This window comes from Amphiura filiformis, chromosome 2 (genome assembly GCF_039555335.1).
Source record: "Amphiura filiformis chromosome 2, Afil_fr2py, whole genome shotgun sequence".
NCBI lineage: Eukaryota > Metazoa > Echinodermata > Ophiuroidea > Amphilepidida > Amphiuridae > Amphiura > Amphiura filiformis.
The window spans coordinates 26,199,738-26,443,530 of record NC_092629.1 but is presented as its reverse complement, the minus strand read 5'-3'; the positions used below and the strand labels follow the sequence as shown (position 1 = coordinate 26,443,530).

General features: G+C 37.9%; 4 protein-coding genes and 1 long non-coding RNA gene across 5 annotated transcripts; all 5 read right to left on the bottom strand.

The window, feature by feature from the left end:
• Window positions 1-4,690: 4,690 nt before the first annotated feature.
• On the bottom strand, window positions 4,691-176,370 carry LOC140146038 (uncharacterized). Its single transcript, XM_072167780.1, has 22 exons — window positions 176,206-176,370; window positions 172,734-172,816; window positions 161,028-161,334; window positions 160,287-160,311; window positions 158,341-158,466; window positions 157,647-157,956; window positions 157,154-157,296; window positions 156,204-156,256; window positions 154,614-154,760; window positions 154,029-154,120; window positions 152,514-152,553; window positions 151,994-152,154; window positions 149,990-150,119; window positions 149,077-149,243; window positions 148,788-148,914; window positions 147,376-147,536; window positions 146,316-146,442; window positions 144,625-144,791; window positions 144,310-144,436; window positions 141,423-141,476; window positions 137,016-137,045; window positions 4,691-7,849 (listed from the first exon to the last, which is right to left on the bottom strand). The coding sequence occupies exons 3-22, from the start codon at window positions 161,323-161,325 to the stop codon at window positions 7,032-7,034; spliced, it is 3,303 nt and encodes a 1,100-aa protein (XP_072023881.1). The 5' UTR covers window positions 161,326-161,334; window positions 172,734-172,816; window positions 176,206-176,370; the 3' UTR covers window positions 4,691-7,031.
• On the bottom strand, window positions 38,116-47,690 carry LOC140171405 (immunoglobulin superfamily member 22-like). The gene is made up of 9 exons (XM_072194662.1): window positions 47,678-47,690; window positions 47,319-47,432; window positions 46,846-46,893; window positions 43,538-43,588; window positions 42,262-42,630; window positions 41,343-41,515; window positions 39,571-39,721; window positions 38,951-39,117; window positions 38,116-38,205 (listed from the first exon to the last, which is right to left on the bottom strand). Exons 1-9 carry the CDS (start codon window positions 47,688-47,690, stop codon window positions 38,116-38,118), a joined length of 1,176 nt encoding a protein of 391 aa, XP_072050763.1.
• LOC140135756 (uncharacterized) lies at window positions 48,292-64,946 on the bottom strand. The gene is made up of 10 exons (XM_072157372.1): window positions 64,728-64,946; window positions 60,905-61,203; window positions 59,282-59,300; window positions 58,327-58,386; window positions 57,586-57,743; window positions 55,601-55,840; window positions 54,481-54,578; window positions 53,037-53,129; window positions 50,647-50,980; window positions 48,292-48,700 (listed from the first exon to the last, which is right to left on the bottom strand). The coding sequence occupies exons 2-10, from the start codon at window positions 61,197-61,199 to the stop codon at window positions 48,393-48,395; spliced, it is 1,605 nt and encodes a 534-aa protein (XP_072013473.1). The 5' UTR covers window positions 61,200-61,203; window positions 64,728-64,946; the 3' UTR covers window positions 48,292-48,392.
• LOC140171398 (zinc-regulated GTPase metalloprotein activator 1-like) lies at window positions 67,327-103,292 on the bottom strand. Its single transcript, XM_072194649.1, has 11 exons — window positions 103,159-103,292; window positions 102,644-102,765; window positions 99,885-99,981; window positions 99,338-99,429; window positions 95,466-95,525; window positions 93,588-93,672; window positions 92,397-92,483; window positions 90,463-90,507; window positions 81,372-81,428; window positions 79,999-80,140; window positions 67,327-67,407 (listed from the first exon to the last, which is right to left on the bottom strand). Exons 1-11 carry the CDS (start codon window positions 103,290-103,292, stop codon window positions 67,327-67,329), a joined length of 1,002 nt encoding a protein of 333 aa, XP_072050750.1.
• A 46,138-nt stretch (window positions 176,371-222,508) lies between the features above and the next one.
• Window positions 222,509-224,785, bottom strand: LOC140146036 (uncharacterized). The gene is made up of 2 exons (XR_011858177.1): window positions 224,717-224,785; window positions 222,509-222,587 (listed from the first exon to the last, which is right to left on the bottom strand). It is a non-coding gene; the product is annotated as an uncharacterized lncRNA (long non-coding RNA).
• Between the last annotated feature and the right edge of the window lie 19,008 nt (window positions 224,786-243,793).

Sequence of the window (243,793 nt, the reverse complement as noted above, 5' to 3'; positions counted from 1 at the left end):
ACCACCGTGAGGTAGCTATCTTCAGTAGACAGCACACACATGTGTACCACTATGAGCTAACTATCTTCAGTAGACAGCACACGCATGTGTACCACCGTGAGGTAGCTATCTTCAGTAGACAGCACACACATGTGTACCACTATGAGCAAGCTATCTTCAGTAGACAGCACACGCATGTGTACCACCGTGAACTATCTATCTTCAGTAGACAGCACACACACACTTGTACCACCAAGCGCTAGCAAAATTGTGAAATGACGGCCTAATTGAAGACAAGTGTTCACTTTGTGTATATAATTGCTTTAAACATAAAGTGTCAGGTGTCCAAAGCAGAAGCGGAAAGGGCAACTTCTTAAATGCATACCCAATGGTGTTTTGGCGGTGATGGGGGGGGGGGGTGTTCACCCTGAAAAATCTTGCAAATTAAAGGTCCAATTGAAGACATTATTGTGTGAAATTTTAGTTAGAAAATTAAAAAGTTAAAAATCATGTAAAAATGAAGGCCCAAATAAAGCCACTCGTGGACCATTACTGGTATTCACTAATACTGTAGGCCTAAAGTGTACAGGTGTCCCAATAAGAAGTGAAAACGGTCACTTGTTTATTAATTTCTTGTCTTAGGTGAGATGTGAGACACTATTATCATAGAAATAAACAAAAAAGGACCCGAACTCAATTTGGAAAAGTTTTAATTTTACACTCGTCCCACGGACACTTTATAGACTCGCAATTACTAACGCATGCATGGATTGATGTTATAGTCAGCACTGAGTCCATCTTAATACAGACTTTGGTAAAAGTGATGGGCCATGACAGCCCACACATGTGTACCAGACTCAGCTAGCTATCTTCAGTAGACAGCACCCAGATGTGTACCACTATGAGCTAGCTATCTCCAGTAGACAACACACATGTGTACCAGCGTGAGCTATCCATCTTCAGTAGACAGCCCCCACATGTGTACCACTATGAGCTAGCTATCTTCAGTAGACAGCATACTCATGTGTACCAGCGTGAGCTATCTTCAGTAGACAGCACCCACATGTGTACCAGACTCAGCTAGCTATCTTCAGTAGACAGCACCCACATGTGACCCAGCGTGAGCTAGCTACCTTCAGTAGACAGCACCCAGATGTGTACCACTATGAGCTAGCTGTCTTCAGTAGATAGCCCACACACGTGTACCAGAGTGAGCTAGCCATCTTCAGTAGACAGCACACACATGTGTACCACTATGAGCTAGCTGTCTTCAGTAAATAGCCCACATATGTGTACCACTGTGAGCTAGCTGTCTGCAGTAGACAGCCCACACATGTGTACCAGATTCAGTTAGCTATCTTCAGTAGACAGCACCCAGATGTGTACCACTATAAAAAAAAAAAAGCTATGAGCTAGCTATCTTCGGTAGACAACACACAAGTGTGTACCAGCATAAGCTATCTTCAGTAGAAAGCTAGCTATCTTCAGTAGACAGCACCCACATGTGTACCACTATGAGCTAGCTATCTTCAGTAGATAGCACACACATGTGTACCACTATGAGCTAGCTATCTTCGGTAGACAACACCCGCATGTGTACCACTATCAGCTAGCTATCTTCAGTAGATAATGCATGTATGTGTACCACCGTGAATTAGCTATCTTCAGTAGCCAGCACACAGTCACCGTGAGCTAGCTATCTTCAGTAGACAGCACACTCATGTACCACCGTGAGCTATCTTCATTAGACAGCACACATGTGTACCACCGTGAGCTAGCTATCTTCAGTAGACAGCATCCACATGTGTACCACTATGAGCTAGCTATCTTCAGTAGACAGCACACATTCCGAAACCAAACATTTTTTGCTGATAAACATGTTTTTTTGATCAAAAAAGCGGGTCTCACAATTAATTTTCTGTGTGGTCTAAGACCCTGTTCAAAGCAGCAATATCTGGCTTTGGAGGTCAAGCTGCCACCTAAGTGTAATATCTGCACCACCTCACCCCCATCCCCGTGGGATGCTGGCCGCTGTTATGTTTTAGATTTTAAACCAGTTCGACCAATTTGTCAAAGTTTGCCACCCCGCCCCCACCCTTTAAGTCAACCAAAACTAATAATTTTATTTTCTGAATCAGCCTTCATTTTGAATCCATTAATAGTAATTATAATCACACAATAAGAAAATCTTCAACACAAAATATTGCAACAAAGTAGACATTGTTGAGTTGGATACAGAATATTTATGGATTTATTTTCACCAATTATTTCTTTACTAAGATTGATTATAATATAATATATATCTATACAAAATGTACACAATGAGCACAGAAATGTGACTGTTGAAAGAGAATTGAATTGGACACACACCACTCACCCCCCCCCACCCCCACCCCCACACACAGATACAAAGTAATAATAAAAGAGAGAGAGAGAGAGAAAAAAAACCTACCTAAATATTATATGTCAGAGAACACAAGTTTAGATAGTCAAGTATATTTCTCTTACTAGTTTTTAAAAACCCTTTATGGCCAAGATTCAGATGAGCTTTGTTTCTATCTACGCTTTTGTTTCATAAAATAATTAGGGCATAATAAATATCCGATTAAATTGGAAGGTGGAAAAGCATCCTTTTCTTTTGACTGACTTGAATCTGTCACATATTTCATATGCATATTTTTGGGGGCGCGAGCCCCCAGGGTAAAAAGCAGGGGTGGCCAAAACGAAGGGGCGGTGGAAGAAGAAAGGGACGGCGGAAGAAGGAGCGGCAAAAATAATTAGTAAAGAAAAAAGGGCGGAAAAAATTAGAAAAGTATGAAAATTGTGAAAAAATTGGACTATACATCAAAATGTGTTGCTTTTAGTGCGTTAGCGCCTATAATCCTTTTTTTTTTTTTTGCTCTTCACTTTTTCAAACCACCGAAAAAAAATTGGGTCAACCTTTTCGGGCTGTTGAGGAAGGGCGGCAAAATTTAATTTTCTTCAGACCTCCGGGTAGGAGCGGCCACGATGCGCTACTGTATTTGATCTAATTTACCCTAGAATCTTCAGACATCATCATAATAAATTGTTCACTAGTTAAAATCAGTCTCATTTAGGAGAGACTATGATATCTCAATTAAGATAAAATCAGTCTCATTTAGAAAAGACCATGATAAAAACCAAATATTGTCATTCTTGAAGGCAATTTCAAAATCCCTCAATTTCATCATCATGACTTTGTGACCCAAATTTGACACTGTGGTACACGCACATTACAAATTTGCCATCAACACTGACTTACTAACTTTGCATGTTCAATGCACAAATGTTTCCATTTCACTTTCAACTATAACCTAGTTTTTTTAGCCTCATTCAAACTTTTAGTTTCTAGTTTCTACAACATTAAAAAACTTCCTTTTATGTATTGTAACTGTTGCAATAAACATATTGGTAACTATTTGATTTGGTTATAACATGTGATAATCAAGCAAAACAATGTCTTATTTAATTGGTATTTGACTTTAACCCCAGAATGTGACAATTAGACAGATAGTAAAGTCAAACTTCAAATAATACATCAAATGCAATTCATTGTAATTGATGTCAAATCAGCTCATAACTCAAAAACTATTTTTTGACATTGTTCATATTTTGCTTGATATAATCACATGTTAACAACAAAAGCTATAGTCTGTCCAAGATAAGAAAAGCTCCTTCATAATAAATGCGTCTTTAGTTTAACAGATACAACATAGACAAATTCACATTACAATATTATTACTTGTATAAGTTTTGACCTTTCAACACCACTATACAATGCATTTTTATGACAATGATTGGATGCAGCAAAGGGGACAGATTGGCTAAGATTAACCCTAACCCAACTAGGACTCACTAAAGCTCACTATTAAAACCACCCTGCTTGCATGCATTCCACGTGACTTGATGACGCAATCAGACCAAGTCATATATGTGTAGCTACATGCTGGGGATCTTCTGTGTGGCATGCGAGCGGGCTCCGAGGTTCGAATCCCGGGGGTGCCAAGTGACTTTCTTCTTCATCTTCTCTCCTTTTTCATTCCTTCTTTCCCTTCCGATAGCCAAAAAACCACAGGTAGGGTTAGGGTTAGGGGGGTAAATTGAATGCCTTCTATTCCTCACCCATCAAAGCCAATATCCTTAAATGTAGGCCTACTACCTCATAAAATTCATTCATTGCACCCCAAGCATACACCCAGCACTATCTTGCAAAGTATCATATTATGTATTCAGTGTTGAAAGGTTAAAGGTTAAAAATGGAGACTTGGAGTTCCAAATACGGTGAAGGTCTGTCTCTGTTGATGGTGTCCTCTCACCATGGCGATGGATGATGGCTGGTGACGATGCCAAATGAGGCCCCTAAATTTGGCAATACATAGCAATCCAACAATGGAGTATAACAGTGCAGATTTGTTTACAACAATGGAAGTACAGGCTACTACAGAATGTGTCAAAAAGAATGTTACCCAACATGATTGGCAAATTTATCATCAAGATTCAATCAAGATTACAATACATCAACACAATAATACAAATATCAATAATATGAAACAAAATATGCAATAATATCAAAGTACGAGAAAAAACATTAACATTGGGTAACATTATTTTTGAATCACCCTGTAGCATGATACCACACAATGAGTTACAGACAAGACAGTATGTCAAGCATTTCAGACAAATTGTGAGTAATAAAAGTGAGGATAAGTAAACTCAAAATTAATCCCAATCATCAAGCAAATGAATGTTGTTCTTGATTTATTTTTTGAATTATGAGCTGATTTAACTTTATCGTTGGTTTTTTTTTGGATGGAATTGTTTTGTCACATTCTGGTAAAAGAAGGAGTAAATGAAAAATACCCATGGTATCTCACATCTCAGGCATGGGGTATAAATGTAAATGAGCTATCCACCTGTGATAATAATCTTGTCACATTCTGAGAGTGAAGTAAGCTCGCCTAAGGAGTATAGGCCTATCCTATAACTCTCCAAAAATGTTGATTTTTGTAACATTTTGTTTACTGGCTTGACTTTGGGTCAACTGTTTCTGAATAGGTTATATAATGCTATACTCTGGTAAGTACTGATGGTAGTAAATGTAGTAATGATATCAAATGCAAAGCTAAGTGGAATTTGGTACAGCAGAGGTAATAAGTGGTGTGAATTTTATATCGAAAAAAGGAGTCAAATTAAGAATCCAACTCCCAAAGGAGTAAAATTGGAAGTAATGTAGAAAGAGTGGAATACATGAATACATCTGAAATTAGACTCTTTTCAAGAGTTGAATTTTTTACTCAATATGAGTTACATGGTGATTGTTTAAAAACCTACCAAAAAATTGCTAAAACATTCCAAAAATAAAGAAAAAGAACATAAGTATATTGCTAACAATGTCCCCACACTAATAAATATATAAGTAAACACACAGGTAAATATGATATGAAAAAAAATCCCCCAAATAATGAAGAGTTAAAATGATACACAGTCATTTGTGGATCATACCAAAACAAATACTTTTTGTGGCATTAATAAAAATACACATCCCAAAACACAGTATTTAAAAGAAAACAATTTAAAGTCAGAAAAAAAATGCAAAAAATTGATCAAATTGAAAGGTGGTAAAACTTTAAATTTACTTTTCTATATCAAATTATGACACAAAGATGATATAAAACACTATAGAAAAATTGTGTATTTTGAAGGTGAAATCAATAAGAGCAGAATTGGATAACAAACCTGTCACAAAATAAAGCAGCATCTCCAATCAAGACATGAAACATGTGTGGGTGTGTTTTCAAACAGTCAATCAAATCATAGGCCTTCAAGGCCTATGATCAAATAAAGCAATGAATGGAGCAAATTCACATGATCATGAAATAATCTACTGAAACAATTTATCAACATGCTAACAAGAAGATTGAATCATACGATCAATGTTAATAATATAAAGTACCATAAAATTGGTCAAAAGAGCAAGATCCATATTGATCAACTGGTAAAATATTGACAAATTAACAAAATAACAAATAAACCATGGAAAATCAATAATTGATTCACTCACTCAATTAATTGATCAAATCAATCAATTAATGAATTGATCAATCAATTAGTCAGTTAATCAACCAACTAATATTTTTCTGAACACAAGTTTTAATATCCTGTCATAATGATGTATTGTTTACATGGATTTGAATAATGCCAATTAAATATAATATAAAGTTGACACAAGAGCTTCACTGGGGAGTCGAGGTGTATAGGCCTAATAATATTATTTTACGACGCAGAATTTTTACGAGGCAAAAATTCACTTTGAGTTAATGTAAAATATGGCCAATTTGAGCTGGAATTTTAGTGCTTACATTAATCGCCCCTCAAAATTGTCAACAATTTTGGAATTTTAAATTTTTGTTTCCAGATTTTTATTCAACATAAAAAATGCAATAAAATAAACCTAAACATGAAATGATTTCAAACTGTGGTAAAATCCTATAGCAGTATGCACTGTACCTATATGCCCTATTGAATTACACATGAATTTATGAAATAATAAACTATAAGAACCGCTAAACCTAGAATAGGCATATTTGTACTCATTTTGCTCGATTCTTTATCCTGATTCCAAATCCATCAACGAAATTTTCAAAATCTAAAATTTTTATGACGCATTATTCAATTTTTTTGCATCTGAGTTACCACCAGAATCACTGAACGCGCCAAAAAAACACCAAAAATTTTGGAATTTTAAACTTTCGTCCCCGTATGTGGATTAAGCATAAAAAATGCAGTTGAATAAGCACAAACATGACTCGGTTTGGTTCAGCGGTTCTTCAGATCAACTATGCAATTTTTTTGGAAATGATTTTGCCCTATGGTAAAACCCTATAGAAGAATGCATGAAAATGAATTAAATGTGAAAATAAAAAAATAGCCATGAAAATTAATAAAATGTGAAAATAAAATTAATTTGAATAATTTAATATAATTAGCATAATCCCATTGATATGTTAATTTAATGATGTTGATAAATGGGTCTATTTTTTACGTGTATACACTTCAACTCTGGCAGTACCCATACTACCATCCCCTCTACTTACAATCAGTTTGCTGTTACTCTTTGCCATGCCCTTGCATCCACCATACATATCACGTTGTTGTCTAGCATCTATTGTGATGGTAGTAAGATGTGTAGCATCTTGTGTAAAACAGAAGATATTGGCACTATCCAAATCACATATAAACAACACACCACTATGAAAACAAATACCATATGGATAACTCATGCCAGGACATTGAACCCTATGTACTAAGCCATCTTGATTGACAATTTGTACTACATTGTAACCAGAGATGATGACATTATTATGTGATGTGACAGCCATGAAATCAGGATCTATGTCAACATTAAAACTATTGATGTGTTTCCCATCACCTGTGTGTTTACTTATGTAACGTTGACCCAGATTGGGGACATCACCTACCAACAGATTACAATCTGTGTCCACACATATTCCATATAGCACTGCTTTATCATTACCTACATTGTGACCTGGTTCAACAGAGAGCCAACTACCACAATACTTACCATCATCAGCATTATAATACCTGACATATGCTGACTGGTCTGTAACATAATATTTACCTGAGGTGTAAACAACACCACAGGGTTTATCTAGTTGTTGTGTTGTATCAAGATTAAACCTGTACTTCCCTTGTGTATTGTAAACAAACACACATTTTGCCGTAAAGTCTGCAATTGCTATATCTCCATTGCTCTCATGGATAGCTATGCCTATTGGGTCACTCAATTTGCCTTTACCAATCACCATTTGTTTCTCCCATTCACCAATATCTGAAATGTAACAAGTAAAATATACAATGAGATAAAATAATTGCAGGAAATATAATTTATTAAATACTAATGATAACATAATGAATAACAATAATAACAATGTTAATTAATAAATAATTAATTAAAAAACAATAAATCTGGCAGTATGGCTACCCCCACTAGCATCCCCTCTAATTATAATCAGTTTGCTGTTACTCTTTGCCATAGTCCAGCATCCACCTAGTAAGATGGTAGCATCTTGAGTAAAACAGAAGATATTGGCTCTATCCAAAAAATTGCAGGGAATATAATTTATTAAATACTAATGATAACATGATGAATAACAATAATAACAATAAATAAATAATTAATTTAAAAACAATAAATTCTATCACGACAATCCCTGAACGGAAAATAGTCAAGTTTGGATTCATTTCGATGCGATTTTTATGCTCATTCCAGACATGTCATCGGAATTTTAAAAATCCAAAATCCTATTGATGGGCCTATAGACCTTTTTCTGATGACGTCACCTAATCGATATTGGGGTCTGAGATGTAAACAAACAACACGTGCGTTTCTCACGTGTCCACGATGTAAAAACACCAAATATTGTATATTTTCTCCTCTGTTTTGTCATATTTCACGTTAGATTCCATAAAATAATTGTTTACGGGAACTGTATACTAGTTACCTTTGTTCCAGTTGTTTTGATGCCATAAAATACAAAAGATACGGAAAAACCGCGATGCTATTTAAAATTCAATCTTTGTTTTGTTTCACAGTTTTGTTTACTTTTTACACCGTGAAGAACTAAACGCGTACTGCGAGCTGGCAATTCCGCGCAGGGACGCCTAGAGTGGCGCAAAGTTGATCGCGCGTGCCGGCACGGTATTTGCGTTTGGGTGATGATGACTCGAATGCTGGACCCAATATCGATTAATTGGTGACGTCTGAGAAATAGGTCTATACTGTAAATCTATGGTGTATACTTGTATGTGATATTTTATTTGGAGAATGGCTTAACCAAAACTGGGCTTGGTTGTACTTATTTTGATGCATTTTTCATGCTGATATCAAATATGTCATCAAAATTTTTATGACGCGAAAATTAACTTTGTGAATAGACCCTATGTATTGAGATAGTGCAATGCAATGTAAACTACGCAAAAAAAGTTTCTTTATGGTTAGGAAATTTACCCACTATTAAAATCTAGCGACCAATTATGTACGTTTGCTAAATAATTGCATGCGGGGAGATTGTCCCATGATTTTGACACCTCAGTCACTACTCTCTGACACTCCTGAGAAAAGATATGAATGTTTAAGTAATGTTTTAGCGAACGTACTAAATTAGTCGCTAGATTTTAATAGTGGGTAAATTTCCTAACCATAAAGAAACTTTTTTTGCGTAGTGTACATGCTTGTGTATAGCCAGAGTAATGGGAGGGAACATGGACCTTTTAAGCATCATTATTTCTTAATTTTATGTCCAAAGTATATAAAACTATAAATTTTTGGAATGGAAATGAGTGGAGGAAATCCCATGGTGACATCAGCTTTTTAAAAAAATCTTTAGTTTTTGAAAAAAATCACAAAAATACACTTTTTTAACCCAATTTTTTGGTGACAACATAAAAAACAAAATAAGTTCGGAGTAAAAATTTTTCAGTTAGCTTTTCATGAAGAAGAAAGAGACATAAAATTAGGGAAAGTTTTTATTTTTTTGAAATTAGCATCTTCTTGGAAAAAACATGTGGAAAAAAGCAATTTTGTTACTTTATTATGCTAAAAATGGCAAATAATGGTGTATATTTTTGTTTAAAACAAATATTTTGAAAAAATGAGAAAACATTTTCTAGACTTTGATGAGCTCTAAACTATAGTGTAAAAAGTTTAACTTTTGCTTGCATATTTTTTTAGTTATCTTGTCACAAAAATCGTGCAATGTTGTCAAACGTGAACTTAACTCTGAGAATTTGACGTTTTATTTAGTAAAAAAATGTCAAAATTATGCACAAAACGTCCTTATATTTGAAAACGGAAGACTTTCACGCTTGTAAATAAAAAGCTGTATCTGGAGCATGATATAAATGTGCATCTTTTTGCATCAATGAATCCATTATGTCTTCTTTTAGTGCGCCAAAATTCAAAATAATTGAAAAATATGAGTGGCATTTTGAGCTATTTTGACTTTGTTTTGTTTACACAAGTTTTGCTGGCGTTAACAACATACTGAACGTGAATCGTGTGCGTAAAATCACAGTATTTCGCATTCTTGAACTTTCTGACTCATTATTTCTCGCCAATTTACTAAGCTGTCTTGAGCCATGTGACTTTTTATTAGAGTTGAAAAGAGTGCAATAATGATTTTTAAATCAAGCAAAAATGGGGGGAAATATCAACAGTTGTATTTTATCAATTTTAAATTAAAGAATACAATAAGTGTTAAGTAAGTATCACGAAATCTCAAATTCGGGTGTGGACGAATGTGCCCCCTTAGTCTGCCCTTAACATAGCATTAACACAACTCCTTTGATGTGTGTAGCAGACACAATGAACCAACACGGGGGAGGGAGGCACTCAACTAAAAATTTGGGCCAAATAGGGGCTTGATGAACTGACATTTTGGCCAAATGATAAGATCACTTCGGTTAGGAGTCTACAAACATAGTTTTGCCGCAGTTGCATAGCGTCATAGGGGCACGGGGGGGGGGCATCTGCCCCCAAATCGATTTGAAAATTTAGAATATCTCATAGGAAAATTGGCAATAAATGGCTCATGTCCCCAACCATGCCTGGTGCTCACCCAATAATGGTCGGTGCCCCCAATAGGATGACTTTTTTTAAATTAAAAAAAAAAAAAAAATGCAAGGTGAACAATTATAGCCCAATAGGAATGACCAAGTCAAGCACTTATATAGGCAACAGGGCACTATATTAGTAATCCTTATGGACTAATCAATGGTTCACAGCAGCTTAGGGGAGTGACAAGAACAATCTGCTAAATCATGATCCCAAAAGATGTTGATGTACACAGCTCTTGAAGGATTGAGCTCCATAATCAGTGATTTCTCCAACTACAATGTCTGGGAGTCCATTCCAAACATGGACTGCAACATGGACGAAAGTTCTGCCGGCTGACAAGGTTCTTGAGACTGGCTTAGTCAGTGCATGACTTGGCATTGAGAGACTGGAGCGAGTGGCTCGTCTGATCACGTAAGGCTTGGGCAGTAATGCTTTCAAATCTGGCAGGCACAAGCTGGTGTGCATCTTGTAGAGCACAGATGCAGCAGCCACCTTTCGTCTGTGATGTAAAGAGGGGATGTTAAGATCCATTCTTGCCTGCTGCTTGTCAACACCAATAATCCTCAATGCTTTGCTCTGTATGGAGTCAAGGAGCTTCAGGGTGGTGGTTGAGTCACTCATCCAGCACAGTGAGGCATACTCCATAACACTGCAATTCTGGGCCTCGTAAACTGTGGCTCTCCCTTTTACATCAAGCTTGTTTGCTACCCTCCTTAGTGCTCCAAGCTTCAGTCCAGCTCTAGCAGCAGTGTTGGAAATGTGCTTATCCTAGGTGAGTTTCTTATCAATAGTAACACCCAGGATTTCCAGCTCATCCATCTGTGCCAGTTTGGTGTTTCCAAAATAAAGGTCTTGTCTAGTTGGATTCTTCTTTCTTGAGATAGTCAGGGCTTTACACTTGGAGGGCTCGAAGGTGACTTTCCACTTGTCTGCCCAGATCCTCAGGTCCCGGTTGAGACTCGCTGTTGCAGCCATGCTGTCATCACTTGATCTGATCTCTCAGAATAGGGTGAAGTCATATAAACTGGTCCCAAAAAGTAACTTACCAGGTAAGAAATTCGTCTGTCAAGTTCAAACGACAAATCGTATTATACTGAATAGCATATGAGTGGAAGCGGTGTACATTTACGCGGAGTTTGACACCTCATTTGTCACAAACAGATCAAAACTTTTGAAGTTATGCTCATTTGAACAAGCCTACTATCAAATTTGAAAGTTGCAGGTCCGCCCCAATGAATTCACACAATAAACAGACACATGAAAGGATGTTCAGAACTTTTATTCTTCATCCTCACAAGAAGCAATAGGAAAGTTAGTCATGCAAAGAAGAAGAGGAGAGCACTGATTACACCTGTATACTGCCAACCATCTCAAGTGGTATGAGTGCAACTTTCATTCCAGTGGATAGGTTCGGTTAAATAAGCATAACTTCAAAAATACTCATCCGTTTGCAACAAATGAGGTGTAAAAATTCGCGTCAATTAACACTGCTTCCACTCATATCCCATTTAGTGTAACACAATTTGTCGTTTGAATTTGACAGACAAATTTCTTACCTGGTAAGTTTCTTTTTTGGAGCAGTTTATATCATCTGCATACAGATACAGGGTGTTCTCGCATTCATCTCCCAGATCATTAATAAAGACAGTGAATAGCAGCGGGCCCAGGATTAAGCCTTGTGGTACAGAGGCATTGATGGACGTACTGTTTGAGGATTGGCCAGATAGAACCACTTTGATGGACCGGTTGGATAGGTAGCTCTCAATCCAGGTCAGAAGCTTGCCAGAAACTCCTTTGCCTTTCAGCTTGGAGCAAAGTCCTTTATGCCATACCTTGTCAAATGCTCCTTTGATGTCCAAGGCAATTAGACGCACTTCATGACTTCTGTCTAGAGCATTAGACCATTGCTGAGAGAGGATGGTTAAGATGACAGCTGTGTTGTGACGGGGTCTAAAGCCAAACTGTCTGTCTGAAATGAGATGGTGCTGCAACAGGTACTTCTGAAGCTGCTTCTGTACCACTGCCTCCATAACCTTGCTGATGTTGCTAAGAAGAGAGATGGGGCGGTACATGGATGGATTGGACTTTGAGTCCCTCTTATGGACCGGGATGACTGAAGCACACTTCCACTGGATGGGAAACACTCCCTTTGCAAAGCACAGGTCAAATAGGCGGCTGAGAGGTCTTGCTAATTCAGCACTGCACTCTTTCAAGATTCTATTGGGAATCTCATCAGGTCCATTAGCTTTATCATGTTCCTCCTGATGTCCTTGGCTTTGAAAACTATGGAGTCCTTAGAATTTGGTGGTGTCCCTTTTACTTCTGGAGCAGGTTCTTCTGCATTCTCAAGTTGGCATTTCCTAGCAAAAGTCTGTCCTAGTATTTCAGCCTTCTCCTTTGCCGTAGTGTAGACCTGGTTTTGATCTTTTATTACAGGTATATCTGTCCTAGCTTTTCTTCCAGACAGAGTATTAACCGTGTTCCACCACTTTTTGCTACTCAGGCTTCCACCTGAAAGCTCTTCACTCAGCTTGTTGTTGTTGTACTTCCTTCTCAACCTGATTGTATTCCCTTCTGGCTTCTGCAAACTTATCCTTGTTTTATTTAACCTCTTGAACAGGCAACGCTTCCTATTTGCAGCTCTCTTGCAGCTGTCATCAAACCAAACTTTGTTGCCAGTTTTTTTGGTAACAAACTTACTCGGAATGTATCGCTACACCATTTTTGGACTAGACTCCATTCACGGTGGGAGTGATTTTTTTTTTGAGGCGGTCATGTTCATAATTTTGGGTGTTTACTGGGGGAAGAGTTCTGAGGGGGGGGCTTTGGCCTATACCCACACACCCTGGCACCCCCACTTGATGTTGATTAAGATAATTCTTGCATCAACATCTGAAAATCGATATGGCAAGTAACTGACCGGATGTTGGTACAAGTTAGGGACGGCTTCAAAACTCGACTGTCAGTTGCCCACCGGTCCCATCTGGTGGGAGCTGGTTTCTATTGCTCTAAACAATTTAAAGCGGTTCAACCGCCATCAACCATCCTTAAGTATCCTGATCAGGGATCGGAATAATAAGCATATGTGTGACAGGATGTCATTCTATTTCTCTACCCAAGAAAAAGACAGACACTCCCTCGACAACCGGAAGCCCCAAGGGCTGCGAATAACCAACATAATGAATCCATTTGTTAATCTTTTGGAACAGATATCGCTGCACTGGTATTGCTCTAATGGACCCAACTTTTCAAGGTGACTGGAAAACTGCCCTCTAATGACTCCGGTCCTGCACTACTACCTAGTGTACTGCCTCAGCTGGACTGCAGTATATAGAGTCACATGTACTCCAGAACAGCAGTATGTCCCCTAGAGGGGTGATCTTCCTACTAGTGGGTGGTTGTGAGCATTCCCTTGAGGAGACGTAGTAGTATCGTCTCCATAACAGGCTATAACCTCGATATATGGAAAGAGGATCACAAACTCGCAGGTCCTGATTGTTGCTGGTCAAATCCTAATCCAAGTTTCTCAGACAAGAACTCTGTAACTTGCTTCACCAGGGCTGTAAAGGGAAGACACAACTGCCTATCACCCTAACCATGGCATGGAATAAGTGTTCACTGTATGCTAGGAAGGAAGACTCTTGTCTCCCATTGGTGATGAGCCCAGTATATCTTTCTGAAAACTCTTTCCCGACTGCGTTCTCTAATAAGGGCTATGCTGTCAAGTGCCGGTGCACAGTTGATAGATTGTTGCTCTGATCCCTGTGCCTACGGGTATCTGAGGAAGAAGTTGTTTTGAAACCCACGAGAAGATCGACTATTGGCCTGAAAAAGAGGAACCTTGGCCAGCATGATGTGATCAATATGACAATGCAATGCTCCCCTCACGATCCTGGTAGTATTGAGATTGGCGGGTCGGTAAAGCCTTCACTGCTTCTTAGTCTATCTCTACAGCATCTATTGCAAAGCCAGAGGACCCACCAGGCAGGATGCATACAGGTCTATCACTTAATGGAACATCACTGTGTATATTATCTGGACAACTCCCAGAGCAAGGAGCCATATACCATCAGCCAACAAGACCTTGCACGAGGAGAATAAAGTCACTCCTGCAATTTGCATCGTCCTGACAGTGATATCTCCATAAACATGAAAAACTTGGTCTTCATCAAGTACTCTTCTGGCCTGCCCCAACTAGCTATGATGCTGCTAATGGTCATTAAGTTGGGGTAATAGTACCACCACTCGAGCTCCCTGTCAGCTTCTGATATCGAAAGTGCTTGTGAAAACGGGTGATGACAGGTGCTGTGAAAATGGATGGAAATATTTTGAGTACACCTCGCGGTGTGTGCTGTCTGACCCTGTCAGGAGCCGAGCACACCTAGTTACCATCATCTGTTCTGGTAAGGGTCCAGTAGCCCCTTCCTTGATGTGAGCTGCTCCACTAGAAGCAGTGTGGTGAGATCTGGAGTAATGCATCAAGCTGATGGTAGGCACTACGGGTGACCCCTAAGTGGCGGACCCTGCATGGATCAATCACCTGGGTACCCCATGGTAACCCTGCAGCACCGGCCCCCCTCCCTGTGGACCCAGCTGCATGTGAAAACTCAGGCTGAGGGTAACGAGGCCCCAGCGCAGTACTGGCAGGGGCCCAGTGCCGCTGACCTAATGAGGCACTATATAGGCCTTCCTAAAGAAAGGAAGGCAGATATGGCCTCATTGGTGACTTTCTTGGCATACTCTGACTGAAAGCCTTGCCAAATAAGAACCTCTGCGTCCCTTAGAAGGGACAAGCAGGTGATCTCCGGACGACAGATGGACATCCTGTGGGCTAGGCCCATGGCGTTTCTGTTGAAGTTGGCTGTCAACACCTTTAACAGATTAAGTTTGCGGAAAGGTCAGATTTTGCTCTGTGAACCGTGGCCACCAGCCGACCGAGGTAACGGTAGTGGCGAAACTCAACACACATATCTAATCGCGCTTGTCAATGTGCTTGCGTTCATCCTCCTTTGAAGGGATTAGGACACAGATGCCTTAGCTGAAAGAGGCAGACGTTCGACTCTGTCGGGGTCCATCAGTGGAACCCTCAGGTGGGTATTGTAATCCTCGTTCATAACACTTAAAGGAACTGTGCTAGAACAAGGCTGCCAGAGAAATGGAATAATTGTCCGCTGTACGGAATCTAGTCCAAAACAATATGTCTTGTAGACTCCTAACCCAGCAAACACAAAAATGTTTTAAAAACGTTTTAATTAAGTTATATTTTGGCTTTTGGTTTAGGTAAAAACGTTTTAATAACATTAAAATGTCGGGTTATATAAAGGTCATGATAACGTTTTAAAACGTTTTGTATGAAAACACACTACAACAATATTTTTAAATGTTTTCAAAAAATGTTATTGTAAACTATTTTTACAAACTTTTTTGCCAAATATTGTGTCAATACTTAAATAACATTATGTTAAAATATTTGAACCCAGCAAACACAGAAATGTTATTAAAATGTTTTTTTCAAAACCTTTTAATAACATTTCAATGTCGGGTTATATAAAGGTTATGAAAACGTTTTTAAAACGTTATTGAAAATATTTAGGGCAAACATTTTTCGCAAAATATTTTTTCAACCCCAAAATAACATTCTGTTTAGAATGTTTTGTATCAAGTTTTCAAGAATGTCATTGGAATGTTATTTAAACGTTTTTATACCCTTTATATAACCCGACATTTTAACGTTTTCTGTAAAACATTCTTGTTTGCTGAGCAGTAGATTATCAACAAAATGTTTTTTAAGGTTATGAAAACGTTTTATACTCTTAATATACCCTTTATATAACCAGACATTTAAACGTTTTCTGACAACCTTTTATAACCTTTTGCGAATGATGTCAAAAACGTTTTGTGTTTGCTGGGAAGGGCTTCAAAACTCAACCGCCGGTTGACCGGTGTGTACGTGTTCCATTGTTTAGAACAACAGAAAGCGGCTCCAACTGGATGGAATTGACGGGTAACCGGCGGTTGAGTGTGAAGCCACCTCTATCTCGAGAGCCTGACTGCAGTACAGTACCTCAACTCAATTTCAGTTGGGAATGAGAACAGGCAATCCCCCCAGGAACTGGCAGCGGGGCAGCCTACTGAAAGGATGTTCTGGTCCTCCTCCCTGGAATCTTCCTTGGTATAAGCCAGACCCAAACCCTGGAGGTACGTACGGCTCAATACTTTGGCGGTGTCCGGGGGAAGACTGATGCTGGTAGTTTCCTCACAGAGTACCGGGAGTAGGAGAATTGGAACTCATTCTCAGACTCATCAGACTGAGAATCTTCACTGTCCTCAACTTCCAACTCCTTTCCCTCGCCCTCTGTGTTTGAATCATTTTCTGAAGACGAAGAAGACAGAGAACAGACATCGCTTGCTTGAGCGCTCTGTACCCATTGGGTAGCAGAATGTGAAGCAAGAGAAGAGGGAGTACTCCCGCGAGACCCCGAATTACCTATAACGGTATTCCTAGACCCCCAACACTCGTAGCTGTCACCCTTATGCTAGCAACATGAGTTTTATCCAGCCCTCGTGGGCTAGGAGCACAACCTTGCCAGCTGGCAGGAGCAACTGCTGAAGGTGCTGCAAAATAACTAGGTGGAATAATCTGCCATGGCCTTAGGCCATGAATGAAAACACTCTGCAGTGGGTACCATGGTAAATAACTTGCAGACAACTGACCCTGCATTGGTCTACTGTACCACCATGGTAACCCCATGGTAAGGCAACACAGGTACCACCCACCCCTGCCACAATGGCTGTATCAGCCAGAGCGGGTACCGAGGTACCGATGAAGTCTCAGCTTTGGTACCCATGCGGGAACTTAGCAGTGCACTGCTGTACCAGGGAGGTACTGCATAGTTCCTTGTAAGGGGCTCTGTATACCCGGATACCCTGCTGTAAGCCTAGCTGTTTCCTGTCTTAGGAGCTTAGGGAAGCTAGTTGTGTACCACGGCTGTCAACTGATTGTGTAAATACTAGCTGGCAATTCACCCCAAGCTGCCCACCCATAACAGCTGATTGGGCTGCATTGATCAGCAAGGTACCCCACTGATCAATAGGTGATTGACCATGATTGGGAAACGAATTTATCGGCCAAGCCGGTTGTGCCATCACAACCGATTAACTCCCCATATACGTCTAGCCCTCTTCTTTTGTTCCATTATCTATTGTATTTCTTTTGTTCAAAGTCTGGTCAACTGTCGATTATATCAAGTAATGTGGACAGGTCAAGATAATCTGGACAGGTCAAGATAATCTTGGTCAGGTCAAGATAATCTTGGTCAGGTCAAGATAATCTTGGTCAGGTCAAGATAATCTTGGTCAGGTCAATAAAATTTGAACAAGAGAAGTACATGTTCATATTTAGAAACACTGGCCACATTATTTGACTTTTTGGACATTTCAACAAACTTAAAATGCATCAAAGTTTAATATATTTTACACGATCAGCATAAATTATTATGCAAGTTTATGCATATTAGATTTAAATGAAGATGGTAAACAATACTTGCGTGTATTGAATGACACCAAGAACACCTTTATTGAATAATGCAAATTAGTTTGTATTATGTCTTAAAGCCTGTATAATTAAGACGAGGATGTCAATCTACCTTTGTCCCACCCCTCTCCCAACTAACGCAGATTCCGACAAAGTAGGTAACAAAACAAGAGCCATGAGGTCTTACAAATTAAGTTCAACCAAGGATATTTTGCACCTAAAATGCAGTACATTACAGGCCACAAGACTAGATGTAGAAAAACTACAACAATCTGCGTCCTAACCCCAACCAAAAAGGTCGAGGAAGGTACCCAGGAATATGCGTTGATTTGGTTCAGGACATTTGTTCTATAAGTATATTAAAGATAAATATAAATTCTATGGTGTTAAATGAGTTACCGCCATGTCTAGGTAAAACACACCCACTTTGACCTTTGAACTATTTACATATTCATTATTAATATTACGAATATGTATAATCGAGTGGGACATGACCACAAGTGAATTGAATAGAATCTCCGGTTAAAATCAATGTTGTATTGATTTGATTAAATCACTTTCAATTGACACTAGATAAGAAGCTATAAGACTCGTAGACTCAAACGCAGGACACACGGAAAGAATATTACACTGTCTCGGTGTGTTTTTATTTTTGGAAAACCCTAAACTTACACAAGATAATCATATCAGCTTTTCCAGTTTGTCTTTTGGAAAATGAATAAACCATAACAACAAATTCGTTTATTTTGGCTCACCGTATATGTAAGATAAGCGGTTCAAAACAGACCATTACCATAGATAATCGGTTGTCTTGTTGAGGTATGGTTAGCATATTAGTCGCTCGGAAGGCTCTACCCCTTGGGTCTCGCCTTCGGCGACTAACATGCTCACCATACCTCAACAAGACACCGATTATCTATGGTAATAGTCTGTTTCTCACCCTTTATCTACTACATATAGCCGGGATTACCCGCCCAGTTGACTGAAAGAATAGGGGTGCGCACGATAGAAACCACCAATGCAAGCCCATGCCTGCTTCAGTAGTGCACTGCAAGAGACTGCAATCCCCTCATATCTGGAGCTTCACAAGCATGCAGCTCCCGACATGGGACGGCTGCCTGTGAACACCCCGGTATGTCTCCCACTGGCTACTATCGTGGGTGCAACACCTGTCCTTTGCCTGTGGTAAACGCCTCTGGCTACCAACCCAAGCCCTTGGGCGCCAGTAGAACATGCGCATATTTTGTGGGTGGCTTGGGGTGTGACGGCAAAAAAGAAGCGGGGGTGGAAGATGAAGGGGCGACAAGAAGAAATATTAAAGAAAAAAGGGCGGGACAGAAGGAGCGGGAAGAAGAATTAGTAATGGAAAAAGGCGGAAAATTATGGAAAACAAATGTAACTATACCTTTTTGGTCGCCAATAGGGCGACTGCTCGAGGCGGTTGGGGTAATTGGGGGAGTTGTAACACCTCTAATTTGTTATTAAAAATAAATTGGTGCAATCTTTTTCTTGCTTTTACCCCCCCACACACACACTTTTTAGATTTTCGAGAGCCATCCTGGTTGGAAAAAAATTTCCAGGCTGTTGATGCAGGGGCGGCAAAATTTAAATTTTCTTTAGCCCCCGGGGTAGGAGCGGCCACAATACACCACTGTAGAATACTGCACTCCGATGGCTACTATCTCTGGTGCAAGCCCCGGCTGCGAATGCACTCTTGCTACTAACCTGGGCGCCATGCCCACTGGGTTTTCGCTGGTGGATTGCCTAGACTCTCTACCTGCTACTAGCTCCGGCCCATTGCCAGAGCTTTTGTTAGCGGAAAGCCCCGCCTCCATCTGTGCACCCGGGCGCACTAGAGAAGCAGCTATGGAGGTGTAAGTAGTTCCCAAAGGACCACAGACACCCCCTGGGCTGGAGCACCCATAGCAGAAACACCAGGACCACAGGCAACCCGGTCCCAGATGAAACTGCCTTGATGGTCTTACCTCCTGACATGGTTGTTTTCTTCTTCTTCAATGGCGTAGTACTAGCCTAGCGCTACTCTCCAAATCGTTGCGCAGAAAGAAGAGCAACAAGTGGACAACGAGCAGCCCAGTGCTCATAACAAAGGGTGTGTGAGTCCCATTTTGGAATCAATGATGGGTAAGACCTGCATTGGTGAGACATGACTGGGTCGAAGAGTATGAACAGCACTACCCCGGGCACATAGAGATTCAAGCCTAGCGAAGCTAATTTTAGCACAACGGCTGGTTGCGAGTGTTGATGATATATAGTATAGGACTCTGAACTACATGTATGAAAACCCAATAATACAATACTATAAAATCAGATAATACAGCTATGTCTTGTACCGGAAGTACTCAGTACAAATGACCATACGAGGACGTGCCGCAAATATGGGTAGCATTTTCAGCCTTTTGGTATATCAATGACCCCTTTTTTAAAGCCTATTTTGGTATATGAATGGGTCCTTTTTTTCAAAATTTTCTTAATATTTTCGGACAATAGCCCAATTTTTCCCTAATCTAGCCAAAATTTTCATAATTTTCCCAAAATGTTGGGAAAATTTGTAAAAACTAAGACAATTTGGGTTAAATTCGGCCGAAAATTTTGACGTTTGGTATATCGATGGGTCCAAATTTCTTGAAAAATTGGCCGGTATATTTATGGGTCCACTTTCAAATTCTAAGCGGCACGTCCCTACCAAAACCAAACTTGAGTACCCCCCCGGTCTTGTACTTGACCCACCAATGTGTAAACTATCTATCTATCTATCTATCTATCTATCTATCTATCTATCTATCTATCTATGACAGGCACTGAAAGACACAACCATAGATTCCATAACAAAACAAGCAACAAAACCACCATACATCAATACAACATGACTAACAAGTTTTGCATAACTTACAGTCTGCCAATAGTGTTATGCACGTGATAATTGAATATGCCCTTAGCTTTGTGGGTGGCCATTTTGTATTGCATGTGTGCCTCGTTAGACTAACGATGGCACAATTTGTAGCTAATACTTTGGATTGTGTTTTTTTGTAACTTTTTCGGTCTGAACATGTCTACAAAACTATCCCTAGCCATTAATACTGGTTTGGTTTTACCTATAGACTGAAACAACAACCACAACTCTGAATGGTACCAGTGTGAAAAAACTCACGATAAACACGTCCTCATCACACAAGATCAAAGAGGATATTGGGTGATGATCAGCACACACCGACATCGCCTGGCTATTAATTATTTGATGCAGCAGAGATATTCAAATAAATACACGGGATCGATACACGTGAATTGCTATGCACGATTTTGATATCAGGCGAAAATCTTCGGATACCGGGTTGGAAAATGATGAATATCTCCGTATATGATTTTTTCTCAAGAAACCAGATTTGGTCTCATACACTTGAAAATATGTGTTGAACAGATATGATAGTCGTTAGTTTGCGCTTTGAACTTTGAGCTTGCGTTTTGAGCTGAAAAAGTGACCAAAATTCAAGATTTTAAATAGCGCAGCGTAGAACCTCGTGGAGGTAGTCTCAGGCCAGACTATATGTGGCTATCACGAACATACAGGATCGAGGAGTGTCAGACCGACTGACACAAACTGGCTGTGTAGGAGACTATCGAAGAGACAGTCTATAAGCATATGACAATGGTGAATGTATGCTCGCTGACCGTACAGAGGTCAGTCACAGAGCTTCACAGGCTAATGTCATTAGCCTTAGTCGGATGTCCTTCAGCCTACTCTGCATTTAAAAACTATTAAACAGGTGGGAATACAATGGCCATCCGTGGCTGTGGATTCAACCTACCATGGCATTTTCTGCCATGAAGATATCGGGTCGATGACACTGTGCAGCAGTGAGGGGACCAATTAGGCCATTGCACCAAAGGATCAGTGGTTTCTGTTATTATTCATTTATGTGGAGATTAATGATTATAATTTTTTTTCAGCATCCTGGGGATCGATGCAAGAAGTATGTTAATCAATATCGTACAGTGTACGATGTCTAAATTTGCACATATACGGTAAATACCTTGTTTTAGGTATAAAATAGTGTAAAATTGTGTATCATCTGTTATGTCACTTCATATGATATGAAACTGATCATTTATCTCCGTAAAATTGGGCTGATGTTCACTGGGCATTTTTTATGCCTCCCCTGATAAAAAGTCCAGGCACGCCACTGTTTTAAATGCTTAATCATTGTTAACTGAGCTACCCTTATTCTTCCTATATACATGTTGTACCATAGTTTTGAATATATTGATGACTTTGAAAAACTTTAATGATAATCAGTTTCAACATAATCCAACAAAATTTACTTCTTTGAATTCAGATAACCACTATTCAAATTTAAATGTAAATTTTAAAGTCTTAATGTACGATTTCCATCAAATTTTGATTTTGTTATTCTGCATTCAAAATGTTGAAATAATATTAGTAATAACTGCCGAGAAGGGTTCATGTCCATTTTAAGCTTAAATAACAAGGTAAAGTGAAAGAAATCCCACTGCTTATTTTGGCCATTTAACATGCAGTTCTATGGGAGGACATAAAGTCAAAATTATGACTTTATGTCGAACTTTGCTCTGTTGACCTACAAAGACAACAAATTTGGACGATTCCATTTAGGTGCAAGTTGGGACATGTGTAAACATTACAAAGATGCAAAAAAAAAAAAAATCAGGTTTGAAATAAATTAACCAATTTCATATTATAAGATCGTACATTATGGCTTTAAAAGAAGTGACAGATCCTAGATGCATGGTAACCTAAGTCATGATTGTCCTATGGACGCAATAAGTAGATCAAACACAACTATTGCCGGAGCTGGATCTTTACCATCCGAATCTTTTATTTCCTTTCATTTACACAGTTGATCAAGTGTCAACTGTGTTCTTCATACTTAATTTAATATCACATACATTTTGATCACCTCAGACAGCTATATCATTTGAGGTTCTTACATGTATATTACTTCAGATGTATCAGACAGCTACAACATCTGATACCTTGTCCCATTCTCCAAACAGCATAATTTGGCTAGGACTTAAACAATTACTCATTTAATATCACCTCAGACGGCTGTATTATCTGAGAGTATACACAGTTGACAGGAAATCAACTGTCTATATTATCTTTATACTTTTAATATCACTTCAGACAGCTATATCATCTGAGCTTTATGTATTCAGACAGCAATCATATATGTATCCAGACAGCAATATCATCTGATACCTTTTTACGCAATCAGACAGCTATATCATCTGATGCCATTTACGGTCCTGAAGTGAGACGACCCACTTCAAATCCCAAACAGCATAATTTGGCTTGGACCTAATCATTACTTCCGAATTAGGACAACCCCATTCAATTTCCAAACAGCCTAATTTGGAATTGACATTAAATATTAAGTATGTGAAAACATTCCCAATGACTTGCTCAAATGCAGCAATGTATCTCCATTTCGATTCATATATTGGACAAAATGGTAAAAAGCAAAAGAAACAATGCCATTTAATATCATATTTTTCATAAAGGTAGTGGTGGGTGGGTTTTAAAATTTTCCTGACCTCTTCGGATGGTATCGAAACAGCTTATGAATTTTCCCGGCAATATTTTCTGAGAAAACAGCCACGCCCCCAGAACCGCTGCCTATGATTGGCTACTGGCACGCGACTCGACACAGGGCATGGATGCACAACAGGTGTCGGCCTGACGTCACAACACGCATGGCTCCACCTTTTATTGATCTACAGGACAATGAAACCCTTTTCAACAAAACCCAGGGCTTATTACGCCAATGACAATTTTGGTTTTGATTGAAGTTTGCTCAATCAAAACCCGATTATGTAATTTTACACCAACTTGTGACACAATCAAGCAAAATGAGCAAAGTCTATAGGCGTGTTTCTATTGGGACCGTTTACCGGTAAAAAGACGGTAAAGGGATTATTTCTGCTCAATAGAAACTGACCTTCCCCGCTATTTGCCGGTAAACAGGGGCGAGTTTTTACGGTAACGTTTTCCTTCTTGAGGAAGGAAAATAGCGGGGCGCTTACCGATAACGTCAATAGAAACTCACTCCGTTCCGATTGAATGCGCATACAGGGAAGAAAAGCGGAAGTTGAGTCGCGAAATTGACCTCTGCATCATGAGCTAGCTTATACCATTCCGTTCGCAAAAATTCTTACATAGGCCTACTGCAGTTACTGTCCGTTTTCCTATACACAATACACAGTGCTCTTTCCCATTGACGCGTGACCTTTACAAATAGCCCTACGTTAACAGTATAGGGATATGACTAGTTAACGTCGCTGTGTGAAAAATAACCGCCAATATTAAAAGTACTCTTCTAAAGTTCTAGAAAATATAGTTTTTAACATGTCCTAAATTGTTAGCTAATTTAGATGTTTGGAAATATTAGTACTTTGGTGTTTTAGTTAATGTTATAGGTAATAGTACATTGCCTAGTTAACGTCGCTGTGTGAAAAATAACCGCCAATATTAAAAGTACTCTTCTAAAATTCTAGACAATATAGTTTTGTAACATGTCCTAAATTTTTAGCTAATTTAGGTGTTTGGAGAGGGTCGTACTTTTGTGTTTTAGGAAGGACATGTAAACGACAGATAACACCAAAAATATGAAGAAATTATTTCCAAACCGTGTTAAGTCAAAAATCATTATGTTGCTCATTTTCAAGAATGCTGGTTTACAAAAAGCACGCCTTTGTCTGATTTAAGTGAACAAAGCCACACATAACATTGTTTCCTTTCGTTTCCTTTATAATCGGTTACCCAACTGAAGCTATGAATACCAGCTTTATTGCGATATCGCACATGAAAACAGTCACTTGTGCACAACCAGAGAAGATCCGATTTAATCAGTTGAGCTGTTTCAATGAGTGTTATCTTGGTTTAATAGCTTTTAATGGGGTTAAGTCCTGCAAAGGTCGAGATGAATTCTACTGTAGACATGACTGCATCATGAGGCCTAATCACATACAAATATTTGACTCACTTGCTATAAATAAAGTAAATGGAAGAAATATTCATAATGCATTATCCCTGCATTATACATATTATGCTAAATATTTAGTTATGATTTATGACCCCTAGTAAAAGCCATGAAATAAAACAACAACAACAACAACATCAGCGGATGAATCCAGCTGTGCATGCGAAAAAAAATAGAAATCAACTCGGATCCGCAGCGGTGTGTGCTTCAGAAAATTAGAAAGATTTCATGAATTTAATATTATGTTGTCGATGTTAAATTACTATTCGCTAAAAAGAATTAACTGAAATTAAACTGTGAAAGATGAAATTCCAAGACCTATTTTTTTTTCGCGCAACAATAGGCTACTGAGTACACACGTCGATATCACTGAGGGGGATTTCCCAATGGCGTAATTTGATGTACGAGAACGAATGAAAACGCTAATAAAAAACATTATTCTTCAGTCTTCTTTTCTCATGTATCATGATGTTTGCTACCTCATTTTTAGCCAAACAATTAAGAAAATACTACAATATTAAAATCCACAATGCTTTGCGATTGACCGAGGATTGACCCCAGTGCACGACCTTTAAGCGGCAAACTTTAAAGGTGTGTCAATTGACGCTGTTCATCGAGTGTTTACCGGTAAACAATGTGCAATGGAAACTGACCGTTATCCGCCTTTCACCGCTATTTGACGGCGAACAGTTTTACCGGTAAAATGCAGGGGACTCAATAGAAACACGCTATATTTTAAAAAACCCACCAAACTTATTATTTGTACAGTGGCAATAAGATATGAAAACTTGAACTTCCTGCTATAAAAACAACAAAATACATGTACAAAAGAAATTGAACAGTTTCAAGTTTCAACAGTCTCTCAAAATCAGTAGACAAATTGCATACTTTACTTAATTGTGTCATAATCGTGTAAAATGAAACAATGAGTATGAAATGTATTTATGAATATTATGAGTATGAAAATTATCAAAGTCCCAAACAAAATTATTATGTTTACATAGAGAAACCCTAGTTGAAATAAAAATGTAATATACAACTTACCAGAAGGGGTGACAGCTTTTGAATCTACAGAAACAATGAAAAGAAATAAAAATTAATATTGGTTAATTGACAGACTCAGTTCACATACAATAATCATTATATTAATAGAATATCAGACTGAGAATGCTAGTTGGATTTGCAATGATATTCCTATACCAGTACATTTGGATATAAAATCTATTCATTTATGCTGGTATCAAATAGTTTGTCTATTCTCCCGATCTTCATACTGAACTCTATACGCTCTCTATATGCTTTCTGATACGGATTTTAATACATTTCCACACAAAGTTTTTATTTATGTGGTATGCAATATGTACAGGGTGTCCCAAAAGTTCCTCTACCATATTAAAATGCTACAACTCTTGTAAATATTGCAGAGAAGAATCTTGTGCAATGTTATGTATCTAACTTGACTAGTTTTTGGTCAACGTTAGATGCAAAATACAGAAACATTTAATCGCAGAAGAAAAGCATACATAAAGATTAACATAAACATTTGCATCAAAGCCCAGCTGAAGACTGAAGGTTTCAGTCACAACATCGGTTCGTCCGTCAAAACATAGGTATGTCTGGTTGACCAGATTTAAAATAAATCTTAATTTTAAATCTTAAATCTTAATCTTAACCCAGATGAATGAGAGTCTACACAGGTTCATAGATAAAGATATTACAGCATTACACATGAAACTTTTCACTGGTTCTGTCAAAATCATCACTGATACGTTACGTTAGCCTGCTATCTTTTACAATAATACCTATTGTTGATCACAAAATGATGAATACAATTTTTAAGATGCTACAACAACAACAAAATATACGAAATTGGCACCAGGTTAAACATTTTCTTAAATTTGTGTTATGGATTCTATTCTAAATATTGCAAGAATGCATACATTGGCACATCAGCTTTTCAATGCATCATTAAAGGGGAAACATCATATTCTGAGTAAAATGAAATCATTTACTTTGATAGATTCTTAAAATAAACATGCTAATTGCAGTACCTATAAAACTCTGACTGGGGGTCCAACAATGAGCTTCAATTTATGATAAAAAGCATGGTCATTTAGCTGGATATTTTCTAGAGGTGACAGAATTGATACCCCGGAAGTCCACAAATCAAATATTTACAGTTGGTAAACATCACCACCAAATATTCCAGACTTGGATTTAGTTTAATAAAAATCCCTTTAAAAGGAATTTGCAGTGCCAAAGTTGACCATGTTTTTGTTAGGGGTTTACATATGGGGTATTCCATGAATTAATACTAGCAAGGTAAAGATAGACTGTTGATTTGTGGACGGGGAGGGGAACACCCTCACAAGTTGTAAATCTTGTGTATACTCCAGGTTTTGAAAAGGGTAAAGATTGCTATTTGATAGTTATATCATGATGACAATGTTAGATGTTGAAGAGAGGCATTTTTAGCATTATTTTCCTATACTATGTCGAGCCAAACATGGAGCTGTCGTTACCACCAGCAGAGAGGATGATGGGAAACCAAACACACGGACGAAGTATGTGCCATAAAATTGGGTCTTGGAAAATGAAAATTCCAAAATATGTTTTTTTTTGTTGTAATTTGAGTCCCTGTGATTAGCAAAGTATTGTGTGAGTCTACTTGCATTGCAGGGCTATTATTGCATTGAATTACATACCAATACTTTCTTGTGTATCAGCAAACAGGGCATAAACTAAAATGTAATTTGACACTGAATCATTTGCAAATTGAAACTCGAAACTAAAGAAGTTTGAATATTCGATTTGATTGATTTGATTTGATTTATTGATAATCCAGGCAAACATACATACAATAGCAGAAAAAAAGCCTTAAAACAATAAACACAAATACAATAGTCAACGGGGTCCTGGCGGATTCCTGATAGCGAACTAAATCACTTTGAAGTGGGTCTCCGATAACCCCGTTGACGAAAGATATTATATATCAAAAAGCGATTAAAAAACAACAACAAAAAAAAGCACACACAACACATTACTGATAAAGGTACATACAACTACACGTTTTGCGCGAAAAAGAAAACAAACCAAGAGCACCAAGGGTGCTGTAGCTCAATTGTTATTTGAAATTTGACGTAAATATAATGTTCAGATATATGTATAACCGTTAAATATATCAAATTGGGTTTTTTTAATATACTGGTATTTAATTGTGTTTATAACATTTCTTTATTTATTTATGTTAAGAATATGTGACTCCTCGCCACAACTGAGCCCGGATGTCGCCAGTGCCACTATTGAGATATGCACCATCGAACTTAACAATAAACAATAGGAAAGAAAGGATTTATTGACTGTTTTATTGATTTTTCACTACTTAAATGTCAAGTACTATAGACATGATATACATCATTTTAAAGCTAATTTCAAGCAGAATATTTTGGTTGAATATCTCAAAAATGATGATTGGCGACATCCGGGCTCAGTTGTGGCGAGGAGTCACATATTGCTAGTTGGTTTTATAAAAACGAGTTAACTCTCAACATTAACAATAAAACTAAATAATATAGTATTTGGTGCATCTCACATTCTTACCAAGTTCAACAATATGACATGCTTGATCATACAAATGAATTCAAGTATCTTGGTGTTACATTAGATCCACTTCTCATGGTGGGGATGTGAAACAAAATTTTAATTTTACGTGGCATAATGTACATGTATATAAAGGTCATTTATGTGCAACAGGGCCCTCCACCTTTGTTCCATAACCATTAAAGACTTAATGTACGATTTCCGTCAAATTTTAATTTTGTTATTCTTTATTCAAAATGTTGAAATAATATTAGTAATAACTGCCGGGAAGGGTTGCTGTCCGTTTTAAGTTGAAATAATGAGGTAAAGTGAAAGAAACCCCACTAGTTATTTTGACCATTTAACATGCAGTTCTATGGGAGGACATATTATCATAATTTTTAAAATAATGATAATATGTTGAACTTTGATCTGTTGACCTACAAAGACAACAAATTTGGCTGATTCCATTTAGGTGCAAGTTGGGACATGTGTAAACATTACAAATAAGCAAAAAAAATCAGGTTTGAAACAAATTAACCAATTTCATATAATAAGATCGTATATTAAAGGGGCATTTCGTGATCCACAGCCTCATCCCCCCAATTTTCTCAAAAAAGTTGAGATTTTTATATCAATGGAAACCTCTGGCTTCATAATGTTTATGTACAAAATATTTCTTGCAGATTAATTCGTTTAGTAAAGATATCGTGAAATTTGAATTTCGTTCTGGTCGTTCTGGTGCACCAGAACGAAATTACAACGTATTGTCTATGGAGCAGTGTAATACACATAATCATGCATAACTCGCAAACGCAAAATCGGAATCAACTGAAATTTTGGGAATATGCTTTTTTCGTGGATATGTACTGAAAGATGTCATAAAAAGAGGATGCTAGGATCACGAAATACTCCTTTAAGGCTTTAAGGTATATGGATTTTTTTTTAGCTATAGCCCCCGAATGAAATGTATTTAATTATGTTTGTACTCACTAAGGTAGCATTGTGTGTGAATTTTACAGCCAACTAAGTGCTATTCTTTTTATGGTCATTTTAGTGACTAAAATAGCCCAAAATGAGGGTTTTTCAATATTGCTGTCCATTTCTAATCATCACCCCCATAGACTTTACATGTAAAATAAAAACGCCCATAAAAATTGAATAGCACTTAGTTCAGATGTAAAATTCTCACAAAATGCTTTTGAGTGATTACAAAAATAATTAAATACATTTAATTCAGGGGCTATGTGGAAATTTTTTATTTTATTTCTTGTGCAATGACATAGGTCCACAATAAAATGTCCATCTGAAACAAAGGTGGCCTTAGGAACAACAGCATAGCCAGCATTTTAGTGTGCGGGAGTAAAGCCAAACTCTGTCCCCATTTGTCAATTTTTGACCTTTTTCAGTCATTTTAATGACATACTCCGATCCCCATCCCCATTTTCATCACTGGAAATTTCTGTGTTGGGGATGCAACTTTCCCCCTAGCTCCCAATGCCACTGCTCAGGAGGGAGGCAAGGTGCTGAGGTTATTCTGCATATAAATTGTTAATGAATAATAAATAAATGAATGGGCACCAAATATCTTCAGGTATAAACAGTAGTAATAAATATTTGTCTTTAGGCATGTCCACACAGAGGAATTTTTGCTTGAGCAAAGCGGCTCTCGGACAAAAACTTGGGGGGAAATCTACCATGTGAACGCTCTCAAGGATTCCAATTACTAAGTTTACCCCAAATTTATCTGTGTCTGTTAATTAGTTAAATAAATGTAGGCTTCAAGACATCCAAATTGCACCTGCATTGCTGAAAAGCCACCCAATTTTTTTCTTAACCATCTGTTTCTGTGGGACAGGTAATTGTTGGAAGTCTCAGGGAAAATCTTTATAAAAGTTACCCATTTGGACTACCAAACCATGAGCTTGGCAACCCTGATTACTTTGTCCTTGTCAAGCACTTGAACAAACACTCTACTGTTGACATTAGGTTTTAGTGGTTTATGCATATTTAGGGAGCTTTAGAATTTTACAATCTCACATAAAAATAATTACTATGTAAAACTATCCTCACAAATATCTGAGAGGTCTCTGCAAAAATACACATGCTCCAAATCTAAACCTCCATAAAACACAGTAACATCATTGGCAAAGCTAAAATGTAAACATGTAACAGATGACTTATATTGCTTAAAATACCAAGGTTAAACCTGGTGTAGCATGTAAGAAATCTAGGAATGAGATTATTCTTGTGAAACTGCACAATTTTTTGTGACAAATTGCTCGAAAAAGCACACTTCCTGTCCATTTTTTCCCAGCAAAATAAGTAACTTTCATGAACAAACTTGCAAAGATCGCCACCTCAAATTACCAGCTCCATTACTCAAACGATGTAGCAAGAGAAAGAAAAAAACATAGAGAAATTCGGATCATGCCTATAGTCTCAATTTTGCTTTGCAAATTGAGCTAATAAAAACAATTTCACTGGAGACATCATTTGGTAAGGTGGACCATAACCTGGGAAATGCGACAAAGAGGGAATTATGGAAAGCGTCAGTTCGCCTGCGATGGAAATGCCGAAATCTATGTTGACTGCTTGTCTGGAGGAAAGAGTATTCAGCTTGATATAGTCAGCCCAGCTAATATTGTATTTATTCCACAGACATCCAACAGCAAACATAATGTGAAGATAATCAAAGCGAGAAAGAATGGTGGGAATCTCAAGGGTCTGGAGCCAATTATAAGCATAAGTCTAAGCATAAATCAAGGTTGACATGTTATGCATGGCAATATTACAATTTACATCATCAACAATCTAACAAAATTGATGATTATATTGGTCTTTTTTGTTTTGTTTATGTTTTTTAAGAATCTGAATATAGCTTTAATTTCCACAGGACAAGGAACACAATTCTCCACAATTGACAAGTTTTTACCCATTTTGAGGTATTTTCAATTGGAGCAAGATCTATATTTACATTTTTACATTATGTTTATGTCTCAGATTGTTTTAGGGCGGTTGCCTCTGGCTTTTCAGTTGAGCCGGATGATACATCTGATTATTAAAAGAAAATAAGTTTTTTATTTGTATTTCAAACTGTACCTGTGTAAAGAGACTTTCAAATGTACTCTAAACGAGTACTCTTATACCTTTCGTAACATTGCACAATAAATAGTACCATGTGCTGGTTTATAGTATTTGTCATTTTTCACAACTTAAAATCTACATTTTTTGTTGATTTGATATCATGTGATTGGCAAAATATTGCATGTATCTACTTGGGTCATATATTTCCAGGGCTGCATTGCATTGTGAATAACCATGCTTTTTGTTTGGTAAATTCTTCTAGATCTTAAACTTGTCTGCCTGTTTTGTAACAGACAAATACAAGTAGTTTGCTTGAGTCAAGAATGCACCTGCAGCATGACCAAGGGATCTGCTTGTTGATAAGAGCCAGATCAATAGCATAATGAAGCTGTGGTCTTACAAGCCTTTCCCCAATTTGAACTAAACACAGCCAAATTAAAAAGTCGCCACTGGTTCCATCCCCATTTAATCAGAGTCTGATGAGTTTATGTCAAAATAATTTATATAATAATTTTCTATACACTTTCCTTCGAAGGTTGATACCAAATTTGATATCAAAAGTTTAATCATAGTGAGCATATGAACTGTTGTTTGGATGTTCGTGCAATTTTAAAAATGACAAATTATGAATTGATCACGCAAAAGCCAATGCATGATATCAGTTTATTATGTGGCCAAAACCCGTACAGGAATCATTGTACACTTGCCTGCGCACAATTAAAAGAGCGGGTTCTTGATTTGCATTTTGACATGCATGGGTAACACACACCCAGACATCTTATACCTCATTGAAAATTCCCGCAGTCACAAACAGTCACGCTTTATAATCGATTAACCTGCCGGCCTATTCAGGCGACGTAATTCTTGGCACTCAAGCTAGCTCCGCTGCGTGATACAACTCCCTATGTCATTTTAAAAATTGCATGAATTTCCAAAGAACGGTTCCTATGCTCATGATGATTAAACTTTTGATATCAAATTTGGTTCTGTCAAAATCATCACTGTACATATTTTATAATTCTCATATTCAATTACATACAACAGACAAGAGCCAGATCAATAGCATAATGAAGCTGTGGTCATACAAGCTTTTCCCCAATTTGAACTAGATCTATACCCCCTTGGTATTTACATCAATTATATTTATAAGGGGTAATAATAATCTCACCTTCCTTCGCGGCTGTTTGTTCTGGCTTATCAGTTGAAGATGATACACCTGTATTGAAATTATAAAAAAATGAACAGAATAATAGACCAAAAAAGTAGCTCTGTCTCAGAAGACGATGCAAATAGTGCTTTTAAAATTTGAATTGTTGCATATAAGTTCCTTTCGTAGTTGCCAGAGAAAAAATTCTGAAATTTTGAAGTAGTCAGAAAAAAAAGAGGGCAAAACACAATACATTATACAAAAAGATACTGTGCTCCGCACATATCACATAGCCTCCTTTAGTCCATTTTAAGAACCTCTTTTTTGCCTTAAGGCCAGAGTAATGGAAGACACATTCGTCCACGACCGAATTTGAGATTTTTGATATTTATCAACACTAAGATGTATTCTTTCACTTGAAACTGATAAAATACAACTTACTAATATTTATTCGTATTTTTGCTTGATTTATTTCACTCTTTTCAACTCTAAAATGTCACATGGCTCAAGACAGCATAGTAAATTGGCGGAAATAATGAGTCAGAAATGCTTGCGAATCTGCGAAATATTGTGATTACGCTGGCAATGAATCGTGTCGCGTGACGCGGCACAACTCTGCGCGTATGTCCAACGCAGTTAAGGCGCATTCGGTATATTGTTAACGCCAGCAAATGTGTTGTAAACAAAACAAAAATTTGCCGTCAAAATGCCACTTAGATTTTTTAAATATTTTGAATTTTGGCGCACTGAAAGCAGACATTATAGATTCATTGGTGCAAAAAGATGCATATTTAGACCATGCACCAGATACAGCTTTTACAAGTGTGAAAGTCTTACCGTTTTAAAATTTAAACACGTTTTGTGCATAATTTTGACATTTTTTTACTAAAACGTCGATTTCTCAGAGTTCACTTTTGACAATATTGCGCGATTTTTGTGACAAGATAACCCGAAAAATATGCAAGCAAAGGGTAAACTTTTTGCACTATCCTTTAGAGTACATCAAAGTCTAGGGATGGTTTAATTTTTTCAAAATATTTGTTTTAAACAAAAATATACACCATTATGTGCAATTTTTAGCTTAATAGATTGACAAAATGGCTTTTTTCACATGTTTTTTTCAATATTTTTAAAAAAGAAACGAATTTCAAAAAAATAAAAAAACATTCCCTAAGTTCATGTCTCTTCTTCATGAAAAGCTAACTGAATTTTTTTATCTCGAACGGATTTTTTTTCTAAGTTGTCACAAAAAAATTGGGTAAAAAAGTGAATTTTTGTGATTTTTTCAAAAACTTGAGATTTTTGAACAAATCTGACGTCACCATGAGATTCCTTGGCTCATTTCCTTTCCAAAAATGTATAGTTTTATATACTTTGGACAGACAATTCAGAAATAATGAAGCTCGAAAAGGTCCATGTTCTCTCCCATTACACTGCCCTTAAAGGGCATGATTTTCCCGATCACAAACCTTACCTTATTGCTCTCCACAGGGAAAACCATTTTTAACCATTTATTTGGAATTCTTATGCTATCCAAGTTTCTGTACAATGTTACTGGACAAAAAGATACCTTACCTTCTAGAGCAATGACTTCTGATGGTTGACTTGGGTCACTGCGTCCTCCCATGTTCTCAGCGTATACTCGGAATTGGTACTGTGTGCCTGCCTTGAGGTCTTCTATGGTATAACTGGGCTCAGTAACCTAATGAACACACATCAACACACAAATATTAATCAGGAGCAAATGCAAGATTCAACAAGAAAAATACATACTGATAGGGTGAAATAAGTATCAGTCACAGAATAAAATAGTTTAGTCCCCCAACTAAATGTTAGCATAGGCCGACACAATGCCATAATAGACATTGCATTTTCCATTTTTAGAGAAAAACTGTCACTAAAAATGGACCAAATTGCCAATGTCAAATAGTTAAACCAAATTTATATAGCTATGCAGATTTATGTTTCTACTGTGAACAAATATAACAAAATACTAGGTGATCTTAAAATTAAGCTGAGCAAAATGTAGCTGATGAGATTAATAAAAAGATCAACTAAGTCTTGATCACCATTAATCGAAACGCGTCCTACGATAGCTTTCTACAGTTTCTCAGAAATAGAGAAACTCAAGTGTCTTTTTTCCTATACGGAATAAATCGCCTTTTGGTTGGAATTTCTTCACAACCACCCATATTACAACCTCTATACACATTTTTTGCAAAGCAAAAACATAGCTTCTTTTTATCCAAAACTTAGCAATTAATTTGCATGAAGGTAAAATAATATAGCTATACTAATCTATTCTCTAAAAATATAGGCCTACCGATATCTGAATATTAGATTGCGTAACTCTATATCACCACCCTCACCAAATAGTTTAGTCCCCCAAATAAAATGCCTTTTCTCCAAAGACTTATGCTGATATGACGTCTCTGATTTACACCAACACTTACCTTCTCTTTACTGACTCTAGTCCATTGCTCACTTTGACCAAGACTTTGCTCTATGACATATCCTCTTATAGGAGAACCACCATCCTTTTTTGGAGCTGACCAAGTGATCCTGATGCTTGTCCTACTAATGATCTCTCCTTCTGGCTTACCAGGTTGGCTGGGTGAATCTATATTTGAATAAAACATTTTGATTTAAGTCTATTAATAAGAAGACATTAAAAGTGATCACAGAAGAGGCCCATACAATTTTTGGTAAACACTGCAATTAATCTCTCTTGCACTGTTCAAATCGATGAAGTCGCGTCCATTGATGACAGATTTGACAGGTTCTCCATGTATGTAAAGATCAGGATCTTGGTGTGGAGTACCAAGAGCAGGTTGGTAATAAATGTAAGGCCAAATGCTACTGACAGAGGCACAAAATGATCCAACATAACCTGCAGATCTTCAAATGAATTGAGCCACCAGTGCCGAGTCATCAGCATACTATAGAAGCTCTTGTTCACATTATACTTCTTGACATAGGGAAATGGCATAAATACAAGCCGGGTTGAACAATTTGCAATCTGTCCTTGAGCGGAGGTAAACGCCATGCTAAACACCCGTTAGGTTGTCCGATGCAGTTTCCAAAACAGCTGCCAAGTAAAGACCAAATAGGATTGGTGCCAACATACACCCCTGCTTAACACCATATCAAACCGGAAATGACTCTATTGTATCACCATTATCTAACACAGTCCACTGCATCCCAGCATGAAATTCACAAATGATCCTGACGATGTAGTTTCCAAAGTAGTTCTCTATCGATGGTGTTGAAATGAAGACCATGTAAAGTGGATTCTGCTGCCCAATTAATTTCTCCTGGAGCTGACACAGCGTAAAGGGGCAAAAAAGGGGGAGTTCTGACAGGGGGGGCATTTTCCCCACTGGTGATACATGCTCTTCTCTAAGTTACCACTGAATGAACTTATGCAGGTTATGAAGTATAAATCCAACAGACATTAACATACATCAACCTGTATATCTGTGTAAAGAGACTTTCAAATGTACTCTAAACGAGTACTCTTATACAATTCGTACCATCACACAATAAATAGTACCATGTGATGGTTTTCTTGCATTTGTAATTTTTCACAACTTAAAATCTATATTTTTTGTTGATTTGATATCATTGAACCCCAGTTAATCATGATGGACTTGCCTTTTCATACACGTCTGCAATATGTGTGCATCCGTATCAGGGCGGTGCACTTGTGGGCTGCTGCATGTGTCTCATTTCACATTATGGCAGTGGGTGCCAGACTCGTCTCCGGGTTGGGGGTCGCTTTGGGCTGTCCCGGAGTCACATAGTTGGGGAATGTCCTTTGTATTCCTAAATCGTGTGACTGGGGGATGGTTTGGTGTGGTCTCCGCTTTGGGGGTGGGTCTGGTGTTCATTCCTGGCTGTTTTGTGAAGTGGAACACGTGTGGCGGCCGGTGGGTGCATCGTTTTGATATGGATGTACACATATTTGGCTTTATGATTTAAAATTTGTGCAATAATAATTTTTGATTTTTGATATTATCATATTTAATTTTTTTGATATTAATTTTTTGATGTTAATGAGTGCAATGTTTAAAAGCTTTAAAGGACCCCTTTGGAAATAAGCCCTTTTTAGGGCTTAAAGGGTTATCCTAAGCATATCTGCAATTGTATTGTATATTGTAATTTTAAATGTATTTTATTGTCTTTTTTATATTCTATGTTTTTATAATGTGACTCTGTAAATTGAATGATATGCATAAATAAACTCAAATCATGTGATTGGCAAAATAATGCATGTATCTACTTGGGTCATATATTTTCAGGGCCGTATCGCATTGTGAATAACCATGCTTTTTGTTTGGTAAATTCTTCTAGATCTTAAGCTTGTCTGCCTGTTTTCTAGCAGCCAATTACAAGCAGTTTGCTTGAGTCAAGAATCGCCCAGGCAGACCAAGGTCTGCCTGTTGAAACATTTTTCATAATTCTCAGGTTAAATTACAACAGACAAGAGCCCGATGGAGTCAGATCAATGGCATAATGAAGCTGTGATCATACAAGCTTTTCCCCAATTTGAACTAGATCTATACCCCCTTGGTATTTACATTGATTATATTTATAAGGGGGTAATAATAATCTCACCTTGCTTCGCGGCTGTTTGTTCTGGCTTATCAGCTGAAGATGATACACCAGTATTGAAATTATAAAAAAATGTACAGAATAATAGATCAAAAAAGTAGCTCTGTCTCAGGAGACGATGCATATAGTGCATTAAAATTGTAGCATATAATTTCCTTTCTTTCTTAGTTGCCAGAGAAAAAATCTGAAATTTTGAAGTAGTCAGAAAAAAGAGGGCAAAAACACAAAAAAATACATACTTCGCACATATCACATAGCCTCCTTTAGTTTTCCATTTTAAGAACCTCTTTTTTGCCTTAAAGGGCATGATTTTCCCTATCACAAACCTTACCTTATTGCTCTCAAATTAAACAGGGAAACCAAAGAAGTTAGTTTTATTTGGAATTCTCTCTATGCTATCCAAGTTTCTGTACAATGTTACTGGAGCAATTAAAAAGATACCTTACCTTCTAGAGCAATGACTTCTGATGGTTGACTTGGGTCACTACGCCTCCCATGTTCTCAGCAGCATATACTCGAATTGGTATTGTGTGCCTGCCTTGAGGTCTTCTATGGTATAACTGGGCTCAGTAACCTAATGATAACACAACAACACACAAATATTAATCAGGAGCAAATGCAAGATTCAACAGGAAAAATACAACCTACTGATAGGGTGAAACAAATATCAGTCACAGAACAAAATAGTTTAGTCCCCCAACTAAATGTTAGCATAGGCCGACACAATGCCATAATAGACATTGCATTTTCCATTTTTAGAGAAAAACTGTCACTAAAAATGGACCAAATTGCCAATGTCAAAAAGTTAGGCATTTTAGACCAAAGTTATATAGCTATGCAGATTTATGTTTCTACTGTGAACAACTATACCAACATACTAGGTGATCTTAAAATTAAGCTGAGCAAAATGTAGCTGATGAGATGAATAAAAAGATCAACTAAGTCTTGATCACCATTAATCGAAACGCGTCCTACGATAGCTTTCTACAGTTTCTCAAAAATTGAGAAACTCAAGTGTCTTTTTGGCCTTTTGGTTGGAATTTCTTCACAACCACCCATATTACAACATCTATACGCATTTATTTGCAATCAAAAACATAGCTTCTTTTAACCTAAAACTTAGCAATTAATTTGCATGAAGGTAAAATATATAGCTATACCAATCTATTCTCTAAAAATATAGGCCTACTGATATCTGAACATTAGATTGCGTAACTCTATATCACCACCCTCACCAAATAGTTAAGTCCCCCAAATAAAATGCCTTTTCCCTAGAGACTTACGCTGATAAGACGTCTCTGATTTACAACAACACTTACCTTCTCTTTACTGACTCTAGTCCACTGCTCACTTTGACCAAGACTTTGCTCTATGACATATCCTGTTATAGGAGAACCGCCATCCTTTTTCGGAGCTAACCAAGTGATCCTGATGCTTGTCCTATTAATGATCTCTCCTTCTGGTTTACCAGGTTGGCTGGGTGAATCTATATTTAAATAAAACAACTGGATATGAACCCACATTGGCTTTCAGGCAGTATCTTACTGGCAGCTTGCAACAACTTTCCCAGCGGTAGAGTAAGGATATATCCCATGATAGTTTCCACACTGAGTGTGATCATCCATCTTAAAAATTGTGACAATCATTGCATCCTTGTCGTAGTGATGTAACAGGATTTTTGAATGTATTGCCCCGCACCCTCTGCATTTTACCAGATTATAATTATCAAAGAACAAGGATAAGACATATATCGTAATACTATAGAGATTTCACTTTATGCTGAGTGTTTCAGTTTATACCTGTAAGGTTAGTGTCTTTGAAAAGAGCAGTATAGTATTCCATCTATGATTCCTTGGTTTGGTGACAATGAATCACATGTTGCACATTTAACTGACAATGTGCTGTGAATTTTGACTAAGAAATTTAAAACAACTCTTACCAAATAATGAATAATGAGGTGGTTCTTTAGCTGTAATTATATCTACTGCTGCACTTGCTTTTCCAACACCTGCTGCATTCACAGCACGGACACGAAATTGGTACTGATTGCCTGGAGTCAGATTCTTAATGGCATAACTGCTCTCACACACCTAAACATTTTATTCAATTAGGAAAAATAGAGAGTGTTAATTTTATCAAAATCTCATACATTCACAAGTTATTGGGTCAAAGGCCAACAATTATGTAGTAAAGCTTGTGGCAGCATGAATGATAGGGATTTCACATATTTTAGCCAAATTTGTTAAATAAAATTAATGAATGAAATAAATCCTTCATTCTAATTCCACTAATCACCCAAAGTGATTGAGAAGCCAACAACATATATTTGCCAACAGTTTGACACAGAGAGGGGAAACTGTTGGCACAATCTGGCTCCGGACTACCTCACAAATAGCATCACCATTTTCACACACCATTAAGACATCGGTCTCCGCTCAGGATGTAAACTGTCTTGCGACTCTGAAATACAACAGGAGGTTCAGTGTCTGTGTCCCAAATTGTGGAATGACCTTCTTATAACCATCCGTTCATCTCCCACTGTTAGTGCCTTTAATTTAAAGCCAGTTTAAAAACCCACTTGTACTAGTTTTTCATTGCATGTTTCCCTTTTTCTGCATTGCTGTGGTCATTAAGTTTCTCATTTATTTATTTTTGTTGCATTTAAAGCGTATTGCTCATGTCTGGAAATGCGCTATATTAAGCGTCGTTTGTATGTATCTCCTTTTCATAGACATGCTACACATTGAAGTTGGGATACCGAAATATATTAGAGAGATTGCGATTTCCAAACGTAGGTATCGAACGTACGTTGATCTATTCAAAATCACTCTCCTGTATCGAGCGAGGTCACATATTTAGCTAGTTTCAGAGATACATCGTTGAAAATGCACAACATTTGTCCAGTTCACAATATGTTAAAACAGTCAATGATAATGAACATACTGAAGGAAAGTCTAATTACTATTATGATCCTTTTGTTTGTAACAAATCATTATAATAAAGGTACAGCGATGTGTTGAAAATCGACTAAATTTACATGCGATGTCCATACGCAGAGATACGCAGAAATGTGTGTGATACTTTGCGTACAAAAAATGACATTGCGATTTCCCATTTTGGATTCCAACGTAGTATAAAACGCAGATGCTACGTTGAAATATGCTGATTTTACCTCATGTGGAAGTTCATGCAACGCGCCCAATTTTCAGGACGAAAAAGTCTCATTTTGAAAGTAAAGTCATGATATATGGATGTAGTGATCTTTAATCTACCAAAATATATATTTTTGGGCAACTATAATATTTGGGGAGCACTAAAATACAATTAAGTTTAAGCAGCATGTTAAGTTAAAATTTTAGTCAAAATCAAAAGCGGGCTGTTTGAATTAGGCAGAGACTCAGTAGCCTGCGCTTACTGTTAATTTTTCAATCACTATGCCCTCTATCGACCTAGATTAGATGAGATCAAATATTATAGTCTTTATTCCAGCCGACTTGTTCTCCTTCGTGACGAATGAGCACAATCCAGTTTGGAACCGAGACTAGCAATATTTAACACCAGATTATCAGACATAAAAAACGTGACGTGAAAACATACGGTCCACGTGCTGCGCTTTGGAACATCGCAATCTCTATTAGAACACGACTTACGCATTTACTCTCACTCAATGGCTGGCTGACTACTTGTTCAAGGCAAATGTAAAAAACTAACCTTCTTGTTGACTTGAGACCAATATCCTTTACTGATGTCACATTTCTCAACGATATATGCTGTCACTCTAAACTTGTCACTCTCTTGGTTTCCTTCAGGAGGTGACCAGGTAAGCTTTACACTTGTCTTGTCGATGTTCACAGCATTAGGGGTACTTGGTATACCAGGAAGATCTAATACATTATCAAATCAAATTAACTCAATTTGGCATTGAATCAAATTATTGTAAATTTGTGTAATTTTTTGCAAATGTATTTTTTTAAATACCTTGAAGTTACACATCTGTGCACATAAATGGATTATACACACAAATTAACTCAATTTGGCATTGAATCAAATTATTGTAAATTTGTGTAATTTTTTGCAAATGTATTTTTTTAAATACCTTGAAGTTACACATCTGTGCACATAAATGGATTATACACACAACAATATCACTATTTGTCTTTGACATTTCTCAAACACAACCTTCAAACACAACCTTAAAACAATTGTTGAGAGAAAGGCATTAAAATACGGGAGGGGGAAGTGTTGAGATGTTGGTTGATCATCTTAGCTAAATTAGCATTCAGACATAAAAAGGAATATGTAAAATGTCTTGAACTTGTTTTAAAAGGATTTATTTGATTGATTAACTTTTGTCATGCTCTCTCCTCGTGCCATTATCTTGAATGGCGTGATCACACTGATCCTGCGTTTATTGGGGTACCAGACCCTTATCCAATCAAATTCATTGTGCCCATACACCATAAATCAGATAAAAGGAAATTAACTGACAACACTAGGACATAACAGGAAGAATGAAAAGGTTAATATGGACTGAGAAAAAATGAGAAAACACAGAAAGAGAGAGATAAAGAGGGAAGCGAATACATATCCTATAAGGATATTTTTAGCATTAGCTTTAAATATTTCTTACCCAATTTCACAAGTTTTCCTTCAGCCTGTTTGAACTCTGCCTCATCTATAGTGGTCTTAATTTTTATACCCTCTTCTTCACCAATTACGTCCTTTGTAAGCAATGCCCTATCCAGTTGTTTGTCCAAAGAGCTGTCTTCAGTACTTTGGAAAGTATCTTTCAGAACTATTACATCTGCACATTGGACACTATACTGGATAGAACCAGCAGGAATTGTAATGAACTTCACCAATGTACAGCCAAGAGGATTGAACGTATTGTTGACTAGGTTGGACAAGATTTGAGGCTTTAACATCTGTGAGAAGATTGTATCAATCATTTTCAGGTGGTCTACAGGGCCTCCTTGAAGATCCATTTTTATTTTGATGTCTGAGAATCATAAAAAAATAGTAACATGTCGTAAATCATTTAAATAACCACTACATTATGAATTAGCCATTACTGACCAAGTCATAAATAACATCATTTTAATCGAAGAGTGACAACAAATGGTTTTACAAAAGGCAGCAGTTACATACAACAAAAAACAGCACAAAGAGAAAGTATACACAAATTCTTTAAAACACTATGATTAACATGGAAAACGGTGTCTTTTTTCGACGGAAATAAGTAAACTATGATTAAATTTTATCAGTTTTGCCGTGGAGCCATGATTAAAGGAGAAAAAAGGAAAAGTGATTCTGCACGGGAATTGAACCTAGGACCTCCTGTTTACGAGACCAGTACCTTAACCACTTGGCCACGGGAGCTTCATGATTAGGCAGACTGGGAATTCAACCTATAAGTGGTCACTCAAGCCTACCTCCTTCGTGCAAGTCAGACTTTGAGGACCAGAAGGATCAGGCAAGGGCTGATTTCAACCACCATAGCTGTCGCTAAGAACTGAGTCACTCCCGTGAAGAAAAAATGTTTTCTTGTTCAGGTGACACAATAGAAATAACATTAATTTGTTTTTCTTAAAATCTAAATAATGAAGACGGCCTATATGCTTCACCCAGAGACAATGCGAGACACAATTAATATATGCAAGGATCGGAAATTATTAGTCCTTTTGCGTTCACAAAATAACAAGAGGTTATCAATTGGCAATTTTTGATTGATAAAACCAACAAGTTACTACTTACTAATATCTCATCCATCTTATCGGAGGACTTCATCCGATCTGAGCATCTGATCCACTTTCCCGGGAAACTGTTGTGTGTAGTCTCTTTCAGTCTTACAGCTTGATTTACAGACATATTTTTAATTTTGAAAGTAACATGGAACATGATCTTACCATATTGCGTTCGTTTAGGGACGTCCGCTTCTGAAGCTGTACCTTTGTTTCCTATAGGATAGATGAGAGACATGATGTTCTATTACTTTTAGCATACTGGTTCAGTGAATGCTATATTATAACAAACATACCGGTTATTTGAATAATTATAATAAACCTACTTTGATACATAGCGATATATTGGATGCTGTTGATATGCAAAATGCTGTTTTCTTTGACCTATCCACAGCATTTGATACCCAAACACAACACAAAAAGAAAATACTCACTTATGTATAACCCGTCATAAGTCTAAACCTGATGACAATTTGATTGACGCAGTCATGTGCAGCATCTTGTTAGCTCTTTAACCATCTTTGCCACAAAACCTCTAAATTGATAAAGATTGATACCAGTATATGAAATTTAGTACATTTGCAAAATTGTAAATTAAAAGAGGAGCACGCAGAACTGTAGAGGTAAATTGCAGAGCAGAACCATTGGCATAGCCTGAAACCACCGCCTGGTAATATCGATCACATCATGACCTAGAAGAAAGCATTGTAACAATCCATGCATTTTAAATTAACAATAGAATAAACCAGGTACTTGGGAGAGTCGACAGGGGCTGTACGCAGACATTAAACGAGCTTGGCCATACACAGAATTCCAACTGAGTAATCATTTTGATTCGCCACTTTTGAAAATGCACCAAATTTTATATACTGGTATAAATCGTTGTAAATTTAGAGCTTTTAGTAGCAAATGCGGCATCAAATTGTGTGACCTTGGTTTAACCCCATAATTTGCCTCATTTATCGTTGCTCTGCCCTCCTTCCATTACATTACACTTTGACACCATTTAGTGTTTGGCAACTGTTTAATAAAAATAATAAATAATAAATAAGCATTTATAATGCGCCATTTATCTAGAAAATTAAATCTAATCCAAGGCGCAAAAAACAAGATACACATACAAGTATACATGAAAACAAAGTTAACAAAAAGTATAGCTGATTAAAACAAATCAACTATCCAAATTGTTAGCTCAATACAATTTCATACAAAATACAATCAATGTGAACCAAAGAATCCTTAATACATGTAAAACAAAAAGTACAGAGCAGTATATAAGCATGATATTAATCAAACATTAGTTGACATTATACCCAGCATTGAATTCGCTGTCGTAATGCACGTTACAATATGACCGTTGCCAGGTCAACTGGATCACGCTTTCTTTGTTATAAACCACTAATCGAAATGATCACAACACAAAGCCTATGGCATATCAAAATTCAGAACTGGTGTATGACCCCAGGCTTGGAGCAGTAACCAATGGTTACTAACGTGCACTACGACAGCGAATAAGAAAGTCTGGAGTACAGATTTGAACTGATCAATAGAAATTGATTGTCTTAGATTATATGGAAGCGAGTTCCAAAGTTTTGGTGCAACAGTAGAAAAAGCACGGTCTCTCAGAGAATAATTAGATCGTTGAATTTTTAATAGAAATCTGACTGACGATCTTAGAGTGCATGCAGGTGTGTATGGAACGAGAAGGTCAGTGACAGTGGCGTAGCCAGCTTTTTTGGTCGGGGCACAGACGAAAAAAATTACAGTTGCATCATACAATAAATAGAGAATGTATGTCTTCGAGCTTCCCAAAAAGGCTTTTTTGGGACGATGTGCGTGTGTAGCGCTCAAAAAATTGGTATTTTACACTATTTTTGCCCATTATCAGGATTGAAAGGGCTTTATCTTTACAATTTTGTATTTTTGGCCCATGATCGGGCTAAATTTTGGTAGAAAAAGGGCTGTTTGCCCTTTTTCTTTTCCTTTGCCCTCCTCATTTTCTCTTTTATTTTTTTTATCAGAGGGGCACTTTTTTCTTTCATTTTTTTTTTTTTTTCAGGGGGGCACTCTGCCCTCCCCCCTGCCCCCCCGCTGGCTATGCTACTGGTCAGTGATGTAAGAAGGTGCAATGTTGTTTAATCCTTTCCATGTGAGAAGAGTTTTAAATACAATTCTTTCACGTACGGGAAGCCAGTGAAGATTCATAAGAATAGGTGTGATATGATCATATTTGCGAGTGTTTGTCTAAACGCGTGCGGCAGAGTTCTGTACAAGTTGAAGTTTTCTAAGCTGTTGTTCAGTAATTCCATTTAGTAGAACATTTCCATTGTCTAAGCGCCGAGGTAATGAAGGCGTGAAGTAGTATTTCGGCAGTATCCTTTGATAGAAGTTTCCGAATACTACGTAGGTTCCGGATTTGAAAATAAGCAGATTGACACACTTTTTTAATATGATTATCCATTGAAAGTGTAGAATCAAAACACACGCCTAAATTTCGCACACTGTTTGAAGAAGATATAGTGGAAGATACAATTTGAATACTGTTACGCTGAATCTTACTTTGAGAGTTTTTGGAAGATACTATGAGCAATTCAGTTTTGTCATCATTAAGTTGATCGTATATCAGAAATGATCGTATATCAGAAATACAGTTTTCAATACGCTGACGAGCTAAGTCTTCATTTTTGGGTTTGTTTACATCAAAAGAAAGGTAAAGCTGCGTATCATCTGCATAAGTATGAACATTCAAGTTATGATGACGAGCAATTACAATAACAGGTGATGCGTATATAGTGAAAAATATGGGGCCTAACACAGTGGTACATTGGTACTCCAAATGTTTAACCCTGATGCAAAATTAAATCTAGATGCAAAAGTAAAAAAATTAGTCCATATATAGCCAGGGTGGTCTAAAAGTAAGGACCACCCACGATGGGTTCACTTGTTGGGTTCATATTGATGGCATATACTGAACAGAGCCGTATAGTTTGGACTTGCGCTACAAAGATCTGTCGGAAAAATATTATTTTGCAATAAATACACTCCTAGCATTAAGTTTATAGCCAATTGGAAAATAGATTTGAGATGTTGAGAGTGTATTGATAATTTTTTAATGCACTCCAAATACTAAGTTCAGTGGTGTTTTAAAATGTGTTTTACCAGGTCCGATTTATTCATTACCTCAGGGGTATCTATTCATATGTTCATGTTAGTCTGACATACAAAATAGCATTTCTGCCATAGGCGAAATTAAAGATGACATACTTGTTACTTGTTGAGACGTAGCTAAATAAACATACTTACCATGAATGTTGATACGACACATGTGTTCACGTGAGACAATAAAAATAACATAAATTCATTCATCTTGAAATCTATATACCCCAGAATATTAGTCCTCTCGATTTTGTTTTCACAAACTATGAAGAGGTTTGGTTTTACCGTAGACACATTTGAAAGTAACATTGTCTTACCATAACGTGTTCGTTTAGGGGCCGCTCCTGGCACTGTATTTTCATTACCTATAGGATAGATGAGAGACATAATGTTGGATACTGGTTTGAACAATTCCCTTGGGGAATAATTATAATAAACCATAGCGATATATTGGATGATATGAATATATAGGCAAAATGTTATTTTCCTTGTTTTGCTTGACCTATCTGCAGCATTCGACACTATCATTTTATTCATTCATTCATTATTATTCTGGTAAGCTCTCAAGAGGTCCAGATCAGGCAATATAAATCAGACAATAAGTACAAATTAAAAATAATACTTATATAGCAATGAAATAGCCAATAGAAATGCAATTATCCTAGCAAAGAACAAGAGCATTTCCCCAATTTTAAATTTAGCATATCTACACTGTAATACAAGTGGGCCACCAACCTCAAGAGTTCAATTGTAAGTACATGATGAAAAAAAAAAAGTCTCACCGTCTTACCTTTAGGCCTAGGCCTCTTACGTGGTTCATGTACTACATTAGCTTTTCTTGGTCCATCTCCTTTGGTCACTTCTAAAGCTTTTGGTTGGCTAAATTTAGAGTGTAGCTTTGGTGCTGCAATTATCACAATAAGAATACAATTTCATTCCCATATTTTGGGGTAGAATTATTTATTTATTTATTTATTCATTTAAAGCAATATTATAACATTTTCAAACAAAATAGATTAGCATTTCTTTGCCATAAAATGTTAGCTTTTACTGTCAGATATATCCCTTTTATTTTTGAGCCGAACAACTACGGCAAAGCAAAGAAAATTGGAATTTACTACCAGCGCACATGTCGCCAATACGCATTACTCTCTTCGGTCATGTTGTGGTACGACCCTTTGTTGTGTATATCACCGTCCCGCACGCCGTGGACGTACTGTATGTTATGAACATCGTGTATGCGTTCGACTAATAATTCCATCGTAATGATAAAGCGCTGAATCAGCCTTTAATTCAAAATCACGGATTTTGACAAAACTACAGCACTTAGAGTCTTGATTTTTGCAGGGTATATTGGTTTAATAAAGTACAATTTAATCGTGTAAAAAAGGAATTTTAAAAATTCAGTGAGGGCGTCTTCCTCAGCAAATGTTATAATATGGCTTTAATCTATCTTTATCAAGGGTAAAACTGCATTCAGTGACTAACACTGCTTTCCAAGCAGGTCCCTATACAAACTGTTTTACCAAAAATATACAAATATAACTCTTCATACACTCCTATAATTATATAAGTATAGAAGTATAGAATAGAAGTATCCTCATACACTACTACAAGATTCATATTGCGGTCGCCTGTACAGGTACACCGTCTTCAAGATAGCAGACTTGTGCAAACAAAGTACCTCACATAGTACCAATGGTGCTACTGCTCAGGACCCATCAGCGGTGGTATTGCACTGGTACTGCCCTGGTACTACCCTGGTACTACCCTGGTACTACACAGTACCAGCCAAGTACCTTGGCGACAGTGTACCTGTGAAGGCGGCCCCAATAGGAATCTTGTAGTGTATGACTTAACAAATTTATAAAACAAGGAACTTCTTACCTTTGGTAAATTCACATTCTATATTAACAACTTCCCTGAATAAATCATCACGTTCTTTACACAGTGCTGACATAAAAACAAAATATGCTTTTGCCTCTTTTCGCCTCAATGTTTGCAGCAAAAAATCAACCTTTTCGGAAAAAGCTTGTATGCTTTTTATCTTCTGCTTGTCAGCAAAGGAGAGCATGCGCCGTGCATACATGTTTTCAATGACATAATAGGGATCCAAATAGCCGCAGAGTTTTTCTGTAGCTTCCATAAGTATATATCTAATGTTGCTCAAGTCTGTAATAAAAACATACCGAAATAATAAGTAATAATAACTATATGCAAACTACAGTTTATACTATGAAATTTTGACAATGACAGAAACATTGAAAAGTGAAGAGGGCACAGGAGGTATGTGCCCTGAGCGCCACCTGTGGGGGGCACCGAATTGACCAATTCAGCATCGATTCTGCGCCCCCTTATAGCTATGAAAGTCAAACTTTTTGCACGCTTCACACGCATTTCAGCACAAAATCATTTGAAAGATCAATTTAAGACCGATATTCAACTTAATTATAACCAAAATTAATTAGGCCCTATTTGTGCAAATGTTCGCGCGTGTGGAAAGGGGGCGCCATTATGTATCCTTAGCCCTGGGCGCCAAAACCCCTAGCTACGCCACTGCAATAAACATCTGCCAAGTTTGACTGGTATCTGTCTACTTATTATCGCATATTTACAATTTTTACAATCACATGATTGTTGTGATTATACTGTTTTAAGTCAATTCTGCTTTCTGTCAATCTTATAACGAGCCATCATAGCCATATGCTTCAGGCCAGTTTGGCCATATTTGGTCACAAGAACCATTGGGTTGGGGCACAAATGTCACAAGACCAATTCTGGGTCAAAGGTCATTATGGCCAAAAATATGATTTTCACTAAAAATATGATTCTCAACAGATCCTGAAGTAGACAAAGTTCTTAGGATCAGCCAGAATGGTTTCAGGGTTGGGCGAACAACAGTAAGCCACATACTGGCCCTAAGGAGAATCATTGAAGGAGTGAAAGCTAAAAACCTGCCTGCAATAATAACTTTCATAGACTTCAGGAAAGCCTTTGATACCATTCATAGAGGAAAGATGCTGCAAATTCTCAAAGCCTATGGAATCCCTTATCAATTTGTGGAAGGTATAGCAACTTGTACAAAGATTAAGGCAAAAGTAGTTTCGCCATATATGGAGAAACTGAACTGTTTGATATTCTTGCTGGTGTAGTACTGCAAGGAGACACCCTTACCCCATACCTCTTGGTGGTGGTATTGGACTATGCATTGAGGGAGGCAGTCGAAGGCAAAGAAGAGCAGCTTGGATTCCAGCTGGAGAAGAGAAGAAGCAGACGAATCGGACCTGAAGTGCTAACAGATTTAGACTTTGCAGACGACATAGCCCTACTGTCAGAGAAAATCCACCAAGCGCAAGAGTTACTGCAAAGGGTTGAATCATCTGTTGGAATGGTTGGCCTCAAAATGAATGCTTCAACAACAAAGTTCATGTCTTTCAACCATGGTCAAAAGATATCTATCCAGACAAACAATGGCACCAAACTAGAAGAGGCGAGGGACTTCAAGTATCTGGGTGCATGGATGGCTAGCACGGAAAAAGACGTAAGGTGTTGGAGTAAAAATCTTGTCACTAAGATGGATCTACGATTAGCTTAAGTCGTTTGGGGTAAAGATGCACATTTTTTTAAATGACGGATGAAAAACTTTAGTTCTACGGTTAACCCACATTTGATGCACTGGGGAACATATTGAGAAAAATGTTTATTTCCTCTGATACCGAAATCACAATCTTGGCATCATTTCACTGTCATCTCTGTAGTTCCAATTGGTACCTGCAATATAAATTATGTAATCATAACCATTACACTGACTAAATTCAGACAGACTGCAAATAATGTTCTATATTGTTAAAATGGGGATAAGTTTGATGATTGGAACATCTTACTTTAAAGCTACAGATTGGAATTCTCTGATTCTCAGGAAAATGGTAAAACAGTAACATGAGTAGGTGTAAATTTCACCTTGAGCACATGGATAGTCTTATAATACACCCTAATGTAGGACTACACATTACTGCTCAGTTAGACCCTCACTTCCACATATGTTTGTTGTTCAAGTGATGGCTTTAAACAAATTAACTTTATATATAATATAACTGCTTCAAATGCATGTAACTTACCAAGGTTTGGTGTTGTTATGGCCAAATCAGAAAGAGGACTTATGGGCCCATACTTGGAACCATCATGCAGACCTCGTACACAAAAGCCATACTCTTGGTAGTGCTCTAAATTCTTTACTGTACAGGTAAATATACTGTGAGGAATTTGATCGGGATGCTTTTTCCAGTGACCAGCTGGTCTACCTGCACGTCTACCTGCACCCTCTACATACTCCACCTGGTATTCCTGTACAGGCTGCATTACTGGTCTTGGTTTATGGCACCAGTTTACTGTCATCTCTGTAGTTCCAATATTCAGTTCATTTACAACAGGTTTTCTTGGTCCACTTGGTACCTGCAATGTAATCATATTTAATTATACCATTACACAGCCTAAATTCAGACAGACTGTAAATAATGTAATGGTTAGAATTCACAAAGTACATGTATATTACAAAATAGGTTCATCAGGTTTGTTGATAAAATTTCTTTTGAGCAAAATCCAAAACTTCTACTCACTACTGACAGTTTTGCCTATTATGGTCGATAGGCATCATCAGAATGATAGTTGTTGATCCTTACTTATGGTTGGACATATCCGGACTGTAGAAGGTGCATTTTCCAACCAGAAGTAATGATAAACAACAATTCTGATGGTGCTTATCAACCATGATAGGAGAAACCATCAATAGCGAGTGAAAGTTTTGGTTTTGTTTAAAAAAATGCTCTTAATTCACAAAGTATATATATTTTTTCAAAAATTAATTATCAAAGTTTTTCAAAAATGTTAAATCACATGTTTCACTATGGGGTGATGTAATAATTATGTGTACCTCTCGATGAAATAGGGGGGGCAAGAATTTGTTGTCAGGCCAAAGAATATCAGCCACATGCATTGAAAGGGGGGATAAGCGATTTTTGCCAGATAATTTTGGGCATTCACCTTAATAATATGTATAATGATCGAAACAAATAAAACATACAAGACAAAACAAATTAATAGAAGTATACTGAATACAAAATGTAACCGTACACTAAACACAAAGCTATTTCTAGAACTAAATTACAAAATAAAGTGGTCGATATAGATGGAGAATTTTGTTATGCGTACTTTGTTCTACGTACACTAATAACTTAAGCTATATACGCATTTGAATGGCAAAGTTAGAATTTGAAAGTGACAAATTTTGATATTTTCTTCTTCAAGGCGGTTTCTGCATCCTTTTGTTACGGGTTCATTATAGCCTGACAGATGAATGCTCACTATGTTTGATACCTGCATGCTGCTAGGGAAAAGTCAATGTTAGTTTTTGTCACTTCTGAAGTATTCAAATTACTATAAGTTGAGGAAATAAAGTTCATCATCATCAGCCATTGTCGGTCCACTGCTGGACGAAAGCCTTAGCATGTCTCCGCCAGGTAGCTCTGTCTCTTGCCTTGCTGAACCAATTTACTGTTCCCCAGTACTGATCTATCTCGTCTCTCCATCTCTTGCACTGTCTTCCCCGGTTTCTGTTTCCCACCATCGGTCTCCATACAGTAATTGCTGTAGTCCATCTGTTGTCTGTTCTTCTGGTGATATGCCCTGCCCCCGGGGCCCTGCCCAATTCCATTTCCTGTGTTTGGCTGTTTCCAAGATGTCTTGAGTCTTTGTTTGATCTCTAACCATTTGTTTGTCTTTCTGTCTTTGTAGGTGATCCCTATAAACATGTTCCGTTCCTTGTTTCAATGGAATCAAATGCCTTTTCATAGTCTATAAAGGCCATGCAGAGAGGTTGATTATACTCATGACATTTTTCCTTCAGTTGATTGATGGTATGTATATGGTCCATGGTGGAATAGCCACTTCTGAACCCTGCTTGCTCTTTGGGTTGGTTACTATCTAGAGTGTTTTCCAATCTGTTGGTTAGGAATCTTGTGAAAAGCTTGTACACATTTGAGAGCAGGCTGATGGGTCTGTAGTTTTTGAGGTCTCGTTTGTCTCCTTTCTTGAAGAGAATGACCATATTTGCCTCTTTCCATCGTTGTGGTACCTTTTCCTGCCTGATACAAGCTGTGAAAAGCTTGGCAAGCTCTCCTGTGATGGAGTCTCCTCCTTCCACAATTGTATCAAGAATCACATTGTCTGTTCCTGGCACCTTTCCTCTTTTCATACTATTAAGTGCATGATTCACTCCCAACTTGTGTAAAAACAAAAGTTGTATCTTGCCAAATACACAGAAAAAAATAATCCATCTACCTACCATCTTATCTTCTAATTTAGTGTCTTAAGAAATGGATTTTGTTTTAAGTGTATAGGTTACTTTTTGTGTACAGTATATATCATTACAAATACTATTCAGTCATTAACCAATATGGTTAAATACATACACAAATACAAGATTAGAAGTGTTGTAGAAGATCATACATACCTCAATTTCAGTGCATAAACAAAATTGAGCAAGGTATGCCATCACACATATTTCATCTGCTTTTCCACTCTGCATATCACTTGCTGTGATAACCTATTGAGATATAGCAATAAAAAGAATATGAAAGTACAAATGATTACTTACTCAGTATACAAATATTTATGAGGACAATGGTAAGAATATTGTCATGAGGTGAAATATGGACTGTTCCATTCAACGATGCTTTGCTGAGTCAGTTCATATTACACGGAATGAAATAAAAACATTCAATATTTGTATTAACTCATATATAAATCTTTTTTTCACTAATTTTGAAAACAAGGAAGACGAAATAAGTATCTACACTATATTTGTTTTAGAAGTAACACCCACACCTAGAATTGGCGAGTCAAGGGGGTCAATGCATGCTATACGCTCGTGCTTAACAATAGTCTTTTGCAAAAAATAGCAAAACTAATCAATAGTAAATAGAAAGCAAATTTATACTTCTACGCTACTCAAATTTGGTACACTCACCGGAGCGCGTTCACCGGGTCAACCGGCGTCTGAAGATCGTTGTTGCTAGTGATGTAGTACTAGGACACCTCCGATGACGTCACAGATGTTGATGACGCCAAACTTGAAGATGTTGTGCCGCCCCTTGGTTCCAGGGGTCAGGAGGTTGTCCCAGACAGTAGGGTCGATGTCCAACCCTTTGTCACGGTTCAGTCTGGGTCTTTTAGTTCTGATGTGGATTGCTTCCAAGACCCTGCGAGGGAAGTCCTTGACACTTTTACGTTCTCCCAGTCAATCTGGTGTTCTTTGCTCCTGTCGACGTGTTCCTTAATTGCTGACTTGGAACTGGCCGCTTTAGATTTGTGTTCTGTTAGCCTCTTTTCAAGCTTGCGTCCAGACTCGCCAATGTATAGGGAGTCACAGTCTTTGCAAGGGATGCTGTACACGACACCAGATTGCTTTTCTTGTTCAGTTTTGTTTTCAAGTTTGACGTCATCAACATCTGCGACGTCATCGGAGGTGTCCTAGTACTACATCACTAGCAACAACAAGAGCAGAGCAATAACATCCGCTGAAGACGCCGGTTAACCCGGTGAAAGCGCTCCGGTGAGTGTACCAAATTTGAGTAGCGTAGAAGTATAAATTTGCTTTCTATTTACATTTACCGCTACGTATGAATATACATCATTATATTAATCAATAGTAATTGACCAATCAAATGACAAGAATCTTTGTATGAGTTCTATAAATTGAATTATCTACCTCCGATTGACTCTCTATCCTAGCTAAATTTATCAAACAAATTAAACACGGAAGAGACCCTTCTAAATCATCAGAAGCTTGAAAGTTGTAACAATTTTCAAAAACTGTCAAATTCAATCCAGTTCAAGATTGCATGTCTTGCACCTAATTTCAAGATATCACTTTCAAGAATATTGCATAACCTAACCTGTGCTACTTGAAGCCAGTCTTCTGCCATCTTCATTGCTTCTTCTATATTCCGTGTAGCATAATCTTCTTCCCAAGATTCCCAGTCACAACATGCTCCTGATTTTCGAATGAAATAACAACAAAAAACATAATATTTTCAACACTTTATTTCCAATCATATTACAATAAAGTCTAAAGAAAAGTGACCGCTTGATGATCATAATCATAAAAGCTTTCCTCTAATATGTGATACGATCAAGGGAAATATGTATAATGTTGAAAATATTCAACTTCAAAGTTTTTTAACATCATACTAAACTTGATCTAATTATTATTAAATGGTTCTTATTCTTATATGATATCAATTTGCCTAAAGCACAGAAAATATGAACAGGGGAAGAGGCTTAAGCATCATACACTGGAGCATAGCAACATTATAAACTAGCGCACAAGATAAAATTAATGATGCTTAATAGTCATTCTTAATATATAGGCTTAGAGGGGAAAGAAGAATCAGGGCGAGTATGTAGCTCAGTAATAAGAGCGCTCGCCCTGCAAGCGAGAAGTCTGGGGTTCAAATCCTATCACAGGCAGGTATTTCCGGAGTCTTAACTCTGGTATATCTGTCTATGCATGTCATGTTTCTATTTGTAATTTTATGTTTAATTGTGCTATATGCGATGTGTGATTCTTCTTTCCCCTGTACATAGAAAATACACTTTCATGTGTGTGTGTTTAAAAATTCATATCAAATCAATTTGATATTCATATCAAACTTACATGTATAAATAAATATCTCAAACAGGTCATGGTGAATAATTTTCGCCAATTAAAAGCCAAACAAACTTTAGCATTTGGTGGACAGTCGGGGTGGACAGATCCTTAAAAAACTGAAGCTAAATTACCCCCGACTGTCGCAAATCAGGGGTAATAAATTTTGTACCAGGGGAGTAGGCCTACCAGCTTAGTACCAGTGCAGTACTATTGCACTGGTACTAGCAGTACTATTGCTTGTAGGTAGCAGCATTGGTACTATGTGGGTACTTTGTGTGCACCAGATACCTTGGCGACGGTGTACCTGTGCAGACGGCTGCAATAAGAATCTTATAAGACAACTAGTTAACATTTAGGTTACTTACCTGGAGCAAATTTATTCACCAAAGCACCAATAGCTTTTCCATGAGTCCAGTCACTAGTAAAATTTGTGATACTGCAGCTTGGAATCTGCTCCTGCACCCAGGAAAGCAACTGGTCTCTTTTACTTTCCTTCGTCTGGGAAGCATTAGCTTTACTCCCAAATGTTGTAAAACTTAAAAATAGTTGCTGCATCACTGTTAGCATCACTGTTTTTTGATTAACTGGATCCAGCTCTTTCTGTCCTGTAAATAATAATAAGTGTTGCAAATATATAATAATAACTCCATGGATTTGGGCCTTTCTTCCATGAAAACCATGATTAATTGTACGTGGAAGACCATTTAGAGAGTGGATTTTGGCTCATCTTTCACACACAAGGAAGAACAATCTGCTGGCAATAAAATGCTGGGTCTAACTCGTTTTTGTAAAAAATTGGAGTTGGGCCCTTCTTCCACTCAGGTATTCAATTGGAAGGTTGCGGGTTCGAGCCCCGGCAAAGCCATCGTGTTGTGCCCTTGAGTAAGGCACTTTATCTCGATTACTCTTCTCCACCCAGGTGTATAAATGGGTACCGGCATTCTTAAATGCTGGGAAGGTAACAGACTCGCTGTGGAGGAGGTGTAGCGATCCTCCTATAGCAACATTACAAAGAGGAGTCTGGCCCAATCGCCAATGAAAGAGAGATGGGCACTCTTATTACTGTTTATACAGGATCGTCTCCTTTACCTTTTTTTTTTACATATTTATACTTAGAATGCTTAAAGGAGTATTTTGTGATCTTAGCATCCTCTTGTTATGACATTTTTCAGTACATATCCATGAAAAAAGCTTAATCCCAAAATTTCAGTTGATTCCGATTTTGCGTTTGCGAGTTATATAATGATTATGTGTATTACACTGCTCCATAGGCCACTATGTTGAATTACGTACACCAGAACGTAATTCAAATTTAACGAAAATTTGGTCTAGCAGTAGAGTACAGGCCTTTATCATGATCATAAGATTGTGGGCTTGGGCTTGAACCCTGCCGTGGCCATGCATTTTGTGCCCTTGAGTAAGGTGCTTTACCTCATAATTACTATACCCAGGTGTATGGGTACCGGCATTCTTTATGCTGTGAAGGTAACATATTCACTGTGGAGGTGTAGCGATCGATCCCTCTACAGTAACATTACATGAAGGAGTCTGATCCAATGACCAATGATAGAGATATGGACACTCCGTTCACTGCTTATATGCAGGTTCGCCTCCTTTTTTACATGCTTAATATCATAGGAATAAATAATTGCAAATTAATTTTAATTAAAGAGGCATGGTCCGATTTTTCATGTTCTCTATTCTATTTAAAACAATAGATGCAGAAACGTGTATAACAATGCCCCATAGGATATTAACAACACTTCCGGTGTGGTAACTTCAAATCACTACATTCACACTATTTAAAACAAACATACCTCAGGCATTAAATTTCACTGGGGTAATTAGAAAAATATTAACATTCTTTTGATACTAAAATCACAGTTTTGATGAATAAAAAATGGGGGATGAGGCTTTTCGATCGGGTCACGAACCTTTTAGCTATGATCTTAGACAATGTAGGATAGCACCCTTACATTTTTTGCAACTGTTTCTACCATTGAATAGTTTCAACTATGGATTGTTCATGAAATTATTCAATTTTTGATAGACAAATTCAATGATTTAAAACTCATGTTTCTTATATAATTAGCTTTCGATAGCAGGGTATGCCATCTTGATCACAGGTGCTTTCCAGGCTCACAGCATATCCTGTGGGAACTGGAAGTCTCGTTCCTACGATGTGATGTGTGCTTAATTCGTGGTTCCCGCTGGAGATGCAGTGAGCCTGGAAAGTACCTATTTCTACCATGTTTTAAACTGTACATGTAGTCATGTTCTAAAAATTGTCCATTGAATAAAAAATGATTACTTCTGATACACATATAAGACATTTTGATATCTACTGTACCTTTCTGCACCAAAACTTCAATTAAGGCAGTCAGTTTAGGTCCATCCCAGAAGTCTTCTTCCAAATTGTCCACTTCCTCATTGACACTTTTCAAGTGTGTGTTAGCCCATTTTGTAAATGTCCGAATCAGTATATCTTCCTTTTCATTCGACTGTTGGCTGAAACATTAAGCATGATTGGCAAAAACTTTCAAACAACCTTTAACATAAGTCATTATTACATGAAGAAAAATGTGAAAAATCATGAACATTTTGCGAATGGAACCAAGGAATAGTCTACAAGAGGTTTTGACTTTTGATACTTTAGTATTCAGCAAGGTCTTTCAGCGGTGTCTGAGTGGTCTTCCTGATTATCGCGTCAAATGAACTACAATCTTGGAAATAAGTCTTGGAACACTTGCATGTAAATAACGGAAAACTGTCACCTCCTTTCCCCGTGCAATGTTGAGAAATGCCAATGTCTTCAGCGGTTTCCCAATGTGTCCAACGTTGATAGATTGTGAGGGGGGAGGATAAATCATTGTTGTAGATGTCATGTTTGTTCCCAAGCGCAATATACATCATTTCCATGATCATAAGAAATTCTGCACGGATTACGACGGAGTGTGCCAAGCGTTCCAAGTACTTTTTTCCAAGATTGTAGGTCACAGCTTAATTGGTGAATGAGGTGCCGATGTGATGATGACATGATTCAATTAGCCAATCAGAACCCCACTTCCATGTTTACATGATTTATACATACCTGCCAGATAAGTCAGATTGGTCTGAAGTCTGATTTGTAGCTTCAGCAGAGTCACCATAACTATATTATAAATAAAATAAATTTGAAAAAAAAGTAGAAAAATAGAAAATAGTGATCCAAATGCTTATACAGTGTACACTGTAAGTATATAATACAGTGTCCATCCACAAAAGAAAGCTATCAAACATACCAAACATATAACACAAACAGAAATAAGAAACCTCAATAAACAAAAAACAAGAACAGAATGTTGAAGAATTAATCCCATTTACAATTACAATTAGATCAGCTTTTCTAATTTAACAATAAAAGCTGAAAACATGCCCACAAATGGCTTTTAATTTGGCCTTCATTGTACCAATTTTCCACTTTTTCAAATTATTTTACATAATAGTACCAAAATGGTCCACCAAATGGCTTTAAGTTGGCCTTCATTTTGCAAAAGTCTCTCAATTTTGAGGGTGACACATTCCCCCCTAGCTAGACACCCATACGTACGTAGCTCAAGCGCGAAGCGATGACTGCTTTACGGACATTATTTACATTTTATACATACGCCACCCACTGGCTCCCCACCACTTTCAAAACTACCGCTGATATCACATTTAATACTTTAAAAATGGAAATAAAAGTAATATACATTGGGCGACAAAAATAATCCCTCCCTATTCTACAGGTGGACACACTTTGTCGGTATGGAATTTCTCTTAGAGGATAAATGATCCTAAAATATCATAAAAAGCTTTAAAAATCTGAAGAGTTTTTTTGCAAACATATTTGAGTATGTTTTTCTTCAAAAACTGTCAATCAAAATCAACCCACTTTGGGCAAATAACAGCTGCTATTACTTGCACACGACTAACCCCCACCAACTCCCCCTTGCAAGATCTGGATTGGTCAGGCCCATAGAACAGGGGAATATTTTGTCGCCTAATAATAACTTCAGTAAACTCACTGTTGGGCAGCAGGTGGATCTGAAGAAGAAATTGAAGAAAAAGCAAAATTTAGATTAATGTTCTCATCAATGTGTTGAAAATATTACAAAGGAGTCTTAAATTCTAATTCATCTCCCAGTACTTTGAATTGACAAGGTACTCATGAGCACTCCAAAATTAAAATGTTGTAAACATCGCTGTATTAAATATTATTATATTACACATTATTTAAATATATTATCATTTGAAATTTCAGCAAAGAAAGTTACTTGGCATGCCATTAATAACATATTTGGATGCACTAAAATAATTGCAACCAAACACATTTTTTTAATTAGGCAATTTATTTAATCCTCGAGATATTTCAAATTTTAATAATTATTTTGTAAGTATTGGTCCTAAAATTGCTGATGAAACTGGCATTAAATGTCAAAAATATTTTACCTAATCCATTAAACAATAATATGTATATTTGAGAACAAAATTATTAAAATAATTGACAACTTTGATCATAATAAAAGCCCAGGTCATGATGAAACTTGTAACTCTCTGCTCAAAACTATTGGAATATTCCAGTTGAAATCCATACACCCCCCCCCCCCCCTTTGGAAGACACAGGGGGAAGAGATTTCAAAAGGAGGCACCCATTCAAGTAATCCCATTTAAAATGCACACTCCTGTGTCAGTGGAGATTAAGGTAGTGTCTTCCATTGGGGGTGTATGGATTTCAACTGAATAGGCCATTGCCAAAGAAGTGTATATCTATTGACTATGATTATTACAACTAAGACTGTACTAAATGAACTTTTTAAAGTTTAATTAGCTTAAGTCATCCTGGTATCAATAGTTGTTGTTGTTAAGTAGTGTATTTATGTGTGCTCTTAAGTCCTCTTTGAAAAACACAGGCCGGGGGGAGGGGTAAAATATCCCCTTTATGGGCCTAGGCTTGAACATAAAAACCTACATTTGAAATAAAAAAATATATATATATACCAACCTAGGAAGAGATGTTTCATGCATTTCTTATATTAAAATAACTTGAAACAATATTAGGGTCACAATATGGGTTCCTGGAGACTTAAGAGGGGAAGTTGTGAAAATGTTTTTCACACTGTCAAGGGTGCTGAATAAGAATTTTTGGGTCCACTGGGACAGGTTGGGAACTCCACTAGATGGCAGTTTTTAAATACCTAGAAGTCTGCTAATGGGATGTATATCGACTGATTTTTTTCTTTGATAGCTGTATAGGTATCTGTGAGTCCAACCTTAGGGAAATATAGGGATTCAACTCCCGCTAGAGTGAGGTTTTTCAAAATGGGCGCAATAATACATTATATTCTAAGCCCATTCTAGAATCGCATTTAATGGTATTTTGACAGCCATTTGAAAACCACTCTCTACTGGGAGTTCCACAAATGTCCCCAAAATTCTTATTCAGTTCCCTCGAAAGTACAAAATTCAGTCAATATATCCCATTAGTAGGATGTCATTTAATGGTATTTTGACAGCCATTTTGAAAATGGGTTGGACCCAAAAATTCTTATTCAGCACCCTCAAAAGTACAAAAAGAAACATTTTCAAAACTTCTCCCCCTCTTTAGACTCACAGGAACCCATATTCTGACCCTACTATAAAATACTTACTGTAATTGTGCTTTCTCTCTATGACTTTCACCTTCCAATGGAGCTGTTTATCTACTTGCTCCAAAGTCTCCATAAATAAAGCATACTTCGATTCAGGCTTGAAACGTAGTTGATCCAGCAATGCTATAACTTTCTCTGCATCCGTTTTTTCACTCATTATTTTCTGGACATCATCTTTATCTAGTACACCGTTCTGTTGCAGACATACCAATATTTTTTTCGGCTTTAATTTATCACACAAAACGTTTGTAGACTCTTGTAGAACAACTTGCATAAGCTTTAAATTTGCCATCATCTATCTGAATTTAATAATGATAAAATAATAATAATATTAATGGTGATTACCCAAGAATGATAAGGTCTAAAAATTGTATTGGCCTGAGAGCTCCAAAGCCAGGGTCGGTCAGTCGCTTTACTTTACTTTTCTTTTCTCTTGTTCTTGTTTTTTTCACCACAAAATACCATGGTAAATGATTTATACAAAATAAAACATGCAAACCATTTTCAAAACATTTGTTGATTTTAGGGTCGGTCGAAAAGGGTAATACAAATCTTTTTATTAGGCCTAATGATATTGAACTATTTGTACCACTTGTATCATCTTACCTTGAATACCTTCTAATAAACACTCCCCCTGCTCATTATTATTGCACAGCCCCTAATGTCTACTATGATGTCATAGAATTATACATGTACCACAGAACCAATTGTGCAACTCTCCTCAAATGATCACTTCTAGTAGTCCTAGAGATCAAACTACTTATACCACTTTTATCATCTTACATTCTAATAAACACTCCCCCTGCTCATTATTATTGCACAGCCCCTAATGTCTACTATGGTGTCATAAAATTATACATGTACCACAGAACCAATTGTGCAACTCTCCTCAAATGATCACTTCTAGTAGTCCTAGAGATCAAACTACTTATACCACTTTTATCATCTTACATTCTAATAAACACTCCCCCTGCTCATTATTATTGCACAGTCCCCAATGTCTACTATGGTGTCATAAAATTATACATGTACCACAGAACCAATTGTGCAACTCTCCTCAAATGATCACTTCTAGTAGTCCTAGAGATCAAACTACTTATACCACTTTTATCATCTTACCTTCTAATAAACACTCCCCCTGCTCATTATTATTGCACAGCCCCTAATGTCTACTATGGTGTCATAAAATTATACATGTACCACAAAACCAATCGTGTAACTCTCCTCAAATGATCACTTCTAGTAGTCCTGGAGAGCAAACTACTTATACCACTTTTATCATCTTACATTCTAATAAACACTCCCCCTGCTCATTATTATTGCACAGCCCCTAATGTCTACTATGCTGTCATAAAATTATACATGTACCACGGAACCAATCGTGCAACTCTCCTCAAATGATCACTTCTAGTAGTCCTAGAGATCAAACTACTTATACCACTTTTATCATCTTACCTTCTAATAAACACTCCCCCTGCTCATTATTATTGCACAGTCCCCAATGTCTACTATGGTGTCATAAAATTATACATGTACCACAGAACCAATTGTGCAACTCTCCTCAAATAATCACTTCTAGTAGTCCTAGAGATCAAACTACTTATACCACTTTTATCATCTTACATTCTAATAAACACTCCCCATGCTCATTATTATTGCACAGCCCTAATGTCTACTATGGTGTCATAAAATTATACATGTACCACAGAACCAATTGTGCAACTCTCCTCAAATGATCACTTCTAGTAGTCCTAGAGATCAAACTACTTATACCACTTTTATCATCTTACATTCTAATAAACACTCCCCCTGCTCATTATTATTGCACAGCCCCTAATGTCTACTATGGTGTCATAAAATTATACATGTACCACAGAACCAATTGTGCAACTCTCCTCAAATGATCACTTCTAGTAGTCCTAGAGATCAAACTACTTATACCACTTTTATCATCTTACATTCTATCAAAAACTCCCCCTGCTCATTATTATTGCACAGCCCCTAATGTCTACTATCCTGTCATAAAATTATACATGTACCACAGAACCAATTGTGCAACTCTCCTCAAATGATCACTTCTAGTAGTCCTAGAGATCAAACTACTTATACCACGTTTATCATCTTACCTTCTAATAAACACTCCCCCTGCTCATTATTATTGCACAGCCCCTAATGTCTACTATGGTGTCATAAAATTATACATGTACCACAGAACCAATTGTGCAACTCTCCTCAAATGATCACTTCTAGTAGTCCTAGAGATCAAACTACTTATACCACTTTTATCATCTTACAATCTAATAAACACTCCCCCTGCTCATTATTATTGCACAGCCCCTAATGTCTACTATGATGTCATACAATTATACATGTACCACAGAACCAATTGTGCAACTCTCCTCACATGATCACTTCTAGTAGTCCTAGAGATCAAACTACTTATACCACTTTTATCATCTTACATTCTACTAAACACTCCCCCTGCTCATTATTATTGCACAGCCCCCAATGTCTACTATGGTGTCATAAAATTATACATGTACCACAGAACCAATTGTGCAACTCTCCTCAAATGATCACTTCTAGTAGTCCTAGAGATCAAACTACTAATACCACTTTTATCATCTTACCTTCTAATAAACACTCCCCCTGCTCATTATTATTGCACAGCCCCCAATGTCTACTATGGTGTCATAAAATTATACATGTACCACAGAACCAATTGTGCAACTCTCCTCAAATGATCACTTCTAGTAGTCCTAGAGATCAAACTACTAATACCACTTTTATCATCTTACCTTCTAATAAACACTCCCCCTGCTCATTATTATTGCACAGCCCCCAATGTCTACTATGGTGTCATACAATTATACATGTACCACAGAACCAATTGTGCAACTCTCCTCAAATGATCACTTCTAGTAGTCCTAGAGATCAAACTACTTATACCACTTTTATCATCTTACATTCTAATAAACACTCCCCTGCTCATTATTATTGCACAGTCCCTAATGTCTACTATGGTGTCATAAAATTATACATGTACCACAGAACCAATTGTGCAACTCTCCTCAAATGATCACTTCTAGTAGTCCTAGAGATCAAACTACTTATACCACTTTTATCATCTTACATTCTAATAAACACTCCCCCTGCTCATTATTATTGCACAGCCCCCAATGTCTACTATGGTGTCATAAAATTATACATGTACCACAGAACCAATTGTGCAACTATCCTCAAATGATCACTTCTAGTAGTCCTAGAGATCAAACTACTTATACCACTTTTATCATCTTACATTCTAATAAACACTCCCCCTGCTCATTATTATTGCACAGCCCCTAATGTCTACTACGGTGTCATAAAATTATACATGTACCACAGAACCAATTGTACAACTCTCCTCAAATGATCACTTCTAGTAGTCCTAGAGATCAAACTACTTATACCACTTTTATCATCTTACATTCTAATAAACACCCTCTCCACTCATAATTGTTGCACAGACCTATGTCTACTATGGTGTCATAGAATTATACACATTCCAAAAAACCCGTAACTCTTCTCAAGTGATCACCTCTAGTCAGTCCTGGAGATCAAACTACACTATTTGTATCACTTTTTATATCATCTTACCTTCTAATAAACAATCCCCCTGCTCATAATTATTGCACAGTCCCTAATATCTACTATAGGCCTAATTGTTGTCATAAAATTATACATGTACACAAAACCAATCGTGTAACTCTCCACAAGTGATCACCTCTAGTAGCCCTAAAGATCATATAATATTATATTTGTAGCACATTTATCATCTTACCTTTTAATGGAAACTATTCATAAAGTAGACTGTAGACTTCAACAGTTAGTTGTACCTTGTTTCAAATCCAGGCAAAGTTGTAATCAAAATGGCGCCCCACAAAATGCACACAGCAGCTTGTTCTCTTTGATGAACCAGTAAGTCTTGGCGGACAGATTATTTGAATATAACTGTATGTAGGTAAACAAAACGACTAATTGCAATTAGGGTTGACCTGACCTCAAGGGTTATTCCTTGAATTATTCACGTTTGTATTATTCATGTTATTATCTCTGTCATTACCCGTCATTACTATACAAAAGTTTTTTTCACAAAGCTAAACTTTTATTTGTCAAAGTTTTTGTGTCACATAATGTAGGTTTAACTCCAGCAAATACAGGGAATATTTACATTGCAATTTTATCACAAATGAAATCATAATAATTCAACCTTTACACCTAATAGATAATTATTGATATCATGCAGCTTCAATTTTGTACCATAATTCAAGTCATCCTTTCAGAAATATATTTAAGTCATTGAATTGTGTCCTCTGATAATAATAATAATAATAAACAGGCACTTAATATAGCGCATTATTACGAAGAGCCTCAATGCGCTTTACAACAAAATATACAAGCAAACAAGATCTTTTAAAGAACCAACACGATTAAGAAGACAGTCAGAAGGAGAGCAGAAACACGGGGAAAAGACTAATAAGTATAGGCTTAAACTATCAGCTATTTGTGAAGAGATAACAAGGCCCTGCTGTGCAATAATTATGTGTACCTCAGCGTGATGAACTAGAAGCTTAAATTGTCTAATCACATGATGCGAGCACTAGAATAAGTTCCCAGCATGTTTCTACACCTTTTTAGGGTGTAATAGTTAAGTGGTGCCTAAATTATATGTACCAAAAATGCTTGCTCCCTTCACCTTTTGACCTGTCAAAAAAACTTACAAAGTCACAGCTAGAGGGGGCTATTACACTCTTCTGTATGGGCTCCATCTGAATGATTTCAATGGACAGTCACCATCACAACTTACAAAGTCACAGCTATAATGAAAGACAAAGATAAAGACAATTTATCGCGTCTGACGTAATCTGTCAATCAAACTCGAGCACGGTTTGTTTACAAGTGTCGTGATGATGACTTGCTGAACGCGGATTTATAACCGGGCGCCTTATTGTTAATTTTGCACCTTTCGACATGCAAACCATCTCAAAAGTTAGGTCTTTATAGTAAGAAACTTTCTTTGGTGAAGGCACCATGTCCACAATGCCTAGAAAAGCTGCTTTTTGCCTTGTAAAAGTACATAATTTTTCGCCATTTGCTGCTATTCCTTTTCTACGATCAGCACCAGATAGATCGGTCTTCCTTTTACGTGCTGATTAACCTGTGTAAACCAATCAAGGATCGTAATTGATAGTGACATCAGACGTGATAAATTGTTTTTATCTCTGTCTTTAATTATAGAGGGGCTATTACACTCTTCTATATGGGCTCCATCTGAGTGATTCCAAGTTTGAACTTGCACTTGTTCAGTGCATAGGGACCATGATAGGCTCTCTCTCTTTACAAAATCCACCAGTCCTAGCCAAGCGTCTGGTTGGCCGCTTCGCAGCCATGCGTGCTTCACATCCACCCCCTCGAGGAGCTGGAACTTCAATCCCGGTCATTTGTTAGAACAATTTAACATGGGTATTTCAAATATGCCCCCCATTCCCCCCGATCAATGTTGGCAGTTGTTTTTTTGGTCATGCACTCCTAGAAATACCCAACATTGATTGGTGGGGAAGGGGGAGGGATGTAGTAGTAGGATTCAGACTTCACACCAAAGAAAGCAAAATTTTAATATGTCAAGTATAACAGAAATACGGTTTCAAACAGTCGAACCCGATTCAAAAATCGGCTCGATCTGAAATTGTGCATCCTTAAGGGATCTGAAATGAGCGTTTATAGCATTTCGACAGTATTTTTTTATGGGACATGAGAGCACCACAGACGTATCGAATTGCATTCTGAATACGAATAATGTCTTTCTGATATCAAATAATTTTCATTTTTTGAAAATCACGATATAATACAAATTTCATGACAAATTATAAAAATTTGATATTTTTCAAATTTTTGATATACAACAGCCCTCGAAGTAAATTTTATAAATCTAATGATATACTTAAAGTGTATGTAGCTGGGAGGAAAAGCAGATGATCAATTGAAAATTTTGACATTTCATATTGAAGATATGGATTTTTTCCCCAAAAACACCTAATTTTTTTTGGTGTTTTGGGGAAAAAAATCCATATCTTCAATACGAAAGGTCAAAATTTTCAATTGATCGTCGGCATTTCATCCCACCTACATACACGTTAAGTATAAATCATCAGATTTATAAAGTTTACTTCGAGTACTGTTAAATATCAAAAATTTTCAATCAATTTTTAATGCTTGTATTACATTGCGAATTTCAAAAAATCAAAATTATTTGATATCAGAAGGACATTCTTCGTATTCAGAATGCAATTCGCAATGCAATGCAATATGTCTGATGTGCTCTAATGTCCCACAATAAATAATGTCCAAACGTTCATACCCCTTCCCTTAAATAAAATGGTTCACAAAACATGGCAACAAAGCCTGAGTATTTCCATAATTTCATTTTTGCTGTTTTGCACATTTTTCTCCAAAATTAGGTTCTAGAAAAAGAAAAGAAAAAGATTGCATTAGGCAACAAAGAAAAAAACCCATTCTACGAGCCAGACTGACTCAGATTTTAAGAAATTGGGGAAATGTTTTTTATTTTTCTGTACAAATGATGGCAAACAAAATGTCAAAAAATTTCAGACTTTTTTATTTTATTTCAAAATTCAAAATATTTACAATTTTGGTGATTTTAAGGTCGTTTGCAAAAAAAAAAAGGTACTTGAAAGTTCCATCCCCCCGTAATTTTTTTTTTTTCTTAATTAAGGTAGTATGAACGGCTAATCAGGCTTTCAGCAAAATAGCCAAAGTAGCAAATTGTGTATTAATTTAAAACTGCATTAGGCAACAAAGAAAAAAAAACCACTCTACGAGCCAGACTGACTCAGATTTTAAGAAATTGGGGAAAATGTTTTTTTTCTGTACAAATGATGGCAAACAAAATGTCAAAAAATTTCAGGCTTTTTTATTTTATTTCAAAATTCAAATATTCAAAATATTTACAATTTTGGTGATTTTAAGGTCATTTGCAAAAAAAAACCCCAAACCAAAAAGGTACTTGAAAGTTCCATCCCCCCGTAATTTTTTTTCTTAATTAAGGTAGTATGAACGGCTAATCAGGCTTTCAGCAAAATAGCCACAGTAGCAAATTGTGTATTAATTTAAAACTTAAAAAACTAAAGACAAGTCTTCACTCCATCTATTTATCATACAAATTCTAACATCAAAAAAACAGATTGATGCAGTGGGTATAAAGGAGAAGAAAATCACATTTAACCTGAGCACTACCTGCCGATCTAACATTGCCTCTGATTGGTCAGTTACATGATATCTTCACTTTAATCATCAATCAGAATGGAGCTTTGGAAATAATTCACCCCAATTTTTTTGCATGGTGAAATTATTCTAACAATGTTGCTGATTGGGCCAATTGATAATGAAAACTTCTTTCTGGCCAATAGGCAGGTAGTTCTCATCGGTTAAATAAATTATTGATGAACTTGGTTTGATGAAAGTGGTACAATATTGCTCTCATTAAACTTCTACACTACTCTCTATTTTGCTTAAACCGGGTGCACATGTTACGTTACCCATGAATCTATAACACTACACTACTGTGTTAATTTTGTTTAAAAACACTTGAACTAAAACCCAAATTTGCAACAAGATCAAATTTTGCTTGTATAAACGTAGGACACCTTTATAACACATTAATTCAGTTCAGCTTACTGCCAATTGACTTAACATCTACATAAACACTACATACGTCAAAGAACATAATTTCCATCAACACTCCTATGAAAGAAATAATATTTGACTACAATTAATCAGAATTTTAAGTGTTGTTCTGTAAAGAAGTCAAAATGTTATTTCTTGTGAATGTACCTGGTGCAAAAATACAGTAATTGTTAGTTACAGTTATGGTTCCTATATTATTATTAGATGGCAACAAATGGGTAACTCCACTTGAAATACATACACCCCCTATGGAAGATTTGGGAAATATCTTCCACACAGGGAGTGTGAATTTCAAATGGGGTTACCTAAATGGGTGACTCCATTTGCAATATACACTCCCTGTGTAGGAGATGAAGGTCATGTCTTCCAATAGGGATGTATCGATTTCAACTGAAATAGCCCAACTTTGGAGCAGATCACACTGAATGGGTGATTCCATTTGCAATCTACACTCCCTCTCGGGCAGATTAAGGTCATGTCTTCCATAGGGGGTGTATGGATTTCAACTGGAATAGCCCATTTTGGAGCAGACGACACTGAATCGGTGACTCCATTTGCAATCTACACTCCCTCTCCCTATGCGGCAGATTAAGGTTATGTCTTCCATAAGGGGTGTATGGATTTCAACTGGAATAGCCCATTTTGGAGCAGACGACACTGAATGGGTGATTCCATTTGCTATCTACACTCCCTCTCCCTGTGCGGCAGATTAAGGTCATGTCTTCCATAGGGGTGTATGGATTTCAACTGGAATAGCCCATTTTGGAGCAGACGACACTGAATGGGTGATTCCATTTGCAATCTACACTCCCTATGTGGCAGATTAAGGTTATGTCTTCCATAGGGGGTGTATGGATTTCAACTGGAATACTAGTAGGCAGTAGCCCATTTTCAATTTGCCATTTTAAAAATAAATTCTCCTCCTATAAACGCAGTTTTTCACAATATTCATACAAATCGGAGGTTGGCTGAGGCGTTCCGCTTTACAAGGGCAAAGATACGATATTCTATCTGTGGATAAATACAATCAAATTTTGACAACCTGTTGACAACATGTTTTTTAACGTAACCACCGATTCATTGTCCATTTTGACCACATTTCGTGTGATAACTTTATCTTTGATATTTCTAGCATCATTTATTGGCAACATTTTAGTTTTGGTCACGTCTTTACGAAAACCGTTTTTGTTGTCGGTCTCCAATCGCCTCATCTTACAATATGCGGTGTGCAATATCTGTATGACTGTTCTGATAATACCATCTGTAGTCATTGCAACTCTTCATGATGACTGGGTGTTCTCCAATGGATGGTGTGTGTGTACCGGATTCCTGATGGTTTTCTTCTTCGCTGCCACAATTTTCACTCTTCTTATGATCGCAGTGGACCGTTATGTTTCCATTAGAACCCCACTACTTTATTATCAACGTATCACAAGCACACACAGCTATATCATGTTGATTTCTGTTTGGGTTATTGCCGCAATGCTTGCACTACCAACACTCATCATTCAAGATTCAATCGATTACCATGCATATCGATATTCCTGTACCATCGGATCAAGGTCAAATCAGAGTTTTACCAATAGGTATAATCTAGTTTTGATTCTTTGTGGATTTCTTGCACCGCTATCTTTGATGGCATTTGCTTATCGCCGAATCCATATCGCCGCTCAAGATAATGTCACAAAAGATCGACATAAATGGACAGAGATATGTCACAAACGCCGCGTAATATTAACCTCGTTTGACTCTTGCGAAGGGACTGCAGAAGGCATAGAACATGATGAAAGCTATGCCACCGCATTACACTATCGCACATCATCATGGAGATTGAATGTATTTATATCTGGATTCACCGTAAGTTCAGGATTTCTAAAAAATCTACATACTCATGTTAGCGATGAATGGCGGGTAGCTAAGAGTGGACTTGTGGCATCGATCATATTTGCGCTGCACATGTGGTTGCCGTTTTTTGTTGTAATTGCAAAAGAATTAGTACTAGATGGTGATCAACATGTGGCACCAACTTTGGAATGGGTGTCACTCTGGCTTGCCTTCTGTAGTTGCGCATGCAATCCTTACGTCTATGTATACTGTAGCATGAGGCCCTGCACCTTATCAAGTTGTTGTATGGGACATGAAAGGATCCAAGAAATGGCTTTTCATCAAGTGTGGGCTGTGTCTTATGGAGTGAGAAGAGCCAGTGTTTTCAAAAGATCTTCAATGATGCCGCCACCACCATCTTGTATGAGACCATATGATATCGCATGAGGAGCCACCACCATCCTGTATGAGACCATATGATATCGCATGATGCCGCCACCGCCATCCTGTATGAGACCATATGATATCGCATGAGGAGCCACCACCATCCTGTATGAGACCATATGATATCGCATGAGGAGCCACCACCATCCTGTATGAGACCATATGATATCGCATGATGCCGCCACCACCATCCTGTATGAGACCATATGATATCGCATGAGGAGCCACCACCATCCTGTATGAGACCATATGATATCGCATGATGCCGCCACCACCATCCTGTATGAGACCATATGATATCGCATGAGGAGCCACCACCATCCTGTATGAGACCATATGATATCGCATGATGAGCCACCACCATCCTGTATGAGACCATATGATATCGCATGAGGAGCCACCACCATCCTGTATGAGACCATATGATATCGCATGATGAGCCACCACCATCCTGTATGAGACCATATGATATCGCATGAGGAGCCACCACCATCCTGTATGAGACCATATGATATCGCATGAGGAGCATTTCATTTATTTACGCAGATGTCAACTGCAGACGACAAATTAAAAAAATTTTCAATCCAAAAACTTCAGAATTGTACATTTTCATGACCATATTTGGAATCAGCATAAATATGCATAAAACTGAGAACTAACAAGCCTACAATCTACGAAAAAAGTCCTTGGAACGCTTGGTACACTCTGTCGAAATTCCGTGCAGAATTTCATATGATCATGGAAATGATGTATATTTTGCCTGGGAACAAGCATGACATCTACAACAATGATTTAACCTTCCCCTCTCCCCAACAATCAATGTTGGAACACATTGGGAAACCGCTGAAGACTTTGGTATTTCTCAACATTGCACGGGGAGAGGGGTGACAGTTTTCCGTTATTTAAGCGCAAGCGTTTCAAGACTTTTTTCGTTGATTGTCTCTACCGAATGCAAAATATTTCATCTAAATTTCGTTTTTGGCTCATAACTCAAAAACGGAATGTCGTATGAGCTTCATATTGCACACGATTTGAGAGTGGATTATATGCTTTGGAATCATAACAAAATTGTTGATAAAGAAATTGGTTTATTTAGGGAGTGGTCACTGAAACCATCCCCTATGCTAAACAACACACGTTTTGTAATTATGGCTCTAAACTGCTCTAAAATGTCATTTTTGTCCCATAACTTAAAAACAAAATGTTGTATGAGCTTCATATTGCACACGATTTGGGAATATATAATATCCCTTTGAATCATAATAAAATTGTTGATAAAGATGTTGGATTATTTAGGGAATGGTCACTGAAAACACCTCCTATGCTAAATTACACACATTTCGTAATTATGACTAAAATCTCGTTTTTGTCTCATAATTCAAAAACACTACAAATATAGTTTTTAAAAAATATTACAATGTTTTGCAGCATGTTTTCCAAAATGTTTTTGAATTTTATTAAAACGTTCTGTACCCTTTATAATATAACCCAACATGTAAATGTTTTCTGTAAAACCTGTGTTTGCTGAGTATAGGCTTATCCGAACGAATCAGAAAGATTATGATGTGACAATTTGAAACAACTCATTTCTGGATATTATTTATAATAAAATACGCTTTTGCGGTGAGAAAAAAAAAAAAAAAAAAAAAAGAAGAAAACAACAATTGAATACACTTAAAGAAAAAAATCGACCACCACGGGATTCGAACCATTCGCATCAATCAATAGTCAAAAGATTACCAGTCGAAGGACTAAGCCGTTGCGCCACGCTGCCATTTCGCAATCGAAGTAACCAGTTTTGGTCTTTTATAGTAGTCAGGTATCGGGAAAGTGTAAAGCTGTATAGTGCAAACGGCAAAGTGTATCAGTTTACCATAATGACAAAATGGTCCAAAATCGACCTTTTATGGTTTTTAGGCCGCATCTCATGAAGCGTGATGTTCGCTACATTGGCTATACCAATTGAGAATGTTTGAATACAAAAGTAATGACACATTGATCGCATTTATGAAATTTGTTAGCAGTTTACCATTTTGAATTGAAATAGATATCTATACGTATATATTAATATCAATGCAGGGCAAACTGCTCAGTATGCACGTTGTTCAATGCAGCAGTTTACCATTACAGATTACCATTATGGGTTTACACTTTACACCATTTGACTATTCGTGTTTTAATTGCGTGAATCATTGCTAAAGTATGAATTCATTATTTCTATGCTTCTTTTTTCTTTCTTCGTATTAAAAATAAAGAAAAAAGAAAGAAAGAAAGAAAGAAAGAAAGAAAGAAAGAAGGAAAGAAAGAAAGAAAGAAGGAAAGAAAGATCAATAATGAATCAATGACAGAATGAACGAAAGTCATTTTAAATAAAATACTTAGTTTCAATCAATGAAAGAATGAACGAAAGACATTTTAAATAAATAAAAACATGAACGTGGAAAAAAAGTTGAAGTGACCGCTTATAGGTTCAAATTACAAGCGTCTTAATCACGAAGCTCCCGTGGCGAAGTGGTTAAGGCAGAGGTCTTATAAACCTGAGGGTCTGGGTTCGATTCCCAGGCGGTATCACTTTTTCTGTCTCATTTATTATTTGCGACGGTGAACCTGGTGAAAATTTTTGTTTATTATAAATACATGAAGTATACATTTTGGCTTTATTTTTTCTGTCTTTTTTTCTTCCTTTCTTTCTCTATGTTTGATTTTATTTTATTTTATCATTTCTTTATTTCTTTCCCAAAAGCTCCCAAATGAAATACTTTCCGATTTAAATGTGATCTTATAATAGTCCAACAAAAAAAATAAAACATACCCCAGATACATCCCACGCCCTACACCATGCACGCACACACCCCACACATTATACATACACAAATTTGTGAAGCACACATCTGCTGAAGATAGTTGTTACATCATGTCAAAAACAAGTTAATGCTATCTACTGAAGATAGTCGTAGTTTATTATTTACTTCATTACAAATCGTAACGTACATGCGGTTTTAGTATTAAATTAAAACTCAATTTTCTTTTTCTAACGTTCATTCACCTATCTGACAAGTGCTATGAAGGTGAATCTTAATATTAATTTTAAAAATAAATTAGGCAACTCGGAATCATGCAGCGTAGAGCCGTAATTACGAGATATGTGTTTGAAACGATTTCTCGGTTTTGAGATATAGCATAAAAATGTCATTAAATGCGTGTAAGTTGGGGTATGGGGTGTTTCAGTGCCCACTCCCTGAACCAACCAATTTCTTTATCAGCAATTGTATTATGATTCCTAAGTACATGGTCTACTTCCAAATCCTGTGAAATATGAAGTTCATACAACATTCTGTTTTTGAGTTATGGGACAAAAACGACATTTTAGAGCAGTTTAGAGCTATAATTGCAAAATGTGTGTATTTTAGCATAGGGGGTGATTGCAGTGACCACTTCCTAAAGAAACCAATTTCTTTATCAACAGTTTTGTTATGATTCCAAAGCATATAATCCACTCTCAAATCGTGTGCAATGAGAAGCTCATACGACATTCCGTTTTTGAGTTATGAGCCAAAAACAAAATTTAGATGAAATATTTTGCATTCGGCAGAGACAATCTACGAAAAAAGTCCTTGGAACGCTTGGTACACTCTGTCGAAATTCCGTGCAGAATTTCATATGATCATGGAAATGACGTATATTTTGCCTGGGAACAAGCATGACATCTACAACAATGATTAACCCTGCCCCTCTCCCCATCAATCAATGTTGGAACACATTGGGAAACCGCTGAAGACTTTGGTATTTCTCAACATTGCACGGGGAGAGGGGTGACAGTTTTCCGTTATTTAAGCGCAAGCGTTTCAAGACTTTTTTCGTTGATTGTCTCTACCGAATGCAAAATATTTCATCTAAATTTCGTTTTTGGCTCATAACTCAAAAACGGAATGTCGTATGAGCTTCATATTGCACACGATTTGAGAGTGGATTATATGCTTTGGAATCATAACATAATTGTTGATAAAGAAATTGGTTTATTTAGGGAGTGGTCACTGAAACCATGTCCTATGCTAAACAACACACGTTTTGTAATTATGGCTCTAAACTGCTCTAAAATGTCATTTTGTCCCATAACTTAAAAACAAAATGTTGTATGAGCTTCATATTGCACACGATTTGGGAATATATAATATCCCTTTGAATCATAATAAAATTGTTGATAAAGATGTTGGATTATTTAGGGAATGGTCACTGAAAACACCTCCTATGCTAAATTACACACATTTCGTAATTATGACTAAAATCTCGTTTTTGTCTCATAATTCAAAAACACTACACATATAGTTTTTAAAAAATATTACAATGTTTTGCAGCATGTTTTCCAAAATGTTTTTGAATTTTATTAAAACGTTCTGTACCCTTTATAATATAACCCAACATGTAAATGTTTTCTGTAAAACCTGTGTTTGCTGAGTATAGGCTTATCCGAACGAATCAGAAAGATTATGATGTGACAATTTGAAACAACTCATTTCTGGATATTATTTATAATAAAATACGCTTTTGCGGTGAGAAAAAAAAAAAAAAAAAAAAGAAGAAAAAAAAAGAAAACAACAATTGAATACACTTAAAGAAAAAAATCGACCACCACGGGATTCGAACCATTCGCATCAATCAATAGTCAAAAGATTACCAGTCGAAGGACTAAGCCGTTGCCCACGCTGCCATTTCGCAATCGAAGTAACCAGTTTTGGTCTTTATAGTAGTCAGGTATCGGGAAAGTGTAAAGCTGTATAGTGCAAACGGCAAAGTGTATCAGTTTACCATAATGACAAAATGGTCCAAAATCGACCTTTTATGGTTTTAGGCCGCATCTCATGAAGCGTGATGTTCGCTTACATTGGCTATACCAATTGAGAATGTTTGAATACAAAAGTAATGACACATTGATCGCATTTATGAAATTTGTTAGCAGTTTACCATTTTGAATTGAAATAGATATCTATACGTATATATTAATATCAATGCAGGGCAAACTGCTCAGTATGCACGTTGTTCAATGCAGCAGTTTACCATTACAGATTACCATTATGGGTTTACACTTTACACCATTTGACTATTCGTGTTTTAATTGCGTGAATAATTGCTAAAGTATGAATTCATTATTTCTATGCTTCTTTTTTCTTTCTTCGTATTAAAAATAAAGAAAAAGAAAGAAAGAAAGAAAGAAAGAAAGAAAGAAAGAAAGAAAGAAAGAAAAGAAAGAAAGAAGGAAAGAAAGATCAATAATGAATCAATGACAGAATGAACGAAAGTCATTTTAAATAAAATACTTAGTTTCAATCAATGAAAGAATGAACGAAAGACATTTTAAATAAATAAAAACATGAACGTGGAAAAAAAGTTGAAGTGACCGCTTATAGGTTCAAATTACAAGCGCCTTAATCACAAAGCTCCCGTGGCGAAGTGGTTAAGGCAGAGGTCTTATAAACCTGAGGGTCTGGGTTCGATTCCCAGGCGGTATCACTTTTTCTGTCTCATTTATTATTTGCGACGGTGAACCTGGTGAAAATTTTTGTTTATTATAAATACATGAAGTATACATTTTGGCTTTATTTTTTCTGTCTTTTTTTCTTCCTTTCTTTCTCTATGTTTGATTTTATTTTATTTTATCATTTCTTTATTTCTTTCCCAAAAGCTCCCAAATGAAATACTTTCCGATTTAAATGTGATCTTATAATAGTCCTACAAACCCCCTCCGCCATACCCCAGATACATCCCACGCCCTACACCATGCACGCACACCCCCACACATTATACATACACAAATTTGTGAAGCACACATCTGCTGAAGATAGTTGTTACATCATGTCAAAAACAAGTTAATGCTATCTACTGAAGATAGTCGTAGTTTATTATTTACTTCATTACAAATCGTAACGCATATGCGGTTTTAGTATTAAATTAACACTCAATTTTCTTTTTTCTAACGCTATTCACCTATCTGACAAGTGCTATGAAGGTGAGCTTCGGTAATAATTTTAAAAATAAATTAGGCAACTCGGAATCATGCAGCATAGAGCCGTAATTACGAGATATGTGTTTGAAACGATTTCTCGGTTTTGAGATATAGCATAAAAATGTCATTAAATGCGTGTAAGTTGGGGTATGGGGTGTTTCAGTGCCCACTCCCTGAACCAACCAATTTCTTTATCAGCAATTGTATTATGATTCCTAAGTACATGGTCTACTTCCAAATCCTGTGAAATATGAAGTTCATACAACATTCTGTTTTTGATTTATGGGACAAAAACGACATTTTAGAGCAGTTTAGAGCTATAATTGCAAAATGTGTGTATTTTAGCATAGGGGGTGATTGCAGTGACCACTTCCTAAAGAAACCAATTTCTTTATCAACAGTTTTGTTATGATTCCAAAGCATATAATCCACTCTCAAATCGTGTGCAATGAGAAGCTCATACGACATTCCGTTTTTGAGTTATGAGCCAAAAACGAAATTTAGATGAAATATTTTGCATTCGCAGAGACAATCTAAAAAAGTCCTTGGAACGCTTGGTACACTCTGTCGAAATTCCGTGCAGAATTTCATATGATCATGGAAATGACGTATATTTTGCCTGGGAACAAGCATGACATCTACAACAATGATTAACCCTTCCCTCTCCCCATCAATCAATGTTGGAACACATTGGGAAACCGCTGAAGACTTTGGTATTTCTCAACATTGCACGGGGGAGAGGGGGTGACAGTTTTCCGTTATTTAAGCGCAAGCGTTTCAAGACTTTTTTCGTTGATTGTAGTATTGGTTCTTGATATTTTGATATTTTGAGAAAATATCTTAAAACTTGGACTTTTAATGTTGAAGCCATGGCTAGCATGCAGTGCATTTACCGTTGCGAATTTGTATACTGCACTACCATCACCGGAACATAAGAATAGGGTTACCTAGATACTTTGAAAAATTTGCATAGCATCCAAATGCTTTCAACCAAATTTTAAAAAAAAAGTCCCTTTAAAAGAGAAATCAATCCTCAGTCTACAATGTAGAAGGGGTCTGTTAATCAGTTGGTGTGAAGTTTTAGAACAATCAGTTATAATAGTGACTCTGTGTTACCCTTTGTTCTAAATTAAAGGTGTGCAATGTTTAGGTAAAATGATTGCATTATGGGTAATGATATTATTTAGGAGACAAATTATGACATTTGACACTTTTGGTAAACTTGTTTTAGTATACAACTGGTTTGTAAATACATGTTTGTTGGCAATTTGTACATTGCTGGTATAAAAATTGGATTTATTGCTTTACAGCCATAACAAATGTATGATCTTATAATATGAAATGGCCTATTTTTTTGGCACATTTACACATATCCCAACTTGCTTACACCTAAATGGAATCAGCCAAAATGTGTTGTGTTTGTAGGTCAGCAGAGCAATTTTGTTAAAGCCAAAATATTCAGTGGGTTTTTTTTTTCACTTTACCTCGATGGCTTAAAATGGACAGAAACACTTTCTGACCGTTATTACTAATATTATTTCAGCTTTTTGGTTAAGAATAACAAAATCAAAAGTTGAACGAAAATCATACATTAGGGCTTTAACTTTAACAAAATAGTTGTATATACATTGTATGTCTAACTATTAAAAAAGTGCATGGTTGTTTCTTGAATGTAATATATACGTACAATGGTCTGTATTGTTGGAGTTAACTCTTTTGATTGGCATTTGATAAACATATGTAGTGAAAGTTGATTATACAAGTTTAAATCATCGCAATTTTGCTTAAATACATTATTTTGATAAAGGCCAAGTGGATGTTTCTTTGTGGTGATGCTGATCGGCACAAACACTAGGATCCACAACATGCTCATCTATCGTGTCGCAATTCTTTAACACCAATACATTTGCACATTCATTGAATGACCTTTGAAAATTTGGGTGCAGAAACTCATACTCTGTAACTTGAGGTCAAATTTTGCACTATGAGTGTTGAAGTATGCCATTGGGATGAGGCTATTGTGGTCCATAGTGAAAGTGTCACACTTGTGTGACAGGAGGGGGGAGTTTAAGGGGAGATATTGCCCCCTCAGAAGTGAGACATTTTGAACTAGAATTACACGGTTCATAATTACTGTGGCCCCAACAACAAAGATTTGTAAATAACAAAGGTTTGTAAATACAAATAATATGCAAATGAAGTCATTAATATTTGTAAATGTGTAAAAGTAACACAACACAAACTATTCAACATGTGTTTTTTTACAAATAATAAAATATGATTGGATCACACGCATCGCATATATTCATGAGGTTATGAATGAATGTTAACACCTGTAAGTTGCACATGTAAATTTAATAATGATTGAAGTATAGGCACATGTAAATTGTAATGTAATGTTTTATAAGAGTATTATAGGCACAATGTAAATTGTCTTGTGAACCAAAATACAATAACTGTTTGGTCTTTGGTGGAAAGGGGGGAATTTTTTTCCCCTTAATTTTTTCTCCCTCTCGTCAGGACAAAAATGAACAGAAAATCCACTAATCAGGGCTAAAATCGCCTAATTTTGAGCTATAATCACCAAATTTTAGGAAAACGTTATTATTTTAACCCCCTCATCAAATTTCACTCCCCCACCACCTAAAAAAAATCCTGTTACCGCCACTAGTGGGTACAGAAGAGTATAGGGTAATCTATGAAGTTTTCAATGATGGGATATCTGCAATGTTTACAAATACAGCTAACCTGTCAATCAATTATTCCCAGGGGCATAGGCTACTGTACTGCAGTAATGTTGCAAAATTGGAGCTAACAATGCATATGGCGCAATGTTCATTCACACATTTCCACTCGGTAAAAGCAGATCGCTTCAGCAGCCAATCAGAGACAAGTGTGTTTTCAACGCAGTAAATATGTGATGTACGCTTTAAAATATCAAAGTTACAGGAAAAGATGGGACCCTTACCTATGCACAACTATATGTAAGTAACATTCTAAACTGCAAACTTGACAAGTGATCAGAGAGGTCTATGATTTGACCTTTGTCCTGGGCGACAGCAAAAAGTAGTATACATACCTGAATATATACATCTAAATCGCTTGTTTTAATATTGCCACAAAGCTGGAAGGTCACAGTGGTCACTGAGGGGTCAATGTGATGACTTGACCCTTGACCTGACCTTATATCCAGTCCTCTATCCTTCAGTTTTTCGATTCCACTGAAATGAAATAAAGAGAGAGACAGAACTTTCAAAGATGATTACAAACTTTCTACTCCTACATGTATAAGCAATAGAGGAGGATCCAAATTCATCACATGCAAATGGCTATTCCAGTTGAAATCCATACACCCCCTAAGGAAGACATGACATTAATCTCCCACACAGGGAGTGTGAATTTCAAATGGGTTACCTGAATGGGTGACTCCATTTGAAGTCCCTCTGTGTAAAATATTAAGGACATGTCTATCATAGACCTGTGACTTGGGATAAAATAAATATCACTGAGGAGCAAAAGAAGTGACCCTTGACCCTGGGGGGGGGTCACTCGAATATATAAATGCTACCCATGCTCATCAATCACCCCTTAACACATACTGTTAAATGGCATAACTGATGGCAACATATTTGCTATCCTAAATGGCATAAGTGTCAACATTTATTACCCTCTGTCGTAACCACCACATTTTACCCCTAAATGGCATATTATCATTTTTTAAATCATGATGGTAAAAAATACTATTTTAACACTAGGCTAAATAGGTATGTAGAGCTTGTAAAGAGTTTAAAGTAATTTTCAAATTTATTTTAAAATCAGAAAATGTTACCCTAAATGCCAATTTTCTGGTTCAAAAAGAGCCCAAAGTGTTGATAGCCACAGGTGGAATCCTTATAACCCCAAAATGTTGACGCCGCTGTTTGCTCAAAATCCGGCCCTTTTTTGATGTTTATATTAAAGCCATATTATAACATTTCCATACAAAATAAAAATAGATTAGTATTTATTTGCCATAAAATGTTAGCTTTTATTATCAGATATGTTCCCTTTAATTTTGAGCCGAACAACTGAGGTAAAGCAAAGAAATTTGGAATTTACTACCAGCGCTAATGTCGACAATGTGTATCACTCCGTCGGTTGTGTTATGGTATTATCCTTTGATGTGTATATCTGTCCCGCACGCTGTGTACCTGTGTTATGAATATCGTGTACGTGTTCATAATAATAATACAACGTTTCCTGCGTTTTGTTCAATATCTCAGAATTTGACAAAACTACAGCACCTATAGTCTTGATTTTTGCAGGGTATATTAATAATAAAGTACAATATAATCATGTAAAAAACAGAATTTAGAAAAATATTGAGGGCGTCCTCCTCAGCAAATGTTATATGGCTTTAATGAGAATGCACAGTACTTTTATATTGGAGTACCTCCCTGGTTTATTACTCACCTTTGACCTAGAGTTGAGTCATATGCATGTAAATCTAATATGTGTTCAAGATTGAGCCTGTAAAAAAAAAAAAAGAAAAATAATAACATTTCATGAACAACGGTGAAGCATAATTGAATCCCTTTCAACAACAAAAATAAGATAAAGATCATCTAATTCACAGGACTATTTCATTCAATGTTCAGTTTAATCATTGCTACTCAACATTAGAAGAAGATCAATGATTTTTCTGTTGATATCAGCAATAGTTTTACCTACCGCTTCCTCCAAAATAATGAAAACAACATGCAGTGCACACAAGTTCCAGGCATGACAATTATGCGCTTCCATTAACTTGGCTTCATGTATATGCTACTGGTAAAGTGTGGACTCATCACAGATTAACAACGGTTGGCTACCGTACAAAGGTATAGGAAGAGTTGTAGAAACATGAATGAATACATAAATGAATGAACAAAAGAATGAATCTTGTATGATACAATTTGGCCACTTGGCCATTTGTACAGTTAAATGAAATCGTAAATCACAAATTCTGTATGCTTATAATCAATATTTGTTCTGTAAATAATTATAACTGTTAAGGTGTAGTATGATATCTTATAACTTTTGTGTAACTTCTCAAATGTTATTCCATCTGTAATGGAAGTTTACGGTTCAAGCCATTGTTCATCTGCTGCACATCGATTTTCCCACCAAGCCGGTGTGCTCCTATCTAGTCCCCTAAAAGGAGGGCATACTGTAAAATTGTGGTTTTTACACTTCAAAAGTCTCAGGTCAACATGTGGGATTCAACCTTCTACTCAAATTGATAATAATTAGGGTTCATTCATATATTTTCATGACTAAATGATTGTTTATGCCCGAGGGCTTTAGCCCGAGAACATAAACAATGTTTAGTCATGAAAATATATGAATGAACCCTGTTCATACATACGCAACATTCTGGGTGCTGTTATTTTTTTCCAGAACTAAACAATATTGTCATTTTAGACTTAAAACTACCAATTCCTTATCCTTTTTAAAACTTTTTCCATTGCTAATTGTAAAAATATGTTTACTTGCTCAGTCCACCGTGTTTAGACGCTGCCAAGATCGCGACATCATTTGCGCTTATGTAAATAGCTCGCCAGCATACGTGCATATATCCTACCCGTGAGCGTCCATCGGTTCTGGCACGGCTTGTTTATGACCGGAAAGCCCGGCATAAATTGACAAGGGGCAGTCTTCAGCAAACGGCTCCTTGACAAGGGGCAGTCTTCAGCAAACGGCTCTTTTCAGAGCCATCAAAACTTACAAATTCAGCAGATAGGGGAGATCTGCTTGTTTCTGCAGACAAGGGGCAGTCTTCAGCAAACGGCTCTTTTCAGAGCCACCAAAAACCTTTATATTAGCAGATAGGCGAGATCTGCTAGTTCTCTGTAGACAAGGGGCAGTCTTCATTGAACGGCTCTTTTCAGAGCCACCAAAACTTACAAAATCAGCAGATAGGCGAGATCTGCTAGTTTCTGTTGACAAGGGCAGTCTTCAGCAAACGGCTCTTTTTTCAGAGTCATCAGTAGACAAGGGGCGGTCTACATGTCTCATTCTTAGGTACTTTGTCCTGAAGAAGTCAGAGCTACTCCTGACGAAAGCTTGACAGTTCTAAACTTGTCCGACGGCGAACCCGCTAAAAACCCACTAATTGTTATGAATTCCCGTCGTAAAAGCCTATCCCACAACCCGGCATAAATGTTGTTTATGCCCGCCTATCGACCAATCACACATGCTGTTATATAGCGCATATGTATGAATGTATTTTTACACTGAGAGTTCTATGTATGAGAAAATTGTGCTTGAAATTACTATTTTTCCATTGAAAACTGTGTTATAGAGAATTAGTGGTATTGAGCCATAGGCTACTACAGCTCCATTGTAGTTTAGGGTAACAAAATTTACTACTAGATGATGAATTGACAAAAGGTCAGGTCATCTAAGGTCATTCTTGTTCACGCAGACTTGTAGTATTGGGACCCGTCATGAGTATGGGTACGGGTCCCAGTCCATGAGTACGGGTACGGGTACGGGCCATGGGTATGGGTACGGGTCCCAAGCCATGAGTACAGGTACGGGTCCGAACCCAAAATAGGGTGCGAGTACGGGTACGGGTACGAAGCCATGAGTACGGGTGCGGAAATTGGGACTCGAGTACAGATACGGGTCCCAGTATGGGTACGGGTACGGGCCATGGGTACGAGTACATGGGTCCTATTATGGGTATGGGTATAAACAAAGCTGTTGTTATTGGTATTTAAACATTAATTTATTAGCAATATCTTGCTGTAAATACACTCTTTGATGTCATTTATGCCACAACAAATGAATAAAACTACATTCCGCACCAAAAATATTAGAGAAATTTATTACGTCATAATCATATAACATACATTTTAAGTTGTATGTGTGCCATGAGTTGCTGAGGCATTTTATTTGCTAAGAAGAACTCTCATTTACAGTAAGTTGCAGAACTGGTTTTAGGAATTAATCAAGTACAAAAAGATCTATGGTATTAGTGAATCTAGCTTAAAGGTGGTATATTTTGGGATGCAAAATTCATGCAAATGTCTATGTCTTTGTATGCATGGACACACAGACTGTGCAATACTAATTTCAACATACATTTAGTAGTGATAAGGCATTCAAGTTATTATCTATCTCAAAACATCAATTGGATCTCAAATTTGAACCAAAATTACATGTAATTGTCAATTTTCCAAATAGGCAGAGCCTTTCATGCATATCCACACATCCCTGGCACACACCAGATTATCCATTAGCTTAATATAATTATTATCTTTAATTATGTACATCAGGATAATTATATCCAAGATTTATTAATACTTTGCCTATAAGCTCCTATAAATCCTAAATTTCTCAGTGTTTACAGGTAGGCGGTAAAGGAACTCTCTATTCATGTGACTCAGACTGTCCCAAGTACATTTGCATGGTGGAAAGTGTTCACTGCTCAGTGCTCACACCAGTCACATTTAGTGTAGTTCTTCATGTGTGCACTAAAATGTGCATAGGAGAGTGTATTTTGGGGAATATTAAAATGATGAATAAAAGCTATGAACACGAAAACTTGAAATTCACCACAAAAGACAATCTCTTGAAATGTTTTTTCCAGTTTGCTGCTTATTTTCTGTATCAGTCAGAGTGTGAACATGGTAAATGCGACATGCAGTAATGTAATACATGTATGGGTGGCATAGAGTGTGAACATCAGGCTGGAGGCTGTCACAATGTAAGCTAATGTAGGCAACACTGTATGGTAGCATGTGATACACATTTTGTGTAGCCAGTTTTTCATGGCCCTGGACCAGGCTAAAATTTAGGGCACTTGCTATCTGGCTCAATGTGTTCCTCCCCACCCATCCCCATCATATGTAGCCTAGATTTGCTTTGATTATGATCATAGGACTCACAGTGCAGTGTGATTCATGAGTGGGAAGTGAGAGTAGATCTACTCTGACTCTCACTTTCCTGCATGCATTTAGCCATGTACTGTATGGTACCCGTACCCATGGGTACTGGTATGGGTCCCAGTCCATGAGTACGGGTACGGGTCCCAGTACATGAGTACGGGTAAGGGTCCGAAGCCATGAGTACGGGTACGGGTCCCAGTCCATGCGTACAGGTACGGGTCCGGGTCCGAAGTCAAAACAAGGCATGAGTACGGGTACGGAGCCATGGGTACGGTACGGCAATTGGGACTCGAGTACGGGTACGGGTACTACAAGTCTGTTGTTCAGTGCTAGCATGTTATTAATTCAGTATTTTGATGTTTATATATTAAGTGTTTCCATCTTCTTATCCGTCTGTGTAAAGTTAACAAAATTTACTTGTTTTATAAGTTTACTACTAGATGATGAACTGGCAAAAGGTCAGGTCATCTAAGGTCATTCTTGTTCAGTGCTAGCATGTTGTTAATTCAGTATTTTGGTGTTTATATATAGTAAGTGTTTACGTCACCTTATCCATCAGTGTAAAGTTGGCAAGGATTGACCTTTTTGATAAATCCCACAAGCCTTTGCAGGTAGACATAAAATGTTGTCATTTGACGTCACACCAATGTGCACACCCGAACATCGTTACTGCGTATTGCCAGTCAGTGTGACGTCAAATGACGACATCTCAGGTCTAACTGCAATGAATTATGGGATTTACTGAAAAGGTCAATTGGCATTTACCACTAAAGTGCTTCAAAAGTAACATGGGTATTGGGCAATTCCATTTTTAATCCACACCCCCTGTGGAATATTTCACTGCCATCTCAATTCCAGTTGCACCTTACTGTCAATCCAATCGATGAGAAATTCCAGCTGAAAATTGTTGCAATTTATCGAATCCAGAGTTTTTTTGGAACTAGAGATAGATGCCATTGGTGGCGTCTGGCCAGATGAAGGGGGCTATACCCGGCTACCTATACATGTATAGACCTGTAACATCACGCAGACGTCACGGGTCTATTAGATCTGTCGATTAAATGCACTTTTTTGGCCAAGATCTATGCTATTTCGTATATTTATCAGCGTTTCCAACCCTTTTGAAACCATTCTAAGGCATTCCATGCGCTACAATGTCAAAATTGTGGCTATCTCGGGCATTACCTGGTTTTTCCATATGAAAGTAATTAAGGTGTTCCATCAAAGCTTTCGTCGTTTGCTGCCACCTAGGGGTGGTTCCGGGAATGTTGCGTCCAGATGAATTCTGCCCAATTTGGCCTAAAAATAGACAATCTTGATTGGAATTCCAAAATCTTCCACACCTTTCCTACTTTTTATGGATGAAAATGGTTGGATCTGGACAAATTCGAACAGTTGAATTTGGTTGAAATTCCAAAATCTTCCACAGTGGGGGTGTGGTTTTTAATTGGAACAGCATATTTTGTGTTACATAACGTAGGTTTACATAAAGTTAAATTAGTTGTGAGATGTATATATTACACTTTTCTTCTACTATGTTAAGTTTACATTGTAATAAATGTTTATAATGTTCTAGTGTGTGATGTGTGATTCTTTCTTACCATCATCTGGCTATTCAGTTTAAATCTTAATTCCCTACCCCTGTTAAAGATTTAAGTAGTCTTCCACAGAGGGAGTACATTTTTCAAATGGAATTGGCTAGGGTTAATCATTTTGAAACCCATACTCCCTCTGTATATGGCTTTACTATATCTTCCACAGGTGTCAGGACGTTTCGCCCCACACCAGTACATACCACTACCAGTTCGCCCCAATACACGTACATACAGCGACCAGTTCGCCCCAATACACGTACATACCACGACAAGTTCGCCCCAATTGACTCACTGTGTAAACTGTAAAGTGCCGTGAATGCAGTGCATGCGGTCATATGGCCAATCAATACAACTTCCAATTGTTTGAATCAATCAATACGACCACCTATTCATATAATAATAATTAATACGGTATTATAGTAAAAATTATAGTATTATTATTATTTTCTTATGATAACAATAAAAAATAACTATCATTTTAATATTATTAATAGTACTAGTATATATTAATCATATCTTAATTATTATTATATTGAATCACTTTACATTGTGTTGTTTAATTTGTTTATTTACTGTAGGCCTATGTCTTTGTAAACAAATTTGACGGTGTTCTATGAATTTTATGCCATTAAAATGTATTTTTGTATTTTATGAATTTGTCATGTTTTTACAATCCATTGTTCGTAACTAATACAATTTGTATTTTCAGTAGACAGTATGCAGTGCTGTTTTTAAATAAATGTTGAGTATTTGTAACAATTTGGCTGGTGATATATATAAACGTGTAATGCTATGAATTTGTTTAGAAACCCTTGTGATTCAGCCCCGAGATTCAGTTGAGCTGACTATGTTTATGTTATGAAAACATTTTTATTTTTGATCATATACTTTTCCATCCATATGGGTTTTTGTTACTTATCTATTTTATCGAGTATGTTTTTACGACCCGAGAATTACGGGCCGTGTTTTGAAATGTGACGTAGGCCTATATTGGGAGGCACGCGAAGAAGAAAAAGTTGGGATTTTGTTTGCAAAACTGATTAAAGCCCAGTAGGCCTATTAAAGGAGTGTTTCGTGATCCTAGCAATCTCTTTTTATGACATTATTCAGTAGATATCCACGAAAAAGCCTATTCCCAAAATTTCAGTTGATTCCGATTTTGCGTTTGCGAGTTATGCACGATTATGTGTATTACACTGCTCCATAGACAATGCGTTGTAATTTCGTTCTGGTGCACCAGAACGAACTTCAAATTTCACGATATCTTTGCAAAACGAATTAATCTGCAAGAAATATTTTGTACATAAACATTATGTAGCCAGAGGTTTCCAGTGATATAAAAATCTCAACTTTTTTGAGAAAAGTGGGGATGAGGCTGTGGATCACGAAATGCCCCTTTAATACGATTTCGATCAAATTTTAATTTGGTTATCCTTTGGCAAAATATTATTAGTAACGAGCTCCTTTACCCACATCCAAAGACCCGTCCTTCTTTTTTTCACTCAAAAGGCAAATTTTTGCTCCCAAGACCATTTTGTGGGAAAAGTCCTATATGTTCAGATCTGCAGGCAGCCAAAAGATTTAATGGTGTCTTGCAGTGCATGCAGCATGCTTGAACGAACGTACATACATTATTATATATCATCATGCATGGTACTGTATACTTTTAATGTAGGAGTGGGATTCTTGACGCTCTAGGCATATAACGCTTTAACAATAACACCCTCCACACCCTGCCCGCCCATACGCCCCCACATACTGAAGCTCACCTTCATTCAGCAGTATAAACACACTGAAATACTAGAAGAATTGAGCGGAAATGAAAAATGTCACTTTTACACATAAATCTGAATTCTTTCTCCAATAATTCAAAATGGAAAATCTTTCCCAAATAATTTTGTTTCTTTGCTTGGTTAGCTATTCTCTATACAACCACACCCGGTATACCCACACACACACACCCACCCACCCCACACACACACAACACACATCGTCATGATCGGTCACCCATATACTCAAACTTGAAATTTGGCGCAGACATGGAAAATCACTTTGACACTTTGACAAATGTTATTGAAATCTAAAACCAAAGAAAACAACAAGATATTTATTTTAATTTAAGACCAGAGGAAAAAGCTGAACTTCTGGTATGGAAGAATGGAGTTTCCAACATTAGGCCTACTCATGATATTAAATGGTGTCTTCCATGCATGCAGCATGTATTATAGACATTATTATATCTTCATGCATGGTAATGTATCCGGTAATGTATAGGCTACTTTTCATGCAAGAATGGGATTTCTGACGTTGCAGGCATACTAAACCTTTTAAAAACAACTATTTTTATACACCCTCCACCCCAAGTTACACAACGCACACCTTCATGAACAGTATTGAACAGAATAAAAGAATTGAGCGCGAATTGGAAAATGTTACTTTTGCGCCGCATAAACAGCAATTTTATGATTCGCACTCTGTCGTGTTCATAACGATATAATCATGATATTCCGGGAATAATTATGCCAGCTTATGTATTAGCGTATGATATAAATCAATAAAATAAGGCCGACATTTGTATTAACATCATCGAGTTAAAACATCCCGCCTTAAAATTGTTGGCATATTGAGAGGATTAGTACACATCATACAATGTAAGATGTCCCGTGGTGTTTAAATCAATCATAATTAGTCTGTGATTGACAGGCAAGTTGCAGAAATTAAGAACAAAATGAATCATGATAACTGTCAATTACAATGTACAATATATCTGAAACATTATAAAATTATGATTATATAATTAAAATAATAGCATTTCAATTAAAGATATATATAATAATAAGTTATTGTAAAGAGTTGTAACGCATATCAAGCTATATGAGGATGAATATATAATTATCTGAGACTAATATTTAAAAATTGTTATATCTTTGATTATTTTAGAACATCACAGTTTAGAATGACCAGAAAACTTTCCTGACAGTTGTTACTATAATAATATTTGGCAAAGAATAACCAAATTAAAATTTGACAGAAATCGTATTAATACTGGACTTTAACCAGTTTTGCAAACAAAATCATTGCATTTTTCTTCTTTGTGGCACTACCTACGGGTCTTAATCAAATTGAGAGCATACTGGGCCTACTTGTCAAGCAATCGATCGTACATCAGTGTGTAAGGCACACGGCCGCGGGCACGGGGACTTGTCAAGCAAGGTACGCCGTAGGTGTGTTCTGGCACTTTTGCGTGCTTTGGTCACGGTACCATTGATTGAACCAGGATTGAACACATATCACACCCGGCGTTTTTCGCGGAAGTGGCAGCAAATATCCGCCGCTTACACGCGGTGCAAAAAGCGGCAAAAGTCAGTGCACAGCCCGGTGCACAGCACGGAACCCACCAAACATCTCAAAGCTGCTGCTGGCGTTTGTTTTGCTAGTTGTACGCATAAAATTGCCAAATATATTTTTTTCAGTCCTTTTAATAGTTTCATTATGTCAAAGAAGATCTTCTCTGATTTAATATGTTTATAGGACTGCAAGTTTTGAACATCTCAAACTTATTTTAACTGAGTTTGAGTCGGTAAAATAAAATACACAAAACTCGCAAGAGTAAGAGTTTTTGTTGTTTTTATTTTCTTTTATATAATGTTTTGTTTTGCCATATATTATATAAATTATTACACTGGCGATTTATAAGTAATTTACATCATGTTTAACACCACTAGTACTATGCACGATATACGGCAACGTTATACACGGTGAGTCAATTGGGGCGAACTGGTCGTGGTATGTACGTGTATTGGGGCGAACTGGTCGTGGTATGTAATGTGTATTGGGTGAACTTTTTTGGGGCGAATAGGTTTCGGGGTGAGACGTCTCGCATTCCTTCCACAGCTGGAGGATTGTAAATGGAATAGTTACCGACTGTCTATTCTATTTGAAACCAATACTCCCTCTGTGGAAGACTATAACTAAATGTTCCACAGGTGGAGTGTGGATTTTAAATGGAATACCTCTAGCCCATTTTATACTTACTTTGATTTCTGTGTTTCTACCAGTTTACCCAAACTGTTAATGGATCTGTTGAAAAGAATACAAAGAAATTCAAGTGAAATATAGTCTGCGAAAAGGGGGTTAGACCAGAGCATCCCAAACATCCCTAAATTACATGAGAAAACTATGGAGCTATTAAACCACATCATAATAAAAATGATTACTTCAACTAATGTGATGTGTGTGTCTGCTTATTTGTGACCTGCTATCACTAAATGAGCGTAAAGTCGCAAGTTAGTAGTTTCGAGACGTCCTGGCTGCTGCATTTGTGTTCTTTGTTTCATATGCACCTGATCAAGCCAATAATATGTCCTTTGTGTATGGGCCATTCACAAAGGACATACTAAGCTACTGGCTTGTACAGGTGCACAGCAAACGAAGAACATCAACTCCACAATAAAGAAAAGGATGTCTTGAAACTAACTTTCCTTTCCTTTCTAGTACTTCCTATAGCAGCTCATTTGAGCTAAACTGGAAGTCCTCTGGAACTTACAGGAGGTGATTATACAGATATCAGAACCGGGGATGATCCCCCTTCTCTTTTCGAATAGCTCTGACACTTAACGTGCACAGGATTTGACTCTTCCTGTACACAGGACCACCAGCTTTACGTGACTTTCCGAACCACAAGACACTGTTCATACACAACATATATCTGCATGTGCTACGTGAGTGTATGGGGCGAGAAGGAATTCTACAATTATATTCTATACTGCTTCGAAGCAGAGCTCTCCAAACATACAGACAGACTTTTAGAGAAAATATCTCTGATACACTAACCTCACAGTAACTGAACATAATTGCAGGATTCCCGACCTTATAGGAATATTTTGGGATAGGTTAATGAATTCTCACCAAAGGCAAGCCCAAGGCTCGAACCCACAGAGATCATATTATCCCGGCCGACGGCTCAGCGCCTTAGACCGCTCGGCCGTCTCGCCCTCCAACTTGCGACTTTATGCTCATCTCATGGTAGCAGATAATATTTGCGCAAAGTATGTCAAACTTTGGTAGTTATTGTGGAAAGTGCCCATCTCATTGAGCCAACTGCCAGCATTTACCAATAGCATTTCCCATGACCCCCTGAAGAAGTGCTTGCGACCAACGTTTCAAATAAGGCAGGCCCTTGTGAGGGCCTGCTAAAAAGCATCTGTGCGGGCCTGAAGGACCCGTAGAAATTCTGGCTGTACATCGAGTCGTCATGATCGCACCGTTTACTGCAATACTTACCTTGTTTTGAATGACATGTTCAATAAATACTACAAAATGAAGTATGTGTGTGTGTTCCTTATTGTTTTATAGATACAACTAGAGTTATGATTTCCTATAGATTTGGGTGAATTTATTCGGGCCCGTGAAAAAAAGCGCTTAAAGTTTTTAGAGCAAGGGCCCAAATGGCCCGGGCTTTTTTTGCTTGTTAGAAACACTGCAAGTTGTGTCCCATATTTGGGTCATGATCAACAGCTTGATAAGCCCTGGATCAGGATGCTAGCTAACCATGGCTACCACTGATTGTAATCAGGGTTATCTTTAATGCACAAATAGGGTGTATATACACATTTAAATCCAGAGCGTACACATTCAAATATTCCATGATTTGATATAGAAATACCTGATATTTTCATCTGGGGTCTACATCTGCCTTCACATAAGCATTGAATCATTTGAATGTCACCCAAAAGATAAGATTACTACGGGGTACGGGGGGGGGGGGGGAGACAAAAATAATGATAATACCCCTTCAGCAAAATGCTTAAAGAAAACCCTGCTGGTCACTGGGTTTCTTAAAATGGAGGCATAATGATATGGGGTAGTACCTAATGTGGTTAGTTATGAACATTTCCATATAACTGTGTAAGATAAAAGATATACATATACATAATATAATAGATATGCATATATAGTTTTTTGCCTACCTTATATGGTCTGTAACTTTGTGTAGATATGCCTGATCAACTAAGTCTATTTTGTTGACAAGAATTAAATCAGCTAGAGCCACCTGTCTGTATACATGGATTGAGAAAATAAGACATTGTGTTAAGTTAAGGTATTCTTCATTTCATGTCTATTAGACAATAGAAACAAATTAGTTTGATCCTTCGATCGACCATCGATGCTTGGTTGATCCTTATTATTATGAAATCAACTACTTGACTATTGTTAATTGTGATAACATATGAAACTTTGCCTGTATTGATATTGACCAATATGAATTAAACATTAATTCGGATTAATTAGTTGTTAGTTCATTAATAACAAGCATCGAAACAACATCAACGGTCGATCCAAAGATCAAACAAATTTGTTTCTGATCCCTTACTAGTTTGAGGCTCCTTGCATATGGCGGAACCGTGCAATGGGTGAATAGACAAATTTCTTTCCTGAAGGCACCATGTCAACAATGCATAGAAAAGTTGCTTTTTGTCTTGTAAAAATATCAACAAATCTTTTTCTCCGATGAAGGCACTAGATGAATAAACCTAGCTTTTACATGCTACTACTAACCAACACACGGACTGTGGGGAATTGATCGTCAAATGGCAACTAGCTATTTTGTAACACAATCCAAACACTTCCGGTGTGGTTACCACAATTCACCACGTTTTTGTTCACAACATTTAAATGAAAAATATCTCGGGTGTCAAATTTTACTGCGGTAATGGGAAAAAGATGATGATTTTGATTTAAATTTTTGATCATGAACTTTTTTTCAAGAACGTTAAAGAAAAAGATGATCCTTTTCTGATACCAAAATTGCAGAAAAATGGGGGATAAGGCTGTTGATCGGGCCAAGGACTTTTAAAATCGAGCTTGGGAACTGGCAAATTTCCCTCTGATTTAGATGTATGACCTTAAGTCAAGTAAAATATATTCAAATCCTGCAGCTGTTTTAGGCCATATTTAGCATCATCAACCTAAATAATACAAAATAAATAGATTTTAAATAAAAACTCTGGCAAATTGAAGTTTGGCAAACTACAAAACAAGTCTTCAGAACAGAGTAAGAAAAACAACCTCACCAAGGCTCAAACTCAGGACCTCTGGCACTGAAGTGATGTCCTATCAATCTGTTCAACTTGTATCAAATTAATATAACATCAATTTACCTGACAGCTTCATTGACCACTCCATCCGGTTTGACCTCCTCTAGATGTTGTAAGCCATATTTAGCATCAACCACAGTAACTATACCTAAATAATAAAAAAATAAATAGATATATGTAAAAAAAACCTTTGGCAAATTGAAGTTTGTCTTTAGAACAGAGTACCAAATATCTTAATGCAAGTAAAATACACCAGGCACAAAAAGAAACTCGTCACTTATATTCATCCTTGCTGTTCAATAACTAGACTATGCCATAGTCGATTTTTGATAAATAAAAATGTTATTAATCATGATGAACGCATTCAGTTGAACTCGAAATTATACTGATATTTAGTACATCAAAATACTAGTATAAAATGGTTATGAAAAGGTTTAGGCTATATAATTAAGCCTATATTTGTGACAGTAAAAGTAAAGTATAGGCCCTACGTAGGCTTATATTATTGAATGCAACATATCATAATGGCATAATTATAATGACACTTCAATACTGAACAATTCTAATTTTAGAATCTGCCAGTTTATTATCCGAAAAACCGACTATGGACTTTCACTTTTAAGCAGAACTTTACCCCGGGACTCACACACTGTCAATCATACATGTTTATCAATAAAATCTAACCACAAGACTAAGCATGGTGGTACAATACGCGCTAGATGCATACGTTCATCCACCAGCACAAAAGCGCCGCATTCCCTAGATAGTTGTGTACCATGTATAGTTATAATGGTACCAGTACGCGTAGGGAGGATTTAAACAATAACCAGATCTGGGCGACCAATCACAAGCCAGATTCATTTTTAAAGATGCATTACATCATGACCAATTTTAGTTAGGCCAGAAATTGGCCTAACTCTCAATCAAAGTCAGTAGTCCACTTGGGAAGCTAACAAACAGAGGGCGACGGTGACTGAAAAGATCAGTTGTGAAAATCTATCAATTGTGCACTCATTAATTAAATCAGAGTTTTAAGCTTAAATGGAATAGCCAGAGTAGTGCACAATTGGCAAGTGGACTACGGAGAAGTCTATTCAATAACTTGATAATTTTGGATTATTCTGAAATATACATTTTGTTAATTGGACTTTTCTTTCTCATTTGACACCCTGTTAAAGAACATTGAGCAAGAATTGACCAAGATATGCGCCTCAAACTCTCAAACCCCAAAATGAAAAGTTGCCATTTTAACGATTCAATTGTGCCTGTTACACTGTGTGTTTTATTGATTGGCCCGTGGTGCTTGTGTGCAATACAACGATGCGTTTCCATTGAAAATCGTTGCAAATGCAACTTTTGATTTTGGGGTTTGAGGCTTTGGAGGTGCATATCTTGGTCAATTCTTGTTCGTTTCTCACGAACAGGGTGTCAAATGAGAAAGCAAAGTTCAATTAACAAAATGTATATTTCAGAATAATCCAAAATTATCAAGTTATTGAGCAGCAAGGATGAATATAACTGATGAGTTTCTTTTTGTGCCTGGTGTAGTTGAATATCTTCAATTGGCAACATTTTTATGTTGTCAATAAAATTGAATTTTTAATTTAATTTAATTAATTATAAGAGCTGTAAGCAATGGCTACAGAATGTATGTATTATCTAAAACAAATAAATGCTTACCATCAAGATAGATATCGCTACCCAGCTCATCGTCCAACCAAAATATAGAGGCTATCAGATCTGTGTTAACAATTAATAAATGCTTACCATCAAGATAGATATCGCTACCCAGCTCATCATCCAACCAAAATATGGAGGCTATCGGACCTGTGTTAACAATTAATAAATGCTTACCATCAAGATAGATATCGCTACCCAGCTCATCGTCCAACCAAAATATGGAGGCTATCGGACCTGTGTTAACAATTAATAAATGCTTACCATCAAGATAGATATCGCTACCCAGCTCATCGTCCAACCAAAATATGGAGGCTATCGGACCTGTGTTAACAATTAATAATTATAATAATAATAATAAAACATGGACATTTGTGAACAATTAATAAAAAAAATGGACAGTTGTGAATTGATATATAAAAAAAACATGGACAGTTATGAGGAATAACTTTTAAGTTAGTCTGATATTTTATGGCAAATACATAAATCAGTTGATTAAGCACCCACTCCAAATGGTAAAAATCACCATTTGTGCACATATTTTAACATAAATAGTCATTATGAAACTGTTGAGGCCAAAATTCACCTTGATTATGACCAAAAAAGTCATATTGTGGCAAATCTTTGCATGTGAGCAGGTTGGCTGGTTTCCCCTTTAAGACAGGAGTATCATCTATATCCTTGCCCCAGATGCCACAAACCCTAGCGACATGTACTCCCTGGGCTTTGTGCCAAGGCAATCATAATGTGTGTTTCGCACATAGTGCTTTCACTTTATAGGTCAGAGAGGGGAATGTGGCATCCTGCGCATGCCGCTGGCATCTATGATACCAGTTCCAAATGTTTTTACACTGACTTTCTGGCAATTTCATATCAAGAGATGTTATCAAACTATCAAAACTTCTTTCCATCATCAAAGATTTTTGTGTCAGTTCCTGCAGAACTGACACCTTTAGTACAGGTTTGACGATCACGTGACAATTCGAATCATCATATCGAAATATCACGTGCTCAGTAATAATATCAATATCGATATCGATACTATTCGTCAATTCAGCCCCAAATCAAATCGCCCACATGCCAATTCGAACCCTGTATATTGATGTACAAAAAAAGTTGGCCAAATTTAACTATTTCGTGATTTTCTCCATAACCGTTGTTTTTACACCAAATCTGTATATTTAGATGAATTGATGTATCGATATCGATACTATTCGTCAATTCAGCCCCAAATCAAATCGCCCACATGCCAATTCAACCCTGTATATTGATGTACAAAAAAAGTTGGCCAAATTTAACTATTTCGTGATTTTCTCCATAACCGTTGTTTTTACACCAAATCTGAGATGAATTGATGTCTTGCATTCGGTCACAAACCAATTCGTTGTACTTTGTGCAATAACCCTCTATCTTTTAAACCAAATATCCTAAAGAGTCGTGCGATATGTCGAACTTTTCCTCTGGTCATAAAGAACAAAACAAGTCAGCGTTACGTATCTGTATGCGTAGTCGCAGTTTGTGGCCCTCACAACACGGGCTTCCGGTCCTAGGAAATGGAACATTACTGATAAATATATAAAGATGGCAAAATCAGTAAACCAGTTTAAGTTACAAATAAAGAAAAGTCTAATAAAAAATTACATCTAATATTTAGGGATTATTTAATGACCTCACCCATCCCCCCATCTCCACTCCAACTATCAATTTCTTGTGTGGACTGTGGAATGTCTATATGAAATGTTATAAATATTTATATTGCATGTTCTTCTCCTCTTTCTTTTTTCTTTTATTTGTTAACTTTGTGTAATTGTATGTTTTAACTTAAGGCAGTGTAAGGGGTGCTCGCTTCAGGCCTTTGGGCCTTTTGAGCATCTCCTCATTCAAATGTTGTGTCTTTTATATTTTGTATGTTGATTTGAATGAAAATAAAATGATGATGTATGATGATGATGATGTACATCATTTCCTACAGAGTCGTGAGATATGTCAAACTTTTCCCTTGGTCATAAGGAACAAAAAAGTCAGTGGTCGCATATATGTAGGATCATTGGTTAATAAGATATACTCACTTTTTTTTAATTTTTAACCAAATATCCTAGAGAGTCGTGCCATATGTCAATTTTTTCCTCTGGTCATAGGAACAGAAAAGTCAGTGGTCGCATATCTGTAGGATCATTGGTTAATGAGATATAGTCACCTTTATTTTAATTTTGTGCACTTAACCCTCTATCTTTTTAACCAAATATCCTCGAGTCGTGCCATATGTCGAATTTTTCCTCTGGTCAATAAGGGAAAAAAAAGTCAGTGGTCGCATATCTGTAGGATCATCGGTTCATACATACTCACGATATAACGACGTTTCTGATTGGATTTGCGCCCTTTTTTGCTGGTCATAAATACCGTTTATGACCAGTACGCAGGGCATAAACAAGCTTCGCCACGCAGCGTTGGAACCCAATTAACGCGATCCACGATTTGCTAGTGTTGCGTACACGCGTATGTCACCGCGCCCATCACACGCGGAGCGCAAGAGATGAACGCGTTGATTCCCGGCCGTTGACCTCACGAGCTGCTTCCTGCAAGTAGGCCTACTCCTTTTCGCCCAATTTTTGAAGGAAAACGGTATGAAAATGTTATTTAAACTTGTAAACCTTATTATTTTCATTTGTTTTGGATTGCTAACAATGTTCAGAATGTTGGGTATGTATGAACGGGGTTCAGTCATAGGATTACGGGCATGATCGTTGATTTATGCCCGAGGCGTAAACGATCATGCCCTCAATCCTATGAATGAACCCCTAATTAATGAGATATAGTCACTTTTTTGTGCGTTGTGCACTTAACCCTCTTTTTTTTACTTCTGGATATCGTTTGGAGTCAAATGATTTTTCATTTTAAAGCTTATGATATATATTTTCTAAACACGAAATAAAACAAAATTGACCATGAGCCGACTTTACAGCTGTTTCGAGATGGACGGTCACATATATTCATTAACATATTAAATCGTTTATCCCTTTTGGTCAATATCGAATTGGTTTGTGGCTGACTTAGCTTGGGGCCAAATGCATGAATTGGCATATGGCCAAGTCAACTGTGGACGAATTGATTTGGCCGAATCGACCTGATACCAGGAAGTGCTGAAAAATTACGTACTTTTACAAGGCAAAAAGCAACTTTTCTAGGCATTGTTGACATGGTGCCTTCGCCCAAAAAGTTTCCTACTATAAAGACCTAACTTTTGAGATGGTTTGTATGTTTGAAGGTGCAAAATTAACAATAAGCTTAAAATCATGGCCCGGTTTACCGCTGAGTTTTGCAAGTCATCATCAGATGACGTCAGAGGACAACTTTCAAACATAAGTCTTGATAGTAATACGCTGTTTTACTTAGCCTATATCTGGTGGCAGCAGCATTTTTCTAATACAGGGGAACTGACGGTGTCCACATCTTTTTTCTTTCTTTCTTTTTCAGTTTTTGTATTTTATCAGTACTTGGAGCTGGTGGGGAGAGAAAGCATTAAAATACATTCAGGAAAAAATACAACTCGAACCAAAGATGAAGGCTCCATTTCAAAATCAAAATTACAAAAAAAACCAAACAAAAAAACACCAGACAATGAGCAGGTTCAAAGACCCACAGAAGGAAGATGACAAAACAGAGTCCTGACCCTATCCGAATCCTATTTTGACCTTTACACAAATAAACCACCAGCCCCTTCTTCATCACATACAATATTTTTATAAAAACATCCAGCATGTTTTTGTATTGCGCTAGTATAGGAGTTGCAAGGGCCTGATACTTTGCTGATATCGAATGATGAAATTCGCCATCTTCCTCCTGTGAAAAAAAATTTGAAGAATAGAAGGCTGACGTTAGCTAAAACACGCAGGCCTATGTAAGTGTATAATTAGGCCTATTTAATGATAAAATGAACTACCACTAAATGTTCTTGTCAGTGCTGCAGTGCAAAACTTCTCTTTAACATTACATTAAAATAATAGTTACATTGTAAATTGGAACTGACACCAATTTTTTTCAGGAATACTTGTTTTCTAATATGTGACAAAATTGATCAGGATGGACGATGGACCATCAGACGATGGACCGTCAGTCCAATTAGGGAATTACCTTACCTGGATCAGCCAGACCTGTAGTCTCCAGCAGAATGTAGTCAAATTTGCCTCGCTTTGTCATCAGGTTTTCTATAGCCTTGACTCCATTGTCTCTGTTAAATTAAATCATCAAAGAGCTTTTCTCAGTTTGTTTGTTTAATTGGTTGCTCTGTGCAGAGACACACTTGGGTCCTGATGGGACCAGGCTCAAGCCAGGCTATAAAGTCTACCATATTCTCTCTTATTAACGCCCCCGGGGTATTAATTTATTAGAAGTGAACTATGTGTAATCATGCAACCGTATCATCTCCTGCACAAGCCCCAACAAACATCAACATCTTGGCCGAATCCACTAGTTCTTGAACAGCCATACACAGCAATTTTGTTCCGCCATGTTTAATAGTTTCGAGAGAGGGGCCGAGGGACTCAAGCCAAGTTAACAATATGACAGATTAACAATACGATAGGGGGGTACGTTCTTCCCCAATACACATGCACCGCAGTCACTCATCAGCTTAAAGGATTCATTTTGTATGTTTTGTGCATACAATGACCTTTGACATCTTACTTGACAGAGCAGCATAGGCATCCATTTCGTAATTCCAACCACTCTTCATACAGCTCGCCTGATTGGCCAACAGACATTGATTTCTCAATGGCACTACCTGTACATATGAGAACAAGAAAACAACATCTCAGTATTGTAAAAAGGGAACAAATGTGTATCGCTTGATTGTTGCACTGTGTGTAATCAACTCAGTATGGCATAATGTACACAGACCCTAACCATGATGAGAGCCCTAAGTATTCATTATGCTTATCATCAAGGACTCTGTTGCACTTCTCTCAGCATATACAGCTTTAATACCCTGCCTTCAAAGGTACAGCGGCTCTGTACATAGACTCAGTATGGCATAATGTACACAGACCCTAACCCTGATGAGAGCCCTAAGTATTCATTATGCTTATCATCAAGGACTCTGTTGCACTTCTCTCAGCATATACAGCTTTAATACCTGACTGCAAAGGTACAGCGGCTCTGTACATAGACTCAGTATGGCATAGTGTACACATAGTGTACACAGACCCTAACCATGATGAGAGCCCTGAAGTATTCATTATGCTTATCATCAAGGACTCTGTTGCACTTCTCTCAGCATATACAGCTTTAATACCTGACTGCAAAGGTACAGCAGCTCTGTACATAGACTCAGTATGGTATAGTGTACACACACCCTAACCATGATGAGAGCCCCTGAAGTATTCATTATGCTTATCATCAAGGACTCTGTTGCAATTCTCACAGCATAATACAGCTTTAATACCTTGTCTTCAAAGGTACAGCGGCTCTGCACATAGACTCAGTATGGTATAGTGTACACACACCCTAACCCTGATGAGAGCCGTGAAGTATTCATTATGCTTATCATCAAGGACTCTGTTGCAATTCTCTCAGCATAATACAGCTTTAATACCCTGCCTTCAAAGGTACAGCAGCTCTGCACATAGACTCAGTATGGCATAGTTTACACATACCCTAACAGTGGCGGATTTAAGCTGTCAGCAAGTCAGCAGTTGCTGACAAGGCCCCCCTGTTATTTTGCCCAAAGGGCCCCCCTGCTTTTTTTTTTTTTTTTTGTTGCTTTAATTGTTTTCTGCAAAGTTCAAAGATGCGGTGGATAGAAATAGTACTGAAAAGGTTATATCATGATATATATGCCCGTGGATGCAAGAGGACATTCCATTTATGCCCGCATTTATGATTCTTGAAAAGTTTCATTAAATTTTGCCCGTTTTGGCCACAGCAAGCGGTCAAAGGTCAAGGGCCCCATGGGCCCAAATTTAATATTTGGGAATACAATTTCTATAGAATCAGGACTACGAATTGGTACCTAGAGCATTCATATTCTCAAAATATAAGTACCGTAGGTCATCTAGTATGGGTCCAGGGCCCCCAATGTTAGATATGCGTATCAGAGCTGGCTCTAAAACTACAAAGGACCCCGTATGTGGACCGCGATGCACTTAAGCCTAAAGGTCTTTCCCCTTAGATATTAATTTTGCCAATTTTGGCCCAGATATCCAAGATCAAGAGTTCCCGGGGGCCCAAATGTCAATACAAAGGGCAGTCGTTTCTCATTAACTATTCATAGGTACATGAGTTCCAAAGGTCAAATATTATAGGCTCACTTGGCCCTTTGTTTTAACATTTGCGGCCCTCTGCCCAGGGCCTAAAATGTTTTTAAAAAGTAATTTAAAGCAAATATAACAGTTCATGGTTCTGAGTTGGTACACACAGCACTTGGGCAGTGTACCTTTACATGGGTACGTGAGCCTCATAATGTCAAACATTATGGGCTACAGGGCCCAAACGGGCCCAGGCCCAGGGCCCCCAAAATGTGCCCCCCCCCCCCACAAAAAAAATGCCCTGTACATCTTCCTTTTTAGACCTAAAACACCATGTTTTGGGCCAAAATAGGGTAAAATTGCATAATTTTGCCCGCACGAAGCGCGCACTGGCCCTATATATAGCAAAATTTACCTTCATTTTGGGCTAGAACAGCCTGTTTTTTTTCCGTGCTTCACCCGCAAATGTCATAGTAAAATCGAAAACAAAATATGCTTGGCTCTCTCTAAATTGTTATGCTTCTGCCGCAATCTTATACGTAAATCGTAAATTAAACTAAGCAACTTGAGTGCTGCCTTCCTCAGTGAGTTTGGGGCCCTCCAAATTTTGGCTGGGCCCAGGGCCCCAAAAAGGAAAACCCGGCCCTAAGGTGCATAGGCGTAGATCCGGGGGTGTGGGGATGGGGGATAAAATTTTTGCACGCTTCGCGCGAGGTTTACCAAATATAGGCCTACATCAACTTTTACTTCAAATAGTATGAAATGGAATGAATGTTCGCGCACTGCGCGCACATATCTCATAACATTGGGCCGAACTAATTAATGATCACTACCAAATTTTGTTCTTGCCCTCCTCCCGACAAAAATTCAGGCACGCTCCTGATTTCAACTCTTTACTATTGGGCCCCCAGGATATTTTGCTGACTGGGCCCTTTTCCTTAAATCCGCCTCTGACCCTAACCCTGATGAGAACCCTGAAGTAATCATTATGCTTATCATCAAGGACTCTGTTGCAATTCTCAGCATACAGCTTTAATACCCTGCCTTCAAAGGTACTTATAAAGCGGCTCTGCACATAGACTGATGAGAACCCTGAAGTATTTTTTATGCTTATCATCAATCCTCTGTTGCAATTCTCTCAGCATATTTTGCTTTAACGCCCTATCTTGGAAGATAATTCATTTATAAATGATTGCATACCTTCACCAAATTCATTGAGTATAACAGCAATTTTCTTGTTGTGTTGTTCTGTCAAGATGTAATTCAACAAAGTTGTCTTGCCAGCTCCTGATAAGAATGAAAGGTACAAATCGTTAGTGTTACTACAATCAGCAAAAAAAAAAAAAAACAAAAACAAAATAAACACAATTGACACACTTGGTCAAAACAATTCAATGCATAACAAATATAGTTTGAAAGTGAGTGATACAAGTTTGTCATGAATTTGAAGTACAGGCTCCACCCTTCCACACCCCCTCATTTTACAATGTTGGAGGGGGTCTCACAGACCTGTTGACAACATGACTTTGTCCAACATTGAGTTGGGAGAGCATTTATTCCTTGATGGTAGCTATGACAACATAGGAAAAAAAAATAACAACAGCACTTTATATACGGCAATTATGAAAATGATGAAAAAATCAGGAAATAATACCAAGGAGGTTGTGCTGATCATCTCTTGAAGATGCAAAACCTTGAAAGTCGAGTATGCCTACCTTCTGAGTGAAGGGGCCGGGCACTGCCCCCTCCCCCAGTACTTGCCTAGAAACCCAGTTATGATTGTGACTGGTATCTTATTTGTTGACACTGGAACCAGCTCAGGGCACTCATCTTCTGAACTGTCTGACATGCCTGCCTACACCACTGCCCACCCCCCTCACCCAGGCCCTCCCCAGTACTTGCCTAGAAACCCAGTTATGATTGTGACTGGTATCTTCTTTGTTGACACTGGAACCAGCACAGGGCACTCATCTTCTGAACTGTCTGACATGTTGGCAATCAATTCACTGATACTTGCAACTTGTGAAACATGTAGATCTGCAATGTACAAACATCAACAGTCAAGAATTACATACGGAAAACACAACAGAGCCAAGGCCAAAGAAAAAAACAAACATTTGTCTCCTGCACGCATAGCTTTAAAAACTGCCCTTTTTCAGCATTTTTTCCATAGATTGCGGAAAAATGTTAAAAAATGAAATAAATAAACAAATAACGCTGGTGTCGCTCTTTTTAAAGGATTTTCTTGTAGATAAAATACAGCCCGTATTTCAGGAAACTGCGCCTGCACATTGATAACCTTACAGACGCTTCGGGATACTCCGAAAAAAAACCCCAATATTGATCACACGCTGCAAAGCGTGAACACTAGTGTTGCAGTACATAGAGACTTCCCTTCCGGTTTGACAGCCCTGTTTACCTTTCAGAGAACTCGGTGTGCAGCTGTTCCCCGAAAGTTTGACTGCCAGGTAAAGGCTTTGGAAATACACAAATAAACATGATTGTTCGTGTCAAAATCAGAAAGAAAACTGGCAGCTCCATACCCCAATGGGCCCTGCATAGGGTGGAGGAGCTTACCGAAATTCTCTTTGATGGGAGTAGCGGTTTATTAATACATATTTTATATATATATTTTTTTCATTGTACTGTGGTGTTGTCACATTTAGATGGAAAAAAAAACCCGCATTCGCATTGCCCAAAAATGTAAAAAAAAAACAACAAAAAAACGCATAGCACTTTGGGTTTTGACCTGAAGGAAGCTGAAGACAAAGGGTGTTTTTTTTTTGGAATAAGATGGCAAAAATACCAAAACCTCTTCTATAGGCCCAACTGATTATTTATGTTTTGGAGGTTTTTGGTTGTTGCTGTTATATAATGCATGCAAAATCAGTCAGGTTTGTTTGTGTGCCAAAGTAAGTTGATTTTGACTGAAAAGGTTAGCGATGCAAGTGAAAAAATTGGAATTTTTTTACAGATTGTGGTGATTTTTTTTAGGATAGGCCTCATTTGAAAAACAACCAAAAAGGCCCGCAAAAATGCCCAAACTACAAACCCTACTTGGAAAGTCCATCCGCCAGCAGAACAGGTTATTTCCCCATCACCTTGTACTTGAACTTTTTATTAATAAGACCTATGCCGGGGGAGGAGAGTACTCACATGTCACAGCTATTCTACGGGTATGTGCCATGGCGATGACCTCATGACCCCCCTTTTCAGGTCTGACAACCATTCCCTAGAACCCCCCGATTCTCTCTTGCCTCACAATTCAAGCCGTTCCCCAGACTCCCATAATTCATTGATTGCAGCTAGTCTCAGTCTGGATTGGCATGTTGTCTGCAGGCATGAAAACTGGTCTTGAAAAAAACCACTGAAAACCATGGGTTTTTTTTTAATGTTCTGTTAATTTGATTCAGAAATAGCCTGAAAAAACATGAAAACATAACAAAAAACACTGAAATCAGCTAAAATCAGCATGAAGGTGTCTGTGCTACTCTTGCAAGTCCAAAACCTTCAAAAAGTGCTTTGTCATCAATTTTTCCTATTGAAACCATTGTTAAGGTGAATCTTGATCATCATGCCATGGGTGGGGGGGGGGTGGCAACATCAGGCAATGCATGTCACTGTGGTACAATGAAAATCACCAGACTTTTCGGCTGATGGTGACATGCTCATTTTGATGGAATTAAATTGCAGGCAAATGTTATGACCAAGTACCTAAAATATTTGCACTTCCTTCAGCTGACCATATTGCATAGTGAATTTAGAGGTGATTTACAATCTACCAATCTTGTGGAAAGACTGCTGAATTCTGCTTGTACCTGACATGGTTAATCCTAGCTCAAGTCTCGAGATACTCTATCTCACCCAGAGTTATAGCCAGCAGCCCAACACAATTTTAGTGCCGGCTAATTTTAATACAGAGTGTGTAAGGAGGGAGATTAAGAGATGAATTTGTCCGTGTAGGGAGATTAAGATTCATCTCTTAATCTCCCTACACAGACAAATTCATCTCTTAACCCTAACACTGACCCATGCTTGTTTGGTATCGGAAGTCAGAGAAGATCCGATTTTTCAAGAAGAAGAAGAATTTTGACTTGGCACCCCGAGTTCGAACCTTTGACCCCTCGCATGCCAAGCGAACGAACGCGGACCGGTAGCTGCTCGGGTTATTGCTGCCCGGCCAGCAATTCCGTGAGCATATCACACTTCGGGTGATTGCGTCATCGCAGACCCTGGGATGCATGCATGTTATGAATTTTTCATCGTGGTATTTTGTGGTTTTTACTGGTGTTAGGGGTAATCTCCCTACACGGACAAATTCATCTCAACTGATCTCTCGCAGGTAAAAAACACAACATCTTGGTTGTAACTTGTGCATTTTCTGTGATATCAAAGATTTTTTGAGCTGGTCGGGAAGACTCTGTGCGGGATATCCTCGACCGGTGCCGACTGGCGTGGCTAGAACACTGATCTCACCGATAGCTTCACATTCGAAGCTTAAGACCATTGCATTTGAAATCTAATTGGATTCACTGAAGCATGACACCATGTAAAGCAATTGATGTTCAGAAGTAAACACAGCCGATTACGACAAGCGATCGCATCTAAAATTGCAAACAATTTAGACTGTTAAAAATACCTTATTCAAAAGATACCTGTACAACTCAATTCCATCAAATGTTGAAAATTTACATCTTTTAAGATGTAAATTTAAAACATTCCGGAGTAGATTATGATCATATTCATAATTTAATATCATTAATTGTCATTTATGATGAATTGCATTTCATAATTTTTAGCGAGCCTCAACTCAATACATAAAATAAATGTAGATAAATGTAGATATTTATATAGCGCTTTATGCCGTAAACAGCCTCAAAGCGCTTTACATTTATTCCGCCGTCATTACAATATGTCGGAACCACGTTTGCAGCCTACAAGTGGCGCAGGATCCATCAGTACAACGACTGTGACTACCCCTAACAGCTTCCCATTGCACCTGGGTGGGGTGAGGCAAGCGAGGCAAAGCGCCTTGCCCAATAGACCCTCCCTCGGGTCCGTGGAGAACGACTGGTAATGTAGATTACATAGCATTAAAAATCAACCCAATACACGGACCCTCCCAGTCTGTAGGCAATTTGACTTCCAGCTCCCACAAACTGCTGGAAGTTCACTTTTACGGATTTGGAGTCACGCAATCTTTCTATATACCACGTCCATGTTTTCACTACATTAACGTTTGTGTAGCGACTAAACAACGATATTGTATCCGACCAATCAACGCAGCTTGGCAGCGCGGGATATTTGAAAAGGCTTCCCTAGCTAAATAATGTGCAAACATTTGCAAACCGCACGCGATAATGTGCAATATGGACAATAGGCCTAAGTCCGAGTCGAGTGGTTGCCTTTTATTATTGCGCGTACCATGGGTCTATCAGACGCGTGCCACTTGAGCTCAGTACCTCTCAGTTGTTGACAAGTGTCCCATCCGATCTTAAGCGTCACATCCCGCGCATAGCTTTGTGCTACCATATTTGAATTGAAACTGGGGCGGGGCTTTACGTAATTGACATCGGAATCACCGTGCTTCGTTGAACGAATATTTGGAAGTGAGATCTCTAACAGATTGGACCAGTCTCGGAATCAGCGCTCAATGGACTTTCGCGTTCACTTATAATACTGAGTATATTTCTATATTGCTGCATGGTTGACTGTGGTGGGTGTAATTAGTGGCGTCGATTTGTGGATGAAGAGGAATGGGTTTTTGGCATTGAAGAAAATAAGGGGGGGGGTTGGCATTTTTTTCATAGGGCATTACGTAATTATTTATTGTTACATTATCCAGAGATGGAACCGAACCGAGACTGGGGCCAGTCTACTTGCCCAAGGGCGCAACACAGTGGTGGGACGGGGAATCGAACCCACGCACGTCGAGCAAGCTCTCGGATTATGAGTCCAAGGCCGTAACCACTGAGCCACCGTGACCGTATATCATGATATTCTTACCCATCCCATGAAATGATCATTACTCCCCCTCCCACCTATATATGTCAGTTGATGTCAGACATGAGCTCATGATCCTCATCCCATCTAAAAGTGGGGTTTCTTATATCTAAAGATTGGTAGCGCATTCATGAGATGCTAATTTCTATTGTGTTAATTTCTGTTGTGACCAACATGCATCTTTTCAATATTCTCTCACTTCAACGACTCATATAATTTACCTCAAAGCACACCACCTAACCCTACCCGCATTACCCCTCCACCAAGAGGAGTTGGGCCCGGAGTTGGGTAGAACAACTACAAGACAAGACAAGACAATGAACATGGTATGGTGAATAAAAATGATGGCTATCGATGATCGAGGTCAAGTCCCTGATTGGTATGAGTATTTATGTGTTTGTATTGTTCTAAGAATAAACCTGGGTCTTCTACCTATGGCACTCTAGCTGAAATACAGCAAGATAATGTAAGATAGTAAAATGTACCTGTATTTTAGCTAACGTATCTCGAGCTAGTTCAGACGTGGTCTAATTCTGCATAAAACTGGGCAACGTTATTTCTATAGATCTGCTGCGCAATTTAATGCCATTGTATTGCATCGTAATTTCATTTGTGTCCATGCTAATTTATGTTATAACACCATTGTGCTCAGTAACACATAAACACCAATGATTGGCAGATATCAATAACTCACGTGTGTGCAGAAATTTCCCAATAACAGGTGATCAAAAGCGATCGGAATGTTACAAAAGTACAGATCGCGTTTAGCTTACTTCATTTAGATGATTCGGATGAAAATTGTGGCATCATTTCCAATGATACTTGCAGAATTTTGTGTAGTTTGTGACATGAAATACTCCTTCATGTTTATCGATGAAGACGGCTAAAGATGTCAAAGGTCAGCTGGGTTGTAGCATTTTATAAGAGGGGTACGGATATCCTATTTCATGGGTGCAATATAAATCGACAATACTCAGGCGCTTCCACCACCGCCTCACCTGCACATCAAAACACAAGTTCGCTCCAAACACCCCTATTATCGGCTATTGCATTTTTACCAGTGAAGTGCGCAAACTCCGAAATATTGAAATTAATGCTGGTTTCATACTACCCTGCCGTTTGCCGCTGAGCGTCGTGGCGCACACGCATTGCAGACAAATGGACACAATCAAGGCTTGTCATTGGTTGAAACGCCCTGCCGCTTGCCGCAGCGGCAGGAAAGTATGACGGGAGCTTTAATCGCCATTTTCAAAATATTGATGTCGTCGAATGAAGAATTCGCACATGGAGGTGAAAAAGAAATAGACAAATTGCAGGGGTAAGAGTGCAACGATTGCTGATTTGGTGATGTCAGGAGTTAGCGTAAGTGCATAGGAACAGGACAAGCTTATATTTACATCTGAAAATGACAAATTAAAGTCATTTAGGGCGCAATGACCATGCGATTATGTAAGCTTATGTAATAGGTTATTCATAGTCATGAGCAGGCGGGCTTCTTCTTCGTCTTATGTAACAGTATTGTTCTCCAAAAAAACCCGGAAGCGCTACAAATGGAGCTCTAGCTGAAATACAGCAAGATAATGTAAGATAGTACTAGTCACGATTTTACGTTGTCAATATTACTTTCGCATGGACGGACATTTTTTTCCATCTCGCTAGGATTCTAGCGAGTAGATTTCTTGCAATATTTGGCTTATTTACCATCCAATTTAATACCTTCAATGTACCTGTATATCGTTAGCATATCAAGCGCAGTCAAAAAAAGTTTTTTGATGTTTCTGATCGTCACGATGAAACATTAAAAAAAACCCACGACTTTCTCAGTTCTCCCAGCCATTTTGTTTACTCGTTGTTATCGACGTCACCAATTAGTCTCGACCTCACTTGTGCACGTGGCTGTATCGCGAACACGACTTGACGACAGAAACCGCCTGTAGATGAGGTGGGTCATCTCGTGACTTGCATTGTTTCACCACCGATCACGCTCGTCGCACGTAGGGGGGTTGACGGCTTGGAAATCATCTTTAAAGTATCAGAAATTCCAAGTTTAATTTACTTGGATACATTGAATAATATGATTTGGAGATCAGATATGTGAGTACCAATTTCATATAAATTGACTGAATTGCAAAAAAAATTGTTGAAATGTTTGAGCTGTGCAAAACGTTAAAGGGGGGTAACCCTATTGGTTTTGGATATGGATTGTCTTTAAAATTACATAATAATATCAAATATCGCCTCCTTTATGCTGCTTTGTGAAAAAACGAGAGCATTTTCAGCGTAAATGTGAATAAATGGCCAAATTTGCAATCCAATACCTTGGTATACGTGAATTGCATTCTGGGCAGGCAATGACGAATGCTGACATGCTGTACAATGCCCGGCCCGTATTGAACGTAAATTTTTTTTTTTTGTTTTTTTTGTTTTTTCGTACCGTTTCAGAAAAAAAGGAAACAAAACATATTTCCCCTTGCAATATGTACATTTCAAATGAATATAAAAAGTTTGGGTAAAATGGAGAGGAAAAAAACCTTCCGATACCGGGTTTTGAACCGGTACCTCTCGGTAAAAACAAACGCTAGTCAATTGAGCTATTTATCACACCACGATAATTGTTGCCATTTTCATAACTAAATACGGCGCACCGTCTGAGACACGTCTCCTCAGCAGTTAGTGTGGTTCGCTTTTTTCACAGAATGTGTATGACGCTTGAAACCAAAGTAGCTGTTATGGAGACTGATATTTCGCTCATAATTCCTCCCAGAAATCCAAAGTATTTACCATTGTTTACAAACTGGTAACCTGTAAAAACCGCTGTGATTCATGATTTCTCCGGAAATACATCGACTTGGAGCGTCAAATTTCAGGATAGTAATGAGAAAAATAGTATCTATTATGTGATACCAAAACCTCATCAACAATGAAAAGAATCGGGGGGATGATGCTGTCGATCGGGTTACGGACCTTTAAGAGTGTAAATCCCATTGACACACAAAATGGCATAAGCCAGTCTCAGTGTACAAACGGCGTACAAGAGACTGGCAAGCTAGTCTAGATAGTACATGTGTTTAATATTTTTGGTGCAAAATTCGGAACCAATTTTAAGCTTACTTACTTAACTTACAATAACAATAGTGGAAATACAGCTTGATACAGCAACTTGACATAAAATAAACTACTTGAAATGGAATTATACAATACCTTCGTACTTGCTTATAATGTTTGAACAGTGAAAACGTACGATTTTGTGACGAATATCGTGAATCTGTTACAGCAATTTCAGGTTTATTTTGATTTGGGGGCACCGAGTGGTAAAAGCAGCCCATCTCCCTTGATTAGGATAGCTCGTCGTATGACACGCCACAGAGCTTCACAGCCAGCCGGGGGGGGGGGGGCACTCACTAAAATGGGTCATGGGGATGTGCGGATACATTGACCCCATTTCTAAACTCCTCTCACCTAATGACCAACTGTTTTGATGAACTGAACACCTCTCATTTTTTTCTTGTCACCAAAAGACCTTCCCTATTTTCAAAAAATTTTGGACAAATGAATTCTGATTAATCTCTCACCGACCCTGTTTTTTATTATTTTTGTTTCAATTTTGATGACCTTTTGAAAATTTTGTATCAACTTTTATATTTTGACCCAAAATTTTTCCCATGCTAACGGAAAGACGCCCCAGGTTTTTTTTTTTTTCCTCAGTCCGAACCCTTTTTGAGAGCCTTTTCACTGAAAACCCCCTCTTTTTGGTGTCTAGGCTCTCACCGAAACTTGACCCCTAGTTTGAAACTGATGTCCGTACATTCCCGTCACTTTCAAAGGCAACTGATCCCCGGTGTTGTGCAATAGGCCTACTGACCCCCCCCCGGTAAAATTCCACTCGGCGTATCAAAAAATGCTGGAAGTTTAATTCTCGGTCTGCCAACAAATATTTGCCCGACCCCCTGCACACGCCAAACCTAGGCTTTTTGTGATTTGTGTGCCAAATATCCCCCCCCCTCGGCTTGTAAAGAGTTACGTGTACCCCCCCTTTTTTTTTCAGGGCTGGCCAAAAAAAAATCGTTTGTTTATTTATTTGCAGGTGGGGTTAAGTTAAGTTGATTGCGCTTGCCAGCCGAGTTAGTTTTTGTATGCTGCTCCATTGTTGGTTGTCATCAAATCTTGAAGTAGCTCAAAACATCCAGACTCAGGAAAGTCTATCTTGATCCTCTTAAAGGCATATTCAGTGACCCCAGCGAAAATTACAATTGTTTATAAATTGCCTAAGAGTGAAAGATAAATCTTTAAAATTCAGGTATTTTTGTTGATTTAGTTTAGTTTTGTGAGGGCATCCACAGTCGGGAAAGTCTATTGGTCCTCTTGATTTAGTTTTGTGAGGGCATCCAGAGTCGGGAAAGTCTACCTTGGTCCTCTTGATTTTCGAGTTTTGTGAGGGCATCCAGAGTCGGGAAAGTCTACCTTGATCCTCTTGGTTTTCGATTTAGTTTTGTGAGGGCATCCAGAGTCGGGAAAGTCTACCTTGATCCTCTTGATTTAGTTTTGTGAGGGCACCCAGAGTCGGCAAAGTCTACCTTGGTCCTCTTGATTTAGTTTTGTGAGGGCACCGAGAGTCGGCAAAGTCTACCTTGATCCTCTTGATTTAGTTTTGTGAGGGCACCCAGAGTCGGCAAAGTCTACCTTGATCCTCTTGATTTAGTTTTAGGCATCCAGAGTCGGCAAAGTCTACTTTTCTTGATCCTTTTGATTTAGTTTTGTGAGGGCACCCAGAGTTGGGAAAGCCTACCTTGATCCTCTTGATTTAGTTTTGTGAGGGCACCCAGAGTCGGCAAAGTCTACCTTGGTCCTCTTGATTTTCGATTTAGTTTTGTGAGGGCATCCAGAGTCAGGGAAAGTCTACCTTGATCCTCTTGATTTAGTTTTGTGAGGGCACCCAGAGTCGGCAAAGTCTACCTTGATCCTCTTGATTTAGTTTTGTGAGGGCACCCAGAGTCGGCAAAGTCTACCTTGATCCTCTTGATTTAGTTTTAGGCATCCAAAGTTGAGAAAGTCTACTTTTCTTGATCCTTTTGATTTAGTTTTGTGAGGGCACCCAGAGTCGGAAAAGGCTCTCATCGAAAGACCCCTTGTTTGGAACTGATGTCCGCACATCATCCGGTCACTTTCTAAGTGAACTGCCCCCCCCCAGTGTTGTGCAATAGGCCTACTGCCCCGGTAAAATTCCAAACGGCGTATCAAAAAATGCGGCTGGACTTGAATTCTCGGTCTGTCAACAAATCTTTGCCCCCCCGTGCATACGCCAAACCTATAGGCCTCACAAAGTTGGGAAAGTCTACTTTTCTTGATCCTCTTGATTTAGTTTTTTGAGGACATCCAGAGTCGGGAAAGTCTACCTTGATCCTCTTGATTTAGTCTTGTGAGGGCATCCAGATTCGGGAAAGTCTACCTTGCTCCTCTTGATTTAGTTTTGTGAGGGAATCTAGAGTCAGGAAAGTCTACCTTGGTCCTCTTGATTTAGTTTTGTGAGGTTATCCAGAGTCGGGAAAGTCTACATTGATCCTCTTGATATAGATTTTGTGAGGGCATCTAGAGTCGGAAAGTCTACCTTGCTCCTCTTAATTTAGTCTTGTGAGAGCATCCAGAGTCGGGAAAGTCTACCTTGATCCTCTTGATTTAGTTTTGTGAGGGCATCCAGATTCGGGAAAGTCTACATTGATCCTCTCGATTTAGTTTTTGAGAGCATCTAGAGTCGGGAAAGTCTACCTTGCTCCTCTTGCGATTTAGTTTTGTGAGGGCATCCAGAGTCAGGAAAGTCTACCTTAATCCTCTTGATTTAGTTTTGTGAGGGCATCCAGAGTCGGGAAAGTCTACCTTGATCCTCTTGATTTAGTCTTGTGAGGGCATCCAGATTCGGGAAAGTCTACATTGATCCTCTTAGTCGATTTAGTTTTGTGAGAGCATCTAGAGTCGGAAAGTCTACCTTGATCCTCTTGATTTAGTCTTGTGAGGGCATCCAGAGTCGGGAAAGTCTACCTTGGTCCTCTTGATTTAGTTTTGTGAGGGCATCTAGAGTCGGGAAAGTCTACCTTGGTCCTCTTGATTTAGTTTTGTGAGGCCATCCAGAGTCGGGAAAGTCTACATTGATCCTCTCAATTTAGTTTTGTGAGGGAATTCAGAGTCGGGAAAGTCTACCTTGATCCTCTTGATTTAGTTTTGTGAGGGCATCTAGAGTCGGGAAAGTTTACCTTGATCCTCTTGATTTAGTCTTGTGAGGGCATCCAGAGTCGGGAAAGTTTTGTGAGGGCATCCAGAGTCGGGAAAGTTTACCTTGATCCTCTTGATTTAGTCTTGTGAGGGCATCCAGAGTCGGGAAAGTCTACCTTGATCCTCTTGATTTAGTTTTGTGAGGGCATCTAGAGTCGGAAAGTCTACCTTGGTCCTCTTGATTTAGTTTTGTGAGGGCATCCAGAGTCGGGAAAGTTTACCTTGATCCTCTTGATTTAGTTTTGTGAGGGCATCCAGAGTCGGGAAACTTTACCTTGATCCTCTTGATTTAGTTTTGTGAGGGCATCCAGAGTCGGGAAAGTCTACATTGATCCTCTTGATTTAGTTTTGTGAGGGCATCTAGAGTCGGGAAAGTTTACCTTGATCCTCTTGATTTAGTTTTGTGAGGGAATCCAGAGTCGGGAAAGTCTACCTTGGTCCTCTTGATTTAGTCTTGTGAGGGAATCTAGAGTCGGGAAAGTCTACATTGATCCTCTTGATTTAGTTTTGTGAGGGCATCCAGACTCGGGAAAGTCTACCTTGGTCCTCTTGATTTAGTTTTGTGAGGGCATCCAGAGTCGGGAAAGTCTACATTGATCCTCTTGATTTAGTTTTGTGAGGGCATCTAGAGTCGGGAAAGTTTACCTTGATCCTCTTGATTTAGTTTTGTGAGGGAATCCTCTCTACCTTGGTCCTCTTGATTTAGTCTTGTGAGGGAATCTAGAGTCGGGAAAGTCTACATTGATCCTCTCGATTTAGTTTTTTGAGGGCATCTAGAGTCGGAAAGTCTACCTTGCTCCTCTAGATTCAGTTTTGTGAGGGAATCCAGAGTCGGGAAAGTCTACCTTGATCCTCTTGATTTAGTTTTGTGAGGGAATCCAGAGTCGGGAAAGTCTACCTTGGTCCTCTTTATTTAGTTTCGTGAGGGCATCTAGAATCGGGAAACTTTACCTTGATCCTCTTGATTTAGTCTTGTGAGGGCATCCAGAGTCGAGAAAGTCTACCTTGATCCTCTTGATTTAGTTTTGTGAGGGCATCTAGAGTCGGAAAGTCTACCTTGCTCCTCTTGATTTAGTTTTGTGAGGGCATCCAGAGTCGGGAAAGTTTACCTTGCTCCTCTTGATTTAGTCTTGTGAGGGCATCTAGAGTCGGGAAAGTCTACCTTGGTCCTCTTGATTTAGTTTTGTGAGGGCATCCAGAGTCGGGAAAGTCTACATTGATCCTCTTGATTTAGTTTTGTGAGGGCATCTAGAGTCGGGAAAGTTTACCTTGATCCTCTTGATTTAGTTTTGTGAGGGAATCCAGAGTCGGAAAAGTCTACCTTGGTCCTCTTGATTTAGTCTTGTGAGGGAATCTAGAGTCGGGAAAGTCTACATTGATCCTCTTGATTTAGTTTTGTGAGGGCATCCAGAGTCGGGAAAGTCTACCTTGGTCCTCTTGATTTAGTTTTGTGAGGGCATCCAGAGTCGGGAAAGTCTACATTGATCCTCTTGATTTAGTTTTGTGAGGGCATCTAGAGTCGGGAAAGTTTACCTTGATCCTCTTGATTTAGTTTTGTGAGGGAATCCAGAGTCGGGAAAGTCTACCTTGGTCCTCTTGATTTAGTTTCGTGAGGGCATCTAGAGTCGGGAAAGTCTACCTTGATCCTCTTAATTTAGTTTTGTGAGGGCATCTAGAGTCGGAAAGTCTACCTTGCTCCTCTTGATTTAGTTTTGTGAGGGCATCCAGAGTCGGGAAAGTTTACCTTGCTCCTCTTGATTTAGTCTTGTGAGGGCATCCAGAGTCGGGAAAGTCTACCTTGATCCTCTTGATTTAGTTTTGTGAGCGTATCTAGAGTCGGAAAGTCTACCTTGCTCTTCTTGATTTAGTTTTGTGAGGGCATCCAGAGTCGGGAAAGTTTACCTTGCTCCTCTTGATTTAGTTTTGTGAGGGCATCCAGAGTCGGGAAAGTCTACATTGATCCTCTTGATTTAGTTTTGTGAGGGCATCTAGAGTCGGGAAAGTTTACCTTGATCCTCTTGATTTAGTTTTGTGAGGGAATCCAGAGTCGGGAAAGTCTACCTTGGTCCTCTTGATTTAGTTTTGTGAGGGCATCCAGAGTCGGGAAAGTCTACATTGATCCTCTTGATTTAGTTTTGTGAGGGAATCTAGAGTCGGGAAAGTCTACATTGATCCTCTTGATTTAGTTTTGTGAGGGCATCCAGAGTCGGGAAAGTCTACCTTTGTCCTCTTGATTTAGTTTTGTGAGGGCATCCAGAGTCGGGAAAGTCTACATTGATCCTCTTGATTTAGTTTTGTGAGGGCATCTAGAGTCGGGAAAGTTTACCTTGATCCTCTTGATTTAGTTTTGTGAGGGCATCCAGAGTCGGGAAAGTCTACCTTGCTCCTCTTGATTTAGTTTTGTGAGGGCATCCAGAGTCGGGAAAGTCTACATTGATCCTCTTGATAGTTTTGTGAGGGCATCTAGAGTCGGGAAAGTCTACCTTGGTCCTCTTGATTTAGTTTTGTGAGGGCATCCAGAGTCGGGAAAGTCTACATTGATCCTCTTGATTTAGTTTTGTGAGGGCATCTAGAGTCGGGAAAGTTTACCTTGATCCTCTTGATTTAGTTTTGTGAGGGAATCCAGAGTCGGGAAAGTCTACCTTGGTCCTCTTGATTTAGTCTTGTGAGGGAATCTAGAGTCGGGAAAGTCTACATTGATCCTCTTGATTTAGTTTGTTGAGGGCATCCAGAGTCGGAAAAGTCTACCTTGGTCCTCTTGATTTAGTTTTGTGAGGGCATCCAGAGTCGGGAAAGTCTACATTGATCCTCTTGATTTAGTTTTGTGAGGGCATCTAGAGTCGGGAAAGTTTACCTTGATCCTCTTGATTTAGTTTTGTGAGGGAATCCAGAGTCGGGAAAGTCTACCTTGGTCCTCTTGATTTAGTCTTGTGAGGGAATCTAGAGTCGGGAAAGTCTACCTTGATCCTCTTGATTTAGTTTTGTGAGGGCACCCAGAGTCGGGAAAGTCTACATTGGTCCTCTTGATTTAGTTTTGTGAGGGAATCCAGATTCGGGAAAGTCTACCTTGGTCCTCTTGATTTAGTTTCGTGAGGGCATCTAGAGTCGGGAAATTCTACATCTCGATCCTCTTGATTTAGTTTTGTGAAGGCATCCAGAGTCGGGAAAGTCTACTTTGATCATGTTGATTTAGTTTCGTGAGGGCATCCAGAGTCGGGAAATTCTACATCTCGATCCTCTTGATTTAGTTTTGTGAGGGCATCCAGAGTCGGGAAAATCTACTTTGACCATGTTGATCATCTTGATTTCGTTTTGTGAAAGTATATATCCAGTCGGGAAAGTCTACCTTGATCATGTTGATCGTCTTGATTTCGTTTTGTGAAAGTATATATCCAGTCGGGAAAGTCTACCTTGATCATGTTGATCGTCTTGATTTCGTTTTGTGAAAGTATATATCCAGTCGGGAAAGTCTACCTTGATCATGTTGATCGTCTTGATTTCGTTTTGTGAAAGTATATATCCAGTCGGGAAAGTCTACTTTGATCATGTTGATCATCTTGATTTCGTTTTGTGAAAGTATATATCCAGTCGGGAAAGTCTACCTTGATCATGTTGATCGTCTTGATTTCGTTTTGTGAAAGTATATATCCAGTCGGGAAAGTCTACCTTGATCATGTTGATCGTCTTGATTTCGTTTTGTGAAAGTATATATCCAGTCGGTAAAGTCTACCTTGATCATGTTGATCATCTTGATTTCGTTTTGTGAAAGTATATCCAGTCGGGAAAGTCTACCTTGATCATGTTGATCGTCTTGATTTCGTTTTGTGAAAGTATATATCCAGTCGGGAAAGTCTACCTTGATCATGTTGATCATCTTGATTTCGTTTTGTGAAAGTATATATCCAGTCGGGAAAGTCTACCTTGATCATGTTGATCATCTTGATTTCGTTTTGTGAAAGTATATATCCTGTCGGGAAAGTCTACCTTGATTATGTTGATCGTCTTGATTTCGTTTTGTGAAAGTATATATCCAGTCGGGAAAGGCTACCTTGATCATGTTGATCGTCTTGATTTCGTTTTGTGAAAGTATATATCCAGTCGGGAAAGTCTACCTTGATCATGTTGATTTCGTTTTGTGAAAGTATATATCCAGTCGGGAAAGTCTACCTTGATCATGTTGATCATCTTGATTTCGTTTTGTGAAAGTATATATCCAGTCGGGAAAGTCTACCTTGATCATCTTGATTTCGTTTTGTGAAAGTATATATCCAGTCGGGAAAGTCTACCTTGATTATGTTGATCGTCTTGATTTCGTTTTGTGAAAGTATAGTCGGGAAAGTCTACCTTGATCATGTTGATCGTCTTGATTTCGTTAGGGTATCCAGTGCAAAGATAAGTCTACATCCTCTTGATGTTTCCCTTGATGACAGACACCAATATGCAAGTGATGCTGTTGTTGGGCTGTTTTTTTTTTAAGGAAAGACTGTCTTCTAATTTAAAGACATAATTTACGATTTCGGTCAAATATTAGTTTTGTTCTTTGTCATAAATAATGAAATAATATTAGTAGTAAATATGTCAGGAAGATATCTGGTCATGATTTTGAGGTAAAAAAGGAAGTTAGACTCACCACTTACTATCCATCTTGGCCGCTTATTAAACTACTGTGATTTAGGGGGAATTTGGCTGATTCTAATTAGGTGTAAGTTGGGAAAGTTGTATAAACATGACAAATATGCCAAAAAATCTGGTTTGAAAATAATTATGGCGTATAAGTCTTTGCCATATTTCTAAACATGCGTACCTTTAGACCAACAATGTAACAGTTATGAGGCCCAAAAGGTTCCATAATTCCAGGGTTAGACCAACAATATAGCAGTTATGAGGTCCCAAAGTTTCTATAATTCCAGGGTTAGACCAACAATTTAGCAGTTATGAGGTCCCAAAGTTTCCATAATATTCCAGGGTTAAGACAAACCTTAAAGAATAAATAGGGGTAGGGGTGTACGTGTATTGTTGGTTGGCGTCGCGTGCATGTGTTTTCACGCTCATACGTAGGCATATGGAATATAATGGTTTATATTGATGAGGCCGATTCATTTTGTGAGAGTATCCATAGTCAGGAAAGTCTACCTTATTGTATCATTTGCTGTCAAAACAGTTCATTGGGTTTGCACAAAGTGCAAGTGGGTGTGGGGTGTACCACCATAAGCTGTCTTCAGTACACAGACTATGAATGTGTACCACCGTGAGCTAGCTGTCTTCATTAGACAGCACACACATGTGTCACCGTGAATTAACTATCTTCAGTGGGCAGCACAATATTATGTGTATCACCGTGAGCTAGCTATCTTTAGTCAACATTACAAGCATTTTGTAGAACCATGAGCTAGTTATCTTCAGTAGACAGCACCCGTACGCATGTACAACCATTATTTATTTTCAGTAGACAGCACATGCATATAAGTATTATGTGTACCCCTGTGAGCTAGCCGTCTTCGGTTGACAAAACACGCATGTACCACAGTGAACTTGCTATCTTCAGTAGACAGCAAAACGTATGCTATGTGTACCACCATGAGCTATCTTCAGTAGACTGTAACTGTCTACTGAAGAAAGCTCAGGGTGGTACATATCTGCATGTAATGTATACTGAAGATAACTGACAGTGGAGTGGTACACGTACGTGTGCTGTCTACTTAAGATAGTTTACGGTGGAATACACAGGTGTGCGTCTACTGAAGATAGCTAGCTCATATGGTGGTACACATGTGTGATGTTGTCTAATGAAGATAGCTTTTGATTTGATTTGATTTGATTTGATCGGGTTTTTGACAACCCTGGATAACCCAAGAAAGCCTCTATTGAAGCTTATTTCCATCGGGGTCCATTTGAACACCGGGACGGGTTGGGAACAGTCAGGGGTTAACCCCTACTCTTTTCGAATCTGACTGCGAGATACATGTACAGGTATGGCTCTCTGCACATGGGACCGACGGCTTAACGTCCCCTCCGAAGGACGAAGTACTTTCATGATTCATTAACATTTACCCAATTCTAAATGAACCATGGGGAGAGCGGAAGTTTGAATTTAATCTACAGAGGTTGCCAATTAATTTCAGACTTTTTTTCTAAGTCAATATCCCAGCAAATCGCCACCACCGGGAATTGGCCCCGGGACCTCATGCACTAAAAGCAAGTACCCTAACCATTGTGCCACGCTCTCCCTAGCTCATGGTGGTACATGTGTGTTTGTGTTATCAACTGAAGATAACTCAGGATGGTACACATGTGTACAACCGTGTGCTAGCTATTTTCAGTAGACAGCACCCGCATATTTTCAGCAGAAAAACACATGCATATGTGTACCACCGTGAGCTATCTTCAGTAGACAGCACCCGCATGTGTATACCAACGTGAGCTAGCTATCTTCAGTAGACAGCACCCGCATGTGTACCACCGTGAACTATCTATCTTCAGAGCACACGCATGTGTACCACCGTGAGCTATCTATCTTCAGTAGACAGCACACGCATGTGTACCACCGTGAGGTAGCTATCTTCAGTAGACAGCACACACATGTGTACCACTATGAGCTAACTATCTTCAGTAGACAGCACACGCATGTGTACCACCGTGAGGTAGCTATCTTCAGTAGACAGCACACACATGTGTACCACTATGAGCAAGCTATCTTCAGTAGACAGCACACGCATGTACCACCGTGAACTATCTATCTTCAGTAGACAGCACACACACACTTGTACCACCAAGCGCTAGCAAAAATTGTGAAATGACGGCCTAATTGAAGACAAGTGTTCACTTTGTGTATATAATTGCTTTAAACATAAAGTGTCAGGTGTCCAAAGCAGAAGCGGAAAGGGCAACTTCTTAAATGCATACCCAATGGTGTTTTGGTGGTGATGGGGGGGTGTTCACCCTGAAAATCTTGCAAATTGAAGGTCCAATTGAAGACATTATTGTGTGAAATTTTAGTTAGAAAATTAAAAGTTAAAACTCATGTAAAAATGAAGGCCCAAATAAAGCCACTCGTGGACCATTACTGGTATTCACTAATACTGTAGGCCTAAAGTGTACAGGTGTCCCAATAAGAAGTGAAAACGGTCACTTGTTTATTCATTTCTTGTCTTAGGTGAGATGTGAGACACTATTATCATTGCTTTAAACAAAAAAGGACCCGAACTCAATTTGGAAAAGTTTTAATTTTACACTCGTCCACGGACACTTTATAGACTCGCAATTACTAACGCATGCATGGATTGATGTTATAGTCAGCACTGAGTCCATCTTAATACAGACTTTGGTAAAAGTGATGGGCCATGACAGTCCACACATGTGTACCAGACTCAGCTAGCTATCTTCAGTAGACAGCACCCAGATGTGTACCACTATGAGCTAGCTATCTTCAGTAGACAGCATACTCATGTGTACCAGCGTGAGCTATCTTCAGTAGACAGCACCCACATGTGTACCAGACTCAGCTAGCTATCTTCAGTAGACAGCACCCAGATGTGTACCACTATGAGCTAGCTGTCTTCAGTAGATAGCCCACACACGTGTACCAGAGTGAGCTAGCCATCTTCAGTAGACAGCACACACATGTGTACCACTATGAGCTAGCTGTCTTCAGTAGATAGCCCACATATGTGTACCACTGTGAGCTAGCTGTCTGCAGTAGACAGCCCACACATGTGTACCAGATTCAGTTAGCTATCTTCAGTAGACAGCACCCAGATGTGTACCACTATAAAAAAAAAAAAAGCTATGAGCTAGCTATCTTCGGTAGACAACACACAAGTGTGTACCAGCATAAGCTAGCTATCTTCAGTAGAAAGCTAGCTATCTTCAGTAGACAGCACCCACATGTGTACCACTATGAGCTAGCTATCTTCAGTAGATAGCACACACATGTGTAGCACTATGAGCTAGCTATCTTCGGTAGACAACACCCGCATGTGTACCACTATCAGCTAGCTATCTTCAGTAGATAATGCATGTATGTGTACCACCATGAATTAGCTATCTTCAGTAGCCAGCACACAGTCACCGTGAGCTAGCTATCTTCAGTAGACAGCACACTCATGTACCACCGTGAGCTATCTTCATTAGACAGCACACATGTGTACCACCGTGAGCTAGCTATCTTCAGTAGACAGCATCCACATGTGTACCACTATGAGCTAGCTATCTTCAGTAGACAGCACACATTCCGAAACCAAACATTTTTTGCTGATAAACATGTTTTTTTGATCAAAAAAGCGGTCTCACAATTAATTTTCTGTGTGGTCTAAGACCCTGTTCAAAGCAGCAATATCTGGCATTGGAGGTCAAGCTGCCATCTAAGTGTAATATCTGCACCACCTCACCCCCATGCCCGTGGGATGCTGGCCGCTGTTATGTTTTAGATTTTAAACCAGTTCGACCAATTTGTCAAAGTTTGCCACCCTGGCCCCCACCCTTTAAGTCAACCAAAACTAATAATTTTATTTTCTGGAATCAGCCTTCATTTTGAATCCATTAATAGTAATTATAATCACACAATAAGAACATCTTCAACACAAAATATTGCAACAAAGTAGACATTGTTGAGTTGGATACAGAATATTTATGGATTTATTTTCACCAATTATTTCTTTACTAAGATTGATTATAATATAATATATATCTATACAAAAATGTACACAATGAGCACAGAAATGTGACTGTTGAAAGAGAATTGAATTGGACACACACCCGCACTCACCCCCCCCCCCCACCCCCACACACAGATACAAAGTAATAATAAAAAGAGAGAGAGAAAAAAACCTACCTAAATATTATATGTCAGAGAACACAAGTTTAGATAGTCAAGTATATTTCTCTTACTAGTTTTTAAAAACCCTTTATGGCCAAGATTCAGATGAGCTTTGTTTCTATCTACGCTTTTGTTTCATAAAATAATTAGGGCATAATAAATATCCGATTAAATTGGAAGGTGGAAAAGCATCCTTTTCTTTTGACTGACTTGAATCTGTCACATATTTCATATGCATATTTTTTGGGGCGCGAGCCCCCAGGGTAAAAGCAGTGGTGTCCAATACGAAGGGGCGGTGGAACAAGAAAGGGACGGCGGAAGAATGAGCGGCAAAAATAATTAGTAAAGAAAAAAGGGCGGAAAAAATTAGAAAAGTATGAAAATTGTGAAAAAATTGGACTATACATCAAAATGTGTTGCTTTTAGTGCGCTAGCGCCTATAATCCTTTTTTTTTTTGCTTTTCACTTTTTCAAACCACCGAAAAAAAATTGGGTCAACCTTTTCTTCAGACCCCCGGGGTAGGAGCGGCCATGGTACGCTACTGTATTTGATCTAATTTGCCCTAGAATCTTCAGACATCATCATAATAAATTGTTCATTAGTTAAAATCAGTCTCATTTAGGAGAGACTATGATATCTCACTTAAGATAAAATCAGTCTTATTTAGAAAAGACCATGATAAAAACCAAATATTGTCATTCTTGAAGGCAATTTCAAAATCCCTCAATTTCATCATCATGACTTTGTGACCCAAATTTGACACTGTGGTACACGCACATTACAAATTTGCCATCAACACTGACTTACTCACTTTGCATGTTCAATGCACAAATGTTTCCATTTCACTTTCAACTATAACCTAGTTTTTTGGCCTCATTCAAACTTTTAGAGTAAATATTATTTTACAGTTTCTACAACATTAAAAAATTTCCTTTTATGTATTGTAACTGTTGCAATAAATATATTGGTAACTATTTGATTTGGTTATAACATGTGATAATCAAGCAAAACAATGTCTTATTTAATTGGTATTTGACTTTAACCCCAGAATGTGACAATTCGTCGTCCGTATTCCATAGTGGCGTATAGTGGGGCGCCGCGAATAAACAACTTTTCGAGAAAATCGGGTTTGAAGAAATGTCAATTTAAAATCGAGTTGTGTAAATCAGACATTCATTATATTTTGTAAATGATGTGAAATTTCTGTAGTAAACTAAATATATTTTATTGTTATATATTTTTCAAAGGAAATAAATACATACTATTGCTGGCAAACTGACAATAAAACTATACGTCACTATGGAAAACGAACAAAACGCAATACCCTAACCTTACGTTAACCGTATGCCGCCTCGGTCGCTGTGTAATCCCTATGGCGTTACTTTTCTTTGTTCTTATTCCATAGTGGCGTATAGGTCCGATGCGTGTACGCCACTATGACATACGATGTTTTTCATTTTTGCCGATATTTCATAATTATAAAATGTAGATAAAAAGTGGCGTATGGTCGATACGCCACTATGGAATACTGAAAAATGTCACTTTGTAACTATATACATTTAATTAATTAATTACTAATTAATTAGCTAATTATAACTGATGAGACTTAGAAAAAATGAAAGAGAACATCATTAAAGACATATGTGCCAATTTTCAAAAAAATGAATAAAAATCACTATACGCCACTATGGAATACAGCCGACGAATTAGACAGATAGTAAAGTCAAACTTCAAATAATACATCAAATGCAATTCATTGTAATTGATGTCAAATCAGCTCATAACTCAAAAACTATTTTTTGACATTGTTCATATTTTGCTTGATATTATCACATGTTAACAACAAAAGCTATAGTCTGTCCAAGATAAGAAAAGCTACTTTATAATAAATGAGTCTTTAGTTTAACAGATACAACATAGACAAATTCACATTACAATATTATTACTTGTATAAGTTTTGACCTTTCAACACCACTACACAATGCATTTTTATGACAATGATTGGATGCAGCAAAGGGGACAGATTGGCTAAGGTTAACCCTAACCCAACTAGGACTCACTAAAGCTCACTATTAAAACCACCCTGCTTGCGTGCATTCCACGCGACTTGATGACGCAATCAGACCAAGTCATATGTGTAGCTACATGCTGGGGATCTTCTGCGTGGCATGCGAGGGGTCCGAGGTTCGAATCCCGGGGTGCCAAGTGACATTCTTCTTCATCTTCTCTCCTTTTTCGCTCCTTCTTTCCCTTCCGATAGCCAAAAAACCACGGGTAGGGTTAGGGTTAGGGGTAAATTGAATGCCTTCTATTCCTCACCCATCAAAGCCAATATCCTTAAATGTAGGCCTACTACCTCATAAAATTCATTCATTGCACCCCAAGCATACACCCAGCACTATCTTGCAAAGTATCATATTATGTATTCAGTGTTGAAAGGTTAAAGGTTAAAAAAATGGAGACTTGGAGTTCCAAATACGGTGAAGGTCTGTCTCTGATGATGGTGTCCTCTCACCATGGCGATGGATGACGGCTGGTAACGATGCCAAATGAGGCCCCTAAATTTGGCAATGCATAGCAATCCAACAATGGAGTATAACAGTGCAGATTTGTTTACAACAATGGAAGTACAGGCTACTACAGAATGTGTCAAAAAGAATGTTACCCAACATGATTGGCAAATTTATCATCAAGATTCAATCAAGATTACAATACATCAACACAATAATACAAATATCAATAATATGAAACAAAATATGCAATAATATCAAAGTACGAGAAAAACATTAACTTGGGTAACATTATTTTTGAATCACCCTGTAGCATGATACCACACAATGAGTTACAGACAAGACAGTATGTCAAGCATTTCAGACGAAGATAAATAAATTTGTGAGTAATGAAAGTGAGGATAAGTAAACTCAAAAGTATAAACTCAAAATTAGTCCCAATCATCAAGCAAATGAATGTTGTTCTTGATTTATTTTTTGAATTATGAGCTGATTTAACTTTAACGTTGGTTTTTTTTTTTTGATGGAATTGTTTTGTCACATTCTGGTAAAAGAAGGAGTAAATGAAAAATACCCATGGTATCTCACATCTCAGGCATGGGGTATCAATGTAAATGAGCTATCTACCTGTGATAATAATCTTGTCACATTCTGAGAGTGAAGTAAGCTCGCCTAAGGAGTATAGGCCTATCCTATAACTCTCCAAAAATGTTGATTTTTGTAACATTTTGTTTACTGGCTTGACTTTGGGTCAAATGTTGAGTTTACATTCAAAGTTTCTGAGCAGGTTATATAATGCTATACTCTATACTCTGGTAAGTACTGATGGTAGTAAATGTAGTAATGATATCAAATGCAAAGCTAAGTGGAATTTGGTACAGCAGAGGTAATAAGTGGTGTGAATTTTATATCGAAAAAAGGAGTCAAATTAAGAATCCAACTCCCAAAGGAGTAAAATTGGAAGTAATGTAGAAAGAGTGGAATACATGAATACATCTGAAATTAGACTCTTTTCAAGAGTTGAATTTTTACTCAATATGAGTTACATGGTGATTGTTTAAAACCTACCAAAAATTGCTAAAACATTCCAAAAATAAAGAAAAAGAACATAAGTAGATTGCTAACAATGTCCCCACACTAATAAATATATAAGTAAACACACAGGTAAATATGATATGAAAAAAATCCCCCAAGTAATGAAGAGTTAAAATGGTACACAGTCATTTGTGGATCATACCAAAACAAATACTTTTTGTGGCATTAATAAAAATACACATCCCAAAACACAGTATTTAAAAGAAAACAAATTAAAAAAATGCAAAAATTGATAAAATTGAAAGGTGGTAAACTTAATCAATTTTAAATTTACTTTTCTATATCAAATTATGACACAAAGATGATATAAAACACTATAGAAAAATTGCAATTTTGAAGGTGAAATAATTAAGAGCAGAATTGGATAACAAACCTGTCACAGACAAGATAAAGCATCATCTCCAATCAAGACATAAAACATGTGTGGGTGTTGTTTCAAATAGTCAATTAACTTAACCAATGAGTGGTGCAAATTCACATAATCATCAAAGTGCTAACAAGAAGATTAAATCAAACAATGTTAATAATATAAAGTACCATAAAATTGCCCAAAGAGCAAGATCTATAATGATCAACTGGTAACATATTGACAAATTAACAAAATAACAAATAAACCATGGAAAATCAATAATTGATTCACTCACTCACTCAATTAATTAATCAAGCCCTCAATCAATTGATCAAACAATCAATTGATCAATCAATCAATCAGTCAACCAACTAATATTTTTCTGAACACAAGTTTCAATATCCTGTCGTAATGATGTATTGTTTACATGGATTTGAATAATGCCAATTAAACATAATATAAAGTTGACACAAGAGCTTCACTGGAGAGTCGAGGTGTATAGGCCTAATAATATTATTTTACGACGCAGAATTTTTACGAGGCAAAAATTCACTTTGAGTTAATGTAAAATATGGCCAATTTGAGCTGGAATTTTAGTGCTTACATTAATCGCCCCTCAAAAATCTCAACAATTTTGGAATTTTAAATTTTTGTTTCCAGATTTTTATTCAACATAAAAAATGCAATCAAATAAACCTAAACATGAAATGATTTCAAACTGTGGTAAAATCCTATAGGAGTATGCACTGTACCTATATGCCCTATTGAATTACACATAAGAACTATAAGAACCGCTAACCCAAGAATAGGCATATTTGTACTCATTTTGCTCGATTCTTTATCCCGATTCCAAATCCATCAACGAAATTTTCAAAATCTAAAATTTTTATGACGCGTTATTCAATTTTTTTGCATCTGAGTTACCACCAGAATCACTGAACGCACCAAAAAAAACACCAAAAATTTTGGAATTTTAAACTTTCGTCCCCAGATGTGGATTAAGCATAAAAATGCAATTGAATAAGCACAAACATGACTCGGTTTGGTTCAGTGGTTCTTCAGATCAACTATGCAATTTTTTTGGAAATGATTTTGCCCTATGGTAAAACCCTATAGAAGAATGCATGAAAATTAATTAAATGTGAAAATAAAAAAAATATCCATGAAAATTAATTAAATGTGAAAATAAAATTAATTTGAATAACTTAATATAATTAGCATAATCCCATTGATATGTTAATTTAATGATGTTGATAAATGGGTCTATTTTTTACGTGTATACACTTCAACTCTGCCACTATTACTACCCTCCCCTCTACTTACAATCAGTTTACTGTTACTCTTTGCCATAGCCCGGCATCCATCATACCTATCAAGTTGTTGTTTAGCATCTATTGGGATGGTAGTAAGATGTGTAGCATCTTGTGTAAAACACAAGATATTGGCACTACCCAAATCACATATAAACAACACACCACTATGAAAACAAACACCACGTGGCCTAATCATGCCAGGACATTGAACCCTATGTACTAAGCCATCTTGATTGACAATTTGTACTACACTGAGATCAGAGATGATGACATTATTATGTGATGTGACAGCCATGTACCCAGGCTGTATGTCAACATTAAAACTATTGATGTGTTTCCCATCACCTGTGTGTTTACTTATGTAATTACCTCTGACATCACCTACCAACAGATTACAATCTGTGTCCACACATATTCCATATAGCTGTGCTTTATAATTACCTACATTGTGACCTGGTTCAACAGAGAGCCAACTACCACAATACTTACCATCATCAGCATTATAATACCTAACATAAGCTGACTGGTCTGTAACATAATATTTACCTGAGGTGTAAACAACACCACAGGGACTATTTAGTTGTTGTGTTGTATCAAGCTTAAACCTGTACTTCCCTTGTGTATTGTAAACAAACACACATTTTGCATCCCAATCTGCAATTGCTATATCTCCATTGCTCTCATGGATAGCTATGCCTCTTGGCCCCCTCAATTTACCTTTAACGACCATTTGTTTCTTCCATTCACCTATATCTGAAATGTAACAAGTAAAATATACAATGAGATTAATATGTAATAAAATAATTGCAAGAAATATAATTAATTAAATACTAATGATAACATAATGAATAACAATAATAACAATATTAATAAATAAATAATTAATTTAAAAACAATAAATCCGCAGTATGGCTATACCCCACTAGCATCCCTCTAATTATAATCAGTTTGTTGTTACTCTTTGCCATGCCATAGCATCCACCATTCCTATCACCTTGTTGTCCAGCATCTATTGTGATGGTAGTAAAATTGCAGGAAATATAATATATTAAATACTAATGATAACACAATGAATAACAATAATAACAATGTTAATTAATAAATAATTAATTTAAAAACAATAAATTCTATCACGACAATCCCTGAACGGAAAATAGTCAAGTTTGGATTCATTTCGATGCGATTTTTATGCTCATTCCAGATATGTCATCGGAATTTTAAAAATCCAAAATTTTTACGCCGCGAAACTTCACTTCATGAATCCTATTGATGGGCCTATACTGTAAATCTATGGTGTATACTTGTATGTGATATTTTATTTGGAGAATGGCTTAACCAAAACTGGGCTTGGTTGTACTCATTTTGATGCATTTTTCATGCTGATATCAAATATGTCATCGAAATTTTTATGATGCGAAACTTAACTTTGTGAATAGACCCTATGTATTGAGATAGTGCAATGCAATGTAAACTACGCAAAAAAAGTTTCTTTATGGTTAGGAAATTTACCCACTATTAAAATCTAGTGACCAATTATGTACGTTTGCTAAATAATTGCATGCGGGAGATTGTCCTGCTAGATTTTAATAGTGGGTAAATTTCCTAACCATAAAAAACTTTTTTTGCGTAGTGTACATGCTTGTGTATAGCCAGAGTAATGGGATGGAACATGGACCTTTTAAGCATCATTATTTCTTAATTTTATGTCCAAAGTATATAAAACTATAAATTTTTGGAATGGAAATGAGTGGAGGAATCCCATGGTGACATCAGCTTTTTAAAAAAATCTGTAGTTTTTGAAAAAAATCACAAAAATACACTTTTTTAACCCAATTTTTTGGTGACAACATAAAAAACAAAATAAGTTCGAGTAAACATTTAGGAAGAGACATAAAATTAGGGAAAGTTTTTTTATTTTTTTGAAATTCGCATCTTCTTGGAAAAAACATGCAATTTTGTTACTTTATTACGCTAAAAATGGCAAATAATGGTGTATATTCCATAGCCATCAGACAGGAAAAACAAGTCAAGCTCAACAGAGACGGGGGCCGGGATCTTCCGAGAATTTACGACTGTCTTCTAGAAACACCAAAATCATCCAAGTGTGAAGAAGACAGTCAGCCAGTCATTACTGCCTGAGGATGGTAACAGTTAGTTACCGAAAATATTAGCAGGTAAATATTTATTTATTTGCCTTCAGTTTCCGTTGAAAGTTTTAAAATTTTCTTGTGTATATTTTTGTTTAAAACAAATATTTTGAAAAAATGAGAAAAAGTTTTCTAGACTTTGATGAGCTCTAAACTATAGTGCAAAAAGTTTAACTTTTGCGTGCATATTTTTTTAGTTATCTTGTCACAAAAATCGTGCAATGTTGTCAAACGTGAACTTAACTCTGAGAATTTGACGCTTTATTTAGTAAAAAATGTCAAAATTATGCACAAAACGTCCTTATATTTGAAAACGGGAAGACTTTCACACTTGTAAATAAAAAGCTGTATCTGGAGCATGATATAAATGTACATCTTTTTGCATCAATGAATCCATTATGTCTGCTTTTAGTGCGCCAAAATTCAAAATAATTGAAAAATCTGAGTGCCATTTTGAGCTATTTTGACTTTGTTTTGTTTACACAAGTTTTGCTGGCGTTAACAACATACTGAACGTGAATCGTAAAAGCGTAAAATCACAGTATTTCGCGATTCTTGAACTTTCTGACTCATTATTTCTCGCCAATTTACTAAGCTGTCTTGAGCCATGTGACTTTTTATTAGAGTTGAAAAGAGTGCAATAATGATTTTTAAATCAAGCAAAAATGGGGGGAAATATCAACAGTTGTATTTTATCAATTTCAAATTAAAGAATACAATAAGTGTTCGTAAGTATCACGAAATCTCAAATTCGGGTGTGGACGAATGTGCCCCCCTTAGTCTGCCCTTAACATAGCATTAACACAACTCCTTTGATGTGTGTAGCAGACACAATGAACCAACACGGGGGAGGGAGGCACTCAACTAAAATTTTGGGCAAAATAGGGGCTTGATGAACTGACATTTTGGCCAAATGATAAGATCACTTCGGTTAGGAGTCTACAAACATAGTTTTGCCGCAGTTGCATAGCGTCATAGGGAGACGGGGGGGGGGGCATCTGCCCCAAATCGATTTGAAAATTTAGAATATCTCATAGGAAAATTGGCAATAAATGGCTCATGTCCCCAACCATGCCTGGTGCTCACCCAATAATGGTCGGTGCCCCCAATAGGATGACTTTTTTTTTAATTAAAAAAAAAAAAATGCAAGGTGAACAATAGCCCAATAGGAATGACCAAGTCAAGCACTTATATAGGCAACAGGGCACTATATTAGTAATCCTTATGGACTAATCAATGGTTCACAGCAGCTTAGGGGAGTGACAAGAACAATCTGCTAAATCATGATCCCAAAAGATGTTGATGTACACAGCTCTTGAAGGATTGAGCTCCATAATCAGTGATTTCTCCAACTACAATGTCTGGGAGTCCATCCCAAACATGGACTGCAACATGGACGAAAGTTCTGCCGGCTGACAAGTTTCTTGAGACTGGCTTAGTCAGTGCATGACTTGGCATTGAGAGACTGGAGCGAGTGGCTCGTCTGCACACGTAAGGCTTGGGCAGTAATGCTTTCAAATCTGGCAGGCACAAGCTGGTGTGCATCTTGTAGAGCACAGATGCAGCAGCCACCTTCGCTGTGATGTAAAGAGGGATGTTAAGATCCATTCTTGCCTGCTGCTTGTCAACACCAATAATCCTCAATGCTTTGCTCTGTATGGAGTCAAGGAGCTTCAGGGTGGTGGTTGAGTCCCTCATCCAGCACAGTGAGGCATACTCCATAACACTGCAATTCTGGGCCTCAGAACTGTGGCTCTCCCTTTTACATCAAGCTTGTTTGCTACCCTCCTTAGTGCTCCAAGCTTCAGTCCAGCTCTAGCAGCAGTGTTGGAAATGTGCTTATCCTAGGTGAGTTTCTTATCAATAGTAACACCCAGGATTTCCAGCTCATCCATCTGTGCCAGTTTGGTGTTTCCAAAATAAAGGTCTTGTCTAGTTGGATTCTTCTTTCTTGAGATAGTCAGGGCTTTACACTTGGAGGGCTCGAAGGTGACTTTCCACTTGTCTGCCCAGATCCTCATTCTCTCCAGGTCCCGGTTGAGACTCGCTGTTGCAGCCATGCTGTCATTACTTGATCTGATCTCTCAGAATAGGGTGAAGTCATATATATCATCTGCATACAGATACAGGGTGTTCTCGCATTCATCTCCCAGATCATTAATAAAGACAGTGAATAGCAGCGGGCCAGGATTAAGCCTTGTGGTACAGAGGCATTGATGGACGTACTGTTTGAGGATTGGCCAGATAGAACCACTTTGATGGACCGGTTGGATAGGTAGCTCTCAATCCAGGTCAGAAGCTTGCCAGAAACTCCTTTGCCTTTCAGCTTGGAGCAAAGTCCTTTATGCCATACCTTGTCAAATGCTCCTTTGATGTCCAAGGCAATTAGACGCACTTCATGACTTCTGTCTAGAGCATTAGACCATTGCTGAGAGAGGATGGTTAAGATGACGGCTGTGTTGTGACGGGGTCTAAAGCCAAACTGTCTGTCTGAAATGAGATGGTGCTGCAACAGGTACTTCTGAAGCTGCTTCTGTACCACTGCCTCCATAACCTTGCTGATGTTGCTAAGAAGAGAGATGGGGCGGTACATGGATGGATTGGACTTTGAGTCCCTCTTATGGACCGGGATGACTGAAGCACACTTCCACTGGCTGGGAAACACTCCCTTTGCAAAGCACAGGTCAAATAGGCGGCTGAGAGGTCTTGCTAATTCAGCACTGCACTCTTTCAAGATTCTATTGGGAATCTCATCAGGTCCATTAGCTTTATCATGTTCCTCCTGATGTCCTTGGCTTTGAAAACTATGGAGTCCTTAGAATTTGGTGGTGTCCCTTTTACTTCTGGAGCAGGTTCTTCTGCATTCTCAAGTTGGCATTTCCTAGCAAAAGTCTGTCCTAGTATTTCAGCCTTCTCCTTTGCCGTAGTGTAGACCTGGTTTTGATCTTTTATTACAGGTATATCTGCCCTAGCTTTTCTTCCAGACAGAGTATTAACCGTGTTCCACCACTTTTTGCTGCTCAGGCTTCCACCTGAAAGCTCTTCACTCAGCTTGTTGTTGTTGTATTTCCTTCTCAACCTGATTGTATTCCCTTCTGGCTTCTGCAAACTTATCCTTGTTTTATTTAACCTCTTGAACAGGCAACGCTTCCTATTTGCAGCTCTCTTGCAGCTGTCATAAAAACCAAACTTTGTTGCCAGTTTTTTTGGTAACAAACTTACTCGGAATGTATACGCTACACCATTTTTTGGACTAGACTCCATTCACCGGTGGGAGTGATTTTTTTTGAGGCGGTCATGTTCATAATTTTGGGTGTTTACTGGGGGAAGAGTTCTGAGGGGGGGCTTTGGCATATACCCACACACCCTGGCACCCCCACTTGATGTTGATTAAGATAATTCTTGCATCAACATCTGAAAATCGATATGGCAAGTAACTGACCGGATGTAGGTACAAGTTAGGGACGGCTTCAAAACTCGACTGTCGGTTGCCCGCCGGTCCCATCTGGTGGGAGCTGGTTTCTATTGCTCTAAACAATTTAAAGCGGTTCAACCGCCATCAACCATCCTTAAGTATCCTGATCAGGGATCGGAATAATAAGCATATGTGTGACAGGATGTCGTTCTATTTCTCTACCCAAGAGAAAGACAGACACACCCTCGACAACCGGAAGCCCCAAGGGCTGCGAATAACCAACATAATGAATCCATTTGTTAATCTTTTGGAACAGATATCGCTGCACAGGTATTACTCTAATGGACCCAACTTTTCAAGGTGACTGGAAAACTGCCCTCTAATGACTCCGGTCCTGCACTACTACCTAGTGTACTGCCTCAGCTGGACTGCAGTATATAGAGTCACATGTACTCCAGAACAGCAGTATGTCCCCTAGAGGGGTGATCTTCCTACTAGTGGGTGGTTTGAGCATTCCCTTGAGGAGACGTAGTAGTATCGTCTCCATAACCTCGATATATGGAAAGAGGATCACAAACTCGAAGGTCCTGATTGTTGCTGGTCAAATCCTGATCCAAGTTTCTCAGACAAGAACTCTGTAACTTGCTTCACCAGGGCTGTAAAAGGAAGACACAACTGCCTTATCACCCTAACCACGGCATGGAATAAGTGTTCACTGTATGCTAGGAAGGAAGACTCTTGTCTCCCATTGGTGATGAACCCAGTATATCTTTCTGAAAACTCTTTCCCGACTGCATTCCCTAATAAGGGCTATGCTGTCAAGTGCCGGTGCACAGTTGATAGATTGTTGCTCTGATCCCTGTGCCTCCGGGTATCTGAGGAAGAAGTTGTTTTGAAACCCACGAGAAGATCGACTATTGGCCTGAAAAAGAGGAACCTTAGCCAGTATGATGTGATCAATATGACAATGCAATGCAATGCTCCCCTCACGATCCTGGTAGTATCGAGATTGGCGGGTCGGTAAAGCCTTCACTGCTTCTTAGTCTATCTCTACAGCATCTATTGCAAAGCCAGAGGACCCACCAGGCAGGATGCATACAGGTCTATCACTTAATGGAACATCACTGTGTATATTATCTAGACAACTCCCAGAGCAAGGAGCCATATACCATCGGCCAACAAGACCTTGCGCGAGGAGAATAAAGTCACTCCTGTAATTTGCATCGTCCTGACGGTGATATCTCCATAAACATGAAAACTTGGTCTTCATCAAGTACTCTTCTGGCCTGCCCCAACACTAGCTATGACGCTATCAATGGTCATTAAGTTGGGGTGATAGTACCACCACTCGAGCTCTTCCCTGTCAGCCTCTGATATCGAAAGTGCTTGTGAAAATGGGTGATGACAGGTGCTGTGAAAATAGATGGAAATATTTTGAGTATGCCTCATGGGAGATGGCCATAGGTCTACCATACTTGTCCATTGGCCAGAACCTTCTGTCCTACTACAGCTGGTGTGCTGTCTGACCCTGTCAGGAGCCGAACACACCAAGTTACCATCATCTGTTCTGGTAAGGGTCCAGTAGCCCCCCTCCTTGAGGTGAGCTGCGCCACTAGAAGCAGTGTGGTGAGATCTGGAGTAATACATCAAGCTGATGGTGGGTACTATGTGTGACCCAACCCTGCATGGATCAATCACCAGGGTACCTCATGGTAACCCTGCAACACCACTACCCCTCCTCCTCCCTGTTGACACAGCTGTATGTGCGAACTCTGGCTAAGGGTACCGAGGCACCAGTGCGGTACTGGCTGGTTCCCAGTGCCGCTGACCCAATGTGGCACTGCATAGGCCCCTATAAAGGGGTTCCTTGCTGTGTACCAGAATACTCTGGCTGGCCAAAGCGCTTTATGTAAAAAACATTGCTGAGTATCCCTGCACTAATGAGGTATTGCATAGTACTGCATACTAAGTACTCAAGTTATATCCGGCCCTTGTGGGCCAGGATCACCCCCTTGCCAGCCGGCATGAGCAACTGCTGAAGGTGCTGCAAAACCACTAGGTGGAATAATCTGCCACGGCCTTAGGCCATGAATGAAACCACCCTGTAGTGGGTACCATGGTACATAACTTGCAGACGACTGACCCTGCATGGGTCTACGCGGGAACCTAGCCGTGCACTGCTATCCCCGAGATATACTGTGTAGGTCCTTGCATGTGAATCTAGCTGTGTATCCGGGTACCACACCGTAGGCCCAGCTGGTCCCTGTCTCAGGGAAGCTAGTTATGTACCACAGCTGCTATCAACTGGTTGTGGAAATCCTAGCTGACCATTTCACCCTAAGCTGCCCATCCATAACGGCTGAATGGGCTGCATTGATCTGCAAGGTCTAACCCCGCTAGATCAATAGGTGATTGACTAGTATGATTGGGAAATGGATTTATCGGCCAAGCCGATTGTTCCGTCGCAACCGATTGACTACCCATAGTTACACTGCCCAAACCAGCACAGGGAAGGGTGCTCCTACTCTCTCTGTCAGCCCATGACCCACTTCGGTAATCACCGAGTGCACTGAGGGAGTTACAGACACTCCTGGGGCCGGGGCCTCCACAGCAGCAACAACCACAACTCTGAATGGTACCAGTGTGAACAAACTCAGCATCCTCATCACATGAGACCAAAGGTGGATAAGGGGTGATGATCAGCAGTGAGGGCACCAAGTAGGCGATCGCACCAAGGGATCGGTGATTTTTGTTATTATTCATTTACATGGGGATAAATGACTATTGGTTTTTTCTGCATCTTGTGGATCGATGCAAGAAGTATCTTAAAAATTAATCAACATCGGAAACGGTAAGATCGTCCGGTGTACGGAGTCTAAATACGCACACATTCGGTAAACACCTTGATTTGAGTATAAAATAGTGAAAATTTTCACATTTTCGTGCCAAATAAACCATTGTGTATCATCTGTCACTTCAAATATGAAACTGAAAATTTATCCATGTAAAATTGGAGCAAACTAATGCTCAATGGGCAAATGTTTTTCATTGCCTTCCCTGAAAAAAATTGGAGCAAACTAATGCTCAATGGGCAAATGTTTTTCATTGCCTTCCCTGAAAAAAAGTCTAGGCATACCATTGTTATCCAGTGTTTTTTTTTGTTTCAACCAAGTTTCATTAAAATCCAACAATCTTATTTGACCAAGAGCAACCCTTTGATGACATTGAATTTTTTTTGACACATTATAACAATGATCATTTTCAAGTATCAAGAAAATATAACCAAATTTACTTCTCTGAATTCAGATGACTTCCATTTAAATTTTAATGCAAATTTTAAAAGAAGTGACAGATCATGGATGGTACCTAAATTCATGTTTATGTAATTTTATCCTCAAATTGTGACAGTCGTTTGTTATCTATAATTCTTGGCTATTTGTACAGAAACAAGATGTAAAATTGAACTTGCTGCTTAAAACAACAAAGTACAAAAGAAATGGAACAGTTTCAACGTATCTCAAATTGAATTGACAAATGGCATACTTTGTTTGTGTCTGCATAATCATGTAACATGAAACAATGAGCATGAACATTTATCAAAATTACACATAGTTTTGTTTTAGAGAAACCCTGGTTGAAATAAGAATGCCTGCAACTTACCAGCAGCAGTGAGGTTTCTTTTAGGTGAATCTACAAAAACAAAGAAACAAAAAAAAAGTCATATTGGTTGATTGACAATACTCAATTCTCAGACAATACATTAATAAAATGTCAGACAGAGAATGCTACTTGGGGTTGGCAATAATATTCCTATATCAGTACATCTGGATATAAAATAGTATCTGTTCATTTTCTCTAATAGTTTCATCTGTTCTGGTTTATTTAAAGGATCATGACATTCTAGCTAGGCAGTTTTCCTTACTAATCTTCTATACTCAACTCTATGCTCTGTTGCTCTCTATATGCTTTCTGACATTTCATTTCATAGGATTTTAATCAATTTTCACACAAAGTTTTTATTTTATTTATGTCGTATACAAGTCAGTAAGTACAATTGCATCTCTTAAAGTTTGGATAATTCAATACATTATACATGCTCCTCTGAGTCCTCTCCAATGAATGGATGCAGATTATGAGGTGTGCATCCACCATCATATTGAATGGTAGAAGTACAGGGTGTCCCAGAATGATCTGTACCGGGAAAGATGGAATTTTTTAGGTATGAAGGGCATGTTGAATGGTCATATTGTTTTGCATTTTAAGTTATACATATATTTAGCTTTCTCAGATTTTTTAGATTTTTAAAATTTGATGTTTCTAGTAGATGTTATAGAAGATTGCGTAACAATGGTGAATTCTAAGTTTTGACAACGCAACCTATTTTGAAAATCTGTAACATTACTAACCGCTCAGCACAAAGTTATTTAGAAAAAGTTATGCAGGTATTTTGGTTGTGCCCTGTTCATATTTCCACTTAATAGCCGATATCTATCTATTATTTATGACGTTACGAAGCAAGCATTATATGGAATTAATGATGTGTGGCCTAATCCCATTCTCTCTTTGGCGGTAGTTTTAAATATAGTTATTGTGGTGTGATGTCCATGTCATTTGAAATGCTTGCAGAGATCGAACTGCTTGTGGTACAGAAAAGACGGCTCCTCAATTTACTGTGCAGCAACGTGGATTTCTTTCAAAAACTTACTGGCAAACCGGCAGCTATGTTGAGACGCATAAAGAAGAAGATTAATTAGACGATAGTGTATAACGTAAAGAAGTTTGACGAAACGCACGGAACTGTCAGGAATCGGCAGAGTGAAGCTTCAGGTGCTCGTAAGACTGTAAGAACTTGAGCGAACATTGCCGCTGTCCGGCAAGCTTTAAGGCCCAACCCCAACAGTAGTTGTCGCCGAAATGCTGTGCCAAACATCCCACGTTCTTCATTTAATCGTATCGTGCCATTTTTCAAAGGTATGCGAGTCGTTTTTCATCGATTTTACATTATTGCATGCCACGCCAAATAAGTAGGAGACATGTCCAACATTATAATGCTGGTATCAAAAATATATACACTGCCCGTCTTCTATTTTTAGTTATTTTCGCAAACACGGTACAAATCATTCTGGGACACCCTGTACAAGTCAGTGGTATAGCAATTCAGTTATAATTGTAATTGCTCAATGTATGTCTCTCCTAATAATTGTAAGTCGCGGGGGATTTCCTAATTGTGTGCCATAGAATCCTTGCAACCCCTTTCGGCCTGCCAAAAATTGCCTGCCCCCTCTTGGCCTGTCAAAAGTCTTTGCCACCCCCTTTGCAAATGCCAAGTTTTTGGGTTCCCAATTTGCAAACTTTTGGTCTAGATTATAATGTGAGTGCAGTGAGCAGCGAATTTTGCTCATTTGAACGTTCTGTACTGAAGCCTTTTTAACATGTGTTATGTAAAAGGTGATCGGTAAAATATGTGCCAAAAATTGCTTCCCCCCACCCTTTTGACCTGCCAAAATTGCTTGCCCCCACCTTTGCATCTGCCAAATATTGCTTCCCCCTTTTAGCTTGCCAAAATATTCTTGCCCCCATACTTTAACCCTCACCAGGGCTCATATATATTGCACAGCCCCTAAAATGTACGAGTCGTACTTGACTCAAGGCCAAAATCACCTTTTACCCGAACTCACACAAATGCACAACACAAATACACTGTTTGATTAAGCTGACAAAATCTAAGTCTTTAATTGAAAGCATGTTATGATTGGTATAATATATGACAACAAATGCACATACACAATAATCAAATATAATCACTCTTTATCTATTTAGTACTTAGCCAGCATTCTTCTTCTTGGTGATCATAAAGTTCTTGCAATGTTCTGGATGACTGATGTAATATATCCTTATTCACTTGTCCTGCGAAAATCAGCGAAGTCCAGTGTACACTTGCATTGATAAATATCCTTGCATATAAAATCCTCACACAAATCTCCTTGCGCTACTTTCTCCAAAATTAACTCCTTGCGCTGCTTTCTCCAAACTTGGTGCTATTTCCACCTTTCACACAATATCTTCAGGAAGCAGGACTGCGATGCAGTTGTCCCCACTTGTATTGACAGGTGTGTTGCTCCTTTAACCAGACTTCAGCAAGTCGACAGAAGAATTTATATTCCTTTCTTGGTTGAAGTACGTTCTATGACATATTCTAGATCTTCTCCGACAACAATGGCAGATAGTAGTGCATTGACTACGTAAAATATTTCTGGTTAGCAATTTCCTTTCTTTGAAGGAATTGGACTGTAAGCATATTAGCTAGCTAGCCCAGATCAACACTATCAACTGTGACAATAATTACATTTTCTTATATATCAAGCACTGGAAAAACCATTCTATTAATAGCCATTTACTACCTTCACACTATTCTGCAATCTGGGAAATTCCCAAGTCTTAATTATAGCATTAACCTTTCTCATTACATCACTTCCTGAGGGGAATTCCATTATGATGTCATCTTCACTTTACAACCTCAGGGGGTTTCCAAATATTCCAAATTAGATATGATTCAACTTGTTTTGCTCAATTTGAGAGGGGAATTCCCCCAAAATGTCATCACTCATGTAACTTTGTAAACAAAGATAAATCATCAAATTAAATTACTGAGGGCACATCACAACATGTTTGGGAGACCAGTGTATGAATTATACTATCTGATGTTAATCTTCATTTTAACTGACTACTCACCACCAAGGAGAAGAAAACATACATTACATATTACATGTATGCATACATTATCTATAATTGGAAATTTAAACTTATGATCTCAACACAAAATTAAGACGTACCTCAAATTTTCGGTCACAACTTTGACCTTCATCTGGAGACTGGCATACCCAAGTTTGGGATCAGTGACCTTTTGGATACAAGTTACCAAGAGTGTACGACCGGGTTTTGGGGTCAAGTGTCCAAAAGGTCACTAATCCCAAACTTGGGTTGCCAGTCTCCAGATGAAGGTCAAAGTTGTGACCGAAAATTTGAGGTACGTCTTAATTTTGTGTTGAGATCATAAGTTATCCAATTATGAAGTTTACCAACACAAATGAGCTTTCATGCTAGTATACATTATCTAGTTTCAGTGGTTCATTATGTTCTCTGACTCATGACACTAATTTGTTTGCTATTCTTGAGACATGTTTCTAGATATGCCTATGCCTACTGGTTATAAAATTATTTCTTATTTAATATGCATTTTATACTTTGAATTTTGCATTGATAAATCCTGTATTTTTTCTACTTACAAGGCTTGTTTGTCTTTGTTCATGTTTTCCCTAATGTATTAAATTTTGTTTTGCTTATTGTAAAATTGAAACATTACTATCGGGTGCCACAACATCACGCTGTGTGTTTGGTGGCATCCTCATCCTCTGTTTCTCATACTTTTGTCATATAATTTAAAATGTTCCACACTATTTTATAAAAGAAAATATTATTCTGTATTATGTTAACATGTATTTTGAATGGATGAAATAAACTGAACTGAACTGAACATGTATAATTATCCCAAAATTTAATGCTGAGATTGGATTTCTGTCAAATTGTTGCTGTTTTATGTCAGGTTAATCACAGCATGCACGTTCAATAACATTTCAAAAATAAATAAATCTGAATTGTATAGTTTGTAATAGCTGATGATGGAACCTGAATGAGAAATTAATTTCATGACAGAGTCATGAGTGTAACCTTGTCAAGGGTAACAGAATCATGCATAAAAGTAACATCAATTCATTCTTCTTGAAAGTGAAGCATCTACCACAGAATATAGTTCCAGCTTGTATTCTTAAAATAAGACATTTGGTTTTACAGATACATTTCTTACCAGTACTATGAGGGACCACTTGTTTAGGGGTCACTCCTGGAGATTGGGTTTCTTACACTCCTATGACTTGTCAGCTTAATTTCTCAAGGGTAACTGAATCATGCAAGAAAATTCTTCTTGAAAGTGATGCATCAGTTTGTATTTTTTTTTAAATAAGAAGAGTTTACAGATACACATAAAAGTAAAACATTTAATTTTCTTACCAGTGCTACGTTGCTTTTGCTTTGGAACGACTTGCTTTGGGACAGCTCCTTTACCTATAAAATAAATGAGAGACATGTCCATATTACTACCTTAAAATACTGGCATCATACTGGTTAATTGAATAGTTAGGCTATAATAAACCTGATTACAGAAAACAAACAAACAAAAGAACCGTATAGTTTGAGATAACAGAGCTTCAAGTTATATTTAGATAAAAGTATGACATATTGCCCAGGGGATCGACATAAATATAGGATCCTGTGCCCCTGTGAGATCTGGAGTAATGGCGAACTATACTGTTATTCACCACAAACCCCCACTCAACCATGGCCTGGACCACTATCTCTGTTGTGCATCCGAAAAATCAACCTGTTGCCTGTCGTTGGCACTGGTTGACCTTCCTGCGTTTTAAGCACAGCCTGGACAATATTAATGAGGGCAAACCCCCAGGTCATGTGGGTAGCTGAAAAACGCAGTCACCTCTTAAGGTGTGGCCAGAATATGTTGACAGCTATATTATCTGATAAATCTCTGACTGTGGTACCGCAGAAGCCCCCTTGAATGATCAAGTCTTACTATGTACCACTGTACCCCTATAAGGCACCATACACATTGCTGTGTACCAGGGTACCCGGAAGAAAACTCTGGAAAGAGCCTAGCTGGGTACCAGTGTCCCCCTGCTCCCTGAGATAGGATGTTTTGTACTGATGTGAGCCCTCCTGAAAGAGCTCTGTTATGTACCACTGTAACCATGAACTACCATACAGTCAATACTGCCATAACCTTGCTGCATATCAGGATTCTGACTGCTGGTGCTGCGAAGAACCACCTGGCTGGCAATGCACTATGCATTTACCCACCGGTGGTAGATATCACAGGTAACCCTCAAACAGACGTATTGTTGTACTGATGTGAGCCCTTCTGAAAGAGCTCTGTTATGTACCACAGTACCCATGAACTATGGTAATACTGCCATCATGAGTTTCTACATAGGTCTCCGCATGGGAACCTTGCTGTATATCAGGGTTCAGACTGCTGGTGTTGTGAAGATCAACCTGGCTGGTAATGCACTGTGCATCTACCCACCGGTGGTAGATATCACGGGTAACCCTCAAACAGAGGATCCACCCCATTATCCTGCAGTACTGGTCCCTCCTCTCCAACTAATACTAAAACTATAGGGTAGAAAGTAGTGAGGTACCGGTACCCCCTATGAAAGAGGCCTTGCTATGTACCGTTGTACCCATAAGGTACTGCATAGGGTAACAACTTCAGTGACCAGTACTGCTTTCCAAGCAGGCCCTCAGTCAATATAACACAAAATATTCACAGTGCAATAGCACACAAAAGTGATACAATATGAGATCTAAAAAAAAATGCAATGACAATTAGGAATTCATAAACATACTTGACATACATGTCAATGAGAACATTTGTTTTGAATTGTCAGTACCGCTAACAGATAAACTTCGCTGTTGCCCAGAGATCCTTGGCCACCAGCCTACCGAGGCAACGGTAGTGGCGAAACCCAACACACTTATCCAAGGGCGCTTGTCAATGTGCTTGAGTTCATCATCTCTTTGGGGGGAGTAGGACACGAATGCCTTACTTGAAAGCGGCAGGCATTTGGCAATGTCGGGGTCCATCAGTGGAACCCTCTGGAGGGTACTGTAATCCTCATCCGTAACACGTAAAGGGACTGTGCTAGAACAAGGCATTATATCTCCGGAGAGCCTGACTGCATCACCGCTCCTCAACCTGATGTCGGATGGGAATTCGAGAGTAGGTGATACCCTCAAGGAGCTAGCAGCAGGGCATCCTACTGAAAAGATGCCCTGGTCCTTCTATATGGTCTCCTGAAGGCATGCCAGGCCCAAACCCTGGGTTAAATGGCTAAATACCACAGTGGCGTCATTTCCTCACAGGGTAGCAGGAGAGCAGGAACTCCATCCTCAAGACTTATCAGAATGAGAATCATTGCTATTCTCAACTGCCAACTCCTTTCCCTTGCCATCTGTCTCTGAGTCATTTTCTGATGATGAAGCAGACAGAGAATGGGCATCACTTCCCTAAGCACTCTTTACCCCTTGGGTAGCAGATTATGAAGCAAGAGAAGAAGGAGTACTCTCACAAGACCCTGAAGTACCTGCAACAGTACCGGTACTCCTAGGCCCGCCTACACTTGTAGCTATCTCCCTTGCGCCAGCAAGATGAGGTATATCCGGGCCCTGCATGAGCCAGGATCACTGCCTTAATTGCAAGCTGGCAGGAGCAACAGCTGATGGTGCTGCAAAAAACCACTAGGTGGAATCATCTGCCATGGCCCTAGCCCATGAATGAAACCACCCTGCGGTGGGTACCATGGTACGTAACTTGCAGATGGCTGACCCTGTATGGGTCCGTCACCCACGTAACTAACCCCATGGTACGGCAGAACCGGTACCCCAATTTCCATCATGATAGGTAGAGTGTGTATATTTTTGTGATTACCTCATATTGTTATGTGGTTCTGACTAGTGAGGCCCTGTGGCCTTACGCAAAACAGATCTGTAAAGTAATGTAGCTGTATCAACACAAGTCCAAATTCATTAATTAAAAAATATATATATAAATAAAAAATTTAAAAATAAACCAAAATGTGTCATGTTTCTTTTGATTTGTGCATTTGACAACAGCTAGAATGACAAAATCAAAGTAATATTTATTAAGCTTAGTCTCATACTAGAACATCTCATGTCTAGCTGTAGTATCTTTGGCCTTGTCAGCACATTACTTCATTTGCAATATAACTGCATACCGTACTTCGACATCAACTGATAATCTATCTGGAATTCCCTCTTATGCTACCCAAGTTTCTGTACAGGAACAATTAAAAAGAAACCTTACCTACTACAGCAATGACTTCTGATGGCTGACTTGGTTCACTGCGCCCTCCCACGTTCTCAGCGTATACTCGGAATTGGTACTGTGTGCCTGTCTCTAGTGGTATAGTGGTATAACTAGGCTCAGTAACCTAATAAAAACACACCAACACACAAATAATAATAGTACAAGATTTAACAGGAACAAATACAAGGGTGAAAGAAGTAGTTTTGCTCTCTTGTCCCTCCACCAAACAAAAACGCTTTTCCAGAATAATTCTGATCTTGATATGAAGACTTGGGCTGATTTCTGACATTTCTGATTAACATCAACACTAACCTTCTGCTTGTTGACTTTGACCCAATTCTCACTACCACGGCACTGTTCTATGACATATCCTGTTACAGGAGAACCACCGTTATTTTCTGGAGCTGACCAAGTGATCTTGATGCTAGTCTTGTTATCTGTGATATTCCCAACTGGTTTACCAGGTTTGCTGGGTTTATCTGTAAATTTGAATAAACATTTTGGTGTTTTAGTCCTTCATTATATTAAGAAGACATTGTTGGAATTGGTTTTCTTCCTAATGAAGTGAATCATGGAAAACATGTCATGTTCTTCCTCAATATACATGTTTGGTTTATAATTGGTGAAAATGATTCATTTTTTGTTAATGCACGCATCCTAACTTAAGCTTGCCTAAATTCACATGATGGCGTACATGTAGGTACTGCACCCAACTGCATGAATGCATGCTGTTCTAATGATTTTATACCAATACTTATTATACTACTATTTTAGTAAGCTCATCTGACCCCACTGTTCTGGAAAATAATCTTAATGCAAATAGCCGACTGGTTTCAGTCTAATCATTTAACTCTAAATATAAGAAAATGAAGTTGATGTTTTTGGAACAAGGCAAGCTTTAATTAACTATAAAAATATATCCCTCATTGGAAGAGTTGATAAGTATACATATTTTGATCCACATCTTTCTTTCCTGGGATGAGCATGTTAATTATCTTTCTTCTGTATCAAAACGTATTGTTAGATCACTTAAAACACTAGCCCAAGCCCTTTTTTTCGTCATTTTGACTACTGCAGCTCTGTTTGGTCAAATTTTAGTGCTTGTCACAAAAATGAGCTTCACATTCTGCAGAATAGACTTGCCCATATTTTACTTTCTGCAGAAATTTCATAAGAACACCAGTCGACAAAATGATGAAAGACCTGTACTGGGATAAATTTGATAGTAGGTTGGAGAACCAGTTATACTTATTTAGTTACTTAGTTTAGTTTTTTAATGTCTAAATGTTTAAAGAAGATTGCTCCACATTATTTGTCATCTCAATTTACTTTCACTCCTCTACTCATTCTAAGAACACTCGAAGTCAATCTAATATCAAATCTCATAACAAATTGGTTGCTCCAAAGTAGAAATTATCTTCTGGGCAGACAACATTTCATTATAGAGCTGCCACGTCATGGAATAGACTTTCTTTTAATCTCTGTGTCAATTTGGATTCACTATAGCTTGAATGAGTTCAAGAATGCCTTATAATTTTGTATGTATTTAAGACTTATTATAGCCTTCCTCATAAATTTGTTAATTTGAACTTGTTCTATATTTCCATGTTTGTATATTAATTATTCTTATTCTTACAATGTTATTTGTATATGAATGTTATATGTATGTTATCAGAGCTTCCAGGGAGACAAGTACATTTGTATTGATGGAATTTTCCTGAATAAATAACAAACAAATAAAATCCACAATGTTATGAGTCTCTGCAAATTATAAGCTGGACAAAGTATAGAAGATGCTTATTTACTTGGTGAGAAAAAAATATCCTTCCTGATGTAGAATAAGTAGCAATCCCCCACACTGTTCATGTATGATAGTTAAGCATCGAGATATGATTACAGATATTATTATTATTATTTATTGCTACTATATTGTTTAATTTAAGATGGATTAAATAATAATAATGGTATCTTAGAATTTTGGAATAACTTGAATAATTTCTTACCATAAGGAACTACAACATCAGATGGGTCACTTGGTTTGCTGATCCCTTCCTCATTCACAGCAAGGATCTGAAATTGATATCGGATCCCTGCTGTGATATCAGAGGTGCTATAAGAAGTATCAGTCACCTGAAATACAAGCAAATATAAACAGCATTTAATGTAAATCAGTAAAACAAATATGAAACACACTAGGTTTGAGGATGACATAAACTGAAACTTTTGAAATATTGTTTTGGTAGAAACAATTTATTCACATATCCTTTCTAGAAAATAACAAATGTGTTAAAACAATGTTCACCGAAAGCTCTATATTATTGCCCCAAAATGTACCACAATCAACCAAATTAGTGCCCCTCCCATAATAAGTGCCCCTACAGAATATCTTGAGTGACAACCTTTGGGCAGATGGCAAATGATTTTGATTTTCTTTCTGACATGTGTTACAACTTGAAGGTTTTTTGATGAACAAAAGGCAGAATTCATCAAACTCAACCTTATTTTTTGGTAATATAGTGGACTTGGCTCTTATAAAGATAACATGACATGTTTTGTTTAACTTTTTAACTCGACCACAGTTATATGTATTTAGAGAATACCTTGGGAGCTACAGTAGACAGATGGATGCTACTTAAAGTGTGTACAATGTACATGGCACTACTCAATATCATCTCAATTTGCTCACAGGCCATAGACGGACAATCAAATTTCAAAGATCTGTGTTTGAGTTCCAAATACACCATGTTTTGATATGTTTACTGCACATTTCAGAGCTGTTCAAGGGCCAACCACTATTGGTGTATGAAAGCATACAAGTTTATGAATGTTTTGAGTCATCCAGTAGTAGAAAATATACAATAATATAAATCAAATTCTGGGCTCACCAACAATTTTTTAGTAACGGAGAGGGGATCTCGGATTCGAGTGAAAGAAGCCATCCGGGAAAGAACCATCACATGACCAAACCATATGAGTCAAGTCTTTGCGCACTCTGATGAACTTTACTAAAAAATTGTTGCCGAGTCCAGAATTTGATTCATATTATTGTCAATGAAAGCATACCTTATCATCAACAAGAACCCAGGTTGAAGTGTTTTGTCTCTTCTTAATGATATATCCTGTAACAGGTGAGCCGCCATCATTCTGACCAGGTGACCAGGTGATGCCAACCTTCTTTACACCTTCATTGCCAACTTTAGGTCTGCTTGGTGCATCTGGTTTGTCTATTTGATAAATGATTAAAAACAAATTGACTTTATAATACCAGCAGTATCTTTTCTTTCCATATTGTGTTCCATATATTCCTACAAGTTGACACAAAATGTTTCTTATATAAGATGGACCGAGTGATTGCATAGCTATCAGAAACTATCACTCTTGAAGTCTTTACTGAGAATATAGCCATTAGACAGTGCTGAAACACTGCCTTCCATTGGGCCCTCTTGAATACAACTTGGACAATCATGGGTGCAACCCTACTCTTTTTGAAATTCAGCATGTACACGCCATTCCACTATGGGGTTGACAGCTTACCATTGTTTCAAAGGACAGAGCACTTTCAGCTTTCATTTGCCCAATTCCAAATGTACCATAAAAAGAGTGGTAATCTGAATTTAGCCAAGTCATTTTACCTGATGGTGGTAATAATTAATAAATAAATAAAAAATAACAATACTTATGAACTGGAAAATAATATGAAGGGTTTGAAAAGTTGTCAATTCCAAAATCCATTGCTACTCTAACAACAAGGAACTGTTTAATTATGACATTATTAAGTCACCATGACGACTGTAAGTGTATCAAGGATGTTGCATTCTGAAAAAAAATGTGATTTGTGAGGTAAAATCAAATAGTAATTGTCAAAATTGTTTGAATAATCTCAGCGACAATGGTTTCACAGTATATAACCATAATCAAATATAAAGTTTACTGATTTCAGTTTTGTGTAGATTAGATTTGAGGGCAACCCAACAATTTATTATTTGGCCCTAGTTCATTAACACATTCCCCTTCCTTACAAGAAAATGTGCTGGGTATTGTAATTAGATCACTCTGTTAATGGTTAATTGTTTCTCAGTAAAATCAGTTCATTGTGCATTTTTGAATCTTAGACCAAGTTGATGCATCTCTTACCAATTATTATTAAGACAATGATATTGCCAAGAGTTGTGTCCAGCTATGGCTGAAACACAATATCTAGTGTGTATGGACACGGTAAGAAGACGAAAAAGAAGGAGGAAGAGAAGAAGAAAGAGGACTCTGTGGGACAGCCAGGCTTTTGCTGGGTGACTTCTTGTACTACTGTGACTCTGTTTTCAAATTCAGATTTTGAAACCATAGGTGCACCCTCATTGACTTTTACATTCAGTTTAACTTTCCATACCTTACCTCAACATCAACTGATAATCTTTCTGGAATTCCCTCTTATATGCTACCCAAGTTTCTCTACAAGAACAATTAAAAAGAAACCTTACCTACTACAGCAATGACTTCTGATGGTTGACTTGGGTCACTGCACCCTCCCACGTTCTCAGCGTACACACGGAATTTGTACTGTGTGCCTGCCTCTACATCTTCTTTGGTGTAATGAAGCTCAGTAACCTAATGAAAACACAACAACACAAAAATTATCAACAACAGAACAAAATAGTTTGGTTCCATTGTCCCCACCAAACAAAAACGCTATTTTTATCAGAATAATTTTGATCTTGATATGAAGACTTTGGCTGATTTCTGATATCTCTGATTAACATCAACACTAACCTTCTGCTTGTTGACTTTGACCCAATTCTCACTACCACGGCACTGTTCTATGACATATCCTGTTACAGGAGAACCACCGTTATTTTCTGGAGCTGACCAAGTGATCTTGATGCTAGTCTTGTTATCTGTGATATTCCCAACTGGTTTACCAGGTTTGCTGGGTTTATCTGTGAATTTTAATCAAACATTTTGGTGTTTTAGTCCTTCAATATATTAAGAAGACATTAAAAAGTGACGAACTTCATAGCCTATACATGTTCATACGGTTGAAGTTAAAAATTGCTGCAACAAGCATAAGTTAATGATTTCTAGTAAACACTTTTACATTTAATCTTTGTTACATGGGCAAATTGATAACAAATTAAACAACTTCTTGGAGTTGGTTTTCTTCCTAATGAAGGGAATCATGGAAAAAATGTCGTATTCTTCCTCACTATACTTGTTTGGCTTATAATTGGTGAAAGTGATTCACTTTTTGTTACGGCACATGTCAATAAAGTCACATAATGGAGTATAAATACAGTGGCTAAATTTTCAGATTGATTGGGGCTGTGTCCCCTCCCTGTTCTCCATAATATTACGCCACTGTACAAGTAAGTGCTGACCGCGCTGCACCCAATTGCATAAATGCATGCTGTTCTAATGGTTCTATATCAATCCACAATGTTATGCTCATAATTATAAGCCTAACAAAGTATAGAAGATGCTTATTAACTTGGTGAGAAAAATGTCCTACCTGATTTGAACTAGTAGCAATCCCCCATATTGTTAATGTATGATAGTTATAAGCATTAAGATATGATTACATATGATTACAGATATTATTATTATTATTTATTGCTGCTATATTGTTTCATTTAAGATGGATTAAATAATAAGAATAGTATCTTAGAATTTTGGAATAATTTCTTACCATAAGGAACTACAACATCAGATGGGTCACTTGGTTTGCTGATCCCTTCCTCATTCACAGCAAGGATCTGAAATTGATATCGAATCCCTGCTGTGATATCAGAGGTGGCGCTATAAGAAGTATCAGTCACCTGAAATACAAGCAAATATAAACAGCATTTAAGGTAAATCAGTAAAACACATATAAAACACACTATATAGGTTTGAGGTTCGGCACAGAATCTGAAACTCCAGGCTTTGTAATATTGTTTTGGTAGTTGAAACAATTTGTTCAAATATCCTCTCTGTAGAGAATACCAAATGAGTTAAAACAATGTCCCCTGAAAGCGCCCCAAAACACCATAATATTATTGCATGTACCACAATCAACCTAATTAGTGCCCCTCCCCTAATAAGTGCCACTACAGAATTTTTCAAGTGACAACCCATGTGCAAATGATGACAGAATATCCCATGATATTTCTCACCTTTGCATATGCACATGGGCCTAACTAGACTAAATAAAAAGGGTTCCATGTACAGTATCACACGGGCAGAACGTGGACCCTAGCAATATACACATATATAAAGTACCAGTTCTTTGGGGGCTCAGATCCTAGCCGCATCCCCCACTGCATTAATATGCCTGAATGACACACCTCATACCATGTGCTCTTTAATAACCCTAAAATGTACCATAAAAGGACACACACTGGGTGCTTCCTTGAATGCCTCATCATAGGACATCTCCATCCACGCCACTCCTAGGGTACAGTGTCAAAGTTTCCACATTTGGAATATCCTGATATTTTCCTAATCTTGCTGCAGATCTGGGCACAATATTTTTTTCTTTTTGACATGTGTTTCAACTTGACTTGGTTTTTTGATGAACAAGAGGCAGCATTCATTAAACTCTACTTTATTTTTAATATAGTGGACTCAGTAGCTCTTATAAAAAAAATACTAACATGACATGTTTTGTTTAACTTTGATGGTATTAAAGGATGAACCACATATCAACAGACAGACTCCACTAACCTCAACATTTATATGAATATTGCCCTGGAAGCTACAGTAGACAGATGTATGATAAGTGTGTACAATGCACATGGCACTACTCAATATCATAGTTATTATTATAAACCCGGGGCTCTCAATTTGCTCACAGCCCATAGACAGCCAATCAAATTTCAAAGATCTGTGTTTGAGGGCCAAATACACCTTGTTTTGATATGTTTACTGCACATTTCAGAGCTGTTCAGGGGCCAACCACCATTAATCTGTGGGCCGGATCCCGGGGTGGGCACTCGCATGTTAAGGTGGTACGGGTATGTGCAGCGCTCAAGGGTCCCTTTTTCAGGCTCTCCGGCAGTTCCTTAAGTCCCACATTTGGATCTGCTCCAGTTCTTTGAGCCTCAAACTCTGACAATTGTAGCTCTTTAAGCTCAAATTTGGAAATAATTTAAATTTTTTAGCTCAACAGCCTATATTTTGGCCCTAATTTCAGTTCTTCAAGCCCCTATTTTGCCCGAAAATCAGTTCTTAGTTCCCAAAGTTCGGCGCTCTGCGCCGCACACCCCTACCAAAATTTAAGTTGAGTGCCCCCCCCGGGGGCCGGATCTGGCCTGCGGGCTGCCTATTGAGAATCCCTGTATAACCACTATAGTAATAATAAAAGCATACAAGGTTATGAATGTTTTGAGTCATCCAGTAGTAGAAAATAGAAAATGAATCAAATTCTGGACTCACCAACGATCTTTAGTAACGGAGAGGGGGGGTGAAAGAGCCAAGCAGCCAGCACTCAATAAGAAGGGGGTCTCCATTTCCTACTATCGTACGCCTGGGACCCCACCGTGAAACTACTTCCTCGCTGATTACCATAAAAAACTATGACCAAACCATGAGCCAAGTCTCTGATCCCGGTTCTGAGCAGTCGGATGAAGACCTGGTGAATGGGTCGCAACGTTACTAAAAAATCGTTGGTGAGTCCAGAATTTGATTCATATTATTGTCAATGAAAGCATACCTTATCATCAACAAGAGCCCAGGTTGAAGTGTTTTGTCTCTTCTTAATGATATATCCTGTAACAGGTGAGCCGCCATCATTCTGACCAGGTGACCAGGTGATGCCAACCTTCTTTACACCTTGGTTGCCAACTTTAGGTCTGCTTGGTGCATCTGGTTTGTCTATTTGATAAATGATTAAAAACAAATTGACTTTAATGCCAGCAGTATCTTTTCTTTCCATATTGTCTTCCATTCCTACAAGTTGTCACAAATTGTTTCTTATATAAGATGGACCGGGTGATTGCATAGCTATCAGAAACTATCACTCTTGAAATCTTTACAGAGAATACAGCCATTCTGCCCTTTAACCAGTGCTGAAGCACTGCCTTGCATTTGGGCCCTATTGAATACAATACATACATACATTCTGAAAAAATTGTGAAGTGAGGTAAAATCATACAGTAATTGTCAAAATTGTTTGAATAAACCCAGCGACAACGGTTTAACAGTAGTATAGCATAATCAAATATAAAGCTTACTAATTTTAGTGTTTTGTTGTTTCCCTCTTGTCCCCTGTTCCTGTAAAAAACAGAGTTACATAACTGCATGTTATTTGCATGAAATCACAGCAAATATATTTAAATAAACCAGACTATATATAATTGAAGACAGAGATAAAAAGACTAGTTTGCGTCTGATGTTACTGTCAATCAAATTCCCTACGATCCTTGATTGGTTATAATAGCGCGTAAAAGGAAGGTTGATTTATCTGGTGCTGATCGGAGAAAAGGAATAGCAAAACATGGCGAAAAATTATGTACTTTTACAAGGCAAAAAGCAGCTTTTCTAGGCATTGTTGACATGGTGCCTTTGCGAAAGAAAGTTTCCTACTGTAAAGACCTAACTTTTGTATGTTTGAAGGGGCAATATTAACAATAAGGCGCCCGGTTTTACCACCGAGTTCAGCAACTCATATCATAACGACATTGGTAAACAAACCAGTGCTCGAGTTTGATTGACAGATGACTTCAGACGCAAACTAGTCTTTTTATCTCTGTCTTCCAGTATAGTAGTTGGTCCATGGAATCTATGGGCTTTTCATGGACAGTTTTGTATCTGGAAAGATTATGGATGTATCTAGTATTATATCAATGTTTAGTTAAATTTACATAGTGCACATGAAACCAGCTACTGCTTAATATCTATAGACAAGGCTCTTTACCACTATTGTCTCTGTTCACCAAGGTGTATAAATGTGTACCGGTTTATGCTGGGAAGGTAAAATAGACTAATTATGCAGACCCCCTCCTCCAACAACAACATTATTCACAGAGGAGTCTGGCTCCAATTCGCTTCAAAAGAGAGATGGACTCCCCGGCCTAAAATACAGACATGAAACTTTCTTTTTTTTTTACTCCATGAAAGAATACATATTGAACTGATGCAGACTGACTAAACGTGAGGCAGAGTTTTTCAATTGAAATAAAACATAAAATATATTGTAAATTGTTTTTTGACACTGACTTTAGTCAAGTAAACTGTCTTGGGTCAAATTTAAGTTTGTTTTTTCTAAATGACTTGAGCTCACTGAGTCAAGTCATTCTGGTAGGTGACTCAAGTTAAGTCCAGTTGATTCAGGTAAAGTAAAACAACTATGTGCCTTGAATTAAGTCTTACCTTGAGTCACAACTCTTACAACACTTAACCCTTCTATTCTATTGATTAAAAGGATATTTCAGCAAAATTAATTAATTTACCTGTTTGCTTATACTTTGCCAAAGAACTTGTTTGCACATTACAAGAGACAATTAGATGATATCATCAGTACCTTAACCAGATTCCTCCAAATCATCCAAGATGCACTGAAAGGAACTTGTCTTTTAGTCAAATCATTGGCTACCAGTACCATAAACTCCAAATTTCCATAGCACCATCAGTAACGGGTCCATCCAATAACTTGCCTTTTATCCATCCACCAAGTTTTAATTATCTATCCAGCTCAATGCTGTCCTATTTGTTTCAAAGATTCAAAGATTGCAACTATGATGACTTACCGATCCCATTTGTTTAATTATTTCTGCATCTGCCACAAGTATCTTTTCTCTGTATTTCGAGTGGTAGATGTCAGAGATATCCTGCTGGATTTCTGTTGGGATATAAATACCAAACAACACCTGATGTTAACACATGTATAAAGCTTATATATATAAATATGGATGGATACCCTAGGTGACAAAAGTCTTACCAAATTGTTCTTACAGATTATAAGCTAGCTCTTTGGTACATTGCTTACTCTTTGGTGTGCAAAATATAGCAAAAGTATAATAATATAGTAACAATGATAGTAACAGTAAGAGGAAGAAGAAGATGCTGTTGATGAAGATGAAGAAGATGAAGATGATGATGAAGAAGAATTGCATTTATCTATATATTAATTTGTAATTGTTTTGTTATCCATATAAATAATCGGCCCTTCAGAGATTTTAGTGTAATGAGGCATACAGTGCAACACTTAAACATGCAATTTGCACTTTGCATATATCTGCTTGAAAAATAATTATAATGACTGTAGTGACTCAGTTTGTAGAACTGCATATTAAAGGACAGATTAGAGTAAATATGGGGAATATAATATGCACCTTGGAAATCTGGTCTTTTGGTTTGATCAGCATCCCAGCATCTTATCATGATGTCTTTTATCTCTTCAGAGACATCTGCAGGTAGTTCGTCAAGGTCTGGTCTCTCACCACTTAACACCCACCCAATTATTTGTCCAGGCATGGCATCTATAATTTAAAAAAATTAAATATATGTGATGAACTGCAATTTGAACAAAATTTGCCTGAATAATTATGTTACAGTCTATGTCCAGTATACATGGGGAAACTAAGTATGTTAGCCTACATTTAGCTTCATGTTGCTATACAATATTATGTAGATAGGGCCTAATCAACCACCCTGGTGTACATAATACATTACTGAATTCATTGTGTACAATTTATCATGGTGGATGTGCCGTTTTGGCTTAGAAATATGATTTTTGGACACATAAACAATATTGACATTTCCTTTGGTGCCCTATACTTTCAATATCAGAAATACAAATTTCAGACAGATAAAGTATACCATAAAAACTCGATAGTATATGTGCTTACTATCAAACACTTTTGAAAACATGAAATTGTACCAAAGTCCGGCGCTTTACCAACTGAGCTAATGGGGTTGAGACACAAATTTGCAGGTTTACTTGTTTGTATATAACTACGAGGGGTATCCAAAAGTTTTGACATCACACAGAAGTGAAAGTGCTATACCGATGAAATTTTGTCAGTGTAATCACTGGTCCTTATGTACATTATGGTCCAAAAATGGTCTCATAAGTATGTTTACTTTCTTCACAGGTGGCGCTAGATGGGAAGTAGGCGATAACCTTTTCGTGATAAGATCCTCCACTTTCTTGAGTTTTTTCACTGTGGCGCATCATCCGTAAGTGATGGACGCCCACTTCTTGGCTCATCTGTGAGGGACATGTGGCCAGTTTGGAAATTCCTTTTTTTTTTTTTTATAGTGCCATATGATGGGCAATCATCACCGTAGATTGCTTTAATTTCATCATAGATTTTCTGAGCATTATAGGCCTAACCCTTCAAATGCAGGAACTTAATCATGATGCGTGCCTCAATTTTCACCATATTGCAGGTTATGCGCCTACTGGCCATCTAGTGCCCCATGTAAAGAAAGTAAACATACTTATGAGACCATTTTTGGACCATAATGTACATAAGGACCAGTGATTACACTGACAAAATTTCATCAATATAGCTCTTTTCCTTCTGGGTGATGTCAAAAACTTTTGGATACCCCCTCGTATGTGTATCTATGACTTGCCTAACTATCGAGGTTTTTACGGTACATGTATATCCATTGGCATACCTTATAGTGGACTTAACTCATTTTAGACAAAAATTATCACAGGCAGGCCTGGTTTTAATGTCTCAAATTATGATAGGTTGATTAATTGAAACATGTTTTCCTTAACTAAACATACCAAATCTAAATGTTTTTGTAAACACAAATTTGAATGAACATAAGTCAATATGTTTCACAAATCCTTATGATTGATTTATTACACATAAACTCATAAAATGAAGCGTATACTCGAATTTAAGTCTTTGGTAAATGGGCTAGGTTGATATAGTTATACTAATTAATTGTATCATATCACATACCTTCACCCCATGGATCATTACCACTTGTAAATTCAAACAATGTAATCCCAAACCTGTACAATTATGAACTTTGGTTAATGTTATAGACACACATGCAGGTATCAACTGATGAAAATTGGTTGTTGTTTTTTTTTTTTTTTTTTTTTTTTGGGGGGCCAAATAATGACATAATATATAGTAGCTAGTAGCTTTATTTTGTTCACCCTGTATATATAAAATATTGCGACACCCTCAACTTTCTTGAATTTCTACTTTTTGCATGATTCCGAGTTCACAGATCGAGAGATGCATGACATGTCTCATGCATGTGTATCATTGAATCATTGACGCATAAACTGTGTGTATATTGCCATTCGTTATATGTCTTATTTATATGTCCCATCTGCATGAAGCTCCACTCAATAACGATCCGCAAGCTAATATATGTGACACGATCTGGTCCATGGGGGCCAAAGGCGGCAAATGTGAAATTGAGATAAAGGCAAAAATATGGAGTAAAAAACAATAAAATACATAAGAAAATAGACATCAAAAACTTCATAACTTTAGAACCAAGTATGCTAGACCTTTAGTGTTTTCAGTAAATGGTAGCCTATTGTATGCATAATGTAATAATTACAGTAACTCAATTTTCAAAAATGCCTCCTTTGGCCCCCATGGACCAGATCGTGTCACATATACACATTGAAAATAATTATAGATGCTCGAATGAAATAGCAATTTTCTTCATTTTACGTCACTTGTTTGGCTCGTAATTAAAAAGGGACATCAGTGAAAACTAACAATTTGTGGAAACAAATAGAATCTGTTTTATGGAAATTGCACATTATTGCTTTACAGTACTTGAGCACAAGGTCCCGGGTTCAATAAAAATTGGATTAAGCCTGCAGACATAAATGAGCTCTAAGAATGTGTGCAATAAGTATTGAAATAAATGTGAGTGAACTTACGTGTATTTATCCCATGATATATTCACTTTGTATTTACGCTTATGGGCTTCTGGTGGCATATGTGAGCATGTACCTGCTAAAGACTTTCCTGCTGAGGTGGTTTGCATGGATGTTTCACTAACTGCCAAACCAAAGTCTCCAATCTAAAAATATAAATAATGATTCTAATTATTATCTATTTATGTGTCATTTTACACACTGAAGTCTTTACTTTATATCACTCACATAATCCAGTGCATGGTTCATGCTTATTTTGCTTATTTTACAGACCTAATCAAATTGCACAGAGAAAGGCAATTTTTTGCGACATTGGGCCCTAGTTAAAAAGGAACAATGTACATGCATAAGAGGATATCAGACAAGGTTGATGCAGATTAGGTCCAGATCAAATGCTCTTTGATCTGGCCACAATCTGCATGCATCAACCCAGTCTGGTATCCTCTTTAATAGAAAAGAGTTTGGGAAAAGCTGATAAATACAGAATAATCCTTACTTTGACTCTAAATCCATCCCCTACAAATATATTTTGTAGTTTCAAGTCGCGATGAAATATCGGTGGGTTTCTTGTATGCAGGTAATTCATCCCAAGAGAGACGTCTTGGATCATTTTCACTTTTCTTGGCCAGCAGCTGCATTTCATCATATACTCCCTATTGAAATCTCTCAGATTGCCAAACTCAAGGTACTCCATTACAATGCTCAGTTGATCAGGGTCATTGATAAATCCCATTATGGACACCAAGTGTGGACAAGCAAGGACCTGCCACATCTTCTTGGCTTCTTTATAGATCTGATCAGTCAAACTACAGTAAAATGAAAGATAACCAAATAATTACATGCTGATTATTGACGTTCTTTTTATAAATGGCTTTAATATTAATTTTCCTTTAGTTCTGATGTTTGAGAAGTGTGAAAAATATCACTTGGAATATGCAGCCCATGCATTCAACAAGAACCCATGTCACTACAACTTTTAATATTGTATATCTACAGTTTAGACAATATAGCTTTAATTGCCAATAAAATCAATTGATCTGTATTTGAAAAAAAGCAGGCAACACTTGTGATCTGTGCAGCTCAATGTTTTACTCATTGCACAAATTATGTACAATGTGGGCTAGAGATAATAGCATTAATGTATGTTTACAAAATAAAGTATCATATTACCAATAACATGTTACACATACCTAATATGTAATTTTTTGACAGCGACATCGCCCCAATGCTTATGGGTAGCCAGATACACATTGCCAAATCCACCTGTTCCTAGCTTTTCTTTTTCTTTAATATCACATGCATCAACCAAGGTAAATCTGTGGGAAAAGAAGGAGCAATACAAATAAAATGATAATTCAACATAATTATATCAGGTCTCCAATATGTAGAAAAAGAATGCAGTAATTGTCTGCCATTGTTTTTGTCCTTTACAAGTTATGATCGTCAGAGCTTAACTGATTACCATATAGTGAATGACATCACAGCTTCACAGCTATCTCATATCCACCCATTGGACTTTTTGTATTACTGCATTCAAACTTGTCATATTGTAAAAAAAGAATGCAGTAATTTTCTGCCACTTATACAGGTTAATTATGATCGTCAAAGCTTAACTTCTGATTACCAACCAATGACACGGTATAGTACTAGTTATGAGCGTAATATGTGAATGCACCACAACATCACAGGCTATAATTACCCTCATATCCAACCAGTGCACTTTTAGTTACTTTAGTTACATGCTCAGAGTGATTCACATATAATTTATCTAAGAGACTGTTCACAAACGCTTGTAACAGGAGGGCCTGATGCAAAAAGAAAAATTCACATATTTTTATCAGGCCCCCCCCCCCTTTCGGACCTAAAATTATTTTCAGGGCCTTCCTTTTTGGCCATGAAAAAAATGAACGTCAACCCCATAGAAAATAGTGTAAACTCATGTTCGACAAGAAAAATTAAGGTGATATTTTTAAAAGCCCCCCTTCAGAGGGATAAAACATTTCAGGCCCCCCCTTTTTACATCAGCCCCCCTTATGTGAACGGTCCCTAATGTTATCTGCTTAAATTACACAGGCAGGGATGGTGAGACAGATAGGAATGATACATGACAAGCAGTGTGTAAAAAAGTGCCCATCCACATGTCCGAGAAGGGCTACTTGATAATATCTGACATGATATTTTCGTAACTAGCCCATTTGACGGACACCCTGAAATGTTGCCACTAGTAGTGGCATACCGACCGCCAAAATAGCGGGACTAAATTGACCACATAATGTGATGTTCATCTTCCGTTTAGACTGTTTTAGGCTACAGTTATCCTTATATTGGCCCAGGTTTCAGCATTAAAATTGCAAACGTTCGCTCGCTTCGCATGAATATGTCCAAGTAAAGTCATTTTGGTACATGTAGCGGGTAAGTTGGATGTACATAATCTGTAATGTTGCCCACCTTGGAAATTTTATCTGGTACACAACTGATAACAAGACAGCACCCAAGCACCAATACATCAAAACCAAAGACCGACACAAAATGTATGGTTACTTTCATACAAGACATTTACTTTTACTGATGACAAGTATAGCGGCTCTTTACCTCTGCCTTAAGGAAAGTTTGTATTTTCATTTCACAACTTAAGTTCCTCTGTGTTTTCTATCTCTGGGGTGACCACAGAAACATGTTGTCATAATGGCCAGAGACAGTACATAACCAAAATGGATCATAATTACATAAGATAACCTTGATACCTTACTGTGCAGTCATAGTTCCTGAGAAGTGATATTTTTGAGGTAATGGTTATATGGTGACATATACATGGACCATGGATATGGGTGAATAGGTGGTGAAATGTTGCATATTATCTTAGGCACTTGTAACCTAATATCAATACATGGACCATCGATATGGGTAAAAAGATGGTGAAATATGGCATATTATCTAAGGCACTTGTAACATAATATAGAAACATGTTTGGTTTCATGTTTTCACTCTCAAATTAACAGAAACCCCTGCTTTCTTTTTGTTTTCTAATTCCTACTCATTTATCACTCAAAATACAGCAAAATTGGTGTACCTAAAACAGATATCACAAGTTTGATTTTTTTAAATAAATATCAAGATGATTATATATTTCACTTACTCTTCCACAACTTCCTTATCTGAGTCTGAAATAAAAGATCAAGAAACAAAGCAATGATATGTAAACCATCTATAATGTATGCATACAATGCTAAGACAATGCGAATGTATTTTCATATTCAATTCCAAAAAATCAAAATAAATTACAGCTTATATGACTTTATCATTTAATGTTGATACAGGCTACAGCCAATAAACAAAGAAGAACCACCAGAGTCCATGCTTCAAATGCTTGTAGCCACTGGGTGGATATTGTGGCAGCACCTTGACCCCCAGTCCCCATTGACAAAGGCAATACAGTTCCCTTGTGGGTAAAAAACATTGACAAAGGAACTACTTTTTCATATTAAACTGTTTCAAATAGTCCCACATACAAAGTAACTTTTTACATGTAAGCGATTGTTTAGGGGAAAAAGGTCCACATTTTGGAATTCCACACCCCTCAAAAATCCTGGCTACAGGCCTAACAGAACAGTCTTTAACAGACAACCATCCATGCATACAGTTTTTAAAATCACTACATGTGGCCAACAGGCTATATTGTCAAGCTTAATAGTAATGCCCCCAGTAATAACATAAGTTACCTCATCATAGATTTATGAGCATTCACTCCTCATTCCAGTTTCCAATCCCTATTAAACATATTTTTTTTGTGTATCAATTGTTCCTAATTGTGAAAAGGAATCATTGCAATGTTATGTACACAAAACAGCCTTTTGGTAAAACAAACTTATAAACTTACATGGATTGAAGTTCAGCGTTTCCTCTTCTTTCTTCATTTTGTCGTACAAATCTCGGCGTGTGGTCTTCAAAACTTTCGTAAACATCACATAACATTTCAAAGGTTTTCTGTGTAGGATTTCAAGCAACTTTTCCACCCTTTTTTTATCTGTAATTTCATGGCGTATGATCTGAGCGTCACTTTCATCTAATACTTCTCTAGATTTTAGATCAATTAAGATGTCCTCAACCTGCAAATTGTCACACATGAACACCAAGGAGCTGTCAAGAACTTTTTGCATTGTTTCCAAACTTGCCATACTGAGAATCTGTAACAAAGTAGTCATAAAAACAATTATAATGAGACTAATATTAAAATGCATGTCCATAAAAGGAAGATTAACATATAGATTCAAAACTTTTTTTATTAAATGCAATCAGAATACTAACACTAAACCTAAAGGGTGCATTCCCCCTGGATTTCTGTACCATACCTCTATGCTGTTCTATTTGGTACCAATTATTGAATACACTGCAAATTTTACAGCACACATCAGATGCATTTACAAATGTAACAGCTTTTTATTTATAGCTTACATTGATTTAAAGCGTTTGCTCTATATAAAGTACAAAATGTGACATCATCCAGTTTATGTATATGTCAGCATTGGTATTTTATATTTGTCAGCTTTTTAGCAGTTTAAGAACACCTTGAAAACCTCAGATTCTGTGTCTGAAAAAAAAAATACATTGGGCAATAATAACACAATTTTTTACTTTTTCTCTATTTTTGTTGTATGGAATACTATTAACATAGAAAGTAGCATAAAATGTCCAAAAACACATACAAAAATTACAAAATTATGGATGCGTCTCAGGTGTTCAAAAGGTGTTACATTTTACACGTTATGTGAAATTTGCAGTGTATCAAATGTGTCCTCTATCCAGTGATACCAAAATAAGTACCAACATCCTCTAAGTACACCTTCTTTAATTTGGGAAATCATACAATACAATTATATACAAAAGAAAGGCAAAACCTGTATATTTGGGTACATGGTACAAACATGAATTTTTACCATATACCGTAAAGATTCGCCTAATGGCGCTGTGGGCTCCCTTGACATTAGTGGAATTTTAGGCACAACCTAAAAGTGCCCTCTCGTAAAATTCCCACCGGCAAACAAGGACACGGAACCTTAATTCTTTCTGGGATTTCAGAGGAGGGAGCTCCCTATTTGCACATGATATTTACCCCAAGGCAAAGGAGCCCAAGTGCGCCATTAGGTGAATCTTTACGGTATTTGGATAAATATGAAAGGAAATCAATAATCTAAATCTAAATATCAAGTTTGGAAAAATATAAATACCTCACCTCCTACCGTTAAAATTTGATCGTCTACCATATCCCCGGTTATGGTGGGAGGTCCAAATTTGTTTTTGGAAATTGGAGCGGTTAAGTATACCGGGAAATATTTTATAAGAAAGATGAAAGGTGATTTATTTATTTATTTATTTATTTATTTAATCTTTCTTTAACCAGGGTAGCCCCTTCAGTAACTAGTACTGATCTCCAAGGGGGCCCTGAGTGACATTTCACAATAAACATATACATTGTACAATTTCATAACAGAGATTAATATAAATTAAATTAAAAGCAATGCATGGAATCAAAAGTTACATGATACATTAGTTACATTGTACATCAGGTTCATTTTTACATTAGGTCTGGTAACACCAATAGTTACATGATTAAAAACTGATAATATTATAACAATGTACATGTTTGGCAATCAGATATAAGGAAAAGACAAAAAATTGAATAAATTTGTGGAAATTAATAAACTCTAATCACAAATCTGAAATACAGGTTTTAAAAGTATTAAGGGTCATGGAAGAAAAGTTTCTACGGATGTCTTGAGGGAGTTCATTCCAAGCATAACATGATCTGTAGTGAAAAGTTCTCTTGCCAGGATTTATGTTCCATTTTGGAATGGCAAGAGAATTGAAAGTTTGGCTTCTGGTACCATGAGTATGAAGAGATTGCATATAAATAAATTGAGAGGATAAGTAAGATGGTGCATTATGGGTAAGGCACTTGAACACAATTATCAGAAGTTGTTTTTCCCATCTTGTATGTAGTTTATCCCAGTTAAGAGACTCCATCATATCATTAATAGGAGTTCTTATATCTGCTGACAAAAGAGTAGAGCAAGTCTATTATGGTGCACTTGAAGTGAAGTTGAAAGGGTGTTTATGCAATTTGTCCAGACAGGACTACAATAGTCAAAGTGTGGCATGACAAGGGCATTGACAAGCATTTTAAGGGTATCATTTGGAAGATAATACCTAAGTCTACGGATTATGCCAATGCGCTTTGAGATATTAGAAGAAATATGGCTTACATGTTCATTCCAAGATAATAATTCATCAAATACAACCCCAAGATACTTGAATTTATCAACTCTTTCAATATTAATACCATTGTATGAAACATCAATATCATCAAATGTATTCAACATATAACTTGTGCCAAAAATCATGAGTTTTGTTTTCTTGATATTCAATGTGAGATTGTTTTCATTCAACCAAGAGGCAACATTAGACAAATTATCATTTAATTCTGCTTGAAGAAGTGATGAATCATTAGAACTACATATAAGAGTTGTGTCATCTGCATACATTATAGTTTTACAGTTAACAGAGTTTGGAAGTGAATTTACAAAAATGATAAACAATAAAGGCCCTAAGATTGTACCTTGCGGAATACCAATATTCACATCTTTAAAGTCAGACATAGTAGAAGAAATATTAACAGCTTGAGACCTATTACTAAGATAAGATATAAACCATTTTAGACATGAGCCAGAAATACCACATTGCTTTAATTTGTTAATTAGAAGACTATGATTGATGGTATCAAAAGCCTTCTTGAGGTCAAGGAAAATTGCACCAGTTAATTTTCCATCATTCATATTTTTAAGAATGTAGTCAGAGGTGTCAAGAAGGGTTGTAGTGGTTGAGTGGTTATTCCTAAAACCAGATTGAGATGAATGAAGAATACCATGTTTAGATAAATAAGAATATAATTGATTATGAACAGCACGCTCCAAAATCTTAGAAATAATACTTAATACAGAGATAGGTCTATAGTTACTTACATCTGATTTGTCACCATCTTTATAAATAGGTGTGACTTTTGCAAGTTTCCAATCAGAAGGAAATACAGAAGTGTACAATGAAAGATTACATATATAAGTAAGAGAGTCACATATAATTGGTGCAGAAAGTTTCAAAAGTTTCACATTGAAATTATCAAGACCAGAAGATTTCTTATTAGAAAAATTACAAATTTCACAAATACAAAAGAAGGAGTAATAAAATCAAAATTGAAATTACTAGATACATCATCATTATTACATTCATCATTAGTAACATCATTAGCATCATCACTTTTATTTACATTATCAAATTTGTGAGCCAGAGTAATTCCAATTGATGTAAAGAATGAGTTGAATTCATTGGCAATGTCTTTATTACATGTTGTAAACCCATCATCAGTTTGAACAGATCTGACATTTGCATTATTTCTTGGAATTAGTTTTTTATTGTTTTCCATAACTTAGTAGAATTATTTACATTTTCTTCAATGGCATCAGTACAATATTTCTTTTTTAATTATTACAGGCATGCCCAGAAACCGTGCAGTGGCCTCATCAACCCCTTACCCTCAAAGTTCAATGGACTACCCTACCCCTGGTTAAGGTGGTAGGTCCAAATTTGTTTTTGCTAATTTGAGTTGTTAAAATACCAAGAAATATTTTATTAGTAAGATGAGAGGTAACATAATGCTAGTTTAACAGGCAGCGACTTAATTAGTATACAGCCATAATGTATGATTTCTTTACTCTTTTAATTTTCTTATTCTTTACCAAAAATGATGACACAATATTAGTAATAACAGCCAGGAAGTATTTCTGTCCATTTTAAGCCAAAATAATGAGGTAAAATTAAATAAACTATCTATGTAAATCAGTTTAAAACCTTAACAAATGTAATGTCAAAATTGCTATGTTGTCCTGTAAACACAACACATTTGGCGGATACCAATCAGGTGTAAGTTTAAACATAATGTGTGAACATTACAAATATGCTAAAAGTGGATTTACCAATTAACCAATTTAATTTTAAAAGATCGTATATTATCCCTAACCAAACCAAACATCAAAAAACCTCAATTCACAAAACAGACACGAGTGGGTATCCCACATGATGCGATTGCATCATCATGCGAACAGTCATATGGCCACGAAAAGCCTGGCCTGCCAAGCTAGACCCCTGTGGCAAGGTAGGCCTGTGCACGGGCGAGGCACTCGATGGGTCGGGGGTTCAAAACCACACCCGAGAAAAAAGTTTTCTCTTCCTCCTCTTTCTTTTTTCCTTCCTTAATGGGGCATTAACCCTAACCCTACCTGTGGTTTTTGTGCTATCGGAAGGGAAAGACGGAACGATAAAGGAGAGAAGATGAAGAAGAAAGTCACTTGGCACCCCCGGGATTCGAACCTGGGACCCCTCGCATGCCATGCAGAAGATCCCCAGCATGTAGCTACACAGGTGACGCTATCCGGCCAACGATTCCCTGGGTATATATGACTTGGTCTGATTGCGTCATCAAGTCCCGTGGAATGCATGCACGCAGAGCGTTTTTAATAGTGAGCTTTAGTGAGTCCTAGTTGGGTTAGGGTTAAGGTTATCACTTTAGGTATTACATGGGGCATGTCCAGAAGCCTTTTTAAAAGCTTCAACACTGGGGGTTAGGAGCCTTGGAAGGCTGAAATATGGCCTCAAATAGGCTGATTTTACAGACAAATGGGTAGATGGGGATAGAGCCACAAAAGTCAACCCTGGGCACGCCACTGTATTGAAACTTGAAAGTCTAGTAAAAAAAATATCTCCAATTTTGGCAAAAAAACCCCAAACAATCCCCTAATCCTCTTATTCCAAATGCTAATCCCTCAATCTGCATCAAAAGGAACCCAGATACAGAATGCAAAATGCTAATCCCTCACTCTATCTAAACTGAACCGGATTGTAAACCCTCAACCATTATCTCTAAACCTCAATTTCAACTGAATCCTAATCCAAAATGCTAATCCATAAACCTACACTGAACCTAATCCTAAATGCTAAACCATTATCCCTAAACCTATATCTAAACTGAACCCTAATCCAAAATGCTAATCCATAAACCTACACTGAACCTAATCCTCAACCATTATCCCTAAACCTCAATTTAAACTGAACCCTAATCCAAATTGCTAATCCATAAACCTAGACTGAACCTAATCCTATATGTGACCATCCAGTACAACTGAGCCCTGAAGTCGCCAATCATCATTTTTGAGATATTCAACCAAAATATTCTGCTTGAAATTAGCTTTAAAATGATGTATATATCATGTCTATAGTACTTGACATTTAAGTAGTGAAAAATCAATAAAACAGTCAATAAATCCTTTGTTTCCTATTGTTTATTGTTAAGTTCAATGGAGCATATCTCAATAGTGGCACTGGCGACATCCGGCTCAGTTGTGGAGGATGGTCACATACATGCTAAACCATTATCCCTAAACCTAATTTTTAAACAGAACCCTAATCCAAAATGCAAATCCATAAATCTACACTGAACCTAATCCTAAATGCTAAACCATTATCCCTAAACCTAAATTTCAATTGAACCCTAATCCAAAATGCTAATACATAAATCTACACTGAACCTAATCCTAAATGCTAAACCATTATCCCTAAACCTAATTTTAAACTTAACCCTAATCCAAAATGCTAATCCATAAACCTGCACTGAACCTAATCCTAAATGCTAAACCATTATCCATAAACCTAATTTTAAACAGAACCCTAATCCAAAATGCTAATCCATAACCATACACTGAACCTAATCCTAAACCATTATCCCTAAACCTAAATTTAAACTGAACCTAATCCAAAATGCTAATCCATAAACCTACAATGAACCTAATCCTAAATGCTAAACCATTATCCCTAAACCTAATTTTAAACTGAACCCTAATCCAAAATGCTAATCCATAAACCTGCACTGAACCTAATCCTAAATGCTAAACCATTATCCCTAAACCTAATTTTAAACAGAACCCTAATCCAAAATGCTAATCCATAACCATACACTGAACCTAATCCTAAACCATTATCCCTAAACCTAATTTTAAACTGAACCCTAATCCAAAATGCTAATCCATAAACCTACATTGAACCCTAATCCAAAATGCTAATCCATAAACCTAGACTGAACCTTATCCTAAATGCTTAACCATTATGACCCTTAACCTAAATCTAAACTGAACCCTAATCCAAATTGCTAATCCATAAATCTACACTGAACCTAATCCTAAATGCTAAACCATTATCCCTAAACCTCGATTTAAACTGAACCCTAATCCAAATTGCTAATCCATAAATCTACACCGAACCTAATCCTAAATGCTAAACCATTATCCCTAAACCTCGATTTAAACTGAACCCTAATCCAAATTGCTAATCCATAAACCTAGACTGAACCTAATCTTAAATGCTAAACCATTATCCCTAAACCTAATTTTAAACAGAACCCTAATCCAAAATGCTAATCCATAACCATGTACACTGAACCTAATCCTAAATGCTAAACCATTATCCCTAAACCTAAATCTAAACTGAACCCTAATCCAAAATCCTTATCCATAAACATACTCTGAACCTAATCCTAATGCTAAACCATTATCCCCTAACCTTATTTTACCCTGAACCCTACACACTGTAAGGTGAAATATAAAATGTTAACACCTAAATCTAATCCAAAACTTAAACCAATCCTAAATGCTAAACTACTATCTCTAAATCAAATGCTAAGCTAATCCCTAATCCAAAATGTAACTCCCTTGACCTAATCCTAAACTGATAAGTATTGTAATGCTAAACCATTATCCATAAACCAAATGCTAAACTGACCCTTAACCTATTGTAAACTGACCCTTATCCATAATGCTAGTCCCTAAACCTAATCCTAACCCAATCCTAAATACTAAACCATTATCCCTAAATTTAATTTAAAACTGAATTTTAAAACTAATATAATCCAAAATTTTAAATTCTAAACAATAATTCATCAACCTTATAATCAACTGATCGAGCCCTTATCCTAAATTTTACATCAGTATCCCTAAACCTAAGTCCGATCTGAACCCAATCATAATGCTAAACCGGTGTCCCCAAATCAAACTCAAAATTGAACCATAAACTAAATCATAAATTTTTAAATGCTAATCCCTCAACCTAAACTGATCCCTAATCCAAAAAGTACAACCCTAACTCCTAATCCTAATGCTGGATTGAACCCATCCTAACCTGAAAATAATCCTGAAATCTGGCCCAAAATGCTAAACCCTAATCACTGTAACTAATTCTAAAGTGAACAAGAAACTCAAATATTAAACTCGAATCCCTAAACCTAATCATAAACTGGACCAATCCTAAATTCTAAGCCATAATCCAAACACCTAATCCTACACTTGATCCTAAGTTTGAAAAATAATCCATAAACTTCGCCCTAAACTAACTCCTCAAATGCTAAACCCTAATCACTTAACCTAATCCTAAACTGAAACCTAAAATCATAAATGTTCAGCTTATCCCTAAATCCAATACAACACTGAGCTTTTCAAGTAACCAGTCCATAATTTGGCTCAGTTGAAGAAAATTCTGGCTTGCTTCACAGTCCTAACCAAGCCCCAACCACAAACCAATTTCCAGACGCTTTCTGTGGCCAGCCTGCTTTTAAAAAACTAAGCCCTAATCTCAAATGCTAAATCTAATCCTTGAACCTAATCCTAAACTGAATATTTATTCCAAATTCTAAATGTTCCAGCCCCTATCTGTAACTTCAATCCTAAACTGCATGTATATGAATTTGAATCAAATGTTCAACCCAAATTCCTAAACTTGATTACACTGTATATGATAAGACTAAATCTGTCTCTACTACCTTCATGAATTGAAGCTGTCATAGCTACAACAGACAGACAGCAGAAACTATTATATAAATATAAAAAGTAGAGCAAACTTACTGCAATTGATTGTGTCACCTCCGGGTGGTATATTCCAAACAAGTCTAGCTTTAACTTAAAATTCCAAATATGTAAGCTATAAACAAAGTCCACCCAAGCAGCACAAACTTACTGACTTTCACTAGGATAGAGCGAACGGGAGAGCGAATTAACATCGAGTCAGAGTGATATAATCCACAAACACTTACAGCTACATGTACTTTGCACACTAAGTAGCGCAAACTTTGTTGGAATCAGCTAGGGGCGTTTCCTCTGGTACTGTCCTGATATATGATTGGCCTAAATCTAAGTACCACTCATACACCATAACACCAACCAATGAACATGATGAAGGTGGCACTGACAGGTGTGTGGATTGCTTCATGTGCCTGACTTGCTTGGAAATGTACAGGGAATTTAGCCTTTTGGTGTGTGTTTGTGTACAAAACCATGTTAACCATGCATAACTAATTAATACAGAGTCAAATTCAATTGAACATAGTTGCCATAGAGTGGCTCACACATATATTTGGGCTGTTATTGTAATGTTAAACACCCTACTTTTGTCACCTGCTTTGGCTACATGTATGTAGTGCAGTTACCGATTGTAAAATTGGGTTCCTTTTCAACTTTGCCGTGTGTGAAATAAGTGGCAACCATGAAGTCAGCGCATTCACAATTCAAAGCAAGGTATTACATATTTTGGGCTACTTTTGAATGTCAAGATACTGATTAAACCATTTCTGTTACCTGATATGGCTTATGTCATACAGTAACTAAATTGGTAAAAGGTAAAAATTGGGCTCCTGTCCAACTTTGTATTTAGTCAACGAAGTGGCAACTCTGAAGTTAGATTATTCACAATTCAAAGCAAAGGAATGTTACAATCACAGTTAGATCCATAAACCCCACCCACGGTAGAATTTCATTTCACCTTGCGAGTATAATTATGGCAACAACATTTTACGAGAATCTTTAGACACTCCCCCATTTACATTGTGTGCGGGCTCAAAAACTCTTTTTACAATCTCAATACATTCATGCAAATCAGTTCAGCAGAATCTCTGTGAGACTGAATTCTTGGATTCTTACCAAATTTCTAAGCCTGCCACCCATTCTAGATCAAGTCCTTAACCATATTTGAAACACATTCAATATTAATAAGCAAAATGTCCACAGTCAGAACTCTTCTCCTGCCCCAGTAAAACTCAATATTACGAAAATATCTACTTTTTGCGGCAATTTTGCACAAAATTTGCTGATTTTGCACCCCACCCCCCAAAAAAATTCACTTTGACCTGTCATTACTTCTAACCTGCATTTGGTGGGAGGGCCGAGGACCCCAAGGAATTACCACTTGGATGGCTCATGTACATGTAGTAATGCGTCTGTGAGCCCCTTAACTCCTCAAGCCAGTTTCACGGTGTTAGGCCTACCCTGTTTCTTAACACTCTTATTCATCCACTTAGACCAATTCCCTACCATTCTAATGTTAAATTTTCCAAAATTAGACCATATTCATTCCAGTTCACTAAAGCTCTTATTTTGAGTTCCTTATGTGCAGTAATATTTTAAATCAGTTTATAAACAGCCTCATTGAAAGCATCGTTGGCATTCCAACATAGTTCCATAATATGCCATCGTCGATTTTGGAAGATTTTCAAACATTTTAGTTATTTTTCTTATTACTTTGTTCCTAAATTGTTGTGATAAAAAGACATGTTAAGGAGTTCTTGGCTATCATTTTTAAACACATTGCTAACACTTTCTTCAAGCTAGGGGTAGGCTTTAGGGAAATAACAAAAATATTAGGGGCCTCCCCGTTTTTTATGATGTAACAACAAACCCTTTGCAATTGCAATTTTACAAAGAAATGTATAGTAAATTGTAACAAATTAAAATTATAAAGGCCTCCTTCACCAAATTTTGAGAAAGTCTGGATGATATACATGTTATTTATTTTACTTGGCCTAATCAGCTCTACATAAAACCCTATCTATTCAGTAGCGGTGCCAAGGGGGCCATGTAGGGCCCATCATAATTCCCCTATATGCCTTCCCGTCTGAACAAAAAGTACAAAATTGTGAGCATTTTAGCCTCAGATCCCCAAAATATTCTGGTTGAGATCAAATTAACTAAATGGATGACTTTGGCATTCCTAGATTTCTATAATAACCCTATCCTAACATGTCTATATATTAATATCCATATTTATTCAGTGGCAATGCCAACAGCCATGCGGGGGACCCCCATCTTAAACTCCCCCTGTTTGCCTCCCCCTCAGAACAAAAAATACAAAATTGTGAGCATTTTTGACACCCGCCCCTGATTTTAAAAAAAATTATGGTGCCGCCACTGTATCTATTTAATCAATTCAGTATTAACATTCTGGTTGAGATCAATTTCAAGAAAATTACTTCCTTAAACATTCTAATTATTTCTAAGTAAGTTACCAAAGAGCCCTGATATTCCAAATTAAGATTTGGACATTTTTCAAAAAGATAAACCTGCTTATAACACTAAATTTGAATCGAGACCACTAAATGTGGACATTTTTGCGAAACATTAATTTTTGTGATCAATACAGCTAGAGTGACAAACAAAGGTGTGAATATGGTGGTTTTTTTTATAGTTTTATGTACGAAAACTAAAAATCACAAATTTTAGAAAAGTGAAGCAGTTCATAATAATGCGCAAAAATGATCAATTTTACAATAACATCTCACTTGAAATCAGTTCCACAAGATGCCCCACTTAAACAAAATATTTTCAAATCATCTATCGTTTATACAACTGAGTGACACTTTCATCCAAAACAACTGCTTGAATTTCTGTGACTAATAATGTTTAAATAAATAATACGTAAGTCAGGGACTGCCTTTTGAGAGGAGTGAGAGCAGTCACTCTACAGCTCTTCTTAAGTTGCATTTGCAAGAGCGATTTATAGCTCCTCTAGATGACTTGTTAAATTCTTTATGCTTTAATGGCCACAGGTGCAAACCGCTCTTCTAAAGCTCTTCTTGAAGAGACCAGAAGAGCATTCTACAGCTCTCTTTTCTCATTTTCAAATGTCAGTCCCTGGTAAGTATAAATCAAATATAATAGCCAGACTCACCTTTTTTAAATCGCACAAGATTAACTAAATCTTATTATTTATGAAATTTTTCTACACAATTGATGGTAACGCTAAATTGATACAAGTTTAACTGATATTCAGATTTTGTTGGTTTGTTTCTTGAATTATAGATTCCATGTATAATGTAATGCCCTGAATGCTAGCCATAGGCTTCAACATAAAAAGTCTATGCTTTGAGATATTTTCTCAAAAATATCAAGTGCTATCTTAAGAACCACTGAACCAATACTATGCTTGTTTGTACTCATTTTAATACATTTTTCATGCCGATTCCAAATATGTTCATGAAAATTTACAATTCTGAAATTTTGGAATAATAAAAAATTGAAACTTGTCGTCTGCAGTCAAGATCTGCGTGAAAAGAGCTAAAATCCCTTACCACTCTGCAAGCTAGCCCAGTCAAAATTACACATGTATAGAACATGTAGTCTAACATTTTAAAGTTCTTATACACTCTACAAAAACACAAACTCACCTGTTGTTAATAGATCCGGGTTTCCTTATTCCATATAATCCAGGACTAAATCCAACAAGCACCCTTACTCCAACATGGGATATCTGTAAATGATATGGGCGTAACTTATTACAAATGGATATAAATGTCAAACTCAAGAAGTAGGCGGGTAGCGTACCCTAGTTGAATGATTTTCAATAATACATAGCAACAGTACATGTCACCGATTCAGTAAATTGCCTTCAGAAAGCAACTTTCTATGAACTAAATTCAAACAAAACATTAACGGTAAAGTTGAATACAATCCACAGACAGGCTCATGTGTGGCGTGATCTATTCCAGGTACCAGAAAAATACAGAATTTTTTTAAGGGATAAAAAATATTGTGCCTTTTAAAATGAAACAAACCCTAATCTGTTAGTTGGACCTAACAGGCAATAGAAGTGAACATTTTGACAATTAGTCGTGCTAGGGTGAGAACATTGTATAAGAATTGTTCTCATTTTACAGGGACCATTTTTATATTTCAATTGCTTTACTTGATTATTGTTTTTTAACTTTCAAAATCAAATTTATTAATTGCTTCTTCAACGTATCTTAAAATGTGTGCATTTTATTTTCATGATCCATTAATGTCATTTACACAGTTCTTACACTGACCCAACGATTTGAATTGTTGGGAAAAGGGTGTATGTTTTCTTAGTCACAAAATGTCAAGACTTGGCACAAGTCTAAGCATACAAAATCTAGATCATAATGATATTACTGTTAATTTTACTATTTTGGGTTGATTTTAATAATAACTTAGTACGTTCTGTGCAGTATACTCTTATACCTATGATGATGATCCAAGATATTCCACCAATCGGTGCTCGCTTCGCTCGCTATTCGAGAGGCGTCATGGCTTGTGGAACGTCAGCTGCGCTCGGTGCTCGCTTCGCTCGCTATTCGAGAGGCGTCGCGGTTTGTGGAACAGGGCTAGTTCTATAATAACTCACCACAGGTGAGCACCTAGCTCACAGAAGTATGTACTAAATTGCAAGGGTTGAATGGGCAGATGTTGTGTTGACAGACAGAAAGGGTGGAATAATTTAACCTAAATAATGTTTTTATGAATAGTGAAAATCTGCATGACAGCATTTTTAAACAGCGCATCCCTTCATAAACAACTACTGCTGATAGCACACCACTTCAACTATACTGCTGATATCACACTACATCAACTATCTACTGCTGACAGCACAATATACTTCATCAACTATCTACTGCTGATAGCATGCTACTTCATACACTATCTACTGCTGATAGCACACTACTTCATCAACTATCTACTGCTGACAGCACAATATACTTCATCAACTATCTACTGCTGATAGCAGACTACTTCATACACTATCTACTGCTGATAGCACACTACTTCATCAACTATCTACTGCTGATAGCAAACTACTTCATCAGCTATCTACTGCTGATAGCAAACTACTTCATCAGCTATCTACTGCTGATAGCAAACTACTTCATCAGCTATCTACTGCTGATAGCAAACTACTTCATCAGCTATCTACTGCTGATAGCAAACTACTTCATCAACTATCTACTGCTGATAGCACAATACTTCATCAACTATCTACTGCTGATAGCACACTACTTCATCAACTATCTACTGCTGATAGCACAATACTTCATCAACTATCTACTGCTGACAGCACACTACTTCATCAACTATCTACTGCTGATAGCAAACTATTTCATCAACTTTCTATTACTGACAGCAAACTATTTCATCAACTACCTACTGATAAAGCACTACTTCATCATTGTTATGGTTTAATGCTTTAATATGAGCAGTTGAGGTAGACTGGAAATAAATCTTGGATTCTATTGTTATAACCTGTGTGTGAGCATTGAAGCAGGGCAATTCTGGCCAACTCAGCAACAGAAAACCTTCCATGGAAATTTCCGAGTACTTACTTCAGATTTGCTCTATTCATGAATCTTGAATTAAGATAGAAAGCAAAATTATACTTCTCGCTACTCAAATTTGGTACACTCACGGAGCGCTTTCACCGGGTCAACCGGCGTCTTCAGCGGATGTTATTGCTCTGAAGATTGTTGTTGCTAGTGATGTAGTACAATATGTATGCACGGCTAGTAATTTACTAACGCTTGCTGCATCAGCTATCTACTGCTGATAGCAGACTACTTCATCAACTATCTACTGCTGATTGCAAACTACTTCATCAACTTTCTACTGCTGATAGCACACTACTTCATAAGCTATCTACTGCTGATAGCAGACTACTTCATCAATTGTCTACTGCTGATTGCAAACCACTTCATCAACTTTCTACTGCTGATAGCACACTACTTCATCAGCTATCTACTGCTGATAGCAGACTACTTCATCAACTATCTACTGCTGATTGCAAACTACTTCATCAACTTTCTACTGCTGATAGCACACTACTTCATCAGCTATCTACTGCTGATAGCAGACTATTTCATCCACTACCTACTGCCGATAACACACTACTTCATCATCTACTGCTGATAGCACACTACTTATCAACTATCTACTGCTGATTGCAAACTACTTCATCAACTTTCTACTGCTGATAGCACACTACTTCATCAGCTATCTACTGCTGATAGCAGACTATTTCATCCACTACCTACTGCTGATAACACACTACTTCATCAACTATCTACTGCTGATAACACACTACTTCATCAACTATCTACTGCTGATAACACACTACTTCATCAACTATCTACTGCTGATAACACACTACTTCATCAACTATCTACTGCTGATAGCAGACTACTTCATCAACTATCTACTGCTGATTGCAAACTACTTCATCAACTTTCTACTGCTGATAGCACACTACTTCATCAGCTATCTACTGCTGATAGCAGACTATTTCATCCACTACCTACTGCTGATAACACACTACTTCATCAACTATCTACTGCTGATAGCACACTACTTCATCAACTATCTACTGCTGATAGCACACTACTTCATCAACTATCTACTGCTGATAGCACACTACTTCATCAACTATCTACTGCTGATAGCACACTACTTCATCAACTATCTACTGCTGATAGCACACTACTTCATCAACTATCTACTGCTGATAGCACACTACTTCATCAACTATCTACTGCTGATAGCACACTACTTCATCAACTATCTACTGCTGATAGCACACTACTTCATCAACTATCTACTGCTGATAGCACACTACTTCATCAGCTATTTACAGTAGACTCTATATATCACTGATAGCACAGTACTTCAACTCTCTACCGCTGAATTTATTTTGTCATTTGGGGTGGGGACATGGGGTGCATTGTACTTAACACTTTAGTTGTCTCTAAAATATTGGTTTTTCTTTGATGTCTTATGTTTTACAGAATTTTATGAGAATTTACGATATTTAGTGAAATTTCCTATTAAAATACCCAGAGTTTTACTTTTACTTACCAATGTAGTGTACAGCAAAATACAGCTGCTATGTTGGCTTTGCCACTGTCCAGAAACTACAGCCATCACCAAGGCTTCCCCAGTGGATCTACATGTACCAAATACTCCAGAAACTACAGCCATCACCAAGGCTTCCCAAGTGAATCTACATGTACCAAATACTCCAGATACTACATGATCTACATTAATCACCAAGGCTTCCCAAGTGAATCTACATGTACCAAATACTCCAGATACTACATCCATCACCAAGGCTTCCCCAGTGAATCTACATGTACCAAATACTCCAGATACTACATCCATCACCAAGGCTTCCCCAGTGAATCTACATGTACCAAATACTCCAGATACTACATCCATCACCAAGGCTTCCCCAGTGAATCTACATGTACCAAATACTCCAGATACTACATCCATCACCAAGGCTTCCCCAGTGAATCTACATGTACCAAATACTCCAGATACTACATCCATCACCAAGGCTTCCCCAGTGGATCGACATGTACCAAATACTCCAGATACTACATCCATCACCAAGGCTTCCCCAGTGAATCTACATGTACCAAATACTCCAGATACTACATCCATCACCAAGGCTTCCCCAGTGGATCGACATGTACCAAATACTCCAGATACTACATCCATCACCAAGGCTTCCCCAGTGAATCTACATGTACCAAATACTCCAGATACTACATCCATCACCAAGGCTTCCCAAGTGAATCTACATGTACCAAATACTCCAGATACTACATCCATCACCAAGGCTTCCCAAGTGAATCTACATGTACCAAATACTCCAGATACTACATCCATCACCAAGGCTTCCCCAGTGGATATGTACCGAATACTCCAGATACTACATCCATCACCAAGGCTTCCCCAGTGGATATGTACCGAATACTCCAGATACTACATCCATCACCAAGGCTTCCCCAGTGGATATGTACCAAATACTCCAGATACTACATCCATCACCAAGGCTTCCCCAGTGGATCTACATGTACCAAATACTCCAGATACTACATCCATCACCAAGGCTTCCCCAGTGGATATGTACCGAATACTCCAGATACTACATCCATCACCAAGGCTTCCCCAGTGGATATGTACCGAATACTCCAGATACTACATCCATCACCAAGGCTTCCCCAGTGGATATGTACCAAATACTCCAGATACTACATCCATCACCAAGGCTTCCCCAGTGGATCTACATGTACCAAATACTCCAGATACTACATCCATCACCAAGGCTTCCCAAGTGGATCTACCACATACAAAAACAATGTGGGAGGTACGGCATCTGTAGATGAAAGAAATATTATAAATAAAACGGTTATGAACTGAACACTTTCATGAACTGAAAAAATCATTCATATACCAAGAGAAATACACTAATGCATGCCTTAATATTGTAATTTGAAAAACCCACACCATCAATGAAGTCCACATAATGTGTAACTGATATAATGATAAGCAGCAATGAACTTTTTAAAAATCTTGTTTTACATTTGATTCTACATAACATAACATGCAAATTTTTACATTAAGGGAAGGGGTATGAACGTTTGGACAGTATTTATTGTGGGACATTAGAGCGCATCAGACATATCGAATTGCATTCTGAATACGAAGAATGTCCTTCTGATATCACATAATTTTGATTTTTTGAAATTCGCAATGTAATACACATTTTATGGCAAATCATTAAAAATTGATATTTTTGATATTTAACAGTACTCGAAGTAAACTTTAGAAATCTGATGATTTCTACCTAAAGTGTATGTAGGTGGGATGAAAAGCCGACGATCAATTGAAAATTTTGACCTTTCGTATTGAAGATATGGATTTTTTTCCCAAAACACTAAAAAAAAAATAGGTCTTTTTGGGAAAAAATCCATATCTTGAATATGAAAGGTCAAAATTTTCAATTGATCGTCGGCTTTTCCTCCCAGCTACATACACTTTAAGAATATATCATTAGATTTATAAAATTAACTTCGAGGACTGTTATATATCAAAATTTGAAAAATATCAAATTTTTATAATTTGTCATAAAATTTGTATTATATCGTGATTTTCAAAAATGAAAATTATTTGATATCAGAAAGACATGCTTCGTATTCAGAATGCAATTCGATACGTCTGAGGTGCTCTCATGTCCTATAAAAATACTGTCGAAATGCCATAAACGCTCATTCCAGTTCCCTTAAGACAATAAATTAAATGTCAGTTGCACATTTTGGGAATTGTAAGAAACGCCTAATTTAAATACATTGATTATAATTAATTGAGTTAACAGTGGACAAAGTGGGTTATATTTACTTTTATTTAATTTAGCATTTAATGATATTTGAGACGTTCTCTTAGATTTTTTTCATCACTCCAGCTTATATGTTACAAATGAAAAATAATTTTGTGAAGTATAAATATTAGCTAGAACAGTTAGATTATTAATCGATGGTCATTTATGGTCACTGACTAATTGACCTTTTTGCCATCTGTGTCATTGGTTTCTTGGTCCCTATCACCCATTTCTATTGATGACCAGGTGGTGATCACATCAAAAAAGTATCAGTTTCATATGCTTCGGAAGATTTAAAATATGGGAGGGGGCATCTATATGAGGTCACACCATCAGAGGTGCAAAGCTTAATTTTAATCATACACATGAAATACTTATCAGGTAAATACAAGTTTGGGGTAGAGGATGTGCACTCAGCACCCTATGCCCATTAATGCTCGACATGCTAGCCATAGGTTTCAACATAAGTGATGAGTTTTGAGATATTTTCTTAAAATATTAAGAGCTATCTCAAGAACCACTGAACCAATACTAGGCTTGTTTGTACTCATTTTAATGCATTTTTCATACTGATTCCAATTATGGTCATGAAAATGCACATTTCTGAAATTGTTGACTTTTACATTTTTTTTAAAACGTGTCGTCTGCAGTCGACACCCGCATGAAGAAGTTAAAGGATCAAAGACCCTGTGATCAGACTGAAGTGAGACACACTTCCCTTGATACCTGTATAATTATATTACAATTTTGTATATAGATGTTAATACCTATAAAGTGCATTGAAAATACCACATATTTTATATAAAAAATAACCAAATATTATTATTACATACAAAAAAGTATGTTTAAAATTTATAATGATTTTCCAATTCTTTCTTGTATTTTCATTTTATATATATGAAATCTGCATAACACTAGAATTAAAACCAATGCAATATAATTAGGACCAATGCCAAAAAGCAAATTATCTGTTTTCCAAGAAAGCTTTAACTTTGTCCTGGATCCACTTTATCACATTTTCCCCAAACTTGCTAACCACATGGCAACGTATATGAATCAAAGTTTCACTTTCATTCAGACAAAAAGTACATAGACTGGAATCTTTTATCCCAATTTGAATAAAAATGCATTTGTACCCAGGATTCTGTGAATTATTCTAAACTGAAACCATCTGAAAGGTCGAATGAAGCGTCAAGCATATCTTCCTATTTTTGTGTGACCCTTAAGGGTATCCGTAGGGAGAACACTTTGTTTTACGGCCAGGTCTGGCCAGGTGCATGTTTGTTCGCAGTCTACAGGTGTAACTAGGTTGTTGTATATTCTATAATTTTCCTGATGTGTTAACTGTGATTACATCTAGACACCAGTTTATTTTTTATTTGAACGGGACCCTAATTTAATGATAAAAACGCCGAAAAAGAGAGGCCCGGCAAAAGGGTTGGTGTATCATACAGAATTCACAAGTATGTAAATGAGGTTAAAGGTTAATTGTATACATTTATTCATATTTTATTCACATAATATACATAACAATAACGTCCTTTTGTGTCTTTATTATGCTAATATGTCTTTGTATGTCATTTAGTATCCTTCGGTGTCTTTTAACGTCTTTATATGGTTTTCTCTGGCTTTCCTTGGCTTTCTTTGGCTTTTCTGGGCTTTCTCTGGCTTTTCTTGGCTTTCCTTGGCTTTCTCTGGCTTTTCTGGGCTTTCTCCGGCTTTCCTTGGCTTTCTTTGGCTTTCCTAGGCTTTCTGCGGCTTTCCTAGGCTTTCTGTGGCTTTCCTTGGCTTTCCTTGGCTTTCCTAGGCTTTCTGCGGCTTTCCTAGGCTTTCTCTGGCTTTTCTGGGCTTTCTCCGGCTTTCCTTGGCTTTCCTAGGCTTTCTGCGGCTTTCCTAGGCTTTCTGTGGCTTTCCTTGGCTTTCCTTGGCTTTCCTAGGCTTTCTGCGGCTTTCCTAGGCTTTCCCTGGCTTTCCCTGGCTTTCCTTGGCTTTCCTTGGCTTTCCTAGGCTTTCTGCGGCTTTCCTTGGCTTTCTCTGGCTTTTCTGGGCTTTCTCCGGCTTTCTACGGCTTTCTCTGGCTTTCCTAGGCTTTCTGTGGCTTTCCTTGGCTTTCTCTGGCTTTTCTCTGGGCTTTCTCTGGCTTTCCTTGGCTTTCTCTGGCTTTTCTGGGCTTTCTCCGGCTTTCTTTGGCTTTCTTTGGCTTTCCTAGGCTTTCTGCGGCTTTCCTAGGCTTTCTGTGGCTTTCCTTGGCTTTCCTTGGCTTTCCTTGGCTTTCCCTAGGCTTTCTGCGCTTTCCTAGGCTTTCCCTGGCTTTCCTTGGCTTTCCTTGGCTTTCTTTGGCTTTCTGCGGCTTTCCTTGGCTTTCTCTGGCTTTTCTAGGCTTTCTCCGGCTTTCTACGGCTTTCTCTGGCTTTCCTAGGCTTTCTGTGGCTTTCCTTGGCTTTCTCTGGCTTTTCTTGGCTTTCCTTGGCTTTCTCTGGCTTTTCTGGGCTTTCTCCGGCTTTCCTTGGCTTTCTTTGGCTTTCCTAGGCTTTCTGCGGCTTTCCTAGGCTTTCTGTGGCTTTCCTTGGCTTTCCTTGGCTTTCCTAGGCTTTCCTAGGCTTTCCTAGGCTGGCTTTTCTGGGCTTTCTCCGGCTTTCCTTGGCTTTCTTTGGCTTTCCTAGGCTTTCTGCGGCTTTCCTAGGCTTTCTGTGGCTTTCCTTGGCTTTCCTTGGCTTTCGTCGGCTTTCTGCGGCTTTCCTAGGCTTTCTCTGGCTTTTCTGGGCTTTCTCCGGCTTTCCTTGGCTTTCTTTGGCTATCCTGGGCTTTTTTGGGCTTTCCTTGTCTTTGCTTGGCTTTCCTTGGCTTTCCCTAGGCTTTCTGCAGCTTTCCTAGGCTTTCCCTGGCTTTCCTTGGCTTTCCTTGGCTTTCCTAGGCTTTCTGCGGCTTTCCTTGGCTTTCTCTGGCTTTTCTGGGCTTTCTCCGGCTTTCTACGGCTTTCTCTGGCTTTCCTAGGCTTTCTGTGGCTTTCCTTGGCTTTCTCTGGCTTTTCTGGGCTTTCTCTGGCTTTCCTTGGCTTTCTCTGGCTTTTCTGGGCTTTCTCCGGCTTTCCTTGGCTTTCTTTGGCTTTCTGCGGCTTTCTGCGGCTTTCTGTGGCTTTCTGTGGCTTTCCTTGGCTTTCCTTGGCTTTCCTAGGCTTTCTGCGGCTTTCCTAGGCTTTCCCTGGCTTTCCTTGGCTTTTCTTGGCTTTCCTAGGCTTTCTGCGGCTTTCCTTGGCTTTCTCTGGCTTTTCTGGGCTTTCTCCGGCTTTCTACGGCTTTCTCTGGCTTTCCTAGGCTTTCTGTGGCTTTCCTTGGCTTTCCTAGGCTTTCCTTGGCTTTCTCTGGCTTTTCTGGGCTTTCTCCGGCTTTCCTTGGCTTTCTTTGGCTTTCCTAGGCTTTCTGCGGCTTTCCTAGGCTTTCTGTGGCTTTCCTTGGCTTTCCTTGGCTTTCCCTAGGCTTTCTGCAGCTTTCCTAGGCTTTCTCTGGCTTTTCTGGGCTTTCTCCGGCTTTCCTTAGCTTTCTTTGGCTTTCCTAGGCTTTCTGCAGCTTTCCTAGGCTTTCTGTGGCTTTCCTTGGCTTTCCTAGGCTTTCCTAGGCTTTCCTAGGCTTTCCCTGGCTTTCCTTGGCTTTCCTTGGCTTTCCTAGGCTTTCTGCGGCTTTCCTTGGCTTTCTCTGGCTTTTCTGGGCTTTCTCCGGCTTTCTACGGCTTTCCTAGGCTTTCTGTGGCTTTCCTTGGCTTTCTCTGGCTTTTCTGGGCTTTCTCTGGCTTTCCTTGGCTTTCTCTGGCTTTTCTGGGCTTTCTCCGGCTTTCCTTGGCTTTCTTTGGCTTTCCTTGGCTTTCTTTGGCTTTCTGTGGCCGGCTTTCTGTGGCTTTCCTTGGCTTTCCTAGGCTTTCCTAGGCTTTCCTAGGCTTTCCCTGGCTTTCCTTGGCTTTCCTTGGCTTTCTGAGGCTTTCCTTGGCTTTCTCTGGCTTTTCTGGGCTTTCTCCGGCTTTCTACGGCTTTCCTAGGCTTTCTGCGGCTTTCCTTGGCTTTCTCTGGCTTTCCTGGGCTTTCTTTCCTTGGCTTTCCTAGGCTTTCTTTGGCTTTCCTTGGCTTTCTTTGGCTTTCTCTGGCTTTCCTTGGCTTTCTTTGGCTTTCCTTGGCTTTCTCTGGCTTTTCTGGACTTTCTCTGGCTTTCCTTGGCTTTCTCTGGCTTTTCTGGGCTTTCTACGGCTTTCTCAGGCTTTCTGTGGCTTTCCTTGGCTTTTCTTGGCTTTCCTAGGCTTTCTGCGGCTTTCCTTGGCTTTCTATGGCTTTTCTGGGCTTTCTCCGGCTTTCTACGGCTTTCTCTGGGCTTTCTCCGGCTTTCCCTGGCTTTCCTTGGCTTTCCTAGGCTTTCCTTGGCTTTCTTTGGCTTTCCTTGGCTTTCCTTGGCTTTCCTTGGCTTTCCTTGGCTTTCCTTGCCTTTCTTTGGCTTTCCTTGGCTTTCTCTGGCTGGCTTTCTGCGGCTTTCCTTGGCTTTCTCTGGCTTTTCTGGGCTTTCTCCGGCTTTCTACGGCTTTCTCTGGCTTTCTCTGGGCTTTCTCCGGCTTTCCCTGGCTTTCCTTGGCTTTCCTAGGCTTTCCTTGGCTTTCTTTGGCTTTCCTTGGCTTTCCTTGGCTTTCCTTGGCTTTCCTTGGCTTTCTCTGGCTTTCTCTGGCTTTTCTGGGCTTTCTCTGGCTATGCTTGGCTTTCTCTGGCTTTCCTAGGCTTTCTGCGGCTTTCCGCGGCTTTTCTGGGCTTTCTCCGGCTTTCCTTGGCTTTCCTTGGCTTTCTTTGGCTTTCCTTGGCTTTTTCTGGCTTTCCTAGGCTTTCTGCGGCTTTCCTTGGCTTTCTCTGGCTTTTCTGGGCTTTCTCCGGCTTTCCTTGGCTTTCCTTGGCTTTCTTTGGCTTTCCTAGGCTTTCTGTGGCTTTCCTTGGCTTTCTCTGGCTTTCCTAGGCTTTCTCTGGCTTTCCTTGGCTTTCTCTGGCTTTCCTAGGCTTTCTGCGGCTTTCCTTGGCTTTCCTTGGCTTTCTTTGGCTTTCCTTGGCTTTTCTGGCTTTTCTGGGCTTTCTCTGGCTTTCCTAGGCTTTCTCTGGCTTTCCTTGGCTTTCTCTGGCTTTCCCTAGGCTTTCTGTGGCTTTCCTTGGCTTTCTCTGGCTTTTCTGGGCTTTCTCTGACTTTTCTGGGCTTTCTCCGGCTTTCTCCGGCTTTCCTTGGCTTTCTTGGCTTTCCTAGGCTTTCCTTGGCTTTCCTTGGCTTTCTTTGGCTTTCCTTGGCTTTCCTTGGCTTTCTTTGGCTTTCCTTGGCTTTCTCTGGCTTTCCTTGGCTTTCTGTGGCTTTCCTTGGCTTTCTGTGGCTTTCCTTGGCTTTCTCTGGCTTTCCTTGGCTTTCTTTGGCTTTCTCTGGCTTTCCTAGGCTTTCTGCGGCTTTCCTTGGCTTTCTCTGGCTTTTCTGGGCTTTCTCCGGCTTTCTACGGCTTTCTCTGGCTTTTCTGGGCTTTCTCTGGCTTTCTTGGCTTTCCTTGGCTTTCTCTGGCTTTTCTGGGCTTTCTCTGGCTTTCCTTGGCTTTCTCTGGCTTTCCTGGCTTTCTGCGGCTTTCCTTGGCTTTCTCTGGCTTTTCTGGGCTTTCTCTTTCCTTGGCTTTTCTTGGCTTTCTTTGGCTTTCCTTGGCTTTTTCTGGCTTTCCTAGGCTTTCTTCGGCTTTCCTTGGCTTTTCTGGGCTTTCTCTGGCTTTCTCTGGCTTTTCTGGGCTTTCTCTGGCTTTCCTAGGCTTTCTCTGGCTTTCCTTGGCTTTCTCTGGCTTTCCTAGGCTTTCTGCGGCTTTCCTTGGCTTTCTTTGGCTTTCCTTGGCTTTTCTGGCTTTTCTGGGCTTTCTCTGGCTTTCCTTGGCTTTCTCTGGCTTTCCTTGGCTTTCTCTGGCTTTCCTAGGCTTTCCTTTCCTTGGCTTTCTCTGGCTTTTCTGGGCTTTCTCTGGCTTTTCTGGGCTTTCTCCGGCTTTCTCTGGCTTTTCTGGGCTTTCTCCGGCTTTCTACGGCTTTCTCTGGCTTTTCTGGGCTTTCTCCGGCTTTCTTGGCTTTTCTTGGCTTTCCTAGGCTTTCCTTGGGGCTTTCCTTGGCTTTCTTTGGCTTTCCTTGGCTTTCCTTGGCTTTCCTTGGCTTTCTTTGGCTTTCCTTGGCTTTCTCTGGCTTTCCTTGGCTTTCTGTGGCTTTCCTTGGCTTTCTCTGGCTTTCCTTGGCTTTCCTTGGCTTTCTTTGGCTTTCTCTGGCTTTCCTTGGCTTTCTCCTTGGCTTTCTCTGGCTTTTCTGGGCTTTCTACGGCTTTCTCTGGCTTTTCTGGGCTTTCTCTGGCTTTCCTTGGCTTTCCTTGGCTTTCTCTGGCTTTTCTGGGCTTTCTCTGGCTTTCCTTGGCTTTCTCTGGCTTTCCTTGGCTTTCTCTGGCTTTTCTGGGCTTTCTCCGGCTTTCCTTGGCTTTCCTTGGCTTTTCTGGCTTTCCTAGGCTTTCTGCGGCTTTCCTTGGCTTTTCTGGGCTTTCCCCGGCTTTCTCTGGCTTTTCTGGGCTTTCTCTGGCTTTCCTTGGCTTTCCTTGGCTTTCTTTGGCTTTCCTTGGCTTTCTTTGGCTTTCCTTGGCTTTCTTTGGCTTTCCTTGGCTTTCTTCGGCTTTCTTTGGCTTTCCTTGGCTTTCTTTGGCTTTCTCTGGCTTTTCTGGGCTTTCTCTGGCTTTTCTGGGCTTTCTCTGGCTTTCCTTGGCATTCCTTGGCTTTCTCTGGCTTTCCTTGGCTTTCTCTGGCTTTCTCTGGCTTTCCTTGGCTTTCTCTGGCTTTCTTGGGCTTTCCTTGGCTTTCTCCGGCTTTGCTTGGCTTTCTCCGGCTTTCCTTGGCTTTCCCCGGCTTTCTCTGGCTTTCCTTGGCTTTCTCTGGCTTTCTCTGGCTTTCCTTGACTTTCTCTGGCTTTCCTTAGCTTGCTCATGCCTAAGGTGTCAGTCAAAACACTTTGCACTGAACCATAACTACTACCCATCTTGTCATTTATTTGTTGGATAGTCAAGCGTCCCTCTTCAAGCATCATCCGGTGAATGATGTCCACTTGATCTGCTGTTGAAGATCTTGGGCTTCCAGACCTCGGGTCATCTTCCAAGCTCTTCCATCCATCGCTTGAATTCAGCAGCCCATTTTTTTTATGGGGGATTAGCTAGGAGGGGTATCACTATGTGTGCTGACCATGTCTTCATTGATGGCCTTGGGATGCCATGCCCGTTTTATGAAGATACTAAAATCACTGCACGAGCTTATTGTTTATGCATTTTCGGATCTTTTCTGAATCTGAAGACTTTGAAAGGGCTTTACTTGAAAATAATAAATGACAGATATGTGATGCGATCAAGCAAAATCAGTCGGAACTCGGAAATATTAAATTTTAGTTTCTTATATGATTGTAAAAAACATTTACAAAGCTGGATTTTGCAGAAAACCCCATTAAAATTGAACAACCAGTTCCAAAGATATGAGCAATTAAAGAGTATTCAAAACAACAGGAAACACAGGGAAATAGTTGCTTTGTTTGACTATATATCAAAATCAATATCTCCCAGTTCCGACTGATTTAGCTTGATCGCATCACATACATGAATATCGGTGCATAACCTTATAAGGCAACATACTTTTTAATTAGAATGTAAATTTGGAAATGCTGCTCTAGGTGAGGCTTAAAAATTTCTTGGTATTAATTAAACAGCCACCAATTATATGCGAAATTAAAATGATATAGTTAAAAAGTGTGATGCTGCATAGGCTTTATACATTCCCTCACCCTTAAGGGATCTAAAATGAGCGTTTATTGCGTTTCGACAGTATTTTTTGTGGCACATGAGAGCACCTCAGACCTATCGAATTGTATTCTGAATACGAAGCATGTCTTTCTGATATCAAATAATTTTCATTTTTTGAAAATCACAATATAATACAAATTTTATGACAAATTTTTTGATATTTTTCGATTTTTTGATATATAACAGTCCTCGAAGTAAATTATATAAATCTAATGATATATTCTTAAAGTGTATGTAGCAGGGAGGAAAAGCCGACGGTCAATTGAAAATGTTGACCTTTCATATTGAAGATATGGATTTTTTCCCAAAAAGACCTAATTTTTTTTTTGGTGTTTTGGGGAAAAAATCCATATCTTCAATACGAAAGGTCAAAATTTTCAATTGATCGTCGGCTTTTCAACCCACCTACATACACTTTAAGTATAAATCATTAGATTTATAAAGTTTACTTCAAGTACTGTTAAATATCAAAAATATCAATTTTTAATGATTTGCCATAAAATGTGTATTAAATTGTGAATTTCAAAAATTCAAAATTATTTGATATCAGAATGACATTCTTCGTATTCAGAATGCAATTCGATATGTCTGATGTGCTCTAATGTCCCAAAATAAATACCGTCCAAACGTTCATACCCCAGCCCTTAACATCAAACCACTAATGCTCAATACCCGTGGCACATTTCATCTAAAATGTCATGAAAAAATGATGAAATATGGTTTGAAAACATTAAAGAATAAATTAAATAAACTTAAATTTAGGACCTTAATGAGCCTTACAGGTGAAGAAATAAACAGGAGACAATGTTTTGTCATTCATACTGCATGTCCAAATGTAACAAAACCACCTTTTGGATACTCCAGCATATGGCGCAGAACATACAGAGTGGGGTGCAGGGGGTCAAGGGGGCGGAGCCCCCTGAAGCTCGTGGTTTTTGGCATATTAGAAGCTAAAAATTAATCCAGTACAAAATTTCACAATAAAAGTAGTATAGATCTTCTTCCCTCTTTCTTTCCCTTTCTTTTCTCCTTCCCCTTTCTCTTCTCCCTTCCCTTTTTTCATCCCTCTTTTTTCTTTCTTCTTTCCCCTTTCTCTTCTTCCCTCTTCTCCTTCCCCTTTTTTCTTCCCTCTTTTTCTCTCCTTTCCCCCCTTTTCCCCTTCCCAATTTTTTGCTTTTCTTCCCAGTTCTTTTGTATCCGGGGGGGGCAGCTTCCCCCCACTGCCCACTGGTTACGCCACTGTTTGTTTCTCCATTTATGCCTTTCCTTTTCTTTTCCTTCCCGTTGGAAACAAAAAACAAAGAAAAACATGGGCACTGTGGTTTACATGTGCTTATAGTGCATGTGCTCTTATTACTGTAGCCTTTTTTATAATGTCAACTGTAAATATTATCTTCTGATTTATGTATTTATGTTGTTTACTTCCATGTATTGTTTACATTGATTATAATAAAGATTCTGATTCTGATCAGTTTGTCCCTTATCCCGATTCCATTTTCATGTTTAGTGTATTTTAAATTTGAAAACAATATTAATGGAATATTCAGAAGTATGATGCATAGTAAATACACCAGTTAGCATTTCTTTTCAACGCATTATTCGACAACAGTCCCGGGAATTTTTTTAATGTTTACAACAATTACACATTTCTGATAAATACACCAACTTTAATCAATGGTCAGTCTCAGCACTAATTACTACACTCAACATCATGCTCTCATTTTCAATTTGCAATTATTTTATTAAATAGTAAATACATCGGCTAGAACAATTACCAAATATTACAATGGATGCTCAAATGTGTACAGTTTTTTTTGCTGTACATTCAGAATACGAAGAATGTCGTTCTAATATCAAATTATTGATTCTTGAAATTTGATATGTAATACACATTTTTATGGCAAATTGTTTGTAATTGATGTTCCTGATATATAACAGTCCCAAATGTAAACTTTATAAATCTAAAGACATGTACATGAAGTGTATGTGGCTCTTATGAAAATCTGACAATTCTAAAAGAAATTTACTCTCGTATTGAAGTTATGGATAATCCTGCAAAAAAAAACAATAACAAAAAAACAACAACAACAAAAACAACGTAGGTGTATTTGGTAAAATACTGCATATCTTCAATACGAAAAGTAAAATTTTCAATTGATCGTTGAATTGGCTTTTCCTCACAGCTTACAATTCAAGTACATATTGTTAGCCTTATAAAGATCACTTTGAGGACTGTAGTTATATATCAAAAGGTCCAAATAGTTCAAAGTTGAAGTATTTGTTATTCAACAAATTATAATGAATTGATACCAGAAGGACATTCTTCATATTCCGATTCAGTTGGCTTTTGACTAACACACGCGTCGCGTCACGTCACGTCACGTCACGTCACGTCGCGTCACGTCACGTCACGTTGATATCTTCATGAGCGAACGAACTTGCACCCGCTGGGCCTGTTGAAATCAAAACAAATCTTTGCCGGGGGTCCACTCTTGCAGTAATGTTCATGTCAAATCCGACCCCATTTAATGGGTTCTCTGGGTTCAAAAATCCCACTCAATCAGGCCCAGGAAACTCCACAAATTACCCTCACGGAGGCTCCCAATACCGTCTAAAAAGAACCCCAAGTGCCCCATCTACTGCAAGAGTGGACACTCCGGCAAAGATTTGTTTTGATTTCAACAGGCCCAGCGGGTGCAAGTTCGTTCGCTGTCGATATCAGCATGTGTGTATCATATGCAATAGAGCAGGCCATGGAAAACACGTGTGCAACAACGTGACCAAGTAAAACAAACACAGCTGTATGGAATTTTCCATTGAAAACTCTGAGGTCGTATTCTTGAAGACGGGTCAACCTTAGGCCTGGGAGGCTCTTTGGCCATGTCAAGTGGGGTGGGCTGGGTCATGTAATGTTATTGCGCGGTTGTGTTTTCTGCCTCATTCTGCCGCCGCAGGAGGTAGTATGCTTTAAATTTACACCTAAAATGCCGCACATTGCGCGGCATGTAGGCCGATTGTACAAATTTATATTCTGACAAGTACTCTAATTTCCGCCCAATATCGAGAGCCCAATATATATCCCCCACCTCTTTGCGCCATACATAAATTCGCCTATCGCCATTTCCGAATGTTCAAAAAGGTAATCACGCTTCCTCAGCATGTGCAATAAATTAGCATTAAAATTAATCTTATTCTATAGGGATTCTAGAAACGCCTAGCACGTGGCGCCAATGGCGTGGGTCTATCAAGTTAATGAATTATGCATTAGAATATTTTCAAACTCATATGTTGTATAATTGAAGACCGAATTCAAAAAGACTAGCTTGCGTATGCCGTCCTGTAAACCAGACCAAAAATGCCATACTGCGCAGGTCAGCAACCAATCACGGCGCGCCTTTGTCATGACGTCAGACGCAAACTAGTCTTTTTTAATTCGGTCTTTAATTATAGGTTGTAGCCTCAGCGCTCATCAGCAGCCACACCACCTCAATGTCTTCGGTGTGATCAGCAGCTTTATCGTTGAAGACAAGTTGGAAAACCGTTATGCTGTGGCAATGGGAATACACCTCAAACAAGGTTTAATTTCATGATTACATGAAACCTGATTATTAATGCAAAAACTTTGGCTGGAGAAGTTGAAGCTGACGTTCATGGCGACACTTTGGATGTGATAATTTGACATCATGGATTGTTTTGTGCAAAATTGAGGTATTTTTGTGCCACGGCGAGTCAGCAGACCGACTGGCATGCATGCTAGGCTCGACTAGGCCACAATCATGATCCGATGCATTTGAACTGCAATGTATGGTATGATACGCCTAGTCGCGCCTATGGCCGGCTTCATTGCTGCCCGGGCATTGCTGTTCAAATACATGTACTAAAGTATTGCAATTTTATTGCGTTGATATAATTCGGAATAATTCGTTTTAAAGTATTTGCTTCCCCAATTCCCATGCGTGGTTGTGTTTTATGTTCTACTGAGTACTGTTGCAATATTTTTGCATGCATACCCATGACCGTTTCAAGACTTTGACTGAGAAATTTGCTTTTTGTTTGTTAAGATAAAAATCAAAAATAAAATGCAAGAATCATCTTTCCCCACACAATACTTCTTACAAACAAGGTGTTGATATTGGCCCTTTCGATGCAAGACAAAGCACAAATGAAGGAAACAAAACAAAACAATGTTTTTTATTTTTTATTCAATTACACATACAAAAGAGTAATGACCTATAAAAAGACCCCCCTAAATATAATAATATTAATATTATTTTAGTCCTGAATACAAAATATAATAAACAAGCATTAAACAAATCTGAAACGTTACAATCGTAATTTTCAGTCAAAAAATCCACGAGAAATGACTCTTGATAGGGGCCTACAACTTAGGCATATATGCATTTAAAAAACAGAAACGGCTGCCTGCATCTGAAACTCTTCATATCTGAAAGTTTGAAGGTCTTATTTCATACATCAGAATTATCTGCAAGATTGCAAGATGGCTTTAGGTGACCGTGGCCCTATTGGCTAATGCACAAATTTAGATTTTCTTTCTATTTAAATAATAGGGCCTATGTTAAAGCTTATGCCCTGTAGATTACATTCGGTTCTTGAGATATGGCCTGTCAAAATGGTGCGAACCCAAAACAAAAAATTGGCAACAACTTTCTTTTTATTTTCTATATTTTTGACAAGTCCAGTTGCCAGATGATTTTCTAATTACATGTATGAATTATGCAAAGTAAAGATTTCAGATACAATTAAAAGAGCTATAGTAGGCCTACTGAGGCATGGTACATGGGTAGAACACACACTGTAGACCTACTACAAAATTACGGTTGCGTTTTGGCAAATTTCAATTTGCATAATTAATTTGGGCCACTTATTAGAAAAGTTGATTAGGGCCCTAATTAATTATGCAAATGGAAATTTGTATGGAAAAAGGCATTCATGGGTTTTATATCTTATTTTGTAGCCGATCTGAACATTCTACTTTGTACAATTCTTGCATATATAATTAGAAAATAAGGCCTACCTGACATCATTGCATATCAAAAATAAAAGAAATTTGTTGCCAACTTCTTGGTTTCGCGCCATTTTGACAGGCCATATATTTTGGTAACCGAATATCCGATTAAAATAAAATTTTCAGTCTTGTAATCAGGAGAGAATGGACTCACATATTTCAATCAGACAAAAATCTATATCCAATAGCGTTACCTTAAAGCTAGCATTATAAGTGTCTCCTTAACTAATAACAAAAGGTGCCCACTGGTATCTTGGAGGCATTGTCTTTTTAAAGACATTTCTTGTTTCGTGGCGTCTGCGGGTTTTTCTGCGGGGCCGGGGTGTGTCCTGGGACGGTGTTAGCCCTTTGCGAGAATACGGCCCGGGGTATTTTCCACAGTTTAAAAATAGCCACGCGTATCCCATGCATTCATATCGGGTCTTTTCAATGGAAGTTCCTAGTGCATGTTCATGGTATGTGCTAAGCGAAACATTGATTGGGGTGCAAACAAGGGTCATGTTGAGTTCTGGCTTGTTTTGGGTGATTGGATCGGGTTGTCAAAAAGGCAGTAAATACAGGTGGTTGTCAAGCATTCTCAATTGGCAAAAGAAATACAAACTAAGTGGCGAAGGAAAAAGTTTCCGGAAAGTTTTATCAAATAAAAATAAAATAGGAAAATAGGAGTTGAGAACAGAGAATTGGGGGACCCAACTGTACCCAGTTCGTTGGGCGGGGTGTTATGTGGCCCACCTCGGGTGCATTCACCCAATGCCCCCCAGCTTGATAGAGGTCAAGGTCAAATTGGATCTCAACCGTATGACTTGTTTGTAACTTTTAAGAAGATATCAACGTGACGTGACGTGACGCGACGTGACGCGACGTGACGTGACGTGACGTGACGTGACGCGACGCGTGTGTTAGTCAAAAGCCGATTCAGTTTGATACCTCTGATGTGCGCTCTCTTTAAATAAAAATTATTAGACAAAAAAATATTTAAAAAACAAAAGCAATCAAATCAACCATAACATTGAAAATGTGAACAATTTTGTACATATCATGGGATGTCAAAAATTGATGATAGCATTCTTGTTTTGGAAATGTTTTTGTTGAAACCAAAAGTCATTCAAAGAATTATTTTGTAATTTTAGGGAAGGGGAGGGTTTATTTTTCAACTATGTATTTATTAATATTTTGTTTTAATCACTATGATCGAAACACATTTACCTCCTACAGTTGATCTTTAAAATTCCACACTGGTTTGCGCGTTCAAAATGCATAATCATGCATAGAAGAAATGTTGCAGTCAACGGATGAAGAAATGGACTGCCTTTGAACTTCACCAAAAATAGGCATTAACGACAAACAAAAATGGTGTGAAAATCGTGAGAAAAGAGTTGTTAGTTGTTACATTGTGACTTTACTAATCATGTCCATATCCTATATCTTGCTTTGCTACATCCTACTAAACCCGTTACCAACCATCACCAAATTTAAAAACTTAAAAGTTGTTACAGAGTATGATTTTACTAACCATGTCCATATCATTTTTATGCTACTCATCTGATTGTTATACATTAAAAACTCTATATTCCGGTTTATTAGTACAAAGCAGTAATATAGATGGATGGATGTGCTTGAAGATTCGGTCATAATTATTGTTCTCCTTTTTGTGTCGTATACATGCAGAAATTTCAAATGTTAATTTCATAGAAATTAAAGAAAAAAGTGTAGTTGTCATCCTTGTTGGGTCTTGGTTATGATGCTGCATCTCTGACCATTTTGTGAGAGGTATGTGCACGTATTTCGCGTATGGTGCGTATAGACGCAATCCAGCGTGCATGCACGCTAGTGTCGGAGACGGAGATAACACGTAGTAATTAACTATGATAGTTAGCTCCGAAATAGAAGAGACGCATAGGATTAGAAATCCCCGTCATTTGAGTTTTTTATAAGAGACTTCATGTTATGGGGAGATCTTCGGTTTCTGTGTCCACTTGATGATTAAGACAAGGTGGGTCGCATGTCCTGAGACATGTGACCGGAGTATAGCTGGATACTACGACTCTCAGGCTCCGTTTTGGAGTCTGAAAACTGTTACTCAGTGAAGCATGAATTATATGTGATTCACTATGGGTTGTTACCTTGTAACATTTAACAGGGTCGAGTCCAGGCTATATAGCAGCTTGCTAGACACGTGTTTCTGGACCATGTAAACGGAATACGATGGTCCTTCATCAGTAGCTTGCTGGAGGCCCTATTTCTTTGGAACCTCTTTGGAGAGCTTGTCTATTCCTGGTTTAGGTGGGTGCTTGGGTGACTTTGTGTTTGGTATAGGTCCGTAGGCCTATATCTGTTGCCTCTTCCGTGTGTATATTTGAAAGATCTTCGTGAAGTTATAGGCTATCTATTTTGTTGGTGGTGAAGTCATGTTGTCACCTAACAAGGCGTTGCGTAGGCCTATATGTCTTCGTGCATATTTTCTTAATGTTTACAATTAAGAAGAGTTGCTGGATACCTCGTCTCTTCAAAATCTTCAGATTGAGAGATCTATTGTATGTTGGTGGATCATGTTCGTGCCTCATGAAGTCCTCATAAGTGTGATCATCTTCTTCTGGAGATGGAAGTTTGGCCTTTACTAGTGAGTCCCGCAGGTTCTCAGCTCTGCTGTAGGCTATCATTGGTGGTTTGGGGAATGTTATTTTCAGCTTCTGATTGTTGCTGATAATATTCCAATGTTTCTGTATAGCCTGTTTTATGCGCTTCCCCGCGAAATGCGGGGCATATTTGGTTTTGAAAACCAAAGGTATTTCTCGAGATTTTGGTTTCTCCTCGAGGAATAAATGGCGGTCTTCAAAGTTGATTGAGGAACCCGCCTTGAGAAGTTCAGCTTCGCTGTAGCCTCTGGTGGAAAGTTTCTCCATGAAGAAATCTTTCTTTTCCAAGAATGTTTCATAGTTGTTATTATTTCTTGCGTATCGCATGACTTCAGCGCGTACGAAACCATCGAAAACTGGCTGTGGGTGGCATGATGATCTATGTAAGAATTGTCCTGTCTCTGTTTTCTTTGTATGACATTTGATGTCCAGGATACCTTTCTCTTTAAAGCGTTTGCCTTTGTATATGACCAGGTCTAGGAATTGGATGGTGTCCTCGGAAGCTTCATATGTAAACTTCAAAGTGTCGTGGAAGGTGTTCACCTGCTGGACGAAAGTTTGTAGGTCTTCTAAACTTCCCGTCCAGAAAACTAACGTGTCATCCATATACCTGTATAAGGTGTGGATGTGTGTAGTCGATTGTAAGATCTTGTTTTCCAATTCATAGACTACAAGGTTACAGATGCTACCTGATGATCTTTGGCCCATAGGTACCCCTGAGGTTTGTAGGAAGTATTCGTCATTGAATTCAAAAGAATTCCTGTATAACACCAGGCGTAGGAGTTCTGCCATGTATTTCATATCTGGAATGATTGGGTCGTAATCAAAAGGGTCCAGATTTGCGAGTATCTCCAAAGTAACTCGAAAAGCTTGATCTTGTGGGACCGATGTGAACATCGAAACCACATCCAGACTGGCTAAAATGATGCCTTGAGGTAGAGTCAAGTTTTCGATCTTCCTGATGGTGTCACCTGCTACCCCCCTTCACCCCCCCTTCCTCGAAGTTTTCCAAAATGGTAGAGCCCAAAGTTGTGTTCTAAATGGTGACTGTACCCACCAAGTGTCATGCCTATACAACAGTTTTGACTAATTTGACCTCCGATGACCACTGGTGACCTCAAAATGACCATCCAAACATTTTGCTGTAAATGTTATAATATTATTTTTACTTCAATTGCCAAAAATTACTAACATGAAAAAACATTAAAAGCAATTTATATGACAATCCAGGAAAGAAGAAATAGACTAAATAGTCCAAGCACAATGTGTTCTTCTTTCCGGATTATACTAAAGTACATAATAATAATAATAATAATAATAATAATAATAATAATAATAACAATAATATAGATAAAAGGTACGCATAAATTAAAGCACAAACATTTGTATGAAAAAATGAGTGAAACACTCCATGACATAACTTAACAGTAAACAAGCATGCATATGAAAAACATAATTACATCATAAAATGCTCTTTACACATGACCTTAAACAAGGTAAGGGAGGGCGCAGAGCGTACAACAGTGGGAAGTTCATTCCACAAACGTGAAGGAAACAAAAACAGAGTTGAAAAGGGCATTGGTATGAGAACTACAGTGGAGATACCTAAAATCCTAAACCTCAGAAGGCTTGAAAAAAATGGCAAAAAGAAGGACCAATTCCATTAATCAATTTAAAGCAGAAGATCAACCTAAACAAATCAAATAAGTCACATGTTTTAAGTAATCCAAATTCATCTAATCTAGACTCATATGAAAGACCAGAAGGACATCTCTTCCTGTACATCAAAACTTTAGAAATCTTTCTCTGACTCTTATCTTACCGATCATTATCAAGCAGGCCAGTCTGACAAGGATTCCAAATAACAGCACAGTAACTTAGTTGAGGGAGTATCAATGCTTTAAATAGATGTAGAAGAGCACCGAAGTGCATATGGCGAGAAGTTCTGATGACAAAACCAGATAGGCGAGAAACCTTTTTACAGATTTTATCAAAATTGTATGATCTACTCTATCAAAAGCAGCACTAAAGTCAAGAAAAATCCCATCCACCAAATTCAATATTGGCTGTTATCAAGGTTACCACTGAGAAATTGATAACATTTTGCCAGCATCTGCACACAATTCCTACCATGTCCAAAACCAAATTGATTATCTGAAAGAATGTCATGCTCATTAAGATATCCAAGAGGACGTTTGCAAACCAATCTTTCCATGACTTTACAGAGGATTGCTGTTAAGAAACTGGCCTGTAACTCGAAATAGCATTCTTAGGCTTACCAGGGCCTTTGTAAATAGGCACAACATTTGCTTACTTCCAAGCAGACGGAATTTCACCCTTTGAAATACATTCATTAAAAAGGTACACAAAAAAGGAGCTTATTTACTCAGACACAATTTTAAGAAAAAAGGAAGAATACTATCAGGACCTGGAGACTTGATGGTATCAAGACTCTTAAGAATATCAACAACTTCGTCAACAGAAAACATGCCAAAAGAGAGAGACAAGCTCCACCATGAGAGGAGGGTGAGTCAAAAAGACAATTCACATGAATGGTAGAGAATTTACCCACCTAGTTTCATGCCCATGACACTTTGTACAAATTTGATCTCACCCACCTATATACAATCATCGAAAAAGGTCTTAAAACGCTTGCGTGTAAATAACAGAAAACTCTCACCCCCCTCTCGTCCGTTCAATGTTGAGAAATGCCAATGTCTTCAGCGGTTTCCCAATGCGTTCCAACATTGATTGATGGGGAGAGGAGAAGGGTAAATCATTGTTGTAGATGTCATGCTTGTTCCCAGGCAAAATATACATTCGTGTGTCTTGAACTCACCACCAAAAACAGGTGGCGACGTTACATTTTGCCAGAGTCGACTCAAATTAAGATGAGGATAATGAACTGAGTGCATGCATTAGTCAAGATAATCGCATGCGCCGTGGAGTTATTGCATTTAGCTCCAGAGCCGATAGGAAGACAAGGAAAGCCAGAGAAAGCCAAGAAAAGCCAAGGAAAGCCAGAGAAAGCCAAGCAAATCCGGAGAAAGCCAAGGAAAGCCAGAGAAACCCAAGGAAAACCAGAGAAAGCCGAGGAAAGCCAAGGAAAGCCGAGGAAAGCCAATGAAAGCCAAGGAAAGCCAGAGAAAGCCAAGGAAAGCCAAAGAAAGCCAAGGAAAGCCAAGGAAAGCCAGAGAAAGCCAAGGAAAGCCAGAGAAAGCCAAGGAAAGCCAGAGAAAGCCAAGGAAAGCCAAGAAAGCCAAGGAAAGCCAAAGAAAGCCAAGGAAAGCCAAAGAAAGCCAAGGAAAGCCAAGGAAAGCCAAAGAAAGCCAAGGAAAGCCAGAGAAAGCCAAGGAAAGCCAAGGAAAGCCAAGGAAAGCCAAAGAAAGCCAAGGAAAGCCAAGGAAAGCCAAAGAAAGCCAAGGAAAGCCGTAGAAAGCCAAAGAAAGCCAAAGAAAGCCAAGGAAAGCCAAATAAAGCCAAGGAAAGCCAAGGAAAGCCAAGGAAGGCCAAAGAAAGCCCAGGAAAGCCAAGGAAAGCCAAGGAAAGCCAAAGAAAGCCAGGGAAAGCCAAGGAAAGCCAAAGAAAGCCAAGAAAAGCCAAAAAAGCCAAAGCCAAGGAAAGCCAAGGAAAGCCAAGGAAAGCCAAAGAAAGCCAAGGAAAGCCAAGGAAAGCCAAGGAAAGCCAAGGAAAGCCAAAGAAAGCCGCAGAAAGCCTAAGAAATCCAGAGAAAGCCAGAAAGCCAAGGAAAATAAGAGAAAGCCCAGAAAAGCCAGAGAAAGCCGGAGAAAGCCAAGGAAAGCCAAAAAAAGCCAAGGAAAGCCAAGGAAAGCCAAGGAAAGCCAGAGAAAGCCAAGGAAAGCCAAGGAAAGCCAAGGAAAGCCAAGGAAAGCCAAGGAAAGCCAAAGAAAGAAACAGAGCCAAGGAAAGCCAAGGAAAGCCAAGGAAAGCCAAAGAAAGCCAAGGAAAGCCAAAGAAAGCCAAGGAAAGCCAAGGAAAGCCAAGGTAGAAAGCCAAGGAGCCAAAGAAAGCCAAGGCCAAAGCCAGCCAAGGAAAGCCAAGGAGCCAAAGAAAGCCAAGGAAAGCCAAGGAAAGCCAAGGAAAAAGCCAAGGAAAGCCAAAGAAAGCCAAGGAAAGCCAAAGAAAGCCAAGGAAAGCCAAGGAAAGCCACAGAAAGCCTAGGAAAGCCAGGAAAGCCAAGGAAAGCCAAGGAAAGCCTAGGAAAGCCAGAAGAAAGCCAAGGAAAGCCAAGGAAAGCCAAGAAAGCCAAGAAAGCCAGAGAAAGCCAAGGAAAGCCGCAGAAAGCCTAGGAAAGCCAAGGAAAGCCAAGGAAAGCCAAAGAAAGCCTAGGAAAGCCGCAGAAAGCCTAGGAAAGCCAAGGAAAGCCACAGAAAGCCTAGGAAAGCCAGAGAAAGCCGTAGAAAGCCGGAGAAAGCCCAGAAAAGCCAGAGAAAGCCAAGAAAAGCCAAGGAAAGCCAGAGAAAGCCCAGAAAAGCCAAGGAAAGCCAAAGAAAGCCAAGGAAAGCCTAGGAAAGCCAAGGAAAGCCAAAGAAAGCCAAGGAAAGCCAAAGAAAGCCAAGGAAAGCCTAGGAAGAAAGCCAGAGAAAGCCCAGAAAAGCCAAAGAAAGCCAAAGAAAGCCAAGGAAAGCCAAGGAAAGCCAAAGAAAGCCAAAGAAAGCCAAGGAAAGCCTAGGAAAGCCAAGGAAAGCCAAGGAAAGCCGGAGAAAGCCCAGAAAAGCCAGAGAAAGCCAAGGAAAGCCAAAGAAAGCCAAGGAAAGCCTAGGAAAGCCAAGGAAAGCCAAAGAAAGCCAAGGAAAGCCAAGGAAAGCCAAGGAAAGCCAAGGAGCCGGAGAAAGCCCAGAAAAGCCAGAGAAAGCCAAGGAAAGCCAGAGAAAGCCCAGAAAAGCCAGAGAAAGCCAAGGAAAGCCGGAGAGAAAGCCAAGGAAAGCCGCAGAAAGCCTAGGAAAGCCAAAGAAAGCCAAGGAAAGCCGGAGAAAGCCTAGGAAAGCCAGAGAAAGCCGTAGAAAGCCCAGAAAAGCCAGAGAAAGCCAGAAAGCCAGAGAAAGCCCAGAAAAGCCAGAGAAAGCTGTAGAAAGCCCAGAAAGCCAAAGGAAAGCCAAGGAAAGCAAAGGAAAGCCAAGGAAAGCCACAGAAAGCCTAGGAAAGCCAGAGAAAGCCGTAGAAAGCCGGAGAAAGCCCAGAAAAGCCAGAGAAAGCCAAGGAAAGCCGCAGAAAGCCTAGGAAAGACAAGGAAAGCCAAGGAAAGCCAGGAAAGCCTAGGAAAGCCGCAGAAAGCCTAGGAAAGCCAAGGAAAGCCGCAGAAAGCCTAGGAAAGCCAAGGAAAGCCAAGGAAAGCCAAGGAAAGCCACAGAAAGCCTTGGAAAGCCGCAGGCTTTCCTAGGAAAGCCAAAGAAAGCCAAGGAAAGCCAGAAAGCCCAGAAAGCCAAGAGAAAGCCTAGGAAAGCTGCAGAAAGCCTAGGAAAGCCAGAGCCAAGGAAAGCCAGAAAGCCTAGGGAAAGCCGCAGAAAGCCTAGGAAAGCCAAAGAAAGCCAAGGAAAGCCAGAGAAAAAGCCTAGGAAAGCCAAGGAAAGCCGCAGAAAGCCGAGGAAAGCCAGGGAAAGCCAGAGAAAGCCAGAAAGCCCAGAAAAGCCAAGGAAAGCCAGGAAAGCCAGCAGAAAGCCAGGGAAAGCCAAGGAAAGCCACAGAAAGCCAGGAAAGCCGCAGAGAAAGCCAAAGAAAGCCAGAGAAAGAAGGAAAGCCGCAGAAAAGCCAAGAGAAAGAAAGCCAGGAGCCAAAGAAAGCCAGAGAAAGCCCAGAAAAGCCAGAGAAAGCCAGAGAAAGAGAAAAGCCAGAAAAAGCCAAGGAAAGCCACAGAAAGCCTAGGAAAGCCAGAGAAAGCCGTAGAAAGCCGGAGAAAGCCCAGAAAAGCCAGAGAAAGCCAAGGAAAGCCAGAAAGGAAAGCCAAGGAAAGCCAAGGAAAGCCAGGGAAAGCCTAGGAAAGCCTAGGAAAGCCTAGGAAAGCCAAGGAAAGCCAAGGAAAGCCACAGAAAGCCTAGGAAAGCCGCAGAAAGCCTAGAAAAGCCAAAGAAAGCCAAGGAAAGCCGGAGAAAGCCCAGAAAAGCCAGAGAAAGCCTAGGAGCCGAAAAGCCAAAAGCCAAGGAAAGCCAAGGAAAGCCACAGAAAGCCTAGGAAAGCCGCAGAAAGCCTAGAAAAGCCAAAGAAAGCCAAGGAAAGCCGGAGAAAGCCCAGAAAAGCCAGAGAAAGCCAAGGAAAGCCGCAGAAAGCCTAGGAAAGCCAAGGAAAGCCAAGGAAAGCCACAGAAAGCCTAGGAAAGCCAGAGAAAGCCGGAGAAAGCCAAGAAAAGCCAGAGAAAGCCAAGGAAAGCCGCAGAAAGCCTAGGAAAGCCAAGGAAAGCCAAGGAAAGCCAGAGAAAGCCGTAGAAAGCCAGAGAAAGCCCAGAAAAGCCAGAGAAAGCCGTAGAAAGCCGGAGAAAGCCCAGAAAAGCCAGCGAAAGCCAAGGAAAGCCAAGGAAAGCCGCAGAAAGCCGTAGAAAGCCGGAGAAAGCCCAGAAAAGCCAGAGAAAGCCAAGGAAAGCCAGAGAAAGCCGTAGAAAGCCGGAGAAAGCCCAGAAAAGCCAGAGAAAGCCAAGGAAAGCCCAGAAAAGCCAGAGAAAGCCAAGGAAAGCCACAGAAAGCCTAGGAAAGCCAGAGAAAGCCGTAGAAAGCCGGAGAAAGCCCAGAAAAGCCAGAGAAAGCCAAGGAAAGCCGCAGAAAGCCTAGAAAAGCCAAGGAAAGCCAAGGAAAGCCAGGGAAATCCTAGGAAAGCCTAGGAAAGCCTAGGAAAGCCAAGGAAAGCCAAGGAAAGCCACAGAAAGCCTAGGAAAGCCGCAGAAAGCCTAGGAAAGCCAAAGAAAGCCGGAGAAAGCCCAGAAAAGCCAGAGAAAGCCAAGGAAAGCCAGAGAAAGCCCAGAAAAACCAGAGAAAGCCAAGGAAAGCCTAGGAAAGCCAGAGAAAGCCGTAGAAAGCCGGAGAAAGCCCAGAAAAGCCAGAGAAAGCCAAGGAAAGCCGCAGAAAGCCTAGGAAAGCCAAGGAAAGCCAAGGAAAGCCAGGGAAAGCCTAGGAAAGCCGCAGAAAGCCTAGGAAAGCCAAGGAAAGCCAAGGAAAGCCACAGAAAGCCTAGGAAAGCCGCAGAAAGCCTAGGAAAGCCAAAGAAAGCCAAAGAAAGCCGGAGAAAGCCCAGAAAAGCCAGAGAAAGCCTAGGAAAGCCGCAGAAAGCCTAGGAAAGCCAAGGAAAGCCAAGGAAAGCCACAGAAAGCCTAGGAAAGCCGCAGAAAGCCTAGGAAAGCCAAAGAAAGCCAAGGAAAGCCGGAGAAAGCCCAGAAAAGACAGAGAAAGCCAAGGAAAGCCGAGAAAGCCTAGGAAAGCCAAGGAAAGCCAAGGAAAGCCTAGGAAAGCCAGAGAAAGCCGGAGAAAGCCCAGAAAAGCCAGAGAAAGCCAAGGAAAGCCGCAGAAAGCCTAGGAAAGCCAAGGAAAGCCAAGGAAAGCCAGGGAAAGCCTAGGAAAGCCGCAGAAAGCCTAGGAAAGCCAAGGAAAGCCAAGGAAAGCCAAAAGCCGCAGAAAGCCTAGGAAAGCCAAAGAAAGCCAAGGAAAGCCGGAGAAAGCCCAGAAAAGCCAGAGAAAGCCAAGGAAAGCCAGAGAAAGCCCAGAAAAGCCAGAGAAAGCCAAGGAAAGCCACAGAAAGCCTAGGAAAGCCAGAGAAAGCCGTAGAAAGCCGGAGAAAGCCCAGAAAAGCCAGAGAAAGCCAAGGAAAGCCAGCAGAAAGCCAAGGAAAGCCAAGGAAAGCCAGGGAAAGCCTAGGAAAGCCGCAGAAAGCCTAGGAAAGCCAAGGAAAGCCACAGAAAGCCTAGGAAAGCCGCAGAAAGCCTAGGAAAGCCAAAGAAAGCCAAGGAAAGCCGGAGAAAGCCCAGAAAAGCCAGAGAAAGCCTAGGAAAACCGCAGAAAGCCTAGGAAAGCCAAGGAAAGCCACAGAAAGCCTAGGAAAGCCAAGGAAAGCCTAGGAAAGCCAAAGAAAGCCAAGGAAAGCCGGAGAAAACCCAGAAAAGCCAGAGAAAGCCAAGGAAAGCCACAGAAAGCCAGAGCCAAAGAAAGCCAAGGAAAGCCAAGGAAAGCCAGAGAAAGCCCAGAAAAGCCAAAGAAAGCCAAGGAAAGCCAAGGAAAGCCAGAGAAAGCCCAGAAAAGCCAAAGAAAGCCAAGGAAAGCCAAGGAAAGCCAGAGAAAACCATATAAAGACGTTAAAAGACACCGAAGGATACTAAATGACATACAAAGACATATTAGCATAATAAAGACACAAAAGGACAGTATTGTTATGTATATTATATGAATAAATGTATATAATTAAATAAAATATGAATAAATGTATATAATTAACCTTTAACCTTATGTATTATGTATATATTTGACCTTTGAACTCATTTACATACTTGTGAATTCTGTATGATACATCTACCGGCAAAAGCCGATTTGCAGACAATTTTGTAGCTACAGACAGCTCGTATTCCATATAACAACTACGGAAACCAATCAGTGCCAGAAGTGTTGATTTATATTTCATCCACTTAGGTTTGGCTTAACCCACTAAAAGGTAAAACTTTAAGGCTGATCATTTTAATTATAAATGTAGTGTGTGTGTAAAAGTATATTTCTCAAAATGGAGGAGAGCGCCTATGACTATTGTCCGTTCTGTCTACATGGTCTATGATAATTATTTTCTTACCGAAATATATTCACTTAACACAGACCACGGTTGCCAAACAAATGAGGGCAAACCGCGGGTCAAATCATTGAAAAGTCGCCCAATATTTTTTTATCAACCGTTGGTTTCTATGAGATAAAAACTACCAGAAGTCGCGTAAGCCAATGTTGAGAAGTCATGCAATATTTTTCTTAACCATCAATTGGTGTCTATAGGACAGGAAATTGTCGCGAGGAAAATCTTCAAAACTCATCCTATTGACCTAGGCCTATTACATCGCGGGTTTGGCAACCCTGCAATATATACAGTTATATAACATCGCACCGCATTGTGAGGTGAACGAACTGAATGTTGACATTGTATTCAGGATTTAAAACAAGAACTGTCTTTAACCAGACAATGCGGTTGGTATAAAACATAGCGTGTGATATCATGATATCAACTTCAAAATCTAAAAACAAAAGTAAGAAATAATTTAGGGCGAAATAAATAAACAGCGTACAGCAGCGTACAGCAGGTGCTATCTTGTCAATAATGATAAGAGGAACATGAAAAAACCCAGCAGAGAGCATGCACCCCAGTAAAGAGTTAAATAAAGCAAGGAAAAATCATAATGTGCAGAAGGCCTACTTTTCGGATGATATTCACAGAAACAAAAATAAAGAACTAAAGATCTCAAAACAAAAGTAAAGAAAATGAGGGCGAAATAAATAAACAGCGTACAGCATGTGATGATAATTATACACTTCGACCAAAAATTAAAAAAATACTTAACACGCGACATAAATAAACAGCCATCTATCAAGAATGACAAGAGGAACATGAAAAAAAAACACCTAATATATGAGAGCATGCACCCCAATAAAGAATTGCTTTAAAATAAAACAATGAAAAATCATGACATGTGAAATGTATGTTGATACACTTATAAATAATACTCAAGGGTGAAATAAAAACACCTTATCTACCGATATTTCCACAGTTAAACATACTCAGTGATCACTTGTACTAAAACAAAAATAAAGAAATACTTCACAAATGATAAGAGGAACACATAAAAAATAAATAAGCGAGCATGTCCCCAAAAAAATTAGTAAAAGATAAAATAATGATAAAACGTACAAGAAGGGGCAAAATATTTGTCGCAAAAACTTATTAAATGCTCATTTGCTCTAAGATATTTAATGTTTGCAATTTACTCCTAGTTTATCATTTATTTATTATTTATCTAGGCTTATATATCTTTTATTTATTTATCTATTAATTTATCTATTTATCAATTTATTTCAATATCATTATTATTAAGTGCCTATTTATAATGATATTTAAATCTATCAACATTATGCTTACGTCATCCAGGAGTTATTATCCCACTTGAAATCGCCATATAAACACAAATTAATAAAGAAATACCCAATGGGTGAAATAAAAGCATGATCTATCTTTTCAAGAATGAAAAGAGGATATAAAAATATAACAGAGCATGTCCTATAAACATGATAAAGAATTATTTAAAATCGTACAAATGTGAAACATGTAATATGACATATACTTGAGGGATCTGGAATGAGCGTTTTGAGCGTTTCGACAGTATTTTTTGTGGGAAATGAGAGCACATCAGACATATCGAATTGCATTCTGAATACGAAGAATGTCTTTCTCATATCAAATAATTTTCATTTTTTGAAATTCACGATATAATGCAAATTTTATGACAAATTATTAAAATTTGATATTTTCAAATTTTTCATATATAACAGTCCTCGAAGTAAATTTTATAAATCTAATGACATATTCTTAAAGTGTATGTAGCTGGGAGGAAAAGCCGACGATCAATTGAAAATTTTGACCTTTCATATTGAAGATATGGATTTTATTTCCCAAAAGACCTATTTTTTTTTTTTGGGGGAATCCATATCTTCAATACGAAAGGTCAAAATTTTCAATTGATCGTCGGCCTTCCTCCCAGCTACATATACTTAAAGAATGTATCATTAAATTTATAAAATTTACTTCGAGGACTGTTATATATCAAAAATATCAATTTTTAATGATTTGTCATAAAATGTGTATTACATTGCGAATTACAAAAAATCAAAATTATTTGATATCAGGACATTCTTAGTATTCAGAATGCAATTCGATATGTCTGATGTGCTCTAATGTCCCACAATAAATACTGTCCAAACGTTCATACCCCAGCCCTTAACATAAAACAAAATAAAACGGTCATGATAATATGACATTAAGGGCGAACACCACTAATGAAGCGTCTTGGTTGAAATGCACGTGAAAATTAATGTCTTTCTTTGCTCAATTTGAGGCCTTTTTGGCTCTCATAGTTGCCTGATGTACCCCGTTACATTTTATTAAGAAACAAGGTAGTATAGTTTCTCTCCATTGATTTTGCAATAGCGTCTCCAGGAGGGGGGGCTCAGAGGGCTTTCAGATTTATGCGGTGGGGGGGGCTTAATGGCTAAAATCGCCAAAAACCGCCTGATTTTACATATCCCTCTAGCGTTGGTTGTCAGTAGATTGCAGTCACTCCTCATCAAGTGTTGACAAAGACAACAGTGGTTGTTGAAACGTACACAGTAAGTGCATTTTCTTGGATCAGATACTACGAACTCTGGTTTACTAGTTTACTCTACCGATCCTGATGAATTTGTTCAATCAATAACGATATCTGGGGACCAATCACAAGCCAGATTCATTTAAAGATGCATTACATCATGACCAATTTTAGTTAGGCCAGAAATTGGCCTAACTCTCCATAGAATCCCGTGTTAAAAAGTTATCCGCAATCCAAAGTCAGTAGTCCACTTGGGAAGCTAACAAACAGAGGGCGTACGGTGACTGAAAAGATTAGATGTGAAAATCTATCAATTGTGCACAAATAATAATCAGAGTTTTAAGCTTAAATGCAATAGCCAGAAGCACAATTGGCAAGTGGAGTACGGAGAAGTCTAGCTACACCCTGGAAGGGAAAAAAACAGTATTTGAAACGAGGAAATGTGCAATATGACTTAATGTAATACATTAGAAAAGGCTTAAAAGGCAACTATTAGGCCCTGATTCATATTTAATCATCATTTAGGCCTGTAAATTAGATTGTCTGTGTAAATTTAGCAGGATCCGACTGTTTATGACGACTTTCAAAATGTGTTACATTTCAGAAACACCAAGCTGTTTGTGAGGTGGCGTTAGCTGTATGGGTTATAGGTTGAACTTTTTACAATATTTCTGGAAAAAAAATCCTGAAATCCATATATTAATTTTTACAATGGATGTCGTCATCTGACCTTCTGCTTGCAGAAAGGGGAACTTTGAAGAACTGAGTTGTTTTCCCGGCCCCTGTCTGTACAGAAAGTCAGTGGGGTTATTTACTGTTGTGCACCCTAAAAGGCCCTTGTCATAACCAATGGTGGCGGCATGATTTTTCCCGTGCATGAGGGTTTAGGGAAAATTAAATTATATGTCTAAACTTGAGGTTGCATGTGTAAAACATGGTCTTTTTTTAACGCATGTTAGGGGTATTGAAATGATATTTTTTTGGCTTGTACAATCATGGTAAAGATCCATGTCATACATAAGAGATTATAGGACATACAATACTTGGTAGGCCTAATGATAATGCGTAAACTTTGTACCTGTTAGGGAACTGAAATCAGACTGAAAACACAAACGTCATTCGAGGCTCTGTCTCACCAGTTGCATTTACAAGGCCCTTGTTATAACCAGTGGTGGCGGATGATTTTTTTCTGGGGGGGAGGGTCACACAAGGTTCTGAACAGAAACGTCACATACGGACCAACCCACACTACCGAGAACCGCGAATGCCGAGAACCGCGAAAGCCGAGAACCGCTCTAGTTATACATAATTTACGAACAATTGGTTTTCTTAAAACTAAAATATTGTGCATTCCTTCGGAACTCTTTCTATCTTTGAAGCGAACAAGAAAGTGAAATAGAACAGTGGGGTAAACAAGGGTATTACCAGGTTTGTCAAAGAATTTTGGAAATGAATTATGGATTGCTAATATTACACAACTGTATTTAACCAAATTTGTGCGAACCTGAAAAATATGCATCAAATCCTCAAGCAAGAGGAATTCCCCTCTGTTATTTAATAGATCATTCAAGGTCTACATAATTACGAACCCAATGCTGGTAATACAAACTTTATTTTCCACTTTAATGTTCTCGTTATACCAAAGTGAACTTTTCAGTATTTCCTACTTGGCGGTTGGTTGATGGCAGTTAGATGCACTAAACCATGCCAAAAAAAACCAATTTACATCTTTTCAAAATCAATTCGGTATAGTATTATTGTTGTTACTCATGAAATCTATATTAATAAAATAATGAGCTCTGTCTGTGTGTCTGTATGTTCTCACGAGGCAATAATGCTTGTGTGCCTTTTTTGAGTACAAAACTAGCTTGTGTGTCAATTTTTTCTTGTGTGTCTAGGCACAGAAGTAAGATCTTGCAGGGGGGGTATAGAGGGGTATAGAGCTCATTTTGAAGGTATTAAAAAGGCACACAAGCAACAACCAGTGACAACAACAAAAAAGACACACAAGATGGATAAAAAAGACACACAAAAGGTCTGTCAGACGTCCGTCACATGCCCGCCTGGTCAAAAAGACAAACAAGAAAAGTCACACAAGTCACACAGACACACAAGGGGGGGGGGGGGTCTGTCTGTCCGGCTAGATGCGTTTCGCTGATGAACATATCATTAGAATGTATTCGTTAGTCTTTATGTATTATTACATCTGGACCTACTTGGAAAGCAGTGCTAGATACTGGATAGAACTGCCACAGATAAAATAAATAAATAAATAAATAAATAAATAAATAAATAAATAAATAAATAAATAAATAAATAAATAAATAAATAAATAAATAAATAATATATAGTTAATCAAAACAGCTGAAGATAGTGCTCGATACTATTAGATAGTAGAGCGTGTAATAAAATACATAAAACAACGTAATTATGTTATAACAGCATGATTTATTACTCGGAGTTTCACGCCTAAAACGGCGATCATCAGATAAATAGCTGAACACTGAACTGTAACTCCAAAACAAAACAAATAAATTCACAGCGTTGAAAGCGTATGCGTCTTCACTAGAAAAGCACGACAGCTCGCGCAGTAGACGTAGCAACTACGCAAGTAATGAAGTGCGCAATTTATTTTTTCTTTGCGCGGCTTGGTGGTTTCCGACCGTGTCGGCATTTTGAGATGAGTTCGGTTTTATTATTGAGGGTGTTAGGCCCTTTTGCACGCAGTATTTCTAATTTCTCTTCAATGCATAGGTTGCATTGTCCTGAGTCACGTCTGTGTGTGTTTGATTCTTTCAAGATTTCCCAGTAGATAGAGTAGTTGCTTCCTTTTCTTTTAAGTTGCCATACATATTTTGAGAGTTCTGTTTCCTTCTCATATTTGTCATGTTTGAATGATTTGGTGTGGTTGTTGAACCTCTGTTTAAAGCCTTTCCGCCTGAAAGTCCTATATAAGATTTAGATTCTGTATTCGCTGTTACACTGGCTTTATATACTAAAGCACTAGTCATTCACTTTCCACGGAGGGGACAGGTTTCTTTGACTCTACAGTTGCAACTTTTTGTTGATGGCACTTGGTTGGCATTTTTGGTGATTTGTGAGTTGTGAGATTTGATGATTGATTTCATATTCTTCATACAACTGTAGCTGATTTTCACCGTTTTCCTGTTAAATATTTTGTTGAGTTTGTGTCCACGCGGGAAGTGCTTGGCCAGAAGCTTGATGAACGTACTCCCTACATTTGATTTCACGGCTTTGTTGTACGGAGGGTTAAACCAGGTGACTTTTCTGGTGCGGCGTCTTTTCTTCTTTGCTGATGGTCTCGTATCATTCTCCTTGGTGGTGTATTGAATGGATTCAGCGTGACCACTTGATTTCAGAGCTTCGTCGTATGTGGGGGCGCCTTTCTTGAAGACGTCGTGGTTGGACGAAAGTGTGGAGATTCTTTTCCCGATGGCGATAGGGATGTGGTTGATGACGTGAGGTGGATGGTTGGATTGGGTATTGATGTAGACTGGATGGTCGTTGGGTTTTCTGTAGGCTTGATGTATACCGGTGTCGAGGTTAAGGTTAACATCTAGGAAGTTGACTGATTTCATGTTGGTTTGAACAGTTATCTTTAGTCCACATGATTGGAAGATCTTTATGAGCTGTTTTCTTGTTCTGTCTGCTTGACTTCCTGAAAGGTTTTTTAGTACTGCAAGACCGTCGTCCCTGTAGAGCCCGATACTAGTTGCATTGAGTTTCATTTGTAATGTTTGTAAGATGAAGAGGCCTACTAGCTCACAAACTTCTGCTCCGTCAAATCCCCCCATTGTGACATCAAATGCGTTGTTTGCGTCCCTCTTCACCCATGGATTGCCTTTGTTATCGAAGAGGAGGGACTTTCTAGCATGCATTATCGTTTCCTGTTCTATGTTTGAGATAGTAGTGTATCGTTTAGCCCAGTTTAAGGATTTGGTGAGAAGGTCTTCCGATAAGAGGACCCCACCGCAAATCGAGGAAATGGCTAATTTTGAAAGAGAAATGCTTGAAATGGTAGAAAACATTCAATTCCGAAAGGTAAACGATGAATTCCAAACCGTGCTAAGAGAGGATGCAGATAAGATCAACTCCTCAGATAAACTCTTCGTACCAGCGGACAAAACAAGGAACATATACAAGATGGATAACAACAGGTATGACAAGCTTCTTACTGATAACATTACCCAGAAATATAAAAGAGCAGATACCAGTATTGTCAACGAAATCGACACTGAATTCAATAACATTGCCAACAAATTAGACAACAAATTAGACATAAGTGATAGGATTGATAAAACGACTGAAAGTCACGCCTTTATCTCAATGAAAGACCACAAAGACAACTTTGAAACCAATCCAAAATGCAGACTAATCAACCCAGCAAAAACAGAATTAGGAAGAGTGAGTAAACAGATGCTAGACCGGATAAATAATAACATCAGACTAAAATTACACGTGAACCAATGGAGGAATACGTCCTCAGTACTAAAATGGTTCGATGGTCTACAAGAGAAACACACCTCACCTTCCTAATATTTGACATCGTAGACTTTTATCCATCAATATCGGAAGACCTTCTCACCAAATCCTTAAACTGGGCTAAACGATACACTACTATCTCAAACATAGAACAGGAAACGATAATGCATGCTAGAAAGTCCCTCCTCTTCGATAACAAAGGCAATCCATGGGTGAAGAGGGACGCAAACAACGCATTTGATGTCACAATGGGGGGATTTGACGGAGCAGAAGTTTGTGAGCTAGTAGGCCTCTTCATCTTACAAACATTACAAATGAAACTCAATGCAACTAGTATCGGGCTCTACAGGGACGACGGTCTTGCAGTACTGAAAAACCTTTCAGGAAGTCAAGCAGACAGAACAAGAAAACAGCTCATAAAGATCTTCCAATCATTTGGACTAAAGATAACTGTTCAAACCAACATGAAATCAGTCAACTTCCTAGATGTTAACCTTAACCTCGACACCGGTATACATCAAGCCTACAGAAAACCCAACGACCATCCAGTCTACATCAATACCCAATCCAACCATCCACCTCACGTCATCAACCACATCCCTATCGCCATCGGGAAAGAATCTCCACACTTTCGTCCAACCACGACGTCTTCAAGAAAGCCGCCCCCACATACGACGAAGCTCTGAAATCAAGTGGTCACGCTGAATCCATTCAATACACCACCAAGGAGAATGATACGAGACCATCAGCAAAGAAGAAAAGACACCGCACCAGAAAAGTCACCTGGTTTAACCCTCCGTACAACAAAGCCGTGAAATCAAATGTAGGGAGTACGTTCATCAAGCTTCTGGCCAAGCACTTCCCGCGTGGACACAAACTCAACAAAATATTTAACAGGAACACGGTGAAAATCAGCTACAGTTGTATGAAGAATATGAAATCAATCATCAAATCTCACAACTCACAAATCACCAAAAATGCCAACCAAGTGCCATCAACAAAAGTTGCAACTGTAGAGTCAAAGAAACCTGTCCCTCCGTGGAAAGTGCATGACTAGTGCTTTAGTATATAAAGCCAGTGTAACAGCGAATACAGAATCTAAATCTTATATAGGACTTTCAGGCGGAACCTTTAAACAGAGGTTCAACAACCACACCAAATCATTCAAACATGACAAATATGAGAAGGAAACAGAACTCTCAAAATATGTATGGCAACTTAAAAGAAAAGGAAGCAACTACTCTATCTACTGGGAAATCTTGAAAGAATCAAACACACACAGACGTGACTCAGGACAATGCAACCTATGCATTGAAGAGAAATTAGAAATACTGCGTGCAAAAGGGCCTAACACCCTCAATAATAAAACCGAACTCATCTCAAAATGCCGACACGGTCGGAAACCACCAAGCCGCGCAAAGAAAAAATAAATTGCGCACTTCATTACTTGCGTAGTTGCTACGCCTACTGCGCGAGCTGTCATGCTTTTCTAGTGAAGACGCGTACGCTTTCAACGCTGTGAATTTATTTGTTTTGTTTTGGAGTTACAGTTCAGTGTTCAGCTATTTATCTGATGATCGCCGTTTTAGGCGTGAAACTCCGAGTAATAAATCATGCTGTTATAACATAATTACGTTGTTTTATGTATTTTAAATAAATAAATAAATATATATATATATATTAATAAACTTTAATATTTAATGCCCTGAGTGCTAGCCATATGCTTCAATATAAAAATTCCAAGTTTTGAAATTTCCCCTCAAAATATCAAGCATGATCTCAAGAATAACTACACCAATTCTAGGCTTGTTTGTACTCATTTTAATGCATTCCTTATGTAGATTCCAAATATCGTCATGAAAATATACCATTCTGAACTTTTTGAACTTTTTATAGAAAATTTTGAACTTGTCGTCTGCTGTCAACACCGGTGTGTAGATTATGTTTATATTTTTCAATATGTTTTGAATCTTAGTACTAACAAGTAGCTGGTTATACATGTGTTGCCAAATACGATGACCTCTATACAGACATACAAAATGTAGACAGTGTGCGGTAGACCGAATTAAAATCTGGAGTTGAAATAAGTGAAGAAGGTGAACGTTATTTTAGCTTGCATTGTATTTTTTCTTTACAATTGAAAATGAACCCGGGGAGAAAAAGGGAATTTATCTCAACAGCTATATTCAAAGCAAATTAATTCTCCTAATCCATCACAATGTCACAAAATAATATTTTCTACCAAATTATTCTCTCGTAAAGCCCACACATTTTGGCAGTGTATCAAAGTTGTGAGTAATGAAAATGACATTTGGAAAATCAATATTTAACGTCCCATTCAGTGATTCCAGCGCAAGAGTAAAAAAAATAAAATTGTTTATAAATTGCTTAAAAAGTGAAGGATAAGTCATTCAAATTGTCATTTGGTATTTCTGAAATGAAAATTGTGGCAAAAATAAAGAAAGCAATAGTATTGGCAAAGTTGAAGCCCCATTCAAATACATGTAGCTAATTTCTCTACTTACAGATTCAGGTAAATGCCCTATATTTTGTCTTAAATACACAGTTTTTGGCTGAACCACTAGCAGGCTATGTTAGCACATAATATGACAATGACAAAGGTACCAAAATATGATTTTTTATGCTTTTTACGTTCGTCTGGATGAGCAAATCACTGAATGGGCATTTAAGGTCCAAATTCATACTTTGGTTGCATTGCCAAAACTCTTTATGCATGGGTATAAGCTACAGCTATTTTTTAAAGTATAATGCAATAGGAAATGCATGTATTTTATTTATTAAAACGAAATGCAATTTTTATAATGAGTGATTCTGTGTGATGTCTCTCATTTTGGTATGTTTTAGCCTATACTAATCCAATGGAAAAATATTAACTATAACATTTTGTATTGTTTAACTTTTCTTATTTCTCACAAACTTGAAATTGCTTACCGAGAGGAAGCTTTCATGAACATTTTGTATTGTTATGCCAGATGCACTCTCTACTTTTTATTCATTTTGGTCACCCAGGCCAACGCTTGAGCCCTGTATATACTTTAATGTACTTAGGAACCAGTGGCATAGCCAGGGGTTAAGGCTAACCCCCTGTGAGAAGTCTTGCATCCCTCTTGCCCCACCCCCTCCAGGGATGATGGCCACCCTGACATTTAAGATTGTAGGCCTTTTTTAGCCCATTTTGGACCACTTTTGTGAAATTTTGTCCCCTTAAAAGTTGCCATTCCCATCTTTGACCCCTATGAAAATGCCCTGGCTATGTTACTGTTAGGAACCGCCTTAACTTTAAGCAATATAAAGTAACTCAAGCCCGGGGGCACTATAGAAGTGATGGGTATTACCCGTGTGCCTACTGGTGTCGTGAAGTAGGGGCCTATGGGGTACAAAGCATTATTTTCAAAAAGGGGATCATTGGGTACAAACAAAATAAAAAGGGGGTCATTGGGTATAATATTTTGAAAAAAGGGGGTCATTGAGTATAAGATTTTTTTTAAAGGGTCATCGGGTAGAAAATTTTGAAAAAATGGAGCAAAATTTGAAAGTTTCAGCATTATTTTGTTGCATTTTGATGATGCTGTTCTAGAAAATTGGGTAGCCGCAACCAAAAAAAGGGGGTCACTGGGTGGCCGCAACTAAAAAAAAAGGGTCATCAGGTATGACTTTTTAAAAGAGGGGTCATCGGGTATAGTCGACTTCAAAAGAGGGACCTATTAACAGGCACATACCGTCACTTCCAAAGTTGAGTGCCCCTCCATGATAATGTGTCAGTTCAATGTTGTAAGTAATGTGGTTAGTGCAATCAAAAGTTGTAACTACTGGCACATTAGGGAGAAGTTTATATGGTATATGCCTTGGTTTAGTACCAGGCCAGGCCCATATACCCAGGATTTATTTATGATTGCGGTGGAGCTTTTGTGAATTTTTCCTTCAAAAAAGGACTGATTTTCAACGTTTTTACAGAAAAAAAAAATCGGGACTTATTTTGGATTGGTAATTTTTGGGGGTGCATCGAGCCCACGTACACCAAAGGCTATGGCTTTGTACAATCAAAAGTTTGAATTACTAGAAAATGAGTCATAGAAATGAAATCACGCGATATGCTTACCCATATAAACTTGTTATGGTAAGAATGAAGATAATGGAATGTCTAACTGTTGACGTCAATAATTATGTTATGGAACAAACAACGTAAGTGCGTCAGTGTTGCTACATGACAATAATGATCATTGTAAGTTTACACTCAACTTTGAAATACAATTTTTACCCACCTAAAAATTTTGCAAAAATTTATTTATTTTTATAATCAGTCTACAGCTCCAAAACATTCTTAATATCTTTGACCATGTAATTGTATGGATTCAAATACCGGTATTATGAAATCACAAATAATAATTATACAAAGCTTATTTCACAAACCTACTGAAAATTCTAAGTGAAATAATGTTTTAACTTGAAAAATCAACAAACTATTCAGCATACCCTTATGTAGTCTGATATTCAATGAGAATTTAGTAAATAACGTGCTTGCTTTACGATCATGACCAAATTTATAATATAAATAAATTTAACATAGATATGCTCAGAAAAATTTATTATGCCGTCACATTGATATTTTATTAGGTTGAGTCTTTGTGCAATGGTAAGTGTGGGAGTGCATCAGTGGATGTTGGTGGGTGTGTATGGGTATGGGAGTGGTGTGTGGGGGGGGGGGTGTGCAGGGATGTGTTTGAGATATAGTGTTGAGGTGAGTACGGTTGAGTATGAGCTACAACTATATTATTTTTGTCCTCAAATCTTTGATTGTACTAAAAATTTTCATTGAGTATGTATCGTGCAATAATTCAAGTTTCTTTTTATGTATTTTATCATTATTTGCCTATTTTTATAAATTTGATTGTAATTCACCAATCAATTCAGCCATTTTGGCTGCTATTATATACCTGAATACCATACTATATTAGTAATAACTGTCAGGAAGGGTTTCTGTCCACTTTAGACTGAAATAACAATATAATGTGAAAGGAAAGAAACCCCACTAGCTATTTTGGTCATTTAACATAGCATTCAATGGGGGGTCTTTAATATGTCTGATATGATATAATGTCAATATTTCTCTGCGAATTTGGCTGATTCCATGTAGGTGTAAGTTGGGACATGTGCAAACATTACAAATATGCCCAAAACAATTAAGTTTGAAAAATATTAACCAATTTCATATTATAAAAATTAGAACTACATGATTAATCAATGTCTGTTTCACCATATTACAAACGTTGATATTGATGATAACAATGATGATGACAATGATACCGATGATGGTGCATGATAATGATGATAACAATGATGATGATGATAACAATGATGGTGATGATGATGATGATGATGATGATGATGATGATGATGAAGAAGAAGAAGAAGATGATGATAATGATGAAGAAGAAAACAATGATGATGATAATGATGATGATGATGATAATGATGATGATTGATGATGATGATGATGATAATGATAATAATGATGATGATGATGATAATAATGATGATGATGATGATGATGATGATGATGATGATGAAGAAAAGAAGGCAATGATGATAAAGGGTGTAGAATTCAAATGGAGTCACCCATTCAGGTAATCCCATTTCAAATTCACACTCCCTGTGTAGAAGATTAAGGTCACATCTTACATATGGGCAGGGGTGTACAGTGGATTTCAACTGCAAACGGGACTGCAAAAGCTCCATTCATCATTGCTATTTAAAACTGTGTTAAGGCTGAAGTTCAATTCATCATTGCTGAAAGATATTGGTACCATAAATGGAATTTTAAGGTGGGTCAGAGCTTTTTAGACCATTTTTTTTTTCAGTTTTGGTAATTTTGCTTAATAAATAATACAGTTTATTTCAGCAGGGTAATATGGTATATACACTGATCTGATAGTCAAGGAAGCCACTGATTACATTTCTATTTCCATGTGTATTGCAGTTTTTGAGTTATGGCAAAAATAGGTTAAAACAAAAAAATCGCTATTTCCCCTTCCCAAGAAAAATCATGCACATGGGGTGGGGGGAAGGGACACATAACAATGAGCCTTGTGATCTCACATATTGAACTCATACATTTTCCTGTAAGTGTGAGCTTTATTTTTCTCAATATTAGAGAACAAACACCACTATAGGCACCTCTCTGACTTGCCTTAATATTCACTAGATTTCACATCTAGGGATCAAAATCAGTTTTGCATTCAAAACACTAACAATGACGTTCATATCTACCAAATTATATACCTGTTCAGTTTGTGAATGACCATGAAGTTTCATGAAAGAAATCACCTTAGTCATAAAAAGTTCACATATTTCTCATGAATACAACCTAATAAGGGACCATATTATGCCACTCGCTCCAAAAATGTACATAGGCCTACTGGTGGTATAGGCCTATATGCAATGCCAATCTGCATACGTGTGTCAACAAGATTCTACCCGAAATTTGTATGTAAAAGAAGAGTCTCGTAGTTCAGTTCGGGGGCACTCGTAATTCATGGATGTCTCTGATTTCAAAGACGGGTCAGTGATTTCACATACGGGGGTCTGTGATATCACATACATCGAGCTTTGTTGACAGCTGGGCACTCAATGCAGCACATCGGAATGAAGCTGAGTGTATTAGAATAAGCTTTCCTATGTTTAGCAAATATCTACCGGTACCTGTGCAAAAATTATATCTATCTGTGCAAATTCTGACAAATGGTCTCAGAACAAACTTAGATTGCAATGGCCAAAATCAATTAATGTTTTGAAGTAAAAAAATCCCAAGAGTACCAGAGCCTGCACTCTAATTCATGAATTGGGTAGTAAAATTAGCAGGCACTCAACTTGGGCTAGCTATACAACCCTGGTAAGGCCTACTCACAAAATTATTCCCACTGCGCTGTCACGATCACCAAAATTACTAATATTGTTTGCGACTGGGTTTTGAAATATGATACTGTTATGTGACATGACGCTTCAAGAGTATTTGATATAAGAGACGTCCATGAATTATGAGTGCCCCCAAAACCGAGTTAGTACTTTTTGTTGCCTTTTTGGCAATTTCATTTTCTAATTTTGTATTAGGCCTACAGCTTGACTCTTCTCATGACTGATCAATGTTTTCAAAAATAAAATTATGCAAAGACACAAAAAAAAAGATTCTACCTGCAATTCATTTCTAAATTAAATGTTGTAAAGCATCATATTATGTTCCTACATAGTACAGCAAATGCCTAAAATTGCATACAGACCCATGATAGCCAGGGGTGAACTGTAACCCTGCACATTGATGAAAAGGCACACCTTATTGGGGAAATGTACCCAAGAAGGTCAAATTATAAAAAAAACATTAATTAACAACGGGGCCACTTTTTTATAATTCAAATTAGAACAAAAAGAGAATTTTCTGCAGGTTAAATCCACATGTAAGCATGGTAAGTCAATTTATTTAGGAACCGGATCCACCTGTTTGGATAGACTGCCTCCCCCCTGCCCCCAACACATAAAATGGGGACGGAGAAGCGGAAAAATGGGGACGAGAAGGGGGAGAAAAGAGAGAAAGAAGGGGAAGGAGAGCAAAAATAGGGACAATACTGACGTCCCCCACCCGGACTGACAATACTGGCTACGCACCTAGAACTTTCTGCACCCTACTGCAAACAATCCTGAATCAGGTGCAAGTCCATATCACGGGAGCACTATCACGGCTACAGGTGCTCTTACAGCTACAGGTACACTAGTAATATAAATATAAATATAGTTACTAATGAATGATAAGTGATCATGTGTGAGCTTCCAATTTCAGTTCATGATAAACTTAGGCATGTCCCCCTATTTTTTTGCAAAAGAGCCCCCCGAATCATAATAGAAGAACAAATAAAGCAATAATTGCCCTGTGTATCTTCTTTTTTAGCACAAAAACCACTGTGTTTTGGGCCCAAATAGGGTACAATTATGTATACTTCACGCGCATTGTTCCATCAAATAGCAAAACACATGCACCTTCATTTGGGTTAAAATAGTCTTGAAATTAACATTTTTTGCACGAGCGTGCCAAAACAGTCCCAGTAAATTGGAACAAAATGTGCTGGTTCCCCCACTCCCCCTACATTTTGAATGTATCTGCTGCCACTGTGTTTAAAACAAGGTCTTGGTCTCGGAACTTAGAGGTCTCAGTCTCGGAAGGGGTGGTCTTGGTCTCGGAAGGTTTGATTTTCAAGAAAAACTTGAAATCATATCTGTTTCCAAAATAAGTTTGTAATTGTTGCATTTATATTTGTTTGCTCTTTCATTGTTTTTTATGCTTGTTGAATTAATGTTGTTTTTGCTGTATCATCACACCCGCTGGTCTTTCTGAAAATGGCGGGTAAGAAAAGCCTAGTTGTATGTATAATGTAACTCGCCCCGGGGCGCGGGGGTGTACAGCATGTTTTGCCGACGGAAATATTTTGTAAATTGTAGACCAAAATGTTTTTTAGTCAGGACGGCGTTCTAGAATCGAAAAAGTGGCGGGGGGTTGGAAGGGTCAAAAAATTTCTGACAAATTTTTTTAAATTACTAGCTACTATAACATTAACAATAGGCATGCATGAAATTTGCCAAAAATAACAAAGCTTTCACTATATTTGCCGACAATCACATAGTTTTGACGACAACACACCCCCCATACCCCCCTCTAGTAACGCCCCTGAACTCACCCAGTGCTTTGTATTGGCATATGGGGATGGGGTATGTCACATTGTATGGACAAATCTTGGACCTAATGCACTTTGATATTCTCTGATATGTGTGCCCAGTGGGCACACCCGACGTTGAAATCACGTTGAGATCACGTTGAAATTTCGACGTTGAAATCACGTTGTATTTGCAAATCGACTCTAACCTGATTTCAACCCGATTTCAACGTTGATTCAACGTCGAAATTTCAACCTAATTTCAACCTGAATCCCACGTTGTATTAACGTCGAAATTTCAACCTAATTTCAACCTGAATTCAATCCGATTTTAACCTGATATTTATTTAAATAATTATAATTTGTATAGGCCTATAGTAATAAATTTATACATACCCGTGTAGAACCTCACCGCTGTGGTCCGTCTGGGAGAATATTATCATGAATTCATGATTATAGGCTAGGCCTGGTATCGCCCCTGGGTAACTGGTATCGCCGTCGTTGTCGGTGCAGAGGGCCGGTGCAGTCGGCACCCATACGCGGGATGCAACCGGGTGTGGAGTCGTGGTGAGCCGCGCGCAGTGGTCACGCCGTCGTTGTCGGTGCAGAGGGACGGTACAGTCGGCATCCATACGCGGGATGCAACCGGGTGTGTAGTCGTGGTGAGCTGCGCAGTGGTCACGCCTCGTTGTCGGTGCAGAGGGCTGGTGCAGTCGGCATCCATACGCGGGAGTCAACCGGGTATGGAGTCGGAGGGCCGTGAACGGCGGTCATGTTTTTGACTAAAAATCACATTTTAGATCCAAAATCACATTTTTGACCAAAAATCAACCAAAAATCAAATTTTGACCAAAAATCAAATTTTTGACCAAAAATCACATTTTTGACCAAAAATCACATTTTTGACCAAAAATCACATTTTTGACCAAAAATCACGTTTTTGACCGAAAATCACATTTTGGACCAAAAATCATATTTTTGACCAAAAATAACATTTTTTACCAAAAATCACTTTTTTGACCATAAATCACATTTTTTACCCCTGACCAAAATCACATATTTTGGAAGTAAAAACACATTTTTGACCAAAAATCACATTTATGACCAAAAATCACATTATTACCTAAAACACATTTTGTCAAAAATCTAATTTTTGTTTCAAGATGGCCACCACTGAGTAAACATGCAACTTTTTGGAATCTTCTTGGTATCCGATTTTGCTAATTTCTCACCTTTTCATATCAGTTTATCGTAATAGCCTCAATTTGATGATTTGACCTATTTTTACCCTTCAAATCCTAAATAGCTTTCCATAGATTTTAGGTGCAAAGTAAGCGTCGCGTTTTAGGCCATAAGTCGAGTTACCTTAAACTTTGAAATTTATATATCATCATCATATCAATTTTTCAACGTCGTCGTAGAGCCTTCAAGTTGAGTTGCCCAGCAAACACAAACATTTTACAGATAACGTATTATTGTCGGTTTATATAAAGGGTATAAAACGTTTTAATAACGTTCTAAAAACACTTTTGAAAAATAGATGCACGATTTTAACATGTTATTAAAGAGTTGACAAAGCATTTTGTTTACCTTTATAATGCGAGTAATACAGCAATAAATACTAAACAATTCTGGTTTATTTTTTCAAGATGTGCCGCCATTTTTAAAATGGCCGCTGCCTTAACAACTGCCTGAAAACAACAACAACAAACACATGTACATACAGGACACCTCTTTCACCTTTTATTGGTATAAAATCAACCAGAAATATTATAGTGCTCTAGCTGTAGAACAATTTTGGATATGAGGTAATCCATTATTTTTTTCAAGATGGTATAGCCAATTTCATAGTGGCTGCCGCCTTAGCTGGAAAACACCAAACAAACCTGCATATTTATGTTCTAAAGATTCAAAACTAGAAACAGTTCTCTCAACAATTTTTGAATAATTTAAAATATGGGTTAAAAAGGATCAAAATTGGGATATTTTAAGGTCCTTATTCAAAAAAAATTTCTGTCTTTAGAACATAGATATATACAATTTTAATAGATTTTGAAATTCAGTGTAAGTTGTTATGATTTCATATTATAAAACATATTATCATACACATCGCAAATCCAAAATAAAATCAGCTCCGTCCTTTTGATTTTCAAGTTACTTTACATGTGTCATACTTTGATACAATTTGTATGAAAACGCATCCTAAACACTTATACCCCGTCTTCAACACTCTAAATGCTAACGTTTAGCTATTAAAGCGACATATAAGTAACAACATCATAGGACTTCTTCTGATGACGATGTGTGTCACACATCGACAATTCAAGGTTACTTGGATATTTGTGCTGAAAGTCAGTTTAAACTTTTAGAAATTAGATATGTAAGCTTTTTATTTGTGATTTGTGATGTTTAGGAGTTGGTGTTGCCAAAAATACCAATCGTTTCGTGAAAATGTGGAAAACAATATTTCTTTTATTCCTAAGCACTTTAATGAGTCTCCGGCAATCATAATATCATGCCTTATAAATGTTAGAAAAATAATAATCAAGCCCGAATCACATGGTCGCCATGAGTTTGTTTTAGATAAAACCATGTGATTCGTGCTTGATAATTATTTTTCTTACATAGGGCATATTGTTGTGATAGGCGGAGCCTTCCTTTAAAAAGTGTGTATTTGTTTAAAAAGTGTTACGAGCTGGACATTTAGAACCTAAACACATTAGATTTGTGATGGTTCTCAAAAGAACTCGTTAATTTTCAAGAAGTATTTTATGTTAAAGTGTGAGGGTTATCCATAGGCCTATGTACTAGGAGGACACTTTAGAACTTGACCCTTTTGGAACCTTTTAAGAATGTACTGGATGCAACGTGCCCATTATACTTGATGTTAATATACTTAATGTAAAAATCTTGAGTAAAAATCTCAAGTTTTTCTTCTTTTCACGTTACAACTAACTTAAAACTTCTGATACCATGTAAGGTATCTTTAACATAATTATGGTTTCTAAGTCCTGACTTTTGATACACTAACATATAACTAAACTGGAAATTGTTGATAGATTATATAACTGAATACTTCTATTTTTCTCATGGAAGAACTTCACAGAACTTTCTTAGACTGATATACAGATAGTGTGATCAATAGCTTTGGATTCTGCGTTTGCTTCTGCTTTGATACTCCTCAACGCTACATTTGTAACCAGACGAGAACTCTGGAACCTAGAGTTAATGAGTGTATTTTTGAAGTACAGTCAACAGTACCGGGGTGATCCCCTGCAATCCACCCTTCAATGTATTTAAAGGATCCTTGTCGTGCTCAGTTTTAGCTGAAGGAGATAAGCATCGAAAACGTCAACCCTACCAGTAGGCTTATATCGCATTGATGTCATCAATACCAATATTACTTGAAGAAAATCTAGACCAGAATCTGTATTTGCTTGCTTAGTTGTTCAACTTCTTTTTTCTATGTCAAGACACATATCAAGGCAATAACGGCTGTTATCATGAAGCTGATGGGTTTGCACATTTTTGACCAAAACACTTTTTGAAGTTGGTCCGTTTCACAGTTCCTGGAATGTGAGGCGTGAGTACATTCCATCTGCGGGCTATATGGAATGAATAATGACTAACAACTTGAGTTAGATCTTGAACGGATGAGTAGTACATGTACGTGGCAACAACTGCTTTACGATGGACCCAAAGGCAGAATTTGAAGGAGGGTCGATCTGTGATGTGAATGACCCGCCTCTGGACTGTATCTAGCTTTATTCAGTGTAGGAGTTGCTCCATGCCATGCCGTGTCAGTTTACTCCATCTTTGATGTGACCATGCTCTTGTATTAAAATTATAGCTTTCTGAATTGGCCAGTTCATCCAAAATCTTTGGCTGCATCTAAACTTTCTTAAGTTAAAAGTCAATTTTTTTGATGCTTTATACATTGTACATTGTCATGGACTATAGTCTATTGCATGGCCAATCTTGTTTTGATTCCATTGTCACGTGGCACAACAACACGTCAGCTGTAACGACAAAAATAACAATTTCGGGATTATCATTTGAAAATACAATTATTTCCATAATTTACACATACAGAAACATTATATTTGACATAGACATGCAGTACGATTAATATGCTTAATGTAAGATAGGCATACTGAAGGTAGACCAGTTACTCCTGACTGTTTAGGGTCATTCTGCTGAACAATTCTTAGGGCAATTCTTCGGACCAAACAGAGGAAATTGTAAAGTATTTTTGCTCTAGTTTCTTTACATGTTTAAACTAGAGCGATTACCGCACCATAGCTGAACCATGGGGCTTTGGCAGTATATTGTGGTACATGTATATATCAACCCTTTATGACCCCTTAATGACCTTAAATGAATTTTAAAATATTTTAAACATGTTTAGAATGTCATAAGGACCATTCAGGGACTGTCTTTTTGAATTAGCAGGAGAGCAATAAGTAGCTCTTCTGGAGCCTTGAAGGAGAGCTGTTTAGAGCATTTGCAATAGAATGTAAGGAGAGAATGGTCAACTTAGGAGAGCTAAAAATCACTCTCCTATATCTGATTTAAGGAGAGCAGTAGAGAGCAATAATTGCTCTCACTCTCCTCAAAAGACAATCCCTGATCATTGCATTTAAATATCAGCTCAATTGGAGCATTTTTGAAAACATGACCTTTGACCCCCATTATGACCTTATATGAATATTAAATTATTTTAAACATGTTTAGAATGTCAGAATGATCATTGCATTTAAATTTCAGCTCAATTGGAGACTTGACATTTGACCCCTTTATGACCCCTCAATGACCTTAAATGAATTTTAAAATATTTTAAACGTGTTTAGAATGTCATAAGGAGCATTGCATTTAAATGTCAGCTCAATTGGATTATTTTGAGAACTTGACCATTGACCCCTGTATTGACCCCTTAATGACCTTAAAATGAATTTTAAAATATCTTAAAGATCATTGCATTTAAATATCAGCTCAATTGGAGCATTTTTGAAAACTTGACATTTGACCCCTTTATGACCTTAAAATAAATGAATATTAAAATATTTTAAACCTGTTTAGAATGTCATAAGGATCATTGCATATAAATTTCAGCTCAATTGGAGCATTTTCGGTTCAAATGACCTTTTTGACCCCTGTGACTCCTTTATGACCTCTGATGTTAGGAAATATTTTTATTATATTCTTTACTCCTTCCTCTTTCATTTGACATCACTGGGGGTTCATGATTTGATTCATACCTTCGTGGCTTTTAAAGTTATGTCCATTTCAGACCAAAAGGTTAGTTAGTAACCTAGTAACATACACTGTTATATAGGCTGATACCATTTCATGGTTCAGCAAAAAGCAAAAACAAAAACTGAGTTCGCTGAGCTGATTTAGGCTTTATACATTGAATGGCAAGACAGACTAATCGAAGAAAAATTCCAAACGTCTTTAGTTTCGGAACCGGGGTGCAAGAAAGAAAGAAAAAGAACTGACCAAAAACACTAATGACCTAGCACATGAGCATGACTAGACCTGTAGTCTAGGGGTTCACCTATGCTCCCAGCAGTACAATCCAAGCAAGACCTTGCTGCACGATATGACTAGTCCAGGGCTCGGCCTAGGGCCTAAGTTTGTTAATTATAAAATAAACATTTGCCACCCCCCCCCCTCAAATGACAAAGGCCCAAAAAGTCTTCTTTTTTAACCCCAAAAGTCCCCCTTTTTAACCCCAAAAATCTCCCCTTTTAACCCCTGAAGTCCCATTCGCGAGCGCATGCTTTCTTGGTCAAAAATGTCCATTTTTTCACAATCAGCACCCCCCCAATAAATCCAGACTACGGGCCTGATTGCCCCCAGCAAATATTCCAAACTGGCATGACTGGGTCTTCTACGAAATACAAGTCATGTCACAAGCATGTCAACTTCAAAGCACTGGTTCGTGTCTCTCGAATGGTGCATTCATGATTGTATATACAGCATGCATGTCATGTGCAGCAGGCATGTAATTTTTAAACTGCTCAGTAAGCTTAACTATTTTAACATATCCTGATGATACAAAATGGAAAACCAAGTTAAAATATACATCCAGCAATGTGTCCAAAAGTCAAGTAGACCTTTAAAGAAAATTTAAATGTTTACTAACCTGTTTTATTTGCAAATTTAGGCCTCAAGTTTATGTACATCATACGTACGCGTGCAACTCCTTTTGCTTGCTGCTGTACATTGGGCAATATCCACTCTGGAAAAGTGTTGGGCTAAAGCGATATCGTATTACTACAATTTTAATCCAAAAATATAATTTTCGAATTTCCAAACATATGGTGGATCTAGGATTAAAACCTGTTTTTAGGTCAAAATGCGACCAGAACTAACGAATATCCAAAAATCTGAAATTGTTTTTCAACATGTTTCAGATATAGCCTAGGCCGACTAGCCCTGAGACAAGATGATCCAGATCCAGATCCTACATCAAGTTCAAACAAACGGACACATTCAAGGCATTTGGCTGATGCGCCATCCCGCTTCGCGGCAGTGGCATAAGTTTTGCACTCGCGTGCAGCGTAGGCCTACCCATAAACACTTGTGAAGGCACGCGCGTAGGGCCTACTCACAAACACTTGTGCACGCAGCGTACGCATTTCTGCAATAATTTGCAAATGCGCGTGCGTACCTGTAAACACTTGTGAACTCGCATGCGTACCCGTAATAACTTTCGCGTACCCATAAACACTTGCGAACGCGCATGCGTACTCGAAAACTTGCGACTGCGTAACGCAATATCTTGTGCACGCACGCCGCGCGCGCACTCGCAATAACTTTCGAACACAAGTGCGCACCCATAAACACTTCGCGCATGCGCTGCGTGTATTTGCAAACACTTGCGAACGCATGCGCGCACGCATAAACACTTGAGAGCGAGTGCATACACGTAAACACTTGCGAACGTGCGTGCGTACTCGCAAACACTTGGGAACGGGCATGCGTACCCGCAATAACCTTTTCACGCACGCGAGTACTCATAAACACTTGCAAACTCGCGTGCCTACCTGCAATATCTTGCCCGCACGAATGCGTGCCCATAAACACTTGCGAACGTGCGTTTGTACTTGCAAACACTTGTGTATGCACATGTGTACTTGCAAACACTTGCGAACGCGCGTGCGCACCCGCAATAACTTGCAAACACATGTGCGTAGGCCTACCCATAAAGACTTGAACATGTACATGCGTACCCATAAACACTTGCGCACGCGCGTGCATATTCGCCAACACTTGTGAATGTGTGTACCGGCAATGTACGCAAGCGTACCCATGAACACTTGTAAACATGAGTGCGTACTCGCCAACATTTGCGAACGCATGTGTGTACCGGCAATTTAACACTTGTGCACGCGTCTCACGCACGCACCCACCCACAATATCACAATATTTAGAGAGGTCGTGCCCACCGACCTCGATCTGCACCTACTGACGCCAAGGGCGATACCGGCAATACCCGGGCGACATCACATGATCGGGTTAGTAAAATAGTTAGAAGATATGCGAAGTTCCAATAGGCCTATTAGGGACCACTCACAAACACTTGTTGGGGGGTGATGCAAAAAAAAATCATCGCAGTTTTTCGCCTCCCCTTTCAGTTCTCAAAAAATTCAGGGCCGCCCTTTTTGACATGAAAATTATGAGTCAATCCCATAGAAAATCATATAAACTCAATTTTCCTGGGAAAATTTTAGTCATTTTTTCAAGGCCCCTGCCCTACCCATAAGAGGGTCAAAACTAAAGCCCCACCCCACCCTTTTGCATCAACCCCCCCACAAGTGTTCACAAGTGTTCACCATGTTGTAGGAATTCCCATAATTATCAACATCAGCCCGTCAATTGAGCGGCGACGGGCCGTTTAGCATACCCCGTACCACCCGGTGTTTTCGGTAAGTCATTGGAGGTATATAGTGCACGCCGTGGGCCACTTGAAGAAGGGAAACGGAAGTCCAGTTTAAATCGTTAGATCATGCGGCCTGGATATATAAAATGAAATTTGGGTAAAATCTCAATGCTGTCGACCTTTAAACATGTCAATATACTAGGCAAAGGCATATTTCGTCCTAATAATATTTTATGTAAGGTCATTAAGTTGTGCATTGAAACATTGGTTGAAATCCGGTTGAAATTTCAACGTTGTATCAACGTTGAAGTTTCAACCTGATTTCAACCTCCTTAATTTTTGCATTGAAAGTTGGTTGAAACATGGTTGAAATCAGGTTGAAATTTCAACGTGGTATCGACGTTGAAATTTCAACCTGATTTCAACCAATCTCTAGGTTGAAATCGGGTTGAAATCAGGTTAGGTTAGATTTCGACGTTGTATCAACGTTGATACAACGTCGAAATCCTAACCTGTGCCCACTGGGTGATGATACAACTGATGTGTACAGAACTCACTCAGTTCTTTGGATTGGCACGGGGGGGGATTGCAAGGAAATTTCACTATTTCTGTTGCACCTTACATTAAAAGTGCATAGGTAGACACGGTAGACAGCAGCAACTGCGGCGTCGCGGAAGATACTTGTCAAAGCGCGAGTATGTAGTGCGTTATATAGTAATACACGAAAGAGATCACAGTACGCGCAACTCAAAAAGGTAATCAAGTTTCGTTCATTTCAGAAAAAGAGGAGTTGCCATGATGGTAACTTATTTTTTGCTAAATAAAACAGTAATATTTAACTGAAGAATGAGAACACATGTAAACGATAACAATTTTTGTTTTAACTATCCTCTACCGTGCGTGTGATAGACGACAGGCAGGTACAATATTTTGAGTAGTAAAAATATTGGACCTGTAAAAACAAAAATTCCTATCGTTTATTCTCTAATTTTATTATTGTTACAACAATGTGAGTCTACCATGACAGGCAAAAAACACATATGTCATATGAATATTTGCAAAATATTGTTGAAATAAACAAAGAATAGAAAGTGAAAATACAGGAAAATTACTGGCATTTTTAAGTCATTCATCAGCCATGACTTCCGAAAAAACAAACATACGTTTAGTAAATTAGTAAAGATCAAAAGAGAAAGTTGACTTTAATATTAATTCATGGAATTGAACATTCTACAAAATAGGTTAAATTACAAAACTGTCAGCAAAAAACAAAATGACATATTATTTCCTTCATTGGACACTAAAAATTCAATTCCAATTTTCACAATACTGACTACTGCTATATTATTTCTATTGATCAATTTACCATTTCTGATTTAGAGTCAGTTACTACGGTTAGAATTGTTGATTTATGTATGAATATCAGGGTCATCAGAGATTAAGATAAATGGCTATAGTAGTGTATGTAGGCTTGACAGGCAAAATGAAGATGATGAATCTCATGGTGGAGTATTATATTACATAAAAGATAATATTCCATATAAGCAAAATACTGATCTATATGAAACAGATATTGAAGCTCTTTTTATGGCCAACTTGCCAAAAACCAAACCTATTTTGTCATTGGAAATGTGTATCGTCCACCAAGCTGTACTGTAGAATACTTAGATAAACTTGATATTATGTTCCAAAAGTGCAATAATCTTTATGATGATGTCTATATTTTAGGTGATTTCAATTTGGATATTTCCAAAACTGGTAAGAAAAAGAAAGTGTCAAATTTGGCAAACAATTCACACATGAAACAGCTAATTACAGATTATACAAGAATAACAGAAACTTGTAAAACTATAATTGATTTAATATTTGTGTCTAAGCCAGAGCATGTGATATCATCTGGTGTACATAGTTTAGGGCTCAGTGATCACTCATTAATTTATGTTGTAAGAAAATGTAAACTACCTAAACTTCCTCCAAGAATTGTAAAATCAAGATGCTTTAAGAATTTCAATGAATTGGAATTTATCAACACTGTCAATAATATTGATTGGGACAACATTTGCTCTGTTGACAATTTAAACAATGCTCTAAACAAATTTGAAACTTTATTCACAGAAGCTTGTGATAAGCATGCACCATTTAAAGAGAAAAAAATTAAAGGGTATCTGCCAGAGTGGATCAATGGAGACTTTTTAAGACTGTGCAAAGATAGGGACCATTATTTTGCAAAGGCACATAAAACAAATAATCAAGAGGATTGGAAACAGGCAAAGTCACTCAGAAATAAAGCCGGGGGTTTCTCAGTACAAATGACCATACTGGGGGCGTGCCGCAAATATGGGTAGCATTTTCAGCCTCTTGGTATATCAATGACCCCTTTTTCAAAGCCTATTTTGGTATATGAATCATGGGTCCTTTTTTCAAAATTTTCTCAATTTTTTCGGAAAATAGCCCAATTTTTTGTTAATTTAGCCAAAATTTTCCCAAAATTTTGGGAAAATTTGTAAAAACTAGGACAATTTGGGTTCAATTCGGCCGAAAAATTTTGACTTTTGTTATTATATAAATGGGTCCAAATTTCTTGAAAAATTGGTATATTTATGGGTCCACTTTCAAATTCTCAGCGGCACGTCCCTACCAAAACCAAACTTGAGTACCCCCCCCCCCTGGAAATAAAGTCAACAATATGAGGTTTTATCTGAAAAAAAGTTATTGTAATGATGCTATTATTAATAATATGCATGATAGTAAGAACTTATGGAAAACAATCAAGAAAATTATACCAAACAAGTCTTCAAGTGTACCAACTTCAATTTACAATAAGGGCACATGTGTATCAAATGATAAAGCCATTGCCAATGAATTCAATGAGTACTTTACATCTATTGGTAATCAACTTGGCAAAAAATTTAATGAGTATGATAATATCAAATGTCCATGTAATAATGTGTGTTCTGGACAATATTGTAAAGCAAATAAGTTTAAATTTAATGAAATTACACCTGAATTTGTTTGTAATCATATTAGTAATATGCAAAATAACAAATCACCAGGATTGGATCAGTTTAATGTCAGGTTGTTGAAATTGGCTGGACCCTTCATTTCAAATTGTCTAGCTCATATCTGCAACCTGTCATTGAATGGATCTACTTTTCCTGATGAATGGAAATAAAAAACCCTTTAAAAAGGGATGTACCGGGACAGGAATGATTTCATGTGATGATTAAATAATCCTTCTGAAAGATGCTTGTAATGTGTAATATTTGACAGGCGAGACATGGTTTTAAAATGACATTGTGATTAAAGGATGTACATCTAATTGATTGGCCTTGGTTGGATGCTTGCAATTAAACATATGGGGTAATCTCTGATAATTATGTGATATTGTTGGCTGGCAAAATAGGGAGATTTTGGATGGTGGGAAGTACTGGTTGATTGGTGGTAGGGCCTATTGGTGAAAAGGATTAGTTGACGCTAATTCACATGTCCTCCTACTCAAATATTATTATCACCAGGTTTGGATGGCGTGAGTAGGAAGCAGATACTGTTAGGGTACAAACACCCCTACACATATACCCCACATACATGGATTGCTAAATGGTCTTGTGGCCTAAAAAAAACAACCGACGTTAGCACCTTAGGGCCTATATTATAGATTAATTCATTCATAGCTCTTTTTGTTTTTGACAATTTAATCATACAAAGTAACAAGCAAAATTTCGACAAATATTATTTTTCGAAAACTGAACCCAAAAATAGCACCTTTAAAGCCACACTGTGAATGTAAAAAGTGGTAGGGTATTCTAAAAGATAGCCAATATTCTAAGTAACAAAATTCAATCATTACTTAGGACCTATGCCCTAAGCTTCATTCTAGTTGTGACATATTTGTCATCATAAAATAGACCCAAATATTTGAAGGTGATGTGTGCATCAATAGCTTTTGGTCATCATCGTGTTACCAGGAAATGTACATATTTCCAATATTCAGTGATCTTGCTTATTTATTAATAGGCCTACAGGTCTTCATAAAGGGGTCAAAGGTCAAGGTTCTCAAAATGCTCCAATTGAGCTGAAATTTAAATGCAATGATCCTTATGACATTCTAAACATTTAAAAATATTTTAAGATTCATTTAAGGTCATACATATTTCCAATATTCAGTGATCTTGCTTATTTATTAATAGGCCTACAGGTCTTCGATGTGAGGGATTCAACTTTTACCATGTTTACTGCATGTTGCATGGTCAAACATGTTACATGTAGTTGAAAATTATCCAACACATAGGCCTATTAAGATAACAGACCACCACAGACACAGACCACTAGGAACATGAATAGAGTAAGATGTGTAAATTAAATATGTCATCATAACTCAGCAGGTAGCTCTCACCAGAGATATTGGATCACATACCATACAACACACTGAGATACTGAACTCACACAAAGCATGTATGGTACCCGTGTGTCTGCCCACATGATCCCATAGCCTGCCAAGATAAGTGTTCTAGTGAAGAGAACCAGCAAAACTTCCTAGTCTAGATTCAGAAAAATTATTTTCCTAAAACATATACCTATTTTACCTTACCATGCAAAATCAACACAATATTTCTGATATCCGTTCAACCACAAGTATGTTTACACATTACAAGCATAAAACATCATAAAAACAACTTGATTCAGGTACGTGCTTTCTTCATGAATTTCTGTTTCATACATAGCCTAGAAACAGCAATTTTTTATATCCAACTAATAAGTACCGCGGCCAGCTTTGCTGGCCCCGGTACAAAAAGCCAAGGTGACACCAATATTTAAGTCAGGTGATAAAACAGATGTAGGGAACTTTAGGCCCAGTATTGTCAATTCTATCTAAAATTATGGAAAGGGCTGTGCACGATCAATTGTATATGTATTTAACTAATGCAGGCCTACTGTCTAATGTTCAATCAGGTTTTCGTGCAAATCATTCCACTTCCACCACACTACTTGATGTTCAAGATTTCATTCTAAATAATATGGATGATGGATATGCTACAGGTGTAATATTTCTTGATTTAAAGAAAGCATTTGATACAGTGAGCCATGAAATTCTTATTAACAAACTTCAGAAGTATGGCATAGAGAACAGTGAACTTTTATGGTTTAAATCGTATTTGAGTAACAGATCGCAGACTGTTAGTGTAAACTTAACACTTTCTGATTTTCAATCTCTCAACATAGGAATTCCTCAAGGCTCTATACTAGGTCCATTATTATTCATAATTTTTGTCAATTGCCTGCCTGATGTTGTTGGTTGTAATTGTAAAACTGTTATGTATGCTGATGACACATCATTAATGTGCAAAGCTAAGACTGTTTCTGATCTTCAAATGCAATTAGAGTCATGTCTAAGTAAAGTAGCTGATTGGTTCAAAGCAACAAACTCACTTTAAATGTTGACAAAACTAAATTTATGATATTTGGCACAAAACATAAGCTTGAAAGGTTCAGTGAAATTCAACTGATATAATAGTAACATTATTGAAAGAGTTGATGAATTTAAGTATCTTACCCGGGGCCCTGCAATAATACATATATACAAATTTAAAACAACATAGCATAAAATATTTAACTTCAACCACCATATCAACATAACATATCAACCATATTATAACAACAATATAATAAACTCAATACAGTGAGGCAACCTGCATAAGCACCACACAAAATATTAATTAGTGCTGCTTAAAGTGATGTCTCTTATACATCTCCTTAAAAGAAAGCAAATTTAGAGAATTTCTAACACATAGATCAATATGGTTCCATACTTTAACACCACTATGACTAAAAGAATGTTTAAAACACTCGATATCATAACCATTATTGAGTGGTGGAAGAGCTAGCTGACCAGAAGTAGCTTGTCTAGTATTACGATCATGGTTATCACTTACAAAATTGAACTTCTTAGATAAGTACTGCGGTGCTAGATTATGCAGAGATTTATATACCATAAGTGCTTTAAAATACTGATTGCGGACTGAAAGCCGCTCCCATCTAAGTTCATTAAACATGTAATCCGAAGGAGTGAAAAAGTCAACACCTAAAATAATTCGCACACACCGTTTCTGTAATACATCAAGTTTAGCAGTGTCATTTTTAAAGCGACCATACCAAGCTATGTTACAGTAATCAAAATGTGGCTGGACTAAAGCTTTGTAAAGAACATTAAGAGTGTTTATATCCAAGTAAGGTTTTACACGACGTAAAAGAGCAATCTTACAAAAAACCTTTTGGATAACGTTCTTAACTTGCTTATGCCAATTCAATTCATTGTCAATTAAAACACCCAAACATTTCATATTATGTACACTTTCAAGTTCACAACCATTAATCATAACAGAAAAATCATTTCTTTGCACATTCTTAAGTTTAGCACCTGTACCGAGTAACATAATCTTAGTTTTGTCAGTGTTGAGAATTAATTTATTATTGTGCAACCACACCATAAGGGCGTCAATATCAGAACTTAATTTGTTAGAAATGTCACTGACATTATCACCATCAACAGACAAAGTGGTGTCATAAGCGCACATAGAAATGCTACCATGCTTAATTACATCACACATATTATTGATAAAAATTATAAACAACAAAGGACCGAGTATACTGCCCTGAGGAACACCAGTATTGACAGCGAGTGACTCAGAAATGGACCCTTTAAAAGAAACTTGTTGCGTCCTATCCGTTAAATAGGACCTAAACCACTTAACAGTGTTCTCGGTAGAACCAATGCCGTGCAATTTATTTAACAAAATATCGTGATTGACCGTGTCGAAAGCCTTACGAAGATCTATAAAGGCGACTCCAGTCAGTTTACCTGAGTTCATATTACCAAGCCAACCATCAATCATATCAGTGAGAGAAGTTTCAGTGGAGTGAAATGGTCTAAAACCTGATTGATGCTGATTAATTAGGTTATGCTCACTGAGATAAGAGTAAACATGCTTATGAACTGCCTTTTCAATTATCTTACTAACACATGATAAAATGGAAATTGGCCGATAGTTGTTGGTGTTATTCAAATCGCCCCCTCTATGAAGAGGCACAACTTTAGCAGCCTTCCAAGCATTTGGAAAAATACCTGTACACAAAGACATATTCATTATGTAGGTTAGACTGTCTACAATGACAGGCCTGGCAAGTTTAAGTAATTTACAACTAATATCATCAAGACCAGTTGCCTTCTTAGTATTCATACTAAGAATTTCATTGTTAACAAACTCACGAGTAATATATGGTAAATTGAGTTTAGGTATTATTACCTCAATGTCATCCCCACAGTCTGAAATATCATCAATATTATTAACACAATTTGTATTTACATCATGGACTTCAACATTATCTTCAACATTATCAATCAATTCATTAGCAATATTGGCAAAGTAAGTATTAAAACCATTACACATGTCATCATTAGAAGACAAAACTTTACCATCTACAACAATAGATGACGGGTTTGCAGATGATTTAGATGGAAGGATATCATTCAATGCTTTCCACAGTTTATTAGAATTACCAGCACCTTGACTTACAGTATGATTAAAATACTGCTTTTAGAAGATCTTAACATTGCAGTTACTTTATTACGGCAAACCTTGGATGCATCCCAGTCTGATTTTTCACCAGACCGTACAGCTTAAAGAAGAAAAAAGTCACGGGTTGACATGTTCTTTTTAATATTACTGTTAAGCCACGGCGAGGGAGTAGCTCGAACCGCTTAGTTTTCTTTGGCATGTGTTTGTCAACAACCTCATTAAACATATATTGCCACAAATCAAAAGCATCATTAACATTATCACAATTCTCAATATCATACCATGGAACATTTAATAGATCATTAATGAAAACATTCTCCTCAAAACATTTGTAGGAACGATACTCCATTGTTCTGTGAACACCTTTTATCGGCTTGGCTTTTCTAATTCCATATATCATAAAATGATCACTTATAGCTGTTTGGATTACGCCACAATTAGTAAACAATTCAGGTTTGGAAGTGAATAACAGATCAATTATTGTACTACTATGATCCGTAACCCTGGTTGGAAGATCGATCATCTGCTGCAATTGATGCATATCAGAAACAAATTTCAACTCATTTACTTCTCTAGAATTAACATTAATAGTAAAATCACAGTTAAAATCACCAAGGAGAACAATTTCATTGTCTCCTGAAGAAACATTAGATAACACTAGCGGGACACCCGCGCTACGCGCGGGTCCCCGCTAGGTGAGTAAATGGGAGCGTTCACTAAAACGGGAGGAATTACTGAACAGGTAGAATCATTGAAAAGGTAAATTTCATTTATCTGAGTATGACCCTCGTTAAGCCTAAGTTTCCATTTTAGCTTCTTTCTTTCTTTTTAGTTTCTTCTACATGGGCCAATTTTGTTCCATTTTTAAAAAACATTTTGCTGCTAAGCTTGCACATTTCCGTTACCGTGTTTTTTATTTACTCAATCCCGTTCCCATTATTTTCTAAATCTGTCCTTTCTTACATTTCCCTGTTGACTTCATTTTTTATTTGCTGCTTAGCTTGTGATTTCCCGTTTTCATGTTATTTATTTAGTTCTGTCCTCAGTTTAATAGCTTTTTTTATTTAAATCATCTAATTTTATTAGATTTTATTATTCTTTCCTTCTTTAGCCTATTTTATTCCCGTTTTCATTTTCTTACTGTGACTAACTATAGGCTAACCCACATACTCTCAGTCCTACCTGTCATGACACAGGATGTTCGCTTTGTTTAATAACAGTAGGCATATACCTGGTCGCCGTGTTTTTACTAATTAACACACATCTTTTCCCCGTATTTATTACGCCTACGGTCGGTCGTTCACCAGTATTATCATTCATTGCGCGCCTCTGCGTCGTTTACGCGCGACATGGCGTAGTGCTGCGTTACCCGCGCGCTATCGCTGCGCTACGCGAGCGGCTTGGCATTAGATACGCCTGCGTCGACGCCGCATCGGCTAGCTTGACAACTGACTCCTTTTTGTTTACCCAGCATAGCAACGCACCACATTTTCACTGATTTTGAGGCCAATTCTTGACCGTTTTCAACCAAATAAAGTTTAAACACGTTCCCGTATATTCATCGATCTCCCGTATGAATTTGGCGACATTTGGATCCAAACTGACGGAGCCTTTATAGCATACATAGATACATAGATAGATACATACAACATTTCCCTATTTATAGTAAGATAACAGATAACTTATTAATAAACTCAATATCTTTCCCATTTGGATTATATACGGCACAAATAAATATACTTCGTCTATTAGGAGGTGATAATTCAACACAAATACATTCAATATCTTTATCAACACATAAATCATCTCTCCTTGTAAAATTAAAAACATCATTAATATACAAAGCGACTCCTCCTCCACCTCTGTACCTGTCCCGCCTCAGCAAATTATAACCAGGAAGGTGTAATTCATTGTCACTTATTGTGTTATCACACAAGGTTTCATTGACACAAATTATATCAAAAACATTTGTACACATGTGACGAAATTAAATCAATCTTACCAATCAGGCTATTGATGTTGATATGCCCAAATTTGATACCTTTAGAATGAAAATGTGGTATTTTGCCATGATTGAGTTGAACATAGGCAGACGAATTAGTAATATTACTGGCAACTTCAGTAACAAGGTCAGTATTATTTTCTTTAGTTGTTACAGAACATGAATTGACATAAAGATTATCATCATCAATATACATAGTATTATTATTGTCAGAAGAACTCAGGTTAACATGATCATTAGTGTCGGCACCCTGGTCATGGGTAAAACACTTTCTTCCATTACATACCACTGTAATGTTATCAAATGCCCTTGTTCTTCCTCACTTTGACTATGGAAGCACAGTTTGGTCAAATTTTCAATTGAATTTCATAACAAATTACAGGTTCTTCATAATAATTTGGCCAGAACAATACTTTCTGCAGATATTAGAACGCGCCAATAAATGAATTGATGGAAACACTTCAGTGGCTTAAACTAGATAATAGATGGCATAATCAATTATTATTGCTCATTTTTAAATGCTTAAGGAACTTAAGTCCATCATACTTATCTTCTCAATTTAACTTTGTACATGATATCCATACCTACCAAACTAGAAATCATAGTACAAATACATTGATTGTGCCAAAATTTAAATCAAATTCAGGGCTACGTACATTTCATGTGAGAGCAGCCTATGCATGGAATAATTTATCTCCGGTAGTTAGAGCAGATTTGGAGAATATTTCAATAGGCCAATTCAAATCAAAAGTTTACCAAGCTCCTGTTTGAAAAGTTTATCCTTGAGTACATTGTAATTTTCATTCAATTTCAGTATTATCACATAACTTTTTTGTTGTATTTCTAGTAACTTGATACCTTTTTGGTTTTTTTTTAATGTGTAGCCTACATCTTGTGTAAATTTTAATTATGATGTTTGTATATATTATTATAATGTACTTTGTATGAGGGCCTGCTTGGAAAGCAGTGCTTGTCACTGAAGCTGTTTTACCCCCAATAAAGAAAGATTTCTATCATTATATCATTATTACCATGGTCAAGCAATCTTCAGGAAGAACTGACTAAGTTCAATGACTGGACTACTACCAACAAGCTTAGCTTAAATCCCTCCAAGTGTCAAGCCATCCAGATCTGCTTCAAAACAGACCCTCATGCTCATTCTGATTTAAACATTTCTGGCATCCCCCTGCACTTTGTCGATGAAGCGTGTGGATCCAAAATGATCTCCGTTGGAATAAGAACATCTCTCAGGTCACATCTAAAGCAAACCTAAAATTATACATGCTGTGCATGTTGAAAAATTTTGGCTTTAAATGAAGATGAGTTGATCACCATATACAAAGGCTACATTTGCCCTCTTTTAGAATGGCACTCCTCACTCTCTGCTGGTCAGAGTAGTGCCCTGGAAAGGCTACAACGTCGTGCATGCAGGATTACGCTGGGCCAAAATTTCACCTCCTAAGCTGAGGCCTTGCGGACTTGCGAGCTTGAGCCCCTGTTTGATAGGAGAGAGAACCATTGTCGCAGGTTTGCTGAAGGGCTTGCCAACTCATCGCGTACCAATGATCTCCTCCCCCCTTCCAGACAGGCGAGTCCTGCTTGCAATCTCCGCAATGCGCATCGCTACTCCCAGCTGCTTTTCAGAACATCCCGCTTCAAAAACAGCCCATCCCCTATTTTGTTGATATATATTGCAAGTAGCGTGCCATTTTTTCGGGTTTTCCTGCATGCACGCACATTTCAGCTTTCATATTCATTTATTGTGCAATAATAGTGTGAATTTATCGTATTTACTTGTTTCTGCCATTTTATGTTATTTTATATTATACTTTTTTCACTCATATCTATATCAATTTTAATGAATGCTTTTACTCTGTACATTGACATCCGACCTTCGGGTCACAATATGTTGGTTTTAATAAATATACTTGAAATATACTTGAAATAAGTACATATCATCAGGTTTACTTTGAGGACTGCTGAATGTCAAAAATATTTAATAATTTGCCATAAAATTTGTATTATGTCGCAAATTTCCAACAAAAAAAAATCAAAATTATTTGATATCATCAGGACATTCCTTGTATTCAGAATACAATTTGGTGTGTCTGATGTGCTCCCAGGCCCCCAAAAATACTGTGCAAAGGTGGATAATCGAGCCCTCAAAAGATAAACATTGCTAGTACTTGTAATTAAATGAAAAAAAAGTTTTCAGACAAACTTTATTTTCAGCATAACATTGGATTAAAATTTTCCTTTAATAATGTCTGCTTAACAGAAGATTTTTCTGTTTCTTTCAGTTTACAAAAATTACAGCATTTTCTATCAAAATCCATGAAATATATGTTAATAGCAACACACCGATCACAAGCAGTAAATCCATAAATATTTTTCAAAACATGGGTACAATATTTTGCGCAGATGCCACACACAGTCAATCGTGCATGGATTTTGCCCGGCACATGAACCGAACAAACTTGGTTCATGGTATAGTATGGAAACAAAGAAGATATCTTACCCTTCCCAGAATCCTTTGCAACATGACACGGCAACTCATTACATCAAATGACACTCCTATTACTTTGTACAGGTTCTCTATTAGCATGTTTCTATTGGGGCCATTATCCGGATAAAAACCGGTTAAGAGATTAACTGTGCCCAATAGAAACTGACGTTCTCCGCTATTCTCCGGATAATAGCGGCGAGAGTTTTCCGGGGAATTTATCCTACTTTTAGTAGGATAATGACGGAGAAATTATCCGGATAACGCCAATGTAAACTGACATCGTTCCGACAGACTGCGCTTACAGGAGAGAAACCGATTGACACACACGGTCACGTGATCGCAACGTGTGTTCTATTTTGTTTGGAGTTGAGCAGACAAATACGTACAACTTTCGTTCAGAGTAAAATATATTTTAAACATTGTTAAAAGAGGCATAAATGGTATAGATTATTAATAAATCAGAGATCATGGCTGAAAATCATCTTTTCGTGTGGACAACTGAAGGATCAGGCATAAGGGCCCGAGAAGGTTTCAGCATGTTCAGTGATTGCAGCGCGGTGTAGAGTAATGTGTGTAGGCCGATAGTAAGCCCGGCATACAACTTCAATAACATTACATGTTTTGTAATTTGAAGACTAGGATAATCTTTTCTGTGTAGCATGGGCGGATTTATCTTCCAAGATTCATTTGAAGGTAGAATTAACATATGTTAAAATTCCCATTAAAAGTGAACAAGTTACGATCGCCATCGTCAACCAACAAGACTTGCAATGACCTGAGATGACCTTTCTCCGGCAAAGTCACGAAGTGTGACGATCGGGCCACGGCTGCTTGCATTTTCCGGATAACAGTCCCCAATAGAAATTGACCGTTAGCCGTCATTCTCCGCTATTACCCGGTTAACAATTTCACTGGAAAAATTTCGGATGCTCAATAGAAACACGCTATATGGTTTCATGTTGAGAATAGACTGGCTAAACATGGGTCGATAGTCAAGAAATAAACATAATTTGCAAGATTTGGATGTGCTCTGTTCATTGAGGTGATTTTGGTTACTATGAACCCATGTTGCACTAGATAGCAAATCAGTATAGTAAAAAAATGCATTGTGGGAAGTGTACGAGATCTTCTCTGGTATGGAAACACAAGAAAAACTTTGGCTGTAAAGGGAAAAGTTAGTCTGAATTTTGGTATAACTTCATAATTGTTGTACAATGGAAAAAGGTTTGAGCCTGTATTGACATTTACTTAAATTGCCCACTCTTTTCAGCAATTGACATTGCCATTTTGTATGTTATAATGATCAGGTCCACTGCTAATTTGGGCACAGTACATGGCATCTTATAATTTAACTTGTTTCAATTTTAATATAACACTGTTTTCTTGTAGACATTTTAATGACTATCAATTTTTGGATACGGTAGTTATTTCATAAATGAGAAGGAAAGATTAAATCATTATTATGGCTTTAAATTATTTTTTAAACTGGATTTAAGATGATTGACAGAGATTCACTGGATTCTTAAAATGTAGTCTTTTAAGCATGCAGATCACAAGGTTTTTAAAAGCTGTTAAACCTTGTGATCTGCATGCTTGAAATTTTGTGAGAAGCGATTTCAGAATCATGAAGGAGCAGTTCCACCCGTTCTTTGCTTGATAGGGAGCCAGTGAAGCTCATTCAATATTGGACAGATGTGACAGGAAAGTTTTCAGGATGCATCAGCACCACAGCAGGTTGACTTCAAATTTGCATTCTCACCCTTGTAGGTAAATTTGGCATGGTAATGGTACACTAGTACCAGGCCTTCGTTTTTGAAAATAGTAGGAGTTCTGTAAATCACTCTCCTGAGTTTACTTACACACTAAAAACTACGGGGTTATATTTTCCGTGGTCATTTTGAATTGACCACGTTTGGGGTTGTTTTGACCCTTCAAGGGGGTTGTACTGTTTTAATTTGACCACATTCACGAGGTCATTTTAGCCACGACGAACGTGGTCAAAAACTTAGTGGTCATTTTGCCGATACCGTCGCGCATTGATATCAGTTTCAATCTTCCGCTTTGAAAATCTCAATTCATAAATGAGTTTAAACATGAGCTGCAATTAATGTTCGTTGATTAATAAATAAAACTAATTTTTTGACCGAAGTTACCCAATTTGTCAACTTTATAATGACTTGCATTTCGGAACTATTTGCACACACGGTGTGCATCGGCTTCCCACGTGGTCACATCAGCACCATATTTGTTCTGATTGTGCAGCTCAGCGGATTGTCGTGTGTGCTTGTCTGCATGATGGAATATGAAAAGTTAGTTGAAAAGTGAGACTGCAAGGATGCATAGACCCTTGTCTATGCACGCATATTCATTTTATGCTGTCGTGGCCGGTGTCTTGGCTGCAGTTGTTATAAGCTTATATCATGTAAGCTTATAATATGTGAACTGTCATAGGCGATGACTGACTGCGTGTGAGTGTGATACACAGATGCATTTTGCAGTTTGCTGTTTATGTAATGCTTTCTCTGTGCAGAAACACACTTATGTCCTGGTGGGACCAGCATGACCATAGGCCTACTAAAAAAATCCAAACAACCCCTAAATGTGGTTATTGAGTAACCCTATGAAACAACCCTTTCAAATGGGTCATTTCATTTGACCCCGAAATGAGGTCATTAAGTAACCCAATAAGGCAACCCTTTTGAAGGGGTCATTTCATTTGACCCCGAAATGTGGTAATATTTTGACCCCAATGGGGTTACTATTTGACCCAAATACGTAGTCATTGCAATGACCCCGACCAATGGGGTCAAAATGACCCCGTTAGTGGTATGGTGTTTAGTTGATAACTATGCTGGGGTCAAAAATGACCCCCTTTGGGTCATTTTTTGACCCCGTAGTTTTAAGTGTGTAGGTGCTCGACAAGGAGCCCAATCTTTGGTCGATCGATCCTTCATGTAATTATATCGTGTAAGCTAATCCTAACCCTAACCCTAATCCTAACCCTAAACTAACCCTAACCCCAACCCTAACCCTAACCCTCATTTCGTGTATAATTACATGAAGGAGTAACCCAATCTTTAAGAGCTCTGGTGCTATTGAGCTCCTCAAAAATGAAGATCTGCAGTACGCCTAGTCAGTGTGCACCATTTTGGACTTGATGTTCATGTGATTTGACAGATCTAAATATGTCATCAAATTCACCTTGTTGCATAAAAGGGTATTCTTGTTAAAAGTGGGTGCACAATGAATATCTGCCCCCAGGGTGGCAGTTCGGAAGGTATGGCCCCCTAAAATCAGACTTTTGCACGACAGTATATATTTTATGCCGAACAACCCTAAATTTTACATTGCTGCTGTGTACAAACGAAATTGAGTTAGAGGCTCAAATTGCCAGTTTTTCATTTCTCATCGATTTCAATCAATACACAAACTAAGAGAAAAATCCATGAGGTACTTGGTATTAAGTTGGCACCAAAGACCCACAAGCATTTACTAAATTTGACATAAATCTAAGCAGGCCCGTAACCAGTGGGGCCCCAAATCCCCAAAAAGTCACCTTTTTTGACCCCCCAAAAAACCCATTTGCGAGTGTAGTGAGCAAAAAAATAGGTTTTTTTATGCCTTTTCAGTAAAAATGGTCCGAATTTTGGAAAAAAGTCCACTTTTTCAAAATCTGCCCCTAAAATAAATCCTGGTTACAGGCCTGAATCTAAGTTCAAGTTTGCAAGGATCGGCACACATCAAAATTTGAAAAAATTCTATACCTGACACCAAAATAGTCTACTATCTCAGAATATGAACTTTGTGCCAAGTTAAATTCAATGCCTTTTTATGCTTTCACATCAACAATCAATTGAAATGTAGGGATAGTGGAAGTAGCCCAGAGTCTACTGTAAATTAAAATGATAGGAGTAGCTTAGAGTTTACAGTGAAATGTAGGAGCAGTCCAGAGACTACTGTCAATTGAAATTTAATGGTAGTCCAGAGTCTACAGTCAATTCAAATGTAGGGGCAGTCTAGAGTATACAGCTGAAATGATATTTTCTGTAAGGCCATCCTCAGGAATAATAATTATATGCAACAATAATTTTACTCAAATTTAAAAATAATACAAAAACAAAATAAAATTGGGTTGGGCAGTATTTATTTATGTGTAGAATTCTCAAAATGGGCTGCTAAACATCCCTTGCACCCTTTTGATGTGCCAAAAACCTTTACCCTCCCTACTTTTGATGTGCCAAAAAAAGTCTGTATGTAAGCCTTTATATGCAAGGCTTTGGGAACCCAAATTTAAAACCTTAAAATGTCTTTTAAGCAGCAAGCAGGACATTTTGCATATTTGAACATGTTCCGAACATTTTCCTACAACTTTTTAGGGCAATATAGAAATGGTGCACAAAATATCTATGCCAAAAATTGCCCCCTGTCTTCGACTACCTGCCAAAAATTACTTGTCCCCCTTTCGACATGCCAAATTATGCATGCCCACCCTTTTGGCCTGCCAAAAAACCTTTTCCCCCGTTAATTCACCACCAAGGGGTACACATAATAATTGCACCACCCCTTATACTTCAACCATGGCAATCAACCAATCAACAGAAAAACAAGAAGGAAAATGTACCCGAGTTGTCGATGTCAGCTTCACCTTACCTGAACAAAATTTCTTTGTATTGGCCCAGGAACTGACAAACAGCAAGTCTGGAATTCTGTGGGTGTGTGTCCTTGGTATAAAGTAGACAAAAACATATTATGAAAAACAAAGTTCAATCAAACTTTTAATTTCAAACATATCTCACCTCAAAGGTAGCAACTTCTAAGTAAGTAATTTGCTTGATGGAACAGCAAAGACTAGCAATATTACTATTTTAAGGAATAGTCATTGAAGTTTGAAACTCAAAACGTACAGCTAATCAATCTTTTGGTAGATAGGCCTATGATAGTTGTGATTAAAAAAATTAAACCCGACCCTACATGTACTAAATTTGACTCAAAACTGCTTTCTTCATTGTATCCTTTTTAAAAACAGAGCCAACATCAGGATTGCTATCATACATGGGCAGTGTTGTACTTTACTTACTCCAAAAATATCTTCAATTTCTAAACAAATTCAAAATCTAGAAATAGTGCAGACATGTCATATTTTCAAATCAATGGAATACTACCAATATTGCTAAATTAAAAAGAAATATATTTATTTATTTTATTTATTTACTTTTTTTAATTTAACCTGGGGTGACCAATCAATGCACTGGCAC

What these genes read in the sequence shown, in the direction of transcription:
- LOC140146038 (XM_072167780.1), bottom strand. Translation starts at nt 161,325, where the DNA reads ATGGCAAGTTTGGAAACAATGCAAAAAGTTCTTGACAGCTCCTTGGTG. An exon ending in AACGCTGAACTTCAATCCAT is followed by an intron (nt 160,312 to 161,027) that starts GTAAGTTTATAA and finishes CTTTTATTTCAG; the next exon opens with ACTCAGATAAGGAAGTTGTG. An exon ending in GATAAGGAAGTTGTGGAAGA is followed by an intron (nt 158,467 to 160,286) that starts GTAAGTGAAATA and finishes CTTTTCCCACAG; the next exon opens with ATTTACCTTGGTTGATGCAT.
- LOC140171405 (XM_072194662.1), bottom strand. An exon ending in CCCTAAACGAACACGTTATG is followed by an intron (nt 43,589 to 46,845) that starts GTAAGACAATGT and finishes TCTATCCTATAG; the next exon opens with GAAACAAAGGTACAGCTTCA. An exon ending in CCCTAAACGAACGCAATATG is followed by an intron (nt 42,631 to 43,537) that starts GTAAGATCATGT and finishes TATGATTCTCAG; the next exon opens with ACATCAAAATAAAAATGGAT.
- LOC140135756 (XM_072157372.1), bottom strand. Translation starts at nt 61,199, where the DNA reads ATGATGGCAAATTTAAAGCTTATGCAAGTTGTTCTACAAGAGTCTACA. An exon ending in GGTGAATAAATTTGCTCCAG is followed by an intron (nt 54,579 to 55,600) that starts GTAAGTAACCTA and finishes TTCGAAAATCAG; the next exon opens with GAGCATGTTGTGACTGGGAA. An exon ending in CATAACAACACCAAACCTTG is followed by an intron (nt 48,701 to 50,646) that starts GTAAGTTACATG and finishes TTTTTATTACAG; the next exon opens with ACTTGAGCAACATTAGATAT.
- LOC140171398 (XM_072194649.1), bottom strand. Translation starts at nt 103,292, where the DNA reads ATGTCAGACAGTTCAGAAGATGAGTGCCCTGAGCTGGTTCCAGTGTCA. An exon ending in GTGGTCAATGAAGCTGTCAG is followed by an intron (nt 92,484 to 93,587) that starts GTAAATTGATGT and finishes CCATGTATACAG; the next exon opens with ACAGGTGGCTCTAGCTGATT. An exon ending in GTAGAAACACAGAAATCAAA is followed by an intron (nt 81,429 to 90,462) that starts GTAAGTATAAAA and finishes TTTTTTTTACAG; the next exon opens with GCTCAATCTTGAACACATAT.